Raw genomic sequence first — 288,358 nt, forward strand, 5'->3', positions numbered from 1 at the left:
TTGACGTTATACAATGCATTCTGGTTATGCATACTGGTTATCTTTGGTCTGTCAGACCAAAGATGTTAAAACAAAACGAACTCAAATCATGGTCAAATCATGACGTCAATGATGTCCATGTTGGAAAGTCGGAGCTCTAGAAAGAGGATGATCGTTCAAAGCAATTTTTTCCAATCTGACGATGTGATTTGTCATAAACTGTAAACGACTTGTCAAGTTATATACTCTGGTTGTTGTATACACTGTATTAAGTACATTGAAGATTTGCAATATGCTGAAAAGTGTCCAAACTAAGTTAATATTTTTCAGGCAATGGGAGCAGCTATCTTTGCCTTTGTTTATTTGCATCTTATAGTGGGATTCTGGGATTAGGGAGTTTTGCTTGTCATTAACAAACATTGCTGCCATCCCAAAGAATTTAGCTGCTGTTAGCTTAGCTGACGTACATCTCTTTTCTAAACAATATTAACTTTATATATTAATATTAACTCACCAGATATGTTGTACATAGTAAACAAGTCTAGCTGTTAGGTCGCTAACTTCAGTTTAATTTTTTTGTCAGCGCAACCTGTTATTGAGACTGGTTCATGGAATGTGTTTGTTTGTAGATGTGTGATACTTGGATGATGAAGTTTACATTGATCTTTTACCATAAAAGGTCGAATTGAGCAACAAAGTTCAAAACATTGTTTAGATGCTCTTCGGACAACAATGCTGTTAAGATGCATTTGTTGCATCATAAATTCTGTTGCTACTTTGCCAATCAAATATTTGCGATGGTTCGCTGCAGGGACCACTCAACAATGATCACAAATATGTGATCGCACACATCAAAGGGTTAAATAAATTTCACCAGAAATTCACCAGTACTGACACTTACTCCGCAGAGGTTGGGAATGGGTATGGGAGCTGAACCCGCAGCAACCCAGACCCCTCTACCATCGGAGATTACACATGCTGACTATGTAAAAATAATAGTTATTCAACTTAAAAAAAACAAGTGTCTCATTCAGTCCTAGTTAGGCATTATATACTGAGCATACTAAACATTAGGAACAGCTTCCTAATATTGAGTTGTAACCCTCCAGGGATGCTGGCCCATGTTGACTCTAATGCGTCCTACAGTTGTCAAGTTGGCTGGGTGTCCTTTGGGTGGTGGACCATTGTTGATACACAGGGAAAATTGTTGGTTGTAATTGCCAATTGGGTAACTGTATGATCCTGGGGGCAAGTGCTTATATTATGTAGGCCTAACTCTTTGAGCTCCTTTTAGACAGATTCTATTTGGTTTCTCAGGGGGAACCAGTCTGTAGAGTCTTGCCCTCAACCTGTGTCTGTTCAGATAGGACAGGTTAAGGCTGAAATTGAGGCTATTTATTTTGGGCTATTGCCCATTCATATTTGCTAAATCTACTTTTATATTTTGTATGATAAATCTACACTCTGAGCATGTCAACCTGCATTGCCTTCTTCCTGCATTGCCTTCTGATTTCATGCCCTTATGAATACTACAATTTGTCCATTGGACAACCTGATGGTGAAGCGTGATTCATCAGTCCAGAGAAAGTTTTTCCACTGCTCCAGAGTCCAATGGCGGCGAGCTTGACACCACTCCAGCCGACACTTGGCATTGTGCATGGTGATCTTAGGCTTATGTGCAGCTGCTCAGCCATGGAAACCCATTTCATGAAGCTCCCGACAAAGAGTTATTGTGCTGACATTGCTTCCAGAGGCAGTTTGGAACTCAGTTGGGAGTGTTGCAACCGAGGACAGATGATTTTTACATTGCAACGCGCTTCAGCACTCGGTGGTCCCATTTTGTGAGCTTATGTGGCCTACCACTTTGCAGCTGAGTCCTTTTTGATCCTTGACATTTCCACTTAACAGTAACAGCACGTACAGTTGACCAGGGCAGCTCTAGCGAGGCAGGAATTTGATGAACTAACTTGTTGGAAAGGTGGCATCCTATGACTGTACCATGTTGAAAGTTACTGAGCTCTTCAGTAAGTCCATTCTACTGCCAGTTTTCTTTTGAGATTGCATGGCTGTGTGGTCAATTTTATAAATCTGTCAGCAACGGCTGTGGCTGAAATAGCCAAATCCACTAATATGAAGGGGTGTCCACATACTTTTGTATATACAGTGCCTTCGGGAAGTATTCAGACCCCTTGACCTGTTAGAGAATGTTCCTAATTTATATATATATGTACCAGACCCTTTGCCATGAGACTCGAAATTGAGCTCTGGTGTATCCTGTTTCCATTGATCATCTTTGAGTTGTTTCTACAACTGTATTTGAGTCCACCGGTGGCAAATTAAATTGATTGGACATGATTTGGAAAAGCACACACCTGTCTATATAAGGTCCCACAGTTGACAGCGCATGTCAGAGCAAAAACCAAGCCATGAGGTCGATGGAATTGAACTTAGCGCTCCGAGACAGGATAATGTGGGCACAGATCTGGGGAAGGGTACCAAAACATTTCTGCAGTATTGAAGTATTCAAGAACACAATGGCCTCCATCAAATACTCCTCAGCACCCCCTCAGGTGATGCCGCAGGTGAAGAAGCCGGATGTGGTGGTCCTGGGGTGATGTGGTTACATGTGGTCTGTGGTAGTGAGGCCGGTTAGACGCATTGCCAAATTCTCAAAAAATATGTTGGAGGCAGCTTAGAGTAGAGAAATTAATATCAATTCTTTACCAACAGCTCTGATGGACAGTCCTGTAGACAGCATGCCAATTTCACGATCTCTCAAAACTTGAGATATCTGTCTCATTGTGTTATGTAACAAAACTGCTCATTTTAAAGTGGCCTTTTATTGTCATTAGCACAAGGTGCACCTGTGTAACGATCATGCTGTTTAATCAGCTTCTTCATATGCCACACCTGTCAGGTGATGGATTATCTAGCCAAAACAGAGGTGCTCACTAATAAGGATGTAAACACATTTTTGAAAAAAATATTATTTTTGTGTGTATGGAACATTTTGGGGATTTGTCATTACCGCTCATGAAACATGGGACCAAAACTTTACATGTTGCGTTTATATTTTTGTTCAGTGTATATATATATACAGTGCATTTGGAAAGTATTCAGACCCCTTCCCTTTTGTAAGGTTACAGCCTTATTCTAAAATATATTCAATTCATTTTCCCTCATCATTCCACACACAATAGACCATAATGACAGAGTGAAACAGGCTTTTAGACATTTTTGCAAATGTATAAAAAAAACAGACATACCTTATTTATATAAGTATTCAGATCCTTTGCTATGAGACTCAAAATTTGAGCTCAGTTGCATCCTGTTTCTATTGAACATCCTTGAGATGTTTCTACAACTTTATTGAAGTCCACCAGTGAGAATTTCAATTGATTGGACGTTATTTGGAAGGGCACACGTCTGAATATTATTGTGACTTTACTTTCATTAATCTGATGACTATTTATTTTAATCCACTAACTATGTTTAATTGTTACCCGATTTAAATCAATCATGTAACAATTAACTCATTATGATTTGGGGCACCACGGAAGAAGTTGTTTAAATAGTTCCCATCTCCCGAATTAAACTCGATAACATCCATAAAACAGTCAAAATATGAGTCATAACCTCATCATTTCATCATTCTGAACGGTCATAACCTCTTGGATCTGCAAAAACCCCAGCTTTGCTAATTTTTCATTACTATTCTAATTTATTTAATGATTTATTTACTAGCTATCTAAATAACACAGACTAAACACACACACACACACACATACTACATGAGTCATGGTCCCTAGTGGAATGACAAAATAGCGGGCTTATACACACGAATGGAGAGAGTTGGGGAGAAGAGAAAGAGAGTGAAAAAGGGACACTTATTATGGACACGTTCTATAACTTTTATCCCATTAATCATATACTTTGCACACGAACCACCACCTGTTTGGAGTAAGAAATCATGAATGTATTTACGTGTGAAATGCCTTCGTTTGTCGTTTATCTCTGTCGGATCAAAGCCTTCTTGAAAAGGGCTTGGTTGGGCCTTTCCTCTGCCCACTTGTACATGCTCTGATTGTCTACCAGTGGTCACAATGTCTATTTTCTTAGTTGTCCAAACTCCATAGGGTGTTTCCTCAGAACTTCTTCTTAGCTGTAACAGTGATTGTCTGAGAGGGGAGTTATCTCCACCTCGTGTGGATAATCCGAGTTTGAACCACTTTACACATGCAGCTGCGGACTGGTGATGTCCTGGTCTGGTAGTTAAAGTACTTTTCCTCACCTTGTTTTGAGGTTCAAATTTTCAAACGTCTAGCTCTCTGCCTCACGTCTCCTGGTCTAATGTTAAATTCGTTACCAAGGCTTTTTATGCACTTCGGACGGCTTCGTCCCCTTAGAAGTTATCTCTTATGACTCCTAAAATCACATTCCTATCTTAAGAAAAACAATTTTCTCATTTTTCATATCATATGTCCAACGTACTAGATGGAAACTTGACAGATAAATACGGTATTCTTTCCAAGTTACAGTATTTTGTCCATGCAGTTTTTAATGACGTCACAAAATCAAAAACAGTATGACATTAGTTTTCTACATCTCCCCACTGACCATAACATTCTTTATGTTAGAATTATTGTACAATTATCCACTTTTTGGACGTTAAGAGTTTTGGCCTGGCAAAAGTCTCTGGAGACAAAGGGACATTCCTTTAGCCAATACCGGAGGGTTTGGAGAGAGTCCTCTTCTGCATAATTTACGACCGGGTGTGGAGATGTCAAAAACCCAGGTGAGAGAATTCTCTCTGCGGATGAGAGAATGTCTGTTTATTGTCAGACATCGCCAAGCTGATCTGACCAATTGTGATACTCACAGGACAGTCATGACACTATATAAGGTCCCACAGTTGACAGTGCATGTCATAGCAAAAACAAAGCCCTGAGGTTGAAGGAATTGTCCATAGAGCTGCTCAGGGCACAGATCTGGGGAAGGGTACCAAAACGTTTCTGCAGCATTGAGGGTTCCCAAGAACACAGTGGCCTCCATTGTTCTTGAATGGAAGAAGTTTCGAACCACCAAGACTCTTCCTAAATCTGGCCGCCTAGCCAAACTGAGCAATTGGGGGAGAAAGGCCTTGGTCAGGGAGGTGACCAAGATCCCGATGGTCACATTGACAGAGTTCCTCTGTGGAGATGGGAGAACCTTCCAGAAGGACAAACATCTCTGCAGCACTCCACCAATCAGGCCATTATGGTAGAGTGGCCAGACAAGCCACTCTTCAGTAAAAGGCACATGGAAGGCCTCTTGGAGTTTTACAAAAGGCCCCTAAAGGACTCTCAGACCACAAGAAACAAGATGCGCCTTATGTCCTTGAGTGGCCCAGCCAGTGCCCGGACTTGAACCCTATCGAACATCTCTGGAGTGACCTGGAAATAGCTCTGAAGCGACACTCCTCATCCATCCTGACAGAGCTTGAGAGGATCTGCAGTAAAGAATGGGAGAAACTCCCCAAATACAGTCGTGCCAAGCTAGTAGCGTCATATCCAAGAAGACTCAAGGCTGTAATGGCTGCCAAAGGTGCTTCAACAAAGTATGTCATCAACTACAGACCAGTATCCCTTCTTTCTTTTCTCTCCAAAACTCTTGAACGTGCCGTCCTTGGCCAGCTCTCCCGCTATCTCTCTCAGAATGACCTTCTTGATCCAAATCAGTCAGGTTTCAAGACTAGTCATTCAACTGAGACTGCTCTTCTCTGTATCACGGAGGCGCTCCGCACTGCTAAAGCTAACTCTCTCTCCTCTGCTCTCATCCTTCTAGACCTATCGGCTGCCTTCGATACTGTGAACCATCAGATCCTCCTCTCCACCCTCTCCGAGTTGGGCATCTCCGGCGCGGCCCACGCTTGGATTGCGTCCTACCTGACAGGTCGCTCCTACCAGGTGGCGTGGCGAGAATCTGTCTCCTCACCACGCGCTCTCACCACTGGTGTCCCCAGGGCTCTGTTCTAGGCCCTCTCCTATTCTCGCTATACACCAAGTCACTTGGCTCTGTCATAACCTCACATGGTCTCTCCTATCATTGCTATGCAGACGACACACAATTAATCTTCTCCTTTCCCCCTTCTGATGACCAGGTGGCGAATCGCATCTCTGCATGTCTGGCAGACATATCAGTGTGGATGACGGATCACCACCTCAAGCTGAACCTCGGCAAGACGGAGCTGCTCTTCCTCCCGGGAAGGACTGCCCGTTCCATGATCTCGCCATCACGGTTGACAACTCCATTGTGTCCTCCTCCCAGAGCGCTAAGAACCTTGGCGTGATCCTGGACAACACCCTGTCGTTCTCAACTAACATCAAGGCGGTGGCCCGTTCCTGTAGGTTCATGCTCTACAACATCCGCAGAGTACGACCCTGCCTCACACAGGAAGCGGCGCAGGTCCTAATCCAGGCACTTGTCATCTCCCGTCTGGATTACTGCAACTCGCTGTTGGCTGGGCTCCCTGCCTGTGCCATTAAACCCCTACAACTCATCCAGCCCGTCTGGTGTTCAACCTTCCCAAGTTCTCTCACGTCACCCCGCTCCTCCGCTCTCTCCACTGGCTTCCAGTTGAAGCTCGCATCCGCTACAAGACCATGGTGCTTGCCTACGGAGCTGTGAGGGGAACGGCACCTCAGTACCTCCAGGCTCTGATCAGGCCCTACACCCAAACAAGGGCACTGCGTTCATCCACCTCTGGCCTGCTCGCCTCCCTACCACTGAGGAAGTACAGTTCCCGCTCAGCCCAGTCAAAACTGTTCGCTGCTCTGGCCCCCCAATGGTGGAACAAACTCCCCCACGACGCCAGGACAGCGGAGTCAATCACCACCTTCCGGAGACACCTGAAACCCCACCTCTTTAAGGAATACCTAGGATAGGATAAAGTAATCCTTCTCACCCCCCTAAAAGATTTAGATGCACTATTGTAAAGTGGCTGTTCCACTGGATGTCATAAGGTGAATGCACCAATTTGTAAGTCGCTCTGGATAAGAGCGTCTGCTAAATGACTTAAATGTAAATGTTAAATGTAAGTACTGAGTAAAGGGTCTGAATACTTATATGATATTTCCGTAAATATTTTGTTTATTTTTTGCAAAGAAATAACCATTTGAAAACATGTTTTTGCTTTGTCATTATGGGGTATTGTGTGTAGATTGATAAAGGCTGTAACTTAACAAAATGTGGAAACAGTGAATTAGTCTGAATATTTTACGAATGCACTGTATTTCTGTAGAATAGTCTGGTAGGTATTTCTTCTCATTTGTTGGATAATTTGCCCAAGGGTAAAAGTATTTACTGTATTTCCTCCTTTGCTGCAGTGAAACAATGGTGTATCGCTTTTTAATGGAAAAATGCAATGTAACCTTGATACTTGTCCAGCACCACATAAATTAGACAAGTTATGGGAGGAAGACACATTCTTTATTCCAGCCCGGTAATGTGTCTCCCTATAGCTCCACTGATGCTGGAGCCCACAGAGTTGGCCATTTGTCTGTGTCCCCAGCATGTCCCACGCACACACCCACCTATACCACAAACCATCAGCTTGAAATGAGATTCAGTTGACTGCATAATCTCTCTGTTCTGCTTAGCTGTGATTAATTGACACAAGTGTTTCTTATGGAGGGGACCAACCACAGCAACACACAACCATCTCACACTACATGAATCCATGGTCACACTCGCTCACTCAGTGTTTGAGCTAACAAAATGGCAGACCAGCTTTGAAGTCAATGGTCAGGGCTTAGCTCTTAAAGCCCAATGAACAGGCAGTGAGGTGGATGCCCTTGGTTTGAACAAAGTGAGAGTTTGTAATTCGATTTATTTGGAAAACAAAATGGCCACGTTTAGACACTGGTGTGGTGTCTGTAAGGAAATGCTAAGTGGTTAACATTCATGTATGACTGCAACTAGGTGGCTAACTAACCCACATCAATAAACCACCAATAACCACAATTTAGTTTATATTATAGCCCACCCAGTCATTAGATGCGTGTATCATATGAATGCCGAATGGATTCGAGTCAAAAATTGCAGAAATCCTCCAAAACAACCAAACCATTTAATATACTCTGTAATGCGGTTAATCTAAAAATAGTTTTGAAAACCTCTGATGTACTGTTTCTTTTCAAACATATATCCGTACGTTTCAGAAATGTTTAACTAGTAGTATGCAGATTAAACTCTTTAGTAAATGAGAAACAATTCTGGTCTGTCTGAGAGAACTGGGTCTGGATGATGATAGATGAAGGAGATGGACCACATTGTTAAGGAGAGGCTGTTCCTGTGACGTCTTCTAGTGAGTCCCCTTTCTTTCAACATCCATTTCTCCCCCTGCCTCTATTCTCAACCCAAGCCCCCCTCCTTGTCTCTGGAGTGTAATCTGTCTCTTCACCAAGCGCCCTGTTTATTTAGACACCCCCACCCCTCCACCTCATCCCTCTATCCCCTGTCCTCTTCCACTTTGCCACGTCTTCTATTCTCTTCCTCTCTTCTTGTCTACTTGATGGGTGAACACCTCAAAGTAGCCCTCACTCCATCTCTCCAATGTGCCATGGTCCTGAAGGACCTCTTTCTCTCTCCTCTCTCCCACTGCCCGCTCCTCTACCTCCACCCCCAACTCTCCCCTTTCACTCCTCTGTTTATTATTCATTAAGTTTCCCTTTGGAGCCAGAGAGAGTAAAAGCCCTAGGGTACCTGAGAGAGGGAGAGTGTGTGCGTGTGTGTGTGCGCGCACTTGCATGAGAAGGAAGCAAGAATACAGGGAGACACGTATGACTGAGGGATGGAGAAATAGGGAGAAATATGTGGATGAAAATGAATGTTAACATATAGAGAAAGGCAGAGGGAAGACAGAGGGAAGAGAGAGAGAGAGAGAGAGAGAGAGAGAGAGAGAGAGAGAGAGAGAGAGAGAGAGAGAGAGAGAGAGAGAGAGAGAGAGAGAGAGAGAGAGAGAGAGAGAGAGAGAGAAAAAAAAATAGGAGGGTAGTGTGAAAGACGAAGAGGGTGGTGCAAGCCTGACAGACATGCACTCAGCTCTAAACCGACCAATCAGAGATCTCCTCCTCCTGGAGCTGCTGCAGCCATAGAGCAGTAGTCAGGCTGGATTGGACGATGGCTTATACCATTCACACACACACTCCTTCAATCCTCTGCTCACACCCACAGTGAGAGAAAGAGGGAGAGAGAGAGAAAGAAAGTGGGCTCTCCGCTAGCCGAGCACTAAGCACTGCCCCAGAGAGACAGACGGTGGTAGAGAAAAAGGGAAAGAGGGAGCGAGAGAAAGAGAAAATGGTGAGGCAAGCACAGAAAGTCCTTCTCACTCATCCTCACGAACTGTCAGCTGTCATGCCTGTCAAAGGAAGTCCCACCAGGTATGGAAAAATTAAAGTACCATTTGTGCTTTGAGCTGTTTCTACAGAATATGTGCTTTGAATGTCTCTCTCTCTCTGTGTATGTGTATGTGTGAGAGAGACAAAGAAACGGAGCGAGGGGGTTTATCACAGGTTATTTTTCAGTACTAATGAGTGCACTTGCAGCTCGTTGGCTCTGCCTCTGTCTCCTGTGGTGTGTACGTTGTAAGCCTCCCACTCTCTCCCTCGCTGGAGTTATGGACTGCTGCTTCTGCCGCTGCTACAGCTGCTGTAGGGGTGTGATAGTGAGTGTGAGTTAGGATAGCTGATGCATGAGCAGCGCCACTGTAGCAGTAGCTTCAGACAAATATAAATGCGCTGCAGGAAACGGGACTCCACTCATTGATTTCTTATCCTTTTATTAGCAGAGGTCTTTCTCCGTATCAGATTCCATCTCCCACTCAGAAATATAATTTCAAAAGAGAGGCATGCCCTTATGTTGGAATGCTTTAGAAACACAACTCTTATAAATAAAGGTGCAAGTTGGAACCAAATAAGGTTCTTGAGAGCAATGCCATAAAGGAACCATTTTAGGGTTTCCTAGACATAAATGTGGTGGTTATTTGAAGAAGCATTCAAAAAAAATCTAAGACCAGAAATGCTTCATCCCTCCAGGTCCGGAATTGATTAGACCTGCTGTAGGGCTCATAGTTTATGGGACACATCAGGCCTGCAAATTACATTATGCTGGTTTGCAAAGTGATGTGTAATTCCTATTGGAATCCAGCCGGAGTGGGGATATCCAACATTTGGAATTTCTCTCCACACTCAAACTACATTCATATTGACTGCCAAGGTTGAGAAGCCTACAATGTGATACTACCCTAAACAGCTAAACTGGAACAACCAATTCTGTAACGGGTGCAATAAGTCCAAGTAATCGATTGGAATAGTTTTAGAAATATGTTATTCATATTTGAGCAGCTTCAAATGTAATAATCAATCAATGTACAAGTAAAAAAAGAGATATTAAAAGAAGCAATTCAAAAAAATATACCCGTAATAGAGCATGTTGGGAAATATGATAATGATGGACGTGGTTAAACTCTGGTTATTAACACCAACACTGGGGTTCGTTTACAGTTACACAATTGAGTGTTAATTAAACTCGTTAGTGTTAATTTAACTCTTGAATCAACACTATAAATGTTACACTAAAAATTAACCCTACTTAACACTGACCAATTTGCTGTGTGCTATGAAATTGACACATCTGCAGGCTTCCATACATTTCAATAACCTTTTAGAATTCTGAAGAACTGTAGATGCCATGTGAAGAACCTCACACATAACTCAAAGGTTCTTTATCAGGCTAGAGTTCTCCAAAAAACCTTAAGAGCTGAGGAAGAACCATTTAAGAACCTCCCCCCCCCAGTGTAAGGTAGGTAGTTGTACCTCGTTGGACTCTGCTCAGTTTTGCACTGTTGATATCGTGATTGTAAATCTCTGTCTAGGAAGGTGTGCTCAGCAGAGTGAGGGGTAACGTTAAAATGGTTGGAGTGTCAGGGAATTTATGGAAGCACTGTTGTTGTTGATTTTGTATCGTTGTAGGTTCTCTTGTGCTTTGACAACAGCTTTTGAACATCAAATCCTTGCACAGTATAATAATGCATATACTGTACAGTATGTCTAGCCGCTGTACCATATACAAGTCAGAGTATTGCCATAATTAATTGCATTAGGAACTGAATATATTTTCTGTTCTGATTAGAGAGTTCCAGCCCGCTATTGTGACATTTCACTGCATTACCTGGGCTGACGTTCAATCAACCGCATTTAAATGCCGTCAACTTTGGTGAGATTTTTGGCTGGTGCAGGGAGCATGGCTTTAGGAGTATTCTGTAGTGGCTCCTGGACATCCATTGCCCGTGTCCTGGACACAGATTAAGCCTCGTGCTTGTCTACAAAACACTTTAAATGAAGAATCTCCATTGAGCATTATTCTTAATCCAGTACAATAGGTTTAATCTGTGTCCAGAAAATAGCCCATAAGGGATAATAGAAATCACTTCATGATGTCTCTAAATTAGCTTCAGGGAATCTAGACCTTTTCTTCAGAAAATAAGAACACTGAACATGGATGAAAGTCTGATTTGAAGGCAGAATTATCCCCATCTCTTCATTCAGCCTAGATCAGTGGCTCTGTTTAAAGAGATTCTCAGATATTTGTGTATACTGTACGTTTTAGCCAGTAGTTCTAAGTGGTTCCTGAAAATTGTATACTACGTCACATATATGTACCATGTCATTGCTCTTACTCTTCTTCTCTGCTGTGTCCACTGAGCCATTGGGACAGCCTTGCAAACTCATTGGATAATGCTGGGCAGGCCTCTTTGGCAAGAACTCAAATTGCTAAGGGGCCAGCCCACGTGGGGAGAAATGTTGGGAAAATGGCGCAGCACAGCTGCAAGAAAACATTTGCTTTCAAACTAGGGATTTCGTGGCTAATTGAGGTAAAACAGTAATTCTGATAAGAGATTATGCATGAACTACACATTGACACATCCAGCCCAAAGAGGGAGGAAAAAAAATAATTTCTTAGTTGCTGAAGTACCAGAACATGTCTTTAATTGGATAAAAGCGTCTGCTAAATGGCATATATTATTTAATTATTTGTTTGAAGCACAGACCTTGGCATCAATGTGATTGTCATTGGTGTAGACCGGGCAATGAACTGGTGTCCGCAGTTACCATTATGTCTTTTAATGGCTCAAGCTTGCTTTCTCTAGAGGCATAGCTGAAACTCAATGGCACAAATGGTTGCGTGCGTCACCCAAGTGGGTACTACACTATGTTGGTGGATGAGGTGAGTTTCCCCCTAAAGGGCTTTGAGCACCTAAGTGAAAAAAGCACAATAAAAATCCAATCAATTATTATGATTAAATTATTATAAAGACTGAAGCACAATCCAAAGGTTTTCTCTGATACTGTATTGAATTGGAGTCTATACCAGCCATATTGTTTGTATAGATTGATATTATAGCACCTGGTCCACACTTTTAGATAATATTTTGATTGTTTTTAATAATTCCTTATCTGAATACATAGTTAAAGTTTGCACTTTAAGGAAGACTCATCTGACATCTCCTAAAATATCATACCTAAGTGGCATTTGAAAGTGTCTGGATGGAATCTGGATTCCATCATTTGTCTCTCCTCATGAGACATTTTACAGTAACCTCTAGATAGCTTGTGGATGTTGACCAGGATCAACCCTGTGATACTGGCCTGATACGGATCGTATGTGACTCATAGTAGTCACTTCAGCCAAACTGAATCAGTCATCACTGGAGCACTTTCTACGGCAAATTCAATCCCTCCCTAGCTTTTTGAGGAAATTAGTCAAACAATGGAAACACAACTATTTACTATTTAAACAGTCTCATCAATGTGTCATTAAAACAATGAATCAGGCAACCATTTCCACCATCGTTGCCAAGCAGTGTTTGTGGCCCATCCCTATAGTGCATTAATTGACAAGAGCCCTATGGGTAGTGCACTACAAAGGGAGTAGATTGCCATTTCGTACCCATACAGTGTTTTCAGAGGCCATCATCCAGCCTTTGTTGCTTGACGTGATGTCAGTTCAAACAACAGATCTTATTGATGCATAATGCAGACAGTGTTTGTAGAAAGCATACAGCTTTGGCTACAGACAAATTGAATATAACAGTTTAACTGGAGAGTGAAAGTTAAGGCATAAACTTAAGGCATCATGTTTTTGGAGGGTTGGTATGTTGAGAAATGGCTGTGTTGGATGAGAAATTGAAATAATAAGTGCACAATACTTGTACGACAGTGAAGACAGAACGGTTTGTACTTTGTCCTTGTCGCTAACACTCACCAACCTCTCCAACCTTGCCAGACAAAACAAGTACTAGGCTATACCTAGGTTAGAAATAGCTTTAAAAAACCACTCGACCCAAGGTTTCAAATAATATGCCGTGGCACTTAACACTAGAAAAGCCTTGTTGGACCCCCCGTCGGGCCAATGACGCGTCTTTTGAACGTCAACAGTCTAACAGTCTAATAATTGCATTTCATATATGCTATCGGAAGACTAATCATTTGATTTCTGTTTATGAAGGTAACATTTAGAATACCAAAGAAAATGTATTTCAATTAACACGATGGCATTGTTATTAGTTAATGTATCAGTAGGTACACATGAAAAATCACTAAAACAGCACAATTTAAAGTGTTAAAATCCATGAATTAAACACCATCACAAAGATCATTCATTATTAATTCATTAAGGTATTTAAGGAACGTTAGGAATTTCTGAAAATGCATTTCAAAAGAACAGAATGGCCTATTTTGATTTGAAATATGTCATTGTGCTTTGAGTGTTGCCAATGTACGCCGAGAGTGCATGTTATTTGAAATAGAGCTCAAGGGGTACATTTAAGACTTGTTTGGCATGGATGGGTGATTTAGAAACTGCAGAATCTCTTCTTTTTGATTCTTTCGGATACTACATACACATCAAAAAGTCAAACCTGCGTGTGACTCTAGGATAATTTTTTTAAGTAACTTTTTTTGCACTAAATTGTTTTTCCCTTCCTCAGGGTTCTATTCATTCTGTATTTGCACAATAGAAATGTAAAGGTAATTTCCCATTAAGCCGACTTGTGCAGCGTTTACCGCCAACGCGGGGAACATGAGATTATCTCTGCATGTATGGTTCCCACCGTGAAGGATGAAGGAAGAGATGAGATGGTGTGTGGGTTCTGTGCTACTGATTTATTTAGAATTCTAGGCACACTTAACATTTTGACATGTGAGTTCCAAATAAACTCATCAGAAAAAGAAACATCCTCTCACTGTCAAATGCGTTTATTTTAAGCAAACTTAACATGTGTAAACATTTGTATGAACATAACAAGATTCAACAACTGAGAAGTTCCACAGACATGTGACTAACAGAAATGGAATAATGTGTCCCTGAACAAAATCAAAAGTAACAGTCAGTGTATGGTGTGGCCACCAGCTGCACTAAGTACTGCAGTGCATCTCCTCCTCGTGGACTACACCAGATTTGCCTGTTCTTGCTGTGAGATGTTACCCCGCTCTTCCACCAAGGCACCTGCAAGTTTCCAGACATTTCTGGGGGAATGGCCCTAGCCCTCACCCTCCGAATCAACAGGTCCCAAACGTGCTCAATGTTTTGAGATCCGGGCTCTTCCCTGGCCATGGCAGAACACTGACATTCCTGTCTTGCAGGTATTCACGTACAGAACGAGCAGTATGGCTGGTGGCATTGTTATGCTGGAGGGTCATGTCAGGATGAGCCTTCAGGAAGGGTACCACATGAGGGAGGAGGATGTCTTCACTGTACTGCACAGCATTGAGATTGCCTGCAATGACAACAAGCTCAGTCCGATTATGCTGTGACGCACCGTCCCAGACCATGACGGACCCTCCATCTCACACAAATGAGCAGGGACCCTGGGCATCTTTCTTTTGATTGTTTTTCAGAGTCAATAGAAAGGCCTCTTTAGTGTCCTAAGTTTTCATAACTGTGACTTTAATTGTCTACCTTCTGTAAGCTGTTAGTGTCTTAACGACCATTCCACAGGTGCATGTTCATTCATTGTTTATGTTTCATTGAACAAGCATGGGGAACAGTGTTTAAACCCTTTACAATGAAGATCTGTGAAGTTATTTGGATTTTTACAAATTATATTTGAAAGACAGTGTCCTGAAAAAGAGACATTTCTTTTTTGCCAAGTTTATCTATAATGGTCACCCCAGCGTGAGTTGTTTTATGCACGTGATGTCAGGATGCACTCACTGTTCCAAAATGTGATTATTATGCAACAGGACAGTTAACAAGCGCTGCCTGCTAATTATCTATAGGCTATGTTTCAACTTGTCAATTTCAAAGTATTTTCTAACAACAAATTGAATTGAGGTGTGTTCTGCCTCCTCATTAATTCATATAGAAGTAGTCCATTTCAGCGTTGCGGACAATTTATGTTTGAGTCTGCAGAGCTGGATAAACTTCTCTCTTCCAGGAGAACCCACCGCACTTCACTCATGTTTGCGTAGATCAAGTATGCATATATTTGCACAGTCTTGCAAGAATTGAAACATTTTCTTGCTGTCGCTCGCTTTGCCTTCTGTTTTAACTTTAATGTGTTACAGAGTTAATGTTTAAGTTAACTCATTGAGCTGTATCTAAAAATATTTCTTTACAGTTATTTACATATGTAATTGTATTGGTTTGAATTGAATTACGCTTTTTGACTGCAAGTTCCAGAATGCCTTGTGACAGGAATGAGAGAGATAACGCACCAATTATATTTCCGACAGCATCTTAACTGCATTGCTCTGTACCAAAACAAAGTTGTTAAATGTAAACGTGAACAAGTATTATTACTAAAATAAGCTTTCGTATCAAACCCGACGTCCCGAGTCATTACTTTGAAGTTAGTTAATCTAAAACCTTCGTTGTTGTTTTCTTTACACATAATATCTTTGGACATGTGTGTGTTCCTATCAAAGTAAGTTCCTTACTTTCTGCATATCGTGTTGTCGTTTCTACTGTAGGCGCATACAGTATGTATATTATGTAATAATGTATGTATGGAGCATAATGTATTTACAGTTTTATTCATGTTTTCAATTACTGATGACAAATAATGCATTCTGATTATTGCATATATTGTAATGGACAACTATGATGTGTGTAAAATTATTTTGTTGCAAGGTTGTATTGATTATAATGAGCTAAGCTATTTGCCAGCTATGTGTGGCGCCATGTTTTTTGACATTATTCAATGCATTCTGGGTGTCACGTAATCTGCCATACGGAAGATTTTATAATGAGGTGGAGGAATGGTTCACTCATCTTTCGGGTAAACTTCCAGAAGGGAATGAAGGGAAGTGGATGATCGTAGACGATACACACCCTTCAACATGCATACTATAAACAGACCAAACTATTATCTTTGGTTGATGCGGAAAAAAAACAAGCATGGCGGGGCTCACAAACTACCTATCCTAGGACAACTTTAGATTTCTAGAAAGTGCTGTACTCAATTATTTTGATAAATGGTGAGCTCACCCGTGCTGTGATTAATTATAAATAGTATTTGCTATTAGATCATTAATATTGTTGTTTCTGTCAGCCGAGAGTTATAAAAATATGACCCCTTGTGTTATAAAAATATGACCGCTTGTGTTATGTCAATCTTTCCTCAATCTTTCCTCAGTTAGCGCGAGGACAAATATAGCCTACATTTTTCCATTTTGTATGATTGTGTTATGCTGTAGCTACTTCTGTGAATGTCTTAACATTGCATCTAAAAATAAACTGCTCACATTCCGGACATAACTTTGTATGTGCAAAATGTTTTTGAAAAAACTGTGGCCAGCTCAAATGCTGACTGTTATGTCATTCTAAACTGGACATTCTAAATACAGCATTCTAATCACACCGGTTTGATCGTACCTATTGAGACCACTGTAGAATGATCACAACCAAGTGTTGGTACAGCATTCTGTATACATCAATGATGTTGCTCTTGCTGGTGATTCTCTGATCCACCTCTACGCAGACGACACCATTCTGTATACTTCTGGCCCCTCCTTGGACACTGTTAACTAACCTCCAGACGAGCTTCAATGCCATATAACTCTCCTCCCGTGGCCTCTAACTGCTCTTAAACGCAAGTAAAACTAAATGCATGCTTTTCAATCGATCGCTGCCCGTACCTGCTCGCCCGTCCAGCATCACTACTCTGGACGGCTCTGACTTAGAATACGTGGACAACTACAAATACCTGGGTGTCTGGTTAGACTGTAAACTCTCCTTCCAGACACACATTAAGCATCTCCAATCCAAAATTAAATCTAGAATCGGCTTCCTATATCGCAACAAAGCATCCTTCACTCATGCTGCCAAACATACCCTCGTAAAACTGACCATCCTACCAATCCTCGACTTCGGTGATGTCATCTATAAAATAGCCTCCAACACTCTACTCAACAAACTGGATGCAGTCTATCACAGTGCCATCCGTTTTGTCACCAAAGCCCCATACACTACCCACCATTGAGACCTGTATGCTCTCGTTGACTGGTCCTCGCTTCATATTCGTCGCCAAACCCACTGGCTCCAGGTCATCTACAAGTCTCTGCTAGGTAAAGCCCCACCTTATCTCAGCTCCCTGGTCACCATAGCAGCACTCACTCGTAGCACGCGCTCCAGCAGGTATATCTTACTGGTCACCCCCAAAGCCAATTCCTCCTTTGGTCGTCTTTCCTTCCAGTTCTCTGCTGCCCATGACTGGAACGAATTGCAAAAATCTCTGAAGCTGGAGACTCACATCTCCCTCACTAGCTTTAAACACCAGCTGTCAGAGCAGTTTACAGATCACTGCACCTGTACTTAGCCTATCTGTAAACAGCCCATCTATCTATCTACCTACCTCATCCCCATACTGGTATTTATTTATTTATTTTGCTCCTTTGCACCCCAGTATCTGTACCTGCACATTCATCTTCTGCCGATCTACCATTCCAGAGTTTAATTGCTATATTGTAATTACTTTGCCACCATGGCCTATTTATTTCCTTAACTTACCTCATTTGCACTCATGTATTTTTGTTTTCTTTTGTTCTACTGTATTATTGACTGTATGTTTTGTTTATTCCGTGTGTAACTCTGTGTTGTTGTATGTGTCGAATTGCTACGCTTTATCTTGGCCAGGTCGCAGTTGCAAATGAGAACTTGTTCTCAACTAGCCTACCTGGTTAAATAAAGGTAAAAAAAAATAAACATTGCATCTAAAAATAAACTGCTCACATTCTGGACATAACTTATATGTGCAAAATGTTTCTGAAAAAACTATGGCCATCTCAAATGCTGACTGTTGTGTCATTCGAAACTGGACATTCTAAATACGCATTCTAATCACACCAGTTTGATCGTACCTACAGGGACCACTGTAGAATGATCACACCCATGTGTTGGTACAGCATTCTGCAGCGATATGCTATCCCATCCGGTTTGCGCTTAGTAGGACTATCATTTGTTTTTTAACAGGACAATGACCAAAACAGGCTGTGTAAGGGCTATTTGACAAAGGACAGTGGCATCAGATTACCTGGCAGCAACAATTACCCAACCTCCACCCAATTGAGATAGTTTGGGATGAGTTGGACCTCAGAGTGAAGGAAAAGCAGCCAACAAGTGCTCAGCATATGTGGAAACTCCCTCAAGGCTGTTGGAAAAGCATTCCTCATGAAGCTGGTAGAGAGAATGCCAATAGGCAAAGGGTGCCTACTTTGAAGAATAGAAAATATATTTTGATTTGTGTAACACTGTTTTGGTCACTACATAATTCAATATGTGTTATTTAGTAGGTTTGATGTCTATTTTACAATGTAGAAAATAGTGAAAATAAAGAAAACATGTTGAATGGGTAGGTGTGTCAACTTTTGACTGGTACACACACACACATATATATATATATATATATATATATATATATATATATATATATATATATATATATATTACAGTGGGGCAAAAAAGTATTTAGTCAGCCACCAATTGTGCAAGTTCTCCCACTTAAAAATATGAGAGAGGCCTGTAATTTTCATCATAGGTACACTTCAAAATCCAGAAAATCACATTGTAGGATTTTTAATGAATTTATTTGCAAATGATGGTGGAAAATAAGTATTTTGTCAATAACAAATACTTTTATATATATATATATATATATATATATATATATATATAAGAATACTCAGTAGGGTCTGTAGAATTTAAAGTATACAGTGCATTCAGAAATTATTCAGACCCCTTTACTTTTACCACATTTTGTTATGTTACAGCCTTATTCTAAAATGGATTACATAGTTTCCCCCCTCTATAATTTATACACATGTTTTTAGATCTTTTTGCAATTTTTTTAAAATTATAAAAACGGAAATATGACATTTATATAAGTATTCAGACCCTTTACTCAGTACTTTGTTGAAGCACCTTTGGCAGTGAATACAGCCTTGAGTCTTCTTGGGTATGACGCAACAAGCTTGGGAAGTTTCTCTCATTCTTCTCTGCAGATCCTCTCAAGCTCTGTCAGGTTGGATGGGGAGCATCGCAGCACAGCTATTTTCAGGTCTCACCAGAGATCAATCGGGTTCAAGTCCGGGCGCTGGCTGGGCCACTCAAGGATATTCAGAGACTTGTCCTGAAGCTACTCCTATGTTGTCTTGGCTGTGTGTTTAAGGTCATTGTCCTGTTGGAAGGTGAACCTTCAACCTGTTCTTAGGTCCCGAGTGTTCTGGAGCAGGTTTTCATCAAGGAACTCTCTGTACTTTGCTCCATTCATCTTTCTCTCAAACCTAAATAGTCTTGCAGTCCCTTCCTCTGAACAACATCAGCCACAGCATAATGCTGCCACCAACCATGCTTCATCGTAGGGATGGTGCCAGGTTTCCTCCAGACGTGCCGCTTGCCATTCATGGCAAACAGTTCAATCTTAGTTTCATCAGACCAGAGAATCTTGTTTCTCATGGTCTGAGAGTCCTCTATGTGCCTTTTGGGAAACTCCAAGAGGGCTGTTATGTGCCTTTTACGGAGGAGTGGCTTCCGTCTGGTCACTCTACCAGTGCTGTAGAGATGGTTGTCCTTCTGGAAAGTTCTCCCATCTCCACAGAGCTACTCAGAATTTCTGAGTTTATACGGGCAGCCATCTCTAGGAAGAGTCTTAGTGGTTCCAAACTTCTTCCATTTAAGATTGTTGGAGGCCACTGTGTTTTCTTGTGGACCTTAAATGCTGCAGAAATGTGTTGGTACACTTTCCCAGATCTGTGCCTCGACCCAATCCTGTATCGGCGCTCTACAGACAATCCCTCAACCTCATGGCTTGGTTTATGCTCTGACATGCACTGTCAACTGTGGAACATATATAGACAGGCCTTTCCAAATCATTTCCAATCAATTGAATTTACCACAGGTGGACTCCAATCAAGTTGTTAAAACAACTCAAGTATGATCAATGGAAATAGGATGGACTTGAGCTCAATTTCGAGTCTCACAGCAAATACTTTTATAAATAAGGCATTTATGTTTTATTTTTTGATAAATTTGCAAACATTTCTAAAAACCTTTTTTGCTTTGTCATTATGGGGTATTCCTGATGAGGAAAAAAATTTGAATCCATAAATTGGGTACAGTTATGCTAATAGTGTCTCCAGTGTGTGAGCATGCTCTTTCCTCTTACTTGTTGGGCAGTAGAACTTGAAGATGATATATGTTGCTAAATATTGGTGTTCATTGTCTGTTTGTCTCTTCAGAATGTATAATGTTAGCAAAGCATTTATCAGGCTTGTTAATAATCAAATTAATTGGTTTCTTGCTTATCATAATAATCAATGCTTTGTAACACTGTAAACCCCTCTTACTATACGGCATGTCAATTTGAAATTTGATATCTGTCAATATGATGCTAGTTATACATCAAAGTTAAAGGAATTAAACATCAAGCACTGATGAGACACAGAGCAGGCAGTCAAAATGTAGCCTGAATAGAATATCAAAGATATAGACACATTGTGCCTACAAACAAACAGTCTTAGAACAAGCATATTGTTATTGTTCTCCAGCTGTGATATGTCCTGTACATCTACTGGTTTTAGAGGTTTCTTACTTTGTGAGTGAGTGAGTTTCAAAACACCAATTTAACAAGAAGAGAGAATATGGAGTTTCTCCTCCCCATTTCATTCTATATCTCTGTAGGAGGGACTGGTGGTAAAACTGAGATAAGTATGTTCTGCTGTGGGTTGTCTAGCTTCAGTTTCTCATTTAATAGTAATGAATTCAAAGGTTGTTTCTGAACAATGCATGGTCAGTCAGCAAGAGCTGACAAATTGATTTCTTACATAATTTCTTCATTTTTTATCATCCTTTTTTCTCTCCATAAGAAACACAACTGGGGCAGTGAAATCATGATGTTTTTCCATTTCCAGATCACCTTCAGTCACAGTCTAACAAATGGCATCCTAATGATTTTAATCAGCATGCCAGAGGTCAGTGATAACCCTGTGATGAAGGCTGATTATGTTTTGGTGTATTTATTAAAGGGGCAATCAGCAGTTGCTCCATACCTATTTGGATTTCTAAATTAACGATATTGTACCCGTTGATTCTTGAAGAATATAACATATATATGTCTCATGAGCTCAGTTTAACTGTCATACCCCATCCGAACCCAAAATATAAGCTTGTTTTATTGCAATGTTTGTAAACAAAGTAAATGTAAGCAAACACACTGTACAGCCTCAAAACATGGTTCAACCTAGGGCTCTATTCAATCCGTATCGCGGAAGTTCGGCTTTTTAGCACAATTGACAATAAAAGACCATGTTCCCGTAGTCAAGGAGACTGCATTCACGGTAAACGCTGCATATGTCAGGTCAATCTGAAATTACCTTTACATTTCTAGCACATAATCTGTAATGCTTCAGCGATGCAGATTGAAAAGAGCCCAGAGGCAGGGAAAATAATAGGAGTGTCAAAAAGCTACTCTTTAAAATTGTCAAAAGCAGGGATGGGCAGAGAATGACAAAATACCATAAAGCTCAATGTATCAAAATAAACAACAAATGATTTCGTAATGTATTTAATTAAAATACATGTATTTTTGTATTTTAAAATACATTGGCAAGTAGACTGCACGAACACCAACAACATGCTCAGTAACGGTTACAGAAACCTTTTTACTTGCTATGACTGTGATATGTTTTTCTACCTTATTTGAGCAAGTCACTCCAGATAAGAGTGTCTGCTAAATGACCAAAATGTAAATGTATATTTGAAAATGAACCTACCAACATAAAAGACAGTACTGTGCCGCCGTCTTCATCGACCTGGCCAAGGCTTTCGACTCTGTCAATCACCGCATTCTTATCGACAGACTCAATAGCCTTGGTTTCTCAAACGACTGCCTCGTCTGGTTCACCAACTACTTCTCAGATAGAGTTCAGTGTGTCAAATCGGAGGGCCTGTTGTCCTGACCTCTGGCTGTCTCTATGGGGGTGCCACAGGGTTCCATTCTCGGGCCGACTCTTTTCTCTGTATATATCAATGATGTCGCTCTTGCTGCTGGTGATTCTCTGATCCACCTCTACGCAGACGACACCATTCTGTATACATCTGGCCTTTCTTTGGACACTGTGTTAACAAACCTCCAAATGAGCTTCAATGCCATACAACCCTTCTTCCATTGGCTCCAACTTCTCTTAAATGTTAGGAAAACTAAATGCATGCTCTTCAACCGATCGCTGCCACACCCACCCACCCGTCTAGCATCACTACTCTGGACGGTTCTGACTTAGAATATGTGGACAACTATAAATACCTAGGTGTCTGTTTAGACTGTAAACTCTCCTTCCAGACTCACATTAAGCATCTCCAATCCAAAATTAAATCTAGAATCGGCTTCCTATTTCACAACAAAACCTCCTTCACGCATGCTGCCAAACATACTCTCGTAAAACTAACTATCCTACTGATCCTTGACTTCGGCAATGTAATTTACAAAATAGCCTCCAACACTCTACTCAGCAAATTGGATGTAGTCTATCACAGTGCCATCTGTTTTTTCACCAAAGCCCCATATACTACCCACCACTGCGACCTGTATGCTCTCTTTAGCTGGCCCTCTCTACATATTAGTCGCCAAACCAACAGAAATAGTATGTGTAGGCCTATAGATTTGCATTGAAACATCGCCACGGATTTATTTTAAACTTTTACAGAGATCCGTCACCTGGGCAATCAAAGAACTATCTTCCTGAGATAAATAAATAATATATACGAGAATATAGCCTCCATTTGCAAACGACCTGTGATCTCTACGTATTCCATGGGGTATGAAAATGGCATTAGAGGGTCAGTTAGAAAACTCCATATTTGTGGCCGCAGAGAAAATTACATACTTTTGGGGACCTTTACCAAAAAAACATCCTTGTGAACAGAGCATGATTTATAAATAATTTCCTGCCTTCCAAAAAATTAAATAATAATGTTTTCAGTAAAGGTCTACATTATAAAACTCGAGGAAAGAATGCAAAACAAATAGATGATTGGCAAAAGGTTGCGTTAATATTTAATTTCGCATTTTGGGATTGCTAGGATTTTCTCCTCTTTCATTTGAGAGTGTTTGCTAGGAGATATTACATATTTCCCCTTCCTTTTTTAAAGAGCTGTTAAGAGGAATGGCGATTATGTAATATCCATACTGGAGCTACTGCTGGGAACCTAAGGGCTCCCTCCTGGTCCTACTCTTTCTCCTCAAATCAGTTATGGTTTAGACTTGGTTAGCAGCTCTGCCTATGGGCTGAGTTTGAGATCCGCAAGTGGAGTTGCACTGTTGCCATGTGCTAAAATCGCTACAGCACTGTAGGTATACCTCCTTGCCACTTTAAAGGGCGAAGGTGTGATTTATATGGGTCTTACAATCCATACTCAAGGCTTGGCGAACACCTAGGAAGTATTTACTTGGTTTTGTTCTATCTAAACCCTATTTCCTCCATCCCTTTATTGCAGGGGGTCAATAGAAACAGTCAATACTATTCAGTCTAGACAGTGTTAAGATATGGGTAAACTTTCAATTATAGTACAGCTCCAGACACTATTTTTCAACTTCAGATTGATTGTTATATAAACTACGGACTCCCATAAATGAGCAAGAAGAGATTTTAGATTCCATCCAAACACTGGGGGGAAATACACTGAATGACCAAAAGAATGTGGACACCTGGTTGTCGCATATCTCATTCCAAAATCATGGGCATTAATATGGAGTTGGCCTGTTGCTGCTATAACACTCTTCTGGGAAGGCTTTCTACTAGATGTTGAAACATTGCTGAGGTTGGGCACTGATGTTGGGCGAAAAGACCTTGCTCGCAGCCGGCATTCCTATTCATTCCAAAGTTGTTTGATGGGGTTGAGATCAGGGCTCTGTGCAGGCCCCTTCATGCTAGAAACAAGAAAGGGCCTTCCCCAAACGGTTACCACAAAGTTGGAAGCACGGTATCGTCTAGAATGTCATTGTATTTTGTAGCGTTGAGATTTTATTTCACTGAAACTAAGAGGACTAGCCGAACCATGAAAAACAACCCCAGACCATTATTCCTCCTCCTCCAAACTTTACAGTTGGCACTATGCATTGGGGCAGGTAGTACTCTCCTGGCATCCGCCAAACCCAGATTCATCTGTCAGACTGCCAGATGGTGAAGCATGATTTATCACTCTAGAGAACCTGTTTACATTGCTCCAGAGTGGCGGTGAGCTTTACACCACTCCAGCTGACGCTTGGCATCGCCCATGGTGATCTTTGGCTTGTGTGTGGCTTCTTGACCATGGAATAGCATTTTATAAAGCTCCCTACGAACAGTTCTTGCTTCCAGGGGGAGTTTGGAACTCGGTAATAAGTGCTGCAACCAAGAATTTACGTGTTTTACGTCCTACCTGCTTCTGCATTCAGCGGTCCCGTTCTGTGAGCTTATGTGGCCAACCACTTCGCGGCTAAGCCGTTGTTGTTCCTAGACGTTTTCACTTCACAATAACAGCACTTACAGTTGACCGGGGCAGCTCTAGAAGGGCAGACATTTTACAAACTGAGTTGTTGGAAAGGTGGCATCCTATGACGGTGCCACGTTGAAAGTCACTGAGCCCTTCAGTAAGACCAGTCTACTGCCAATGTTTTTCATTGGACATTGCATGGATGTGTGCTCGGTTTCTATACACCCATCAGCAACGGGAGTGGTTGAAATAGCCAAATCCACTAATGTGAAGGGGTGTCCACATACTTTTGCATATACTGTGTAGTGTAACTGCTGTACTAGGTCATTACCCAAATGGCACCCACCCTGTCCGTTATGGGCCCTGGTCAAACGACCATTCACTATAGGCAATAGGGTGTCATTTGCTACGCACAAAATGTACTTTTGTTCTCCTCCAGGGATGTCAAACTCAGTCCATGGAGGGCCTAGTGTCTACAGGTTTTTGGTTGTTCCTTTCAATTAAGACCTAGACAAGCAAATGAGGGGAGTTCTTTACTAATTAGTGACCTTGAGTCATCCATCAAGTACAAGGGTATCAGTCAGTCAGTGGTGTGTTGAGTGCAGAGAGAGAGGATGCCTGATGTGTCTCACTGATAATAAAACAGTGTGCCGAGCGGCCTGCCTGTGACTCTGTGCCCTTCACGTGCAATGCAGAGACGGAGAAATGTGAGAGAGATGCTAATTGGCCCATGCCAACACTCTGAGTGAGAAAGAGAGAGAGAGAGAGATAGGCAGGGCGTCTCCATCGATTTACAGAACTTAGATGAGAGAGAAGCCGCAGGGCGCTGTCCACACATTACCCACTCACCTCACCACACCCACCAGCCTGCCTCACCCACTCCCCTCACCCCACCCACCACAATACTTCCACACTATCTCCTTCGTCCTGTCTCACTGCTTCCCCCACATTCTGCTTTTTCCACCTCAACCCTCCCCACTCCTTTCTCCTGTCACCTAGCATTTCGCTACTGCACTGGCCTTCATTAGTCCGACCTACACGAAGCTCTTTATTTGTTTGTTTCTCCTCTCTCTTTCTCATCTCTCTCTCTGTCTATCCATCTCTATTGGTGTCTCACTCTCTCTCTCTCTGCTTGACGAGGGGCTAACACCTTTCTCTACCACCTCCTCTCACGGGGGAATCCACCTGGCAACAGGAGGACATTCAGTGTCTCTGTATGAAATGCTAATGCAGACAGCTCCAGACCTCCTTTGAGGAGAGGAGAGCAATAAATACCCAAATGGCACTCTATACCCTATATAGGGAAAAGGGTGCCATTTGGAACGCATATCTGGTATTCTCAGTTCTCTGTTTATTTAGCATGTGTAAAATGGGGGGCTGCCAAACTTCCATATCTTTACACCAAATGCAACCTTTCCAGACAAAAAAGATTCCCAGGGCTGCATGTACACAGCAAATAATCCAATGTTGAATCAACACTAGCTAGGTTTATATTAACACTGTTTGGTGCTGATACTGTTACACTTTGTCAGTGTTAGGGAATGGACACTTTTAATGTTATGCAATAACACCTCATAGTATTATTACTGGGTGGCTGGTAGCCTAGCGGTTAAGAGCGTTGGGCCAGTCACCAAAGTGTCACTGGTTTGAATCCCCAAGCCGCCTAGGTAACAAATCCATCGATGTGCCATTAAGCAAGTCACCGTAATTGCTCCTGTAAGTCACTCTAGATAAAAGCATCTGCTAAATTACAAAAATGTCAGCATTTTGACAAGACAGTGTTGCTTAGTATAGGGTCACATGAATCACATAATTATTCTCAATTCCTTATTGTCCGATGACCTCATGTGAGCATTTACAAAAACTGGCACGGGGAACACTTAAAATAACAACCATAGAACAGTCAAACTGGTACAACACTTCCACTCACAGGTGGCCTAAAATTGAAAAGTGAAACTGAAAGCCACACCTCCAATATTATTTCCCAGTGTGCCTTGCCTTTCCAGTGAATTTTAGAGTTACCACACATGACGATATTTGTTTGTAACAAAGACATGGTTGTTGAATTTTTAAAATTCAGTCATGTTGCCTTCACCAAGTGAGTTTTAAGATTAATGTAACTAAAATGTAGCTGTTTATTGAGATACATTATATGTCTAGTAAGACCTCATTTTAAGGCCTAATTTTACCCTAGTAAAGCGAGGTTGAACAGACTAGTAATAGAGGTTGCAACAATGGCGGTGGATACATTTCGGAAGAGAGGGTCCAGACTGTCTAGCCCAGCTGATTTGTAGGGTTCCAGATTCTACAGCTTTTTCAGACCATAAGCTGTCTGGATTTGAGTGAAGGAGAAGCGGGGGGTCGTGGGCCAGTTTCTGCAGGGTTTGCAGAGCCGTTGGCTGGGGCTGGGGTAGCCAGGTGGAAATCATGGCCAGCTGTAGAGAAATGCTTATTGAAATGTTAAATTATTGTGGATTTATCAGTGGTGACAGTGTTTCCTAGTCTCAGTGCAGTGGGCAGCTGGGAGGAGGTATTGTTATTCTCCATGGACTTTACAGTGTCCCCAAACATTTTGGAATTAGAGCTGAAGGATGTAAATTTCCATTTGAAATAGTTAGCCTTTTCCTCCCTAACTAACTGTGTATTGATTCCTGACTTCCCTGAAAAGTTGAAAATGAGTCAGTGATCGCTGAGATCCTGGTTCAAAACAGCAGAGGTGTATTTCGAGGGAAAGTTGGTCAGGATGGTATCTATGAGGGTGCCATGTTTATGGATCTGGAGTTGTACCTGGTAGGTTCCTTGATAATTTGTGTGAGATTGAGGGCATCTAGCTTAGATTGTAGGACGGCTGGGATGCTAAACCTCTTTGGGATTGGTGTCCCGCTAGCGTTCCACTATGACAACATCCGGTGAAATTGCAGTGCGCAAAATTCAAAATACAAACATCGTAATATTAAACATTCATGAAAATACAATTGTCTTACATCGTTTAAAAGCTTAACGTCTTGTTAATCCAACCACTTTTTAAAAAGGCTTTATGGCGAAAGCATACCATGCGATTATCTGAGAACTGTGCCCCACATCAAAATACTTTTTCAAACCAGCACAGGCGTCACAAATCCCAAATAGCAATAAAATGAATCCCTTACATTTGAAAATCTGCCTCTGTTTGCAATCCCAAGGGTCCCACCTACACATTGAAATGTCGTTTTGTTCGATAAAGTTCTTCTTTATATCCAAAAAAGTCTGTTTAGTTGGTGCCATTGATTTCATTAACTTTTTATGGCTGCAGGGGCAGTATTGAGTAGCTTGGATGAAAAGGTGCCCATTGTAAACGGCCAGCTCCTCAGTCTCAGTTGCTAATATATCCATATTATTATTAGCATTAGATATAAAACACTCTAAAGTTTCCAAAACTGTCAAAATATTGTCTGTGAGTATAACATAACTGATATTGCAGGCGAATCCCTGAGGAAAATCAAAACAGGAAGTGGCTTCTATTTTGAAAACTCCATGTTCCATAGCCTCTCTTTGCTGTATTTAAATGGATATGAACCATATTCCTTTTCCTATCGCTTCCTCAAGGTGTCTACAGTCTTCAGACATAGTTTCAGGCTTTTATTTTGAAGAATGAGCCAGAATGATAACATCGCGTCAAGTGGTCACATATGAGTTTTGCTTGCGCAACAGAGTTCAGATAGGTATTACTTTTCCCTCTCCAACTGTGAAAGACATTTGCGGTTGATATATTATCGATTATATATTTTAAAAACAAGGGTTGATTATAAAAAACGTTTGACATGTTTCTGTGGGCATTATGGAAACTATTTGGAATTTTCGTCTGCGTTGTCGTGACCGCTCTTTCCTATGGATTTCCAAACAAACAGAGGTATTTTGGATATAAAATAATCTTTGTGGAATAAAAGGAACATTTGTTGTTTAACTGGGAGTCTTGTGAGTGAAAACATCCGATTTTCTATCCAATGCTATTATATGCATATCCTAGCTTCTGGCAGTTTACTTTGGGCACGTCATTCATCCAAACACCCCCCATACCCCCGAGCCTTAAGATGTTTTAAGCATATCCCAATTTAGGTCACTTATGAACTCTGACGGTAGATGGGGGGCAATCAATTCACATAAGGTGTCCAGGGCACAGCTGGGCGCTGAGGGGGGGTCTATATCCAGCGGCAACAGTGAGGGACTTATTGCTGGAGAGATAGATCTTTGAAAGTATAAGCTCAAACTGTTTTGGCATAGATCTGGATAGTATGACAGAACTCTGCAGGCTATCTCTACAGTAGATTGCCATTCCGCCCCCTTTAGCAATTCTGTCTTGATTGAAAATGTTGTATTTGGGGGATGGAAATTTCAGAATTTTTGGTGGCCTTCCTAAGCCAGGTTTCAGACACAGCTAGGCCATCAGGGTTGGCGGAGTGTGCTAAAGCACTCAAACATAGGAAGAAGGCTTCTGATGTTAACATGCATGAACCCAAGGCTTTTACGGTTGCAGAAGTCAACAAATGAGCACCTGGGGACACACAGGGCCTGGGTTAACCTCTACATCACCAGAGGAATGGAGGAGGACTAGGATGAGGGTACGGCTAAAGGCTATAAGAACTGGTCGTCTAGTGCTTTGGGAACAGAGAAAAAAGGAGCAGATTTCTGGGCGTGGTAGAATATATTCGGGACATAGTGTACAGACAAGGGTATGGTAGGGTGTGAGTACAGTGGGGATAAACCTAGGCATTGAGTGACGATGAGAGAGGTTGCATATGAGAGAGGTTGCATCTCTTTAGGCGCAAGTTAAGCTTGGTGCGGTCTTCGCATGTGTTGGGGGTGGGAGATATCTGAGCCATGAAGAGCAGGACTCTGCAGTAAAATAAAACAATGAGTGCAGCCCTAAACAACAGTATACAAGACATATTGACATTAGATAAAGGCATAAAGCAATCACAGGTGTTGATTGGGAGAAGACAACAACAGGTGAGATGACAAAAGGTAAATGGAGATGAATGGGCAGAGAGGGTCAGTTAGCTACACACAAGTCCTAAATTCGAGGCTGGGGCAGACAGATAAACACAATGAAGTACCGTGTTAATGAACAGTCCAGCAGGCATCGGCTGTGTAGCCGAGTGATCATAGGGTCAATTGAGCAGCAATAGATGAAACAGGGAGCCTTTCGGTAGTCGGTTACTACGCTAGGCGAGCGGGAGACACGGCGTTCAGGGAGCTAGCAGGCCGGGGATAGCAGATGGATCATCACCAAACATCCACAATGCAGAGGCCGGTTGAGAGCACATCGACTGAGTTACGTCAGCAGACCAGTAGTGATGGATCGGTGGGGCTCCGAGGCGACGAAAGGTCCAGGCCTACTGGCAAGAGAGGTATTGTAGTTGGTGTACTTTGTTTGTTAGCCGAGAGATGGGCCTAGTTCGAGGCTAACTGGTGCATGCTTCTGGACAAGGGCATTAGCCACAATAGCCACCCGGGAGCAACTAGCTCGCTGCGAAGATCCGGTGTAATGGTCCAGAGCTTGCGGCAGAAATCCAGTGTAGTGGGAAAAAGCAGTCAGATATGTCTAGATATGGTATCGCGCTGTGCAGACTGACAGGTATTATCCGGGCTATCCAGGCTAAAGCAGCTAAAGGAAAAGACAGCTAGCAGAGCATGATGGAGGATCCAGTTATAAGGTCTAAAAAATATCAGATCCGTACCACATTGGGTGAGGCGGGTTGCAGGAAGGTATATTTAATTCGAAAATGGAAAAAAGAGATTGAAATGTATACAAAAAATGTAAAATACAATATTTCCATGGGACGAAAACAAACACGTCTTACTGCTTCGCCATCTTGGATATAAGTACAGATCAGGGTTGGGTTATAAAAACATATCCATAACTATGATCATCCCACGGAGCACCATTAAATCCATTATTAAAAATGGAAAGAATATGGCACCACAACAAACCTGCCAAGAGAGAGCCGCCCACCAAAACTCATGGACCAGGCAAGAAAGGCATTCATCAGAGTAGCAACAAAGAGACCAAAGATAACCCTGAAGGAGCTGCCAAGCTCCACAGCGGAGATTGGAGTATCTGTTCATCGGACCACTTTAAGTCGTACACTCCACGGAGCTGGGCTTTTTGGAAGAGTGGCCAAAAAAAGCCATAGCTTAATTACAGCCCCCCCCCCCCTACTTTGTGCAATTTCCGCCTGAAGCTCTGTAGCTCAGGCACAGAACCAAGGATATGCATATTCCTGGTACCATTTGAAAGAAAACACTCTGAAGTTTGTGTACATGTGAATTGAATGTAGGAGAATATAACACAATAGATCTGGTTTAGATAAAACAATGAAAAAAACTATGCGTTTTTTATTTTTATTTTTGTATGATCATCTTTAAAATGAACAAGATAAAACAAATATTCATATAGGATGATGGGGACAATTTCAGTGAAAAATATAAGAGGGCAACAGTACTTGTGCAAAGTTTCAGAATGATAACCTCCAAAATGAGTGTGCTACATGACATTTATCATGAAGTCACCCAGGTGTCCCACAAAAGTAGCCCAAATGTATCCAAGTGGCCAAATTGGTGAAGGTATACATTTTGAAACAAATAACATACGATAATATACAAAATACCAAAATGGTATTCTAACACAAATGAATAAAAAAATAATGGAAAAAAATAATAATTATTGATTAAAAAATATATATACATACATTTACAAAATAACATGGGTAACTATTTACACACTTTCAATATTTGGGAGACCCTCAGTCCTCTATCAAATCAAATCTATTTATATAGCCCCAGCCTAAAACCCCAAACAGCAAGCAATGCAGGTGTAGAAGCACGGTGGCTAGGAAAAACTCCCTAGAAAGGCAGAAACCTAGAGAGAAACCAGGCTATGAGGGGTGGCCAGTCCTCTTCTGGCTGTGCCGGGTGGAGATCACAGTGGTTGTAGAGGGTGCAACAGGACAGCACCTCGAGTAAAAATGAACAGTTTGGGGTTCCATAGCCGCAGGCAGAACAGTTGAAACTGGAACAGCGGCAAGGCCATGTGTTCTGGGGACAGCAAGGAGTCATCATGCCAGGTAGTCCTGACGCATGGTCCTTGGGCTCAGGTCCTCTGAGAGAAAGAGAGAATTAGAGAGAGCATACTTAAATTCACACAGGACACCGGATAAGACTCCCATTCGGAGTCAGTATCACCGTGAAAGAAAATATTCAGTTAGAATAGTATCACATATGAGCCCTGTTTCAACAGGTATAATAAACAGATATATATAGAGAGTTGAAGGTTGAATATATTAGGTTGAATATATTATTATATTATTATTACCTGCTAGATCTACTGTCTCTATTATATTATGACATACCATATAGATCTACTGTCTTTATTATTTTACAACAGACCAGCTGTATCTACTGTCTCCATTTCACTTTGGCCATTGATGTGGTTCTGCCCTCTCCTCAACAACCTCAAATAGGCTATTTCATGTGGTGGTGGGGTGGGGCGGCAGACACACGCATCTCACATTTTACTGACATTATATGTTTATATATTGCTTCTAAATGTAAAAAAAAATCACAAATAATATTTTATATGATTCATTTCAAACAAGGGCATTAGCATGATAAGAACTTACCAATCCAAAACGATTTCCTCTCCCGTTCAAGAAATATTCCTCCACAATCGCTAAATGAAGCGTCCTACAACAATCTCTGTCTCACCTTCCCAATCAATTTATTCCATAATTGTGTGTACATCTGTATATCTAGACTCAGATTTAGCTTTCCCTGACTTAGTCGCCATAATGATTGATATATAAACAGCTGAATCTGCGCGTTCACCAAACAATGCAGTGCGTAATATGCGTAGCTTCTTCCAGTATGAAACTTCAATAGCGAATGACTCACTTTACGCTGGAGCTTACTACATGGGTTGGTCTTGCAACACATAAACATGGCGTATTGCCGTTTAGCTCAGCTCATTGGCTATCTACCCAGCTAGATTTCAAGACGATCAGTGGTCATTGGGTTAAAAGACAGTCAATCAACAAAACTTGTTATCTTCAAAGCGGTTTCTTTCAGTCAATACATCCCGCAAAATGTCCCATCAGGTTTGATTGTGTTTACAAACAAACCAGTTGATTACAGTGAAACCAAACATGACTGGAAAAGTCACGTTCTGTGTGGGTTATTTACCTGGAATGTGTCGTCGAAAATGGAATGAGACGGAATTCACAACACGAGCGATTCACAAAATGTTTTGTGTTAGGCTATAAAAAACAAAAGATCATTCATTGTGTAACAATGAGCATTGGAATTGCAAACAGACGACGATCGTCAAAGGTAAACAATTTATTTGTGATTTTTTGTTTGATTGTTACGCCTGTGCTGGTTAAAAAAAATGTTTTATTGGGCTCTATGCTCAGATAATGCCATCCTATTCTTTCGCAGTAAATCCTTTTTAAAATCTGACAATGCAGTTGGATTCAAAAGATTCTAGGCTTTCGATACATGTGAGACACTTGTAATTTCATGAATGTTTAATATGACTATTTATGTAGCAATCACCGTATGTTGTGGAATTTAAGCCCGCTAGCGGGTTTCGTGCGCAGAGAGGTTAAAGAAATAAATAAGAAAACATGTTTGGTGTTCGCCAAAAGGCATGTGGGAGACTCCTCAAACATACAGAAGAAGGTACATCAAGGAAAGTTATGTCTGACACAAACCCAACACCTCTCATCACCCTGAGAACGTCATCCCCACAGTGAAGCATGGTGTTGGCAGCATCATGCTGTAGGGATGATTTTCATCTGCAGGGACTGGAAAACTGGTCAGAATTAAAGGAATGATGGATGGTGCTAAGTACAGCGAAGGACTTGAGGGAAACCTGTTTCAGTCTTCCAGAGATTTGAGACTGGGATGGAGGTTCACCTTCCAACAGGACAATGACCATAAGCAATACTCGAGTGGTTTAAGGGGATACATTTAAATGTCTTGGAATGGTCTCATCAAAGCCCAGACCTCAATCCAATTGAGAATATGTGGTATGGCTTAAAGATTACTGTACACCAGTAGGAACACATCCAACTTGAAGGAGCTGGAGCAGTTTTGCCTTGAAGAATGAGCAAAAATCCCGGTGGCTAGATATGCCAAGCTTATAGAGACATATCCCAATAGACCTGCAGCTGTAATTGCTGCAAAAATGTGGTTCAACAAAGTATTGACTTTGTAGGGGTGAACAGTTATGCACAATCAAGTTCAGTTTGAAAGAAATCCAATTTTTTGTCTGTTTCGCAATAAAAAACATTTTGCATCTTCAAAGTGGTAAGCATGTTGTGTAAATCAAATGATACAAATCCCCCAAACATTTATTTCAATTCCAGGTTTTAATGCAACAAAATAGGAAAAATGCCAAGTGGGGGCGGGGGTGAATACTTTACGCAAGTCACTGTATATCTTCAAGGCACAGTACACTGGCTTGCAAAGTGATATGCAATTCCTATAAGAATCCAGCCAGAGATAGGCTATCCAAAACTAGGCATTTTCATCCACCTACATAGAGTGTACATAAGTAAAAAGAAGACAACCTAAAATGTTTAAATTGCAAAAACTATTTCAGTAACGGTTGCAATAACTCAGAGGTTTACATACACTTAGGTTGGAGTCATTAAAACTAGTTGTTCAACCACTCCACAAATTTCTTGTTAACAAACAATGGTTTGGGCAAATCGATTAGGATATATACTTCCTGCATGACCAAAGTACTGTTTTACAGCAATTGTTTAAAGAAAGATTATTTCACGTATATTTCACTGTATCACAATTCCAGTGGGTCAGAAGTTTACATACACTAAGTTGACTGTGCCTTTAAACAGCTTGGAAAATTCCATAAAAACAATTCCATGGCTTTAGAAGCTTCTGATAGACTAATTGACATAATTTGAGTCAATTGTAGTTGTACCTGTGGATGTATTGCAAGGTCTACCTTCAAACTCAGTGCCTCTTTACTTGACATCATGGGAAAATCAAAAGACATCAGCCAAGACCTCAGGAAAAAAAAGATTTGCGAAAAGGGGAAATCAATCCCGGAACAACAGCAAAGGACCTTGTGAAGATGCTGGAGGAAACTGGTGCAGAATTATCTATATCCAAAATAAAACGAGTCCTATATCGACATAACCTGGAAGGTCGCTCAGCAAGGAAGAAGCCACTGCTCCAAAATCACCATAAAAAGCCAGACTATGGTTTGCAACTGCACATGGGGACAAAGATCATACTTTTTTGAGAAATTTCCTCTGGTGCGATGAAACAGATATATAACTTTTGGAGGAAAAATGCTTGCAAGCCGAAGAACACCATCCCAACCGTGAAACACGTGGGTGGCAGGATATTTTGAAGCAACATGTCAAGAAGTTAAAACTTGGTCACAAATGGGTCTTCCAAATGGACTATGACCCCAAACATACTTCCAAAGTTGTGGCAAAATGGCTTAAGGACAACAAAGTCAAGGTATAGGAGTGGGTATCACAAAGCCCTGACCTCAATCCCATAGACAATTTGTGGGCAGAACTGAAAAAGCATGTGCGAGCAAGGAGGCCTGCAAACCTGACTCAGTTACACCAGCTGTGTCATGAGGAATGGGCCAACATTCACCCAACTTATTGTGGGAAGCTTGTGGAAGGCTACCCAAAACATTTGAGCCAAGTTAAACAATTTAAAGGTCAAAGCTACCAAATACTAATTGAGTGTATATAAACTTGTGAACCACTGGGAATGTGATGAATGAAATCATTCTCTCTTCTATTTTTCTGAAATTTCACATTCTTAAAATGAAGTGGTGATCCTAACTGACCTAAAACAGGGAATATTTACTAGGATTAAATGTCAGGAGATGTGGAACCTGAGTTTAAATGTATTTGGCAAAGGTGTATGTACACTTCTGACTTTAACTGTATCTCACTCTCTCCAACTTGATCCTCCTTCATTTTTGAATTAATGAATTTTTTCAAAACAGTTAAACTATTGTCTTTTAATCTCTGAGTCAACTACTCACCACATATCATGCACTGCAGTGCTAGCTAGATGTAGCTTATGCTTTCAGTACTAGATTCTAACTAATTCTCTGATCCTTTTGATTCGGTGGACAACATGTTGGAGGATGTCCTCCGGAAGTTGTCATAATTACTGTGTAAGTCTATAGAAGAGGGTGAGAACCCCAGTCTCCTAGGTTTTGTGCTGAAGTGAATGTACGCAGAGGAGGAAAGATGCCAGCTGTCCTCCGGCTACACCATGGTGCTACCCTACAGAGAGCTGTTCAGGATACTGTAGACCGTCATTGCAAAACAGTGTGTTTTAATCAATGTAAATATATTTAGTTTTTATCTAAAAAGGATACTTTTTTTAAATCACAATTTTTATGAAATTCACTGGGGAGGATAGCCCTCCCTTTCCTCCTCTGAGGAGCCTCCACTGATCGACGTGTATTACAATTCCTCCCAATATCTAGCATCTTCGCACGGCTATTGAAGAGGAGTGGGATAACATTCCACAGGCCACAATCATGATCAACTCTATATGAAAAGATGTAGCACTGCATGAGGAAAATGGTGGTCACACCAGATATTGACTGGTTTTCTGTGACCAGCAGATATATATCTTTATTCCCAGTCATGTGAAATCCATGGATTAAAGACCCCCAAAAAATTCAATCGACTGATTTCCATATATGAACTGTAACTCAGTAAAATCTTTGAAATTGTTGTGTTTATATGTTTGTACAGTGTAAATAGTTTTTCTCTCATGTCTGAAAAAGACAGACAGAATGGTCGAGGAGCTAGTAAGCTGAGTGGGTGTGGAGCACACCTTAACTGGTGATTATTTGAAAACGCCTATTTAAAATAAAATTATAATGATATTTAACCTTCTCAGCTCGGGGATTCTATTCAGAAAACGTTCTGTTACTGGCCCAAATCTCTAACCACTAGGTTACCTGCCAATATAAAGCAACAGTGAGCAGAAAGACAGTGAGAGAGAGAGAGATGATTATAATGGGAGTTGAAAAATAAAAGCTGTATATTTCCCTGCAGTGGCCAGCAGATGGGTGCTTATTGCAATGTCCTGGCACTCCAAAAGTGCTGTAAGAGAAAAACAGTGTCCAAAATAACACCCTATCCCCTAGAGAGTGCACTATTTTTGACCAGAGTCCATAGGGAATAGGGTGCCATTTGGGACACAGGGCCAAATGACGTATAGGGGGATTGAAAAGTGTAGGAATGTTTTCTAATTTACCACCAACAAGAAAAGTGACACCTACTGCAACAGATATAATAGAGCAGGTAATCAATGTTGAGCGGGGGAATGGTGGGATGGCACGCTATTCGCAATATTGAGCACTAATGTTTACCAGGGCCCTGGTCAAATTTAGTGCACGATATAATGAAAAGGTTGCCATTTGGGATGCAGATGAGGACGTATACAGAGACAGTACTGAGCCGGGTGTTGTTGACTTTGGGAGAGGTGGTGGTAGGTGATGAGTGCCATGCAGCCTGGCCCACGTCTCAGTGGGAGTTGTTACCTAATTACCATGCGGTCTAATCTGTGTTTAAAAAGTGACTGCCCCTAAAAAACTACTTCTCATTTTAAAAACAGCCTGTGGCATCAATATGAGTCAAACATTTATTCTAGTGTTACATTTGACTACACAATGTAAATAGGATTGTTTTTTTGGTCACAAAGTCAGTCTCGTCCAAATCTTCGATTTACATAGACGATAGGAAAACGTATGAATTCGTAAGTATTCAGACCCCTTACTTTTTTCCACATTTTGTTGTCTCAGCCTTATTCTAAAATGTATTAAATTAGTTTTGTTGCCTCATCAATCTACACATAATGACAAAGTGAAAACAGGTTTTTAGAAATGTTCGAATTTTGGGGGAAAATACCAAACAGAAATACCTTATTTACACAAGTATTGAGACTCTTTGCTATGAGACTCGAAATTGAGCTCAGGTGCATCCTGTTTTCATTGATCATCCTTGAGATGTTTCTACAACTTGTTTGGAATCCACCTGTGGTAAATTAAATTGATTGCGCATGATTTGGAAAGGCACACACTTGTCTATATAAGGTCCCACAGTTGTCAGTGCATGTCAGAGCAAAAACCAAGCTCCGAGACAGGATTGTGTCATGGCACAGATCTTGGGAAGGGTACCAAAAATGTCTGCAGTATTGAAGGTCCCCAACAACACAGTGCCTCCATCATTCTTAATTGGAAGAAGTTTGGACCCACCAAGACTCAGCCTAGAGTTGGCCGCCCAGCCAAACTGAGCAATCGGGGGAGAAGGGCCTTGGTCAGGGAAGTGACCAGAACCTGATGGTCATTCTGAGAGAGCTCCAGAGTTTCTCTGTGGAGATGGGAGAACCTTCTAGATGAGTATCTCTGCAGCACTCCATCAATGAGGTCTTTATGGTAGTGACCAGACTGAAGCCACTCCTCAGGTAAAGCCACATGAAATCTCTCTTGGAGTTTGCCAAAAGGCACCTAAATACTCTCCGACCATGAGAAAAAATATTCTCTGGTCTGGTGAAATAAAGATTGAACTCTTGAATGCCAAGTGTCACGTCTGGAGGAAACGTGGCACCATCCCTATGGTGAAGCACGGCAACTGCACAACCTACAACCGCAGGGCTCTCCAGAGGGCTGACTACCTGCCCTCCAGGACACCTATAGCACCCGATGTCACAGGAATGCCAAAAAGATCAACAAGGACTAAACCAGCCAAGTCACTGCCTGATCACCCCGCTACCATCCAGAAGGAGAGGTCAGTACAGGTGCATCAAAGCTGGGACCGAGAGACTGAAAAACAGCTTCTATCTCAAGACCAGACTGTTAAATATAAGAACTAACATTAGGCTGGGTATCAGTCAAGCAAGACCTGATGAGAAGTTTGATGACATGTCCCCTAGCCTTCCACACAAAGGCACTATGGATTTATTTTCTCTGGTTGACACATACATGCTCAGGAAAGTGATATCACAATTTAAGCCTTCAACCTGCCGTCTCAATCCTATCCCCAGCACCTTCTTCAACAGTTTTTAATTGCATATCTGAAAAAGTGCAAACTATTGTTAATCACTCACTGTTCACAGGCACTTTCCCCACTGCACTAAAAGCTTATGGTGAAACCGCTTCTGACAAAAAGTAATCTAGATTCTTCAGCTCTTAGCAATTTTCAGCCAATCTCCAATCCTTCCATTCTTTTTTTAAATTCTGTACTTTGAACAATTCTAATCTGGTTTTCGTGTTCAGCACAGAGACAGCCTTAGTTAAAGTGGTAAATGATCGTAGAACAAACATAGATGCCAAACAGCTCTCTGTCCTTAGATTTAATTGCTGCATTCGACACTGTTTACCATGATGTCCTCCTGGACAGACTGGAGAGGTGGGTTGGCCTATTTATCTAGTTTAGGACCTATTAACATAACTCAGAGAAAATACAAATCACATGTACCATTACACAAAGTTTGATTTTGGGTCCAGGACTGTTCAGTTTATATATGTTACCCCTTGGCACCGTTATCTGAAAGCGCAACATTGATTTTCACACAGACGATACACAACTTTACATTTCTGTGTCACCAGAGTATTTTAGCTCCACTGATAAATTATTACACTGTATTAGTGGTTTAAATACTTGGATAGCCCACGACTTCCTCCAGCTAAATCAAAACAATACCGGGGTACTTATTGTTGGAGACAAAGCACTGAGAGAATCTAGCCGCACATTTTAATTCATGGATCATCAACACCTAGGTTTGTTACCTGGTGTTTTATTTTAGATTCTGAACAAAGTTTGGAGTCACACATTAGGAATGTGACCAAAATAGCTTTTAACCACCTGAGGAACATGCCAAGGTGTGGCCGTGTCTCTCTCAGGCTGATACAGAGACTCATCAACGTGTATCATCAACGTTTTTATTATCAAGCAGGCTTGACTACTGTAATGCTCTCCTGCCTGGTCTACCAATGAAAGCCATTGGTCAACTGCGAAACATAGAGTGCTGCAGAACGCTCAGTGACCAAGATCAGACTGAGCATACATTACATCGTTTTTAAGGTATCCTCACTGGCTGCCTTTAAGTTTTAGAATTCATTTTAAGCTTCTTCTATAGGTTTTTAAATCAATCCACGATTATCCACCCCAATACATGTCAGAAACGCTTTTAAGTTGTTTACCCAGTAGGGTCCTCTGGCCAGTGTACTCAAGACCACATATTAAGTGTCTCGATCTTGTCTCGGTGTCAGGTACATTTGTACTCCTTCCCGACTGGTTTCAGACAGTGAGGACTGGTAATTTCTTCCCGAGACCAGTGGAGTAAACTCCTAATTATCAGCTCCCATTCAGTCAGGGCATAAAACCGCTTCCCCAGGCCAAGTATATACACTCCTTTCTTGAAACGTTAATATCTTAACAGCCTTATCTATTATAAGGCCATATAGGCCTTCAGTGTGTGACAGGTTTGTGATTCTGAAATGACAGCAACTGCAATATGAGCGCACTGAAATAGGAGAGTGCACTTTTTGTAAAACACAAAGAGCCAGTGGTGTAGTGGAGGGTATACTCAGGCACAACAGAGAAATCATGCACAAAGTAGCCTATAAAATCGCAAATCACGTGAAATATATTCACATGAGCACCGCACACAGCCTAGTTTAAGCATAATATTACCTGCAGGCAGCAGGTGCGTGCAGCTCTCAACTGGTTTTGGGATAGTGCAGCTCACACAATATTGACGTCAGTACCCGGTAGGATAGGAAAGACTTTTCAATTGATGATATCTACCAGTAAATGCTAAGGCAACAATGTGTATGCAATGTGTATGCAAACCAGTTATTGAAAAAATGCAGTCCGAAGTGTTTGCATCAAGGGCGTAGACATGGATGGGCCTGGGTAGACGAGTGTACAAAGCTGTCATCAAGGCAAAGGGTGGCTACTTTGAAGAATCTAAAATCTATAATATATTTTTATTTGTTTAACACTTTTTTTGGTTACTACATGATTCCATATTTGTTATTTCATAGTTTGATGTCACTATTATGTAGAAAATAGTCCAAATAAAGAAACCATTGAGGTGTGTTCAAACTTTTGACTGGTACTGTATTTTAAAATAGATCTTAAAACACATATTTTTTGCTTTGTTTTTCATTAGTGTCATTTTTAGTTCAATTGTTTTGTTTGTTTCGTAGTCAATATTTCAGCATTGTTTTTTATTTAAATGTTTTCCTGTAAAGCACATTGCAGTGTATTCCATGTCTGAAATGTGCTTCATAGATAAAGCTTGATTTGATTGCAGATTTGGATGTCTGTTTGACAACCGCACATTTCCCAATTTGTAAAGCTCCAACCTGTTACAACAGAACTCAGGAAGCCAATTTGTCTGCCTGTGGCGTGAAAACAAAATGATCTCCTATCCTGAATCTCTTCATGGAGGTTGTGAAGGTGGTTAAGCAGATCTCAGTTTAACAGCAGGGGAAAAGAAAGAGAACACACAAAACAGGTGATAATTATTAGATGATGTAGGGGTGTTTTCTGTCAAGCTTTCGCTTGATTGTGTAATGAAACCAAAACTGTCATCATCTGCAGGTGCTTAGCTGTTAGCTCCATCAAATATGCACTCTGGGGACCAGAAAATATCATTCATTCTGTTGCCAAAAACGGTCTCAAATTAGTGTGAAATGTATATGAATATTCATTTAAAAAAAAACCTTGTGTTCTGTTCAAGATATAATTTCAGTTAGGGCTCAACTGTGGGATTTGGTTTGCATCCAATTTTGTATATTGGGACATACAAATGCAGATTAGTTTGGCAACAAATTGATAAACGTTTTCAAATAAACATTAAGCTCATTTGGTAGAAATGGAATTTCACAATGTCATTACAATGTCTCTCAAAATTCTCCTTCCCTTCCCCATTGTGTTATGCCACCCACCCTCATTCAATTTAGGAGAGGTATAAAGTCAAGAGTTCTATTATTTGTGGTTCCTTCCTCTCAGTCCCTGGCCCTGTTTGTTGCAGTGATATGTGTTTGACCCGCTCGCTCCTCTGCTATCTTGTGGTTGACATCAGCAGAAAGCTGATGCTGTGAAACGAATGCAGTGGGTTTGCACTCAGCAGGTGGCCAAAACATTAGCCATAGACAGCAGGCAAGGGCTCCCTCAATCTCTCACGACAGAGCTCTCGCTCTGTCTCTCTTCCTTTACTCTCTCTCTCTCTCTCTCTCTTTCTGTTGTAATTAACCATTCACCTCATCACTTATCACAGATGGATAAACAACCGTGTTTGAACACTTCTTTCAATTGAACCTTTATATAACTAGGCAGGTCAGTTAAGAGCAAATTCTTATTGACAACGACAGCCTACACCGGCCAAACTCAGATAACGCTGGGCCAATTGTGCACCGCCAAATCACGGCCAGTTGTGACACAGTCTGGATTTGAACCAAGTTGTCTATAGTGATGCCTCTAGCACTGACATGCAGTGTCTTAGACCACTGCACCACTTGGACGCCCCAATCATGTGCACTATATGTGTATATACCTTCTGAGCTGATTTTTCCACCATATCAGTTGGATCGTGAGATATGGTGCCTTTCAATGACTATGCCAGCTGCTGCTTATTTAATGACTGTCTGACATCACTGTTTTACCACCTATCTGCATGATTACCACACAATTAGCACACTGATTAAAGAGCTACACAGGAGGTACCAGCCTGAAAGCACTGATAATAGAATACTTACTTGGTCTGGCATAGAGATACAGGTTGCTCACACAAGTCTAGCATAGGGATACAGGCAGTGCTGGGGAAAAGTAATTGAGTAATAGTGAAGACACATTAATTTAATAGAAAAAAGTCACCCAGTAAAATACTACTTGGGTAAAAGTCTAAATGTATCTAGTTTTAAGTACAGTGGTGGGAAAAGCAATCAATTGTCATACTTCAGTAAAAGTAAATGCTATATTACATTCCTTATATTAAACAAACCAGACGGCATGATCTCTTTTTTTAGGAACTTAGGAACAGATGGGCACACTCAACACATTTACAAACACAGTATTTGTGTATATTGAATCCACCAGATCAGAGTCAGTGGGGATGGCTGTATATACTGTATATACTGTATATACTGAAATATTTGAACAAATCCCTTCAAATTACTGGATTCGGTTATTTCAGCCAAAAATCGAGCACACAGTCATGCAATCCCCATATACAAACATTGGCAGTAGAATGGATTTACTTACCTTTCAACATGGCATCATCATAGGAAGCCACCTTTCCAGCAAGTTGGACCATAATTCTGTCCAACCTGAGCATTCAACATTTAAGTACTTTAAGTACTTTTTGGCATCAGGGAAAGTGTATTTGAGTAAAAAGTATATATTTTCTTTGGGAATGTAGTGGAGTAAAAGCTATCAAAATATAAATGTACAGATACCCCAAAACTACTTTAGAAATACTTTAAAGTATTTTTACTTAAGTACTTTACACCACTGGATACAGGTAGCTTACACACATCTAGCATAGTGATACAGGTTGCCAGAAGATACCGACCGTACCTTTACGTTTGCTTACACTGATCTGCACTGGGGTGTGAACGCAACCATGGTAACATTAAGATGCCGTTGAGCCAGCGCGAGATATGGGTCAGAAAACGTACCTCGATGCAGGGATATGCCACAGTACTGTGAGTTCAATCCCAGTGCTATAGGCACTCATTAAAAATGTTTCCGTTTGAACCCTATCCCAAACCTTAACCCTTTTACCTTTAAATTCACCCATACATGTTTTTTTCCCAGGCAACTGTATTAGGATAAAACTAGGCTCTCAAATAAGGTTTTATGAAATACTTAAGGTATTGTTGTTTTTTTCATAGTTTTTTTCCCCCCATCTTTATTTAACCAGGTAGGCTAGTTGAGAACAAGTTCTCATTTGCAACTGTGACCTGGCCAAAATAATGCAAAGCAGCGTGACACAGACAACAACACAGAGTTACACATGGAGAAAACAATAAACAAGCCAATAACACAATAAACAAGTCAATGACACAGTAGAAAAAAGAAAGTCTATATACAGTATGTGCAAAAGGCATGAGGAGGTAGGCAATAAATAGGCCATAGGAGTGAATAATTACAATTTAGCAGATTAACACTGGAGTGATAAATGAGCAGATGATGATGTGCAAGTAGAGATACTGGTGTGCAAAAGAGCAGAAAAGTAAATACAATAAAAACAGTATGGGGATGAGGTAGGTAGATTGGGTGGGCTATTTACAGATGGACTATGTACATCTGCAGCGATCGGTTAGCTGCTCAGCCAGTTGATGTTTAAAGTTGGTGAGGGAAATAAAAGTCTCCAACTTCAGCAATTTTGTGTTAAATACATACATACTTTATTATAACATATTCACTTATGTCACTTTGTGATGTCCACATGACTAATAAAGGATGGAAGCAATGTGCATGTCTCTACAGTATGCATGCATACTACAATTTACTCGATAGGCTAGGCACACTGGGAAATATTTGAACAAGGCTTTACATTAAGCAGTGTGTTAATTTAACACCGTTCCGGTCTCTATAAGAGTCTACAGACTCAACACTTTCAGTGTTCATTTGTTTGTCTTTTTACACTGGAGAATTTTCTGTGGAACTCAAATAGACCATAACCATATCCGGGAATAAGCAGTTAATTATTATTTCAACAAAACGTGTTTTCTTTTTAAATATGCACTTTTGCTGACTTGAATATAATCAAGTGCAAAATTACAGGGGAAGAAAAAGAATAAAGACATTATAAATAGTCATATTTTTTGCACTTAAATTTTGCCTTGAATATGCAATTTAGTTTTTCGAAGAAACCCATTTACTAGAACAGTTTTCCGCTTTCATTTTCCATTGCCTACCGAAACACACTCTCCAAATGTCATGCATTTGAGTAGCTTAATATCTGTCGTTATCACCGCAAATGTATTTCTTGCTGCCCTGGTTATAATTCAGATTGCCAAGGCACCAACTAATCCTTTCATACAATGGCCCAGTACTGAAAAATAAATAATAATTATCAACAAAACACCAACTCATCTATGTGAGTCTCTACAGCAGGGGTAGGCAACCGTGGTCCTGGAGTGCAGCAGGCACTTCATGTTTTTAACTGACCTAGAAGGCATTCACTGAACTGATCAAATAGGTGTAGTGCCTAATTGGAACAAAATCCTGCGGCACTCCAGGAACAGGGTTGCCTACCCCTGCACTACAGTTATAGCCCCATACTGGCTTTATAGATGGATCCTAACTAACATTGGGCACTATTACTTAGAAAATGCCATGCCTGCATCCCAAATGGCACCCTATTCCCTATATAGTATACTACTTTTACCAGGTTCCATATAGGTTTGGTCAATAGTAGTGCACAAACATTTGGGATGCAAACCATTTGTGACCTCAACCTTTGAATAATTGAACAAGTCACCTAGGGTTGTGGTAGTCATGAAAGTTTTTCAGCTGGTGATTGTCAAGCAAATAAATCAAATCAAATCCAATCAAATTGTATTTGTCACATACACATGGTTAGCAGATGTTAAATGCGAGTGTAGCGAAATGCTTGTGCTTCTAGTTCCGACAATGCAGTAATAACCAACAAGTAATCTAACTAACAATTCCAAAACTACTGTCTTATACACAGTGTAAGGGGATAAAGAATATGTGCATAAGGATATATGAATGAGTGATGGTACAGAGCAGCATAGGCAAGATACAGTAGATGGTATCGAGTACAGTATATACATATGAGATGAGTATGTAAACAAAGTGGCATAGTTTAAAGTGGCTAGTGATACATGTATTACATAAGGATGCAGTCGATGATATAGAGTACAGTATATACGTATGCATATGAGATGAATAATGCAGGTCTCCCGATAATTGACCGGTAATTAACATGAACATTTTTAGCATCACCTGGCTTCCACCCATAGCCAACAAGCCACTGATGTAGAACTTTTGGAACAAGTCGAATAAATCTATTTAACGTAGCCTACACTGTCACAATAAGTCCATGATTTATTTTAGACAGGTCTAAAGAAACATGACATGAAGAAACTGTAGTCTATTTCAGAAGAACAGAATAGAATACTCTGAGTTGTCCTTATGTTAGGCCCTGATATGGGTGTGGGCTTCACTAGTTCATTTAGCAGACAACATTTGCTTAGAGTTTTGTGGAATTATTTTAGTATTATTTTATAGTATGTAGAATACAATTGAACATAGCTGAATAAAATCGAAAGTATATTTTCTCTGAAAGATTTCCAAGAAAATATTAAGTTTTGAGTAAATAACAAAGAAACAGGTCCTCCTATATGCTTAATTTAGAGTTATTTATGCAACATTAGTTGTCATACAAACGTGTGCCATTGTGCTGAATATAATAATTATAATTCCCGGGTGCTTTTCTCCGAAGCACCTCTCACTTACATGGCGCTCTATGTCTCAATTCTTATTAGCCAATGCCCGTCACATGATCTGGTCCTTCTCACAGCTAAGAATTAATCTACAAGTGAAGACCAACATGTCGGGGATGCAACTGCTTGCTTCCCTCATCAAATTTCCAGGTGCATATTGAAGATGTTAGAACTGTCCACATTTAGCCTACTTTTTTGTCAGCCATCAAAATGAGTAGGCCTAATGAAAGGCAAAAGCACTGGCCTATGTCAATCTACTATCCCCCACAGTACAAAAGTTGACCTATTCAACTTGTCCTTCTGTGCAAGAAATACATTTTCCAAACATACGCTGGGACAGTTGTGGGATACGATAGACCCCAAATTAATACAACCACTCGCATCAAAAAAAAACGTTAAAAGCAATGAGGCTGATGCAACAGATCAGATCATTTACCTTAAAATGTTAACAAACTATTAGGCTATTTCTTCACATAAGCACAGCAATGCGCACATGGCAGTAGGCTATAAGCGTGAATGTTCCAAAATTCAACCAATTAGCGGTTGTAAAGCGGATTAATGTCCTTCATTTCAAGAAGCTACAGTATTTGGCTTTTGGCGAGGCTATATGAGGTGTGCAACTATGAGGCTGTAAGGCTATTTCTTGCCTTACAGCACACACTGAGCATCATTCACTGGTGATAATACATCGTTCACAAGTGATAGGCTAATATTGTCACTCATCAGACTATTCTTAATGTAATGTTGTCTTTACATATACTAAATAATATGATTGAAATGAGTTTTGATTTAGAATAGACCATTATCATGCACCTGTCGCGGAACATGGGCATGGGAAAAATAAATATACATACATGTCATCTATACACTTAAATAACCAATAAGGTCACGGTAAGAGTCCTAAACTCACCACAAATGTGTTTCGTGTTCTCCGAACTAAATGTAATGATAGTGGCATCTGATAGTGGCATCTTTTCTGTATTCAAAGACATCTATTTAAAATGCTTGCCCTCTGTGTCAAGTATTATTATGGCTAGCTCCTACACATTTTTAGCAGATGAAGTAAGTTAAAACAAAAAAAATGTAATACATCCTTCTCTCTCTCTCTTTTTCTCTTCCAGGAAACACAAAATGGTCGCCATAATCAACTCCATTTTCTGGTAAAACTAAACAAAAGCCATAATCCATCCGTGTTTTTCTCCAGACCCTCCCTGGCTGTTCCATAATGTAAATGAAGCTTGCCTTGATTCTACTCAACAGACGGCTAGGCCATGAGCCTTAGAGGATCTACTGTAACCCGGACAGGGCCTTCCCCATTTTGGATTTAGTGCCACCCTCGTCCTTCTGTTGAGACTGCAAGCCACGTGAGGCTGCAGGCGTTGCCGGTGGTGGTGGCGAAGGCGGTGGTGGGAGGACTTTCAAACGTAGCACAAAAAACACTGGGATATATTTACAAACATACTGAGGAAACACCATGAGGATATCCACGATCTTCTGTCTCTGTCCCGTACTGGTCTGCCTCTGCTTTCTCCAGAGGTGCTATGGGGTTAGCCATCATGTCCCAACATCCAAAGTGCCCATCACAAAGAACCAGACCAAACTGGCCAATGGCGAGACGGAAGTGCACCACAGACCTAAACGTGGCTGGATCTGGAACCAATTCTTTGTTTTAGAAGAACACATTGGACCAGATGCTCAATATGTGGGAAAGGTATTGTTTTATCTTACTTCACAGTACTTCATGGCTTGAATTTAGATGCTTGTAAACAACCACTTTTTCATTACAAGGATATTTGACTCCTTGGCTCTGCCTTGTGTCCCAAATGGCACCCTATGCCCTACATAATGCATTATCTTTGACCACAGCCCTGAGCCATGGTCAAAAGTAGTGCACCACTTATGGAAAAGGGAGCCCTTTTTGACAAATACTCCGTTTTTCTGCTCGGCAGTCTTGTGTGTTGGAAATGCATTGTGGCAGGTACAGCTTTGATTATTAATGTGACTTGCCTTGTTGGTATTCCAGGTGCTTTTGTTCTGTCTAATAATGTAGAAGCCAAGGCTATGTTCCAAATTGCACCCTACTCCATACATAGCATAATCATTTTGACCAGGGCCAATAGGGCTCTGGTCAAAAGTGGTGCACTGTGTAGGGAATAGAGTGACATTTGGGATGCACAACAAATCTCACTTGGGTATATTTTGTAGAGAAAAGAGGTCTACACTGTCCAAGTTCTTCTCATGATTAATCAACAAGCTCCCCTTAGATCATCTTAGTCTGTCACTTTCGGCTATCTGTTAAGGGATGTGACATTCAATTGTGAAAATAGCTTGTTCTTTGTTTGAATTAAGCATAGTACAAAATCAAACCAATGCTTACCAAAAAAACACATGATTTCACATGTGAAATGTCCACGTTGTGCACAAAATGTGAAACCATGTGGTTTTGATTCACTTCACATGTGATATGTCACATGCAAAACGTGCAAAAGAGCAGAAAAGTAAATAAATATAAACAGTATGGGGATGAGGTAGGTAAAATTGGGTGGGCTATTTACCGATAGACTATGTACAGCTGCAGCGATCGGTTAGCTGCTCAGATAGCAGATGTTTGAAGTTGGTGAGGGAGAAAAAAGTCTCCAACTTCAGCGATTTTTGCAATTCGTTCCAGTCACAGGCAGCAGAGAACTGGAACGAAAGGCGGCCAAATGAGGTGTTGGCTTTAGGGATGATCAGTGAGATACACCTGCTGGAGTGCGTGCTACGGGTTGGTGTTGCCATCGTGACCAGTGAACTGAGATAAGGCGGAGCTTTACCTTGCATGGACTTGTAGATGACCTGGAGCCAGTGGGTCTGGCGACGAATATGTGACGAAGGCCAGCCGACTAGAGCATACAGGTCGCAGTGGTGGATAGTATAAGCTGCTTTAGTAACAAAACGGATGGCACTGTGATAAACTGCATCCAGTTTGCTGAGTAGAGTATTGGAAGCTATTTTGTAGATGACATCGCTGAAGTCGAGGATCGGTAGGATAGTCAGTTTTACTAGGGTAAGTTTGGCGGCGTGAGTGAAGGAGGCTTTGTTGCGGAATAGAAAGCCAACTCTAGATTTGATTTTAGATTGGAGATGTTTGATATGAGTCTGGAAGGAGAGTTTACAGTCTAGCCAGACACCTAGGTACTTATAGATGTCCACATATTCTAGGTCGGAACCATCCAGGGTGATGATGCTAGTCGGGCGTGCTGGTGCAGGCAGCGAACTGTTGAAAAGCATGCATTTGGTTTTACTAGCGTTTAAGAGCAGTTGGAGGCCACGGAAGGACTGTTGTATGGCATTGAAGCTCGTTTGGAGGTTAGATAGCACAGTGTCCAAGGAATGAAATCAATGAGAGAATAATCGGATTAAATTATAACTAAATTGTCACGTTATCACATTAACCTCACATAAGATCATGAGAAATTCCTGTTTCTTTCCCAAGGGATGCACCACAGGTGGCCCGTAATTGGCCAGGCTGGTCTCATAAACTAGACGGAACACAGTAAATGAAAATCCAGTACACTCAAATTAGTATAATTTCTTAAATTTGGTATGGTTACTTAAGGTTATTTATGGCAAAAAAAACGAAAGGAGGTTGGTTGGTCGGGGTGGAAGGGTAGACCTTATCATGCTAACATCGAGCAATCCAAATGTTCTCATTGGGGACAACTTTAGCATTTTAGCTAATTAGAAATGTGCAACAACTTACTACTTTTTAGCTACTTTGCAAGTACTTAGCATATTAGCTAACCCTTCCCCCAACCTTAACCTAAAGTCCTAGTCCAGCTAACGTTAGCAACCGAGCCAACTACCCAACGGAAGCTGTTCCTTTTCCTTTTGGTCCCAGGCTTGGTGCTCCGGTACCGCTAGCCATGTGGTAGAGGCTACCTGACATGATGACTCCTTGCTGTCCCCAGTCCACCTGGCCGTGCTGCTGCTCCAGTTTCAACTGACCTGAGCCCTAGGACCATGCCCCAGGCGTTGTCGTGCACTTTGGACCATGATAGGTTCTTAGTTATGTGGACACTGAGAAACTTGAAGCTCTCAACCCGCTCCACTATAGCCCCGTCGATGTGAATGGGGGTGCATTCGATAATCTCCTTTGTCTTTCCAACATTGAGGGATAAGTTGTTGTCCTAACACCACACTGCCAGGTCTCTGACCTCCTCCCAATAGTCTCATCATCGTCGGTGATCAGGCTACCACAGTCATGTTGTCGCCAAACCTAATGATTTTGTTAGAGTTGTGCATGCAGCCGTGGGTGAAAAGGGAGTACAGGAGGGGACTGAGCACTCACCCATGAGGAGCACTCAACCCTGAGCCCCCCCGTTGAGGGTCAGCATTCCGGATGTGTTGTTGCCTACCCTCACCACCTGGAGGCGGCTCGTCATGAAGGCCAGAATCGAGTTGCAGAGGGAGGTGTACAGTCCCAGGATCCTTAGTGATTAGCGGGCATTGAACGCTGATCTGTAGTCAATGAACAACATTCTCACATAGGTGTTCCTTTTGTCCAGGTGGGAAAGGGCAGTGTGAAGTGCAATAGAGATTGCTTCATCTGTGAATCTGTTGGGGAGGTATGCAAATTGGAGTGGATCCAGGGTTTCTGGTATGATGGTGTTGATATGACCAGCTTTTCAAAGGATTACATGGATAAAGATGTGAGTGATACAGAGTGGTAATCTTTTAGACCGGTTATTTTGTTGTTCTTAGGCACAGGAACTATGGTGGTTTGTTTGAAACATGTACGTTTTACAGACTGGGCCACAGTGAGGTTGAAAATGTCAGTGAAGACACTTGCCAGCTGGACATGCTCTGAGTACACATCCTGGTAATCCATCTGGCCCTGCGGCCTTGTGAATATTATTCCTGTTTAACCTGTTAGAACTCTAGGGGCAGTATTTCATTTTTGGATAAAAAGACGTGCCCGTTTTTAGCGCGATATTTTGTCACGAAAAGATGCTCGACTACTTGGAATTGATAGTTTTGGAAAGAAGACACTCTGACGTTTCCAGAACTGCAAAGATTTTCACTGTGAGTGCCATAGAACAATATCTACAGGCAAAACCAAGATGTTTGAGTGACCAGGAAATCAACAGGATTTCTGAAGGCACGTTTTCCATGATCTCTTTATATGGCTGTGAATGCCACAGGAATGAACGGACACTTCCTATCGTTTCCCCAGGTGTCTGCAGCATTTGACGTATTTGTAGGCATATCATTGGAAGATTGGCCATAAGAGCCTGTTTGCAAGTGTCCCGCATGGTGTCATGCGCAAAAGTCAGGTCCCAGTATTTTTCCATCCGAATCAGAGAAGAATGCACGCTTCTAGGACTGGCATTTCAATGAAGAGATATATGACAAAACACCTTGAGGATTGATTCAAACAACGTTTTCCATGTTTCAGTCGATATTATGGAGTTAATTCGGAAAAAAGTTCGACGTTTAGGTGACTGAATTTTAGCCAAATGCATAGTAACAAAACGGAACGTTGTGTCCTACACAAGCATCTTTCAGGAAAAACTGGACATCTGCTATGTAACTGAGAGTCTCCTCATTGAAACATCTGAAGTTCTTCAAAGGTAAATTATTTTATTTGATCCCTTTGCTGGTTTTTGTGAATGTTGCGTGCTAAATGCTAACGCTAAATGCTACGCTAGCTATCACCACTCTTACACAAATTATTGATTTTCTCTGGTTCTAAAGCATATTTTGAAAATCTGAGACGACAATTTTCAGAAATCGCTAATGTTGCGTTATGGTAATGAGCTTGAGGCTGTAGTCACAATCCCGGATCCGGGATGGGGCGGCCTAACAGGTTAAAGGTCTTCCTACATCGGCTACGGAGTGCGCGATCATACTGTCGTCCGGAACAGCTGGTGCTTTCATGCATGGTTCAGTGTTGCTTGCCTTGAAGTGAGCATATCGAGCATAACATATCATACAAAATGGGTGATGGACATCCACAAATTAATACTTACCATACCAAACATAACATACAGTTGAAGTTGAAAGTTTACATAAACTTAGGTTGGAGTCATTAAACCATTAAACCACTCCACAAATTTCTTGTCAACAATATATAGTTTGGCAAGTTGGTTAGGACATCTACTTTGTGCATGACACAAGTCACTTTTCCAACAATTGTTTAGACATAATATTTAACTTATAATTCACTGTATCACAATTCCAGTGTGTCAGAAGTTTACATACACTAAGTTGACTGTGCCTTTAAACAGCTTGGAAAATTCCATAAAATGATGTCATGGCTTTAGAAGCTTCTGATAGGCTATTTTGACATCATTTGAGTCAATTGGAGGTGTACCTGTGGAAGTATTTCAAGGCCTACCTTCAAACTCAGTGCCTCTTCGCTTGACATCATGGGAGAATCAAAATAAATCAATCAAAATATTATAGACCTCCACATGTCTGGTTCACCTTTGGAGCAATTTCCAAATGCCTGAAGGTACCATGTTCATCTGTACAAACAATAGTACGCAAGTATAAACACCATGGGACCACACAGCCGTCATTGCGCTCAGGGTCTCCTAGAGATGAACGTACTTTGGTGCGAAAAGTGCAAATCAATCCCAGAACATCAGCAAAGGACCTTGTGAAGATGCTGGAGGAAACAGGTACAAAAGTATCTATATCCACAGTAAAACAAGTCTTATATCGACATAACCTGAAAGGCCGCTCAGCAAGGGAGAAGTCACTGCTCCAAAACTGCCATAAAAAAGACAGACTACGGTTTGCAACTGCACATGGGGACAAAGATTGTACTTTTTGGAGAAATGTCCTCTGGGCTGAAACAAAAATATAACTGTTTGGCCATACTGACCATCAAGCGGCTTGCAAGCCGAAGAACACCATCCCAACCGTGAAGCACGAGGGTGGCAGCATTATGTTGTGGGGGTGCTTTGCTGCAGGAGGGACTGGTGCACTTCACAAAATAGATGGCATCATGAGGTAGGAAAATTATGTGGATATATTGAAGAAACATCTAAAGACATCAGTCAGGAAGTTAAAGCTTGGTCGCAAATTGTGGTCACGACAACACAGACAAATTCCAAATAATATCCGTAATGTCCACAGAAACATGTCAAACGTTTTTTTATAATCAATCCTCAGGTTGTTTTTAAAATATACAATCGATAATATATCCACTGCAATTGTCTTTCACAGTAGGAGAGGGAAAAGCAATACCTATCCAAACTCTGTTGCACGAGCAAAACTCATGTGACCACTTGACGCGATGTTATCGTTCTGGCTCATTTTAAAAATAAAAGCCTGAAACTATGTCTGAAGACTGACACCTTGAGGAAGCGATAGGAAAAGGAATCTGGCTGATATCCCTTTAAATGGAGCAATGGGAGGCTATGGAACATGGAGTTTTCAAAATAGAAGCCTATTCCTGGTTTGATTTTTCTCAGGGTTTCGCCTGCAATATCAGTTCTGTTATACTCACAGACAATATTTTGACAGTTTTGGAAACTTTAGAGTTTTTTCTATCCTAATCTGTCAATTATATGCATATTCTAGCATCTGGTCCTGAGAAATAGGCTGTTTACTTTTGGAATGTTATTTTTCCAAACATAAAAATAGTGCCCCCTAGCTTCAAGAGGTTAAGGACAACACAGTCAAGGTATTGGAGTGGCCAACACAATGCCCTGACCTCAATCCTATTGACAATTTGTGGGCAGAACTGAAAAAAGGTGTGTGCGAGCAAGGAGACCTACAAATCTGACTCAGTTACACCAGCTCTGTCAGGAGGAATAGGCCAAAATGCACCCAACTTATTGTGGGAAGCTTGTGGAAGGCTACCCTTAAACGTTTGATCCAAGTTAAACAATTTAAAGGCAATGCTACCAAATACTAATTGAGTATATGTAAACTTCTGACCCACTGGGAATGTGATGAACGCAATAAAAGCTGAAATAAATCATCCTCACTATTATTCTGACATTTCACATTTTTTAAATAAAGTGGTGATCCGATGTGACCTAAGACAGGGAATGTTTACTAGGATTAAATGTCAGGGAATTGTGAAAAATTGAGGTTAAATGTATTTGGCTAAGGTGTATGTAAACTTCCTCCTTTATACTATTTTGAATGTCCTGGATGTAATATACTACGTAACGTCTATCCCTGAGTCCATGTTGAAATGGCTTTTAATTACATAGTTAGTGTGGATTGAATTGAATTTATTTTACAATTTATAAAATACATATAGCCTCCATAAAAAAACTATCAAGGATAACGGAATAAAGTCACTTATTTATGTACATGATATCTACTGTGACTGTGGGCCTTTTGTAGCAGTACGTCTGAGCCAGGGCCGCTGGAAAACGTGTGGCGTGGCAACATTTGCCACAGCACTTTTAAATCACATTTTATTTAATTTAATCAAATATATTGGCTAAAAAAAGAGGGGCAAAGGGCTGTTATTTTTACCAATTTGCTTCGTAGCAGTAAATACACCAAAGCATTAGCGATCCGACATGTTTCATTGCATGGAAACGAGACAATTTTTAAGTCTGATCAACTGTAGGCTACTAACAAAAGTACCTGCATAGTCTAGCCTACTATGCACCCTGTCCCTCTGGCCAGTGTAACAAAGGAGTAACAATGTGTATTTATAGCCCATTAGTTTGTAAGAAAATTTGATTAGGATCAAATTTGGTTTATATTCAAACTTGGGCTGACTAGACAACAGACTTTTTTGATCAAAAATCATTAACTGAAATTAATCAATAAACACAATAGCTAGCATAGACTGTGAGTTAATGTTTTATTAGGTCTACAGTTGCATAGGGCAGGACTACATGATACAAACCAGCATAAAGCAAGGTCAGCCCTGTGAGTTTTATTGTCCAATCATGTTACTTTCTCTGTTTCTGTGTATAGGAAACCCCCCTAGTCCTTATTTAAAATATAATTCATATGAACAAGTGCACGGTTGCTGCAGTTTGACAAGGTTTTCATCATTCCCAAGGCAAGGAGTTTTTCCATCAGATCTTTTCAAACGTGACCTGATTAGAAAAACTCTGGTCCCATCATGGCCCATATCAAACCTACAGGCCCCTTACTTTTTTCTGCCACACCACTCTGAGACCTGTGGCTGGTCTGAGCTGCATGTCATACCAGCTATGGGCTCAGACTGTCACAGACATATGGGTGTCACAAAGACTGAGAGGCGGGTACCAGAGATGACTAGTGGTCCTATCCTCATGCTCGGAGGACAAGACCAACCCAGCAAGTCTGGCCTGCGGTCGCTGTGATGACTTTTCTGTTAGTTACACAATGGGCCACGGGAAACTGGTTAATAAGTCCTCTGCTTGCAGATTGCCTGCCCCCCTTATCTCCTGGAATGTGGAAATGTGTTTCTCCGCTGCAGTGATCATTATTCTAGGCACTCGGGCAGAAGCTAATCCCTTCGACCGGCACTCAGAAAGAACGAGGGAGGCAGATCACTCCTCTCCCTCTGACTGCATGCGCATATGTCTGTATTTCAATACATATGAGGGAGCATGATGTGGAATAGAGAAATACAACAAAAAAAGAAAGCGGTCCAGAGAGACAACATAGAGGGATGGAAAGAAAACACTAAACCCCTCTAATATCCTTCTTAATGTTATCACTCACCATCACCACTAAGTTTGTTATAATCACCGTGATGACAACAGTGTGCTACAGAAGGCATGGCTTTATCACAGATGCCTGGGTAGTGGTTTTGACAGAGCAGGGAAAAACGAATCCTTATAGGTGTTATTTATTGATGAAACACGCTGATGCTAAGGTTATAAAATGCATGAGTGAACCACAACATTCCCAAGGTGCCACCAAAACATTCCCTCAGCATTTTTCTGTGGTTCTGTCTGTATTATTACAGCTGACTACCTGGAGTAGTACAAGGATATTAGCGTAGAGAACATCCTTATTGAAACGGCAACATTGCATAATGGCAGTGTATCAGTTGCCACTAATTACATGAGAGAATAATTACTTTCATGGATTATATTAACATTTAACACAGCTGCTGCTCATCATTTGAAGACTTTGATTGGCTTGCTGTCGCTATCATGCTGAGTTGATATTGGCCACGTCTCTCCATCCCTCATATTCTACAGTAGAGGGAGTTGTGATGGGTTGCGTCCCAAATGACACCCGATTCCCTTCATAGTGGACAACTTTTGAACAGGGCCCTGGTCAAAGGTAGTGCATTATATAGGCAATAGGATGACATTTCGGACGCATGCATGATGATGAAAACAAACGAAAACAGGTCATCCTTACTCTGTCTGCAGTGAAAATCTCACTTTTAAAAGTTAATATTCTGTCAACTCATATTCTGTTAACCCAAATAATGTTGTTGACTCATCCTATATTCATACAGTATTTGTGGCCAAAGCATACACATTAGGAAAAAAACACTTCAAAAACCCCGTCTCAAACTAATTTTCTTGGATAATGACATCATTATGTGATTTGTCCAGCAGCTTTTTTCTTTTTTCCTCATTCTCCGTTGGGGAGAACAATCTTTTTCTAGACTAGGGGAGAAACAAGCTTACTGCACAAGTCCAAGCTATCCACAGCTGTTTTTATCAAAAGGGCAAAGCCTATGCAACAACTGTCTTGCCAGTCACTTCTATTTGAAATGATGTGGTTTGTAAGATTTGGGGTTTGTAAGAGGCTCTTTAGAAGCAGTTAGCTAACATTAGCATGCTAACATGAGTTATCATGAGCTAGTTGGTGAGCCAACAAGAAAGCAAGTCAAAGCAGATCCTCCACACAAGAACCATCTCGCCATTCTAATTTAAATCCTGTGGTTTGTTGCTAAACATTTTATGTCAAGAGGAAACCTAGTTGGCTGTTGTTGACTGATGTAGGTAGAGGTAGTAGCTAGCTAGCTACTTCATGACGACCTAACTAGCTAGATAGGTAGCTAACAACAAAAATAGCAGGAACATAGGACAAAAACAACTCACCCTTGTGAAATAATCAGCCTGCATTTGTTGCTGTAATAGTAAAGTGCCATAGTAGTTCCATCAATAATTTACAAATCCTGAATTCAATCCATTCATCCAATTTGAGTTGGTGCAGCCGGAAGTCTGCCGCCGTGCCCCCAGTTAATATCCAAGTGTTTGTGAGCGTCTTATTGAATGAGCCCAAACCACTCTGTTCTGTCGTAAAAGATCAAGATCGGGCACAAAGAAAAGCTGCTTTTTAACATAGTTCATTATATTTTTTGTGAATGATATCTATTTAATTCATATTGTAATTAGTTTGAAGTAATATTTCATAAAACATCTGGAACACTGGATATATGTACAGTATATTATACTGTACTTTGAGGAATTCATTTGACACACCACATTTGGATGGAGAGAGATGATGAAGTGTCTTGATGGCTGGAGAGAAACTGGGCAACATTTAATTATGAGGCTGTGCCATTTCTTAATGTGGCTAGGAGAATGAATGACCCCTAATTAAGCCAAGAGAGGAGGATTAATCCTTCACATTTAAACACTACATTGTTCTCGTCACTGCGCTTGACAAAAATTGCAGACACTAGGCAATGAATGAACGGGAGGAGATTTCCCCTGAAGAAATGGGCAGGTTTGTTTTTAATGTCGAGCCGTGCTCATGCTTTTTTTTGTGTGTTTTAAATTGCTTAAAATAAATACTTTTGAAAATCATTAGAATAAATACTGTACGATATTTATTTTAATGAAGCGTAACACATCAAATCACCAGTGCAACCAACTATTAGGACATTTTACACTGAGTATATAAACATTAAGAACACCTGCTCTTTCCATGACATAGATTGACCAGATGAATCCAAGGAAAGCTATGATCCCTTATTGATGTCACTTGTTAAATCCACTTCAATCCGTGCAGGTGAAGGGGAGGAGACAGGTTTATGAAGGATGTTTAAGCATTGAGACAATTGAGACATGGATTGTGTATGTGTACCATTCTTAGGGTGAATGGGCAAGACAAAAGATTTTAAGTGCCTTTGAACTGGGTATAGTAGTAGGTCTTACGTGCACCGGTTTGTGTCAAGAACTGCAACGCTGCTGGATTTTTCACACTCAACAGTTTCCCGTGTGTATCAAGAATGATCCACCACTCAAACGGCATCCAGCCCTGTGGAACACATTCAACACCATGAAGAGTTCATGCCCCGACAAATTGAGGCTGTTCTCAGGGCAAAAGGGAAGGGCGGGTTGCAACTCAATATTAGGAAGGTGTTACTAATGTTTGATATACACGTTGTACACAGTACACTCCAATATGAGCAGGTGAAGTAATAGTATTCATACAGTATAACACTAATTGCACTGCATTTCATTCACTGGTTTAGTAAAAATGGGAGATACATAATGCAACCCAACCCGACCACATGGTGAGAATACAGAATTACTCTGTGGGCGCTCATCTGTATCTCTTAGCCACACACACATACACAGACACAAATTAAATTGTATTAGTCAAATACATTGAGTGTAGACTTTACTTGCTTGCTTACGAGCCCTTCCCGATGATGCCATAAACAATACACATTTAAAATAGTAACACACGAGGTAATATATATATATATATTTACACAAGAATTAAGCTATATACAGGAAGTACAAGTACCAGATCAGTGTGGAGGGGTACGAGGTATTTGAAGTAGATATGTACATAAAGGCAACGTAAAGTGATTTGGCATCAGAATGGATAATAAATAATAAAAGCAAGAAGGAAGTACAGATTAGCAGAAGCATGTGATGAATGTGAAAGTGTGTGTGTGTAGTGGCTTCAGAAAGTATTCATGCCCCTTGGCTTATTCAACATTTTGTTGCTATAGCTTGAATTCAAAATAGATTAAATAGTATATATTTTTCTCTCACCCATCTACACACAATACCTCATAATGACAAAGTGAAAATATGCTTTTCGAAATTGTTGAAAATATTTTGAAAATTAAATACAGAAATAATAAATGTACATAAGTATTCACACCCCGGAGTCAATACATATTAGAATAATTTTTGGTAGTGATTGCAGCTGTGAGTATTTCTGGGTAAGTCTCTAAGAGCTTTGCTCACCTGAATTTTACAATATTTGCACATTATTCTCTTTAAAATTCTTCAAGCTCTGTCAAGTTGGTTGTTGATCATTGCTAGCAAGCCATTTTCATGTCTTGCCATAGATTGTCAAGCCTATTTAAGTCAAAACTGTAACTAGGCCACTCATGAACATTCAGTGCCATCTTGGTAAGAAACTCCTGTGTATATTTGGCCTTGTGTTTATTTTATTGTCCTGCTGAAATATGAATTTGTCTCCCTGTCACGCCTTGGTCTTAGTATTTTGTGTTTTCTTTAATTATTTGGTCAGGCCAGGGTGTGACATGGGTTTATATATTGTATTTTCGTATTGGGGTTTGTAGTATTTGGGATTGCGGCTGAGTAGGGGTGTTGTATAGGCTTGGCTGCCTGAGGCGGTTCTCAATCAGAGCCAGGTGATTCTCGTTGTCTCTGATTGGGAACCGTATTTAGGTAGCCGGGGTTTCACTGTGTATTTCGTGGGTGATTGTTCCTGTCTCTGTGTAGTTTCACCAGATAGGCTGTAATTAGGTTTCACGTTCCGTTTGTTGTTTTTGTATTTGTATAGTTATTTCATGTGTCACTTTTTCCATTAAAGTCATGAGTAACCACCACGCTGCATTTCGGTCCGACTCTCTTTTGACAAACGAAGAACGCCATTACACTCCCAGTGTCTGTTGGAAAGCATACTGAACCACGTTTTCCTCTAGGATTTTAACTGTGCTTTGCTCTATTCCTTTCTTTTTATAAAAAAAACTCCCTAGAAAATATGAAGAGTGGTAGTCAGTGGTGTTGTTTTGGACATGTTCCAAACATGACACTTTGTATTCAGGACATAAACTACATTTCTTTGCCACATGTTTTGCAGATTTACTTGAGTGCAAACAGGATGCATGTTTTGGAATATTTTTATTCTTTATTCTTTTCTCTCTGTCATTTAAGTTAGAATTGTGTAGTATCTACAATGTTGTTGATATATTCTCAGTTTTCTCCAATCACAGCCATTAAACTCTGTACTGTTTTAAAGTCACCATTGGCCTCATGATGAAATCCTTGAGCAGTTTCCTTACTCTCCGACAACTGAGTTAGGAAGGACGCCTGTATCTTGTAATGACTGGGTCTATTGATACACCATCCAAAGTGTAATTACTAACTTTACCATGCTCAAAGGGATATTACAAAAAACATGAAATAGGTGCCCTTCTTAGCAAAGCATTGAAAAACCTCCCTGGTCATTGTGGCTGAATCTGTGTTTGAAATTTACTGCTCGACTGAGGGACTTCACAGATAATTGTATGTGTGGGGTAAAGAGATGGGGTAGACATTCAAAATTCATGTTAATAAAGACTATTGCACTCAATGCAACTTATTATGTGATGTGTTAAGCATTTTTACTCCTAAACTTTTTTAGGCTTGCCATAACAAAGGGATTGAATATTTATTGACTCAACATTTTTTATTCATTTGTAAACATTTCTTAAAACACTATTCCACTTTAACATTATGAGGTATTGTGTGTAGGCCAGTGACACAAAATGATATTCAGGCTGTAACACAATGAAATGTGTGTGTGTGCTTATGCATATGTGCATGGTGGTGTGCTTGCGTCTGTGTGTGTCGACATGTGTGTGGGTTTTTTCACCTGCACTGCTGTTTATCAGTTCATCTGACTATTCTCTCAGCATTGATTTAATTTACTATTTCAGCAATTTGAGTGCTTACTGTATAGTTTTTTAATGTTGGTGGGGCATATTATTTTGTTTTAATGTTACACCTGAATCACTATGATAAATATAATGGTTTCTTTGGGAGTATTTTTAACATACTTGGATTCCTACACTTTGGACTTCAAAGTAAAATCAGTTATTTACACAGCCATGGTGGCATAGCAGGAAGATCAGAATGCTGTGAACCAAGAGGTTGAGAGTTCAAATCCAAGATGAGGACATAATAATGAATAATATGAATAATTACTGTATAAATAAAATAAAACAAAATGTTATCATGTATGTCAAATATTTGAAAAGACTGCAACTTCTTGACATCCTTACGGCAGATTTTTATTTGCAGGGCATCACCTGTGAATCTTTATGTGATTTATCATCACATGTGAAGTGTTCCGAAGCCACATGGAAATTTCACATGTGGTTTTTCCGTAAGGGGTGTGCATAGAGTCAGTGCAAGATAGGGTCAATGCAGATAGTCCAGGTTACCATTTAATTAACTATTTAGCAGTCTTATGACTGTTTAGCAGTGTTCTGGCTTGGGGTACAAGCTGTCTCGGAGCTTGTACCCCAATACACGGACACACACACGTGGTAGTGGGATCCATATATGCACACATTGCAGAACTACCTCAGAATTTGAATGAGCGAGTGTGGAAGCCAGTCTGTCAAACTGTGTCCCTAATCCACTTGCGGTGTGTAGTATAATCCCCAGTGACACTTCTCTGGGGACCCATGCATTTGGGAAATTACAGGTCTGTGTAAGTGAGAGAGAGAGAAATACAAGGTAAGGGACTGGCCTTGTGCTGATATGTACAGTGAGACCGGTGGCTGCGTCTCAAATGATACCATTTTCTTATATAGTGAACTATATAACAAATAGTGTGCTATTTGAGAAGCAGACAGGAAGACGCACACAGGCCCAGGGGGAGGTTTGGATGTGTTCATGCCACCCAGGGAAAGCCACACGGTGCCCTGATGTTGTTACACTACTTATTAGTAGTATGCTATTCTGTTGTATGACAATGCCCATTCTAAAACAAGTCTTAAATTGCATTTCCATGCCCATATGCCCCTACTCTCTCTACACCCCAGAAAATGCTGGATTAAAACAACCCAATTTGTGTAAGTATTAGGCAGTTGGGTCACATACAACCCTTCAAATTGGGTTGTTGATGCTGGGTTATTGAGCTATGAACCACCAGGTCAGATCAGAAGACTGTAGGCATGGTTTAGTAGGGGTGTGGCTTTCCGCTAGTTAGTTTTGGCCACCCGTGAGAATAAATGTCATAACCTGTTCCGTTCTATTGTTCACACGTTGGATACTGATGTTGGACAATTAATAAAGTTTACATAAGTGTATGAGCTCCCTAAGTGCCTATACATTTTGCAATAGTTACCACTTAAATACGATTCAAATGTTGTAAAATGTATATAGAACTATGTTTTATTGTATTTATTTAACTAGCAAGTCAGTTAAGAACAAATTCTTATTTACAATGATGGCTTACCAAAAGGCCTCCTGCGGGGACAGGGACTGGGAATTAAAATAAATTTAATGAAAATATAGGACAAAACACGTCACGAGAAACAACACAACACTACATAAAGAGAGACCTAAGACAACAACATAGCATGGGAGAAACACATGACAACACAGCATGGTACAAACATAATTTGGCACAGATAACAGCACAAAAGGCAAGACGTCATGTCATGTAAAGCAATGTGCAAAACTATTGACTTTACATGTTATTTGCAGTGTACAAACTCAAAATGATGAACATGAATGACATTTACTCTCATGGTTAGCCAGAAATAACAATCTGAAAGCTATGCCACCAATAGGCCACGCCTTTGAACTGATATGGGTTCATTTAACCATCAGTTGGGATTTTATTCAGGTTACTGTCAGGAGGCATGCATTTAAAGATGCACTATGCAGAAATCGCTCCGCCTTATTTCAGTTTATGTGACAAAACAAGCATAGTGAAGATAATCATTGTACCATCTAAACCGCTGTGAAATATATTTCCCATAAAATTAAATGTATTGTATTGTCAGCTGTTTGAAGGTGGTGTACAAAACCAAATGTAAAAGTTGCAAAACTAAACTCAAATAACCGGAAGCATAGAAATAGTGCACATAGAACAGATCTACCACTTCTTAGACTTGCTTTCAATGAAGACTGGAGAATAAGAATGAGAATTACATATCTATGAGAAACATTTCTATGTTAATTTGGTTGGGTGGCCTAAAAAGTTACATATTTTTCATGAACTTGCATGAAACCAGATCAAAGTATGAAGAACAAATTAGAAAAAATGACTGGTGCTTCTACATTGATAAACTTTCATCATGAAGTAACTGGGCCCCTCTGTATCAAACACTTGGATTAAGGAGGCAAGATTATTAAGGGATAGGGTGAGATCACCCTAACGCTCTCATTTTAATACACCAATGGTAACATGATATTCTCTTACCTAATTTAAATAAGTACCACCTTGTAACCAACATCGGAAAAGGTGTGTTTGCAGAAGGGCGTGGTTTAAATAGCTAAATAGCTGCTCTACTGGTGCCAAAATGGTACTGTATGGTGTCAGAAAATATAATTAAAAGTTTACCCTATTCATCTATGGCAAAGATACAGTATATGTATATGTTTCAATAATGTCTACAGTATATGTTTCCCCTTTTATCTGTGTCTGGTGTTAGCTAGTTAATAATGGCTCGCAGTTAGTTGTCAAGTCAACACATCCGTCAGTGCTGATCTGAACCACATCATCAAAAACATGCCAAACGGGAGAACTATGAATTTTTTTGGGACATCATTGATGCAATTTCAATGTCGTTTGAGTTGGTTTGTGTATCACCAAATTGGTTCAAGATGATTGTACTGCAACACTGCATCTAAGTTGCTTGACATAGGCATTTTAAAGAGCAGTCAGTCAAGGTGAGCTCATGAATATAAACTCCCAGCCCACTCAGCCTGTCTTTTCAAACTTCCAGGTGGCTAGTGATGAAAAAACTAATTTTGAGCATTACTATCCAAAACAAAAATGATGGGTGATAGTTTAGTCAGTCAAACGTCTGTTTTACAAGGGAATTAGAATGACTCTTCGGGACCTTTAATTTGTAGAGCAAAATGCCAACCTCTAAAGGTACCTAAATGTTTTATTCATACCGCTATAAAATGGTTTGTGCTGTGACAGAATCAGGCAACTGTCTTATATTTAATGCTACAGTGGAAAAAAGTGAAGCAAGGGTTTTAGTTAAATTGCTTTTTTTGCGCCCATGCTTTGCAAAGGAGCTGAGCTGAGCGCTTGCTGGGTTCTGAATGCTCATTACCCATTGAGTGGTAATTTAGAACAGAATAAAATACACTGTCACAGCTCGCGTCATTCACCGTTTGTAATACAGAAAAAAAAACAATCCTCCAAGAGTTGGTTTTTACAAAACTCTAAACCCAGTTACAGTTAGGTTATGTGCACTCACAAGTTTAAACCACTTTCCAGATCCCTGAAACACCACCTGCTTGTGTGTGTGTCATGCATCCATAGTTGTGTATTGATTTTTCTCAGCCTTTCAGTGCACCTAGGGTTGTAACGAATCTCTTCTTCGACTGTGGAAGAGTAAGAAGGATCGGACCAATATGCAGCGTGGTAACTGTTCGTCATAATTTATTGACTGAACTCACAAAACAAAATGAAAGAAACGAAACAGTTCTGTAAGGTGACATACACTAAACAGAAAACAATCACCCACAACCAAAATGGGGAAAACAGGCTACCTAAGTATGATTCTCAATCAGCTGCCTCTGATTGAGAACCATACCAGGCCAAACACAGAAATACAACATAGAACAAAGAACATAGACTACCCCCCCCCCAACTCACGCCCTGACCAAACTAACACAAAGACATAAAAAAGGAACTTAGGCCAGAAAGTGACAGGGGTTTTGTACTGGATGCATCTACAAACTACTACGAGACTCACACGGACACGATGATGTTCTCTGTTTTGCTCTAGGACGCCCCACAATAATGTCTGAATGTTCCCTGAATGTACCAGTTGAAAAAATGAATGGGAAGTACAGTATGTATGGAGTCTGTTTAGTGCCAAAGATAAGGGTTTCAATACATGTTAAAAAACGAAGATCTTTCATATCAGATATAGGACAGTTACTTCAGAACAAACTTCCTTCAGATTAAAAAAAAAAAATATTAGTAAATTATTTTTTAAATATTCATGAGAAAATATATACTTTAAGGCAGGGGTGTCAAAGTCAAATGGACGGAGGGCCAAATAAAAAATTTAGCTACAAGCCGAGGGCCGGACTGTTCGAATGTTCATTGAAAAATGTTTAAATGACGCATATAGTCTAGTGAACCTAATTGAACCTACTGAAAACCTAACAAATATATTCCAATATGATCAGATAAATAAAGCAATATTTTCTTATGGCTCTGTCAGTAATCTTTAATTTTCAACAGACACAAAAGACAAATTTCCTTTATATAAAAATCCCCATAACATGAACATTAAATGAAAGAAACCGGTATTCAAGGCACCATCAGTAGCCTATATTTTCTATTTTAGCAAAAGTGGGCTAAATTTACTTCAAAGAAAAAAACAATAATAGCAATTTTCTATCATCCACTCAACTGAAATATTTTTAAATATAATTGGATTGAAATACAATAAAATAAAGTGCAAAAATCTATTAATCAAAAACAACACTTTGTTTAAGGAGAAGTAACATGCAGTGAAAACAAATATTAAACTTTAACTTTTAAACTTGAACTGAGTAAAAACTCTAAATATGTGATTGCACAGTAATGTTCACTTGTTTGAGGTTGAGGGTGATACTTGGTGGTGTCCCATCTTTTCCACAAGTTCATCAATGTTCGGGGTAAGGCTCTGAGCTGAGGAAATCCTCAGAATTGAGTGGAGGTGTTCAGCAGTAAGTCGACTTCTGTGTGATGTTTTGTTCAAGTTCATCAAAGAAAACAGTTGTTCACACAGGTATGTGCTGCCAAACATAGACAACGTTTGAGCAGCCTGGATGCGCAGCTGGGGCATTGTGTCGGGAGGAAACGGGCGAACTCCGCAGCACCCACTGCCGCATATTTTGCCCTCAGTGCATCATTGCATTGAGGTCAATCAACTCCATTTGGAGGTTTGGTGGTGAGCTTTCCACGTCAACAGCAAATGGGTTACCGAGCAGTTCCAACCTGCTTTTTGTGCTTCAAAGTCAGCAAATCGGCGTCGAAAGTCAGCGGCAAGCATACCTATTTTATCAGCCAACTGTGCGCTCGGGAACGCACTGGTAGAGAGCTTCTCTTTCATGGTCTGGCAGCTGGGAAAGTGGCTCAAATTTTCTTTCCGCATCTGCGTCTCCCACAGAGTCAGTTTGGTTTTAAATGCCTTCACTGTACTGTACATATCAGAGATGACACGATCCCGACCCTGCAGCTGCAAGTTCATTGCATTCAGATGACTCGTAATGTCACACAGAAAAGCCATTTCACACAGAAACATTTCGTCTCGGAGTTGTGTTGTGTCTTTCCCTTTGCTGTCCAAGAACAGACAAATCTCCTCACGAAGCTCGAAACATCTTTGAAGCACCTTTCCCTGGCTTAGCCATCGCACCTCTGTGTGATAAGGCAAATCACCATGCTCCGTTTCTAACTCCGTCAGAAATGCCTTGAACTGGCGGTGATTCAAACCTTTGGCTCTGATAAAGTTAACTGTGCGCGTGATGATGCTCATTACATGCTCCATTTTCAAGGCTTTACCGCACAACGCTTCCTGGTGTATGATACAATGATAAGCTGTCAGCTCACCTGTCGCGTTTTCCTCTTGCATCTTTTCCCGTATCTTCGCCACCAGTCCGCTCCTGTGTCCACACATCGCAGGTGCTCCGTCGGTTGTCAAACCCACGAGTTTTTCCCAAGGCAGCTCCATCTCATTTACACATCTTGACACCTCTTCATACAAATCATGCCCCGTAGTTGTGCCATGCATAGGACGTAAAGCCAAAAACTCCTCTGTCAAGGCTGGAGTCCACTCCGCGGATGAAAATTGACAACTGGGCAATGTCAGAAATGTCGGTGCTCTCATCCACAGCCAAGGAATATGCAATGAAATCTTTTCCCTTTTTCACAAGCTGCTCTTTTAGATTGATTCGGCAATGGTGTTTCTGCTCAGACTCACATTTAAAAAGAGTTGCCTTTTTTCTGGGCAAACTTTGTCACAAACTTTAATCATGCAGTTTTTGATGAAATCCCCTCCGTAAATGGCCGGGCTGATTTAGCGATCTCTTCTGCCAAAATAAAACTGGCCTTGACAGCAGCCTGGCCTTGTGATTTGGCTTTTTTGAACAGAGCCTGTCGAGATTTGAGGCCTCATTCCTCTGCCTTTTGTAGCCTTTGTTCCATGTCCATATTCTTGTTTTTGTCCGCGTGTTTCGTTTCATAATGTCGTCTCAGATTATACTCTTTCAGTACCGCCACACTTTCTCCACACAGAAGACACACAGGTTTTCCAGCTACCTCCGTGAACAAATACTCCGACTCCCACCTTGTTTGAAACCCCGGTTCTCAGTGTCCACCTTCCGTTTTGCCATTTTTGATGGGTATCTGAAAGTTAATTTTACTGTGATGCTGACAACTGCTGTGCCAATAAATATTGAAATGAAGCAGCCTACTGCTCGGTGCGTCACCGTTGCATTGTGGGAAATGTAGTATTGGTGCGTGTAAAAGATCTGCGGGCTGCCGGCTTGCTGCGGTCTGCGGGCCGGTTCTAATAATAAATCAAGATCATCCCAGGGGCCGTAAAAAACCTTCTCGCGGGCCGGATGTGGCCCGCGGGCCTTGACTCTGACATATGTGCTTTAAGGGGTCTTAAAATTATAAATCAAATAGCTAAATGATCCTTGATATGACCTTAAACAATTCCGTATAACTTAGTTGAACCCCCCTGAACCCCTTGCTAAGACAGGACTGTAATGGGTTTTTAAAGCACCTGTCACACCATTCACAAACTCCAGTAGGCTAATTCTGCTTCAAGTTCAGTGGACTACCTCTGCTCTCTTGTGTTGAGCATGCAAGATCAAATGTGCCTATGCGTGGAGTCAATTAAAAAGCCTGTAGGCTACATGCATGGGTGGAGAACCAAATGTCGGATGTATTATAATAATTGATTATGCTTATGTTATAGTAACAGAAGGGGAGGGGTTATAAGACCCCACCCTCCTTACATTATAAGACCCCGCCCTCCTTACATTTATAAGGTCCTAGACGACACAATATATATTCATTATAGAGGTTCAGTATTGTTCTACAGTTGTTCTCTGGTCACTTTGCCTCTTATAAAGCGACCCCTCTGAGAAATGTGTGACTGTGAAGACAGAACTCTGCAGGGAGAGAGATAAGAGATTAGTCAGACATTCCACGATAAATCAACTTGGACATTTACTTCTAAGTTTAGATAGCTATGTAAACAAGAGTTTTAGTGTTGGTAGGCATGGTTTTGGTCTCATGAGTAAAAGATAATGACATAGGCAGTGACATCACTAGGGCTGGACTTCGGGTTTGATAAAATAACATGCTATGTTCCTGGTGTCAACTTCTGTCTGCAATTGCAATAATAAATGTTTTGAATGATTTGATTAAAGTTATTGTCATAATGCTAATTTCACCAATGAGCCAATGATTGACAAGGAACAAGGAAACGAACCCCAAAACACTACAATTCACATACCGCTCAAACAGATCCATAGAGGAATCAATCGCAATAGCGCTGCCCTGTACATTTCCGACATTTAGTAGAAGTTAAGCCTTCAACACCAAGCTCTTTACTAAGCTCGGGGCCCTGGGTCTGAACCCCTCCCTGTGCAACTGGGTCCTGGACTACCTGACGAGCCTACCCAATGTGGTGAAGGTAGGCAATAACACCTCCGCCACGCGGATCCTCGAAACGGGAGCCTCACAGGGGTGCGTGCTCAACCCCCTCCTGTACTCCCTTTTCACTCATGACTGCGTGGCCACGCATGTCTCCAACTCAAGTTTGCTGGCCACACAACATTGGTAGGCCTGATTACCTTCAATGACGAGACAGCCTACAGGGAGGAGGTGAGAGTCATGGCTGAGTGGTGCCAGGAATAACCTCTCGCTCAATGTCAACAAAACAAAGGAGCCGAAGTGGAGACAGTCAAAAGCATCAAGTTTCCTATCGTGCACAGGACTGACACGACCTGAAACTGTCCCTTCATACAGACAGTGTGTTGAAAAAAGTGCAACAGCGCCTCTTCAACCTCAGGAGGCTGAAGAAATTTGGCTTGACCCCTAAGCCCCTTGTAAAATTCTACAGATGCACCATTGAGAGACCTGTCGGGCTGTATCACTGCCAGGTATGGAATTTGCACCGTCCGCAACAGCAGGGCTCTACAGAGGGTTCTGTGGTCAGTCCAACGCACCATCGGGTGTACACTTTCTCAAGAGGGATTACAATTACAATTGGCTGAGAAAAGGGAAGCACAGCTGGCCCTTAAATGTACACGGAGTGCTAACATTCATAATACACATGCCAATCTCTCATGGCTCAAAGTGGAGGAGAGATTGACATCCTGAATGCACCGAGCTGTCTGTTTAAACTACTAGCACTCGGACACCCATGCATACCCCACAAGACATGCCACCAGAGGTCTCTTTACAATCCCAAAGCCCAGAACAGACTACATAGAGCCATGACTACATGGAACTCTATTCCACATCAATTAACTGATGCAAGCAGCAAAATTAGATTTAAAATACAGATTAAAAAAACACCTTATGGAACAGTGGGGACTGGGAAGACACACACACTCAGGCACAGACAAACGCTTACATATAGACATGATAAGACACGCACTCTACACACACGTACACATGGATTTTGAATTGTAGATACAGTGTATGTGGTAGTAGGCTGTGGCCTGAGTGCACACACTTAATGTGTTGTGAAAAGTGTTATGAAATTTAATGTCATGTAATATTTATCATTTTGTATAGCTGCCTTAATGCTGCTGGAAACCCAGGAGTGACAGCAGCTCATGGGGATCCTTAAAAAATAAAAAACTGCCTGCCCCTGTACATCTACAGCCCCCAGAGTCACAGGAAGGCCAAGAAGATCAATAAGAACCTCAACCATCCGAGCCACGGCCTGTTCACCCAGCTGGGACAGAGAGCTGGTACCGAGAGACTGATAAACAGCTTCTATATCCAGGCCATCAGACTGTTAAACAATCACCACTAGCCGGCCTCCACGCAGAACCCTGCCCTGAAATGCTTTCCCTACGTACTGTACATAGTCATTGAACATAGGTAACTTTAATAATGTTTACATGCTGTTTAACAAATTTATATGTATATACTCTATTCTAGTCATGGCACATCCTATAGAACTGTACACACCTTTTCTATTAATATACCGTCAATACTGTCTATACCCACCAGTATTTATATTTACGCTACCATTCAAAAGTTTGGGGTCACTTAGAAATGTCCCTGTTTTTTAAAGAAAAGGTTTTTTTTGTCCATTAAAATAACATCAGATTGATCAGAAATAGAGTGTTGACGATGTTAATGTTGTCAATGACTATTGTAGCTGGAAACGGCAGATTTTTTTATGGAATATCTACATAGGCGTACAGAGGCCCATCATCAGCAACCATCACTCCTGTGTTCCAATGGCACGTTGTGTTAGCTAATCCATGTTTATCATTTGAAAAGGCTAATTGATAATTAGAAAACCCTATTACGATACAATAGTCATTTACGGATTAGTTTGATGTTATTTTAATGGATAACAAATGTGCTTTTCTTTCAAAAATAAAGATATTTCAAAGTGACCCCAATCTTCTGAACGGCAGTGTGTACAGTTGAAGTCGGAAGTTTACATTCACCGTAGCCACATACATTTAAACTCAGTTTTTCACAAGTCCTGACATTTAATCCTAGTAAAAACTCTGTGTCTTAGGTCAGATAGGATCACCACTTTATTTTAAGAATGTAAAATGTCAGAATAATAGTAGAGAGAATGATTTATTTCAGCTTTTGTTTCTTTCATCACATTCCCAGTGGGTCAGAAGTTTACATAAACTCAAACTTAGTATTTGGTAGCATTGCGTTTAAATTCTTTAACTTGGGTTAAACGTTTCGGGTAGCCTTCCACAAGCTTCCCACAATAAATTGGGTGAATTTTGGCCCATTCCTCCTGACAGAGCTGGTGTAACTGAGTCAGGTCCGTAGGCCTCCTTGCTCGCACATGCTTTTTCAGTTCTGCCCACAAATTCTCTATAGGATTGAGTTCGGGGCTTTGTGATGGTCACTCCAATACATTTGAAAAATTAACCACCCCAAGCAAACTTTTACATTTGTGGCAAAGTGGATTAAGGACAACAAAGTCAATGTATTGGAGTGATCTATAAGAAAAAGAATCGCACACCTATTTAGGCGAGGTGCTGGCTAGCGGAGTAGAAAACTTAATAAAAGAGAGCCGCACACTCTAGGAGCTCAGATGCAAAAATTCATCATTGATACCCTGATGAAGACAGCTTGGCTGTCGAAACGTTGGTACTACATTTTTGCATCTGAGCTCCTAGAGTGTGCGGCTCTCTTTTATTGTCAAGTTTTCTACACCGCTAGCCAGTACCTCGCCTAAATAGGTGTGCGTTTCTTTTTCTTCAACATTGACTTTGTTGTCCTTAAGCCACTTTGTCACAAATGTAAAAGTTTGCTTGGGGTTATTGCCTAGATGACAGCTTGGTACACTCTTGGCATTCTCTCAACCAGCTTCACCTGGAACGCTTTTCTAACAGTATTGAAGGAGTTCCTACATATGCTGAGCACTCGTTGGCTCAAACCATCTCAATTAGGTTGAGATCGGGTGATGATGAAGGCCAGGTCATCTGATGCAGCACTCCATCACCCTCCTTCTTGTTCAAATAGCTCTTACACAGCCTGAAGGTGTTGGGTCATTGTCATGTTGAAAAACAAATGACAGTCCCCCTAAGCATAGACCAGATTTGATGGCGATTCGCTGCAGAATCCTGTGGTAGCCATGCTGGTTAAGTGTGCCTTGCATTCTAAAAAATTACAGACATTGTCACCAGCAAAGCACCCCCACACTGTCACGCCTTGGTCATTGTATCTTGTGTTTTTGTTATATGTTTGGGTAGGCCAGGGTGTGACATGGGTTTATATGATGTATTTCGTATTGGGGTTTGTATTAATTGGGAGTGTGTATTATTAGGGGTGTGTCTAGTTAGGCTTGGCTGCCTGAGGCGATTCCTAATTGGAGTCAGCTGATTCTCGTTGTCTCGGATTGGGAACCGTATTTAGGCAGCCTGAGTGCGCGTTGTATTTCGTGGGGGATTGTACCTGTCTCTGTGTTAGTCACCAGATAGGCTGTATTAGTGTCACTCGTTTGTTGTTTTTTCCGTTATTTCATGTACCGCTTTATCTTTATTAAAAGTCATGAGTAACCTACACGCTGCATTTCGGTCTGACTCTCTTCAAACGACAGACGAGGTTCATTACAGAATCCCCCACCATTCACAGACCGAGCAGCGTGTGAACTGGCAGGATCTAAAGGAGGACGTTATGGACGGCAGAAGCAGGGATTATACGATGTGGGAAGAAATCGACAGGTGGGCGGCCGACCCAGAGCGAGTGCAGGAGCCCGCCTGGGATTCCCTACAGCAATGCGAAGAGGGCTATACACTGATGGAATCGAAAAGGAGAGCACGGCGTTACAGAGCGAGAACCGTAGGTAACGGGGAAAGCGCAGAGAGAGAGTGGCAGAGTCAGGAGTCAGACCTGAGCCTACTCTCCCTGTTAATTGTGAGGAGCAGCAATATGAGGACTTCTGGTCTTGGGAGATGATATTAGACGGAAAAGGACCCTGGGCGCAGCCAGGAGAATATCGCCGTCCCAAGGAGGAAATAGAAGTAGCTAAAGCGGAGAGGCGTGAGTATGAGAAGGCAGCACAGCGACGCGGTTGGAAACCGGAAAGTCACCCCAAAAAAAATATTGGGGGGGGGCTAAAAGGGAGAATAGTTATGCCAGGTAGTAAACCTGCGCATACTCCCTGTGCTCACCGTTGGGCTAGAGAGACCGGGCAGGCACCGTGTTATGCTATGGAGCGTGTTTCCAGTGCGGGTGCAGAGCCAGCTGCGACACATACCAGCCCTTCCTATTGGCCGGGCTAGAGTGGGCATCGAGCCAGGTAAGCTTGGGCAGGCTCGGTGCTCTAGAGCTCCAGTGCGCCTGCACGGTCCGGTCTATCCAGAGCCACCTCTACACACCAGTCCTCCGGTAGCAGCTCCCCGCACCAGGCTTCCTGTGCGTGTCCTCGCGCCAGTACCACCAGTTCCAGCACCACGCACCAGGCCTCCAGTGCGCCTCGCCTGTTCAGTGCAGCCAGTGCTTTTCTCCCCTCCTGCGCTGCCGGAGTCTCCCGCCTGTTTAGCGCCGCCAGAGCCGTTCTCTTCTCCTGCGCCGCCAGTCTCCCGCCTGCCTGTGCCGCCAGTGCCGCCAGTCTGCCCAGCGCCGCCAGTGCCGCCAGTCTGCCCAGCGCCTGCCAGTGCCCCAGTCTGCCCAGCGCCGCCAGTGCCCCAGTCTGCCCAGCGCTGCCAGTGCTCCCAGTCTGCCCAGCGCCGCCAGTGCTCCCAGTCTGCCCAGCGCCGCCAGTGCTCCCAGTCTGCCCAGCGCCGCCAGTGCTCCCAGTCTGCCCAGCACCGCCAGTCAGCCCAGCGCCGCCAGTCTGCCCAGCGCCGCCAGTGCCGCCAGTCTGCCCAGCGCCGCCAGTGCCGCCAGTCTGCCCAGCGCCGCCAGTGCCGCCAGTCTGCCCAGCGCCGCCAGTGCTCCCAGTCTGCCCAGCGCCGCCAGTGCTCCCAGTCTGCCCAGCGCCGCCAGTGCTCCCAGTCTGCCCAGCGCCGCCAGTGCTCCCAGTCTGCCCAGCGCCGCCAGTGCTCCCAGTCTGCCCAGCGCCGCCAGTGCTCCCAGTCTGCCCAGTACCGCTCCCAGTCTGCCCAGCGCCGCCAGTGCCGCCAGTCTGCCCAGCGCCGCCAGTGCCCCGCCAGTCTGCCCAGCGCCGCCAGTGCCGCCAGTCTGCCCAGCGCCGCCAGTGCCGCCAGTCTGCCCAGCGCCGCCAGTGCCGCCAGTCTGCCCAGCGCCGCCAGTGCCGCCAGTCTGCCCAGCGCCGCCAGTCAGCCCAGCGCCGCCAGACAACCAGTCTCTTCCAGATCTGCCAGACAACCAGTCTCTTCCAGATCTGCCAGACAACCAGTCTCTTCCAGATCTGCCAGACAACCAGTCTCTTCCAGATCTGCCAGACAACCAGTCTCTTCCAGATCTGCCAGACAACCTGAATCTTCCAGATCTGCCCGTCAACCTGAATCTTTCAGATCTGCCCGTCAACCTGAATCTTCCAGTTCCGCCAGCCAGGATTTACCGGAGCCTACTACCTGCCTGAGCTTCCTCTCAGTACTGAGCTTCCTCTCAGTACTGAGCTTCCTCTCAGTACTAGGCTTCCTCTCAGTACTAGGCTTCCTCTCAGTACTAGGCTTCCTCTCAGTACTGGGCTTCCTCTCAGTACCGGGCTTCCCCTCAGTACTGGGCTGGCGGTCCCGGGCTGCTCCTCTGTCCCGGGCTGCCCTCTCCTGAGCTGCCCCTGTCCTGAGCTGCCCCCTCCTGTGCCCCTGTCCCGAGCTGCCCCTCTGTCCCGAGCTGCCCCTCTGTCCCGAGCTGCCCCTCTGTCCCGAACTGCCCCTCTGTCCCCTGCCCCTCTGTCCCGAGCTGCCCCTCTGTCCCGAGCTGCCCCTCTGTCCCGAGCTGCCCCTCTGTCCCGAGCTGCCCCTCGGTCCCGAGCTGCCCCTCAGTTATGTGGGGATCAGGGTGAGGACTATTAGGCCATGGTCGGCGGAGAAGGTGGAGTATCCTAGGACGCGAAGGGGAGGAACTAGGACATTTATGGAGTGGGGTCCACGTCCCGAGCCAGAACCGCCACCATGGACAGACGCCCACCCGGACCCTCCCTATGCTCTTGAGGTGCGTCCCGGAGTCCGCACCTTAGGGGGGTTCTGTCACGCCTTGGTCATTGTATCTTGTGTTTTTGTTATATGTTTGGGTAGGCCAGGGTGTGACATGGGTTTATATGTTGTATTTCGTATTGGGGTTTGTATTAATTGGGAGTGTGTATTATTAGGGGTGTGTCTAGTTAGGCTTGGCTGCCTGAGGCGATTCCTAATTGGAGTCAGCTGATTCTCGTTGTCTCGGATTGGGAACCGTATTTAGGCAGCCTGAGTGCGCGTTGTATTTCGTGGGGGATTGTACCTGTCTCTGTGTTAGTCACCAGATAGGCTGTATTAGTTTCACTCGTTTGTTGTTTTTGTATTTTCTGTTATTTCATGTACCGCTTTATCTTTATTAAAAGTCATGAGTAACCTACACGCTGCATTTCGGTCTGACTCTCTTCAAACGACAGACGAGGTTCATTACACACACCTTCTCCTCCATGCTTCACGGTGGGAACCAAACATGCAGAGAATCTGTTCACTTACTCTGCGTCTCACAAAGACACTGTGGTTGATACCAAAAATCGCACATTTGGACTCATGAGACCAAATGACAGATTTCCACTGGTCTAATGTCAATTGCTCGTGTTTCTTGACCCAATCAAGTCTCTTCTTCTTATTGGTGTCCTTTAGTAGTGGTTTATTTGCAGCAATTAGACCATGAGGCCTGATTCATGCAGTCTCCTCAGAATAGTTGATATTGAGATGTGTCTGCTTCTTGGACTCGGTGAAGCATTTATTTGTGCTGCAGCTTTTGAGTCTGGTAACTCTAATGAACTTTTCTACTGCAGCAGAGGTAACTCTGGGTCTTCCTTTTCTGTGGCAGTCCTCATGAGAGCCTGTTTCATCATAGAGCTTGATGGTTTTTGAGACTGCACTTGAAGATTTTCCGGATTGACTAACCTCATGTCTTAAAGTAATTATGGACTGTTGTTTCTCTTTGTTTATTTAATTAAGCTGTTCTTGCCATAATATGAACTTGTTATTTTACCAAATAGGGTTATCTTCTGTATTCCATTCCTACCTTGACACAACACAACTGATTGGCTCAAATGCATTAAGAAGGAAAGAAATTCCACAAATTAACTTTTAACAAGGCACACCTGTTAATGTAAATGCATTCCAGGTGACTACCTCATGAATCTGGTTGAGCGAATACCAAAAGTGAGCAAAGCTGTCATCAAGGCAAAGGGTGGCTACTTTGAAAAATCTCAAAAATGAAATACAGTTTGATTTGTTTAACATGTTTTTGGTTACAACATGGTTACAACATATGTGTTCTTTCACACGTAGTTTTGATGTATTCACTATAATTTTACAATGTAGAAAATAGTAAAAATAAAAACCCTTGAATGATTAGATGTGTCCAAACCTTGGACTGGTACTGTATATGCAGTGGGGAGAACAATAATTTGAAACCTGTAAAATCGGCAGTGTTTCCTACTTACAAAGCATGTAGAGGTCTGTAATTTTTATCATACACTTCCAAATGTGAGAGATGGAATCTAAAAAAAGAATCCATAAAATCACATTGTATGATTTTTAAGTAATTATTAGCATTTTATTGTGTGACAAATATTTGATACATCATGAGAGCAGAACTTAATATTTGGTACAGAAACATTTGTTTGCAATTACAGTGATCATACTTTTCCTGTAGTTCTTGACCAGGTTTGCACACACTGCAGCAGGGATTTTGGCCCACTCCTCCATTACAGACCTTCTCCAGATCCTTCAGGTTTCGGGGCTGTCGCTGGGCAATACGGACTTTCAGCTCCCTCCAAAGACTTTCTATTGGGTTCAGGTCTGGAGACTGGCTAGGCCACTCCAGGACCTTGAGATGCTTCTTACGGAGCCACTCCTTAGTTGCCCTGGCAGTGTGTTTTGGGTCGTTGTCATGCTGGAAGACCCAGCCACGACCAATCTTCAATGCTCTTACTGAGGCAAGGAGGTTGTTGGCCAAGATCTCGCGATACATGGCCCCATCCATCCTCCCCTCAATACAGTGCAGTCGTCCTGTCCCCTTTGCAGAAAAGCATCCCCAAAGAATGATGTTTCCACCTCCATGCTTCACGGTTGGGATGGTGTTCTTGGGGTTGTACTCATTCTTCTTCCAAAAAGCTCTATTTTTGTCTCATCAGACCACATGACCTTCACCCATTCCTCCTCTGGATCATCCAGATGGTCATTGGCAAACTTCAGACGGGCCTGGACATCCTCTGTTTTGAGCAGGGGGACATTGCGTGTGCTGCAAGATTTTAATCCATGACGGCGTAGTGTGTTACTAATGGTTTTCTTTGAGACTGTGGTCCCAGCTCTCTTCACGTCATTGACCAGGTCCTGCCGTGTGGTTCTGGGCTGATCCCTCACCTTCCTCATGTTCATTGATGCCCCACGAGGTGAGATCTTGCATGGAGCCCCAGACCGAGGGTGATTGACAGTCATCTTGAACTTCTTCCATTTACTAATAATTGCACCAACAGTTGTTGCCTTTTCACCAAGCTGCTTGCCTGTTGACCTGTAGCCCATCCCAGCCTTGTGCAGGTCTACAATTTTACCCCTGATGTCCTTTCACAGCTCTCTGGTCTTGGCCATTGTGGAGAGGTTGGAGTCTGTTTGATTGAGTGTGTGGACAGGTGTCTTTTATACATGTAACGAGTTCAAACATGTGCAGTTAATACAGGTAATTAGTGGAGAACAGGAAGGCTACTTAAATAAAAACTAACAGGTCTGTGAGAGCCGGAATTCTTACTGGTTGGTAGGCGATCAAATACTTATGTCATGCAATAAAATGCAAATGAATTACAATGTCATACAATTTGATTTTCCGGATATTCGTCTCTCACAGTTGAAGTGTACCTATGATAAAAATTACAGACCTCTACATGCTTTGTAAGTGGGAAAACCTGCAAAATCGGCAGTGTATCAAATACTTGTTCTCCTCACTGTATATAAATATCTGTACCAATAGCCATGTGAGAATCTCTGGTATTTTAACCTATTTCTAAGGCAATTTTTTCACATTTTGATCTTGACTAGGGTGTCAAAATTGCTGGCATGGGCCTGCAAAGGGAGCTGCAACACATACACCTAAAATAACATTGAGTGTCTGCGGTTGGGTTCAGGACTAGTTCTTGCATGATTGAGTGGGAGTCGGAAAATTAGTCAGCAGCAGCAGGCAGGTGTGGTATAGAAATCAGTCCCGCACAGACCTCTACTGTGAACATCAATTGTATTGAACAAAAATATAAATTCAACATGCAAAAACTTCCAAGATTTTACTGAGTTACAGTTCATATAAGGAAATCAGTCAATTTAAATGAATTAATAGACCCTAATCTATGGATTTCACATGACAGATATGCATCTGTTGGTCACTACTGATACCTTAAAAAAAAGTTAGGGGCGTGGATCAGAAAACCAGTCAGTATCTAGTGTGACCACCATTTACCTCATATAGCGCGGCAAATCTCCTTTGTATATAATTGATCAGGCTGTTGACTGTGGCCTCTAGAATGTTGTCCCACTCCTCTTCAATGGCTGTGCGAAGTTTCTGGATATTGGCGGGAACTGGAACACTTTGTCGTACATGTCGATCCAGAGCATCCCAAACATGCTTAATGGGTGGCATATCTGGTGAGTATGCAGGCCATGAAAGAACTGGGACATTTTCAGTTTCCAGGAATTGTGTACAGACAACGTTGACATCAGCAAACCACTCGCCCCCATGATACCAAATTCTCTAAAATGATGTTAGAGCCCGCTTATGGCCTTTTTATTGTCCCCAGCACAAGGTGCACCTGTGTAATTATCATGTTGTTTAATCATTTTATTGATATGACACACCTGGCATGTGGATGGATTATCTTGGCAAATTATAAATGCTCAATAACAGAGATGTAAACACATTTGTGCACAACATTTGATAGAAATAAGCTTTTTGTGCATATTGAGTGCCGGGTTTAATTTTATTTCCCCCAGCAGCAGTAAAAGTCAAAATAGAGGACAGCCATTAGGGAAGATGATGTGCATCAGCGACAAACAGCACATCTTTATCATGACCCCATCACAATCTCCCAATTCATGGTCATGAGCTGTGTGTTCCATCATCACCAAGGTGCCCAAGACTGTGACACATAAATTGTCAAGAGAGTGCTATGAGGATATGATTGGGGGAAGCACGGACTAAATGCAGCAATAATCAAGCAATAATCAAGCGCACCCACATAAAAAGTGATTAAGTCCTCTTGAGCGAAGAATAAGGGCTGAAATTTAATAAAAAACAAACCCTCTTCGCTAATTGCAAATGTGAGGCCTGGCGCTGAAGAGCCAACCCCTTTTTCTCAAACCGCTTCCCCTCTCCTCCTTGCCTATTTGTGGAAAGACAGAGAGCTCGTCCCTAAAGACACATATCCTTAACTTCTCCAACTCCCCATCAGCACTTTTCTATGTTTTCAGAGATGCTAACTCTTAGATGAATCTAGGCAGCTTCCTAGCAAGACAGTTGACACCAACACTTGTTTGGTTCCTGCAGCATAGCACAGCTGGCAAATGTGACAGCATATAAATCGTAACGGTCAAATACAAACACTCCAAGTGCACGTACAGACACAAACAACAAGATAATCAGTTGAGATAATCACACATCCCAACAAGTAGATGTACATGCTAATGCATGTCTGTCTCTCAAATAGCACCCTATGCCCTATATAGTGCACTACACTGTAAAAATGTCCTGTTATTTTATGGTAACTTACAGTCAGAGAGTTGTCTATAATTACCGTAGAAAAGGTACCGCGTGTTAGCGTACCGTATTTTACTGTATCCAATACTGTTACTGTAATATTTTTTACCATTGTTTTTATGATCACTTCCAGATCTGCCAGTCAACTAGAAGAAAAAACACGAACAATACAAAAACAACAAACTGAATGTGAAAACCTATACAGCCCATCTGGTGACAACTAACAGAGACAGGAACAATCACCCACGAAACACTCAAAGAATATGGCTGCCTAAATATGGTTCCCAATCAGAGACAACGAGATTCACCTGCCTCTGATTGAGAACCGCCTCAGGCAACCATAGACTATGCTAGAACACCCCACTAAGCCACAATCCTAAAACCTACGAAAAACCCCAATACACAAACACACCACAAAATAAACCCATGTCACATCCTGGCCTGACCAAATAAATAAAGAAAACACAAAATACTAAGACCAGGGCGTGACACAGTAGCAGTAGCAGCTGTAATAAAAGAGCACTGTACTGTATATGGAATAGGTTGCCATTTTGGAAGTAACTTGTAGTGCATTCGGAAAGTATTCAGACCCTTTGAACTTTTCCACATTTTGTTACGTTACAGCCTTATTCTAAAATTGATTAAACTGTTTTTTACTCATCAATACCCCGTAATGACAAAGCAAAAACTGTTTCTTGGAAATCTTGCAAATTTATAACAAGCACAAAACTGAAATATCACAATTACATAAATATTCAAACCCTTTACTGAGTACTTTGTTGGAGCACCTTTGGCAGTGTTGATGCTACAAGCTTGGCACACCTGTATTTGGAGAGTTTCTCCCATTCTTCTCTGCAGATCATCTCAAGCTCTGTCAGGTTGGATGGGGAGCATCGCCGCATAGCTGGTTTCAGGTCTCTCCAGAGATGTTAGATCGGGTTCAAGTCCGGGCTCTGGCTGGGCCACTCAAGGACGTTCAGAGACTCTTTCTGAAGCCACTCCTGCATTGTCTTGGCTGTGTGCTTAGGGTCATTGTCCTGTTGGAAGGTGAACCTTCGCAACAGTCTGAGGTCCTGAGCGCTCTGGAGCAGGTTTTTATCAAGAATCTCTCTGTACTTTGCTCCATTCATCATGCCGTCTATCCTGACTAGTCTCCCACTGAAAAACATCCCAGTAGCATGATGCTGCCACTACCATGCTTCATCGTAGGGATGGTGCCAGGTTTCCTCCAGACGTGACGCTTGGCATTCAGGCCAAATAGTTCAATCTTTGTTTCATCAGACCAGAGAATCTTGTTTCTCATGGTCTGAGAGTCCTTAAGGTGCCTTTTTGGCAAACTCCAAGCAGCCTATGGTGTGCCTTTGACTGAGGAGTGGCTTCCGTCTGGCCACTCTACCATAAAGGCCTGATTGGTGGAGTGCTGCAGAGATGGTTGTCCTTCTGGAAGGTTCTCCCATCTCCACAGACGAACTCTGGATCTCTTTCAGAGTGACCATCGGGTTCTTGGTCACCACCCTGACCAAGGCCCTTTTCCCCTGATTGCTTGGTTTGGCCAGGCGGCCAGCTCTAGGAAGAGTCTTGGTGGATACAAACTTCTTCCATTTAAGAATGCTGGAGGACACTGTGTTCTTGGGGTCCTTCAATGCTGCAGATTTGGTACCCTTCCTCAGATCTGTGCCTTGACACAATCCTGTCTCGGAGCTCTACGGACAATTCCTTCGACCTCATGGCTTTGTTTTTGCTCTGGCATGTACTGTCAACTGTGGGACCTGATATAGACAGGTGTGTGCCTTTCCAAATCATGTCCAATCAATTGAATTTACCCCAGGTGGATTCCAATCGAGTTGTAGAAACATCTCAAGAACGATCAATGGAAACAGGATGCACAGGAGCTCAATTTCGAGTCTCATAGCAAACTCCTGAATACTAATTTAAATAAGGTATTTCTAAAAACCTGTTTTCACTTTGTCATTATGGAGCATTGTGTGTAGATTGATGAGAAAAAAATATTTCATAAATTTTAGAGTAAGGACATAACGTAGCAAAATGTGGAAGAATACTTTCAGAATGCACTGTATGTCTTATTGGTTAAAGTAATAAAGAAAAAACTCTCCCTTAGTGGCCAATCAAGACACGACTCACCTAGCGATGTTTTGCCTGCCTTGAGGAGAGAGAGGAGGAAGCAGCTCAGTAGAGAGGATTTATACTTATTTGTATGTGGACACTCACCGCTAACTGACAGGCAGTCCCCCACACATCTTTCCATCCGCTCCTCAGGACATTGCAGTTGTTTTTCATATGGCCTTCATTATTTCCACACACACACACACACACACACACACACACACACACACACACACACACACACACACACACACACACACACACACACACACACACACACACACACACACACACACACACACATACACACCCATACACACCCATACACACAGACAGTGATGATGTATGTTCAGCTCTTTTCGGACAGGCCCGTTGATGTACTGTATTAACAAAATGAACACTAATTACATCCAAAAGGCGGAGAGTCATGAACATTTCTGAGTGATCATCTTTAATGAACTATAAATAAATGATCCCTGACTACTGGTATTGAATGCATTAGAAGTCACACTGCAAAGAGATGTAGCCGTTTACAAAGTATGTCTGTTAGAGCATTGAGTGGTCTTCCTAGTAGGTTTAGCCTATCAATATTGGCCATCGAATAGGATGTTATGGCTTTTATGTCAATCAGGCTTTTCCTGACTCTGCTGGATTCAAATGCATTACAAGTATCAGAAGTGCACTCCACATGGAGTTGTAGCCATAGCACCAAAGGAAGCTTTCTGTAACACCATAGATTGGTCTACCTAACAGGTTCAACCTTTGATGCTGATCGGTATTGTCCATCTGATTTGGTTTTATGACTTCTGGAGTCAGTCTTGTTGTTCCCATGTGGCCTAACAAACTGTCTTCCCCTATAGTGTTTGATGTTGGGGTAATGACCCGTAATCTGTTATCACTTTTATCTCCTGGCTTTGGAAAGGGACCAGTCACCATATGCTCAGTGGCTCACACTCTCTTAACTGACTGTGATATATTAGCTCTTGCCAAATAAGTCAATGGCCAAATTAGCACTCTGACCGCAGGCTAAATTAAATTTATGTGCTTGTACTTGCAGAGTGCATCCTTCGGACATGTAAGTGGTTTCTTCTCCTGTAGTGAGGTGTTGTTTATTTCCTCCCTACCTCCTGATTTCTCCAAACACTACACACCCTGATCATAACACTCGCATGTATAATGCACATTTAAAATCTATAATATTACATTTACTCTATTACTCCAGGTTCTTTCCTGCAGTCTCCATCACCCATGGGAAGTGTAAACAGCCTGTTTCATTGTGTGCTTTCGTATGGTTGGTGGGTTGTCATTAACTTAATCCTGATTCCTGATTAGGAGAGGAAAAACTCAATGGGATCTTTGACTCCCTACCTAATTAGAGGCTCTGATGTGTACCAGAGAAAGGACAGTTTGCTCCCATCAAGTGGCAAGCCTTACAATCAGCCAGCAGCTTTTTAATTAGGGATTCATTTGCTCGGCACAGTTTTGATTAGATTTGGACCCGGTACCTTTCGCACTGCTCAACTTAATGTTGTGAAATACAGAGGGGAACAAGGGGAGATGGGGTCAGATGTGTGTAGGGGAGGGGTAATTCCTGACATGCAGAAGGACACCAGCGATTAAGTCTTTTTTATGTCCCCTGCTGTTTTGTATTTGTCTAATTGAGATAATCACTGTAATCGGAACTCAATAGCCTCTTATTGCCAGTGCAAATCAGCTGACAACTAGACCGTGACTCCAAACCATCCCTTGGGTGCTGTCCTGCAGGACTACTAGAGTTCTTTGTAAATAGAGTATTTCACCACCAACAAGCCCTGCTGACTTAATGCAGTACTCCTTGTCTGTCACTCACTGGGAGTCTACCTCACATGCTCACTCAGGGGGAGTTTACCTCATCAATAATGGCTACCTCATAAATTCAGTAATGGCTACCTCACATGCTTCATAATGGCTACCTTCAGTGGTGTAGTTAGTGGAGGGAAAACACACGTAAATGCTGCTTACTCACCTTTTTTATTTTGCACAAGCACTTACCTGCTGATCTCTGAAAAACACATTGAAAATACGTCGTTCAAACGTGATACTAAGTCGTCCAAACAAGTTATTTCGTCGTTTAAATGGCTTATTATCTGTTCAAAATACTTAATTAGGCCTCATTTTTATGCAGTGCCAGTTGTGCTTTTGAGACCTTTGCTGCAGCCATTCATTCACTAATTCCCTCCATTGATATGATTATTCATTGACAGTTCTTTGATAGAGCTGCTTTTGAATGCCAGAGAATGCAAGTGGGCCAACAATATCAGACGGTTTTACCAATTTGACAGCCGATTCTGCCACTTATCCACATTGCTCCAATTGTCAAATGTTTTCAGTGTTATTTGTTTGCTCCTACTGCTCAGCATCATCATTCCGAAGGTTGCATGTTCAATCCAAGTGGTAAATTATTTTTTTACCCTATCCAAAACCTTCACCCTTAAAATGGTAACCTGGAGTTGCTACATACTTTTTTTTGACTTATAAAATAACATGTACACGACGATTATTAAAGAATATAACGTAAAAATGCCTCACGAGCTTATTTTAACTGTCATACCACATCAGAACCCAACATAGAATCTTGCTTTACTCAAATGTTTATAACAAAGTAAATGTAAACAACATTTTTGCCTCAAAACATGGTTAGAACTACCCTGAACAGAAAAATAAGTGCAGCATGCAACAATTTCAATGTTTTTACTGAGTTACATTTCACATAAGGAAATCAGTCAATTTAAATACATTCATGACTAGGAATACAGATACCTATCTCTTGGTCACAGATACCTTTTAAAAAAGGTAGGATCAGAAAACCAGTCAGTATCTGGTGTCCATAATTTGCCTCATGCAGCGCGACACATGTCCTTCGCATAGAGTTGATTGTGACCTGTGGAATGTTGTCCCACTCCTCTTCAATGTATCCTGGATATTGGTGGGAACTGGAACACGCTGTCATACACATCGATCCCGAGCATCCCAAACATGCTCAATGGTTGACATATCTGGTGAGTATGCAGGCCATGGAAGAACTGGGACATTTTCAGCTTCCAGGAATTGTGTACAGATCCTTGCGACATGGGGCTGTGAATTATCATGCTCAAACATGAGGTGAAGGCGGCAGATGAATGGCACGACAAAGGGCCTCAGGATCTCATCATGGTGTCTCTGTACATTCAACTTGTCATCGATAAAATGCAATTGCGTTCAATGTCCGTAGCTTATGCCTGCCCATACCCATAACCCCACCACCACCATGGGGCAGTCTGTTCACAACATTGACATCAACAAATCGCTCACCCACACATCACTATACACACTGTCCAGTACACTGTCCAGTACAGGTGAAATCGGGATTCATCAGTGAACAGCACACTTGTCCAGCGGCCAACCAAGGTGAGCATTTGCCGAACTGCATTCAGGTCAACACCCTTGTGCCGGCGACGAGCACCCTGATGAGCATCACTGAGACGGTTTCTGACAGTGTGTACAGACATTCTTTGGTTGTGCAAACACACAGTTTAATCAGCTGTCCGGTTGGCTGGTCTCAGACGATCCTGCAGGTGAAGAAGCTGGATTAGGAGGTCCTGGTCTGGTGTGGTTACACGTGGCAGGGGTTGTGAGGTCGATTGGACATCCTGCCAAATTCTCTAAAACAATGTCGGAGGTGGCTTATGGTACAGAAATGAACATTCAATTCTCTGACAACAGTTCTGGTGGACATTCCTGCAGTCAGCATGCCAATTGCACGTTCCCTCAAAACTTGAGACATCTGTGACAAGACTGCACATTTTAGAGTGGCCAATTATTGACCACACCACCTATGTAATGATCATGCTGTTTAATCAGCTTCTTAATATGCCACACTTGTCAGGTAGATGGATTGTCTTGGCAAAGGAGAGCTGCTCACTAACAGATATATAAACAAATGTGTGCACAAAATTTGAGTATCGAACATTTCTGGGATTTTTTTTATTTCTGCTCATCAATCATGGGACAAACACTTTACATGTTGCATTTATATTTTTGTTTAGTATATACTGTTGATATGGATCGTCATTGTTTCAACTGCTGATTGCCCCTTTAAATTAAGCATCTGGAATTAATGAATGAAGATGCTGAGTAGGAGGAGCAGCCAAGGGTGCCAAAAACATGGATGCATGTCAGAATCTGAAGTCAAATTGGTAAAACCGTGAGATCATGTTGGCCCACGCATGCTTTTGCATTCAAACGCAGCCCTATCAAAAACTGACAATTAATAATCATATCAATGGATGGCATCAGTGAATGAATGGCTGCATCAATGGTCTGACAAGCACAACTGGCACTGCATAACAAATGACACCTTATTAAAAGAAAATAACAATGAAGTTGTTTGAACGAGATAAGTAATTCAAATGACATACTAAATTCCAAGAGTCAAATTTTGTTGTACATTTTTTGCCTTGGGCTTCAGGATTTCTGTATATGCTCAATAATGGTTGGGGTAGATACATATGCAATGCAATATGAAAATGGTGCTGCTATCATGAAGCATTATTATCATGAAACTATTATTGCTGTGAAGAAAATTGCCTGTTGTGGTTAGCCCCTTGATGTTTGACACATTAATTAATGTAGAAGGTGAGAATGTAAATGGACGATTGAACTCTTCAGGCTTTGTTAGATCACTGTATACATTTTAAATGATAAGTTACCTATTACTTAGTACCTCATATATTTAAACAAAAAAGTTCTGTCATCTTCATTCAAATGCAATTCAAATACAGTTATAATGTCCTGATTTGGTAAAGCAGGTGAATAGTATGTAATGTTGGGCGGCAGGTAGCCTAGTGGTTAGGGTGTTGCTCCAGCAACCGAAATATCACAGGTTTGAATACCTTAATCTAAAAAGTGGAAAAATCTGATGTGCCCTTGTCCTTAACCCTCATTTGCTGTAAAACTATAACTGACCCCGTAAAACAAACATATTTTATGGTGTTGCTTTTAAGTTCCAACTAAAACGGTCAGGTAATTGGGATTTGGTAAAGCAGGTGACTATTACCGTAAGAACTTCACAGGATACAAACTAAAACTGTCAACTAATTGGGATTTGGTTAAAAGCAGGTGAATAATATGAGATTTGTTGTTAGTATTTGTTGTGAAGTTCTGAGCAGGATAACTGGCATGAGAGTGGCAATTCTCAAGTTATCAATTATGCCTGAACAAACTGCTTGGTTTTCTCTCCCATGTTTTGCTCTCTTACTGAGAATTAAGCGTTAGTAAGTGTAGCACTGAGTAAGTAGCCAATCTACGCCACCTTTTTTCTTATAGAGGTGAGGTCCTCTGATAATTACCAAACACTATATCAACAATCTATAATAATACAGGTTCTTTACCAACATAGGTGGAGCATGGAAATAAAATGTTTAGAATAAAGTTTCAAATAGAAACCCTTTTATTTGTTCTGCAGCAGCATAGTTTCAGTTTGTAGATTCCGTAGAATTGTATGGTGATGTCCTCTAATAATCTTCAGAGAGCTCCACTTATAAATATAACAATCTTCGGCGCTGTCAGTTGTAAAGTCATTCTAGTACAATTATTATCTTGACAAGAGCATACAAACAAAATGCTTTGTTGAGGGAGACGTGCTACAGGGAGAAGGAGAGTGGTTCCTGGCTGAACAGCACATATTTACGACTAGGCAACCAGGTTGCCTCACTGGAATTTGGACTAAAGACACATTCACCGCTTTCGTCTTCTCCCAGGCACGCCTATCTGTACACGTGTAAAAGCAATCTGCTGGCACAGGGAAACACTGGCAAACACGTGTTTAGAAATCCCTGGCTAAAGCTTTGTCTATGACATTTTGAATATTTTACACTGAATAATCTAAGACGCACAGGTTTGTCTGATGTATTAGCTTACCAGCCCACTCACAACTAATAGGCTTCCTTTGATTTTCTAGAGAATAGCTCCATATTTTGTAGCATTTTGGACTGGCATTTAGCACTTATTAAATATTTAAGTTTTACAATTGCTATAACTTAAAGGAGTTAATTATCTAATAATTATGGTTATGCAATGTAATAGAGCTCTGATATGTTGTCTCTGGTCTCTCTTACAGCTTCATTCCAACTCAGACAAAGGGGATGGTTCCGTAAGGTACATTCTGAGCGGGGAAGGTGCTGGGAGTATATTCATCATCAACGAGGTGACAGGAGATATTCATGCAACTGAGAGCCTGGACCGGGAAAGGAAAGCACACTACGTCCTCCACGCACAAGCCTTCGACCGCAACACCGAAAAGCCCCTGGAACCAAAGTCGGAATTCATCATCAAAGTCCAGGACATCAATGACAATGCCCCCAAATTTCCAGATGGTCCCTTTGTAGCTGCTGTGCCTGAGATGTCTCAAGTGGGTAAGGACAGTCCTGTAATTTGCTACCTGCTTCCAATAAGTTAACTTGACTTTGCAGTATGCAAATACTAGATAAAAGACGTGGTGGCCATTTTGGCATTGTTGGAGTGTGTCCTTTATCTAGAAATTCTTATTTACAACATGTTATTATTTAAATAACTGGAATCTTAAGAAATAGATTGCGAATCGAAAACATCTGGCACAAGACCTCTGTGTTTAAGACATTCTAAAATATTTAACCCGACTATTAAAACTCTGACCCTGTTACACTACTAAATTCATTGTTAAAAGCCCATACATAGTTTTATAGTGTACACGTACAACAACAGGATGATAAAAACACGCAACATGTTCCATGTTCAGTTGTTTCCTCTCTTTTCATTTCCATTTTCATCTTTTCGTGTGGCAGTGGAGTCTTCCCTCCTTCCCTCTTTCTTTCTTTCTTTCTTTCTTTCTTTCTTTCTTTCTTTCTTTCTTTCTTTCTTTCTTTCTTTCTTTCTTTCTTTCTTTCTTTCTCTTTTTGTTTATATTTACATACTCTCTCTCTCTCTCTCTCTCTCTCTCTGATGATTCCCCCATCAGAGAGAGAGAAAGGAAGGTCTTTATGAAGCACTCAATAGTGCTCTCCGTCATCCCTCCGTCCCTCCTTCAAGACTCTGCAAGCCTCTGGAAACCTCTCCATCAAGGAGAGAAAGAGTCCAGTTGCCTCCTCCTGATATGCCTGCATCATGTGGCAGCATCTATGTTGTCTCTCCATTTTAGCAATGGACAAACAAAAGCTGTTTTTAGTGTTTTGTCAGTGCAATGGATTTCTCTCTGCCTGGCAGCCAAATGGCTCTAAAATGTTTTGCTGAAACATATCAGACTTGGGTCCAAAAAGTGTTGTGTTTTGCCCAGAATGGTGGCAAGCTTATATCATCATATTTTAGACTCTTGGTCAGATTTTTCAAAGTTGGTGATGATTGGTCTATCAATGCCACTTGTTGTGTTCTTTGAGAAGCTATCCTCCTTTCTGTCCACATTCACCCATTTTGGTGTTTATCGTTTTGAGCTTCTTAGGTGCTTTTGAAAAATGACAAAGTGATGGCCTGGGGTGGTCTAGCGAATAGGGCCTTCAGTGGAATTCACTCAGTGTACTGTATAGACCTGCACTGTAAACCCCAATGTGATGTCATGACTCAAAATACGCACGTAATATATCTGAGTACAGTTACTTATAGTGATTTGTAGTCATTACTCAAACCAATAGAGTCACTGTGACCATAAATGGGGTCCAGATTTGACTTGTATCAGCTTGAAAATAAAATAAAAAACAATGTTTTTTCATTGTATTATCTAAACCAGATCTATTGTGTTATATTCTCAAACATTCAATTCATATTTACAGAAACTTAAGTGTTTTCTTTCAAATGGTACCAAGAATATGCATATCCTTGGTTCTGTGCCTGAGCTACAGGCTGTTAGATTTGGGTTTGTCTTCAGGCAGAAATTGAAAAAAGTAGGGGGGTAGCTCTTAATCAAAGCCTATATTTTACACAATATGCTGGAAAACCTCAGTGCTTCAGGTAGCTTGGTATTCACATATGTGTAAGTAAGGTGACCAGTAGAGGTCGGTGTTTCAAAAAGCTTGGAATCTTGGAAAAAGCACCGGAACCACGGCAAAATCAGTGGGATCTCGCATTTTGCAACACACGGTTTGAAAAAAGCATGTGATCAAACGAAGCTTTGAACGTCAATAATTAAGTACTTCTGATAAAGTGATACATGCATCGGCACACTGCTTCGAAGTACACTGCTTAGGGATTTCGACAGAATTACCTACAAGCATTAACTACAAGTAAAAATATAATGTTTTTATCGTAACTTTCAAAACAATTGTTGATGTGACGTCTCATATAGATTTGAGTCAGTACCACATAAACATTTAAAGTAATAATTATGTTTAATTGACATTGAGTTCAACTTACTAGAAGTATTTGAGTTAAAAAAAAACTTGATTGACAGTGTGGATCTGTCCAAAATATATTGACCTCTGTAAACCCAATAAGGCCTGTAGAGGCCTTATCCATAAACAGTCAATATGACTGTCACGCCCTGATCTGTTTCACCTGTCCTCGTTATTTTCTCCACCCCCTCCAGGTGTCGCCTATTTTCCACAGTGTATTTATCCTAGTGTTTCCTGTCTCTCTGCCCCAGTTTGTTTCTATGTTTTCCAAGTCAACCCGTGGTTTTTCCATTTTCCTGCTTTTTGCTATTCTCCTTTTTCTAGTCCTCCCGGTTTTGACAATTGACTGTTTCTGGACTCTGTACCCGCCTGCCTGACCTTTCTGCCTGCCTTGACCATGAGCCTGTCTGCCACTCTGTACCTCCTGGACTCTGATCTGGTTTTGACCTTTAGCCTGTCCACGACCATTCTCTTGCCTACTCCTTTTGGATTAATAAACACTCCAACCATCTGCCTCCTGTGTCTGCATCTGGGTCTTTCCTTGTGTCATGATAATGACCCTTGATGTATTTATGCATTTTAATGAGCAGACATGCATTCCTTAGAGCTGTGTTGCTAAACATCTTTCTACAAACACCATGCATCCATGTTTATAAACCTCTATGAGGCCCTGTTTCATACTGGACAATAAATGCTTCGTAATCTCAATGTAAACGTATGATAAAAGCTGACAGGAATGTTTGATGTAGTGGCTGTAGGAATTGGCAGTTCACAAGCCAAATATTGGCTGAATGTGTTGGTGGCTCATTAACAAACTGCTATGTTAATGCAATTGGCTACTGGTTTGAGAGCTTCCATGTTGCATCTAATGTGTTGCTTTGACATTTTATGATTTGACTCAGTTGGGGAAAATCCACAGGTTTCAAAAGTTTCCCTGTTTCCTGGAAAAACGTTGCCAACCAGCCAGGTAGCTAGTCCCTACAACATGTAGAATCAATCAACATTGATGACCCAATGGGAGGAATCAAGGACTGTGATGGGTAAAATAATTACCCATTTTCTCTCCGTCCCGCTCCCCCCTTTTGCTTGTGTCCATTAAAGCTAATCCTCTTCGGCCTGCTGGCGTCTGTGGCATCAAATCGGCTGTAACAATCAACTGTCCTCACACTTCACAGCTCTAATTCCCCTGAGTTTGTCAATACCTGCTCTCTCCTTACCCATGAACGGGCTGTCTGGGAGTGTGGCGGCTAATTGCCTGTGGTTTTCCTTTTTGCTGTCTAAATTGATTAGCTGGGCATGTGCAAGGGTACTCCAACATTACCATTTCACTTCTCAGAATTTAACCGAAAAAAAAAAATATTCCGAGGCTTAGATGAAAGGGGTATCCATTTTCTACTCATCTACTCGACTCTGATCTCTGGCAAACACTCCTGCTTGAACATTTTTAAATGGACAGGGGGTGTGCATTTATACATTTCTCTCTCTCTCTTTCTTGTATACATCTTCCCTCATCTGGCCAGAATATTGTTGTTTAATTGGTGTAAAATACAAGTTAAAAGATTAAGGGTGTTTTCAACTGGTAAATGTGGAAGGGTGACAATCATTTTGAGTAACTAAAATTATATTTGTTCTGTTCTAGAACGTTTAGATATTAAAAGGAATTCAAGGCCCCAATATAAAAGATGGAACACACATTTCAATCCTCTACCCCCTTCCTCAATCTAAACCCTTGGCAAGTGAGAAATGGGTATCCCAATAGGTGCTGTCACCTGTCATAAAATACAGATCAATGCTACCCCATGGGAGCTGGCAAGAAGAAAGTAATTTTGTCTACGATGAAGTGGTTTTACATTTCTTCAATCCATATTACATGAAAAGTCATTTTTCAAGATGCTGTTTAACAGGGGGATTTAAATTTCAGTTTCTACCTGTCTGTTGCGCTAGGATTCCCCTTTCTGTCTTCTGAGACGATCATCAGTCTAAAAGCTTCAGGAAGTATCGCCTTAGCACTTACTGCTCTTGTTAAACTTTTCATAAAGCACTGAGCTCATTCGATAATCTACCCCATGAACTGGAATTGTTTTCAAACAGAAACAAAATATGTGGTAGTAATGCTGAATTGTCTGAAGGTGGACAATTTCTGTCTTTTTGCTGTGACTCACTGACTTTTACTGAATCCTATTTCAGATGGTCATCTTGAGCTCTCGAAACTGCATTAACTGGTTTGTGGTCCCTGCAATAAGTAAACAGCAGACAATGTCGATTAATGGATTGAAACCAATGGGAGGTAATGAAATTGAGCAGGGACAAGCCATTGGTAATGCTGCATTCGTAATCAAGTAGGAGGTGGGAATTTACTAGTTGTGATGTCTTAAACACCAGTTGGATGCATTCACATGCTTTGAACTCATTGAGAATCACTGATTGGTTAATGGTCATCATGCTGCACAAACCATAAACTAAAAGTACAGCTATCAAGCTTGTACACAAATGATTGTTTTAAGATAAATATATTAATAGATTGCTTTTTATAAATAATTTATTGTTGCATTTAAATGCCAAAAATGCTGTTGTCGAGCATGTGAGAGAAGTGGGAGCTCAGGATGATGAACGAGTTCCCACTAGTAATTACCATTTGGAGGGCCGTTAAATATTGTTCCCACTTGGTTATGAATGCAGCATCACAATAAGATGAGGTATGTGACATGGGTTCTAAAGGTCTCGAACTGTCATTCTGAATCCCATGTAAAATAATCTTTTGAATGACCAAAACATCACCAATAATATTTTTCCAGCTAGAAATGCTCAGCATTATTGATAATGTACGTTTTCTAACTATTAGAAAGTCCAAAAAACAGCCTGAGTAGGTGGGGAAGCTCACCTAGATATTAGAAAACACCCATGTCAAGTAACATGGACACATTGAGCAGTGCTGCGGTGAGATCATCTCAAGCAAATTTGCTGATACGCAAAGCAACTCATACAACATTGAACATTGCATGCAACATTCAATCCTGTCACACATTATGGTTTCACAAATGATTTATGAATTGTCAGCACTGTTTTATCGAGCTAGCTAGTTCATCTTGGACTATTAGAGTTGAAACTAGACAGGGTGAAGTCTGGGTACACTTCATACAGTGGGGCAAAAAAGTATTTTGTCAGCCACCAATTGTGCAAGTTCTCCCACTTAAAAAGATGAGAGAGGCCTGTAATTTTCATCATAGGTATACTTCAACTATGACAGACAAAATCAGAAAAGAAATCCAGAATTTGTTATGAATCTATTTTCAAATTATGGTGGAAAATAAGTATAAGTATTTGGTCAATAACAAAAGTTTATCACAATACTTTGTTATATACCCTTTGTTGGCAATGACAGAGGTCAAACGTTTTCTGTAAGTCTTCACAAGGTTTTCACACACTGTTGCTGGTATTTTGGCCCATTCCTCCATGCAGATCTCCTCTAGAGCAGTGATGTTTTTGGGCTGTTGCTGGGCAACACGGACTTTCAACTCCCTCCAAAGATTTTCTATGGGGTTGAGATCTGGAGACTGGCTAGGCCACTCCAGGACCCTGAAATGCTTCTTACGAAGCCACTCCTTCATTGCCCGGGCGGTGTGTTCGGGATCATTGTCATGCTGAAAGACGGGCCTGGACATGTACTGGCTTAAGCAGGGGGACACGTCTGGCACTGCAGGATTTGAGTCCCTGGCGGCATAGTGTGTTACTGAAGGTAGGCTTTGTTACTTTGGTCCCAGCTCTCTGCAGGTCATTCACTAGGTCCCCCCGTGTGGTACTGGGATTTTTGCTCACAAGTTCTTGTGATCATTTTGATCCCACGGGGTGAGATCTTGTGTGGAGCCCCGGATCGAGGGAGGTTATCAGTGGTCTTGTATGTATTCCATTTCCTAATATTTGCTCCCACAGTTGATTTCTTCAAACCAAACTGCTTACCTATTACTTATTTTCCACCATCATTTGCAAATTAATTGATTAAATATCCTACAATTTGATTTTCTGGATTTTTTTTCTCATTTTGTCTGTCATAGTTGAAGTGTACCTATGATGAAAATTACAGGCCTCTCTCATATTTTTAAGTAGGAGAACTTGCACAATTGGTGGCTGACTAAATACTTTTTTTGCCCCACTGTATATGATTTAACATGACTATCAAGGATATCAAACATTTTGTATGAAACATGTTCTTTGGTGGGGGTTTTTCTGCAGTTGTCTTCCAACAATCTTCTATACATGTTCTGTTTGCCATGTCTCATGATGTAATGACATGACAACTGCGTCACAGTTTTGGGCAACACTTCCCCTGCTTTTGTTCCATGCTGGCTGAATACCTAGCTAGCCAGTGACTTGCTAACACCAGACACAGATGAAATCAGAAACCTATAAGTATCTTTGCCTTAGATTAATAGGGGAAACCTGTAATTATACTGAACAAAAATATAAAACAATTTAAATAAATGTATTAGGCCCTAATCTTTGGATTTCACAAATGGGCAGGGTCGCAGCCACCCTCTGAGAGCCAGGCCCACACATTGGGGAGCCAGGACCAGCCAATCAGAATATGTTTTGCCCCACACAACAGCTTTATTACAGACTATTTTCATCAGCTGTCCTGGTGGCTGGTCTCAGACAATTCTTCTGGTAAAAAAGCCGGATGTGGAGGTCTTGGGCTGGCATGGTTACACGTGGGCTGCCGTTGTGAGGCCAGTTGGACGTACTGCCAAATTCTCTACAATGACGTTGGAGGCAGCTTATGATAGAGAAATGAACATTTAATTCTCTGGCAACAGCTCTGATGGACATTCTTGCAGTCAGCTTGCCAATTGCATGCGCCCTCAACTTGAGACATCTGTGGCATTGTGTTGTGTGACAAAACTGCATATTTTAAAGTGGCCTTTTATTGTGTAATGATCATGCTGTTCAATCAGCTTCTTGATATGCCACACCTGTCAGGTGGATGGATTATCTTGACAAAGGAGAAAGGCTCACTAATAGGGATGTAAACAAATTTCTGTTCAACATTTTAGAGAAATAAGCTTTTTTTGCATATGTAACATTTCTGGGATATTTTATTTAATCTAATGAAACATGGGGCCAACAATTTACATGTCGCATCTATATTTTTGTTCAGTATACATTTGCTGACACGCTCAGGCAAATAGCTACCGAGCTATGTAAACTATGCCGATATATGGAGACTCCTGCATTGTTGGTCACAAGGCAGTACTTATTTAAAATAGCAAAGAGAATAAAATGAAACGTCACAAAAGGTCACAAAATGCCCTTAATAATCCCACCTCCTGAAACACAGTATTTGACATGAGGGAGGGGACTTGTAACGTTATGATAAACTTTATAAATGTAGAAGAAAGTCATATTTCAGACGTTAGTCATCATATTTTGTTCTGGTTTCATCCAAATATCTTAAAAATACACAATTTTGACTGTACGGGACCTTTTTCAAGAGGATAAAATTATCCATCTTCTGAGCTAAGCCAAAAAACGTGGATCACAATAGCTATATTATTCTTCTGTTGGGCAAGTAGTAGACTATCTTTACTGGAAACATATTTTACTTATTAACAGCTTGAGACTCCTGAATGGGAATAACCAATAGGACATTTCAAATGATGATAGTATCATATAGTACCAGTCAAAAGTTTGCACCCACATACTCATTCAATGGGTTTTTCTGTATTTGTACTATTTTCTACATTGTAAAATTATAGCGAAGACATCAAAACTAGGTATGAAAGGGCACATTTGGAATCATGTAGTAACCAAAAAGTGTTAAACAAATCTATTAATATATATATATATGTTTTAAATATATTTATTATATATTTTTTATATATATATATTATATTTGGACATCTTCAAAGTAGCCACCTTTTGCCTTTATGACAGCTTTGCATACTCTTGACATCCACTCTACCAGCTTCATGAGGAATGCTTTTCCAACAGTCTTGAAGGAGTTCCCACATATGCTGAGCACTTGTTGGATGCTTTTCCTTCACTCTTTGGTCCAATTCATTCCAAACCATCTCAAATGGGTTGAGGTCTGATGATTGTGGAGGCCAGGTCATCTGATGCAGCACTCCATCACTCTCCTTCTTGGTCAGATAGCCACAAATGACAGTTCCACTAAGCACAAACCAGATGGGATGGCGTGTCGCTGAAGAATGCTGTGGTAGTCATGCTAGTTAACTGTGCCCTGAACTCGAAATAAATCACTGACAGTGTCACCATCAAAGCACCCCCACCTCATCACAACTTCTCCTCCATGCTTCACAGTGGGAACCACACATGCGGAGATCATCTGTTCACCTACTCTGCGTCTCACAATGACACAACGGTTGGAACAAAAAATCTTACATTTGGACTCATCAGACCAAAGGACAGACTTCCACCGGTCTAATGTCCATTGCTCTGTGTTTCTTGGCCCAAGCAAGTCTCTTCTTATTATTGGTGTTCTACAATAGTAGTTTCTTTGCAGCAATTCAACAATGAATTGCCTGATTCACACAGTCTCTTCTGAACAGTTGATGTTGAGATGTGTCTGCCACTTGAACTCTGAAGCATTTATTTGGGCTGCAATCTGAGGTGCAGTTAACTCTAATTAACTTATCCTTTGCAGCAGAGGTAACTCTGTGTCTTAACTTTCCTGTGGCAGTCCTCATGAGAGCTACAGTAGTTTCATTATAGTGATTGATGGTTTTTGCGAATGCACTTGAAGAAATGTTAAAGGTTATTGACATTTTCAGCATTGACTGACCTTAAAGTAATGATGGACTGTCGTTTCTCTTTGCTTATTTCAGCTGTTCTTGCTATAATATGGACTTGGTCTTTTACCAAATAAATCTATCTTTTGTGTACCACCCCTACCTTGGGCTCCCGAGTGGCGCAGTGGTCTAAGACACTGCATCTCAGTGCTGGAGGTGTCCCTACGGACCCTGGTTTCCAGGTTGTTTCACAACCGGCTTTCATTGGGAGTTGCATAGGGCGGCGCACAATTGGTCTGAGGTAGGCTGTAATTGTAAATAAAAATGTGTTCTTAAATGACTTGCCTAGTTAAATAAAGCAAAAACAACAAAAAACTTGTCACAACACTGTTAATTGAAATGCATTCCAGGTGACTACCTCCTGAAGCTGGTTGAGAGAATGCCAAGAGTGCTGTTATCAAGGCAAAGGGTAAAGAAAAATAAAGAAAACCCCTTGAATGAGTAGGCATACTGTATGTCTTACTTTGAAGGTTTGAGAATGAACCTCTCTGTGCACCGAACCCATTAGCGGGATTAAATTCAACAACATACGGTGATCGCTACATAAATAGTCATTCGAAAGCCTACAATCTTGCTGATCCAACTGTGTTTTCAGATTTGAAAAAAGGGATTTACTGCGAAAGAATACGATGCGATTATCCGAGGACAGAGCCCAATAAAAAAAATATTTCAAAGTTGCAATAAAATTAATTGTTTACCTTTGACTATCTTCCTCTGTTTGCAATCCCAATGCTCATTGTTACACAATGAATGGTGTTTTGTTTGATAAAATCTATTTTAATATCTTAACACAAAACATTTTGTGAACTGCTTGTGTCGTGAATTCCTTCTCATTAAATTTTCAACGACACATTCGATGTAAATACACACACTAAACGTGACTTTATCCAGTCATGTTTGGTTTCATTGCACTCAACTGGTTGTTTGTAACACAACCAAACTGATGGGTCATTTCGCGGGACGTATTGACTGAAAGAAACCGATTTGAAGACAACAAGTAATGAAATCATTGTGCACCAATGATATGACCGCTGATTCGTTGATTGACTGTATTGTAACCCAATGACCACTGATAGTCTTGAAATCTAGCTTGGTCGATATCCAATGAGCTGAGGTCATCGGCAGTATGTAATGGTTATGTGTTGGAAGACCAACCCATGTAGTAAACTCCGGCGTAAAGAGGGTCATTCGCCATTGAAGATTCATACTGGAAGGAGCCACGCATGTTACGCACAGCACTATTTTGGTAAAGTGCATCTTCAGCTGTTTATAAATCAATCAGTATGGCGACTAAGTCAGGGAAAGCTAAATCTAAGTCTATATATACAGATGTACACATAATTTTAGAAGAAATTGATCTGGAAAGTGAGACAGAGATTGTTGGAGGACGATTCATTTAGCTAGCATAGCTTTGATTCCCAAATGGAGGAATATTTTTCAACGGAGAGGACCTCATTTTGGACTGGTAAGTTCTTCTCATGCTAATGACGTTGTTTGTAATTAATAATTTTAAATATTATTTGTGATTTTTAAATTTTTTAGTAGCAATATATAAAAGTGTAATGAAATGTGTAAAGTACACGTTGGCTATACATTGTGGGAGGGAGTATGTTTGTATGTATGTGTATGACCCATAGCCTATGTTTGTGTGTGTATATATACATATTGTGGATTAGAGGGAGCATGGCCGAGATGCGTGTGTCTCCCGCTCCACCTTACCCCACCCCTCATGAAATAGCCTATTTGAGGCTGTTGAGGGGAGGGCAGGCCCACAACAATGGCCAAAGTGAAATGGAGACAGTAGATAAAGCTGGTCTGTTGTAATATAATAAAGACAGTAGATCTAGCTGGTCTGTCATAATATAATAGAGACAATAGATCTAGCCAAATGTCGTAATATAAAATAGACAGTAGATCTAGCTGGTCTTTAATAATAGAAATGAGATAGTAGATCTAGCAGGCCTATAATAATATATTCAACCTTATGTTCCCTGTGCTCTATATACAGTATATCTATTTATTATACCTGTTGATATACGGCTCATATGTGAAACTCTTTTAACTGAACATTTTCTTTCACAGTGACACTGACTCCGAATGGGAGCCCCCAGTGCCAAGGTGTCCATCCCCCACTGAAGCTGGTTCATCTTGCCGGACACCTGTTGTCTCAGCTACTGGGGCATGGACTGCAAAAAAATGTATCCATTCCAACTGCAATAAAGGACTACAACAAGTGCATGGGAGGTGTGGACCTGTCAGATGCACTGATAGGCTATTACAATGTTCTCCAAAAGACAATGAAATATTACAAGACCTTCTTCTATCATTTCATCGACATTGCTGTGGTGAATGCATTCATCCTACACAAGGAAATGGCTAAGAGCTGTGGAAAGCCCCCCATCTCACAGCTAGCCTTCAGAGAGCTGCTCATCAAGGAGCTTGCTGACTACAGCACCACAGCACCACTGCACCACGTTCTGGCCCCTCTACCTCTGTCCCTTCTGCTCCTGCCACAAGTGGTGTTCATCTGCCCAAATGTATTTCTGCAGGCATGGATGTGTCTCAGGGCCAAAGGGGCACAGCATGGAGGTGTTGCTGTGTTCTTTGCAAAATGAAGTCCCCCATTACCTGCACCACATGCTTGTTGACCCTCTGCTTTACAGCAGAAAGAGACTGCTATGGCACCTGGCATCAGCAGCACAATATTGTGTAGAGGACTGAGGGTCTTCCAAATATTGAAAGTGTTATTTTGTAAATGTATGTTTTTTTTTTTTTTTTTTCGGGGGGTGTTAGAATACCATTTTGGTATTTTGTATATATAGTTATTCCATTCAAAATGTATAACTTCACCAATTTGGGTACATGTGGGCTACTTATGTGGGACACCTGGGTGACTTCATGATAAATGTCATGTAGCACACTTATTTTGGAAGTTATCTTTTCTGAAACTTTGCAAAAGTACTGTTGCCCTCTTATGTTTTTCACTGAAATTGTCCCCATCATCCTATCTGAATGTTTGTTTTGTCTTGTTCATTTTAAAGATGATGATACAACAATAAAAATAAAAAACTTGTGTTTTTTTCATTGTATTATCTAAACCAGATCTATTGTGTTATATTCTCCTACATTCAATTCACATGTACACAAACATCAGAGTGTTTTCTTTCAAATGAAAACAAGAATATGCATATCCTTGGTTCTGGGCCTGAGCTACAGTCAGTTAGATTTGGGTATGTTTTCCGGAGGAGCTAAAAGTAGGAGGGTAGCTGTAAGAGGTTATTAAACAAATCCCAAAGGTAACCATTCTCTGTGCCCTTGTCACGAGAATTATGTTCTCAATGTTCATAACCCAATTCAATTACACTACTCGGTCTGCAACCCAGGATTTGTAAGATACTGATTGAATAAAACAGACGGAGGCCCAGCTAAATAGACAAAATGTTTATTCACAAGAGCACTAGTTCATTGTACAAAACCATTCATTTTATACCAGCTCCTTACTCACATACTTTTACACACAAACAGCAGATATCATATGCACATACATACACATGAACAGTATGTATCCTACGCACATACTGTATCAATACCCAGCCGACAAAGATTAGGGACCGTGAGAAGCACTCCCTGTCCTCCCTCAAGATTAGGGAGTACTCACTGCCCTCTCCCAAATCTCTCAGAGGCCTCTAGCAAGGTCGGCACTGAATTTTGCTCAGACAGTCTTTGTTTAAGATACTAAAATGATATATTGTAAAGATGTATAATTTTACTGACTAAAACTACACACATCATTAATAATAATTTTATGATCCTAATCAATTTCATACAATCATATGGTTTCAGGGTGGAATATTAATAATAATAATAATAATAATTACATCAACAATCCACCCTTAATGACTAAATAATATACACTGATACCTCAAATACTATATTGAAACATAAATGGTATACAAGAATAATTCAAACCAATAAATACATGTATGTACATCTGATATTCAGCAATGACTGTTTTAGGCCTATAACGTTTCCTGTTAGGATTTTTAATACAATATTCATTAAAAAACAGTCTTAAACATTAAAACAGTCTCATCTAACATTGGCTCCTTGTAGTTAAAAGAAACGGAGCCATCTCCTAGGCCTGGATGCCTGTATTAGTCATCCCACTGGCCGGAGCTCGGAATCGGTCCATACCTCACCATCTGTTGCGTCATTGACCTTTCCAGAGTCCTGGAAATCAAACCCCTCACACAGGGGAACAATCAACATCCAAACAGCACCAAAACACTCATACAGGTGAAAGTTGCCCACAACACAGTGATTTTGACATTTTTCCATTTCCCAAACATACTGTCAAACCAATTTGTTAGAGAATTATCCACCCTTGAGTTTTCCGCTAAATCATGAGCTAAAAACAGCCAGGGCCTTGGTCACTGATTCTTCTGGAGCTGTGTTATTACAATTTAAACATACAGCAATAGCAATGTTATAGAAAAAATACATGTACAGCAATGAACCCCAAGCATTCTACATACCCCGACCTTTTCTGCCAATTAACATATCGAGAGTCAGTCTATTTTACCAGGTCATGAGGGAGGTGGCGGATAATTGGTCAGAGAACCGCTTTACTGCGTCCCCAGTATCATTCACAAATCTCTGGTGATTATAAAAGATGTCATTAATCCAATCCACATTTTTATTTATTGTCAACCACCAAAAGAACGTAGTGGTAAAGTCTTCACCTATTGGATTCATGGCTTTGAATTAATCTGAAACTTCACTGAGGATGCCAATAGCATCGAGACAAAACTACTCCCATCCTGGTCAAAACTCCTCCTGTGCCTACTTTAGCCTCCTATAATTGGCCTCTGATGACTTAATCTACCCATGGTGTCAGATTTCAAAAATGCTTTACAGCTAAAGCACAACATATGATTATGTTATGTCATAGCCAAGTCGAAAAAACACAGCCATTGTTACAGTCAAAGATAAGAGTCACAAAAAGTAGAAATATAGATAAAATGAATCACAAACCTTTGATGATCTTCATCAGATTACACTCATAGGACATCATGTTACACAATACATGTATGTTATGTTCGATAATGTGCATATTTCTATCCAAAAATCTTAGTTTACATTGGCACGTTACATGCAATAATGTTTTGATTCCAAAACATCCGGTGATTTTGCAGAAATACTCATAATAAACATTGACAAAAGATAGTGTTATTCACAGAATTATAGATAGACTTCTCCTTAATGCAACCGCTGTGTCAGATTTTTAAAAAAACTGATGATTTTCATCAGAAGGCACTCCCAGGAATCCCAGTTCGACAATAAATGACTGATTTGTTCCATAAAGTTCCATCCATCTCCAAATAGCCACTTGTTGTTAGCGTGTTTAGCCCAGTAATCCATCTTCATGAGGCGCAGGCACTTCCCAGACAAAAACTCGAAAAGTTCCGTTACAGTCCCTGTCAAACAAATCAATCTTTAGGATGTTTTTAACATGTTCCAACCGGAGAATTCCTTTGTCTTCAGAAAAGCACTGGAATGAGAAGTAACTCTGTCGGGAGTGCGCGTCATGAGACCGAGGCTCTCTAACAGACCACTGACTCAAATGGGTCTCATGAGCCCCTCCTTTATAGTAGAATCCTCAAACCAGTTTATAAAGATGATTGACATCTAGTGGAAGCCCTAGGAAGTGCAACCTCATCCATATCTCAATGTGTATTCGGTAGGCCAAGCTTCGAAAAACTACAAACCTCAGATGTCCCACTTCCTGGTTGGATTTTTCTCAGGTTTTCACCTGTCATATGAGTTCTGTTATACTCACAGACATCATTCAATCCGTTTTAGAAACTTTAGAGTGTTTTCTATCCAATAACAATAATAATATGTATATATTAGCATCTGGGACAGAGTAGGAGGCAGTTCACTCTGGGCACGCTATTCATCCAAAAGTGAAAATGCTGCCTCCTATCCCAAAAAGGTCAACTTCTCTAGAGTAGGGGGCAGCATTCGAAATTGTGGATGAAAAGCATGCCCAAATTAAATGGCCTGCTACTCCGGCCCATAAGCTATGATATGCATGTAACTGGCAGATTTCGATAGAAAACTCTCTGAAGTTTCCAAAACTGTTAAAATGGTGTCTGTGAGTATAACAGAACTGATTTGGCAGGCGAAAACCTGAGAAAAGTCCATTCAGGAAGTAGTTTTTTGTTGGTTTTGTAGTTTTCTATTCAATGCCATTACAGTATCCATTGACATAGGACTCAAATTGTTTCAGGCTTGTATTCTGATAAATGAGGGCGTAAGACCAGTCTGAATGAGTGGACCCTGACGTGTCACAGAGCTTTTTCATGCGCAATCCCAAGAGTGCCTTTCTTGTTTACCTTTTATATTGACAACGTTATTGTCCGGTTGAAATATTATAGATTATTTAGGCTAAAATTAATCTGAGAATTGAATATTAACATCGTTTGACATGTTTCTATGAACTTTACGGATACAAATTGGATTTTTTTGTCTGCCTGTTTTGACTGTGTTTGAGCCTGTGGATTACTGAAGAAAACGAGCAAACAAAACTTTATCGAACAAAAATAACATTTATTGAGTAAATGAATGTCTTCTGAGTGCAACCATATGAAGATCATCAAAGGTAAGGGATTAATTGTATCTCTACTTCTGAGTTTGCTTGGCTGGTTACTGTTTGTAATGATTTGTCTGCTGGGCTATGTTCTCAAATAATCGTAAGGTATGCTTTCGCCGTAAAGCATTTTAAAAATCTGACACTGTGGTTGGATTCACAAGAAGTTCATCTTTAAACCTATGTAAAATATGTTTTGTTTTCTGAATTGTTATATTGAGTATTTCTGTATTTGAATCTGGCGCTCTGCAATCTCACTGGATGTTGGCCAGTTGGGACACTAGCGTCCCACATACCCTAGAGAGGTGAACAAGATGTTTATCTTTCATTTGCTGTATTGGACTTGTTAATGTGTGAAAGTTACATATTTCTAAAAAATATTCTTGAGTTCCGCTACCCCTGCGCTAGAAAGGTTAACTCCAACTGGTTGGACCAATAATCCAGGAGCGCAAGTGCCTAACCACCACCTTCTGGAAGTTTCTATCGTATGCGTCCTTTGCTGGTACGAGCCCACCCTACATCAGATAAAGCTGCTGTGAGGTTAAGAATTGTCTCCTGTACTTCCAAACCTAAATCCGTCACATTAATGATTACCTTTCAGCCATTAACCTCTTTCAGCTAGGAGGCACTATTTTATGTTTGGAAAAATAACATTCCCAATGTAAGCCGCCTATTTCTCATGCCCATATGCTAGAATAATCATAAAATTGACAGATTAGGATAGAAAACACTCTAAAGTTTTCAAAACTGTCAAAATATTGTCTGTGAGTATAACAGAACTGATGTCTCACCTGGCCAATTGCCAGGACAAATGCAGAGTGCCAAATTTTAAAAAATGCTATAAAATTCAAACTTTCATTAAATCAACCATGTACGATACCAAATTTAAGCTACACTCATTGTGAATCCAGCCAACATGTCAGATTTCAAAAAGGCTTTTCGGCGAAAGCCTAAGAAGCTATTATCTGATGCTAGCACAACAGTAAACAATGAGACAATAGCATATTTCAACCCTGCAGGGTTGAACGCAGAAATAAAATATAAATCATGCCTTACCTTTGACGAGCTTCTTTTGTTGGCACTCTTATATGTCCGAAAAACATCACAAACGGTCTTTTGTTCGATTAATTCCGTCGATTTATATCCAAAATGTCCATTCATTTGGCGCGTTTGATCCAGAAAAAAACAGCTTCCAATTTGCGCAACGTCACTACAAAATATCTCAAAAGTTACCTGTAAACTTTGCCAAAACATTTCAAACTACTTTTGTAATACAACTTATTATTTTTAACCGTTAAAGTGAACCGAGGTGGGTTGGCCGAGTACATCAATCTGGCCAACCCAGTCTCTCTAGAGTTATTGCTTTCCTAGGGAATTGTTTAATGTTTACCTTAAATCCTACATCTTGACCTTCTTTGACTCATTATTCTGTAGTTTATCTTTTACTTTGTATCAATGACAATGGCGTCATATAATCAGTAGCGGCAGGTGATGGATCTGGAAGTATCAGAAAGGTTACCAAGACTATATGATGCAGCTCAGAGCACCTACTCTTCCCGAAAACCGCCAACCCTCTCCTGCTCTTAGTCGGTCTGCTAGGTACCACCCCATACTCACAATTCTAGGAGCACACACAGTGATGAACGGTCGGGATAGGAAATGTTCGATAAGGAGGTAACCCCTGGACCCTGTTGGTACTTGGCTCTTCTCCTAACTCTGCGTGTGATCAGCAGTGTCAGCAGTGTTTATATGTGTACATACAGTACCTTCTTGCAGTGGGTAACGTGGACCCAAGTGACTCTCTCAGCTGTTTTAATGGCAAAGGCAGTGGTTTTAACAGAACCTGGTATGGGCCTTCCCAACGGGGCTGCTTCCAGTATAATCTCCTCAGGGACTGGATTCACCCCCCCCCCCGTCTCCTGGTTGGATTGAGTGAATCACCTTCTCCTGTAATTCACCTGTAGGACACAAAATCTTGGACATACGGATTTGGTTAACAAACAGTCTTCTCATGTGTTCTGCTAGTGTATATTCTATGTTTACCTGTTCTGGTCCCTAACTCTGGCCTTCTATTTGTTCTACCTGATTAGCTAAACTGTCATCCATTATTCAAATTCATTATCCAAATGGCCCTCCCATGAGGCTGATCAGACCACAAAGGAAAGCCATGATAGAGGTCAAAAGTCATACCACCCTTTTACAGTCGTGTTTCATACTATATTATACAAATTAAAGAAAGACCATCAAACATTTTCTACATGTTGTATCCTAGGTTCCCAGAACATTATCAAAAGAATTCACGTGTTTAATTAAAACTTCTAATATTCCATATGTGTGTGCACCCCTTTAAGATATCGTATCTAGGAAACATGGAAATCTCCTCAAACCTAAAGGCTAAAAACAAACAAAATATTTCCAGGCCTTTTCAATTTGGTAGGAACATGCCTCTATCTCACTCGCTCCCTTCAAGATTACAGCCCCCAGAAAACATCCGAAAGAAAGACAATGAAGCTCTCCTTTTCACAGAAAAAAAACACTTGGTCAGCATTCATTATACTACCCCGATTCAGAAACCCAAACGCTTACTACAAACAAAACCTAATAATAATGATAATTCCATTGTACCCCTCCAATCATTAGTTTTAAATTTCCTCAATGATTCATTATACTTAATTGAATGTGCGCTACCCTTGGTTACAATACTGTACTTTAAATCTACGAAATTCCCCTACTACTTGACTAGTTTAACCCAAGCTTGCTTTGCAACATTAAATCCCATTCAGTATGTCTGCAAACAGTCTCTGAAAATGCTTAATAGGAAACCCTGCCGTTAGACACACACAACTATGATTAATGTGCACTGTCCCTTTAAAATAAAATAAAATCTCAACCTGCAATCCACTTTGCTGAGCTGACATTGTTCCACGCAATGGAAACAGATTATAATGTTAGAATACATTCACTTCCTGTTCAAAGTCACTGGTGTTACCTAAACAATCTATAACTTTACCTTCTCTTTCGGCTTCACCCTTATGAATTGTCCCAGACTTAAAAGCAATATGCAAATCACCAAAATGTATAACCTACATCAGTCAATCCATAAGAATAAAAACACCAATCGATGGGCACAACTCTACCGCAATTATCTCTCCTCTATTATTTAGAATTCCTTAGATGTAGGTAACTGTCTCTTCTATGATTCAGTAATTTCAATATGACTCCTTTCTCAATACGTTATTCCAGTAGATCAGTTAGGCAAGACAACGTATTACATCAAAATATCATCGATGTTATTTAGAATGAATTAGTCTTTCAATTTCATCTAAACCAGCTCTTAAAACGTTCAGTTTATATCTTAAACAAACACTAACAACCGTATCTCTCCCGGCCAAACATATCAATATTTGAATTACAATCAGAATTAATTTTAGTCTATTGGTGCATAGGCTGAGATACGAACTCGATTCTCCCGCGTGTAGGCAAGAATTCAACCCCTGGACCACCAACACTATTGAAATGATAGAGACGCAAATAACCCAATTATTATAATTGTCTGAAGTCGTAAACTCCGGCACGTACTACCAAGACAATTCCCAGAAAATAGAAAAAAGGTCCAAGCGTTTCCCCAGCGAGGATTCTCCTTACTCTCTCTCTCTCTCGTTGTCTCTGCCTCTCTCTTTTTCCTTGTATGTCCCCTTATCTTCTCTTTTCCTTTCCTCTCAGGACCCGTGTCACTCTCTCTATCTCCTACTCAGCATTTAGGAACAATTACTATTATGACTTTTGATAAATTATTAGGTCTCACACGCACATAATTCTTTCCCCTGCTGATATCCTTCTGGCAACTTTCTCTCACCCTTTCTCTACGCTTGCGTTCTTACCTTCTTTTCTGGGATTCAGACAGCCAGGTAGTTAACCCTCAACCTGCTGTTTCCCGTGACTATCTACACACGTCTTATGTATCTACTTTACCATTAAATCACATTTTTCTACATCTAGACGTCTCTCAAATTAATACTTCTTTCTTCATTTTGGGCATTAGATTTACCTCTCCATTTTGGGATTAGATTTATCTCTTATCTCCGGTTAATTCCGGGACCTCCTTTGAGGATTTACTATCCATCGTTAGCAAAACCTTGTAGTTCCTATGCTTATTCTCAAAATCTATGTCTATGTATTTCTATGATCTATGTATGTGCTATTTTCCCTTTATCTTATTCTCAAAATCTATGTGTATGTATTTCTAATTCTGATTAAATTACTCCTATGTGTCTCACTGATGTGTATGTCACTACTCCCTATGTGTGGGCTCACAGTTATTATGCTTATTTTGCTATCTCTTAACCTATGTGTGCTTTTCCTTTCTTGAAACTGTAGAAACCTGTATAGAGGTGCCGATCGGACACTAGGTCTCACACGTATACAACCTATAAGCTATTTTCCAGGGGTCATAAATCCCTAGTCAGCAGCCTATTTTTCTGTTGTTGCTTGTTATTTTGATGTTAATATCTCGTAACTCACTCCGCTAAATTAGGCTTCCCTTCTTCGTTGGATAATCAGATCTAGATGTGCGAAGATCTGACTCTCCCCTTCCTGCTAATATCCCCTAGATTAATTAGATTTAGATCTCAATATTCTCTAGTTTATATTGGTACTGCAGATACCCGGTGTCATTACGGACCCCCTTCTACTGCTGCCTAGGTGGCTCTACACCCAATTCCTATCTTCCATTTGCATAGAATACTTTGTTCCCTTTATAACTTTTCTCCACACAAAATTCTAAAGATAGGTCACCGGCTTAGAATCCCTTATGGGAATTTTAAAATCATCACCTAAACTACACAAAAACAATCAAACATGTCTCAATGTAGCCCGAGCATCAATTCCCCAGAATTCGTGAATAAAGATTTACTGACCTTCGTCTCGTAGACTGGGAAAAGCAATGTAGGTTGGATCTCGTCACCACCTCTGTCATGTACCAGTTCACCACTGGCCTGAAATAAACCCTGAATTCAGAGGTCATGTCTTTGTCTTACGGATCCTGGATCCGCCCATGCACGGTTTTCAGCCGTTTCTTGGGACGACAGAGGCAGGTATTGAGATCCGGCTCGAAGGACCAAATTGTCACGAGAATTATGTTCTCAGTGTTCATAACCCAATTCAATTACACTACTCGGCCTTCAACCCAGAATTTGTAAGATAGTCAAAATGTTTATTCATGAGAGCGCTAGTTCGTTGTACAAAACCATTCATTTTATACTAGCTCCTTACGCACATACTTTCATACACAAACAGTAGATATCATGCTTCACATACATACACACGAACAGTAAGTATCCTATGCACATACTGTATCAATACCCAGCCGACAATAATTAGGGACCGTGAGAAGCACTCCCTGTCCTCGCTCAAGATTAGGGAGTACTCACTGCCTTCTCCCAAATCTCTCAGAGGCCCCTAGCAAGGTCGGCACCGAATTCTGCTCAGACAGTCTGTGTTTAAGATACTAAAAGTATATATTGTACAGATATATAATTTTACTGACTAAAACTACATACATCATTAATAATAATGTAATGATCCTAATCAATTTCATACAATTATATGCTTTCAGGGTGTAACATTCTAGTCATTCATTTAAACATGTAAATTCCATCAACAGTCCTGAAACTATTACTTCTTCAAATAAATATATGAAGTTACCCAACATCAAAACAAATTCTGTATGAATTAAAGGCACTAATGAAGACACATATACTCATAAGTATCACATATCGATAAGAATGCTTGATTCTGATTTTTCTTTCATTATATTTTCAGGTACTTCTGTATATCAAGTTACTGCTTCGGACGCTGATGACCCAACGTATGGAAATAGTGCCCGAGTTGTCTACAGTATTCTCCAAGGACAGCCATATTTCTCTATTGATCCCAAAACTGGTAAGACACATTATTGTACACCTTATCAACTTACTTTGACTGAATGCAGTGCTGGTTTGAATTAGTCATGAAATAGAATCAACATAAAATATTTACACATAGTATACTATCGTCGGATATGCAGTGATTTTTTTTATTGATACTTCGGAATTATCTCCACGGAAATCTCTCCACAATGGTTCCGTGGGCAAATGACATACAGTGTACAGGTAATGACAGAAGCTATCTCTGAGATGTAAGCAAACTACAGCCATAGAGTACCACAGTATACGTCATAACACTCATAAAGCATATAAAGAACTACAACTGCCATGATCATCTGGACGAGACTACCGAATTGAGGCAACGGTAAGAATCTCTGATTTAACTCTCTAATGTTTGCTAAATTTAGTAATAATTAAATTGGCTACATTTTTTTACATTGACAGTTCTGTAGACCCTCTTGTACACGTTTTAGATTGACACAATACCTGTTAGCAAAGGTGTCAGCTAGAGAATAAGTGCAGGAGCTTACAGGGATTTGTAGTCGTGCATGATGTCTACTTTGATGCTAATTAGCATTTTTGATTCTGAGAGTAAATATAGCCGAATATATTAATAAAATCACCTTGTCCGAGAGAGATTTATATGATTATCAAAAAGTCACACCAGGGTAAGCTTACACGAAATCCAGTGGTGTAAAAAGTACATAAATTATAAGTCTAAAAGTATGTGGTTTTAAATATACTCAAGTAACAACAGTAAAAGTTTAAATAATTTAAAAGGTCACCTACAGAACTAAGCCAACCTCCGCGTGAGCTCTGGTTGAACGACAATAACCTAACGAATCGAATTTAGCATTAGCGCAGCAACTGTAGACGTGGGCTAGGAGAGGACAGACAGAGTATCCATTCTACCACGCTCCAGTTCACCACTAGACATTCTTCAGAGGACCAGAGATCCATGCTGGACCACCCCGCCTTCTATCTACGACCAATCTACCGAAGCGCAGCTCAGAGTAAATATTTATTGCATTTTCCTTTTTCAAATGGAGGGTTATTTAGACTGCATAAGATACTGTATTTACGAGAACATAGCTTCCTACGGCCTGATAGAGACACAAAACCTTTTTGTTCCTCAATCTTCCCGCTCTTTCACTCAAACCCAACCCCCTTTCTTTGGGTAACTTGGCATCATATCTGTTCCGTCCGCTAGGGACGTTTTACTTTATGACATCATTTGTAATCAATGTATGATACATTCTGTGTATATGTAATTCTGTGTGATAAGCTGATTCAACTTGTTAGCCAGGGTTCGTAAAGATAACCAATAATTTACAACTTTCAGATGAGCCTGAATAAAGTGACGATTAAATATTGACTGCTACTGACGTAAAAGATTACTAGGTCTTTAAGAGTTTATTCGGAAGATAACAGCTCTATAAACATTATGTCGTGGTGCCCCGTCTTTCTAGTTAATTACATTTACATGATTAGCTTTATCAGGTAATATTAATGACAAAGAAATTATTTGATAGAATAGCATGTCATATCACTTAATCCGGCATAGCCAAAGACACGACAGCACTAACCTCATTCCTAAAGAACTGTTTTATTAGGTTAATGTTACATTTTTTGAGTAATGTGTTTTTTTTTATCGGAGCGGTAGATCTTGGCTTGCTTTTTGACTGTGAAAGTGATCTTGACTCAGAAAAGTTTTTCATTGATTATTTTTTATTTCACCTTTATTTAAACCAGGTAAGCTAGCTAAGAACAAGTTCTCATTTACAACTGCGACCTGGCCAAGATAAAGCAAAGCAGTGCGACAGAAACAACAACACAGAGTTACACATGGAATAAACAAGCATACAGTCAATAACACAATAGAAGAAAAAAAGTCTATATACAGTATGTGCAAATGGTATGAGGAGGTAAGGCAATAAATAGGCCATAGTAGCAAAGTAAGTCAAATTTAGCAGATTAAGACTGGAGTGATCGATGGGCAGATGATGATGAGCAGATGATGGTGAGTAAGTAGTGATACATACTGGTGTGCAAAAGAGCAGCAAAGTAAGCATTTTTTACCGATGGACTATATACAGCTGCAGCGATTGGTTAGCTGCTCAGGTTGGTGACCACTGCTTTAAGGTATTGTTCAGCTCCCTATTTACTCTGTAGGCAATCACTAACAATCTCCTCTGAGGCCATTTGTATTAGATGCACTCTCCCTCTCTGGGCTACAGTCAGCCTTTAAAATAAAATTTAAAAGAAAGGTTTAAACTGTTTCAGTCTTTTCAAAAATGCATATTTTGTTTTAGATGGCCTTACATGATTCTATAAAATATTTAATGCGGATGGCAAAGTGCACACAATACTTCTGTGTCTGTGTAAGATGGCAAGGGTGTGTATCATACATGTGTCTCGTAACATGAACTACTCACATAGAAGCAATGCTTTAATGACCTAGATGAATGAAAGATGAAGACTAGTTCAGATATGTCTCTTGGGAAAGTCTCTCCATAGAAATGTATATGATAAAACATGTTGCAGTAGAGCATTGCAGCCTACCGTATGTCCCAACAAAATTAACATCTCCCCATTGCCTAATCAATAACTGGGTGTTGAAACCTCTGTAAATGCAGTTGGTATTATTGAGTGTAAAAGGGTTCATTGTTATTCTGCACCAAGCATAAAGTATGTAATGGTCATTTTTACCCATATGCAGCGCTGTGCTCTTGGTCATATTTCCGATGGGTTGTTTTGCTCGGGCTGACTCTGCATCGTGTCTGCATTGTAATTCAGCATGGGTCATGAGGCATGGAGGGAGGTGCAGGGATGTGTGTGTGTGGGGGATGCGATCGAAGGTGGAGCCAGCAGCTGCTCTCTCCACTCCATAGCAGTGTTAGCCATGCATGCTAATACAATACTGTCTCTGTCTGCTGTTTTAGTAACTAATCTGTCCAATCCTTTTCACTAACCGAAAGGTGGCTGGTTTGAGCAAAGCACTTAACCCTAATTTGGTCCATGGGTGCCATACTATGGCTGACCCTGTAAAATAACACATTTCAATGTACCTATCTGGTGCGTGACAATAAATAAAAAACATTAAAACTACAACGAGAGTCTACTAAGGGCTATAGCACAGAGGGTACCGGAATGAGTTTCCTATACAATTTGTGGTATCTGAAAGGTTTATGGCCTGGTGCCCCTTTCCCAAAAACGAGCACGTGAGTGAGTGAGTGAGTGAGTGAGTGAGTGAGTGAGTGAGTGAGTGAGTGAGAGACTAACTACTGATGGTGGTAAATCAAGTTTTCTGATTATAATGAAAGGTGTCTGGCAGGAGTCGGTTCTGAGTCCAGTACTTTTTATTGTATACATTAACAATACTGGTTTGTCTGTAAAATAATTGTAACCTGTATGTGGATGATACTGTGTATTCTTTTGCCCCCACTGTTGACCAAGTTCTATCTGAATTATAGTCTTCTTTTATTGTTTTACAGAAAACCTTTATTGATCTTAAATTCGTATTGAATGCAGATAAAACAAAGTATATGTTGTTTTCTAGAGCACACAAAAATTGTTATAATGATTTAAGTATATGTACCTTGGATGGTCCCAACATTGTTCGTTTATGTCCCTGCTTACAAATATCTGGACATTTGGATAGGTAAAAAGCATATTTCTGAGTTATTAACTAAGAAGTTGGGCTTCTTCTATAGAAATAGGTCATGCCTCTCAGTAAATATTAGAATGCAGATCATTCAGTTGACATTTATTCCTCTCCTAGACTATGGTGACATCATCTACATGAATGCAGCTGCCACTTCATTATATCAGTTAGAAGCAGTTTACCATAGTGCACTTTGTTTTATCACGAATGACAGGTTTTGCACTTATTACTGCTTTCTCTGTCAGAACGTAGGATGGCTCACGCAGGTCGAAGCACTGCATTTTATTCATGTCACGTTCGTCGTATACATAATGAGCGGACCAAGGCGCAGCGTGAGTAGAGTTACAGATATTTATTAAAGTGAACCTTCAAAACAACAAAGAATAAACGAACGTGAAGTTCGTAGCACACATAGCAATAAACCAAAACAAACCAATATCCCACAAACGCAGGTGGGAATAGAACCACACTAAGTATAATCCCCAATTAGAGGCAACGATCATCAGCTGCCTCAAATTGGGAACCATACTCACACCAACAAAGAAATTCTATACTAGAACACCCCCTAGTCACGCTCTGACCTATTGCACCATAGAGAACCCCAAGGGCTCTCTATGGTCAGGGCGTGACAATTCATTTATAAAGCCCTTTTGCTAAAACACCCACATTACCTGACATCTTTACTTACCCATAGAAGCACGAGTTACCATACCCGATCACAGTGATGGCTAACTCTGGAAATTCTGAATTTTGCGACAGACTTAGGAAAATCTGCTTTAACCTTTTTGGGATAGGGTGCAGCATTTTCACTTTTGGATGAATAGAGTTCCCAGAGTGAACTGCCTCCTACGCTGTCCCAGATGCTAATATATGCATAGTAGTATTGGATAGAAAACACTCTGAAGTTTCTAACTGTTTGAATGATGTCTGTGAGTATAACAGATCTCATATGGCAGGCAAAAACCTGAGAAGAATCCAACCAGGAAGTTTGACATCTGAGGTTTGTAGTTTTTCAAAGCTTGGCCTACCGAATATACATTGAGATATGTATGAGGTTGCACTTCCTAGGGCTTCCACTATATGTCAATTGTCTTTATAAACTGGTTTGAGGATTCTACTATAAAGGAGAGGCTCATGGGACCTCTTTCAGTCAGTGGTCTGGCAGAGAGCCTAGGTCTCATGTTGCGTGCTCCCGACAGAGTTACCTCTCATTCCAGTGCTTTTTGAAGACAAAGGAATTGTCTGGTTGGAACATTATTGATGTTGTATGTTAAAAACATCCTAACAATTGATTCCATACAGCGTTTGACATGTTTCTAAAGGACTGTAACGGAACTTTTTGAGTTTTTGTCTGGATGAAGTGCCTGTGCCTCATGAAGATGGATTACTGGGCTGAACACGCTAACAACAAGTGGCTATTTGGACATAAATTATGGAACTTTATAGAACAAATCAGTCATTTATTGTCGAACTGGGATTCCTGGGAGTGCCTTCTGATGAAGATCATCAAAGGTAAGTGAATATTTATGGTGTTGTTTCTAACTTTGTTGATTCCAAAATGGCGACTATTCCTCTGGCTGTTTTGGGTTCTGTGCTCCGTTCTCAGATTATGCTTTTTCCGTTTTTTTTTATCTGACACAGAGGTTGCATTAAGGAGAAGTATATCTTTAATTCTGTGAATAACACTAGTATCTTTTATCAATGTTTATTATGAGTATTTCTGCAAAATTACCGGATGTTTCGGAATTAAAACATTACTGCATGTAACACGCCAATGTAAACTGAGATTTTGGGATATCAATATGCACATTATTGAACAAATCATACATGTATTGTGTAACATGATGTCCAATGTGTCTCTTCTGATGAAAATCATCAAAGTTTAGTGATTAATTTTACCTATATTTCTGCTTTTTGTGACTCCTATCTTTGGCTGGAAAAATGTTTGTGTGTTTTTTCGACTTGGCGGTGATCTAACATAATCATATGTTGTGCTTTAGCTGTGAAGCATTTTTTAGTTTGGACACGATGGGTAGATTAACCTCATAGTCTACCAATACCGGATCCGGGTTCGTGACTATGGCTCAAGCTCATTAGCATAACGCACAATGCGAAAAAATATTCCTAAAAATATTTAACCTCCACACATTAACAAGTAAAATAGCTCAAATGAAAGATAAACAAGTTGTTTATCTACCCAGCAAGTCAGATTTCTAAAATGTTTTACGACGAAAACATAGCACATATTTATGTCAAACCACCACCACAGACATAGCTCATTTGCATAGCCAAGTACGAAAAAATATGCAATCAACAAACGCAGGATTAAAAGAAAAATCATTTCACTAACCTTTTGAAATCTTCATCAGATGACAGTAATATAACATGTTACACAGTACATTCATTTTTTTTTCAATAATCTGCCATATATATCCATATATCTCTGTTTACAATGATGCATCGTTCAAAAAATGCTACTAAAATGTCAGGAGAAATGCCGATAGCTCCGGCAGATAACGTCAGCTAACAAGGAATACACATCATAAACTTTGACTAAATATGCATGTTTTACATATGTATAGGAAGATACACTTCTTCTAAATGCAATCGCTGTGTTACATTTATTTTTAACGTTACAGGTTGCGTTCACTAGGCTATACTAGGAGTCGGCGCTCCAAAATTAGCATTATCGCTCCTCTATCTTGGAGTCGACAGAAACCCACATTTACCACATAAATATTCCCTTACCTTTGCTGTTCTTCCTTCAAAAGACCTTGAAGGGATTATACTTACCAAACCAGCGTTTAGTTTTCAAGTCTGTGTCTTTCGGTTCTCAAAATAGCCACATTTCGGTCGAAATGTAGGCAAAATTCAAGTGGATGCGCACCAAAACGTTGAAATTACATATTATATGTCAAGTAAACTTGTCAAACTATGTTCATAATTAAGCTTTAACATGTTATCAAAGTACTGAGTAAAGTATCTGAATACTATGTAAATATGATATTTAATGTTTAATAAATTAGCATAAATGTCTAAAAACCTAGTTTTGCTTTGTCAATATGGGGTATTGTGTTCAGATAAAATTGATCAAATCTAGAATAAGGCTGTAACCTAACAAAATGTGGAACAAGTCAAGAGGTCTAAATACTTTCCAAAGGCTCTGTGTGTTTGTATATATATATATATATATATATATATATATATATATATATATATATACAGTACCAGTCAATTGATATATACAGTACCAGTCAATTGTTTGGACACACCTACTCATGCTCCATGCTTCATGGTGGGAATCACACATGCAGAGATCATCTGTTCCACCTGTCTATTGTCCATTGCTCATGTTTCGTGCCCCAAGCAAGTCTCTTCTTCATATTGGTGTCCTTTTAGCAGTGTTTTGTTGGCAGCAATTTGACCAAGAATGCCTGATTCACGCTGTTTCCTCTGAACAGTTGATGTTGAGATGTGTCTGATATTTGAACTCTGTGAAGCATATATTTGGGCTGCAATCTGAGGTGCAGTTAACTCTAATTTTATTTTATTTTATTTTTATTTCACCTTTATTTAACCAGGTAGGCTAGTTGAGAACAAGTTCTCATTTGCAACTGCGACCTGGCCAAGATAAAGCATAGCAGTGTGAACAGACAACACAGAGTTACACATGGAGTAAACAATTTAGCAAGTCAATAACACAGTAGAAAAAAATGGGCAGTCTATATACAATGTGTGCAAAAGGCATGAGGAGGTAGGCGAATAATACAATTTTGCAGATTAACACTGGTGATAAATGATCAGATGGGCATGTACAGGTAGAGATATTGGTGTGCAAAAGAGCAGAAAAGTAAATAAATAAAAACAGTATAAAAACAGTATGGGAATGAGGTAGGTGAAAAAGGGTGAGCTATTTACCAATAGACTATGTACAGCTGCAGCGATCGGTTAGCTGCTCGGATAGCTGGTGAGGGAGATAAAAGTCTCCAACTTCAGCGATTTTTGCAATTCGTTCCAGTCACAGGCAGCAGAGTACTGGAACGAAAGGCGGCCAAATGAGGTGTTGGCTTTAGGGATGATCAGTGAGATACACCTGCTGGAGCGCGTGCTACGGATGGGTGTTGCCATCGTGACCAGTGAACTGAGATAAGGCAGAGCTTTACCTAGCATGGACTTGTAGATGACCTGGAGCCAGTGGGTCTGGCGACGAATATGTAGTGAGGGCCAGCCGACTAGAGCATACAAGTCGCAGTGGTGGGTGGTATAAGGTGCTTTAGTGACAAAACGGATGGCACTGTGATAGACTGCATCCAGTTTGCTGAGTAGAGTGTTGGAAGCCATTTTGTAGATGACATCGCCGAAGTCGAGGATCGGTAGGATAGTCAGTTTTACTAGGGTAAGCTTGGCAGCGTGAGTGAAGGAGGCTTTGTTGCGGAATAGAAAGCCGACTCTGGATTTGATTTTTGATTGGAGATGTTTGATGTGAGTCTGGAAGGAGAGTTTGCAGTCTAGCCAGACACCTAGGTACTTATAGATGTCCACATATTCAAGGTTGGAACCATCCAGGGTGGTGATGCTAGTCGGGCATGCGGGTGCAGGCAGCGATCGGTTGAAAAGCATGCATTTGGTTTTACTCGCGTTTAGGAGCAGTTGGAGGCCACGGAAGGAGTGCTGTATGGCATTGAAGCTCGTTTGGAGGTTGGATAGCACAGTGTCCAATGACGGGCCGAAAGTATATAGAATGGTGTCGTCTGCGTAGAGGTGGATCAGGGAATCGCCCGCAGCAAGAGCAACATCATTGATATATACAGAGAAAAGAGTCGGCCCGAGAATTGAACCCTGTGGCACCCCCATAGAGACTGCCAGAGGACCGGACAGCATGCCCTCCGATTTGACACACTGAACTCTGTCTGCAAAGTAATTGGTGAACCAGGCAAGGCAGTCATCCGAAAAACCGAGGCTGTTGAGTCTGCCGATAAGAATTTGGTGATTGACAGAGTCGAAAGCCTTGGCGAGGTCGATGAAGACGGCTGCACAGTACTGTCTTTTATCGATGGCGGTTATGATATCATTTAGTACCTTGAGTGTGGCTGAGGTGCACCCGTGACCGGCTCGGAAACCAGATTGCACAGCGGAGAAGGTACGGTGGGATTCGAGATGGTCAGTGACCTGTTTGTTGACTTGGCTTTCGAAGACCTTAGATAGGCAGGGCAGGATGGATATAGGTCTATAGCAGTTTGGGTCCAGGGTGTCTCCCCCTTTGAAGAGGGGGATGACTGCGGCAGCTTTCCAATCCTTGGGGATCTCAGACGATATGAAAGAGAGGTTGAACAGGCTGGTAATAGGGGTTGCGACAATGGCGGCATTGTGAACGTATCCTCTGCAGCAAAGGTAGCTCTGGGTATTAATTTCATGTGGCGGTCCTCATGAGAGCCAGTTTCATCATAGCGCATGATAGTTTTTGCGACTGCACTTGAAGAAACTTTCAATGTTCTTGACATTTTACATTGACTAACCTTCATGTCTTAAAGTAATGATGGACCGTAATTTTTCTTTGCTTATTTGAACTCTTCTTGCCATAATATGGAATTGGTCTATCTTCTATCTTCTGTATACCCTCCCTACCTTGCCTTGTCACAATACAACTGATTGACTCAAGAGAATTAAGGAGGAAAGAAATTCCACAAATGAATTTTCAACATGGCACAGCTGTGAATTGAAATACATTCCAGGTGACTACCTCATGAAGCTGGTTGAGAGATTGCCAAGAATGTGCAAAGCTGTCAACAAGGCAAAGGGTGGCTACTTTGAAGAATATAAAATATAAAATATATTTAGTTAACACGTTTTTGGTTACTGCAGGATTCCATAAATGTTATTTCATAGTTTTGATGTCTTTACTATTATTCTACAATGTAGAAAAGTTTAAATAAAGATAAACCCTTGAATGAGTAGGTGTGTCCAAACTTTTGACTGGTACTGTACATACATATAGACATACAGACACACAAATATAAACGCAACAGTATTGGTTTCATGAGTTGAAATAAAAGATCCGAGACCTTTTCCGTACTCACAAAAAGCTTTTTCTCACAAATTTTGTGCACAAATGTGTCCCCTTTTAGTGAGAATTTCTTCTTTTCCAAGATAATCAATCCACATGACAGGTTTTGCTTGTCAAGAAACTGATTAAACAGCAAGATCATTACACAGGTACACCTTGTACTGAGGACAATAAAAGGCCACTCTAAAATGTGCATTTTTGTCACACAACACAATGCCACAGATGTCTCAAGTTTTGAGAAAGCATGCAATTGACATGTGGACTGCAGGAATGTCCACCACAGCTATTGGCAGAGTATGTAATGTTAATTTCGCTACCATAAGCCGCCTCCAACGTCATTTTAGAGAATCTGGCAGTAGGTCCAACTGGCCTCATAACCGTAGTCCACGTGTATGGGGGTTTGCTGATGTCAACACTGTGGACAGAGTGTCACGCCCTGGTCTTAGTATTTTGTGTTTTCTTTATTAATTTGGTCAGGCCAGGGTGTGACATGGGTTTATTATGTGGTGTGTTTAGTCTTGTTTTTTTTGTAGGTATTGGGATTGTGGTTTAGTGGGGTTTTCTAGAAAAGTCTATGGTTGCCTGAAGCAGTTCTCAATCAGAGGCAGGTGTTTATCGTTGTATCTGATTGGGAACCATATTTAGGCAGCCATAATATTTGAGTGTTTGGTGGTTGATTGTTCCTGTCTCTGTGTTAGTTTGCACCAGATAGGCTGTTTAGGTTTTCACGTTACGTTTGTTGTTTTGTATTGATTGTGTTTCATCTTCATTAAAGATGTATCTAAATAAGCACGCCGCATTTTGGTCGGACTCTTCTTCACCGCGAGAAAACCGTAACACAGATAGAACCATTGTTGCATTTTTTGAGTTTTTGGTTGGGTTTTTGGTTTGAGCAGGCATAATCTATGGATAACGAACACAACTGCATTTTATCGATTGCAATTTGAATGCACAAAAATATTGTGACAAGATCCTGTTGCCCTTTTTTTAAGGTATCTGTGACCAACCTGTGCAAATCTGTATTCCCAGTCATTTCACAGATAAATTCACAGATTAATACCTAATGAATTTATTTCAATTGACTGGTTTTCTCATATGAACTGTAACTCAGTTAAATCTTTGAAATTGTTGCATTTTGCATTTTAACTTTTTGTTCAGTATATACAGTGCATTCAGAAATATTCAAAAATACACCTTGCATTAAATAATTAGTTTCCCTCATCAATCTATTCTAGCAAAAACAGGTTTTTAGAAGTTTTGCGAAGGTATTACAAATAAAAATCAGAAATACCTTATTTTACATAAGTATTGAGACCCTTTGTTGTGAGCCTTGAAATTGAGCTCAGGTGCATCCTGTTTCCATTGATCAACCTTGAGATGGTTCTACAACTTGACTGGAGTCCACCTGTGGTAAATTCATACCCAAGAAGACTCTAGGCTGCAGATACATAATAATGGTATCTAAAAGTTTACCTGACTCTGGGTAAGTAGAACAAGGGCTTGCTTGACTGCCGGGAATCTCGCAGTAACCCAATAAGTATAGTGTTACTTGAATCTAAACTACTCTTGCTGTAGGCCTGCGTAACAACAATGTAATAAATCCAACAACATCTCCTAGAAATAAACAGTAGGCCAATGTGTAAACTTCTTATTGCACTCAGAATATTATTTGGTTCCTTCATTACCTGTGTAAAATACTGCCTGCAATTATGCCTAAAACATCAAGCAGCAATTAACACTTTTTTTCTTTCTTGTTGCCAATACAATTTTGCCAAAGGTACAGACAGATTTCAACATGCCTTAAAGTATACCTGAAGTGCTTGTTTCCATGGTGATGCACCTGCCTGCAACCTATATGCTCTTAGCCTTCAACAAGCACACAGGGGTCAGTCAGCAATTTACACTGTCACCTCTAATCATGACCATTCACACTTCAGGCAACTATGTGCAAACCTGTCACCAAATACCTCACACTCTGATAATAACTATAGTTTGGAATTCTGGACGTTACAATTACAATTTGACAGACTGCATGGCTGAAAAGATTTGATTGGAATCTTGGATTCTAAGAAGTGTTTATGAGTTCTTAGACTGCCTCCCTCCTCAGCTTCCTACTCTTAAGGTATCTCAAGCCAAGCATGTGTTATTAAACTGTGTCCTTGTTTCACCCACTGAAGTCTGTTTCTGAGATTAATTTGACAATCTTCTTTTTTTTTATGTATAACTTAAGTCTGAGAATGTGGTATGTAACTTTATCACAAAGACTGGCTTGACAACAATAATGAACTATGACACATTATATTGAACATAAAACTATTTATGTATTGATCAATGGAGATCATTGCATGGGTCACCAAGCCAACACTTTGGTAGTATACAGGTTTCCATCCAACCTTTAAAAAAGAATGTGCTCTGAATTTACCAACAGACAATCTGCTCGAGCTTAATTATGAGCTTTGAGGGTACTATGGTGTTGAATGCTGAGCTATAGTCAATGAACAGCATTCTTACATAGGTATTCCTCTTGCCCAGATGGGATAGGGCAGTGTGCAGGTCGATTGTGATTGCATCGCCTGTGGATCTATTGGAGCGGTAAGCAAATTGAAGTGTGTGTAGGGTGACAGGTGATAGTGATCCTTGACTAATCTCTCAAAGCACTTCATGATGCCAGAAGTGATTGACACAGAGCCATAGTAATTTAGTTCAGTTACCTTTGCTTTCTTGGGTACAGGAACAATGGTGGCCATATTGAAGCATGTGGGGACAGCAGACTGGGATAGGGAGAGATTGAATATGTCTGTAAACACAACAGCAAGCTCGTCTGCGCATGCTCTGAGGATGCGGCTAGGATGCCACCTTAGCCAGCCGTCTGGTTCAGGTTCTCGTCACTGGTACATCCTGTTTGAGTTTCACCTATCTGTTAAGCATGGTGGAGGCAATGTGCTGGTCTGTGGGTTCTTTGGCGGTGGTAAAGTGTGAGATTTGTACAGGGTAAAAAGGATCTAGAAGAAGGAAGGCTATCACTCAATTTTGCAACGCCAAGTGATTGGAGCCAATTTCCACCTACAACTAAACATTGACCCAACGCACAGCTCCAAACTATGCAAGAACTATTTAGGGAAGAAGCAGTCAGCTGGTATTCTGTCTATAATGGAGTGGCCAGCACAGTCACCGGATCTCAACCCTATTAAGCTGTTATGGGAGCATCTTGACCTTATGCTACGTAAGAAGTGCCCATCAAGCCAATCAAACTTGTGGGAGGTGCTTCAGGAAGGCATGTGGTGAAATCTCTTCAGATTAGCACAACATTTTGACAACTAAAATGCCAAGGGTCCACAAGGATGTAATTGCTGCAAATGGAGGATTCTTTGACCAAAGCAAAGTTTGAAGGACACAATTATTATTTCAATTAAAAATCATTATTTTAACCTAATCTATACCTTGGCTATATTTCCTATTCATATTGCAACTAAGTGACCCCAAACCTTTGAATGTTAGTGTATATCTATGTGTGTGTCACTGCATACTTCATTAATGATGACAACATTCTTTGCAGGCATGGAGTCTTCTCGTGTGAATAATCCTGGACTCTCATAAGACATTGCATGATAGATTGAATGTTTACAAACAGTATGAGAGCCTAAGAAGACACTGCTCTGTTGCAGGTGAAAATCTTGTGAAAAGTACAATGACAGTTTACACATAGTAGGAAAAACCAATCCTGACTTGAAGAAAAGTAGGCCAACCATTACTATATAAATCAACGGCATGTCATAAAAGTTAGTTAAATGGATTCCCTTGATGAGCGCAGTGAGTTTTGAACTGCTCAAAATGCAAGCGGGATCTTTTTTAGCATTACATGTTTTAGCAGCAGAACAAAAGGAAAAAAATTATTTATCCTCTTTAATAGCCGGGTCATATCTCCCGTCTTCTCCAATCATTAGTACAGTTACCCAGGGAGTTAACTAAGGCATGTAAGTCAGCTCACTGGCTGAGTTTCTGGCTGTGTCCCAAATGGCACACTGCTGAGTTTCTGAGTCTGATGGTGAACCCACCCTCCTACCCCTCGGTTCACACTGCATTTTAAGTAGGTTAATTTCTCCACCTGATCTGGAATTCAATTGAAGGAGCTGACACAGATCGGGTGGTTTTCTCAGAGCATGGATTAGGTTCTACGCCTTGTTGGATCAAATTAAACACAGTCACTTGGTCACCTAGACTATACCAGTCAAGAGATTTACCTTGTAGTTAACAAAAAAAAACAGTCTAACCCTCACTGCTAGATGTTAGGGAATACGTCTTGTTCACACAATTAACCATCATTATTTTTGCTTTAATCCTCAATTTTTGATTGATTTATTACTTTTTCTACAGGGTGCGGGTCTCCATCTCTTCCCGTATTCGAAAACTTTACATTAAGTTACCCCTATTACTATGTAACTACACAGTAATAACTGTAGTAACAACTTAATAGTTATATAGATGTTACTATGTAAGTACATGGTAATAAGGTTGTAGTTCTATAAGTTATTGCACAATTGGAACAAGGAATGTGTAATTACACATCCATATGCAGAAGCTTATTCCACATGTCTAATTACCGATTGTATTACACATTTTATTTTTCCACTATGTATCTGCTTTGTAATTACATGTTTGAAAGTCACCTGTGAATTACCATGTTATTAACTTAAACCAAAATCTGACCTTACATGTAAGTACAAGGTGCCACTACCATCGAATCCGCATGAAATACCATGGTTGATAAGTAGGCTAGGACCTGGTAACAACAATTGTAACAAGGCACACCCTGTCATTAACTACCAGTCATTTTACATGTGTTTATTTCTATGTTATGACATGGCTCAAAGGCTAATCGAATCAAGTGTAATGCAAGAACAATTTATTTACATAAGGTATACTTGTAATGATCATCTACCTACCCAGGAGCAAGCCACTTAATGTAAAGTGAAACCCAGTAGGGTATAACCTTTATAATCACTTTGTAACAATGTAGACAATATGCAAACCAGGATAAAATAGGAGATCGAAGAATGTTAGGTATAAATAACCCTTTCAGTGACATTGTACTTAAAATGTAACAATCTTTAACAACCAGCTCTGTAATTAAAATATTGTTGCAGGGGATATGCATGTATTATATACAATGTAGTTACCTAGGTGCATTGAAGTGATTTTTTATTTGTAACTCAGGATAAATAAATAAATAATAAATAAAACATTTTTCTGTTTGACCTTTCTTTAATGGATTTGTCAAGGATTCATTTTCAAACCATTCAAATTCAGTTCCCCATTTCAGGCTCCAAGCAACTATTTTAGTTAGTGAAACGTACTAACCCAGAGTGGTGAAACTAGCTAGCATTTCCCCATTATTCACTAATATAGCTAGCAAGCAGATAGTTAAGCTTACTTACTTGTGGTTTTGCTGATGATTGTTTAATGTGGGATACACTCTGTCTGCCACAGACAGAGCACACAAAGGCACGTCCTGTTGTAGCTGTCCATATAGCATCTGTCACAGCAGGCAATCCTCTGGTACTCGGATGGCATAGCTGAGCCATATAAGTTGGTGGTGTGTGATGGACACCTCAATGATCCTGCAGTTGGTTATCTGCAGGATCTCTGAGTATGGAGTATGGTACTGTCAGGTCACTTTGAAAATTCCTCCGAGGCATTTTATGTGAAAGGCTGTAGACTGTCCATGTTTCACATCCAAAAAGGAGAGTACAGTGCAATAGGACCACTTTATTTTTTCCACATTTTGTTATATTACAGGCTTATTCTATCAATATACACACAATAGCTTACAAATGTATTCAAAATAGAAAATAGATACTTAATTTACATAAGTATTCAGACCCTGTGCTATTGAGCTCAGATGCATCCTGTTTCCATTGATCATCTTTGAGATGTCTCTACAACTTGATCGGAGTCCACCTGTGGTAAATTCTATTGATTGGACATGATTTGGAAAGGCACACACCTGGGGGGAGAAGGGCCTTGGTCAGGGAGATGACCAACAGAGTACCTCTATGGAGATGGGAGAACTTTCCAGAAGGACAACCATCTCTGCAGCACTCCACCAATCAGGCCTTTATGGTAGAGTGGCCAGACGGAAGCCGCTTCTCAGTAAAAGGCACGACAGTCAGCTTGGAGTTTGCCAAGAGGCACCAAAAGGACTCTTAGACCATGAGAAACAAAACTCTCTGGTCTGATGAAACTAAGATCTGAATCTTTGGCCTGAATGCCAAGCGTCATATAGGAAACCTTGCACCATCCCTACAGTGAAGCATGGTAGTGGCAGCATCCTGCTGTGGGTATGTTTTTCAGCGGCAGGGACTGGGAGACTGGTCAGGATTGAGGTAAAGATGAACAGAGCAATGTACATAGAGATCCTTGATGAAAACCTGCTCCAGAGAGCTCTGGACCTCAGACTAGGGCAAAGGTTCACCTTCCAACAGGACAACGACCCTAAGCACACAGCAGAGACAACGCAGGAGTGGCTTTGGGACAGGTCTCTGAATGTCCTTGAGTGGCCCAGCCAGAACCTGAACCCAATCTAACATCTCTGGAGAGAGCTGAAAATAGCTGTTCAGCGAATCCCATCCAACCTGACAGAGCTTGAGAGGATCTGCAGAGAAAAATGGGAGAAACTCTCCAAATACAGGTGTGCCAAGCTGGTAGCTTCATATCACATAGCTGACAAGGTCTTAACTTTAGCTCATTTTTATTTGTTATTACAGGAAAATAAACTCACAACAAGATCATTATTGACAATTTAATGGTGAGCTAATTACAGAAAATAGCTTACGTTTGTGATTGTGACTTAATAAAAGCAGATAATTTTAGAACTTAGACACTGTCTCGTAGACCTAACGTAATATCCTAATTTGACTTTGGTGCAGGTCCTGTTTTTCTTCACATTACTGTCTCTGGTAAACACACACTATATGAAATGAAGTCAAAGTTTATTAATCACATGCACAGGATACAAATCAAATGTATTGGTCACATACATATGTTCAGCAGATGTTATTGCGGGTGGCCGAAATTCTTGTGCTTCTAGCTCCGACAGTGCAGTAATGTCTACATATTCCCAAAATACACATAAATCTAAGTAAGGAATGGATTAAGAATATATATATATATATAGAGCAGCATTGGAGTAAGATATAGTGGCATAGTATAGAGTAAAGTCTATACATCTAATGGGTGATGCAATATTTACACACAATTAAAGTGACTAAGATACCGTAGAATAGTATAGAGTACAGTTTATACATATGAGATGAATAATGCAAGATACGGAGACATTATTAAAGTGGCTAGTGTTTCATTTCCTTAAAGTGCCAGTGATTCCTAATCTGTCTATAGGCAGCAGCCTCTGATGTGCTGGAGATGGCTGTTTAACAGTCAGTGGTGTAGTATGGAATACAATACAATATATACATATGAAATGGGTGATGCAATATGTAAACACAATTTAAATGTGACTAAAATACCATAGAATAGTGTGGAGTGCAGTTTATACAGTACATATGAGATGAGTAATGCTAGATACGGAAACATTATTAAAGTGGCTAGTGATCCATTTCTAAAAGTGGCCAGTTATTCCTAATCTATGTCTATAGGCAGCTGCCTCTGATGTGCTAGTAATGGCTGTTTAGCAGTCTGGTGGCCTTGAGATAGAAGCTGTTTTTCAGTCTCTCGGTCAAAGCTTTGATGCACCTGTATTGACCTCGCCTTCTGGATGATAGCAGGGTGAGCATGCAGTGGCTCGGGTGGTTAATGTCCTTGATGATCTTTTTGACCTTCCTATGGCATTGGGTGCTCTAGGTGTCCTGGAGGGTGGAAAGTTTGCCTCCGGTAATGCGTTGGGCAGACCGCAGCACCCTCTGGAGAGCCTTGCGTTTGTGTGAAATGGTTACTAGCTAGCTAAACAATGAACCATAATCCCAACTCATAAGGTTACTACTACCTTGCATGAATCTACAGGTAGCTCAAGCTAACCAACTAGGTTCAAAGTCAGCTAGCTAACTAACATTAGGCTAAAACTAGAAATGCAAATGCCTCTGAGATACGAATAACATTACTACACAGATCATACATGTCACATTAGCCAGCTAAAGTTAGCTATCTAACAGTACGCTTTCACTTTCTGACCAAATTAGAAACGTATATGAAATGAAAATGTAGCTAGCTAGACTCTTACCTGTATACATGGATATATGCTTATCCCTCTCTGTCACGGATGCCATGGTTGCGCATGTAATCCAGAGACAAGAGACAGCCTTTTGTTTGTTCTCTTTTCAACTCCCTACGTATACAGTGGTTTGCGTAAGTATTGGCAATTTTTCTATTTCGTTGCCTTACAACCTGGAAATAAAATATATATATATATTTTTTTGGGGGGACTCCCGAAATGTTTGGGGAGTCTCCTACATGCCTTTTGGCGAACACCAAAAGAGTTTGCAAATTTTTTTCTTTAATCAATGGCTTTTTTTTCCTGGCTACTCTTCCGTAAAGCCCAGCTCTGTGGAGTGTAGGGCTTAAAGTGGTCCTATGGACAGATACTCCAAACGCCCTGTGGAGCCCTGCAGCTCCTTCAGGTTTGTTGTGGTGCCATATTCTTTCAATTTTTTTTAGAATGGATTTAATGGTGCTTCATGGGATGTTCAAAGTTTTGGATATGTTTTATAACCCAACCCTGATCTGTACTTCTCCAGATCTTTGTCCCTGACCTGTTTGGAGAGCTCATTGGTCTTCATGGTGCCGCTTGCTTGGTGGTGCTCCTTGCTTAGTGGTGTTGCAGACTTTGGGGCTTTCAGAAAGGTTGTATATATACTGAGATCAAATTGGAATTTGTGTAATGTACATGAATGCTTTATGAAGAAAAAAATGGTGTAGTATTCTCAATGCGTTATATCTCCTGGTTAGCCTATTGTCTGCAAAGGTTGTTTAATTGTAACTACAATGTAGATTTGCTTTAATCAAAATAGTATTTTTCATTAAATCACTGTAACTGGCAATTCTTTCTTATGTCTTTACATTTTTGGTTTAGCGGAAGTGTGAAGGCATGTGGGTAGATGCACGACAAAACTTCCAAATATGTTATTGTTCAAAATAATTAAGATGGCTATTTTGAATGCTTGAAAAAACCTTGAAGATGTAACAAGAAAATTAGGAGTGAGAAGTCCTGCATTGTCTCATCATTTAAAAGGTTCCTGTTCTCCAAGACTCTTGAAGATCCATGCAGATTTGTCAATTCAAAGATCAATGTCCACAGTTTGTTCCATCTGATAATTGTTTTTATTTGTTAAACCACAGAACCACAAAATAAATATTATTTGTTTTTCTCGCAGTATGGCACTTTAGGCAATTAGTTTGTCTGAAGGATCTTAGAATCATAAAGACAAGAGAAATACAAATGATTGCACTGTGGACCACAAAATCAAGGGCCCCTGAAGCAGGCGAGAGCAGGAGAAAAGCATTGGTAATCTCCCCATAATCCTTTCTGTTCACCCTGGAGATTGTCCTCCTTTAGAAGTTTCCAGACAGACAAAGAGGTGTATATTGTGATGGTATCAACTCTAATAGACTGGTGGGGGTTGAAGTTAAGGCTAACCATCTCACTCACTCAAATAGCCCTGGGTTCAAGCAAGACAGCTCCTTTTCAATTATTTTCTAAATTAATGGGCTTGTTCCATTGAGACCTAGCCCAGACTATCAGGGATGGATGTAAGCTAAAGGAAATCGGTAGAGGAGGCGATTCAAGGATCATTCTTATGTCAAACTGTCAAGGCACCTTTCAGAGCAGTGTGTTTTTGTTATAGTACCTCATTTTGGAGGAAGTATATGCACTTTGTCTTTGTTGTGTTTGGTAGGATATTCCCCTGAACACATTTGGCCAATTTGGAGGGAATCACATCCAGAGTATGTATTTTAGTGAAATATTCAGAACTGTAGCATTTGTCTCTCACAGTATAGTTACACATCTATTGAATGCATGTGTTCTAGAAATATTAATATTAATTAATATTAACAGTAAACAACTGTTTTTGATTCTTCCATAAGCCTATTTAAGCATCCCTTTAAGATTGTATATCTAAGGTTTACTGCAAGCAGTAATGGATAGGGGTTCAAGCAGTAAAACTTGTGAAACCCTATTGTATTTGTTCCAGATCATTATTGTTATTTTTATGGTTCCTATTTCTGCAGTTTTGGCGGAAAAAAAATTGAATTCCTGTGAGATGAAAAGGCTAATGACTTTGCAATTTAGCAACATGGTAAAGGCCCAAGGGCCACACCCTCTCATGCAATACCATGCCAATTGGCCACATGGTAGAGCTATAACAAGCGAATGAAAAGGCATATTTTGAAAGATCAGCTCGTACCACGTGTGACCTAGAGTCATGAAATGTAGTTCATAGGTCCCTCTCCTCACAAGGAACAGATTTCCCTGATGAAACTATTAACCATTTTGAATTTTGTGAAAATTACTTAGAATGCTACTCCTCTAGTACCGATTTGACTGATCAGTATGAAATTTGACATGTGGCATTTATGGACCAAGGTCTCGAAATGCAATATTTTCCAGACTTGTGACAAAACAACATGGCCACTATTGATCAATGAGCATTCACATGGGCATGGTCTCGTACATAAATGCATGCAAATCAGACAAGGACCTTTGTATTGTGAGAAAAATGGGTCCACATGTTGCAAACACTGTGAGCCTCAACATATGTAAGCACATTTTGATCGAACACACAGTGGCACTACTTTTTAAAATCTTTATTTAACTAGGCAAGTCAGTTCAGAACAAATTCTTATTTTCAGTGATGGCCTAGGAACAGTGTGTTAACTGCCTTGTTCAGGGGCAGAACGACAGCTTTTTGCTTTGTCAGCTCGGGGATTCAATCTTGCAACCTTTCGGTTACTAGTCCAACACTAACCACTAGACTACCTGCCGCTGTAACAGGCACATGTTTATATCTCTTGATATGTTTGACTTAGTGATGAAATTTGGCACACGCTCTCAGGGAGGTGAGGCTAGCTAACCTGTAGCGTATGGTTGAGTATGGTTGAGTTTGGCCGCATGGTGGCGCTGATGGAAAGGACAAACCGTTCATGCAAGCTCATTGGTTCATGTTGTTTTAACTAGACTCTTGGAAGCTGTTGCATTTAAAGACATGCACACATACAGTAGATGCTACAGTTGAAGTCGGAGGTTTACATACACTTAGGTTGGAGTCCTTAAAACTAGTTTTTCAACCAACCACTCCACAAATTTCTTGTTAACAAACAATGGTTTTGTCAAGTCGGTTAGGACATCTACTTTGTTCATGACAAAAGTCCTTTTTCCAACAATTGTTTACAGACAGATTATTTAATTTATAATTCACTGTATCACAATTCCAGTGGGTCAGAGGTTACATACACTAAGTTGACTGTGCCTTTAAACAGCTTGGAAAATTTCAGAAAATTATGTCATGGCTTTAGAAGCGTCTGTCAGACATAATTTGAGTCAATTAGAGGTGTACCTGTGGATGTATTTCAAGGCCTACCTTCAAATTCAGTGCCTCTTTGCTTGACATCATGGGAAAATCAAAAGAAATCAGCTAAGACCTCAGAAAGAAATATGTAGACCTCCACAAGTCTGGTTCATCCTTGCGAGCAATTTCCAAACACCTGAAGGTACCACGTTCATCTGTAAAAACAATAGTACGCAAGTTTAAACCCCATGGGACTACGCAGCCGTCATACCGCTCAGGAAGGAGGAGTGTTCTGTATCTTAGAGATGAACGTACTTTGGTGCGAAAAGTGAAAATCAATCCCAGAACAACAGCCAACTTCTGACTTCAACTGTACTAAACTTGGTTCCGATCGGTTCAGGAGAAGACATTTAAAGTAGTCAATATCATAAAAATTTGTCCAAAATACATCAAAAACATTTTGCATGATTTGGTTGATTTTGATTTCTAATATTTGCCAACTCTGCTATGGAGTTGGTAGAGCATGGCGCTTGCAATGGTGTTTGCATGACACTTGCAACTCTAAGGTTGTGGGTTTGATTCCCACGAGGGACCAGTAAGAAAAAAGACAAGTTTGAAAATTAATGTCTTTATTACTAAGTCGCTTTGGATAAAAGCGTCCGCTAAATGGCATATACTATACTATACTACATAGTGGACCACAGCTTGAACCCAGGCAATGCTGCTTGCAGGTTTAATTGTTGTTGTTGTTGTAGAAGTGGTATGTCTAGTGTGTTTCGTCCATTTTCCATCTTCCTGACAGATTTCAGACGGTCATTGGGAGGAGGCTGACGATTCATTTTCAGACACAATAGCTGAATGGAAAAGTGCAGAATATCTAGAGCCAAGAGACATTTCATAGTTAATTGTGGGGCTGTGCTCACTATTCCTAAACAATATCCGGTGAATGATGGCTCGGGAGCGATGCACCTTCCTGAGTAAATCAAGAAAAAGCCACTGTAAAGGTCAGATCATTTGTCTTTGTATTGGTTTAATGGAAACCGTGGCCATTTGCCAAGATTTTCTGTTACTTAAGGACCCCAGGTTAAGTAATAAACTGGTTCCAGTTAATATATTGCCTATACAGAGCCACCAATGCATGTCAGTCAAATGTATTTATAAAGCCCTGCTTACATCAGCTGATGTCACAAAGTGCTACAGAAACCCAGCCTAAAACCCCAAACCGCAAGCAATGCAGGTGTAGAAGCACGGTGGCTAGGAAACACTCCATAGAAAGGCCAGAACCTAGGAAGAACCCCAGAGAGGAACCAGGATTCTTCTGGCTGTGTCAGGTGGAGATTATAAGAGAATATGGCCAAGGAGTTCAAATGTTCATAGATTGCCAGCAGGGTCAGATAATAATAATCACAGTGGTTGTAGAGAGAGAGAGAAATCATGTCAAATGTAATCATACTGATTAAAACGTCGGTATGACAACAGCCAGTGAAAGTGCAGGACGTCAAATTCAAAACAACAGAAATCTCATGATTAAAATTCCTCAAACATACAAGTATTTTACACCATTTTAAAGATTCACTTGTTAATCCCACCACAGTGTCCGATTTCAAAAAGGCTTTAAGACGAAAGCACACCAAACAATTATGTTAGGTCTGCACCTAGTGACAGAAAAACACAGCCATTTTTCCAGCCAAAGAGAGGAGTCACAAAATGCAGAAATAGATATAAAATGAATCACTAACCTTTGATGATCTTCAGATGACACTCATAGGACTTCATGTGACACAATACACGTTTGTTTCGTTCAATACATTTCATATTTATTTCCAGAAATCACAGTTTACATTGGTGCGTTACGTTCAGTAATGTTTTGCTTCCAAAACATCTGGTGATTTTGCAGAGAGCCTCATCAATTTACAGAAATACTTATTATAAATGTTGATGAAAATACAAGTGTTATGCATGGAACTTTAGATAAAATTCTCCTTAACGCTGTGTCAGATTTTAAAAAAGCTTTACCGAAAAGCACACCATCTGAGTACAGAGCTCAGAGACCAAAACAAGCCATACAGATATCAGCCATGTTGTGGAGTCAACAGAAGTCAGAAATAGCATTATAAATATTTACTTACCTTTAATGATCTTCATCAGAATGCACTCCTAGGCATCCCAGTTCCTCAATAAATGTTTGATTTGTTCGATAAAGTCCATCATTTATGTCCAAATACCTCCTTTTTGTTTGCGCGTTTAGTACACAATCCAAACTCATGAGGCGCAGGCAAGTCCAGGCGAAAGTTCAGACGAAAAGTTATATTACAGTTTGTTGAAACATGTCAAATGAAGTATATAATCAATCTTTAGGATGTTTTTATCATACATCTTCAATAATGTTTCAACCGGAGAATTCCTTTGCCTGTAGAAATGCAATGGAACGCATGTCGCTCTCACGTGAGCGCGCGTGATCAGCTCATGCCACTCTGGCAGACCCCTGACTCAATCAGCTCTCATTCCCCCCTCCTTCACAGTAGAAGACTCAAACAAGGTTCTAAAGACTGTTTGTATCTAGTGGAAGCCTTAGGAAGTGCAATATGACCCCATAGACACTTTATATTCAATAGACAGTGACTTGAAAATCTACTAACCTCAGATTTCCCACTTCCTGGTTGGATTGTTTCTCAGGTTTTGCCTGCCATATGAGTTATGTTATACCTACAGACATCATTCAAACAGTTTTAGAAACTTCAGAGTGTTTTCTATCCAAATCTACTAATAATATGGATATATTAGCAACTGGGCCTGAGTAGGAGGCAGTTTACTCTGGGCACCTTATTAATCCAAGCTACTCAATACTTCCCCCAGCCATAAGAAGTTTAAAGATGTTTACACTATTTTTGCTGAACAGCGTACCACTTACTTTCACAGTTAAATGTAACTAAATGTAATCGAAAAGCAATGCTGCATACTCCAAGTTAAAATCAAACGCTTCTGGTTAAATGTTTTATAAATTGCTGCACTGGAATCATTTTTGAGGACACAAGCTCAATTACACAGCAAAAAGATGATAGAAATATGCAAGTATTTGATGATGTATTTCCTATTCAACAAAACTGTGTGAGTAACGCTTGAAATGACATATGCTTTCTAAATGTAGTATAATAATACAATTTCACCTTCCTTTATAACTGTAAAATACATATTTGTATGTTTAGTGTTAGAGAAGAATCGCTTGATCAAAACATCCCCCATTGCTGTGAACATATCACAGAGTTTAAAAATCCATTAATTATTTTATATTCACAGCTGCAGTATATATCGATCTCTGAATTTGCTACTGTGATGAAACCATTCTCTCCTGCTGTGCTACGATGTAAGGATTGCATGCATGTCCTTTGTCAGTAGCTGTGATGTAGGGTTCAGCCATGGATTGGTGGACAGTCGAAAGAGCGAATCAAATGGTAAGGAAGGACATCCCGGCTTCAGTTGGTTTCAGATTTCATTGAAAATATACTACTGTGTCTGTGAGAATCAGGGCTACCACTCAATGCAAGCCATTTCGATCTATGGTCGATTTATAACTGAAAATGTCGGTTGGAACAGGTACCAGAACCACGCAGGTCCGCTAAACAGGGGACTTTACATCTAAGAAGATTTATTAAAACCCCCATACCATTTTATTACATCCCTTGTAAAAAAAAATAACTCCCATATGTGGAATTGCAAGTTTACATGTGACAAACATTAAAGTTGAAGTTTCCATCCCCAAGATACCACTTTTATTTCACATGCTCAAATTTTTCACGTGTCGTTTCATGTCATCACATGTTGCTTTTACATGATACTTGTTATAACATTAACATAAGATCACATGTACAATTCATATGGTTTTTCTGTAAGGGATAAGAACATGAGATACTTTTGAAGAGGAATGAACAGGAAAGGTTAAGGTTATTTCATGCACAAGTACTGGGCGAAGGTGAAATCAAACATTCATTCCTTTCCTATCTAGTTTGCTTACCCAGCTATGCATGCTGTACATTTTGAAAGGTTGCATTATTTCCAGATTCCAGATGATCTAGAACAGTTCACAAGATGGGCTACCAATGTATTGAATGTGTGTTATGCCACCAAGGGTAGCCTGTGCAATAAATACAGAAAAATGGCTCTTTGACTTAATACTTTGGCATACACAAGGCCTCGCCATTGTGACTATAAATTATTTCTGCATTCTGCCCCTGGTAGTCAAAGCTACTGGCCCGCCAGCACAGCATCCTCTTATCTATTGTGTGCTTAAAGCCGTCTATCTCTTTTCTTTGAAATGGAAGGCTATGGTAGAGTGGAGATCAGAGAGCACAGACAACTGGACTACTTGATCCGTTCCCCTGGGTGACAGATGAGGCTGCCTCCCAAATGGCAACCTATCCCCTATTTAGTGCATTACTTTTAACCGGGGCCCAAGTTTGTGTAACTGATGAATGCACAATTACAAGCACACACTATGACACACACCGACACATTATTATTCTTTCGTTGACTTGTTTCTTATTTTTGTGTGTGTGTAAATGTGTGTCTATTGTATTTTTATATACTATATATATATATATATATATATATATATATATATATATATATATATATATATATAGATATATATATAGATATACACTGCTCAAAAAAATAAAGGGAACACTTAAACAACACAATGTAACTCCAAGTCAATCCCACTTCTGTGAAATCAAACTGTCCACTTAGGAAGCAACAATGACTGACAATACATTTCATATGCTGTTGTGCAAATGGAATAGAGAACAGGTGGAAATTATAGGCAATTAGCAAAACACCCCAAATAAAAGAGTGGTTCTGCAGGTGATAACCACAGACCACTTCTCAGTTCCTATGCTTCCTGGCTGATGTTTTGGTCACTTTTGAATGCTGGCGGTGCTTTCACTCTAGTGGTAGCACGAGACAGAGTCTACAACCCACACAAGTGGCTCAGGTATTGCAGCTCATCCAGGATGGGACATCAATGCGAGCTGTGGCAAAAAGGTTTGCTGTGTCTGTCAGCGTAGTGTCCAGAGCATGGAGGCGCTACCAGGAGACAGGCCAGTACATCAGGAGACGTGGAAGAGGCCGTAGGAGGGCAACAACCCAGCAGCAGGACCGTTACCTCCGCATTTGTGCAAGGAGGAGCAGGAGGAGCACTGCTGGAGCCCTGGGAAATGACCTCCAGCAGGCCACAAATGTGCATGTGTCTGCTGAAACGGTCAGAAACAGACTCTATGATGGTGGTATGATGGCCCGACGTCCACAGGTGGGGGTTGTGTTTACAGCCCAACACCGTGCAGGACATTTGGCATTTGCCAGAGAACACCAAGATTGGCAAATTCGCCACTGGCGCCCTGTGCTCTTCACAGATGAAAGCAGGTTCACACTGAGCACATGACAGGCGTGACAGTCTGGAGACGCCGTGGAGAACGTTCTGCTGCCTGCAACATCCTCCAGCATGACCGGTTTGGCAGTGCGTCAGTCTTGGTGTGGGGTGGCATTTCTTTGGGGGGCCGCACAGCCCTCCATTTCCACGCCAGAGGTAGCCTGACTGCCATTAGGTACCGAGATGAGATCCTCAGACCCCTTGTGAGACCATATGCTGGTGCGGTTGGCCCTGGGTTCCTCCTAATGCAAGACAATGCTAGACCTCATGTGGCTGGAGTGTGTCAGCAGTTCCTGCAAGAGGGGTTTATTGATGCTATGGACTGGCCCGCCCGTTCCCCAGACCTGAATCCAATTGAGCACATCTGGGACATCATGTCTCGCTCCATCCACCAACTCCACGTTGCACCACAGACTTTCCAGGAGTTGGCGGATGCTTTAGTCCAGGTCTGGGAGGAGATCCCTCAGGAGACCATCCGCCACCTCATCAGGAGCATGCCCAGGCATGGTAGGGAGGTCATACAGGCACGTGGAGGCCACACACACTACTGAGCCTCATTTCGACTTGTTTTAAGGACATTACATCAAAGTTGGATCAGCCTGTCGTGTGGTTTTCCACTTTCATTTTGAGTGTGACTCCAAATCCAGACCTCCATGGGTTGATACATTTGTGTGATTTTTGTGTGATTTTGTTGTCAGCACATTCAACCATGTAAAGAAAAAAGTATTTAATAAGAATATTTCATTCATTCAGATCTAGGATGTGTTAATTTAGTGTTCCCTTTATTTTTTTGAGCAGTATATATATATATATATATACACACACAGTTGAAGTCAGAAGTTTACATACGCCTTTGCCAAATACATTTAAACTCAGTTCTCACAATTTCTAACATTTAATCCTAGTAAAAATTCCCTGTCTTAGGTCAGTTTGGATCACCACATTATTTTAAGAATGTTGAATTTCAGAAAAAAAGTAGAGAGAATGATTTATTTCAGCTTTTATTTATTTAATCACATTCCCAGTGGGTCAGAAGTTTACATACACTCAATTAGTATTTGTAGGATTGCTTTAAATTGTTGAACTTGGGTCAAACGTTTTGGGAAGCCTTCCACAAGCTTCCCACAATAAGTTGGGCGAATTTTGTCCCATTCCTCCTGACAGATCTGGTGTAACGGAGTCAGGTTTTGTAGGCCTCCTTGTTCGCACACACTTTTTCAGTTATGCCAACACATTTTCTATAGGATTGAGGTCAGGGATTTGTATTGGCCACTCCAATACCTTGACTTTGTTGTCCTTAAGCCATTTTGCTACAACTTTGGAAGTGTGCTTGGGGTCACTGTCCATTTAGAAGACCCATTTGTGACCAAGCTTTAACTTCCTGACTGATGTCTTGAGCTGTTGCTTCAGCATAGCCTAGTGGTTAGTGCGTTGGACTAGTAATTGAAAGGTGCAAGATCTAATCCCCGAGCTGACAAGGTACAAATCTGTTCTGCCTCTGAACAAGGCAGTTAACCCACCGTCATTGAAAATAAGAATGTGTTCTTAACTTACTTGCCTGGGAAAATAAATATCCACATAATTTTCCTCCTCATTAATCCATCTATTTTGTGAAGTGAACCAGTCCTTCCTGCATCAAAGCACCCTCACAACATGATGCTGCCACATCCGTGCTTCACAGTTGGGATGGTGTTCTTCAGCTTGCAAGCTCCCCCTTTTTCCTCCAAACATAACGATGGTCATCATGGCCAAGGTCCTTTGCTGTTGTTCTGGTATTGATTTTGTTCATCTCTAGGAGACAGAATGCGTCTCCTTCCTGAGCGGTATGACGGCTGCGTGGTCCCATGGTGTTTGTACTTGCATACTATTGTTTGTACAGATGAAATTGGAAATTGCTCCCAAGGATGAACCAGACTTGTGGAGGTCTACAATTTTCTTTCTGAGGTCTTGGCTGATTTCTTTTGATTCTCCCATAATTTCAAGCAGAGGCACTGAGTTTGAAGGTAGGTCTTGAAATACATCCGAAGGTACACCTCCAATTGCCTCAAATGATGTCAATTAGCCTATCAGAAGCTTCTAAAGCCATGACATAATTTTCTGGAATATTCCAAGCTGTTTAAAGGCACAACTTAGTGTATGTAAACTTCTGACCCACTGGAATTGTGATACAGTGAGTTATAAGTGAAAAAATATGTCTGTAAACAATTGTTGGCTAAACGACTTGTGTCATGAACAAAGTAGATGCCCCAATCGACTTGCCACAACTATAGTTTGTTAACAAGAAATTTGTGGAGTGGTAAAAAAACTAGATTTAATTACTCCAACCTAAGTGAATATATGTGTACGTGTATATATATCTAAGTGTATATATATATATATATAGTGTATATACACTATTTTACATTTGAAGTTACAAAATTGATTAAATTGTTATTTTCTCATCAATCTACCCACAATACCCCATAATGACAAAGGAAAAAAAAACATTTTTCTACTTTATTAATTTACAGAAATATCACATTTACTTAAGTATTCAGACCCTTTTCTCAGTACTTCGTTGAAGCAACCTTTGGCAGCGATTACAGAATCGAGTTTTCGTGGGTATGACGCTAGCTGACAAGGTACAGATCTGTCGTTCTGCCCCTGAACAACCCACTGTTCCTAGGCCATCATTGAACATAAGAGTTTGTTCTTAACTGACTTGCCTGGTTAAATAAAGGTGAAATAAAAAGAAAAGCAAAAGAAGACCCCCCCAAGAACTCAGTGGCCTCCATCACTCTTAAATGTAAGAAGTTTGGAACCACCAAGACCTCCTAGAGCTTGCCTTACTTCCAACAGGACAACGACCCTAAGAACACATCAAGTCAACGCAGGAGTTACTTTGGGACAAGTCTCTGAATGTCCTTGAGTGGCCCAGCTGTAGCCCGGACTTGAACCCGATGAAACATCTCTGGAGAGACCTGAAATTAGATGCTTGAGTTTGAGAGGATCTGCGGAGAAGAATGGGAGAAACTCCCCAAATACAGGTATGACAAGCTTGTATTTTTGTATTTTACCTTTATTTAACCAGGTAGGCTAGTTGAGAACAAGTTCTCATTTACAACTGTGACCTGGCCAAGATAAAGCAAAGCAGTGCAACAAAAACAACAACACAGAGTTACACATGGGATAAACAAACATACAGTCAATAACACAATAGAAAAAAAGCTATGTACAGTGTGTGCAAATGTAGTAAGATTAGGGAGATAAGGCAATAAATCTGCAATAGTGGCAAAATAATTACAATTTTGCATTACACTGGAGTGAATAGATGTGCAGATGATGATGTGCAAGTAGAGATACTGTGGTGCAAAAGAGCAAAAAAATTATGTGGTACTTGGGTGGGCTATTTACAGATGGGCTGTGTACAGGTGCAGTAATTGGTAAGCTGCTCTGACAGCTGATGCATAAAGTTAGTGAAGCTTCAATGCTGCAGAGATGTTTTGGTACCCTTCCCAAGATCTGTGCCTCGACACAATCCTTTTTCAGAGCTCTACGGACAATTCCTTTGACCTCATGGCTTGGTTTTTGCTCTGACATGCAGTCAACTGTAGGGCATTATGCAGTCAGGTGTATGACTTTCCAAATCATGTCCAATCAATTGAATTTACCACAGGTGGACTCCAATCAAGTTTTAGAAACATCTCAAGGACGATCATTGGAAACAGGATGGACCTGATCTCATTTTCGAGTCTCATAGCAAAGGGTCTGAATACTTACGTAAGTAAGGTATTTCCATTTTTTTTGTTTTTTTTGCTGTCATTATGGGTATTGTGTGTAGATTGCTGAGAACATCAATTTTAGGCTGGAACTTAAGAAAATGTGGAAAAAGTCTTAGGGTCTGAATACTTTCTGAAGATACTATATAGTACAAGGATGTGAATGGGTTAGGTAGTCTCATGTCTTTGACTGTCAGGGTTGGGAAGACTTTCTGAATACAGGTTGCGGGTTAATACAAATTCAAAATGATGGAAATCCCCATTCTGTCTGGATTCCAATACAACTTACACTGTAAGTTACACTGTATAAACTATGAGTTTCAGCCCACTGTATTAGGGTAAAACTAGACCATCAAAAGAAGGCCTTATGAAATATATTGTAATTTAGTACACTCTTATCTAGAACAAATGCCAGTAGTGAGTGCATACATGTTCATACTGGTCCCCCGTGGGAATCAAACCAAAAACTCTGGTGATGGAAACTCCATGCTCTACCACCTGAACCACACAGGTCTTGTATTGTCTTAAATAATTACATTTTAATGACAACATATTCACCTAGGACCTCAGTTGGTGAAGGCTCAAAGAATACAACAACCATGTCTCCATCACCAGGAAACACAGTCATGTGTAGTACTGCTGACTCTAAAATTAATTTGAATGGGTTAAACCCCTACAGCAAGGCTATTTTATTCAGATCCTGAAGGGCTGAAACATTTCTGGTTTGGGATTTTTGTGTGGTTATTCAAAGAACCATCCCATTAATGGATCTTCAGAGAGCCTAAAATGGTTCCCCTATGGAATCGTTCCAAAGAAACGTATTTGTTTACAACTTCCACCTTTATTTTTAAGTGTGTAGTAACATTGGTACTCTCCTATTATTTATATTCTTCTCCCCCTGTCCAGGAGTCATCAGGACTGCCTTAGCCAACATGGACTGGGAGACTAATTAATTGTTTCCTGTATATGTTTGTAATGTATATGTTAATGGTTAACATTTTTGCCTGTAATGTCTTTTTCGTTATGTCTGGTAGACTTGCTGTCAGCATTTTTTATATATATTTTTTTTAAAGTAGTGCACTAAACAGAGAATAGGGTGCCATTTGGGATACAGGCAATATTTAACCTAGCCTCCCATATCCATTGAATGGTAAAAATGTTGGCTGCATTGCTCCTTGACCCACTTCTAGTGATTATTCTGCCCGAGGCAATTGGATTGGATTATTTTCTGCCTATAACATCGTCTTGAAAAGAGAAGAAAGAATGGATTGCTGTATGAAAATAAACATCAGTAGGACCTCTTTTGTCCAAACTTGTTTTTTTTGGTGCATGATAAAATCTAAATATGGCTTCGCTCTTAAAATCCGATCAACGGATGATCAGTGGATTCTAAGAATACAATAGAATAAGGATACAGGGAATAAGGTTTATCTATAGATTAACAATATCTGGCAGGATTGTAATGGAAACACCTTTCTTTTGAAACATTGAAACAGTTAGAATATTAAGATGGCTTTGCTCTTAGAATCCGATCAGAGTACAAGAGGATACATTTTTTTTATCGATCAACAATGTCCAGCAGGACTGGTAATGGAAAGCAACAGCCTATTTTTCATTAACATTTCATTATTTCTATTCAAACAGATAGATAGTGATCATGGATAAGTCATTAATAAATTGTTACAATGTCTATGTCCTACCAAAATCAAACAGGCACATTTTGCTCAGGAATAGTAAAACCATATTGCAAATACTTACATTAGATATGCACATAATATTGCAACTCTGTCTGTTGTGTGGGTGCCTTTCGGCTTCCCATTTCTTCTCCACATTAATGTATTTTGATTTATGGCAACGGTGGGCGTGAAACTGAGAAGATTGTAACTAGTTATGCGCTCTTTCCAGACGTAAACCTTTGTTTTGTTTGTTTGTTACTTTGAGGATTTTTACACACGCAGAGACTACCTTACCAAGTAAACAAGTATTATTTTTACCCTCAAGGAAGAAGTACATAGAAAAGGGGTTGAGTAAGAAAAAGGAAAACAAGACAAACTGCACTTTTACTCCAAGAATTTACTGATCGTCTCCTAGAACCTTCCTGATATTGTTAAAAGTAAACAACCCTAATCCTGCAAACATAGTCACTGAATTCCAGATTGACATATTATTCAAGGGACCTCGTAGTGATGAAATCACACATGACTGCTTATCTTTTCTATAACCTTGTCGTTGATAGCTGTGATTTCAAATAACCTAGGACACACTCCTCTTCAGTAGCAACCACTTCGTTTCTTGATCAATGATTTTATATCACAGGCGAGACCCTGCTGTGTTCTGTAGATTGCTGTTACAGAGTTCACACACAGGTTCACAAGTTCACCAGTTGCTCTAGGGTTTTGCCTCCGGGAGAGAAACAGAAAACCAAGAGCGAGAAAGAGATTGAGAATGAAAACTGAGGTAACAGGCAACACATAGTAAATCAAGGTCCTTGATCTGGTTTCAGTGTACAGCGGGGCGAGACAGTGGGCCACTTTAACTCCCCCCACCCCCCACACACACACACACACACACACACACACACACACACACACACACACACACACACACACACACACACACACACACACACACACACACACACACACACACACACACACACATAAACACAGTATGTGATTTCATCTGTATATGCACAAACGACTATCCCCCCTTCGCGCTCATCCGGATCATCATGAAGTGCTTCAAGAGGCTGGTCATACCCCACCCCACATCAAGGCCAGCATGCCATGTACACTGGAACCACTCCAATTTGCCAACCGCTCCAACAAATCAATGGAAGATTCCATTTCCATTGCTGTTCACACAGCCTTAACACATCTGGACAAGAGGAACACCTATGTGATAATTCTGTTCATCGACTTCAGTTCAGCATTCAACACTATTATTCCCTCCAAGCTTGACTCCAAGCTCAGAGCCCTGGGTCTGAACATTACCCTCTGCAACTGGATCCTGGACTTCCTGACAGGCAGGCCACAGGCTGTGAGGATTGGCAAACGGAAAAGACCACACATCCTCCACACTGACTCTTAACACAGGGGCCTCCCAGGGGTGTGTCCTCTGTCCTCTGCTGTAGGACTGTTCACAAGTCTGTGTGGCTTTGCACGACACCAACTTCATCAAGTTTGCTGACGACACCACGGTTGTAGGCCTAACCAAAAACGACGAGTCAGATCATAGGGAGGAGGTAAGTGAACTGGCATTGTGGTATTGTGATGACAACCTCTCCCTCAATGTCAGCAAAACAAAGGAGTTGATTGTTGACTTCAGGAAGCAGAGGAGGGAACATGCCCCTATCCACATCAACGGGACTGCAGTAGAGAGTGTCATGATTTATAAGTTCCTCGGCATTCACATCACTGAGGACTTGTCATGGACCAACACCACGACCATTACTCTTGTCAAGAGGGCGCAACCGCGTCTCTACTTCCTAAGATGGTTGAAAAAATTTGGCATACTGCCCCGGGTTCCCTACACAAATACTACCGCTGCAGAATCAAGAGCATTTTGACTGGTTGCATCACGGCCTGGTATGGGAGTTGCTCCATCCATGACTGCAAGGCCCTTCAGCGGGTAGTGAAGACAGCCAAACACACCCCTGGGATCGTGCTCCCACCTCTCTAGGGACTTTACTCAATGGTGTCTGAGGAAGACACGAGGCATCATAAAGGACCCCACACACCCCAGCCATGAGCTGTTCTCTCCCTTACCATTGGGCAGACGGTATCGGAGCATGACGTCTGATAAAAACTGTCTCTGAGCCTGGTGGTATCTTCAAGCCATCAGACTGCTGAAGACTTGAACTCTGATTCTCCGCACCTTAGCAAACATGTGCACACACACACACACACATGCTACACACATCACAACTGCTGCTACCAGACTATTATACTGCCCAATTCATACACTTTCCCCCTGTCCCCCTTCCCCAATTCACATGTAAATATTGGACTATAAATTGTGCCTTCCTGTATTATTCTTATGCTAAAATGTATAATTATATTCTGCTGCCGTTTACGTTATGTTCGTATTCTTGTCTTATTATTTCTTATTGTTATTGCATTTTGGAGAAGGAACCTGCAAGTAAGCATTTCGTTGGACGATGTACCGTATATCATACGTATCCCATACATATGACTAATAAAACTTGAAATACGCACACGCACGCATGCACTGACGCAAACACACACACACACACACACACACACACACACACACACACACACACACACACACACACACACACACACACACACACACACACACACACACACACACACACACACACACACACACTAATCTGGATGTCAGGTAGCCTAGCCGGCAGGTAGCCTAAGTACATTGAACCAGTAACTAAAAGGTTGCTGGTTAAAATCCATTTGCTGACTAGGTAGAACATCTGTTGATGTGCCCTTGAGCAAGGCACTTATCCCAAAATGTTCCTGTAAATCACTCTGGATTAGAACGTTTGCTAATGGACTAAAATGGAAGTTTGTTGAACAGATTATGTACTCTTTTCAATGTGTGTAAAATTAAATATAGTACAACAGCTTCAACATTACATTGAGAACACATTTTTTATTTGTAGTGACAACTTACCTTCCTACGTTTATACTATATTTACTGTAGTATGCAATGCTTTGATGCAGTATACCTATGTTTAACCCGAGTAACCCACTGCACCACTTGGGGGGCTCCAGATCTATGGCACCTCATCTCAGTCCTAGAGGCATCACTACAGACCCTTGTTTGATTCCAGGCTGTATCACAACCGGAAGTGATTGGGAGTCCCATAGGGGAGCGCACAATTGGCCCAGTGTCGTCCGGGTTTGGCCGTCATTGTAAATAAGAATCTGTTCTTAACTGACATGCCTATTTAAATAAAGGTGAAATAATAAATAATAAAAATATCATGGTGCTAATTCCTGCGTCATCATAGTGATAAGCATGATTGAATGGGTTATTTCAGGAAGGTTGCATTCTCTGTCCTACAAAGGTTGCATAGTCATTTGAAATATAATGAATAGTGGAGAAGCTAACCTTGGCAATGAAATAAGAATCAAGATCGTAAGGATATTGGAGCAGCCTATTATTATGAATGCATCTTAAACTGTCAAACTGTATGATTATTTTTAACAAGGCTCTTGTGAGAATCCAAATTCCATCCTAGACAGTAATGCCATATTAACTCAAAGACTTCCACACCATAACTTCCTCCCTTCAGAATCTATTTCCTAAAATTGAATTATCAGTTACTGTAAAGTAAAGAGCCCAGGGTCAGACTCTTTTACCACCATGTATAAAGGGGTTGCCGTGAATTTAACAGTAGCTTGCAGGCAGCTCGTGGCAAATATTTATTTTTATTACAATAGACCTACTGTAATATAAATACATTATCAAAGCAAGTACCGTGTAATGACACACAGTACAACACTGTACAATTGACTGTATTATACTCTAGAAAAGTAAATGCTACTATAATTGGAATGGATGGATGGATGAGATTCATTGAGGGGAGGGGTTTTTATTTCACAGTATTTTACTATAATTACAAGGGATTGGTGCAAGCAGGTTGGCTGCTAGGTAAAGTCTTTACATACATGACACCACATTCATTTATTATTTGTGTTTTATATCACTTACACTTCTAAAGGCCTTAAAGGTCCCGAACAGTCAATCTGATTCCCATATAAAATAGCCTTTTGAGTGACCAAAATATCATGCTTAACATTTTACAAAAATACATGTTTCTCTCATGGCAAACTACAAGGAAGTTTGAAAAGACTGGTTGATTGGGCGGGGAGCATATATTCATGAGCTCACTTTGACTGATAGTTCTTTGTAACGCCTATGTCAAGCAACTTGGATGCAGTGAGCAGTGTTGCCATAAAATCATCTCAAGCAAATGCGCTGATACACAAAGCTCCTCAATCATTTAAAATAGCATCAACGATGTACATTTCTTCTTATACATCTCTCATTTGACGTCTTTAGTGATGCATTTCACAGCAGCACTGACGGATGTGTTGACATGACAACTGTGTCAGAGTTTTGAATGACCCTCCCCCCCTTTTGTTCCATGCTGGCTCAAGCCCTCGCTAGCTAGTAACTAGCAGACACAGATGAAAGGGAAAACATATACAGTGGGGAGAACAAGTATTTGAAACACTGCCGATTTTGCAGGTTTTCCTACTTACAAAGCATGTAGAGGTCTGTAATTTTTATCATAGGTACACTTCAACTGAGAGAGACGGAATCGAAAACAAAAATCCAGAAAATCACATTGTATGATTTTTAAGTAATTAATTAGCATTTTATTGCATGACATAAGTATTTGATCACCTACCAACCAGTAAGAATTCTGGCTCTCACAGACCTGTTAGTTTTTATTTAAGAAGCCCTCCTGTTCTCCACTCATTACCTGTATTAACTGCACCTGTTTGAACTCGTTACCTGTATAAAAGACACCTGTCCATACACTCAATCAAACAGACTCCAACCTCCAAGCCGGGGTCTGGGGAAAAGCACCACTGGTGGCGGGGTTACAGAGCGTTCTAGAGGTTTTCATTGTGGCTTGCTGCCCAATAGATGGTTCGCGGAATTGCTCCAGTAATGAGTTAAACCCTTGTCATGTTATTCCTCAAATCTGTAATCAAGGCATATATATATTTCTTACATCATTAGCCCAGAACAGTTTTTTGTGTTATTACATACAGCCAGAAATAACTTTTGGGTATCAGAATGTCGGTAACTCACCAGCATGTTCGTATCTCCTGGAGCAATGGAACTCATCTCAGAGGCTGATCCAAGATGCCGCCGGTGAAGAAGAGGTGTTCGGAGTGGACTTCTAGGCGTGTACACCATCCACCGTTTCCAAGTATATTACTTGCTAATGTTCTGTCCCTGGACAAAAATTGGACAAGCTCAAGGCTAGGAGCTCCATCCAGAGATACATCAGGGACTGTAACATACCCATACATAGCTCAGCATTCAACACCATAGTACACTCAAAGCTCATCATTAAGCCTGGGGCCCTGGGTCGGAACATTAGCCCTGTGCAACTGGGTCCTGGACTTCCTGAAGGGCCGCCCCCAGGTGGCGAAGGTAGGAAACAACACCTCTAATTTGCTTATCCTCAACACATGGGCCCCACAAGGGTGCATGCTCAGCCCAATTCCTGTTCACCCATGACTGTGGCCACTCACGCCTTATCAAGTTTGAAGACTGATTACCAACAATGACGAGACGATGGCCCTGTTTGAGTGGTGCCAGGAAAATAACATCACAAAAACAAAGCAACTGATTCTGGACTTCAGGAAACAGCATAGGGAGCATGCCCCTATCCACATCGACAGGACCGTAGTGGAGAAGGTGGAAAGCTTCAAGTTCCTCGGCGTACACATCAATGATGATCGGAAATGGTCTACCCACACAGACAGTGTGGAGGAGAATGTGCAACAGTGCCTCTTTATTCTCAGGAGATTGAAGAAATGTGTCTTGACCACTAAAACTTTTACAGATGCACAATTGAGAGCATCCTGTTGGGCTGTATCATTGCCTGGTATGGCACCTGCATCTTCTGAAACCACAGGGCTTGCCAAAGAGTGGTGCCCAACGCATCACCGGAGGCAAACTACCTGTCCTCGGGACACCTACAGCACCCAATATCACAGGAAGGACAAAAAGATCATCAAAGACATCAACCACCCGAGCCATGGCCTGTTCATCCCGTTATCATCTAAAACGCAATGTCAGGACAGGTGCATTAAAAGCTGGGACAGAGAGACTGAAAAAAAGCTTCTAACTCGAGGCCATAACTAGCCGGCTTCCACCCGGTTATGTAATCCTGCACCTTAGAGGCTGCTGCCCTATATACATAGACTTGGAATCACTAGCCACTTTAATAATGGAACACAAGTCACTTTAATAATGTTTACATACCGCTTTATTCATTTCATATGTATATCCTGTATTCTGCTGTATTTTAGACATTGCTACTCCGACAATGCTAGTCCAATATATAAACATTTCTTAAATCCATTATTTTACTATTAGATTTGTCTGTATTGTTGTGAATTGTTAGATACTACTACACTGTTGGACCTAGGAACACAAGCATTTCCCTACACCTGCAATAACATCTACTAAATATGTGTATGTGGTCAATAAAATATGATTTGATTTGTGTACAGCATAAGCAAATCTAATATTTCAATGGCAAGTGAGGCCAGCTACTGCATTCTCCATTCATTCTCTCCCACAAGCACACGTGTGTGTACACACATATCACAGAAATCAACACACACCCGCGTGTGTCTGTGGTGTGTTTGTACACATGTAGTACTAAACACTTCAAAAACAACAACCAGATGAATCATACATTTGGCATATTTGAGCATAGAACAAGTCAAATAACAATGCTATATGACGTTAAACTATTGTAATGATATTTGAACATTTTCTCAAAATCCCAACTTTGATTGTTATTATCTATCATACTTTCTGTGTCAATCTTAAAATGTCAATGTGACCTGTCTAGACACTTGTACTATGCTGGCACCAAATTTCATTCACACCAAAACCGAATTTGTTCAATGGTGCATTTTGATATTGCTCTAAATATTGTGCATTCGGAAAGTATTCAGACCCTTTGACTTTTTCCACTCTATGTTAGGCTACAGCCTTATCCTAAAATAGATGAATTCATTTTTCCCTCATCAATAAAGACACAATACCCCATAATGACAAAGTAAAAGCAGGATTTTAGATTTTTTTTCTAATTTATTAAATATAAAAAACTTAAATATTACATGAGTATTCAGACCTTGACTTTTGTTGAAGCACCTTTGGCAGCAATTACAGCCTCGAGTCTTCTTGGGTATGACATTAAAAGCTTGGTATACCTGTATTTGGGGAGTTTCATTCTTCTCTGCAGATCCCCTCAAGCTTTGTCATGTTGGATGAGGAGCGTTGTTGCACAGCCACCACCATGCTTCATCATAGGGATAATGCCAGGCTTCCCCCAGACGTGATGCTTGGAATTATTATTATAATTTTTTAAATTTCACCTTTATTTAACCAGGTAGGCTAGTTGAGAACAAGATCTCATTTGCAGCTGCGACCTGGCCAAGATAAAGCATAGCAGTGTGAACAGACAACACAGAGTTACACATGGAGTAAACAATTAACAAGTCAATAACACAGTAGAAATAAAGGGGTCTATATACATTGTGTGCAAAAGGCAAGAGGAGGTAGGCGAATAATTACACTGGAGTGATAAATTATCAGATGGTCATGTACAGGTAGAGATATTGGTGTGCAAAAGAGCAGAAAAGTAAATAAATAAAAACAGTATGGGGATGAGGTTGGTAAAAATGGGTGGGCTATTTACCGATAGACTATGTACAGCTGCAGCGATCGGTTAGCTGCTCAGATAGCAGATGTTTGAAGTTGGTGAGGGAGATAAAAGTCTCCAACTTCAGCGATTTTTGCAATTCGTTCCAGTCACAGGCAGCAGAGAATTGGAACGAAAGGCGGCCAAATGAGGTGTTGGCTTTAGGGATGATCAGTGAGCAGTAGCAGCAGTGATCAGTAGCAGGCGGCAACAGTGAAAGTCTTATTTCTGGAGAGAGTAATTTTCAAAATTAGTAGTTTGAACTGTTTGGGTATGGACCTGGAAAGTATGACATTACTTTGCAGGCTATCTCTGCAGTAGACTGCAACTCCTCCCCCTTTGGCAGTTCTATCTTGACGGAAAATGTTATAGTTGGGTATGGAAATCTCAGAATTTTTGGTGGCCTTCCTGAGCCAGGATTTAGACACGGCAAGGACATCAGGGTTAGCAGAGTGTGCTAAAGCAGTGAGTAAAACAAACTTAGGGAGGAGGTTTCTGATGTTGACATGCATGAAACCAAGGCTTTTTCGATCACAGAAGTCAACAAATGAGGGTGCCTGGGAACATGCAGGGCCTGGGTTTACCTCCACATCACTCGCGGAACAGAGGAGGAGTAGAATGAGGGTGCGGCTAAAGGCTATTAAAACTGGTCACCTAGAGCGTTGGGGACAGAGAATAAAAGGAGCAGATTTCTGGGCATGGTAGAGTAGAATATATTCAGGGCATAATGCGCAGACAGGGGTATGGTGGGGTGCGGGTACAGCGGAGGTAAACCCAGGCACTGGGTGATGATGAGAGAGGTTGTATCACTGGACATGCTGGTTGTAATGGGTGAGGTCACCGCATGTGTGGGAGGTGGGACAAAGGAGGTATCAGGGGTATGAAGAGTGGAACTAGGGGCTCCATTGTAAACTAAAACAATGATAACTAACCTGAACAACAGTATACAAGGCATATTGACATTTGAGAGAGACATACAGCGAGGCATACAGTAATCACAGGTGTTGAATTGGGAGAGCTAGCTAAAACAGTAGCTAAAACAGTAGGTGAGACAACAACAGCTAATCAGCTAGCACAACAACAGCAGGTAAAATGGCGTTGACTAGGCAGGGAGGGTCGGATTAACTACACACAGAGCCTGAGTGCGGCTGGGGCCGACAGATAAAACATAAACGAGCAGAATGGACTACCGTGATTAATGGACAGTCCAGCATGCATCAGCTATGTAGCCAAGTGATCAGTGTCCAGGGGGCAGCGGTGGATGGGGCAGGGAAGCTGCACTGGCAAGTATTATCCAGGTAAAAAAAGATGGCTGGCTGTGCCAAAAAAAAAAGCCGCTAGCAGTGGCTAACAATGACTAAATAGCTTGTAGCTAGTTAGCTGGTTAGCTTCTGGAGGTTCTTGAGTGTGTTCTAAAAATAAAAAATAATAGCAATTCCGTATATCATTGGGTGAGGCAGGTTACCGGAAGGTATAAACAAATTAAAAATCGAAAAGAGATTGAAAGTAAATATGGGTCCAGTGAGTGTTTGGGACGCGGCGATTCAGACGGTTAGCAGGCCTGTGCTAACAAGCTAACAGTTAGTAGACCGGGGCTAAACAAGGTAGCAGTTAGCGGACCGGTGCTAAACAAGGTAGCAGTTAGCGGACCGGGGCTAAACAAGCTAGCAGTTAGCAGGCTGAATTAGCAAGCAAGGAGATAGCAAGGGCTAGAAAGTTAGCCTTTGTGGGGCGTCGCGATGGGGTGAGTCTGTTTATGCCTCTTCATGCGGTGACATCGATTGACCGGTCGTGGGTCCGGATAATGTAGCCCAGGAGTATGCTTCGGAGGTAGCACAGGAGCTCTGGCCGGGCTAGCTTCAAGCTAAGTGGGTGGAAACGCGAGCCAGGAGTAATCATCCGGGGTTGCGATTAGCTAGTTAGCTAGTTGTGAAGATCCAGCTGAAAATGTTCTGTTTGCGGTCGGAATCCGGTGGGAATCCGGGGATAAAAAAATAATAGGTCCTTTATGCTCTGGTTAGAGTCGCGTTGTTCGAACTGGTGAGAGCTTTCCGAGCTAAAGGTTATAGCTGATGACCGGTTAGCTGAAGACCGCTAGCAATGGTTTGCTGGTAGTGATAGCTGGTAGTTAGCTGGCTAGCTTCAGTTGAGGGGTTCCGGATCCGAAGTAAATATAAATACTTTAGAAAAAATAGCTACATTGGGTGAGGCGGGTTGCAGGAGAGTATTTAGAAGTTGAGGTTTAGCAAAATGTTTTAAAAGATATGCGAAGAAAAATATGTTTAAAAAAAACGATATATACAAGGGACACGACATGACAAGACGTCTGACTGCTACGCCATCTTGGATTCGATGATGAGGCCAAAGAGTTCAATCTTGGTTTCATCGGACCAAAGAATCTTGTTTCTCATGGTCTGAGAGTCTTTAGGTGCCTTTTGGCAAACTCCAAACGGGCTGTCATGTGCCTTTTACTGAGGAGTGGCTTCCGTCTGGCCAATCTACCATAAAAGCCTGATTGGTGGAGTGCTGCAGAGATGGTTGTCCTTCTGGAAGGTTTTCCGATCTCCACAGATGGACTCTGAAGCTCTGTCAGAGTGACCATCGGGTTCTTGGTGACCTTCCTGGCCAAGGCCCTTCTCCTCCGATTGCTCAGTTTGGCCGGGTGACCAGCTCTATGAAGAATCTTGGTGGTTCCAAACTGGTTCCAAACTTCTTCCGTTTAAGAATGATGGAGGCCACTGTGTTCTTGGGGACCTTCAATGCTGCAGATATTTTTTGGTACTCTTCTCCAGATCTTTGTCTCGATACAACCTGTCTTTGAGCTCTACAGAGAATTTCTTTGACCTCATGGCTTGGTTTTTGCTCTGACATGCATACTCAACTGTAGGGCGTTATGTAGGCAGGTGTGTGACTTTCCAAATCATGTCCAATCAATTGAATTTACCACAGGTGGACTCCAATCAAATTTTACAAACATCTCAAGGACGATCAATGGAAACAGGATGGACCTGAGCTCAATTTCGAGTCTCATAGCAAAGGGTCTGAATACTCATGTAATTAAGGTATTTCCATGTATTTTGCTTTGTCATTATGGGTATTGTGTGTAGATTGCTGAGGATGATTTATTGAACACATTTTAGAAGGCTGGAACTTAAGGAAATGTGGAAAAAGTGTTGGGGTCTGAATACTTTCTGAAGCCACTGTATAGTACAAGGATGTGAATGGGTTAGGTAGTCTCATATCTAAGTCTTCCCAACCCTGACAGTCATTCTGAATACAGGTTGCAGGTGAATACAAATTCAAAATGATGGAAATCCCCATTCTGTCTGGATTCCAATAGAAATTACACATCACTTTGCAAGCCAGCATAATGTGACTTGCAGGCCTGATGAGGCCTGCAAGTCAGCTCACTGTCAGCTCACTGTATTAGGGTAAAACTAGACCCTCGAAAGAAGGCCTTATGAAACATGTAAAAAAATATGTTGTAATTTGGTAGACACTAGAACATATGACAGTAGTGAGTGCATACATGTTCATACTGGTCCCCCGTGGGAATCAATCCCACAACTCTGGTGATGGAAACTCCATGCTCTACCAACTGAACCACACAGGTTTTGTATTGTCTTAAATAATTACATTTTAATGACAACATATTCACCTAGGACCTCACTTGGTGAAGGCTCAAAGAATACAACAACCATGTCTCCATCACCAGGAAACACAGTCATGGGTAGTACTGCTAACTCTAAAATTAATTTGAATGGGTTAAAAACCTACAGCAAGGCTATTCAATTCAGATCCTCAAGGGCTGAAACATTTCTGGTTTGGGATTTTTGTGTGGTTATTCAAAGAACCATCCCATTTATGGTTCTTCAGAGAGACTAAAATGGTTCCCCTATGGAATAGTTCTCAAGAACCTTATTTGTTTACAACTTCCACCTTTATTTTTAAGTGTGTAGTAACATTGGTACTCTCCTATTATTTATATTCTTCCCCCCCTGTCCAGGAGTCATCAGGACGGCCTTAGCCAACATGGACCGGGAGGCGAGGGAACACTATGCTGTAGTCATTCAAGCCAAAGACATGGCAGGATCGGTTGGAGGACTCTCTGGATCCACCACCATCAACATCACCCTCACCGACGTCAACGACAACCCACCCAAGTTCCCACAAAGTGAGTACTGTACAGACACCAGGGTTGCCTTCAGCAGTCAAACGTTGTAGAGTGTTCAGAGAGAAAGAACATAAGATACCTCTCTGACATGTGGAATAAGGAATCAAGTCAGTTTTATTCGTAGAATTTATGTCAGCAACGTTTCACACCATTTACAGAACGTTGCCCAGTTACTCCATATCACTTGGAACGTGATTTTAAAAATGGCTTTACAGTATCTAAGAAATCGACTGTCTATTTCTGCTAAATACTAATTCCTTTGTTTAATAAACAGCAGTGCTTCTCAGATATGTCACGTGACTGGCACAATGTCAATTTGAGAGTATGTTTAGCCAATTACAAATGGAGATTTCTCATATATCTATTAAAGAATCGAAATACACTCCTCCTCACTCAAATGGATTGAGCTTAATTACAGAAATACTAAACAGCTTTAATTGACTGTCAGGAGCCCAATCCTTAATAATTAACAGATGTTCAACATACATTAGTTAGATGAGTATAGCATTGAGTAAAACCTTACCAATTGTGAATCCTGATTTTATATATATTATTATCTATCCTATGTAATAATAATCATATATTGATATGACATTTGATCTCAAAATCTATCTCATCAAATGCCATGCTGGCTGAATAAATATGTAGGAACACTGACCATCAATACTGTAAAATTATAGTTCAATAATCACATCTCTTTTAGAGTCCAAGTTAAAGTAAATTCTATTCAAGTGCCCTCACATTGTAGCTCTAAATGTTGATTCAAGCAATCTGACTTGATATCAAAAGGTATTTAGTAACAATTGCATTCTGTGAAGTCAAATCAGGGTGACACAGGTAAAATACATCATCTTTTGGAAAATCCACCCAAAATATGGCACCAACTAGTGATGCTCAGCTGTTTCTTAGCCTTTGTCCCAAATGCCACCCTATTCCCTATTTAGTACACTCTAAGGAATATGGTGCCATTTGAGATGCAAACAATGTCTGTATTGTTATGTTCATGATCCACAGAAAATTACCAGTTGTACGTCCCTGAATCAGCCCAGGTGGGCAAGCCAGTAGGGAAGATTAAAGCCAATGATGAGGACCTTGGCGTAAACGCAGCGATCAAGTACAGCATCATCAACTCAGAAGGAGCAGCCATGTTCTCCATCGCCACAGACAGAGACACCAGAGAGGGAATCATCAGCCTCAAGAAGGTATACAGAGTGAATGAATAAATTCATTAATTCATTAAATAATAAATGAATGAATTAACAATGACAGGCACTCTAGGGGAGGAATAATCAATCCCAAGAAGGTACATGACAGAGTAAATGAATGAATCAATGAATGAATGAAACAGTAACAGGGACAACAGGGAGGGAATAATCAACTTCATGAAGGTACATGACAAAGTTGTGCTTCAGGCACTCTTTTCCAGAAGTGTGTACTTGCACACTCCCCGTCATGGATTTAAAAGCATACAATTGTTGTAAGCATTGGTTGGAGAGAGTTTCTACCATTGTAAAAATCCATGTGACATATTTTGCAAATGCAAACTTTAGGAAAACAATGATATTGCTCTCTATTCCTGTGTAATAACACTGTTATTATTTTAGTAAAAACATTGTATTAACTCAGGGATTCCCAAACGTTTTTGGCCTACGACCCCAGTTTGAAATCGGAAAATTGTTGTGACCCCAACCATGTGAAAACAATTATGTAATTAATAGCCAATGTTAACATTTTTTTATTTGGGGCTATAACAGTCAATTGAAAAACAACAGAATTTCTGATTGTTTTCTCAACTCACTATCACATACTTTAAATGTTGGGCTATGACAGTCAATTTGAAAATTAGCCTGACATAATGTACAGAATCTTGTCTCACCACCACTAATGAGATCGGTGTGCTTGATGCATGTTACGTCAGAACTTCTCAAAGTCAGGGGGCGTGGTCGTCAGTCGCACATAATTTGAATGCATTCGATCAGCTGTTCGATTCAAATCAAATCAACGTTTATTTGTCATGTGCGCCGAAAACAACAAGTGTAGACGTTACAGTGAAATGCTTACCTACAGGCTCTAACCAATAGTGCGAAAAAAAGGTTGGAGGCCAAGCAATTGCCGTACCAGGCAGTGATGCAACCGGTCAAGATGCTCTTGATGTTGCAGCTGGAGAACCTTTTGAGATTCTCAGGACCCATGCCAAATCTTTTTAGTTTCCTGAGGGGGAATAGGCTTTGTCGTGCCCACTTCACGATTTCGCTTACCGGCATGTCAACTGAGCCAGGATCACAGTCAAACAAATTGGGAAGTATGTCCCAAACTGCTCCTCTGAGCGTTAGAGGTGAGAAGTCATCAGTTGTGTGGGACACTTAATCATACTGTTTTCTGTCAATAAACATGCACAGCCGCGGAAAGGGGACATGGTTCGCTTTTGAAAGACTCTATCCAACAATTATTATTTCCTCTAAATCCACTGATTCGGTCACTCATCTGTATGTTTTTGTATTATCCCTGCATGCTTTGGTTCAGTTTCCCAAATATGTCTGTTACAGAGGCATGGAGACACAAGTCCGACACCAAGTCCGTTTTTTCACACCCATTTTGAATGACAAGAGATCCACTTTCAACGCAAAAAATCTTTCCAAAACCCCCCCTCGATAACCACCAAACCTTGGTGTGAAATAGAACATTGTTATTCTCTTTATTTTATCAGTCACATACATGTGTTTAGCAGAGGTTATTGCGGGTTTAGCGAAATGCTTGTGTTTCTAGCTCCGACAGTGCAGTAATATCTAACAAGTAATATCTAACAATTTCACAACATAATACCCAATACACACAAATCTAAGTAAAGGAATGGAACTTAAGTATATGGATGAGCAATGTCAGAGCGGCATAGACTATGATACAGTAGAATACAATAAAATACATTGTATACATATGAGATGAGAAATGCAAAATATGTGAACATTGTTAAAGTAACTAGTGATTTCAAGTCTATGTATATAGGAAAAAGCCTCTAATGTTTAACAGTCTGATGGCCTTGAGATAGAAGCTGTTTTTCAGTCTTTCGGTCCCAGCTTTGATGGGGCAGTAGCTACCCTGGATGATACCAGGGTGAACAGGCAGTGGCTCGGGTGGTTGTTGGCCTTGATTATCTTTTCGACCTTCTTGTGACATCGAGTGCTCTAGGTGTCCTGGAGGACAGGTAGTTTGCCCCCGGTGATGCTTTAGGCTGACCGCAGCACCCTCTGGAGAGCCTTGCGGTTGCGTGCGGTGAAGCTGCCATACCAGGCGGTGATACAGGATGCTCTCAATTGTATATCTGTAAAAGTTTGTGAGGGTTTTACATGCCAAGCAAAGTTCTTCAGATATAGCCTGACAGGATGCTCTGAATTGTACATCTGTAAAAGTTTGTCAGGGTTTTAGGTGCCAAGTCAAATGTATTCAGCCTCCTGAGGTTGATGAGGCGCTGTTGTGTCTTCTTCACCACACTGTCTGTGTGGGTGGACCATTTCATTTTTCAGTGATGTGTATGCCGAGGAACTTGAAGTTGAGCACCTTCTCCACTGCGGTCCCATCGATGTGGATAAGGGAGTGCTCCCTCTGCTGTTTCCTGAAGTCCACTATCATCTCCTTTGTTTTGTTGACGTTGAGTGACAGGTTGTTTTCCTACCACACTTCCAGATCCCTTATCTCATCATTGTTGGTAAGCAGGCCTACTACTGTTGTGTTATCTGCAAACTTGATGATTGAGTTGGAGGCGTGCTTGGCCAATGAAGTCATGGGTGAACAGGGAGTACAGCAGTGGGCTGAGCACACACCCTTGTTGGGCCCCAGTGTTAAGGATCAGCGAAGTGGAGGTGTTGTTTCCTGCCTTCACCACCTATGGGTGGCCCGTTAGGATGTCCAGGACCCAGTTGCACAGGGCGGGGTTCAGACCCAGGGCCTTGAGCTTAATGAAGAGCTTGGAGGGTACAATGGTGTTGAATGCTGAGCTATAGTCAATGAACAGCATTCTTACATATGTATTCCTCACGTCCAGATGGTATAGGGCAGTGTGCAGTGCGATCGCTGTGGATCTATTGGGGCGGTAAGCAAATGCGTCTGGGATGACAGGTAAGGTAGAGGTGATATGATCCTTGACTATTCTCCAGAGCCTTTCTGTTCTCCTCCACACTCCTGGGCCAGACTACACTCAATCATATGACCTATTGAAGAGATGAGTCTTCACTAAAGACTTAAAGGTTGAGACCGAGTCTGCGTCTCTCACATGGGTAGACAGACCATTCCATTAAAAATGGAGCTGTATAGGAGAAAGCCCTGCCTCCAGCTGTTTGCTTAGAAATTCTAGGGACAATTAGGAGGCCTGTGTTTTGTGACCGTAGCGTACGTGTAGGTATGTACGGCAGGACCAAATCGGAAAGATAGGTAGGAGCAAGCCTATGTAATGCTTTGTAGTTTAATCTTGAAATCAGCCCTTGCTTTAATAGGAAGCCAGTGTAGGGAGGCTAGCACTGGAGTAATATGATCAAATCTTTTGGTTCTAGTCAGGATTCTAGCAGCCGTATTTAGCACTAACTGAAGTTTATTTAGTGCTTTATCCGGGTAGCTAGAAAGTAGAGCAGTAGTCTAACCTAGAAGTAACAAAAGCATGGAATAATTTTTCTGCATTCTTTCTGGACAGAAAGTTTCCAATTTTTGCAATAGAATACATAGATGGAAAAAAGCTGTCCTTGAAACAGTCTTGATATGTTCGTCAAAAGAGAGATCAGGGTGCAGAGTAGCGCCGAGGTCCTTCCCAGTTTTATTTGAGATGACTGTACAACCATCAAGATTAATTGTCAGATTCAATGTCTGAAACACAGGCTTCTAGCGAGGGCAATTTTGGGGCTTTACCATGTTTCATTGAAATGTACAGCTGTATGTCATCTGCATAGCAGTGAAAGTTAACATTATGTTTTCGAATGACATCCCCAAGAGGTAAAATATATCGTGAAAACAATAGTGGTCCTAAAACGGAACCTTGAGGAACCACGGAATTTACAGTTGATTTGTCAGAGGACAAACCATTCACAGAGACAAACTGATATCTTTCCGACAGATAAGATCTAAACCAGGCCAGAACTTGTCCGTGTAGACCAATTTGGGTTTCCAAACTCTCGAAAAGAATGTGGTGATCAATGGTATCACAAGCAGCACTAAGGTCTAGGAGCCTGAGGACAGATGCAGAGCCTCGGTCTGACGTAATTAAAAGGTAATTTACTCCAAAATGGAGTGGTGGTCAGATTTGCCAAAAGGAGGGTGGGGGAGGGCATTGTTGGCATCCTAGAAGTTGGAGTAGCAATGGTTGAGTGTTTTAGCAGTGTGAATACTAGTCGATGTGTTGATAGAACTTCGGCAGCCTTTTTCTCAAATGTGCTTTGTTAAAATCCCCAGCTACAATAAATGTTGCCTCAGGATATGTGGTTTCCAGTTTGCATAAAGTCCATTGAAGTTCTTTGAGGGCCATCATGATGTCGGCTTAAGGGGGGATATACAAGGCTGTGACTATAACCGAAGATACTTTTCTAGGGAGATAATACGGTCGGTAGTTTTTAGTTTAGTTCATTAGTTCGACTATTTTAAAAAACAAGAACAACAAGAATAAAAATGAAAAATCCATACATGCACATTAATAAAATCATCGAGGATAATACACAATAAAGTCTGGGACTTATTTCTATTGTGATCCTCTTGAGACAAGATGGCTAGACAAGATCGAACACAGTATGGCAGTGAAAAAATAAAACAAAAACAGAGAAGAAGGACATCTATCTCATCATTCCAGTTACATCATAGGGGTCATTCATATGGGCACAGAAGACGTCAAACATATTTGAACTTTTTTTTAAAGCTGCCCAGAGAGGACGTTGTTTTTATGGGCAGAGGCAACTCATTCCAATCTAAGGCTCCAGTATACAAGAAAGTACCTTTCCCAGCTTTACTCCTGAACTTGTATAAGTACACATCAGCAACACCTTCATAAGCTTCGATAAGCCCCAAACCCAGGAAGTACTATAATAGTCTAAATGGCATTGAATGAGGGCAGTAGCTAGCACTTTCATGGAGTCCTTATCAAGCAGCTTGGACTTTCTAGCCAAAAACTTATCCTGACATTAACCTTCCCTAGCACTTTATTGGCTATGCTCACACCTCCCAAGCTTCCATCAAGGATACATCCCAAGTAGCTAACATAGGTTTTAGTAGTCAGCACCCTAATTCCACACTGATTTCAGAGGCCTACTCAATTTAGGTCTGGATCCAAAAATAATTGCTTCAGTTTTCCCTAAGTGCAGAGATAGCTTATTATCTCCAAGCCATTTGCTAATGTTAGTAACCTCTGTGCTAAGTATGCTTTCCAACATAGTTTTACTTTTGTGAGACACCAGAAGTGTAGAGTCATCCATATCGTTAATATAGAATAAAAACAGCAGAGGCCCAAGCACGCTCCCTTGCGGAACGCCACAACTGAACCACTAACCTCTACTACTTGCTCCCTTCCTGACTTTACCCAGTCTAGAGGGATACTGCTCAACCCCAGTGCCTCCAGTTTGGAGATTAGGAGACAGTGGTTAACTGTATCAATGGCTTTCTGTAGGTCAAGCAGTACCATTCCACAGAGAATTACAAAAATTCCAAATTATATCCATAATATCGACAGAAACATGGCAAACGTTTTTATAATCAATCCTCAAGGTGTTTTTCAAATATCTATTCGATAATATATCAACCGGGACAGTTGGCTTTTCACCAGGACCGGGAGGAAAAATAGCTACCTCTCTGTTTTGCGCAAAAATCACACTGCGAGCTAACAACTGACCCCTTACGCAATGTGGACGTTTACGCTCATTCTTCAAAATAAAGGCCTGAAACTACATCTAAAGGCTGTAGACACCTTAGGGAAGCCACAGAAAAAGGAATCTGGATGTTAACCCTTTCAATGGGCAATAGGGATGCATAGAAAGACAAGGGTTTCAAAATAAGAGTCACTTCCTGATTGGATTTTTCTCAGGCTTTCGCTTGCAATATCAGTTCTGTTATACTCACAGACAATATTTTTACAGTTTTTGGAAACTTTAGAGTGTTTTCTATCCTAAGCTGTCAATTATATGCATATTCTAGCATCTGGTCCTGAGAAATAGACAGTTTACTTTGGGAACGTTATTTAAAAATAAAAAAAATAGTGCCCCCTAGCTTCAAGAGGTTAATCCAGCAAGCCATGCTATTATCTAAGGATAGCACCCCATCAAACATACACATGAAAATCATAATTCAACCCACCAGGCACAACACAAAAGTCAGAAATAACATATAATGCATGCCCTACCTTTGAAGATATTCTTCTGTTGGCACTCCATTATGTCCATTAAACATCACAAATGGTCCTTTTGTTCGATAAATTGTGTCGTTATATATCCAAAATGTTTTTTTTTGGCGCGTATGATTCAGAAAAGACACCGGTTCCAACTCCCGCAACATGACTACACATGATCTAATTAGTTACCTGTAAACTTGATCCAAACATTTCAAACAACTTTCCTATTCCAACTTCAGGTATTTTTAAAGAGAAATAATCGATTAAATTTAAGACGGAATAAACTATGTTCAATACCGGAGGAAAACAAAGTGGAGCGTGATTTCAGGTCGCGCGCCTCAACCACAACAGTACACTTCACTCGATCCTCGTTCTGGACAGCCCTACTTCTTCATTTCTCAATGTAAAAACATTAACCAATTTCTAAAGACTGTTGACATCTAGTGGAAGTGATAGGAACTGCAAGCAACTGCCTTATATTTCTAGATTTCCATTGAAAAACCATTGAAAAGAGAGTGACCTCAAAAAAAATAATTCCTGGATGGTTTGTCCTTGGGGTTTTGCCTGCCAAATAAGTTCTGTTATACTCACAGACATCATTCAAACAGTTTAAGAAACTTCAGGGTGTTTTCTATCCAAATCTACTAATACTATGCATACCCTAGCTTCCCGGCCTGAGTAGCAGGCAGACACTTTTCATCCAGACGTGAAAATAGTGCCCCCTAGCCTTAAGAAGTTTTAACAAACAATGCAGTTTTATGAAAAATACCCCCAAAAAATAGAAATACAATTAACAAATAAATAAAGAGCAGCAGTAAAATAACAGTAGCGGAGATATATACAGGGGGCACCGGTACAGACTCAATGTGCGGGGGTACCGGTTAGTTGAGGTAGTATCTACATGTAGTGTAGGTAGAGTTATTAAAGTGACTATGCATAGATAATAACAGAGAGTAGCAGCAGCGTAAAAGGGGGGGGACAATGAAAATAGTCTGGGTAGCCATTTGATTAGATGTTCAGGAGTCTTATGGATTAGAGGTAGACGCTGTTTAGACGCCTCTTGGACCTAGACTTGGGGCTCCGGTACCGCTTGCCATGCGGTAGCAGAGAGAACAGTTTATGACTAGGGTGGCTGGAGTATTTGAGAATTTTTAGGGCCTTCCTCTGACACCGCCTGGTATAGAGGTCCTGGATGGCAGAAAGCTTGGCCCCAGTGATGTACTGGGCCGTACGCACTGCTCTCAGTAGTGCCTTGTGGATGGAGGCCGAGCAATTGCCAAACCAGGCACTGATGCAACCCGTCAGCTTGCTCTCGATTGTGCAGCTGTAGAACATTTTGAGGATCTGAGGACCATGCAAACTATTTCCAGTCTCCTGAGGGGGAATAGGTTTTGTTGTGCCATCTTCACAACTGTCTTAGTGTGCTTGGACCATGTTAGTTTGTTGGTGAGGTGGACGCCAAGGAACTTGAAGCTCTCAACCTGCTTCACTACACACCCCCCGTCGATAAGAATGGGGGCGTTCTCTGTCTTCCTTTTCTTGTAGTCCACAATCACCTCCTTTGTCTTGATCGTGTTGAGGGAGAGGTTGTTGTCCTTGCACCACATGGTCAGGTCTCTGACCTCCTCCCTATAGGCTGTCTCATCGTTGTTGGGGATCAGGCTTATCACTGTTGTTTCATCGCCAAACTTAATGATGGTGTTGGAGTCGTGCCTGGCCGTGCAGTCATGAGTGAACAGGGAGTACAGGAGGGGACTGAGCACACACCCCTGAGGGGCCCTAGTGTTGAGGATCAGCGTGGCAGAAGTGTTGTTACCAACCCTTACCAACTGGGGGTGCCCCGTCAGGAAGTCCAGAATCCAGTTGAAGAGGGAGGTGTTTAGTCCCAGGGTCCTTAACTTAGTGATGAGCTTTGAGGGCACTATGGTGTTGAAAGCTGAGCTGTAGTCAATGAATAGCATTCTCACATAGAGTTGAATTCGAAAGTTTACATACACTTAGGTTGGAGTCATTGAAACTTGTTTTTTAACCACTCCACATATTTCTTGTTGACAAACTATAGTGTTGGCAAGTCGATTAGGACATCTACTTTGTTCATGACACAAGTCATTTTTCCAACAATTGTTTACAGACAGATTATTTCACTTATAATTCACTGTATCACAATTCCAGTGGGTCAGAAGTTTACATACACTAAGTTGACTGTGCCTTTAAACAGCTCGGAAAATTCCATAAAATTATGTCATGGCTTTAGAAGCTTCTGATAGGCTATTTGAAATCATTTTAGTCAATTGGAGGTATACCTGTGGATGTATTTCAAGGCCTACCATCAAACTCAGTGCCTCTTTGCTTGAAATCATGGGAAAATCAAAGTAAATCAGCCAAGATCTCAGAAAAAAATTGTAGACCTCCACAAATCTGGTTCATGCTTGGGAGCAATTTCCAAATGCTGGTTCTGCTCACACTGCCCTACCCTATGCTCTGACCTCTTTCTCCCCTCTCTCTCCAGATGAAATCTCGCGTCTTGTGACGGCCGGCCGCCCAACAACCTGCCCGCTTGACCCTATCCCCTCCTCTCTTCTCCAGACCATTTCCGGAGACCTTCTCCCTTACCTCACCTCGCTCATCAACTCATCCCTGACCGCTGGCTACGTCCCTTCCGTCTTCAAGAGAGCGAGAGTTGCACCCCTTCTGAAAAAACCTACACTCGATCCCTCCGATGTCAACAACTACAGACCAGTATCCCTTCTCTCTTTTCTCTCCAAAACTCTTGAGCGTGCCGTCCTTGGCCAGCTCTACCGCTATCTCTCTCAGAATGACCTTCTTGATCCAAATCAGTCAGGTTTCAAGACTAGTCATTCAACTGAGACTGCTCTTCTCTGTATCACGGAGGCGCTCCGCACTGCTAAAGCTAACTCTCTCTCCTCTGCTCTCATCCTTCTAGACCTATCGGCTGCCTTCGATACTGTGAACCATCAGATCCTCCTCTCCACCCTCTCCGAGTTGGGCATCTCCGGCGCGGCCCACGCTTGGATTGCGTCCTACCTGACAGGTCGCTCCTACCAGGTGGCGTGGCGAGAATCTGTCTCCTCACCACGCGCTCTCACCACTGGTGTCCCCAGGGCTCTGTTCTAGGCCCTCTCTTATTCTCGCTATACACCAAGTCACTTGGCTCTGTCATAACCTCACATGGTCTCTCCTATCATTGCTATGCAGACGACACACAATTAATCTTCTCCTTTCCCCTTCTGATGACCAGGTGGCGAATCGCATCTCTGCATGTCTGGCAGACATATCAGTGTGGATGACGGATCACCACCTCAAGCTGAACCTCAGCAAGACGGAGCTCCTCTTCCTCCCGGGAAGGACTGCCCGTTCCATGATCTCGCCTTCACGGTTGACAACTCCATTGTGTCCTCCTCCCAGAGCGCTAAGAACCTTGGCGTGATCCTGGACAACACCCTGTCGTTCTCAACTAACATCAAGGCGGTGTCCCGTTCCTGTAGGTTCATGCTCTACAACATCCGCAGAGTACGACCCTGCCTCACACAGGAAGCGGCGCAGGTCCTAATCCAGGCACTTGTCATCTCCCGTCTTGATTACTGCAACTCGCTGTTGGCTGGGCTCCCTGCCTGTGCCATTAAACCCCTACAACTCATCCAGAACGCCGCAGCCCGTCTGGTGTTCAACCTTCCCAAGTTCTCTCACGTCACCCCGCTCCTCCGCTCTCTCCACTGGCTTCCAGTTGAAGCTCGCATCCGCTACAAGACCATGGTGCTTACCTACGGAGCTGTGAGGGGAACGGCACCTCAGTACCTCCAGGCTCTGATCAGGCCCTACACCCAAACAAGGGCACTGCGTTCATCCACCTCTGGCCTGCTCACCTCCCTACCACTGAGGAAGTACAGTTCCCGCTCAGCCCAGTCAAAACTGTTCGCTGCTTTGGCCCCCCAATGGTGGAACAAACTCCCTCACGACGCCAGGACAGCGGAGTCAATCACCACCTTCCGGAGACACCTGAAACCCCACCTCTTCAAGGAATACCTAGGATAGGGTAAGTAATCCTTCTCACCCCCCCTAAAAAGTTTTAGATGCACTATTGTAAAGTGGCTGTTCCACTGGATGTCATAAGGTGTATGCACCAATTTGTAAGTCGCTCTGGATAAGAGCGTCTGCTAAATGACTTAAATGTAATGTAAATGTAATTGGATCATTCAGAGATCCTCACTGAACTTCTGGATAGAGTTTGCTGCACTGAAAGTAAAGGGGCTGAATAATTTTGCACGCCCAATTTTTCAGTTTTTGATTTGTTAAAAAAGTTTGAAATATCCAATAAATGTCGTTCCACTTCATGATTGTGTCCCACTTGTTGTTGATTCTTCACAAAAAAATACAGTTTTATATCTTTATGTTTGAAGCCTGAAATGTGGCAAAAGGTCGCAAAGTTCAATGGGGCCGAATACTTTCGCAAGGCACTGTATGTATGTATTATTATTTATTGTTTTGTAGAAATTCTCCAGCTACTCCATTTTCATATTACACGTTCCCAAGTGGGGTCGCAAACCCTAGTTTGGGAGCCCCTGGTGCAGAGTTTGTTGTCCTTCTGGCAGGCTCTCCCATCTCAGCAAAGGAACTCCGTATTTTTTGTCACTAGTGATTGGGTTCTTGGTCACCTTTCTGACCAACGTCCTCCTTGCCCTTTTGCTCAGTTTGGTAGGACGGCCAGCTCTATGCAGAGTCTGGGTAGTTCCATACTTTTTCCATTTCCCAATGATGGAGAACACTGTGGTCTTGGAAACTTGGGGTCGCATACCCTAGTTTGGGAACAGCTGTATTAACCCTATCTCTCCCGAGACCCCAGCAAAGATTGGCTTTTCATTTATCTGCATGTCCAGCCCCTGTATTTGGCCTCACACTTAAGTGTTTTTCCATTCCATTTTACAAATGTCAATAAAAATGTTTTGCCAGAGCAAAAACCTGATAAAAATGAATTCATATGAATGCTGTACAGAAATTGTTTGCTCGCTGTGAAATTAATATGCAACTAGTCAGTGACAATTGTGTGGAGTTTGTGACAGCGACCATGTGAGATTATTACAGTATTATTTACAATATGTCATGGGATTTCTAATGATCTTCTTTGTAGAAGAACCCCTTACCTTGTAACAACACTTCTATAGCTTGTGAGCATCATAGAGCAAATGTTCCATGTGCGTGTTCGTGAGTATCTCAGCTTTTCATTGATAGAGCTAATAGTTTAAACCTCAAACCATTCGGTCTCACAAACACCGCTCTAGCTCAGCCCCCCATGAATCACACATACTAATGGTTGATATCTATTGATACAGAATAAATAGACTAAACCAATGGTATAACCCAGAAGTCTGTAGACATCTCAAACACACTGGTTTAAAACATGCTGGTGTTGCTGTGGGACGCATTGGTTTAAAATGTTGTAACATAGTACTTTAGTGGGCTACTTGCATTGTAATTACATGGTACCCAAGTGGAGTAAAGTATGTTCCTAATCCTGCATGTTTTCCTGGTGCCTTTTTCCTGGACATACAGCCACTGAACTATGAGAGGAAGAAGACCTACACCCTTCACATTGAAGGAGTGAATACCCACGTGGAACCTCGTTTTTCCTACCTTGGTCCTTTCAAAGACACTGCCACCTTAAAGATCACTGTGGGAGATGTGGACGAGCCTCCTGTATTCTCTATGGATTATTACATCATGGATGTTTATGAAAACGCTCATATTGGTACAGAGGTGGGGGCTGTAACAGCCCGGGATCCAGACAGCAAAAACAGTCCTGTCAGGTAAGAGCTTTGGAGACAATCTATTCTCTGTCTGCATCACCTCATCGCTAAGCCTGGGTAGTACAGTTTCCAGAACTAGGCTAATCATGTGTCCACTCCATGTTTTGTGTTCAAACATGATTCTCCAGTCTGGTCAGGCAAATGTTTTGTTGTTATGAGTATACATTTAACCACTAGACAACACATAATATGCATGTATGCTCACGCGCAAAGATATGGTAATATTAACCTGATTTAAAAAAAACATACAACCTTTCAAGTGTCCTAATAGGAATCAGCTTTCCTAGTTTGCACGGCATGGGCTCCAATTATCATGTCTAAAAGCTTAGGGCCATTCAGTCTATACAAACCTTGTATTCATTTTCACATTCCAAGAAATGAAGAGGGAATTGCGTCATAACCTCATATCAGATACAGTATATTATCCATACCCCAATAGATTGTAATCTAATAGTCCCTATTACATGATATAAGATCTTGGTTTGGTGAAACACCACACTGTACATATGGGAATTCCTCAACTGTATTAAACACTGAACCGCGGTCCCTTCACATGTTATTGTGGCCATATCTCTTTCCACCATGTCTGCAAAAGACAGGCTGGCTAGCCAGACCCTTTATGAAGAAAGATGTATCTATAATACATTTTCAAGGAGTGATAGAGATGCTGACGGAGTCTGACATTTTTTAAACAAGATTCTTATTGTGAATCAACAGTTTAAGATATTTGAAAGGGATTTGTGTTAAACAAAAGGAAATCTACATATGAAAGGGTCCTGGTGGGATACCTCCCCCTCGTCTAATTCGTAGAGCTCTCTGTCTCACTGTTCACCACCAGAATGGAAGAGACAATGGGAAAGGTTTGAATAAAATCCATTTGAACTGAGGAAAATAATATTCCTTGAGTTAGTGGTTGACGGTTTGCTGTTGGGGACAGATAGCAATATCTCTCTCTCTCTCTCTCTCTCTCTCTCTCTGATGCTGCTTTTGCCTCATGTATCATTTATGTTCCCTCAAGATACGAAGAAATAAGGCCAGTAGTTAGATTTTTTTTTTTATAATTTCAGGTCCCTTTGTTATTGACACATTTTAATTGCCGAACAAGGTGGTGAGTCATAATCATCACAGCAACATCTTCAAGTTCCTCTGACCAAGGTGCTGTCTGATCTGACACCTCCATGATGAGAGTTCTCTAGCAACTCCTTAAGTTACAGAGAGTAATAAACCGTGTCTCACTCGTAGTGCACTGTAAATGGTCTTCTGTAATAGTACTAACATATTTTTTAATAAAGCCCTATGTATGACTCAGGGTTAGAGAGTTATCTGATTACTAAAAAAAAAACTGTAGACACTAAAATATGAGGGTGCTTTGGGAAGGGTGATGGTTCTATGTGGAATCATAATGACTCAAATTGACCTTTGAGTTCTTTGATGGTTCTTTACAGTTCACCAAAGGGTTCTTTGCTCGTTTAGTCATAATTCAAATGTAGGGGAAGCAGCTCATTAGAATATTTTGGGGCGGCTCTTTTTGTGCAACCGTGAGTGAGTGTCATTCCAGTTCATCTAACATGTTGTTTTATGCCATTCTATACTATGGCCAGTGAAAGTGTCTTGTAAAAGACTTTGAGTCAATTGAGAACAATTGAGAATGGTTGACTAAATCAATCAATGGTTTTCAAGTCTCTCCTCAGGGAACTGCAGCTGTTCCAGAGGAAGCTCACTTGATTAAACTTGTCACCTAAACCCAATAATAACACCTATGGAATTTTAAGAATATAATATGGCTTCCCGTAATAAAAAAAAACCTGCATGGTTCTTTGAAAGGATCTACAAATAATCATTCTTTATAGAACCATTCTCCATAAAGGTTATATAAAGAACCATAAAAAATGGATCTATATTGCAATGAAAGGGGTTTTACATTTAGAAAATATGTTTGCAAAAAAATACATTACGACACCATTCAGTCTTCTCAATGACATTTAATTCAGCAGTGAAAAAAAGCCACAAGTTTACGTTTATTCCACAACAAGTCAGAGACCACTATGATGACACACCAAATGTGTTTGATTGATCCTTTTTGTCTTCCAATGCCTCTTAAAGACATACTCTGGAATTTTGGTGAATAATAAGCATTTTTTAAACCTCCCTCTTTGGGCTTGATGTGTCAATATGTAGTTCATACGTGCATATAATCTATAAGCATAATTACTGTTTTACCTCAATTAGACACGAAAATCCTAGTTTGAAAGCAACTGTTTCATGTAAGCTGTTTGGTACCATTTTTCCTACATTATCCCATACGTGCGCCAGCCCCCCTAGCAATTTGAATTCTTGCCAATGAGCTTCAGCCCCTCGCCATTTGAGCTACAGCTAGTAAGATGCACACTTAGAGAGAGAGAGAAATGACATGGTGCAAATATGAGGTAGTAGGCAGTTTTCAGGGACCACTTCTGTCCCGTGAGCGCTACTTTCAGAACAACTGGCTAAAAGTATACAGAAATACTGGAGAATCTCTTTACGGGAAAGCATTCCGAAAGTAACTGAAAGTAATCCGATAAGTTACTGAGTTTTGGTAATCCAAAAGTTACGTTACTGATTACAATTTTGGACAGTTAACTAGAACCTGTAAAGATTACATTTATAAAGTAACCTGCCCAATTCTGGACTTACTTGACCCCTATAAGGAGTATAGGCCATTAGCGAATGTCCATCTCAGGACACTGACATGTGAATAATTGACAGGCAAACTTTGTTGGAGGATTTCAGTTTACCAGGAAGAGTATAACTTTTGCCATCGTAATCAGTTACCTTATAGACTGATGCAAAACCCACCACACCAAGCAATTGATATGATGTGAGGTTGTGTTTAGACATTTTTTGTGCTGTCAAAATTTCACACTTCAAAACATTTCACTATTTCGACGTCTTATGGAATCACATGATCATGCAAACGCCCATTCTGTTTTTGATTCCTCCCATGTAATCACAAATGCTTGAACCTTGCTGTTAACATCTCTCTTTCAGTCTTAATTGATTCATTAAAAGATAAATTACCAACCACACATTCAATGTTCATATTACACAATAAAAATCTGACCTGCATATAGGCTAACATATGGATTTGTTTTAAAATGGTCTTAACGTGCATTATATAGCTATTTTATTTTATATCTTTGGACCTCTTTAATTATAAATATACAAATATATCTCATTTGATAAAATATCGAATTTGGCCTTTACTACGAAAAAAGTATGAAAATGTATACACTCTACTGTAAGTCGCTCTGGATAAGAGCGTCTGCTAAATTAATAAAATGTCAAATGTAAAAGTGCTTTTGCCGATAGAAATGGATTGAATAACACATTCATAAATGGCAGTATGCGGTTTTGAAGTGTCTGTCCTATATCGAGGAGATATAAGAAAGATCAGGAAATTTTAGTTTTTTGGATACACATTTAACCCCTGATTTGTGTTGCAACAAAACTACATCCATACTTCCATTAATTTGTATGGGTCACCTTCAGACGTGATCAGTGGGGGTTGTAGAGCAAAACAGAGAGCTTAGAGTGGCCATATTAGTTTGTAGGCCAAACCATTCCACTGCTACAGACGTTTTCATCAGAAGACCGATTTCCGGGATGTCTCATGGTCTGACAAACACCACTGTAGTGGTTGAAAAAGTTGCCATTCGTCATATTGAGTAAAAATACCTTAATATAACATGACTCAAGTAAAAAAGTGGAAGGCAACCAGTAAAATAATACTTGAGTAAAAGTATTTCGTTTTAAATATACTTATTAAGTATCAAAAGTAAAAGTATAAATAATTTCAAATCCCTTATATTAAGCAAACCAGATGGCATGATTTAATTATTATTATTATTATTTTTACATTCCAACACTCAGAAATAATTTATAACAAAGCATTTGTGTTTAGTGAGTCTGCCAGATCAGAGTCAGTAGAGATGACCATGGATTTTCTCTTGAGAAGTGGGTGAATTGGACCATTTTCCTGTCCTTCTATGTGTTCAAAATGTAATGACTACTTTTGGGAGACAGGGAGAATGTATGGAGTAAAAACTCAAATTAATTGTAGGAATGTAGTGGAGTAAAAATATTGAATAGTACTTTTAAAAATGGAATAGTACTTTAAAGTATACTTAACCCTTGTGATGTCTTAAGGATAAAAACAGAGTGCAATGACTCAGGGATAAAAAAAGTGTAGATTACGCGCAGAGCATAGCAGGTGTTAATTTCGCATTCACAGAAGGCAGGAATTAGAGTCACAGGCAGGCAATGGTCATACACAGGTAGGCAAACAGGCAGGTAAATCAAAACAAGGACTGAAGGCTCTAACTGGTTCACACAAACAAGCTAGAAAAAAGTTTCGTAGTCTAAATGAAGAATACCTCACAAAGGCACAAACAGAATAAACTGAACTAAATAAGGAGCTGATGAGACCAGGTGAGTAACTAACACAGGTGAAAGAAATGAACGAAAATGAAAGACAGGGCTACGTTCAAGAACACAATGAAACAGGGCTATGTACAAGAACACAACGAAACAGAACACAAGGTTGACTAAGAAAATAAAAACAGAACTTTACAGTACCACCAGAACTTACGAGCTAATGGTTCGGTGGTTCGTGTAATGCCCGGATGTCCTGACACCAAGAACTTGTTACACCATTGCATGAGTTGGGGCTAACAGCTGCTGGTATGTAATTCTTCCCAGCTGGTGTCTCAGGAGAAGCCTGGTCTGGGCTTCTTGTATGGCAGAGTGAACCTCCCACTGTACCAGTCCCATAATGCATGAGAAAGGAAGAATGGGTGTAGGGTCTGAGTTACTGGACAGAAGGTCAAACTGGCGGGAGAGAGCACCAGCTTTTACGTTTTTCTTTACAGGGACGTAAGTAACATAAAAATGGAAACGTGTGAAGCAGAGAGCCCAGCCGGCTTGTCTGGAGTTCAACTTCTTGGCCCCTCTGATATATTCCAGATTATGATGATCTGTTAGGATGAGAAAAGGATGTTGTGCGACCTCCAACCAATGGCGCCACTCCTCGAGGGCCAGCTTGATGGCGAGGAGTTCTCTGTTCCCCACATCGTAATTCCTCTCAGCAGGGGATAACTTCCTGGAGAAGAAGGCACAGGGATGTGATTTTGGAAGTGTTCCCACCCGCTAAGAGAGGATGGCTTCTACTCCTACTTCGGAGGCATCCACCTCCAGGGTGAAAGGAAAGGTCGGATCAGGTTGGCGAAGGACAGGAGCTGAGGTGAAGAGGCGGTTCCGAATGAACCGGCAATAGTAGTTGTACAACCCAATGAAATGTCGGAGTTCCTTAACGGTGGTGGGTTTGGTGACTTTGTTCTCGGTGACTTTGTTCTCGGTGACTTTGTTCTCATCCATGCTGACCCCTCCAGGTGTCCGTACGAAACTGAGGAAGATTACTAAGGTTACATGGGAGGTGTTCTTTTCAGTCTTCACATAAAGGTTATGGTCAAAGAGCCGTTGAAGAACCTTTTGCACATGCTGTATGTGTTCATTCAGGGAGTGTGATTAAATCAGGATGTCATCAATGTAGACGATGAGAAAGCAGTTGATTATATCCTGTAAAACCTTGTTTGTGAAGGATTGGAAGACGGCGGGGGTGTTAGTGAGGCCATAGGGCATGACCAGGTATTCGTAGTGCCCTTGTGTGGTGATAAAGGCCGTCTTCCATTTGTCGCGTTTACGGATAAGGTTATATGCACTTCTCAGGTCGAGTTTTGTATAGATGTTGGGGCGGCCCACTTGTTCAAGGGTCACTGGGATCAGAGGAAGAGGGAAATGGTTCTTTACCGTGATGTCATTCAGGGAATTCAGGGGGGGTGAGAAGGATTACTTATCCTATCCTAGGTATTCCTTAAAGAGGTGGGGTTTCAGGTGTCTCCGGAAGGTGGTGATTGACTTCCACCATTGGGGGGCCAGAGCAGCGAACAGTTTTGACTGGGCTGAGCGGGAACTGTGCTTCCTCAGTGGTAGGGAGGCGAGCAGGCCAGAGGTGGATGAATGCAGTGCCCTTGTTTGGGTGTAGGGCCTGATCAGAGCCTGGAGGTACTGGAGGCAGGGTCGTACTCTGCGGATGTTGTAGAGCATGAACCTACAGGAACGGGCCACCGCCTTGATGTTAGTTCAGAACGACAGGGTGTTGTCCAGGATCACGCCAAGGTTCTTAGCGCTCTGGGAGGAGGACACAATGGAGTTGTCAACCTTGATGGCGAGATCATGGAACGGGCAGTCCTTCCCCGGGAGGAAGAGCAGCTCCGTCTTGCCGAGGTTCAGCTTGAGGTGGTGATCCGTCATCCACACTGATATGTCTGCCAGACATGCAGAGATGCGATTCGCCACCTGGTCATCAGAAGGGGGAAAGGAGAAGATTAATTGTGTGTCGTCTGCATAGCAATGATAGGAGAGACCATGTGAGGTTATGACAGAGCCAAGTGACTTGGTGTATAGCGAGAATAGGAGAGGGCCTAGAACAGAGCCCTGGGGGACACCAGTGGTGAGAGCGCGTGGTGAGGAGACAAATTCTCGCCACGCCACCTGGTAGGAGCGACCTGTCAGGTAGGACGCAATCCAAGCGTGGGCCCACGCCGGAGATGCCCAACTCGGAGAGGGTGGAGAGGAGGATCTGATGGTTCACAGTATCGAAGGCAGCCGATAGGTCTAGAAGGATGAGAGCAGAGGAGAGAGAGTTAGCTTTAGCGGTGCGGAGCGCCTCCGTGATACAGAGAAGAGCAGTCTCAGTTGAATGACTAGTCTTGAAACCTGACTGATTTGGATCAAGAAGGTCATTCTGAGAGAGATAGCGGGAGAGCTGGCCAAGGACGGCACGTTCAAGAGTTTTGGAGAGAAAAGAAAGAAGGGATACTGGTCTGTAGTTGTTGACATCGGAGGGATCGAGTGTAGGTTTTTTCAGAAGGGGTGCAACTCTCGCTCTCTTGAAGACGGACGTAGCCAGCGGTCAGGGATGAGTTGATGAGCGAGGTGAGGTAAGGGAGAAGGTCTCCGGAAATGGTCTGGAGAAGAGAGGAGGGGATAGGGTCAAGCGGGCAGGTTGTTGGGCGGCCGGCCGTCACAAGGGTAGGGCAGTGTGAGCAGAACCAGCGGTGTCGTTTGACTTAGCAAACGAGGATCGGATGTCGTCGACCTTCTTTTCAAAATGGTTGACGAAGTCATCTGCAGAGAGGGAGGAGGGGGGGGGAGGAGGATTCAGGAGGGAGGAGAAGGTGGCAAAGAGCTTCCTAGGGTTAGAGGCAGAAGCTTGGAATTTAGAGTGGTAGAAAGTGGCTTTAGCAGCAGAGACAGAAAAGGAAAATGTAGAGGAGGGAACGAAAGGATGCCAGGTCCGCAGGGAGGCGAGTTTTCCTCCATTTCCGCTCGGCTGCCCGGAGCCCTGTTCTGTGAGCTCACAATGAGTCGTCGAGCCACGGAGCGGGAGGGGAGGACCGAGCCGGCCTGGAGGATAGGGGGCATAGAGAGTCAAAGGATGCAGAAAGGGAGGAGAGGAGGGTTGAGGAGGCAGAATCAGGAGATAGGTTGGAGAAGGTTTGAGCAGAGGGAAGAGATGATAGGATGGAAGAGGAGAGAGTAGCGGGGGAGAGAGAGCGAAGGTTGGGACGGCGCGATACCATCTGAGTAGGGGCAGTGTGGGAAGTGTTGGATGAGAGCGAGAGGGAAAAGGATACAAGGTAGTGGTCGGAGACTTGGAGGGGAGTTGCAATGAGGTTAGTGGAAGAACAGCATCTAGTAAAGATGAGGTCGAGCGTATTGCCTGCCTTGTGAGTAGGGGGGGAAGGTGAGAGGGTGAGGTCAAAAGAGGAGAGGAGTGGAAAGAAGGAGGCAGAGAGGAATGAGTCAAAGGTAGACGTGGGGAGGTTAAAGTCGCCCAGAACTGTGAGAGGTGAGCCGTCCTCAGGAAAGGAGATTATCAAGGCATCAAGCTCATTGATGAACTCTCCGAGGGAACCTGGAGGGCGATAAATGATAAGGATGTTAAGCTTGAAAGGGCTGGTAACTGTGACAGCATGGAATTCAAAGGAGGCGATAGACAGATGGGTAAGGGGAGAAAGAGAGAATGACCACTTGGGAGAGTGAGAGACCACTGTCTTGTTTACCAACGAAGAAGAAGCTGGGGAAGAAGAAGGACAAATGAAAGCGTTTTAGTGATTCATCAATGTAATTCATGTTGCCTCATTTTCCGGGATAGATAGGGGTAAACACGGCCCTTCAGTGGGGACACTCCAGGGCGTAAGTCAATAGCACAGTCCCCTGGGCGATGTGGTGGCAGAGTGGAGGCCTTAATTTTTCTGAAGACATTGCTGTACTGGTCGTATTCAGATAGTATGGTGCGTGGCACTGCAAAGGCAGAGTCCTCAATGGTGGTGACTCTGCAGGGTAGGCTGAGACAACTGGTGACGCAGGTAGAAGACCAGGACAGTAGTTCACCTTCACGAGATGGCAGGGTCCTGACGACAAAACCTTGGGTGTCTGAGGATGACTGGCTGTTTGGGGGAGGAGAGTTCCATGAGTTGAAGAGTTTCGGTGTGGAAGACTCCAATCTGGAGGGTGACACTCTTTGTTAGGTGCGTAATGAAGCCTGTGCCCAGTGGCTGCCCGTTCAGGGTGTTAATCCTTAAGGGAGAAAGAGGGGTGACAGGTGTTAGATCATTGTCAAGCTCTTGTACTAGCTGGTGATCTATAAAATTACCTGCTGCACCCGAATCTATCAAGCCCTCTACTTCACAGTTATCAATACTGGGATGACGAATTGCTTCTGGGAGATATTTAGAAATAAGGACACACCTACCTGCATGGCAGCAGAGGGACCCTTCTCATCTCTCCGTGGGGGGGAAACAGGGCAATGGCTGAGTAGATGATCTTTCCCTCCACAGTATAGGCAGAGCCCTTCTTGGACCCGCTTTTAACATTCGATACACGGGAGAGGAGCATGGCCCAACTGCATGGGCTCTGGAAGACTTGGACGGGATGGCAGAATCATGGAAAGAGAAGGTTTCGGGGTTCTTGGGTGGTAGAGTTCTTCGGCGGTCGGCAACGATGGAGATGGACATATGAACGTATTGATTTAAATCCTGAAGGTCACTTCTACAGGCCAGCTCTGCCTGAAGTTCCCTGTTGAGCCCTCTTCGGTAGATGGTAAGTAAAGCAGCCTTACTCCATCCACTCCCTCCAGCCATGGTGTGGAACTCGAGGGCGTACTCAGCCGCTGAATTACATTGTTCTATGAGGAGGTGTCCTATAGGATGACAGGAAGGAGAGTGATCGAATACCTCTTTGAAGAGGGTGTGGAAATTGGTCTTGGATCCGAGTTCTGTGCTGTTGGCAGTCCATATGGCAGTGGCCCAATCCAGGGCTTTGCCTGTAAATACATTGAGCACAACCCCACTAACTTCGGTGGTGAAGTGAAGCTTGAAAAAGGCTTAGTAGTCAAAATGAACAATACCTCACAAAGGCACAAACAGAATGAACTGAACTAAATAAGGAACTGTTGAGACCAGATGAGTAACTAACACAGGTGAAATCAATGAAAACAGGGCTACTTTCAAGAACACAACGAAACAGACCACAAGGTTGACTAAGAAAACCCCTACATGATCATTTTTCAACTTGAAATTTGAGTGACCACAACATTACAAAAAGTGAAACATCGCCTTTGTTCATATTTCCATAAAAGCTGTAACCCACCAGGGTACAAAGATTGTCTTAGGGTAATTTTTGACCCGGCAGTTATAAAATAATTTATACACCACTAAAACCACAAAGACACACACACACATACAATGAGAATTTGAGATTATGTGTGCTACTGATTGAACTCAGCCAGCAGCTCCTGAAGAGGAGGATCACCATGGTTGGCACAGTTAGAAAGAACAAGCCTGAGCTCCCTGCACTCCTCGCAAAAAGGGGGAGAGAGGCCCTCTCATCAAAGTTTGCCTTCACCCCCACTACCACTCTAGTTTCTTACCTCCCAAAGAGGAACAAGAATGTGGCCCTCCTGAGCACACCGCACAAAATGGCTGAGATCAGTGATCATGAGGACAGAAAGCCAGCTGTCATCCTGGACGACAACCACAACAAAGGAGGCGTGGACAATCTGGACAAGGTGACTGGAACTTACAGCTGCAGGAGAAGGACTGCCCGCTGGTCCCTGGTCATCTTCCATAACATCATTAATGTGTCCTCATACAATGCTTTCGTGGAACAAGATCAACCCTAACTGGATGCCCGATAACCTGAACAAGAGGAGGGTGTTCCTGGAGCAGCTGGGAAAGGCACTTGCAACCCCACACATTCAAAGAAGGGAGCACCTCCCCCGCACAGTGGCCTCTGCAGCACTTGTGAAAGCTGTTGAATCTTGTCCTGATCCACCTGAGGATGCAGTTTGGGCAGGCAAGAGGAGGATTTGTCATTTTTTCCCCCAAAGAAGGACTGTAAAACAAATACTATGTCCTGCACATGATAAATACATCTGCAAGTCCATGAACACACACTTGCATACTGTTACATTTGCTAATTTGCTAATTTGCTACGTTTGCTAATTAAATTTGATTGATTTATGTTCTTCACATTTTTGTTTGTATCTATTATCTTATTTTATTCTTATTTATTGATGTTGTTTATACACCTTGTGGGTGGTGGAAATGGTTAAAAAAATAGGAGAAGACTAGTATTTTGTAGTTGAATTCCTCATTGTACAGAATATATCACTATGTTGCCAAAAACGTTCAAGACTGTTATTGCTTCCTTTCAATAAAATGCATTCAAAACTACTTTCTTCATATTTCTGCAACTTTTAGGCTATACAAGAGCGATCTCTTGCTAAAACATGTTTACACCTATGCAGTATCTTTAGCAATAATAATAATAAACCTCTACTTTAGTAAATAAAACAATTATGACAGGTGTGTTGTAATAAAAACAGGTGGTGTCCACTGATTAAATGCAGTCTTTCTGCATTGTGAAGAGGGAAAACACAGATATTCACAAGGTTTGTGATGAAGGTTGTTTCTTCATGCAAAATAGATTTGGGGTTTAAAATTCAATTAAGCTGCTTTATTTTAGGGGTTAATTGAAGGAGGGTAATTGTTTACCCTTAGGACATGGGGAGTATACAGAATGTTAAGACTACACAAGGGTTAAGTACTTTACATCACTGCACTGCTGTAGCTCGGCCATCTTCAACCGCAGATGCGTAAGGCGGACATAGGCAGATTGAGACATAGCCCATCCAAAAAAAAAACTGAAATCTGTAGCTTAAACTGACATATTTTGATGGGGATGTTTTTTATTATGATACTTAGATTGATGCAGTCCTATGGGTCCTGATCTTATAGTGAGCCCTAGTCCTATGGGCCATTGTCAAAAGTAGCACCCAAAATAGGAAATAGGGTGCAATTTGGGATGCACACCCACTGTACTGTAAACTGTGGACCGTAGACTCCAGAGCACACAGGGATACATTTGACATCAACCCTTCAAGGGTAATTTGTTTTTGCATTGTGATGCATTTCCCATTTCCACAGGTCTGCATGACATTTTTAGTAGACTGTGCAGAAACGGTATTAATGCGTTTTTTAAACTATCCTCTACCTCCTCCTTTCTCAAAATAGGTATTTCATCAACCTCAGTGAACATGGAGATAAGTATTTTAACATAGACATGGACAGCGGAGTTATAAAGACTACCCAGAGTCTGGACCGGGAAGACATGCCGTGGCACAACATTACTGTGATGGCCTCGGAGGTTGGTAGGTACCCAGGGTTTCCATTCCTACTGCAGCAGGGTGTGTGTCTGTATGTGTTTCTGTGTGTGTGTCTAAAGGGTAGGGGAGGCATCAAACTTAAAATCTAAAATCTACTGTATAGAGGTTTGGGAGGTGAGGTCTGAAGGGCCAATCAATTCATATTTTCTTGTTCTGACCTCATCACTGCTATTAATCTTTCCTTTAGCCTTTACACAAACATCATGATGTACTAATGGTATTGAGGTATATGCCTAGATGGTTGCATTAGATTTAGAGATGATTCAATATGAATCGGTGTGTATGTCACTGTTGAATTTGAAATGAGGGGTTTAGTTGTGGTTGTAAGGAGGTGACTGAGTGATAAATGACTTATGAAGTTGTTGACATCCCTGCTGTGGGGCTTAGTCACAGTGTGTGACCCAAATGACACACTATTCCATAGAACTATGGTCAAAAGTAGTGCACTAAATAAGGAATAGGCTGCCATTTGGGACGTTGCCATATGATTAATTAATTATGTGTTTTACAACCTATTATAAAGCATTTCAATTCTGGTTGTTTAATGTGTCATTTATGTTACCGTTTCCAAAATGCTGTTCTTTTATGAAGAGCACAACTATAGAGATGTTGTTTTGGAAAAGCTTTAACAGTCTATTCATAGGACATTTAATGAAAAAAAAAAATACAATTCCCATACCATTTTGGCTTTTAAAAGTATATTATTATGCATGGGTCATGAAGAGTTGCAAGATTTCTCCTCAAGTGTTGAAAAAAATTACTTTAAACAGCTTTCAATTTGTTTATATCCCATCCACAGAGCTAAGCACTTCAGGCTCACTGCTGGTAAAGCAGATGATTGACAAAGGCAATGTACTGTACTCCGTCTCAGATTGAACAATTATTATTTAAGTTATTGGTCAATTAGAAGGAATAGGGGAAAGCTCGCTCATAATTAAAATATTGATGCTTTATTTGTCAAATTATAATTAAAATCATGACATTTTGGCCATCAATGCCCTTCACTATTCTCATAAACATAGTTAGTTCCACTTGCATTGTACTGCATGCACTGAAACATTAACAAACCACAAAACAAAAACAACATTCTAGCGAGCTAACTAGACAGTCATTCGTGCTGACAGATTGAAACTGATGTGTTTCAATTTATCCCACAGAACATGACATTGCTAACCAGGCCTTAATTGGCATACACAATTTGCAAGTTTATCAGGAAGTTTAATAAGTTACACTCACCGGACAACCCTGGTGGGTATTTTAGCTAGCTTGGTTTCCATTTTCCAACAGATATTTCTTCTCCTGACTGCTTGTCAACGGTTACTGTTCTTGGAACTCATGTGTTCACCAGAACTGGCTTCTGGCAAACTGTTGCTGGCAATAAGTATTGTTGCCACAAGTTTGCCACAGATTCAAATAGAATCTTGAGAAAATTGTTTGCCAGATGAAAACCTCTGGCACTCTGTTTGCCTCTAGTGGCAATAACAATTTTTTTGTCAATGTTTTGCTGCAAATTCACCAATAGTGGCAAACATTTTCAATCTTCTGGCAACATTTTGTGGCACACTATATAGTTTACAGTAAATTTGACAAACTTGCAGGAAGTTTGCCACAACTGTGTATACTTGAGATTGAAATAAGTGTGTCTCATACAAACTCACATGATATACATGTCAAGATGTCACTATGTCAACATCTTTATGATACAAGTATTTGGAATAATGATATAAAGTATTCTATCTAACAGCATAGCATTTAACTGCAATATTTCAGCATCACAAAGACTCCGACATAACATTGCAAAGGGGTGATGACGCACTTATGATGATATCTACAGGTAACTGCCAAAATAAAGCATCTTAGGGCATTGGGCCACAACGAGCCAGAACAGCTTCAATGCGCCTTGGCATAGGTTCTACACATATCTGGAACACTACTGGAGGGATGCGATACCATTCTTCCATGAGAGATTAAATCATTTGATATTTTGTTGATGGTGGTGGAAAACTCTGTTAGGCGCCGTTCAAGAATCTCCCATAAGTGTTAAATTGGGTTGAGAACTGGTGACTGAGATGGCCATGGCATATGGTTTACATAGTTTTCATGCTCATCAAAAAATTCAGTGACCACTTTTCTTCTTCTTCTTCTTCTTCTTTATTATCGTGGTCCACATAAAAATGTTATAAACTCAGCAAAAAAAGAAACGTCCCTCTTTCAAGGCCCTGTCTTTCAATGATAAATCGTAAAAATCCAAGTAACTTCACAGATCTTAATTGAAAAGTGTTTAAACACTGTTTCCCATGCTTGTTCAATGAACCATAAACAATTAATGAACATGCACCTGTGAAACGGTCGTTAAGACACTAACAGCCTATGGTAGGCAATTAAGGTCACAGTTATGAAAACGTAGGACACTAAAGAGGCCTTTCTACTGACTCCGAAAATCACCAATCGAAAAATGCCCAGGGTCCCTGCTCATCTGCGTGAACGTGCCTTAGGCATTCTGCAAGGAGGCATGAGGACTGCAGATGTGGCCAGGGCAATCAATTGCAATGTCCGTACTGTGAGACGGCTAAGACAGCGCTACAGGGAGACGGGACGGACAGCTGATCATCCTCGCAGTGGCAGACCACGTGTAAAACACCTGCACAGGCTCGGTACATCCGAACATCACACCTGCGGGACAGGTACAGGATGGCAACAACAACTGTCCGAGTTACACCAGGAACGCACAATCCCTCCATCAGTGCTCAGCCTGTCCGCAATTGGCTGAGAGGCTGGACTGAGAGCTTGTAGGCCTGTTGTAAGGCAGGTCCTCACCAGACATCATCGGCAACAACATCACCTATGGGCACAAACCTACTGTCGCTGGACCAGTCAGGATAGGCAAAGTGTCCTTCACTGACGAGTCGCGGTTTTGTCTCACCAGGGGTGATGGTTGGATTCGCGTTAATTGTCAAAGGAATGATCGTTACACCGAGGCCTGTACTCTGGAGCGGGATCGATTTGGAGGTGAAGGGTTCGTCATGGTCTCGGGCAGTGTGTGTCAGCATGATCGGACTGAGATTGTTGTCATTGCAGGCAATCTCAATACTGTACGTTACAGGGAAGACATCTTCCTCCCTCATGTGGTATCCTTCCTGCAGGTTCATCCTGACATGACCCTGCAGCATGACAATGCCACCAGCCATACTGCTCGTTCTGTGCGTGATTTCCTGCAAGACAGGAATGTCAGTGTTCTGCCATGGCCAGCGAAGAGCCCGGATCTCAATCCCATTGGGCACGTCTGGGGCCTGTTGGATCAGAGGGTGAAGGCTAGGGCCATTCCCCCCAGAAATGTCCGGGAACTTGCAGGTGTCTTGGCGGAAGAGTGGGGTAACATATCACAGCAAGAACTGAAAAATCTGGTGCAGTCCATGGGGAGCAGATGCACTGCAGTACTTAATACAGCTGGTGGCCTCACCAGATAGTGAATGTTACTTTTGATTTTGATCCCACTTTGTTCAGGGCCACATTATTCCATTTATGTTCATCACATGACTGTGGAACTTGTTCAGTTTACTGTGGAACTTGTTCAGTTTATGTCTCAGTTTTACAAATATTTACACATGTTAAATTTGCTGAAAATAAACACAGTTGACAGTGAGAGGACATTTATTTTTTGCTGAGTTTAGGTGAATAACGCAACGTACTGTATTGGCAGTCTATCAGCCTACTATCCTGTAGTATTCATTACACTTTGTGAAAAAAATTGCCCTACCAACTAACTCCACACCCATTAAAAACAGAACACCAAATAACATTAGAATTTTGATTTGATTTGACATCCTTACTTGACTTTATCTGGTTAAAACTCTGCATCAAAACTCAGTAGTACATACAATGTCTTCTCTGTTTCACCACACTCTCCTCTGTGCCTGCGTTGCACCAAACAGAGGACGTCACAGACACCAGGAATCTTCAACTTCGGTTGACCCTCCTCAACATTTAACACCTCTCCAGTTATCATTCCTTTCAACTGCGCCCTGCTATGGAGAGGAAAGCAAGTCACAGTTCTTGTCCCCAGTCACGTGGTGTGGAGCACACACTCCGCCTGGAAGGCAGAAATGCAAAAAATCTACCTGATTACACTTTGAGTCCCTTTCATCGACCAAACATTCCCGGACCTCTCTTCCACTCAACCTGACACCACATATGGATCAGCCAGAAGGCAAGGATCCATTCTCTCCAAAACTGTCACTCCGACTGGGCAAAAAAACATATTCATCACCATCAGGATGAGATTGAAACTTTACCAACGCAGTTAATTCATCCTCACTCTCTTCATGATCAATATTCTTCAGCAGCAACCCATATGTACTCTTATTATATTCCGCTCTCTTCAATTTGTTTTTCTGTCCGCCTTCTTTACCTGCCTCAATGGGTTTAAACACCGATTCAACCACAAAAACCAGAGGTTTTCCAATGCCTTGCAAAGAAGGGCACCTATCGGTAGAAAGAAAACATACATTTAAAATCCTTTTGAGCATGGTGAAGTTATTTATTACACTTTGGATGGTGCACCAATGCATCCAGTCACTATAGAACTACAGGTGTCCTTCCTGACTCAGTTGCTGAATAGGAAGGAAACCTCTCAGGGATTTCACCAAGAGGCGAATTGAGACGATAAAACAGTTACAAAGTTTAATGGCTGTGATACAAGAAAACTGAGAATGGATCAAGAACATTGTAGCTACTCCACAATACTACACAATACTAATTGACAGAGTGAAAAGAAGGAAGCCTGTGCAAAATAAAATATTCCAAAACATGGCTCTGTTAATGTAGCAACAAAGCACTAAAGTAATGCTGCAAAAAATGTGGCGAAGCAATTAGCTTTTTTGTCCTGAATACAAAGTGTTAATATTATGTTGTAAATTCATTAAATCAATTCGGGCCCCGACGACTTCAGGAATTCCTATCAGGCTAATTTGTAATCACAATGAGGCAATCCCTCAACAACTGACGCTGAGGTTGCATACAAATGTGTCTTTATCTCTTTGCCTCTCTTTAGTATGTACAATGGGCATGTTTAAACTTTTCCCATCAAAATTGTCAATAATATGTTTCTATATCAAGACTGATTTCTTTAAAATGGACCTTTTTCCCAGACACAGATTGAGCCTAGTCCTGAATTTAAAAGCATAGAGCAGGTAAGAGTTTGACCAATGCAATGGAAAGGCCACACATCCCCCCCCCATGCATCCCCCCCAAGCTCCTAATTGCCACCCACCAAAATTAGCCTTCATTTAGGCTATTGTTTATATATAGTACCAGTTAAGTTTGGACACACCTACTTTTACTTTATTTGTACTATTTTCTATATTGTATAATAATAGAAAAGACATGAAACCTATGAAATAACACATATGAATCATGTAGTAACCAAAAAAGTGTTAAACAAATCAAAATATATTTTATATTTGAGATTCTTCAAAGTAGCCACCCTTTGCCTTGATGACAGCTTTGCACATGCTTGGCATTCTCTCAACCAGCTTCATGAGGTAGTCACCTGGAATGTATTTCAATTAAAAAGGTGTGCCTTGTTAAAAGTTCATTTGTGATATTTCTTAATTTCCTTCATTCTTAATTGGCATTTGAGCCAATCAGTTGTGTTGTGACAAGATAAGGGTGGTATACAGTAGACAGCCCTATTTGGTAAAATAGTCCATATTATGGCAAGAACAGCTCAAATAAGCAAATAGAAAAGACAGTCCATCATTACTTTATTTCACCGGCCTGAACAACAATTCATGTCGCCTATATGATAAAATATTACATTTGACCTTTACTACTAATCGCCCATAGAAATGCATTGAATAACACATTCATAAATGGCAAAAAAACACAGTCAAAAAATAAATCATAAGGAAAAAGGTTTTGATGTGTCTGTCCTGTATCTAAGAGATACAAAAAAGCTCAAGATATATTTGTGTTTTTGGACACATATTTAACCCACATATATAACTACCTCCATACTTCCATTAGTTTGTATGGGTTACCTTCAGACAAGTCACGAGTCCCATAATATATGTTAGTCTGTAGCTCAAACAGTTTGGACGCTACAGACAGAAGTTGGCACAACAGCATTACCAATTTCAGACGAGTCCTGTGATCCTTGTGGGGGATTGTAGAGAAAAACGTCTTTCATAATAGTTTGCACGCCAAACCATTCAGACGCTACATACGTCCTGAGAAGACTGATTTTCGGGATGTCTCATGGTCTGACAAACACCGCAGATATGGAAGGCCAAACTGACGGATTTTGATGGGGATTGTTTTATTATGTTGCTTTGATTGACGAACGGGTGCTGCAGTAAATATATAGCATAACTGTACTTTATTGTTAAATTACATTTTAATACATCTACAGCAATTGCTAAAAGTGAATATGGAATTATATATTACAGCGTACTACAAACTGGCAGTGACTACAGGGCAAACAGATCAAAAGGACAAGGCTAAAAACTCCCCAGTTAAGGGTTTGCGACATGCTGGCACTCTAATCTGTTCCCTAAACACATTTAATTTCTAGGGAACTACTACCACAAATCACTTATATTGGTACAGTACTGTAACAGGTGCAAGAAGTATTGCGTCTTATAAGGCACACCTCCAAAATGTGTTAATTAGATAACTTTAACAATACCATGCATCCACAAAAGGCTGTTGAGTGGTACCGAATCAGTAAATTCCTGTAGATTTGAAAGAAAATATTTCTAGAGTCCAAAAATACACTATGGTACTGTATTAAGGAGGATGGTACTGAAATCCAGTAAATATAGTCTGTGGGGTACAGCATTCTCACTAATGGGAGCTCAAAATATGTTAATGAGCCAGAGATTATTTTGCTCCCCACAATGCATTGCTCTTTACAGGACTGTACTGTAATATAGATTATAGCAGCTAAATGTAAAAGTTTTACAGTAAATTTACAGCCATTTGTTAGTGTTATGCTACCAGTTTATTCAAACGGGAGTTAATTAGCAATTACCAGATATTTTTTCTAAAGCCAAAAATGACAACTTCTACATTATGCAGTGAAAATAGCCAAATATATCCAAATCTGATTTTTGTATCCACATTGTGGGCCTGTTCGAACACATATTGTAAATCATGATGGATTCTTCTCCAGATTGTAAACTCATAGTATGTGTATTGTCATATGATATACTGTAGTATCATAACATTTAAAAAGAGATAATGTGTCACTATTGCAGATGGAAAATGATCATCTCGGCATGAAAATCTCAACATGATGCAGAGCAATAACAAAATTCACATAAGTGTTCTCTTGTATCACCTCGAATGATTTCAATATGCTGTTTCAGTAAATTGAGCACCTAATGTACATTACATGTACACTGAACAAATATATGAACGCAACATGGAATGTTTTAAGGCAATCAAACAGGCAAAACCTCAGTACAGAAAGTCGCAATTCAACGACTCAGAATCGAGACATATATGTCAGGGTCTACAGACAATCACGGAAAACAGAGGGAAAAACAGTCACGTCGTGGACACCGATGTCTTGCTCCCAGACAAGTTAAACACCTTCTTCGCCTGCTTTAAGGATAACACAGTGCCATTAATGCGGCCCCCTCCCAAGGACTGTGGGCTCTCCTTCTACATGGCCAATGTGAGTAAGACGTTCAAGTGTGTTAACCCTCGCAAGGCTGGCAGCCCAGACGGTGTCCCTAGCCGTATCCTCAGAGCTTGCGCAGACCAGCTGGCTGGAGTGTTTAAGGACATATTCAATCTATCCCTATCCCATCTCTCCCTATGTCCACCATTGTTCCTGTACCCAGGAAAGCAAAGGTAACTGAACTAAATGACCTTCGCCCCGCAGCACTCACTTCTGTCATCATGAAGTGCTTTGAGAGGCTAGATAAGGGTTGTATCACCTCTACCTTTCCTGACAATAGATAAATAAATTCACAGACAATGCAATTGCACTAAACACTGCCCGATCCCACCTGGACAAGAGGAATACCCATTTGAGAATGCTGTTCATTGACTATAGCTCAGCCTTCAACACCCTATTACCCTCCAAGCTCATCATCAAGCTCGGGGCCCTGGGTCTGAACCTCGCCCTGTGCCACTGGGTCCTGGCTGGACAATGACAGGTCGTGAAGGTAGGAAACAACACCTCCACTTCACTGATCCTCAACACAGGGGCTCCAAAAGGGTGCGTACTCAGCTCCCTCCTGTATTCCCTTTTCACCCATGACTCTGTGGTCACACACGCCTCCAACTCAATTATCAAGTTTGCAGACGACACACCTGTAGTAGGCTTGATTACCAACAATGACGAGACAGCCTACAGGGAGAAGGTGAGGGCCCTGGAGGAGTGGCACTAGGAAAATAACCTCTCCCTCAACATGAACAAAACAAAGGTGGAAAAGGCAGATGGATCCCGCCCCTATTCACATTGACGGGACCGTGGAGAAGGTGGAAAGCTTCAAGTTCCTCGGCGTACACATCACTGACGATCTGAAATGGTCAACCCTCACAGACAGTGTGGTGAAAAAGGTGCAACAGCAACCTCAGGAGGCTGAAGACATTTGGCTTGGACCCTAAAACCTTCACAAACTTTTATAGATGCACAATTGAGAGCCTCCTGGCGGGCTGTATCACCGCCTGGTATGGCAACTGCACCGCCTGCAATCGCAGGGCTCTTCAGAGGGTGGTGAGGTCTGACCAATACATCACCGGGGGCACACTGCCTACCTTCCAGGACACCTATAGCACCCGATTTCACAGGAAGGCTAAAAAGATAATGAAGGACATCAACCACCTGAGCCACAGCCTGTTCACCCCGCTATCATCCAGAAGACGCGGTCAGTACAGGTGCATCAAAGCTGGGACTGAAAAACAGCTTCTATATCAAGGCCATCAGATTGCTAAATAGCCATCACTAGCCGGCTATCATCTGGTTACTCAACTCTTCACCTTAGAGGCTGCTGCCCTATATACATCATCATGGAATCACTGGTCACTTTAATAATGGAACACTAATCACTTTACATAGCTGTTAACATACTGCTTTACTCATTTTATTTGTATATTATATATTCTATTCTATTGTATTTTAGTCAATGCCACTCCGACATTACTTGTCCTGATATTTCATATTTATATATTTCTTAATTCCATTATTTTACTTGTAGATGTGTGTGTATTATTGTGAATTGTTAGAAATTACTGCACTGTTGGAGCTCGGAACACAAGCATTTCACTACACCCACAACAACACCTGCTAAATATGTGTAAAGTTGAAGACGGAAGTTTACATACACCTTAGCCAAATATATTTAAACTCAGTTTTTCACATCTACTGACATTTAATCCTAGTAAAAATCCCCTGTCTTAGCTCAGTTAGGATCGCCACTTTATTTTAAGAATGTGAAATATCAGAATAATATGAGAGGGAATTATTTATTTCAGCTTTTATTTATTTATTTACATTCCCAGTGGGTCAGAAGTTTACTTACACTCAATTAGTATTTGGTAGCATTGCCTTTAAATAGTTTAATTGGGTCAAACGTTTCAGGTTGCCTTCCACAAGCTTCCCACAATAAGACTTTTTCTATTGTATTATTGACTGTATGTTTCTTTATTCCATGTGTAATTCTGTGTTGTTGTTTGTGACACAGTGCTTTGCTTTATCTTGGCCAAGTCACAGTTGACAATGAGAACTTGTTCTCAACTAGCCTACCTGGTTAAATAAAACAATTATGAAAAAAATAAGTTAGGTGAATTTTGGCCCATTACTCCTGACAGAGCTGGTGTAACTGAGTCAGGTTTGCTATTGTGTTGTGTGACAAAACTGTATATTTTAGATTGGCCTTTTATTGTTCCCAGCACAAGGTGCACCTGTGTATTTATCATGCTTTTTAATCAGTTTCTTGATACGCCACACCTGTCAGGTAGATGGCTTATCTTGGCAAAGGGGAAATGCTCACTAACAGGGATATAAAGAAATGATAAATAAGCTTTTTGTGCATTTGAAAAATGTCTGCAATCTTTTATTTCAGCTCATGAAACATGGGACTGCCACATTACATGTTTTGTTTATGTTTTTGTTCAGTATACAGTACTTGCATAAATGCATTAATTTTCCCTTGAATGCATCAGCGAAATCAGAGCTGTTATTCGTCAGCCAGAGAGAATGGTCCATATACACATGAATGGACACCGGCACATGGTTTAGTAGACTGGGCCCTTACTCTGATATGCTGAATAATCGCCTATGCAAGCTTGGGGACCAAATGATCCATCAACCACAACATGAATTAACTATAACATACTAAAATATATTGTTTTTTATGTTTCTTTGGCTTCCAAGTTAAGAAACATATTGCTTCATGACTTCTTCTACTTCTAGAATATCTTGCTGAATAGTTTAGTTTTTTGTTTTATTAGAAAATCTAATGTAGAAACAGTGTGATTACAAGTCCATTTTAAGTACACAATATGTCTTTGGTGTGCAAAGTAAGATGCATTGGAAACCAATTTATCAGTTTATGTTTTCTTTACTTTAAAGGACCTGTATTCATAAAGCGCCTCAGAGTATGAGTGCTGATATTGGATCAGTTTTGCAGTTAAGAGTTAATTAATATGATTAGCCAATGTGAACAGGGGGTGAGCAAAACAGAGCAAATTATCCAGATAAATAAATAACACTGAGTCTTAAATCAACACTGGAAGTGTGGAGTCTGTGGACCCATATACACATCGGATCAGTGTTAAATGAACACACTGTTAAGTGCATGGTGTGACAAACTCATTCCATAGACAGCCTAGTGTTTGCAGGTTTTTGTTTTATCCTTTCAATTAAGCCCTAGACAACCAGGTGTGGGGAGATCCTTACTAATTAGTGACCTTTTTTTCCTCACCCATCTACACATAATAACCCATAATCACAATGTGAAAACATGTTTTAAGAATTTTTTTCACATTTATTGAAATTTAAATACAGAAATATTTCCTTTACATAAGTATTCATACCCCCTAATCAATACTTTGTAGAAGCACCTTAGGCTTTGAGTCATTTGGGTATGTTTTGTCAGATTTGAAAATCTGGATTTGGCCATTTTCTCCCATTCTTCCTTGCAGATTTTCTCAAGCTTTGTTAAATTAGAGGGGGAGTGGCAGTGAACAGAAATCTTCAAGTCTTTCCACAGATTATCAATGGGATTCAAGTCTGGCCTTTCACGGACTTTCACATTCTTGTTCTGAAGCCAATCCAGCATCGAATTGCTGAATGCTTTGGGTCATTGTCCTGTTGGAACCTACATCTTTACCCCCAATCTAAGGTTGTTAGCACTCTGAAGCAGGTTTTTATCAAGGATCTGTCTGTATTTGGCTCCATTCATTGTTCCCTCCATCCTTAGCAGTCTTCCAGTCCCTGCCGCTGAAAAGTGTCCTCACAGCATGATGCTGCCACTACCATGATTTGTGGTAGGGATGGTGTTAGATGGGTGATGAGATGCGTGGTTTTCTCCAGACATAGCACTTTGCATTCAGGCCAAAGAGTTACATGTTTGTCTCATCAGACCACAAACTATTTTGCCTCTCAAAGTCTTTCACATACCTTTATGTAAACTGGTGGTCTTGTGCCTTTTTTACCAGGTGTGGCTTCCATCTGGCCACTCTCCCATAAAACCCAGATTGGTGTAGAGACTGTTGTACTTTTGGCAGGTTCTCCCAACTCAGCCAAAGAACTCTGTAGTTCTGTCAGAGTGGTCATTGGCTTCTTGGTCACCTCCCTGACCAACACCTTTCTTTCCCGTTTGCCCATTTTGGTCGGATGGCTAGCTCTAGGCAGAGTTGAGGTAGTTCCATACTTTTTCCATTTCCCAATGATGGAGACCACTATGCTCTTGGAAACTTCCAACACTAGAAATTGTTTTATACCCTTCCCAAGATATATGCCTCATCACAATTATATCTCGGAGAGCTACAGCCATATCTTTGACTTCATGGTATAGTTTCTTCTCGGATATGCAGTGTCAACTGTTGAATATTATATAGAAAGGTGTGTTTTTTTCTAAATCATATCCACAGGTGGATTTCAATCAAGTTGTGTTTACAGAATCAAGGATGCTCAAAATAAATTGTATGCACCTGAGCTCTGTTTTTCGAGTGACATAGCAAAGGGGTGTGAATACTTATGTAAATGAGATATTTCTGTTTCATTTTCAATACATTTGCTAAAATATCTAGAAACATGTTTTGACTTTGTCATTATGTGGTATTGTGTGTAGATGGGTGAGAGAGAAAAAAAATCGAATTAATACAGTTTGAATTCAGGATGTAACACAACTAAATGGAATAAGTCAAGGGGTCTGAATACTTTTTGAAGGCACTGTATAACAAAATACTATATGTTTTTCATAAGGCCTTATTTTGAGGGCCTAGTTTTACCCTAATACAGTGGCCTGCAACTCATACACATCACATTGAACCAAAACTACGCCCATCACTATCTTATTCCCCAACATGCTCTATTGCAGGTTTAGACATCTACAGTGCATTCTGAAATTATTTGGATCCCTTGACTTTTTCCATATTTTGTTAAGTTACCGCCTTAATCTAAAATGTATTAAAAAATGACAATATCCCATAATGACAAAGCGAAAACAGGTTTTTACAAATTTTGCAAATGTATAAAAAATGTTTTTTGAAAAGCTTTATTATTTTACAGACCCTGTATTCAGACCCTTTGCTATGAGACTCAAAATTGAGCTCAGGTGCATCCTGTTTCCATCTTCCTTGAGCATTTCTGCAACTTGATTGGAGTCCACCTGTGGTAAATTCAATTGATTGGACATGATTTGGAAAGGCACACAACTGTCTATATAAGGGCCCACAGTTGACAGGGCATGTCAGAGCAAAGACCAAGCCATGAGGTCGAAGGAATTGTCTATACAGCGCCGATACAGCATTGTGTCGAAGCACAGATCTGGGGAAGGGTACCAAAACATTTCTGCAGCATTGATGGTCCCCAAGAACACAGTGGCCTTCATCCTTCTTAAATGGAAGACGATTGGAACCACCAAGACTCTTCCTAGAGCTGGTCGACCGACCAAACTAAGCAATGGGAGAAGGGCCTTGGTCAAAAACCCGATTGTCCCTCTGACAGAGCTCCAGAGATCTTCTGTGAGATGGGAGAACCTTCCAGAAGGAATGGTAGAGTGGCGAGACGGAAGTCACTCCTTAGTAAAAGGAACATGACAACCTGCTTGGAGTTTGCCAAAAGGCACCTAACGGACACTCAGACCATGAGAAACAAGATTCTCTGGTCTGATGAAACCAAAAGGAACTATTTGGCCTGAATGGCAAGAGTTACATCTGGAGGAAACCTAGCACCATCCCTATGGGGAACTATATTTTTCAGCTGCAGGGACTGGGAAACTAGTTACAATCGAGGGAAGGATGAACAGAGCAAAATACAGAGAGATCCTTGATGAAAACTCCTCCAGAGCACTCAATACCTAAGACTAGGGCGAATGTTCACCTTCCAACAGGACAATGACCCTGAGCACACAGCCAAGCCAATGCAGGAGTGGCTTCGGGACAAGTCTCTAAATGTCCTTGAGTGGCCCAGCCAGAGCCCGGACTTGAACATGATTGAACATCTCTGGACAGACCTAAAAATAGCTGACAATCCCCATCCAACCTGACAGAGCTTTAGAGGATCTGCAGAGAAGAATTGGAGAAACTCCCCAAATCCTTCACAAAGATAAATAACATTCAATTATGCACCGGTTATTTAAATGTTTGTTCCATTTTAAATACAGGAATCTAACGATGGCATGCATTCTGAATGCAGGATGCTGGTGAATACAATATTCAACTGTTGGATAGCTTTGCTTCTGATGGACTCCATTCAAAATTAGACATCACTTTGCAAGCCATTATAAAGTGACTTGAAGGTAGGGTTGCAAAATTCAGGCAACTTTTCTAAATTCCCATGTTTTCCAGAAACCCTGTTTGGAAGTTTCTTGGAAACAGAAGCAGGAAATCAAAATCCTTCAACCAGGACTTCAACTAAGTCTCCGGAATTTTGCAACCCTACTTGCAGCCCTGATGTGGTCTGTGTTATGAAATGGGGTACAATTATACACTTTAATTAGTGATGTTACGTTTGATGCCAGCTAATCGCTAAGCAGTGTACCTCGAAGCAGTGTGCCGATGTCTTCATCACTTTATCAGAAGTACTTTATCAAATGGCGTCTGGAGCTTTGTTTCGTCGCACAACCACCTGATTGGTTTGGAGTGCGGGACTTCATCTATAGTAATTTGACTGCTCTAAATTATTTTGATCAGCAGGTGCCAGTAGCGTACACTGTGTTTATCAAAGTCTTGAGTAATGCACCTATTTTCGATACAATTGGCTGGAAACCTTCATTTCCCCATCACTACTTATAACTAAATGCACAAACAATGATCTTACAGGCTACCACTACAGTGACAATTGTTTGTACCCCTTTCGGGAAAAAAATCGACATATTTTTTTTCTGTGAGTGTAATGCAATGACCTGAAACTCATCGTTTACACAACATGAGGCCTGCAAATCACATTATTCTGGCTTGTAAAGTGATTCCTATTGGAATTCATTAAGTGTGGGAAATCCAAGATTTGACTATTTTAATCACCCGCAACCTGTTTTCAAAACGACAGCCAGGGTTGGGAATACTAAGTTATTATATTACCTAAAGCATCTGAACTGGAACAACTGTTTCAGTAAATGGGTGCAACAAATCCATGTAAAATATTGGATTAGTTTAGAAAATGTTTGTAATTTGTATTTGAGTTGCATAAACTCAATTAATGAATCAATCAATTGCGCAAATATACATATTGAAACAGTAAAATAAATCTACCTGCAATAGTGCATGGTGGGTAAATATGATAATGATGGTTTTTTTTTCAAAACAATGTTAATGAGTTTCAGGCCCATGTTTTAGGTTAAAACTAGGCCCGCAAAATAAGGCCTTGTGAAATATGTATTGTGTTGTGTTAAATATGTTTTTGGATGGTAACTGGATGAAACAATATCAAACTATCAAGACCAAAGTATAAAGAAATGACTGTTGCTTCAATATTGATAAAGTTTGATCATACTGGTCCCCTACCCCACGGAAGACAGCGTGTTTTGATTTAACACCATGTTCATTGTATTTTATTTAACACTGGAGAATTTGCTGTCCAGCACTCCTACTCCAAGATGCTTTAAAAATATGATATCCTTGTGATTCTTCTACATCCTTGTGAATATATTTGTTCAAAGATGTATGCTGTATATCTGGGGTTTATTTAATGTTTTTGAAAGGGTTTTCTTCTGGTGAAAGAGAGGCGGGCCAAAATGCAGCGTGGTGGTTATTCATGTTTTTAATAAAGACGACTATACATGAACAAGCTATACAAAACAAGAACCGTGAAAACCTAAACAATCCTATCTGGTGCAAACACAGAGACAGGAACAATCACCCACAAAACCCAACACAAAACAGGCTACCTAAATATGGTTCCCAATCAAAGACAATGACTAACACCTGCCTCTGATTGAGAACCATATCAGGCCAAACATAGAAATAGACAAACCAGACACACAACATAGAATGCCTACCCAGCTCACGTCCTGACCAACACTAAAACAAGGAAAACACATACGAACGATGGACAGAACGTGACAGTTTTAATAAAAACTTGAACCCACTCTTGAACTTCTAAAACTAGAGAGAAAGTATTTTTAATTGCAACAAACCTATATATTTTCAAATAACTACCCCTTGTCTGGCCCACATATTGATTTCAACAAACAAATCGTTAAATATCTATATGGCCCTTGCTTGAATTTCGAACTCCTGAGGTGGCCCTTGAGCCAAAAATGTTGCCCACCTCTGCCATATAGATGTAGGATCTTAATTGTATCTGTATTGTCGCAGCAAAATAATCCTGCAGCAACAGGACTTGAATGTTTTTTTCATAATGTTGCTTGATCGTAGTTTTAGGCTACATGAAAAGTGGAATATTGTTTATATAACTGTGTTGGTGCATTTTGTTGTGAATATATGTAAATCACAAAGCTCATTTTCATTACTGTGGTGCAGGAAAATTATTCAGACCTGCCTAACTTCTCTACCTATTCTCCCTTGTGTGTTTTAATATTATTTATGAGTGTTTGTGTTGATGTTTTATCCAGACAACCCCAGCCTACTCAGCCACGTCCCAGTCACGGTGCAGGTGTTGGATGTGAACGACAACCCTCCTGAAATTAAAACAGATGAGGAGGTCGTTGTTTGTGAGAGCTCGAGACCAGGACAGGTGAGCATCATGCACGTACACATGAGTGGAGGGGGGGGGGTGATAAAGTGCAGTTAATACATTTTTAAGAGTGAGTTTAATCGTGTCACCATGGCAACAAAACCTTGAGTTAAAGAAAATAAGTGTATTTTATTTTTTTTTAATTGAGGGGGGTTCATAAAGTTTGAGTTTGAATGAAAACCTCAATATATGAAACTCGTCAATATTAAACAGATTATGGCAGTAGGCAGATTATGCAACAGTCACGTAAACACCTTACCTTACTAAACACCTTACTACCTTAGTACTCTGTTAATCTTAATTGGCATAAAGTCAAAATCGGGGGTAAGCATTAAACATCTGTTTTTCTGAGAAATCTTTCAAATTATTAGGATATGTAAACACCTTAATCGGCATTTCAGCTGTGTATTTGATCTGCGTATGTGCCAGCGCCAGTAGCGCAAGCCTCCCTCGTTGACGCGAGTGAAGTGAGTTCAGAACAATTAAATATGTGCGTTTTAGGAATAGTTTTCACACACAAACTTTATTGGTCAGAACTCAGAATCAAATATACTTCCCAAAAATAACATCGTAGATGTGGTAGATTTGTTTATTTAGATTTTGACATTTTCTACATTTAACAGAGTGCCATCAGGTAGCCTGATTTCAGATGTGTCCATGTAAACAGAATTATTAGGGAAATTGTTCTTCTTGCAAAGCATGTAAACATTTTAATCAGACGACTTCATTATATCGATCCAGAATAATCACATTATTGTGCGCATGTAACCGTATTCAATAACAAATCATTTTCTGTAAAAAGTCGAGGGATGGGGCTGGAGAAATGTAACTGAATTTTACCATTCAGTGCCTTTTGAGAAGTTTAACTCGTTAAAGAAAATGTTTTTAAGTATATTTCACATAATTTTAACATTTTGTCATAAAGGGCAGATATTCAACTTCATAAAAAAATGTTTCCCATCTGAAGATGTTAAATAAAAAAAGACTAAAGTAATTGCCTATTAAGTGCCAAATAAAGTAACAGCTTAAATCAGCCATAAATCCCCCTGTGACGGGGAATGAAAGCTTGTTGTGTGCAACAGGGAGGGGCAATTGAATGCAAGCTTTAAAAAAAACAGATGTGACATGTTATGCTCGACCTGCTCAGTTTTCCAACACAAAACACCAGAAATTGGTTAAAGGAGTAGAACCAGTTCAACTGCTTTTACACTATGATTTGACTACGGCTAGGGTTAAGGTTAGCGTTAGGGCTAGGGCTAGGGTTATGGTTAGTAGATAGTTAGTTGAAATGCTGCTGATAGTCTGTAGACTATCCAAATAAAGTGTTAATATTTCATATTTAGTTTCACCATTTTAAAACGAGAGTTCAGTTCACGTAACAGAGTTGACCTTAAAGGTCCCAAACAGTCAAAATCATTGGATACAATTAGGATGAAAATTTAAGTAGAACTGCCAAAGTATGAAAAATTATTGTTGCTTCTTACATTGATAAAGTTTGATCATAAAGTTACTGGTCTTCTCCCCCATATCATTTGGATTCGGGAGGCGGGATAGAGGCAGGATTATTAAGGTATTTTTGTAAAATCACAAAAAGCCTTATGTTAATGCACCAATGGTATCGTCTTATTCTTCTACCTAATTTAAATAAGTACCGCCTTGTAACAAACATTGCAGCAGGCGTGTTCGCAGAGGGGTGTGGTTTACACAGCTAGGTAGCTAGTCTACTAGTGCTAAAATATAATTAGAGGTTTACTCTATTCATTCAAGGCAAATATACTTATAGATTTCTGTTTCATTTGTGTCTGGTGTTAGCTAGTAACTGGCGAGCAAGGGAAGAGTTGTCAAACTCTGAAGCAGTCATTACATCAAGATACATGCCAAACGGAAAAGTTATACAATCTTATTGACATCATCGATAGTCATGCTCCAGTATATCAAAATCATCTGATAGTCAGTATACATATTTCATGACAAGTACCCTGTAAAGTTGTAAAATTATGAATTATAAGTCCGCTGCAAATGTTTTAAACTGTGGTTCACATCATATTGCGTATCGAGGACTGACTTCTGGATGTTTAGTTGTTAGTTAAGCATGAACGTACAGATGTAGGATCTTAATTTGATCACTCTTTTGTTACTGAGAAGTTTACTGTACTTTACTGCTTTTGTGATTTACATAAATTCACTGAAAACCCACACCAACACAGTTATATTAACAGTATTTCACTTTTCATGTAGCCTACTTTTGGCCAGCTTAACCACTGATCAAGCAACATTATGGAACAAACGTTCAAATCCTGTTACTGCAGGATTATTTTTGATGTGACAATAAAGGTCAAATTAAGATCCAACATCTTGTAAGCAGCCGACCATAAAATGTGCCTACATTTTGGTTTGCACTGTTTTTAATATGAAGACATGACTCATTATTAGTTAGCTATTGATGTTGTTCTTTCCTGATAAACAACAGGTGATTCAGACTATCGCTGCAGTGGATAAGGATGACTTTGCAAACGGCCAGCGATTCTCCTTCTCTTTGCTGAGCGGAATCCCTGTCAACCCCAACTTCACCCTCAAGGACAATGAAGGTATTTATTGCGTTCAATATAGTCTGTGTGCATTTCTTATGAGTTTTCTCAAGCTATGCCCTTTGGCTAAACCTCCACCCAAGGTTTCACATTCAACCACTCAATACCAGATATCTTTAGATACCTGCTACTTGTAAATATACATAGCTTGATTGTCAAACACATCACAGTTAGGCACTGTTGACATTTCAGGGAACGAAATTTCAATGGGGGCTCATATTATGTGATTTCCTCAAAACATTAGAGTGCATAAAGGGATTGGAATAGAATGCTTGGGACTGTTGTTGTTGTCAGACAGATTACTCGCTTTAGTCCGTGCCTCTCTCTCTCTCATTGCTTTAGTCCGTGCCTCTCTCGTGGTACTGCTCTACCACTTGCCTTATTGTATTGTGTACCAAGGCAGAGGCCGAGTGAGCAGTGAATAGTTACCATGGCAACTGGCAGTCAGGGGTGAGTGTCAGGGGAATAGATAGGCTACTTATCTTAGCTCTAAGACCCACAGGTTGGTTTCTGTGTTGCAATCATGAGGCTTTTACACTCTCTTCTGCGGACGATAGACCCCATAGGTAGGTAGCCCTGGGAGATGAGAGTTCACAGATCTCTGGATGGATCCCTGAGGAAGAAAGAGGAAGGGGAAAGAAGCGAAAGAAAATCAATGCGATAATAGGAGATAAGGCTGTTGAGCCTTTATAGTACCTTAGGTCCACACCACCAATACAGACCAGAGACGATGAATGTGTCCCAGATGGCACCCTATTCTACTATATAGTTGTTAACCAAAGCCCTATGGGCCTGGGTCAAAGTAGTTCACCATAAAGGGAATAGGGTGCCATTTAGGATGCAGACCGTACCTTAGCTCTGTACCATCCGCCTCCTCTGTCCACCTTCCCTTTATAAACCCAGCCCAGAGACTGGATTTACCGTGTTTATCCAAGTGGCACTTGCAGACCCTCCTCACTTCCTCTCAACCTATACCTTCCATGGAGGTAGTTAGGTCAACAACCAAAAGTACTGACTGGTCTGGAGTGTTTAATGTTGAGGTAAAAAAAGTGACAAGGGTGCAATTACGGCCTGCAATTCAGGGAGTTCCTTTATGTGGGCATTCCTGCATCTGCAGGAACCCCTAATAATTTTCTATTTGTCAATTTTTAAGCTAGGACAAGCAGAAGGTGGGGCGCTCCAGTACAGTAGGTGGCGTAAATGCATAATAAAGTTGGATGCCAGCCGCCGATAAACCCCACAGAAGGAGGGGGTGGTGTCAACAACTGTCGCTAGCAAGCTGTACACAGTTAGACAGTGTCCTTCGTCCCCGCCTGTCGTGCAATGTTTCCCGACGGCGTGGGCAAGTGTTCGTCAGGCGGTAGCAAAGGACTCTGTGTGCTAGCTTAGCTAGGCTGGTACACAGCAGGCGGAAGCTACACCGTCTGCTAGCTCTAGCACATTGTGTTCCTAACTTGTAAGATAGACAGTTTGCTAACACTAGGAACTCAAGCCATTTTGTTCAGATAACCTAGAATTCCTTACACTCAAATGCCGAAAGCATTATCTACCAAGAGACTTATCTTCGATTATAGTCACAGCCGTGTATATCCACCCCCAAGTAGATACCTCGACGGCCATGAAATAACTTCACTGGACTATGTAAACTGGAAACCATATATCCTGAGATTGCTTTATTGTAGCTGGGGATTTTAACAAAGCTAATCTGAGAACATGGCTTCCTAAATTCTATCAGCATATCGAAGGCGCGACACGAGCTGGTAGCTTTCTGGACCATTGCTACTCTAACTTCCTTGATGCATACAAAGCCTCCCCCCCCTGACTCAATTTTGTTGCTCCCAGCCTATAGACAGAAACTAAAACATGAAACGCCCATGCTCAGGTCTATCCAGCGCTGGTCTGACAAATCGGATTCCACGCTTCAAGATTTCTTCAATCACGTGGACTGGAATGTGTTCTGGGTAGCCTCAGACGATAACATTGACGTATAAGCTGACTCTGTGAGTGAGTTTATTAGCAAGTGCATCGGTGATGTTGTACCCACGGTGACTATTAAAACCTTCCCTAACCAGAAACCATTGATTGATGGCAGCATTCGTGCAAAACTGAAAGCACCAACCACCGCTTTTAATAATGGCAAGGCGACTGGAAACATGACAGAATACAAACAGTGTAGCTATTCCCTCTGTCAAACAAGCAAAGCATCAGTATAGAGACAAAGTAGAGTCGCAATTCAATGGCTCAAACACGAGACGTATGTGGCAGGGTCTACAGTCAATCACGGATTACAAAAAGATTATCGCCCCGTAGCACTCACTTCTGTCATCATGAAGTGCTTTGAGAGACTAGTCAAGAATCATATCCTCTCGATCCTACCTGATACACTAGACCCACTCCAATTTGTTTACCGCCCCAATAGGTCCACAGACCACGCAATTGCCATCACACTGCACACTGCCCTATCCCATCTGAACAACAGGAATACCTATGAAAGAATGCTGTTCATTGACTACAGCTCTGCATTTAACACCATAGTACCCTCCAAACTCGTCATTAACCTGGAGGCCCTGGGTCTCGACCCCGCCCTGTGAAACCGGGTATTGGACTTTCTGACGGGCCGCCCCCAGGTGGTGAGAGTAGGAAACAACATCTCCATCCTGCTGATCCTCAACACTGGGGCCCCACAAGGTTGCGTTCTTATTTAGGTGCTTCATAGCAAAGGGGGTGAATACATATGCACGCTCCACTTTTCCGTTTATTTTTTTTTGTTGCATTTTTTTAAATAAGTCTTTTTTTAAATTTCACTTCACCAATTTGGAATATTTTGTGCATGTCCAACATGATGTCCAAATAAAAACCAATTTAAATTAAATTAAGTTGTATGCAACAAAATAGGAAAAACACCAAGGGGGTGAGTACCTTTGCAAGGCACTGTACATGCACCGGTTAGTCGGGTTAATTGAGTTAGTATGTACATGTAGGTATGGTTAAAGTGACTATGCATATATGATAAACAAATCAAATCAAATCAAATTTTATTTGTCACATACACATGGTTAGCAGATGTTAATGTGAGTGTAGCGAAATGCTTGTGCTTCTAGTTCCGACAAAGTGATAACCAACAAGTAATCTAACTAACAATTCCAAACCTACTGTCTTATACACAGTGTAAGGGGATAAAGAATATGTACATAAGGATATATGAATGAGTGATGGTACAGGGCAGCACACAGTAGATGGTATCGAGTACAGTATATACATATGAGATGAGTATGTAGACAAAGTAAACAAAGTGGCATAGTTAAAGTGGCTAGTGATACATGTATTACATAAGGATGCAGTCGATGATATAGAGTACAGTATATACGTATGCATATGAGATGAATAATGTAGGGTAAGTAACATTATATAAGGTAGCATTGTTTAAAGTGGCTAGTGATATATTTACATCATTTCCCATCAATTCCCATTATTAAAGTGGCTGGAGTTGGGTCAGTGTCAATGACAGTGTGTTGGCAGCAGCCACTCAATGTTAGTGGTGGCTGTTTAACAGTCTGATGACCTTGAGATAGAAGCTGTTTTTCAGTCTCTCGGTCCCAGCTTTGATGCACCTGTACTGACCTCGTCTTCTGGAAGATAGCGGGGTGAACAGGCAGTGGCTCGGGTGGTTGATGTCCTTGATGATCTTTATGGCCTTCCTGTAACATCGGGTGGTGTAGGTGTCCTGGAGGGCAGGTAGTTTGCCCCCGGTGATGCGTTGTGCAGACCTCACTACCCTCTGGAGAGCCTTACGGTTGAGGGCGGAGCAGTTGCCGTACCAGGCGGTGATTCAGCCCGCCAGGATGCTCTCGATTGTGCATCTGTAGAAGTTTGTGAGTGCTTTTGGTGACAAGCCGAATTTCTTCAGCCTCCTGAGGTTGAAGAGGCGCTGCTGCGCCTTCTTCACGACACTGTCAGTGTGAATCTATATATGATAAACAGAGAGTAGCAGTAGCGTAAAAGGGGGTTTGGCGGGTGATGGGTGGCGGGACAAAATGCAGATTGTTCAGGTAGCCAATGTGCGGGGGCACCGGTTAGTCGGGCTAATTGAGGTAGTATGTACATGAATGTATAGTTAAAGTGACAATCCATATATGATAAACAGAGAGTAGCAGCAGCGTAAAAGAGGGGTTGGGGGGGGCGGGACAATGCAAAGAGTCCTGGTAGCCATTTGATTACCTGATCACTCTATGAAGAGTTCTACCGATAACCCTTTTATCGTTGAAGGGTTCTTCCTATAACCCTTGATGAACGGTTCCACCGTAATTAGGGGTACTATCTTGGATTCACTTTCTGCTAGTGTGAGTTCCTTCCTCAAAAACTCATCAATAGTTCCTATTCCCATTCGTTTGCAATACAGACTCCCACTCTCTGTCTCTTCACGTGGCCATTTTACCCTTTTACTTCTCTTTATCCATTAACAAAGCATGTTTCTTGTTTAGTCGTACTGAAATGCCACTATTTCATTTTTTAGTATTATTATCTTTAACTGCATTGCTGGAAAAATAGCCTAAAGTAAGCATTTCACTGTTTGTTTACACCTATAGTTTACAAAGCATGTGGCAAATAACATTTTATTTGATTTGAATTAAGATATATTTTTTTCAGGTTTCAGTCTGTACTGTACTCACAGTGTTAGCAGCTAGTCAGAGTGTGAGTCATAGAACCCAACCTACACGTACTGTTGACTCTGTACTCTATTTGATATCCTCTTAAAAATAAAAGTGCAAGTTGGAACCAAATAAGGTTATTGAGAGCGATGCCATATGGGAACCATTTTAGGGTCTCTGAATAACCATAAATGTGAAAATCCCAGACAAGGAATGTTTCGGCTCTCCAGGATCAGAATTGAATAGCCCTGCTGTAGGGTTTAGTTGCATATTTTCCAGGGTTATTTGCATGTGAGCTTCCAGTACCAGCCATGATTGTATTTTCTAGTGACAGAGACATTGTTGTTGCATTCATTCCTTTCCTGTGGTTTTCACTGAGTCAGTTCCTAAGTGAATATCATTCAAATGTATATTTTAAGACAATACATATTTCGTAAGGCCTTCTTTTGATGTCCTAGTTTTATGCTAATATAGTGGCCTGAAACTCAGTACATGTCACATTTTGCTTGATCGAAAAGTGATGTTTAACTCCTTATAGAATCTAACCTGAGTGGGGATATCCAACATTTGGAAATATTCACCTGCAAACTGCATTCACAATTATTTCAGAAAGACTTACATATGAGACTATATTAAAAATGTAAACTGGAACAACTATTTTGGTAACGGGTGCAATAAATTCAAGTAACATATTGGAATTGTTTAGAAAAATGTATGTTATTTATATTTGAGTAAAACAATATTAATGAAGCAATCCATGTACATGCAAAAACACAGATATTGAAACAAACAATTCAAAAAAATCTACCTGCAATAGAGCACGCTGGGAAATATAACCATGATGTGCATGGTTTTGGTTCAATGCTGGTTAACACCAACACAGGGTATGTTACACCACTGAGTGTTAATTGAACTCTTTACAGTTTTAATGTTACTCTTAAGTCAACACAAGAAAAGTCACACAAAAATATACACTAGATAACACTGGCTAATTTGCTGTGTGCTATGAAAGGGACATGTAGTATCTGCAGGCTTCCATTTATTTCAAGAACCTTTCAGAGTTCAGAATAACCGTAGATGCCACGTCATGAAACCCACAATTAACTCAAAGGTTCTTTATTGGGCAAGAGTTCTCCAAGGAACCTTAAGAGCTGAGGAAGAACCCTTTTAAGAATCCTTTTCCCCCCGTATAGAGTAAGCTCTTGCCTCTTTACAGCAGGCTCTTGCACTACGACAGAGGTTGGGAGTGGATGTCTGTCTGCCAGCGCCTAATACTTCCCATCTGTTGTCGTGAAATGTAAGAAAATTCCTCACACACCCTCAGACAGACAACCCTTCCTCCCCCCTCCCTCAACACCTCCTCCCTCATCCCTCTCTCCACCCCCAGTCTCCTTGTTATGTTCAAAATGGTCCTCATAGGCACAACGTCTTGGATTTTGCATCCCAAATGGCACCCTATTCACTTTATAGTGCATTACTTTTGACCAGGGACCATTGGGTACTATATAAGGAATAGAGTGCCATTTAGGGAAGGAATAGAGTGCTATTTGGGACAAATCCTGTGCCCTATCATTGCGTTACTGCTGCTGCAAACACTTTTACACTTTTAGCCATAAAAGCTAGGTTAAAGAAAACACACTGGCTAAGTGATACGTTCTGAACGCTGCTATTGTTAAGGGTGTTATGTCGTCTCTGGTTTCAGCTGACTGCCCGTTTCTGCATTTTAAAACAGCCCTGAAAGCATTACGGATACTTCAGAGGCCCATTTCTCCTGTCTGTTTGCAACCCCATCTTTGCTGAATCTCTAAAGCTATTATAAAACCTGAATTCCATTGTGTGCTATTCTCTGTTCTTTTCAGAATGAGTAGTTATTATTTCATTATTTCGCGATCAAAAAGCCATGGCGTAATTTATGTTGCAGTGTTTCATTAAACAATGTCTATGGGAAAGAGGTATGTAAGACAACAGCTGATGCACACAATGCAATCGTGAGTTGTAGGATCTGGGGCTCGTCTCAAATAATGCTGGTAAAGTAGCGCAGTGTATCCCACATTTTGTTACATTATCTACATAAAAAAAAGATAAAAAAGATAAACAGACATTGCCTTTCCCAATGGTGATTTCCAATTACTCAACATTACATCCCTCTATGATCTGAGTTTTCTGTGCCACATCATTGCGGTGACATTTGCTTTTCTTCACTGTTAATTATCTAGAAGGCTATGTTTTCTAAACAACCCAGTTATTTGAATAGATCAATAGATTTGTGAAGGCCTTTCATACAGAGGACCTTTTGTTATTCCAAGCTAACCAGCTTGGTAGAAAGCAACGCTGTCAAGCCATTGATATTTGGAAATTTTAATTAGCCTGTGTATCATTCTTACAACAATTTACCGCTGGTGCTCTATTTCTATCTAACATTTGAGACACGGTCATCTGGCTTAGCTTTTGGAGTATTTGTGCCAAAGAGTACTGTAAGAATCCAGTGTTTACGATAATTCTTAACTCCAAAATGTGCTTGCTTTGCAAACTTGGGTAAGACACTAAGACATTTATATCAAAAAGCCTACATTTAAAAAGCATCTATTTGCATGAGGCAGGTATTTGATGAAATGTGTTATAACATGCATCACAAAACATCCAGTGACGTAGCATGGCATAACATATTATCTGAGCCAGCTAGACATTACGCAATCTGTATCTTTGAAGAAAGGTCATTTCCTATTGAGCTGACATCTGCAGCTTTCACCACGAATGCAGTCTCCACTAACGCGGGAATATTGCCTTTAGTCAAAATGACGCCAGTGGGGATGGCTGATGTTTAATGGGCTCTTAACAAACCGTGCTATTATGATAGTTTTTTCACATTGTTTTTAATTTATTTTGCACATAGTGTGGCTGCTACCGTCTCTTATTACTCACCTTGAACTGGACGAATCCTTTTTCTTTAATGAGTCGGACGAGAGGGATTTACTCCAGACACCCGAACAGGCCCTCATCCCCGTCATTTGCAGCAGAAAGAGACAGAGGTTTCGCGGAAGGAGATCGGGGTGCCTTGTGAGGATCCGGTGACGAGTGGCTAATCTGCCTTTGCCAAGCGTACTATTGGCCAATGTACAATCGCTGGATAATAAAGTGGACGAACTACAAGAACGTATATCCTACCAAAGGGACATTAAAAACTGTAATAGAGCCACGACTGTGTTTGTATTACAGGGACATTAAAAACTGTTCAGCCACGACTGTGTTTCACAAGTCGTGGCTGAACGACGACATGAATAACATACAGGTGGCAGGTTATACACTGTATCGGTAGGATAGAACAGTCGCCTCTGGTAAGACAACCAAGCTGGTCTGACCAGCATGATCTATCTGGTTATGGTGCAGACCAGTATGGTCTAGCTGGTCAAGCTGGTCTGAACAGCATGGTCTAGCTCAGGCCTGGTCAATTATTTTCCATGGAGGGCCACATTAGATTATATTTTTGCCATCGTGGGCCAGAATGATATTACAGGATTATACATCATGTGTATGACTGTGTTGACAGATATATCTACTGTAAATCACATCCATGTCACGCCCTGGTCGAAGTATTTTGTGTTTATCTTCATGTATTGGGTCAGGCCAGGGTGTGGCATGGGTTTTTGTATGTGGTGTGTATATATTGGGATTATAGCTAGTGGGGTGATCTAGCAAAGTCTATGGCTGTCTGGAGTGGTTCTCAATCAGAGGCAGGTGTTTATCGTTGTCTCTGATTGGGAACCATATTTACGCAGCCATATTCTTTGAGTTTGTCGTGGGTGATTGTCCTTAGTGTCCTTGTTCCTGTCTATGTGTTCGTGTACACAAGTATAGGCTGTTTTGGTTTTCGTTACGTTTGTTGTTTTTTTGTAGTGTTTGTATTTAGATTCGTGTTACGTTTGTTTATTAAAACATGGATCGCAATCTACACGCTGCATTTTGGTCTGACTCTCCTTCACCACAAGAGAACCGTTACAGAATCACCCACCACACCCGGACCAAGCAGCGTGGTAACAAGCAACAGCGGCGCAATGAGGAATGGACATGGGACGATATATTGGATGGCAAGGGTTGCTACACATGGGAGGAGATCCTGGCGGGAAGGGATCGCCTTCCATGGGAACAGGTGGAGGCAGCGAGGAGAGCAGAGGCAGCCGGAGAGAGGAGCCGGCGATATGAGGGAACACGATTGGCAAGGAAGCCCGGGAGTCAGCCCCAAAAATTTATTGGGGGGTGGCTCACATGGAGTATGGCTATGCCAGGTAGGAGACCTGCACAAACTACCTGTACTTACCGGGGGGCTAGCCCGGTGCGGTATATTCCAGCTCCGTGTATCGGCCGGGCTAGATTGAGCGTCGAGCCAAATGCCATGAAGCCGGCTCTATGCATCTGGTCCCCAGTGCGTCTCCTTGGGCCGGCTTACATGGCACCAGCCTTGCGCTCGGTGTCTCCGGTTCGCCTGCATAGCCCAGTGCGGGCTATTCCACCTCGCCGCACTGGCAGGGCGACCGAGAGTATTCAACCAGGTAAGGTTGGGCAGGCTCGGTGCTCAATAGCTCCAGTGCGCCTGCACGGTCCGGTCTATCCAGTACTACCTCCACACCCCAGCCCTCCGGTAGCAGCTCCCCGCACCAGGCTTCCTGTGCGTGTCCTCGGTTCAGTACCACCAGTGCCAGCACCACGCATCAGGCCTACAGTGCGCCTCGCCTCTCCTGCGCTGTCGGAGTCTCCCGCCTCTCCAGCGCTGTCGGAGCCTTTCTCCTCTCCTGCGCTGCCGGAGTCTCCCATCTGTTCAGCGCAGCCAGAGCTGCCAGCCTGCATGGAGCAGCCAGAGCTGCCAGCCTGCATGGAGCAGCCAGGGCTGTCAGTCTGCATGGAGCAGCCAGGGCTGTCAGTCTGCATGGAGCAGCCAGAGATGTCAGTCTGCATGGAGCAGCCAGAGATGTCAGTCTGCATGGAGCAGCCAGAGCTGTCAGTCTGCATGAAGCAGCCAGAGCTGTCAGTCTCCATGAAGCAGCCAGAGCTGTCAGTCTCCATGAAGCAGCCAGAGCTGTCAGTCTGCAAGGAGCTGCCAGTCTGCAAGGAGCTGCCAGTCAACCAGACTCTTCCAGATCTGCCAGTCAACCAGACTCTTCCAGATCTGCCAGTCAACCAGACTCTTCCAGATCCGCCAGTCAACCAGACTCTTCCAGATCTGCCAGTCAGCCAGACTCTTCCAGATCCGCCAGTCTCTTCCAGATCTGCCAGTCAACCAGACTCTTCCAGATCTGCCAGTCAACCAGACTCTTCCAGATCTGCCAGTCAACCAGACTCTTCCAGATCCGCCAGTCAGCCGGGATCTGCCAGAACTGCCAGTCGGCCAGGATCTGCCAGTTCGCCAGGATCTGCCAGTCGGCCAGTATCTGCCAGTCGGCCAGGATCTGCCAGTCAGCCAGGATCCGCCGGGATCTGCCAGTCAGCCAGGATCTGCCAGTCTGCCAGGATCTGCTGAATCCACCAGCCAGCCAGGATCTGGTAGATCTATCTACCTGCCTGAGCTTCCTCTCACTCCTGAGCTTCCTCTCACTCCCGAGCTTCCTCTCACTCCCGAGCTTCCTCTCACTCCCGAGCTTCCTCTCACTCCCGAGCTTCCTCTCACTCCCGAGCTTTCCCTCAGTCCCGAGCTGCCCTTCAGTCCCGATCTGCTCCTCAGTCCAGTGGGGTTCTGGGTGAGGACTACTAGGCCATGGTCGGCGGCGAGGGTGGACTATCCAGGGACGCGAGGATAGGGGACTAAGACATTGACTGAGTGGGGTCCACGTCCCGCGCCGGAGCCGCCACCATGGACAGACGCCCACCCGGACCCTCCCTATTGTTTTGAGGTGCGTTCGGGAGTCCGCACCTTGGGGGGTCTGTCACGCCCTGGTCGAAGTATTTTGTGTTTATCTTCATGTATTGGGTCAGGCCAGGGTGTGGCATGGGTTTTTGTATGTGGTGTGTATATATTGGGATTGTAGCTAGTGGGGTTATCTAGCAAAGTCTATGGCTGTCTGGAGTGGTTCTCAATCAGAGGCAGGTGTTTGACGTTGTCTCTGATTGGGAACCATATTTAGGCAGCCATATTCTTTGAGTTTGTCTTGGGTGATTGTCCTTAGTGTCCTTGTTCCTGTCTGTGTCAGTGTACGCAAGTATAGGCTGTTTCGGTTTTCGTTACGTTTATTGTTTTTTTGTAGTGTTTGTATTTAGATTCGTGTTACGTTTGTTTATGAAAACATGGATCGCAATCTACACGCTGCATTTTGGTCCGACTCTCCTTCACACCTAGAAAACCGTTACAATCCAGGTATACTACTTAATTTACTGTTTTAACATGCACAGAAATAAACCACATCCATGTTCTCCTTTTGGTAGGTATTTTCATTATTAAACATTCAATGGACTACAAGGAGGGAAAAGTACATTGTGCATTCAGCACCACGGACAGAACTCTTGTTAACGGGTATGCACAACAACACAAAAAAGAGAGAGAGCTCAACATTACATTCAAACTACTCAATCAGTGTGAGGAGTGAAGTCTCTGATGGGTATTGACTAGAGCAGTGAAGTCAGGTATAGTTTCTGACATCGCTATGCACAGGATTGCTGAGAGGTGAGAGTCAGCAAGAGAAGATCTGTGCCTTGACTTGTTATATTTCATCACTGAAAATGTCTGTTCACATACATATGTTGACCCAAACCGTACAAACAACTTCTGAGCATAACTCCTAATAATTGGAAAGTGTTGTTCATCGAGAGATGCATAGAACCTCGTAAGTGACATTGTTTTGAATAGTTCTCCAGTCACTGCATCAGACTGAAGATCGATAAGCTCAAGTTGCAGGTCAGTAGGAGCGTTATCCACATTGAAGGTGAAAAGAGAGGAAACCAACAGCATGTCATTTTCCAACACTTTGAAATCCTCAAAAGGACGAGAAAACTCACCATTCAAAGCACGCAGCAGCGATGTATACTTCTCCCGCTGATCATCTGATAGGGAACAGACTAGTAGTGTTGGAAGGTAGGTGAGATTGTTGGCTTCTACTTGGTGGGTCAGGAGGAGAAATGTTCCATTGAAGGATTTGACAAGGCTGTACATCTGATGTGAAAAAAGACCCTTCCTTCGCTGTGTTTTGGTCACTTGTGACCAGCGTAAGCTAAAGCAAAAATAGCATCAAGTGACATTATGTTGACAAAAGGATGTTTAATTCCCATTGGAATCCAACCAGAGTGAATCCCAAAATCTGCATCCAGAATGACTACCAGGGTCATTTAACGAGACTACCTAAAGCATCTAAACTGGAACAACCCTTTCAGTAATAGGTGCAATGAATCCACCTAACATATTTGATTACTTTAGATATGTTATTTATCTTTGTGTCACACAAGATCAATTAATTGATTCATTAATCAATCATTGTACATGCTAAACACATATATTGCAATAAACAATTAAAAAAATATCATATTCTCTTTTGCCAGCTGCCTGAATTTCCTCCTACTCCACTGTATGATACAGATTGTTAAAAGATTAGAACCAATAGACGATCTGTCATTTTTCCCTTTGGGGGAAGCTTTTTGGGTGCCACATAGAACCCTTTTATTTGTCCCTGCACACCAGGAGGCTCTCATGGAGCCTATATTATCTTGGATCTGGGCTTCAGAAATGCAAGCTATGATCGTGAATACCAAACATCACTCTCTCTTTCTTTTCTTTATCTTACAGCTCTCACTCTGTCTTTCTTTCTCCTTCTCTCTCTCTCTCTCTCTCTCTCTCTCTCTCTCTCTCTCTCTCTCTCTCTCTCTCTCTCTTCCACCCCCTCCTGTCTTGCTGATAGTGTGATACGGCGAGTCTGAGTTAATAAAGCTTGAAGTACGTGTTGTCATTCCGACTGTCAATCATTGTAATTATTCCATAGATGGAGTAGAGATTAGAGTGTGAGGTGGTGGAGGTCTAGGAACACTAGTTTGGTAGCTACTACTTTACACTACAGTGCCGTCTGTATGGAGGAAGTGCTTTCACAGTGAAGAGAGAGGAGCCAGTGCCTCTCGCAACCTCCACTGGAATATCTCCTTTACCTCCTTTATTTCCCTTTTCCCATCTTTCTTTCATGTCTCTTTCCTTCCTGTCTCACCTTTATTAGTACAGTGGCCTCGTGAATGTTCAAGGTGAACTGCTTATTTCGTGGTTTATTGGAATGACTCGGATATGAACTATAACAGGAACAAAAAGTAAACAACAAGCAGAGTTAACAGACACAGAGAAAGAGACATTTACCAGCTTGAAAGAGACAAGAAGTATGTATGTGTATATCGGTAGACTTGTGGAATAGAAGAATTTTCTATTTCAAAGTGAAAGTACATTTGCTCGCTGTCTCCATTAAAAATCCATCTGTGGAAGTGGATTAGAATGGAGCGCTCTGGACAGAATCCCCCCTAATGGGAAGTGCGGCCTGGGTAGCTAGTCGTCCTGAATGAGTCCTCTCCTCTAATTTGTCCTAATGAGTGTATTTTCTCTCTCTCTCTCTCTCTCCGCTCTCTCTCTGTCTCTCTCTCGTTCCAGACAACACGGCCAGTATCATTGCGCGCCGGAGGCGGTTCAGCCGACTGGTCCAGGAGTTGTATGAACTGCCCATCGTGGTGTGGGATGGTGGGGAGCCGGCACTGAGCGGCACCAGCACTCTGACCCTGCAGGTGTGCCCATGTCAGTGGAACGGGAGGGTGCAGACGTGCCAGGATGAGAGGGGCCTCCTCTCCTCGGCAGGCCTCAGCACGGGGGCCCTGATCGCCATCCTGCTGTGCATTGTCATCTTGCTGGGTAGGTCTTGCCTGGGTCTTTGTAACATCAAGCCTAAGGGTATGGAGGAGGTTATGGGCCACCTGGAGGGCCCCCCACCTTTGAGTGATTATTGGTGGTGATGATGGATGGTATGGGTGCAGGCCTAGATGGCATCACGCTTTAGGGCATGTTTTTGGAACACCCCGGGGGCATCTTGTCTGAGGGGCAAGGTGGTGAAGGGTATGGGTGTTAAAAACACCTGAAGACAGGGTGAAGTGTAAGGAGTAGAGCAGCAGGAGGAGGAGTGGAGACCTCACAGAAGGAGGGATGACAGACCAAGGGTAGAGGAGGAGATAGGGAGAGAGATGAATGGAAGGGTAAGGAAGGACACAAGTGGGTTTTAAAAAGAGGGAGGATAGGGACAAGGTCAGGATGATGTAGAAGTGGATAACAGAGAGTTAGTGAGATTGGGCCAGATGGGGAGATGGATGAGTGAAGAAAAATGGACTAAGAGGAGAATAGAAGGAGGTATTTAGGTTAAATGAATGTGTTGTCTAATAATAAATGCTTTATAATCAGAGGTCACAGAGAATTCATGTGCCACAGAATTCATGTGAATTTCAGCATAGGGGAAACGGCACTGCCCCCACTGCCAAATTCCAACAAAGTGCCTCTCCAGAGCAAACAGAACAGCGGTAGGACAGTGAAGAGACTGTGTATAATGAACAGAATCCGCCATCACCCACTCACCCCATCTCCCTTGATTGTCTGTGGACATCGGTGCGTGAAGGTGATGAATATTCATATCAGTCTCACCGCGGCTTTGTCAGAGACTGAGGCACCCAGCAACTAAATGCCATCATCACTGTTTGAAGCAAACACATGAGTGAGAGACCGCAGAGTGAGAGACCGCAGAGTCAGAGATTGCAGAGTGAGTGAGTGAGTGAGTGAGTGAGTGAGTGAGTGAGTGAGTGAGTGAGTGAGTGAGTGAGCGAGATACTGTCTGGTGCAGGAATATTGAGATAAGGTGGGGAAGGAATTGTTAGTGTGATACAAAGCTGTTTCATGCCAAGAGAGAGATTGACTGAATGGTCTTACTGTAATGAGCCATCCTCATTATACTGAAAAACACCACAAACACCCCCCTCCACACAATCACATTACACAGTACATAACAGTACAATACACCCTTCAGCACCACATTACAACAGTACATCTACCCCCACCCCCCTCTCCAGCTATAAAGACAGCCCCCTTGAGCCCCCATGCCTCCGGAAACATCTCCACACTGTTGATAATTTTGTAAATCTTGAACTCAAACCTAAGACACGCAGAGACCATGCATTTGAATAATAACACTGGATCTGATGCCCCCGTCAGTCCCACCAACTCTTGCTAACTCTTGGGCAGTTTTCCACCCCCCGGCAGCCGTAGGTCTGCGAGTCTCTTCATGCTTGCTGCCATTATACGTCTGTGCAGGGTGGCTGAATGACCAGACCTCAAAGGGATAAGTGGGTCGTGGAACATGGGCTCCTCCCACACCCATGGCCCAGGCACCATACCCCCCTCTCGTGTGGGTCTCAGCAGTTGCCAGGCCCTCAGTACTGCTGCACAAAAATCAGAGACCACTGCTATGTCTCTCCGGCCGCATTAGGAAAAGCTGCAGATCTAGCCCCAAACCACCAGCCCTCCTCAATAGAGCACATTCTGGTTGAGTACCTTCTCAAAAAAGCACAGTATGGTAGAGTACCTTCTCTGCCGCTTTGAGTCGGATCCCTTCCACCCTGCTCTCCAGGTCCACCAGGCCTTGTCCCCTCTCCAGGTACAGAACCGCCGCCCTCAGCCAGTGACGCCCCGACTAAAAAAATCCACTAACTTGCACTGCAGCTCCCAAGCCGATCACCCGGCTAAAAAAATCCACTAACCTGCTCCGCAAGCAGACGATTGAGAACGGCCAATTTATGCCATAGGGAGGATGCTGCCAAGTTGTTGATGATCAGCACCCTCCCTCTGTATGACACTTGGACAGGAGCCACCTCCACTTCGTCAACCTTGACAGCACTGCTTGTGACACTCCATCCCAGTTCTTCCTAACCCACCCCCTGAGCCCAGACACCCCAAGCATCTTGAGACCCTCACAGCACACTGCAACCCCCTTCGAAACTGCAGAGGTGCCCTGTCCCTCCATGCCCCACATAACAGAGCCTCACTCTAGCTTCGTACACCCTCAAACTATTTCTTGCTCATTCTTAACCAACACTGAGACATCATCAGTATATGCTTGACACTGCTATAACTGTCGCCAACCCTATGCCTGGCTCACACACTCCCTGTAGTCTCCTGAGTAACAGGCCCAGAAAGGACAGAATAACAAGAGTGTATAGCGGCCCCGATAGAGGGCATCCCTGGCGAATGCCCTGCCCTACCCAGACTGGCCTACTGAGCCCCGACCTTGACCATACATGAAGCCCCAGCATACAACACTTTAACCCAGGCCACAAAATTCTCACCATAACCAAATAAGACAACACATTGAATATCCATGGTCCACCCAATCTAAGGCTTCCTCCTGGTCCAAGGTAACCATTTAAAAATGTATATTTGAAAGCCTTGACAGGCATGTCCCTGATTATGAACAGATTATCAGTGATTGAGCATCCTGGTGAAAAACAAATGTCTTGTGCCAATGACTGTTGAGGAGAACGTTTCAACATTGGAGTACAGGGCTTGGCGTGTCTCTCGAGGAGGCTAAAAAGAGATTTCAGCTTGGAAAAGTTGAATATTTTCAGGAATTGGGTAATTGGGGAGCAGGATGGGAGGGGAAGAGAGAGGAGGTTCAAAAGACTGAGGGATGCAGAGGATGGGTTTGAATCTGTTGAAGCTAGTAATAACAAGGGAGAGGGTTTGTCGAGGAAGATTGGTGTTAAATCCAAACATAGCGAGCCGGACACCAGTTTGAGTTCTGGAGGTGAAATGGAAGGGGTAGAAGGTGTTGTGAGGCGCTCGGAGCCCAAGCCTTGCATTGATGGACATGGTTATGATAAAGATAGGTTTGGTCCAGTGGGAGTGAGATTTTTGAAGTTGGATGGAAAAGATGGTGGGTACTGGTGAAGGTACCCCCCCCCCACACACACACACACAGTACTAAATTCTTTATGATGGCAGCCATGTTTGTTTCTGTTTGACAAGCAGAAATTGACAAATCCCAGAATACCATTCGCTTTAATTAAGACGCAAATAAACAAAGTCAAAGATGGCTGCACCCATTGCCCGAATAAGACCAACTTAGTTTGTTCACTTTTGCATTTATTACAAATGTCCGATGTGATTGTATACAAGAACTGAAGCACATGACTTGAAAAGTAATTTGACTGTTTTTAATAAATTGCAAAGCAAATAGTGTTATCACCTCAAAGATGATCACTACAAGCCTACTGCCTAGCCTAGCCGTAGGGAGAAAGCTAAAACAGCTTGCCAGATTATAATTTTTTTCGGGGGGTTTCTAGTCAGTAATACTTGAAGTTTATACAAATGTAAACACGTTCTGGAAAGAGATTGATAACTGGCCCATCCACGTAACATTCAGCCCGTAGATGACGCCAATGTAAAAACCTAGATAATCCTGTCTAGCTCCTAAATTTAAGAAATTATATCTACAACCTCGCCTCACTCGTGCCACGGTCTCTGCACATGTAGCTGATAATAATAATAATAATATAATAATAATATATGCCATTTAGCTGACGCTTTTATCCAAAGCGACTTACAGTCATGTGTGCATACATTCTACATATGGGTGGTCCCGGGAATCGAACCCACTACCCTGGCGTTACAAGCGCCATGCTCTACCAACTGAGCCACAGAAGGACCACACGCACACACCATTCAATCTGCTCATCCACACAAACTACCTCACTTTGTTGCTTACATGACTTTGTCCACTACCCTGTTCTCACTCTCCTCCGCCCGACCGGGCTTAAACCGATCCAAGCCATAACAACTCACTGCGTTTGACGATTGCGAAATATCTTTCTTGCTTGGCAATGTGGCAGGCATCTGTAGGCGACATGTCCAGTTGTAATAATACATTGACATAATGATAAAATGTTGTCACAGCTGTAGCCTAATTTTTCCAGGTGAAAATACATTCAATTAATTCAAACAAATGAACAAAAACTATTTAGGATGACAGCGTTTCCCTTAGCGATGGTCAGCATATGTAATACAGTGCATTCGGAAAGTATTCAAACCCCTTGACCTTTTACACATTTTGTTACGTTACAGCCTTATTCTAAAATTGATTAAATAAAAACATTCCCTCATCAATCTATGCACAACACCCCATAATGACAAAACAGAAAAAGTTTTTTAGAAATTCTTACAAAAAAAAAAACAACAAACAGAAATACCTTATTTACGTAAGTATTCAGACCCTTTAATATGAGACTCGAAATTGAGCTCAGGGGCATCCTGTTTCCATTGATCATCCTTGAGATGTTCCTACAACTTGATTGTAGTCCAGCTGTGGTAAATTCAATTGATTGGACATTATTTGGAAAGGTATAAACCTGTCTATATAAGGTCCCACAGTTGACAGTGCATGTCACAGCAACAAAAAAAACATCAGGTCAAAGCCATCAGAGCTCAGAGACAGGATTGTGTTGAGGCACAGATCTGGGTACCAAAACATTTCCGCATCATTGAAGGTCCCTAAGAACACAGTGGCCTCCATCATTCTTAAATGGAAGAAGATTGGAACCACCAAGACTCTTCCTAGAGCTGGACACCCAGCCAAACTGAGCAATCGGGGGAGAAGGGCCTTGGTCAAGGAGGTGACCAAGAACACGAAGGTTACTCTGACAGAGCTCCAGAGTTCCTCTGTGGAGATGGGAGAACCTTCCAGAAGGGCAACCATCTGCAATCAGCACTTTATGGTAGAGTGACCAGACGGAAGCCACTCCTCAGTAAAAGGCACAGCCTGCTTGGAGTTTGCCAAAAGGCACATAAAGACTGTCAGACCATGAGAAACAAGATTCTCTGGTCTGATGACACCTAGATTGAACTACTTGGCATGAATACCAGGCGTCATATCTGGAGGAAACCTGACACCATCACTACGGCGACGCATGGTGGTGGAGGCATATGTATATTGTATTTTTTACTTTCTTTCCTTTCCGGCCCACAGGATGGGGTGTTAATGTTCGTCTCTGTGTTATGATTATGGTGGTTAATGCTTTGTATTTGTGTACCTTTAAAAAAAAGTGGGAGCCCACGGCTGGATGAGCGCTAACTATTAATTTACATGAATTTTACCCCCCAAAATATATATATAGATTTGGTGACAAAATCATGTCATTAGTGCGCAGCAATACATTCTCGACTCATTTCTTTCATGATTTATTTGAGAAATACTGCATCAATCGCCTTAGCTAGATGTAAAAGTGCACGACTAAGAAGGTACAGGTTTATTGATTTATCTTAGATTGATTCTGACTATTTTAAGGAAATTACTATTTGGAGGAAAGGGCTATGTTGTTGCCATGGTAACAGAAGAGGGACTAACAACAGTACCTGCCGGGGTACGATATACAAACATAACACACCCACATCAAACCACAGCCCCCAGACAACTCTTGTTTGGGTAAAGTCTTGGCCGCTAGCATATCTTAGTGAGCAAAATTCAAAACAAGGCCAAATTAGTAAGTGCAGTCGACCTTTAATCAATGTACACGCAAAAACAGATATTGAAACAAACCATTCCAAAAATCTGCCTGCAATGAGCATGCTGGGAAATATGATAATGATTGGAGTAAAATTCTGTTTATTCATGTGAAGAACAAAAAATATATTTTTCAACCCATATGATCTAGTACACAAAACATTTACAAATATAATGGTATAATATATTTTTTAAACATTGTGAATGAATATGCCTTTTCATACTTCGTAATATGTCCATATATCATTAAAATATGTTTTAAGAACATGTACTCAAAATATTTTACCTTCTTTACCAAACATACCATGACATTATTGATAGTCAAACGGACAAGGGAGAAGGGCTACGTAAAGGCCTTGATTTTGTTGTTCTGAGAACATGCAATGTGTCTGACGTAAAACAAATGTTTGACTTCCACACAAAAGGACTTATTTTATTATTTTAGGCTTAAGGGAGTGTGTAGGTCGCATACTTTATCTTAGAGCTATGAAAGTTATGTATTTAGATCTGCCTGCTCAAGACAAGTTCAGCGATGGCTTTGCCATGTCTGTGCCGTGAAGCAGTCGAGCTGGATACATTTTTCTGCCCTTTTGACGTAACATTGGAGTGAAGTGATATAAATTGATATAATGATGTAGCCGACCACCAGCAGGAGGCAATACACGTTTATTCGACAGAGGACATTGACATGGTCCTAGGAAGCTCTAGATGGCTGTCTTCTGATTCATAAAACGGTGAGAAATCAACAAAATGTGACAAGTAAACATCTACATATATTTTTGTAAGTAATTCTAAATCAAATCAAATCAAATCAAATCAAATTTTATTTGTCACATACACATGGTTAGCAGATGTTAAATGCGAGTGTAGCGAAATGCTTGTGCTTCTAGTTCCGACAATGCAGTGATAACCAACAAGTAATCTAACTAACAATTCCAAAACTACTGTCTTATACACAGTGTAAGGGGATAAGGAATATGTACATAAGGATATATGAATGAGTGATGGTACAGAGCAGCATACAGTAGATGGTATCGAGTACAGTATATACATATGAGATGAGTGTGTAGACAAAGTAAACAAAGTGGCATAGTTAAAGTGGCTAGTGATACATGTGTTACATAAGGATGCAGTCGATGATGTAGAGTACAGTATATACATATGCATATGAGATGAATAATGTAGGGTAAGTAACATTATATAAGGTAGCATTGTTTAAAGTGGCTAGTGATATATTTACATAATTCCCATCAATTCCCATTATTAAAATGGCTGGAGTTGGGTCAGTGTCAATGACAGTGTGTTGGCAGCAGCCACTCACACTGTTAGTGGTGGCTGTTTAACAGTCTGATGGCCTTGAGATAGAAGCTGTTTTTCAGTCTCTCGGTCCCAGCTTTGATGCACCTGTACTGACCTCGCCTTCTGGATGATAGCGGGGTGAACAGGCAGTGGTTCGGGTGGTTGATGTCCTTGATGATCTTTATGGCCTTCCTGTAACAACGGGTGGTGTAGGTGTCCTGGAGGGCAGGTAGTTTGCCCCCGGTGATGCGTTGTGCAGTCCTCACTACCCTCTGGAGAGCCTTACGGTTGAGGGCGGAGCAGTTGCCGTACCAGGCGGTGATACAGCCCGCCAGGATGCTCTCGATTGTGCATCTGTAGAAGTTTGTGAGTGCTTTTGGTGACAAGCCGAATTTCTTCAGCCTCCTGAGGTTGAATAGGCGCTGCTGCGCCTTCTTCACGACGCTGTCAGTGTGAGTGGACCAATTCAGTTTGTCTGTGATGTGTATGCCGAGGAACTTAAAACTAGCTACCCTCTCCACTACTGTTCCATCGATGTGGATAGGGGGTGTTCCCTCTGCTGTTTCCTGAAGTCCACAATCATCTCCTTAGTTTTGTTGACGTTGAGTGTGAGGTTATTTTCCTGACACCACACTCCGAGGGCCCTCACCTCCTCCCTGTAGGCCGTCTCGTCGTTGTTGGTAATCAAGCCTACCACTGTTGTGTCGTCCGCAAACTTGATGATTGAGTTGGAGGCGTGCGTGGCCACGCAGTCGTGGGTGAACAGGGAGTACAGGAGAGGGCTCAGAACGCACCCTTGTGGGGCCCCCGTGTTGAGGATCAGCGGGGAGGAGATGTTGTTGCCTACCCTCACCACCTGGGGGCGGCCCGTCAGGAAGTCCAGTACCCAGTTGCACAGGGCGGGGTCGAGACCCAGGGTCTCGAGCTTGATGACGAGCTTGGAGGGTACTATGGTGTTGAATGCCGAGCTGTAGTCGATGAACAGCATTCTCACATAGGTATTCCTCTTGTCCAGGTGGGTTAGGGCAGTGTGCAGTGTGGTTGAGATTGCATCGTCTGTGGACCTATTTGGGCGGTAAGCAAATTGGAGTGGGTCTAGGGTGTCAGGTAGGGTGGAGGTGATATGGTCCTTGACTAGTCTCTCAAAGCACTTCATGATGACGGAAGTGAGTGCTACGGGCGGTAGTCGTTTAGCTCAGTTACCTTAGCTTTCTTGGGAACAGGAACAATGGTGGCCCTCTTGAAGCATGTGGGAACAGCAGACTGGTATAGGGATTGATTGAATATGTCCGTAAACACACCGGCCAGCTGGTCTGCGCATGCTCTGAGGGCGCGGCTGGGGATGCCGTCTGGGCCTGCAGCCTTGCGAGGGTTAACACGTTTAAATGTCTTACTCACCTCGGCTGCAGTGAAGGAGAGACCGCATGTTTCCGTTGCAGGCCGTGTCAGTGGCACTGTATTGTCCTCAAAGCGGGCAAAAAAGTTATTTAGTCTGCCTGGGAGCAAGACATCCTGGTCCGTGACTGGGCTGGATTTCATCTTGTAGTCCGTGATTGACTGTAGACCCTGCCACATGCCTCTTGTGTCTGAGCCGTTGAATTGAGATTCCACTTTGTCTCTGTACTGACGCTTAGCTTGTTTAATAGCCTTGCGGAGGGAATAGCTGCACTGTTTGTATTCAGTCATGTTGCCAGACACCTTGCCCTGATTAAAAGCAGTGGTTCGCGCTTTCAGTTTCACGCGAATGCTGCCATCAATCCACGGTTTCTGGTTAGGGAATGTTTTTATCGTTGCTATGGGAACGACATCTTCGACGCACGTTCTAATGAACTCGCACACCGAATCAGCGTATTCGTCAATATTCCCATCTGACGCAATACGAAACATGTCCCAGTCCACGTGATGGAAGCAGTCTTGGAGTGTAGAGTCAGCTTGGTCTGACCAGCGTTGGACAGACCTCAGCGTGGGAGCCTCTTGTTTTAATTTCTGCCTGTAGGCAGGGATCAGCAAAATGGAGTCGTGGTCAGCTTTTCCGAAAGGGGGCGGGGCAGGGCCTTATATGCGTCGCGGAAGTTAGAGTAACAATGATCCAAGGTTTTACCACCCCTGGTTGCGCAATCGATATGCTGATAAAATTTAGGGAGTCTTGTTTTCAGATTGGCTTTGTTAAAATCCCCAGCTACAATGAATGCAGCCTCCGGATAAATGGTTTCCAGTTTGCAAAGAGTTAAATAAAGTTCGTTCAGAGCCATCGATGTGTCTGCTTGGGGGATATATACGGCTGTGATTATAATCGAAGAGAATTCTCTTGGAAGATAATGCGGTCTACATTTGATTGTGAGGAATTCTAAATCAGGTGAACAGAAGGATTTGAGTTCCTGTATGTTTCCTTCATCACACCATGTCCCGTTAGTCATGAGGCATACGCCCCCGCCACTCTTCTTACCAGAGAGATGTTTGTTTCTGTCCGCGCGATGCGTGGAGAAACCCGTTGGCTGTACCGCCCTGGATAGCGTCTTCCCAGTAAGCCATGTTTCCGTAAAGCAAAGAACGTTACAGTCTCTGATGTCCCTCTGGAATGCCACCCTTGCTCGGATTTCATCAACCTTGTTGTCGAGAGACTGGACATTGGCAAGAAGAATACTGGGAAGTGGTGCGCGATGTGCCCTTTTTCGGAGTCTGACCAGAACACCGCCGCGTTTCCCTCTTTTTCGTAGTCGTTTCCTTGGGTCGCTGCAAGCGATCCATTCCGTTGTCCTGTTTGTAAGGCAGAACACAGGATCCGCGTCGCGGAAAACATATTCTTGGTCGTACTTCTAGTGCCCAATTTCGGGGGCTGTCAACTTAAGAGGTTAGGGAAAACCCGATTTTTACGACAAGGTCGTGACCGTTAGGAAAAAAATCAAATGTTCCGCCTCGACCTAGCTCAAAATCTAGGCATTGGATAATAACAAGACTACAGCCTTCGTAAAGTGACCATTGAATTTGCCATGTTTCAGAAGCTACAAGTTTGTATGTGCGACAGTTTTTATTAAATGAATAATGTATTGCTCTCATGTGCCCAATCAAAACCAACTATGTGCAACTTTTTTTTTTATAGCATTTCTGACCACGCTAATATCTTTTTCATCTGAATCTCAAGAGTTCTAAAACCGGGTACAAGCAACTCGGTTGCTCAACAACTCAGCATCACAAGCCTTCTCACACTCTTATCCCTTGATGTGTCACTGTTGTCGCTTTGGTGTGAGAAAGTGATGGCATTGGGTTACCATAGGTTGTGTAAGCTGTGTGGTTGTTTTACAACAACAAAAAGTCAAATAGGTGGTAAAACAATAACAACATCATTGCTTGCTTGTGTGACCTGTGTGTAGTCAAAATCAAATGCAATGCTTGCTAACACGTTTAGTTGCGTCAGTGGTTCCCAACCAGGGGTACTAGGACCCCTGGGGGTAATTGGCCTAACCACAAGGGGGTACTTGAGAAGACTCATGAGACCATAGACTTACTAGTAAGATGCACATTCGGGGGTACTTCAGGGGTACTCCGGGCAGTCTTAAATTCAGTTAGTGTTACACTAACCGAAAAAGGGTGGGAACCACTGAGCTACATGATAAAATTAGTCTGTTTTCAACAAATCAACTGTTTTAGATTGGTTGTCTTTTAACCAAGCAAGGTAAACAAATGTTCAATCAGCACTGAGTGAATGAACAAAAAAAACGTTTTGGAACAAATGCTTCCTATCATCACCAGAGTGTCCATTTAAATAGACTGTCAAGTTAACATGTTTACGACTGGGTTTGTAGCGTAATGGTTAGCGTTACCACCTAGGGCTCTACATTTTCTCATTTATAGTTTGACAGGCACACACACACACACGCACACACACACACACACACACACACACACACACACACACACACACACACACACACACACACACACACACACACACACACACACACACACACACACACACACACACACACACACACACGTATTTACATTTATTAGGTGGCTCTTAAAAGAGCCTTTGGGTTCGTGGAGTGGCAGGCAAGTGACTGAGTGTGGTGGTGTATACTACTGTGTGTGTCTTGCTAGAACGGAGCAGAGACCTGGGCCAGTTTCCACAAAGCATCTCAGAAAGGGTCTTAGGAATCCTGTTAACCTGATTTAAGGCTAAATAAATCCCAGTTTAGAGTATGTTTTAGGATGATGTTAAGACACTGCCCAGACAAACTCTGAGCTAGGAGTAAAATCAATTCATAAAGGTTTCTCAGCTGGTAATCATGACAGTTTGAGGTACTGCCCAGGGCCCATATCCACTAAGCGTCTCAGAGTAGAAAATTGTTTGTAAGTGCTGAGAATAGAGCCATTTTATTCCTACTATTTTGGGTAAAAATAAAAACTAACCAAGTCAACAGATATTTAGGAGACCTCATGAGCTGTCCAAACCAGTTAAGAGTTACCATCAAGCATCTTAATAATATAATAATGCAGCAAGTCAATGGTTCTGGCACCACATACAGTTGTTTTCAGTTGTTAAAGTAATGTTTTAATATTTCTGTTTTGATATGATCAATACATAAATACTCTAGACCTACATACAACAGTATCTCTTGCGGTTTTGACAATGATTTCACAATGCTAATTTCCTATTACATTAAAATATGTAATGTGCAAAAATAAAGAATTGGCCCTTAACAAAAGTAGTGAACTATTAGAGAATAGGGTGTCATTTGGAACTCAGCCTATAATGAGAAGATTCTCATCAGCATCCTAGCAGCTTGCATTCAGAGCATCCTCACAGCTAATACTGATGACTGCTAATGGGAAATACTGATTTACAGCTCTGCTCGCTTCTGTGTATAATCAGGAATTAATATGTATTATAATAAAAAGAAGGAATGTTTCAGGGCCTATATTCCTAATGGTACTCTTACCTTTTAATAGGGAGTAGAATGCCATTTGGGACAAAGACAGAGCTTTCATTTTGTTAGCTGTTTACGACCCAAAACATGCCCATTTTGTATGACTTAATACATTACATGCAAACACCACATGCAGAGCATGGAATTAGCATGCGACCAGGCTTGGATATTGTGCTGAAACGCAACTGCTACAATAATGATGGGGTGTTGTTAAACCAACCGTTTTGTTGATGTTTTCATTACAGTCATTATTGTTGTTGTTGACATGGCTTCTCTACATGTCTCATTTTCTAATTTTATCGATCATCGTTCTGTTCATCACTCTCTGGAGTGGCATTGTAAAACCACCATTTTGTTGATGTTATTTCCATTATTGTTGTTTCTGTTGACATGGTGTCTCTGCTTGTCACGCTCTTCTGAAGCGATCGCGGCTCTGTTCATCACCATTTTGTTGTTGTTGTTATTGACATGATATCTCTGTTATTTTCTCTCTTCTTACAGCGGTTGTGATTCTGTTCACTGTTTTGGCATTGTTGATATTATTGTTGTTGTTGTTGACACAGCATCTGTCCTTGTCTTCCTCCAGTGATCGTGGTTCTGTTCATCACTCTGCGGCGGAGCAAGAAGGAGCCCCTCATCATCTCAGAGGAGGACGTGCGTGAGAACGTGGTAACCTACGACGACGAGGGCGGCGGTGAAGAGGACACTGAGGCTTTCGACATTATTGCCCTGCGGAACCCCGCCGCCGCGGAAGAGCTCAAGTTCCGACGGGACGTCCGGCCGGAGTCGGCCCGACAATGTGGCAGGCCGGCGCGGGGCTGCCATAGTCCCCCAGAGCTGGACCAGGTGAATGTGCAGAAGTTTATTAAACAAAGACTGGTGGAGGCAGACATGGACACTGGTGGGCCTCCCTATGACTCCCTCCAGACCTATGCATACGAGGGTCAAGGGTCGCCCACAGGCTCCATCAGCTCTCTGGACTCCCCAGGAACACACTCAGAACAGGATTATAACTACCTGGATGACTGGGGGCCCGAATTTCAGAAACTGGCAGAACTCTACGGGGAGGATATGGATGTGGCAGAGTTGGATGTAGCGATTGCAGTGACAGTGGCGACCTAGACTCTCAACGTCTGTCACAACGTCTGTTAAACTAATCGTCTCGCTCTCTCAATCCTCCTCCTCAAATCATTTTAAAACAATGAAACAGAAATGCTTTTGAACTCATTCCAGCTGATCTACTTTTACTGTTGAATAACTGACTGCCCCTTTTTTCAGTTTTACTTTTGGATCATGGGTCTAATATGCAGAAGAATTTAATCAGATTTCGTGGATGGAAAAATATTAAGGATTAACGGAAAAAGGAAAATATTTTCCCTGGTGTATATTTTTTATTGCTCAATAAAGTCCTGAATTCCATATGAGTGGATATATGTGAAACGGAGTGTCAACTTTTTTCTGAAGATCCACTGAGTAGGGGTTATCTTACACTCTTAAATTTAGTAATAGTAGTAGTATCATACAAAAATCAAAAAACAGAAATGTTTCCAGGACCAGAATTGAATAGCCTTGCTGTAGGGTTTTAAGCCTTTTTTGCATATTTCCCAGGGTGCCTTTCGAGTGCATTTTAAAGTTACCAGTACCACCCATAAATCTGTTTGCTAGTTCCAGAGAAATGCTTGTTGGACTAATTCATTTTTTCCCCTGTTGCCTTTAACAAGTGAAGTTCTAAATGGATATATTGACATTTAAATTGTATTCATGAAGACAATTCATATTTCATAAGGCCTGCTTTTAAGGACCTGTTTTTACCCTAATATAGTGGCCTAAAACTCATGGTTGACAGGCCACATCAGGCCAGTAAGTCACATTATACTGAATTGTAAAGTGGTAAGTAATTCCTATTGGAAAGGGGATGGCCAACATTTGGAAATGTAATATACCCGTAACCTCCATTCACAATGACTGCCAGGGTTCGGACGACTAGGATATGAGACTACCCTAAACAACTAAACTGGAACAATCATTTCAGTAAGGGGTTCAATAAGTCCAAGTAACACATTGGAATAGTATAGAAAAAATGTAGGTTATTTATATTTGAGAAGTATAAGATTATTAATCAATCAATATAAATGTAAAAATCTAGATATTGAAACAAACAGTTCTAAATATCAGCCTGCAGTAGAGCATGCTGTGATATATGATAATGATGGGTGTAGTTTTGGTTTAACTCTGGTTTTTAACACAAATACTGAGGTTATTTTACACCATTGAATGTTAATTTAACTCTTGAATCGAAGGCTGACCCTATTTAGTCAACTGCTCGATTGTTTAGTTGACCAAAATGGTTTTAATTGACCAGAAGCATATCTCTCTCTCTCTATATATATATATATATATATATATATATATATAGAGAGAGAGAGAGATTTGCCACCTTTTTTATCAAAATGCGTTTTTTTGGCAGAAAAGCCCTCTCGAACATGTGACCTAACATGTGCCTTAATAACAAACTTGAATGCTGTCTGTAAATACGAATACAATTGTTAAATTACGAGTCCAATTGGTTTAGCCACAGAATAAGGTAGCAACCTTTCCGCTAGCCGTGATTGGCTGAGAGAATGAGTGGGCTGGACATGACGAGAGATAAGTTTGATTTGGTCTGCCGTATAGCACGCATCTGTCTATTTGAGTTAGTCAATATGTCTAGGTACAAAAATGGCTCCAACAGAGATGGTCGCTTCGCGTTCTTAGGAAACTATGCAGTATTTTGTTTTTTTAATGTATTATTTGTTCTTACATTGTTACCCCATGAAATCTTAAGTCCTATTACGTGCAGCCGGGAAGAACTATTGGACATAAGAGCAACGTCAACTTACCAACATTACGACCAGTAATACAACTTTCCTGAAGCGGATCCTCTGTTTGGACCACCACCCAGGACAATGGACCTAATGCCAGAAACTGACCCAAAACAACGGCACCGCAGAAGGGGCAGACGGAGCTGCCTCCTGATCAGGCTCCGTAGACGTGCACATCACTGACCGCTCCTGAGTATCCTACTCGCCTATGTCCAGTCTCTTGACAACAAGGTAGACAAAATTCGAGCAAGAGTTGCCTTCCACAGAGACATCAGAGATTGTAACAGTCTATGTTTTCACAGAAACATGGCTCTCTCGGGATATGTTGTTGGAATTGGTTCAGCCACCAGGCTTCTCCATGCATCGTGCCAACAAATACAAACATCTCTCTGGGAAAAGGAAGAGCGGGGGTGTATGCTTTATGATTAACGATTCATTGTGCAATCATAACAACATACAGGAACTCAAGTCCTTCTGCTCAAATGACCTAGAATTCTTTACAATCAAATTCCGTCCATTTTACCTACCAAGAGAGTTCTCATCATTTATAGTCACAGCTGTGTACATTCACCCTCTAGTGAACACCAAGACGGCCCTCAAGGAACTTCACTGGACCCTATGTAAACCAGAAACCATATCTCCGGAGGATGCATTTATTGTAGCTGGGGATTTCAGCAAAGAGAATTTGAGAACAAGGCAGCCTAAATTCTGTCAGCATATTGATTGCATGACACGCAGGGCTAATACTCTCGATCACTGCTACTCTAACTTCTGCGATGCATACAAGCCCTCCCCCGCCCTCCTTTCGGCAAATCCAACCACGACGCCATCTTGCTCGTTCCGTCTTATAGGCGGAAATTCTAACAGGATGTATCGGTGAGGAGAACCATTCAACACTGGTCTGACCAATCGGAAGCCACGCTTCAAGATTGTTTTGATCACGCAGACTGGAAGACAGTGAGGGAAAGAAGTATTTGATCCCCTGCTGATTTTGTACGTTTGCCCACTGACAAAGAAATGATCAGTCTATAATTTTAATGGTAGGTTTATTTGAACAGTGAGAGACAGAATAGCAACAACAAAAATCCAGAAAAATGCATGTCAAAAATGTTATACATTGATTTGCATTTTAATGAGGGAAATAAGTATTTGACCCCTCTGCAAAACATGACTTGGAGGCAAAACCCTTGTTGGCAATCACAGAGGTAAAACATTTCTTGTAGTTGGCCACCAGGTTTGCACACATCTCAGGAGGGATTTTGTCCCACTCCTCTTTGCAAATCTTCTCCAAGTCATTAAGGTTTCGAGGCTGACGTTTGGCAACTCGAACCTTCAGCTCCCTCCACAGATTTTCTATGGGATTAAGGACTGGAGACCGGCTAGGCCACCCCATGACCTTAATGTGATTCTTCTTGCGCCATTCCTTTGTTGACTTGGCCATATGTTTTGGGTCATTGTCATGCTGGAATACCCATCCACAACCCATTTTCAATGACCTGGCTGAGGGAAGGAGGTTCTCACCCAATATTTGATTGTACATGGCCTCGTCCCTTTGATGCGCTGAAGTTGTCCTGTCCCCTTATCAGAAAAACACCCCCAAAGCATAATGTTTCCACCTCCATGTTTGAAGGTGGGGATGGTATTCTTGGGGTCATAGGCAGCATTCCTCCTCCTCAAAACACGGCGAGTTGATGCCAAAGACCTCCATTTTGGTCTCATCTGACCAATTTCACCCAGTTGTCCTCTGAATCATTCAGATGTTCATTGGCAAACTTCAGACTGGCATGTATATGTGCTTTCTTGAGCAGGGGGACATTGCGGGCGCTGCAGGATTTCATTCCTTCACGGCGTAGTGTTTTATCAATTGTTTTCTTGGTGACTATGGTCCCAGCTGCCTTGAGATCATTGACAATATCCTCCCATGTAGTTCTGGGCTGATTCCTCACTGTTCTCATGATCATTGCAACTCCACGAGGTGAGTTCTTGCATGGAGTCCCAGGTCGAGGGAGATTGACAGTTATTTTGTGCTCCTTCCATTTGCAAATAATCGCACCAACTGTTGTCACCTTCTCACCAAGCTGCTTGGTGATGGTCTTGTAGCCCATTCCAGCCTTGTGTCGGTCTACAATCTTGTCCCTGACATCCTTGGAGAGCTCTTTGGTCTTGGCCATGGTGGAGAGTTTGGAATCTGATTGATTGATTGCTTCTGTGGACAGGTGTCTTTTATACAGGAAACATGCTGAGATTAGGAGCACTCCCTTTAAGAGTGTGCTCCTAATCTCAGCTCGTTACCTGTATAAAAGACACCTGGGAGCCAGAAATCTTTCTGATTGAGAGGGGTCAAATACTTATTTCACTCATTAAAATGCAAAACAATTTATATCATTTTTAACATGCGTTTTTCTTGATTTTTTTGTTGTTATTCTGTCTCTCACTGTTCAAATAAACCTACCATTACAATTATAGCCTGATCATTTATTTGTCAGTGGTCAAATGTACAAAATCAGCAGTCTCCTCAGGAGACAGAAGGAATTTAGCTTGTCACCCAAAACCCTGACCAACTTTTACAGATGCAAAATCGAGAGCATCCTGTCGGGCTGTTTCACAGCCTGGTACGACAACTGCTCTGCCCTCAACCGCAAGGCTCTCCAGAGGGTGGTGTGTTCTGCACAACGTATGAACGTATGACTGCCGTTGTGAGGTCAGAATGTTCGGATCAACCTCAGTGTTTCGCTCTCTGAACACTCAGAGAGCGAAACACTATGAATTTACAAATGGACAATCTGACATCACAGTTGCAGTCACCAATGCTCTGGATAACATAACAGCCTAACCAGCTTTGCTAGGGTGAGTAATGTTAAGTGAGCTCTTCTCTCATTTGTGTCTGGAAGTAGCTAGAAAGTTAGTTTAGGTGCATTACTGCTGTTGTTAGTACAGAACATTCGAACCAACCCTTAAAGAGATGGGTGGGGCTTAAGCTTAAGGGGGTCTGAACGATTCTGAATGGGTGTAGACAAAGAAGGGCTCTCCAGTAGTAGTACCAAAATATTCAACAGCCATTTTCTCAAAAGTGAGTTTACAAGTTGATCAAATTCAAAGCAAAATTACTTTCCCATTGTTCCTCAACTGTAGTGTATGATATACCATTTTGTAGCTATGAGTCTCTACTTTTATCCAATGTAAAAAAACACCATTTAAAATGTTGCTACATAAGACCGATTTGAGCCAGTCACTCACATATGCACCCATCTCAGTGAACTAATCCATTGCGCAGGCCTAGACTAAATGTAAATTTGTGCTCCGAAAATGTGGTCAGAGACTCCATATGTAGGGTGTGTTGCCTCCAGAGGCATGCAGAGGCCAAATCGAGCCCAGAAGTGCATCACCATGGCCTCCCATGGCCCTCGCCTGTGTAAACACAAATGCACTTCCTTGACAACTTCTTTCACAACACCTCTGCACTTCTCTGCGAAGGTCAAGAAGTATGAATGTCATTGTCTTTTGTTTGGAGCGCACCTATCAATGTTGAGTAAGGAGGAGTACCTGATTACACATGCAGTTGAAGTCCAAAGTTTACGTACACCTAAGCCAAATACGTTTAAACTCAGTTTTTCACAATTCTTGACATTAAGTCCTAGTCAAAAGTGATTGATTGAATGATTGATTTCGGCGGCAGGGTAGCCTAGTGGTTAGAGCGTCTCCTGAAACAATCTGTCTGTAAACAATTGTTGGAAAAATTACTTGTGTCATGCACAAAGTAGATGTCCTAACTGACTTGCCAAAACTATAGTTTGTTAACAATACATTTGTGGAGTGGTCGAAAAACGAGTTTTAATGACTCCAACCTAAGTGTTTGTAAACTTATGACTTCAACTGTAGGTTCCGGTACTCATTTTTGGTGCTGGTAGTATTTATATTTAAGTGCAGGTGTTCCACAATACTATTGAGCTAATATTCTATGCAAGGAACAGGAGATCAAGCAGTAGACAATTTGAGGTGCCGGTACACAGGTCTGGTGAGCTCTCTTGAGCAAATAGCCTACAGCTATGTCTGTCCTGAGCTCACTGGTGTGGCAAACTCTGAATGCACAGAATAATGAGGGCCCAAGTTAATAGTTGATACAATGTTTCAAGTTCATTGCAGACAGGCCAAGCGTAGCTCATGTGATTGATAGCATATTTATTTTTATCAGTATATATGGAAAAATACACGTTTAAAATAAGAACAGACAACTTTCGTTTGACCAAGATTTTTTTTAGTCTGGGACAGTCCTACTTGAATCAACACTTCAAATGTTACACTGAATAATCAACACTATTGGACACTGGCACATTTGCTGTGTGCTATGAAAGAGACACATCTGCAGGCTTCCATATATTTCAAGAACCTTTTAGAATTCTGAAGACCCGTAAATACCACCTCAAGAACCCCACATATAACAAAAGTTGATTTATCTGGAAAGAGTTCTACAAGGAACCTTATTTGATGAGGATGAACCATTTAAGAACCTTTTTTTTTTTTTGTGTAGAACCGAGTTTACGCAAAGCTTTACATACTTAATGCACAACGAGTTATATTGAACCATCACTTGCACTTTAATAACAATTTGAAAGTGTAATATTTTCTATCATTTCAGGTTTATCTATTTTAAACAACCACGTAAACTGGTCATGTGTGACACCCCACAAAACAATGAACATAGACTTTCAAGCTTTCCCTCAACACATTTTGGAATTAGGGCGAACTATTCATTTTATCTATTTTACACCATAGACAGCAACCATGATTCTTCTTAAAAGGGATATTGATTTAAAAACAGCCACTGAGTTTTTCTTCCAGTAGTAATTCATATAGCCTTCATAAACTCTACGAAAAATGTTTTACAAATTATCTATAACCATATATCATGCTTTTAAAAGGTTTAAAAGTGTGGCATAATTATGTGACACCACCAATGTCAAATGTGACATACACCTGTGCTTTATAAAGGGTGGCATAAGCACCGCTTAAGCTAGAGAATATTTTTTGCATTGGATCCGTATCAATCCACTGCATCCATCTAGGTAACACTCCCGCATCTGCTGTGAAAAATGACAGAGCTAGAGCTATGTTTGTTAGACCATGAATCAGTCTTCTCTCAAATCGTCTGTAGCAGTTTGGCCTTCAATGTTTTATTACAGACAGAAATACTCCTCAGTTTCATCAGCTGTCCGGGTGGCTGGTCTCAGATAATTCTGCAGGTGAAGGAGGTCCTGGGCTGGCTTGGTTCCAAACTGGTCCGCAGTTGTGAGGCCGATTGGACGTACTGCCAAATTCTCTAAAATGACATTGGAAACAGCTTATGATAGAGCAATTAACATTCAATTATCTGGCAACAGCTCTAGTGGACATCCCTGTAGTCAGCATGCATATTGTACGCTCCCTCAAAAAAATGTTTTATTTGTATTGTCCCCAGCACAAGGTGCACCTGTGTAATGATCATGCTGTTTAATCAGCTTTCTCATATGCCACACCTGTCAGCTGAATGGAGTATCTTGACAAAAGATAAATACTCACTAACAGGGATGTATACGCATTTGTGCACAACATTTGAGAGAAATTCACTTTCGGTATGTATGGAACATTCCTGTGATCTTTATTTCAGCTCATGAAAATGTTGCGTTTATATTTTCGTTCAGTATATTATGAACCCTCTATGGAGAGATGAGACTATCATGAAAATAAGGTATTTCTGCTTTTTATTTGGAATAAATGTAAAAAAAAATTCAAACAACCTGTTTTCGCTTCGCCATTATGGGGTATTGTGTAAAAAACAAATGTGTTGTTATTTAATCCATTTTAGAATAAGGCTGTAACGTAACAACATTGACATTGAAGGGGTCTGAATACTTTACGAATTTACTGTCTAAGAAAGATGACATGTATTTATCAATTTTTGTCACTAAACAGCCTCCATATACATTGCCTTCGGAAAGTAATCCGACCCATTGACTTTTTTCACATTTTGTTACGTTACAGCCTTATTCTAAAATGGATTAATTAACAAAACATTTTTTTTACATAAATAAAAAAAATCCTTGTCAATCTACACACAACACCCATTTTTTGCAAACAGAAATACCTTATTTACATAAGTATTCAGACCCTTTTCTATGAGCCTCGAAATTGAGCTTAGGTGCATCCTGTTTCCATTTATCATCCTTGAGATGTTTCTTCAACTTGGTTGGAGTCCACCAGTAGTAAATTCAATTGATTGGACATGGTTTGGAAAGGCACACACCTGTCTATATAAGGTCCCACAGTTGACAGTGCATGTCAGAGCAAAAACCAAGCCATGGGGTTGAAGGAATTGTATGTAGAGCTCAGAGGCAGGATTGTGTCGAGGCACAGATCTGGGGAAGGGTACCAAAAAATGTCTGCAGCATTGAAGGTCCCTAAGAACACCGTGGCCTCCATCATTCTTAAATGGTTTGGAAACACCAAGACTCTTCCTACAGCAAGCTGCCTGGCCAAACTGAGCAATCGGGGGAGAAGAGCCTTAGTCAGGGAGGTGACCATGAACACCATAGTCACTCTGACAGAGCTCTAGAGAACCTTCCAGAAGGACAACCATCTCTGCAGCACTCCACCAATCAGGCCTTTATGGTGGCCAGACGAAAGCCACTCCTTAGTGAAAGGCACATGACAGCCTGCTTGGAGTTTGCCAAAAGGCAACTAATGGACTCAGACCATGAGAAACAAGATTCTCAGGTCTGACGAAATCCAAGATTGAACTCTTTGGCCTGAATGCCAAGTGTAATGTCTGGAAGAAACCTGGCACCATCACTACGGTGAAGCATGGTGGTGGGAGCATCATGCTGTGTGGATATATTTCAGTGCCAGAGACTGGGAGACTAGTCAGGGTCATGGGGAAGGTGAACGGAGCAAAGTACAAAGAGATCCTTGATGAAAACCTGCTCCGGATCACTCAGGACCTAAGACTGTGGCGAAGATTCAACTTCCAACAGGACGATTACCTCAAGCACACAGCCAAGACAACACAGGAGTGGCTTCAGGACAAGTCTCTGAATGTCCTTGGGTGGCCAGCCAGAGCCCGGTCTTGAACCTGAATAGCTGTGCAGCGACGCTTCCCATCCAACCTGACAGAGCTTGAGAGGATCTGCAGAGAAGAATGGGAGAAACTCTACGAATACAGATGTGCCTTTCTTGCAGTGTCATACCCAGGAAGACTGGAGGCTATAACATCTGCCAAAGGTGCTTCAACAAAGTACTGAGTAAAGGGTCTGAATATTTATATAAATATGTTATTTCAGTTTATTTTTTGTCAGTATTGGGTATCGTGTGTAGATTGATGAGGGGGGGGAAACAATTTAATCAATTTTAGAAGGATGTACTGTAACAAAATGTGGAAAAAGTCAAGTGGTCTGAATACTTTCCGAATGCGGGTAAAAATCGACTGTCCTCAGTTGTAACACTCAATACCAAGTTCCAGACTGCCTCTAGAAGCAACTTCAGCACAAGAACTGTTCGTCGGGAGCTTCATGAAATGGGTTTCCATGGCCGTGCAGCCGCACACAAGCCTAAGATCACCATGCGCAATGCCAAGCATTGGATGGAGCGATGTTAAGGTTGCCGCCATTGGACTCTGGAGCAGTGGAAATACGTTCTCTGGAGTGATGAATCACGCTTCACCATCTGGTAGTCCGACAGACGAATCTGGGCTTGGCAGATGCCAGGATAACGCTACCTGCCCCAATACATAGTGCCAAAGGTAAAGTTTGGTGGAGGAGGAATAATGGTCTGGGGCTGTTTTTCATGGTTTGGGCTAGGTCCCTTCGTTCCAGTGAAGGTAAATCTTAAATCTTAACTATTTTTAACTTAACTACTTTTCGAGATTGGTGTGGAAGAACTTGACTGTTCTGCACAGAGCCCTGACATCAACCCCATCGAACACCTTTGGGATGAACTGGAACGCAGACTGTGAGCCAGGCCTAATCGCCGTCACATCAGTGCTCAACCTCATTAATGCTCTAGTGTCTGAATGGAAGCAAGTCCCTGCAGCAATGTTCCAACATCTAGCGGAAAGCCTACCCAGAAGAATGGCGGCTGTTATAGCAGCAAAGGGGGGTCAAATTCATATTAATGCCCATGATTTTAGAATGAGACGATCGATGAGCAGGTATCCACATACTTTGGTCATGTAGTGTATGTGACCTTGTAAGAACAGTGTCATACAATATAAGGCATTTATGTATGTGTTATACATTACCAAAGAGGTCTTACTTTAAATTAAGTACAACGTCATGCGATATAGTCGATATGGATGTGTTATGAATGACCAAAGGTGTCTCACTTAAAAGTATTAAAGGACACTACATGAATTACAGGACACTACATGGATCCACGGGTAAATGTAGGGTGTGAGAGGTATTTAAATTGCTTGATGGACCTGCAAAGCTTGCGTTTGTGTTGTGTGTGTGTGTGTGTGTGTCAGAATCTACATGATTTAGAATTGTCCAACATGATACTACCGCAGGAAACTGGGGCTTGATAACAACCTGTTACAATGGTGCCAACATTTTGAGTGTGTAAATGTGTCAAAGACCTGTATGGGTCCAGCATCTCACGGTATGGCAAATCTTTGTTGTGTCCGTGTTTGTGTACTGACTGAGCAACATGTAACTTGGTTTCAGAAGAGAGACACTTTCAATTTCTTTAGTTTGGGGGGCTTTCATCAAGGTAAGTGTTTCTTGGTGTGATGTCGTCCCCAGGCTATTGCAAACACTGCACATATAAGCCTGGGATATCAACTATTCAAATGTGGCCTTAGTGGGAGTGAACATAGAATTCTATAGGAGTGACCTTACCGAGTAATGTATTTGTCATCATCATTACTTGAAGTAAGTGGTACGCTGTTCAGCTAAAATAGAGTAAACACCTTTAATCAATATAATTACATTTGACATGATCACTTTGTGTTGAGTCCCATAGGGTGGAGCACAATTGTCCCAGCGTCTTTAGGGTTTGGCCGGGGTAGGCTGTCATTGTAAATAAGTAAATAAGAATTTGTTCTTAACCGACTTGTCTAGTTAAATAGAATTACGAACCTGTCACACACTGAAGACCGATAGGTTAGCCAATAGGTTAGGTTAGTTAAAATAGTGTATTAGTGCTTCTAGAAAGGAGTGTATACTGTGTATTTAGCCTGGCGAAGCCGTTTTATGCGTTGACTGATTGGAAGCTGGTCTTATGAGTCCTCACTCTCTGTGACTGAGTCAAGACCCAATACAAATGTATCTGATACCGAGATAAGACAGAGACACTCAATATGTGGTCTAGAGACTGGATTTGTGTAATACAAAACTGCTAACGACTCATTTCTATTTGCAGGTGAAATCTCTTGAAAAATATCCTTTTGAAATATCATCACATGTGAAGTGTTCCAAAACCACATGATTTTGCATGGGAAACGTTATATGATCACGTGAAAATCCACATGCATAACTTAGCAATGTCACGTGTTAATTCATGTGTTTTTTCCATAAGGGATGGCTGCTACTAAGACACTGACAGGGTCTGGATGAAGGGATGGGAGACTGATGAATATTACAGGCTCACTCTTTATCTCTTCACATCTCCTCTCTCTCCTTCTCTCTCATGCTCTCTATCTCTGTCTTTTGATACCTCCCTTACTCCCTCTCTGTTGCTATCTCTACCTACAGTTGCTATCTATACCTACAGTCTCTCTCTCTCTCTCTCTCTCTCTATCTCTGTCTCTCTCTCTCTCTCACTCGCTTTCTGAAGCTTTCTCTCTCACTTTCTCTCTCTCCCTTTCACTTGCTACTGTATCTCTCCTTCTCTTCTCTATTCTGTCTTTTCTCCTGAAATTCACAGATACAGTATTGAAGACACGCGAGTCACGTTTTTGTGGAATATCACAGTTTTTCTCAATTGCTAAAACACCATTTCTGAAACCTTGCTCCATTTCCTGAAAACATTAAACACAAAACCTCATCTTCAAGCACTATTTACATAACCTCTGACTCCTCTTGCAAAATGAAACATTCGCCTCAAAACATTTTTACCTGTGTTCAAAATCAAACACTGCTCTCAAATCATAAACAAAGTGATCAAAATGATATACACTCTCAAGCAGTCAGTAAACAATACACCGAAAAATAGAAAACACATTGTTAAAAACATACAATTCTCAGGGAGAAGTACATTTTTAATCAAAAAAAATATTCATATTTTTCCGTCATTGTCTTTTGATGAACGAAAACACGCTTTATCATATTAGCTCAAAATTGATCAGAAATTACTACTCTGCTTTGCTCTTTGCAATTTTGTTTTTTGTTCTTCCTCCTCCTTGCAACCCTATTTTTACAGTACTGTACCCTGCATCTCACAAACTTGTCCTTTGTCTCTGTGATACTATAATTCTTATTCTTTGTTGATATGAATCTTGCAACCAGTCAAAATCTATTGAGCAGTCAGTACTGTTAATAAATAGAAAGCACAATGTTCAGGGCCATACAATTTGTCCATTGCACAGTATACTGCCTACAATGCACTGTACTACAGTATCCGTTCTCAGACTTTCTCCTTCCCACCTTCAACAACCTGTTTGCTCTCTGAACTGGCTTATATTGGTTGTGTCACATCATTTGAAACAGGTTAAATCAATTTTGAGTGGTTGTGTTCAATCAATGACATATGTTCTCTATTTGTATTTGATTGTTGCCACTTGTGTTGACCAGTATGGATGACATGTGCATTAGAGTGCAGAATGTGTTTTGAGAATGAAAATGTGTTTAGAGTTTTGCTGAAAAGTCTAAGTGAGATCTGCAAATTGTGTTTTACCATGTGAAATGGTTTAAGGTATTGACAACAGACTGCATAATTAGCTAAATAGCAACTGAGAACTTTGTTCAGCCAATGGGTTTTAGTGTTTTAGCAATTGAGAAAAACTGTAAAACATACAATCTACTTGCAGTGAAGCCCCTCAACATTTTCATTACATTTTCATCGAGCAGACTCCCACCCAGATCGATCCACAGAAGAAACCAGGGTCAACGCCCTGCTCAAGGCCACGTCGACAGATCTCCCACAAGGTCAAAAACGGGGACCCGAACAAGCGACCGATCAGCCACCAGCCAAAGCTCCCAACCGCGAGGCCACCAGCCCTCCAAGATCCTCCCCACAGTTCCCAGAGAGCTGACCCTCAACCATCCGGGACTCTCCCCCACAGTTCCCCCACCGGGAGAAAACAATAATCCCCTGATGTGAGTCACATTGGTGTTAAAATATTGGGACATGGTTAGATTAGAAAGCTTTGAGTTACTGGACGTTGGTTTGGAGCAGAGAGTATCACTATCTCCCATTAACGTATGTAGGAGTGTATGTGTGTGTGTGTGAGTGTGTGTGTTTTCGTCTGCTTGTACATGTGTGTCTTTGCATGTCTTTGTGTATGAGTTTATGTGTGTGCTTCCCTGTGCCCCAGATAATGTCCAAGTCAATGGTTTCCAGTGTCACTTGCCAGGAAATCACTTGCCAGCTCCAATTGATGTAGTTGTGCAATCAACACATTTCAAAACGTCTAATTTCCTCCATCCACCACCGTCTGTGTGTGTGTGCGTGTGTGTGTGTGTGCACGCTCACGTGTGCGTGCCTGCGTGTGTGTGATCTTTAAACTCAAGCCTAAAATACAGTGCAGAGGATAAATCTAGTAAAGAAAAGAACAGTCTTGTAGTTTATATGAGGGGACATCTTTCAAACATGACTGGCATAACTCATCTCCCATCAATTACAGTTTGCAGTTGGGAAACAATCTTAATATCATATTTAATCGATTGTAATACGACAAGGTTTGTGGAGACATTGTGCTTTGAATTGTGTTTGTGTGCAGAGGTAACATAACATGGAAAATGGCACTTTATAACATTTTAGTGTCAGTAGTGAGTAAATCTCTGCACATCATAGATTTATGTTGCACCAGATTTCTATGACAAGGATTAGGTTGAGGCTGCGTCCCAAATTGTACCCTGTAGACCTTTTGCACAACATATCAAAGCCCACTTCCGTTCAACATCCTACCCGATACATAGCTTCCTGTCTCGATAGCGTGCTGTCAGCCTGATTCGAGGCATACTAGCCTCGAAGTCGTTCAGTTAGTGATTTTCTGTGTTCTGTGTCTTTTTTTTGTCTCTTTAGCTAGCAAACGTTAGCTACCAGTACCTAGCTAACGTTAGCTACCAGTACCTAGCTAACGTTAGCTACCAGTACCTAGCTAACGTTAGTGCTAACGACATTAGCGTTGTTAGTTGGTGCGGCATCTTTATTGAAAGTTAGGAAATTAAGAAGATTTCATTGAACCTTCTAGTGGGCTTCGACGTCTGAAGAAGAGAGCAGTACCTTTGCTATTCCAGTGGAATAACTACCATGTCCAAGACATCCTCATGTCACTGATGGGAAGCATCAACTGCATCTGGGCTGTGGCTTGCCTTCTCACAGAACTACCAGTGTGGGCCTCTTGTGAAGCCGTGGGCCAAGGAGCAATGAGCTACTACTGCAATGCATCTTTCCTTTTTTTCCTGTGACCATCCACATTGTCTAACACCCCGTAATCTATTTATAGATAATACACACCTCTGCTTATACTCCAAACAAAATGCTATAGAGTTTTTATTTAGTCACAAGAGAACAGAAAAATGTAACTGAATTCATGTAAATGATTAATTAATTAATTGCACAGACAGATTTGTTGGTTTGTTTCCCTTTCATTAATTGAAAGTTAAAGGAGCCTGTCCCTTTATTAAGTTATTTAGTCTTTCCTGCCTAAGAACTTTTGCATGTACACATAAATAGTACCAGTCACGCTTCTCTCTAATTAGTGAGAACACCACTGGGTCTCTATGTATTCTCTCACCTGAAGAGACTACGTGAAGCTGGTCTTCTTCACTGAGCACAAATGTGCAGCCTTGAAAGTGCTCTCCAGTCTGTAATCATCCAGGAGCAGTGAAGGGAAGTGTGGTGTCTCCTTATGGTGAACTACGTGTCAAGTTTTGATTGGAGGCTGCTGGTAAGACAGGAGGCTCCCCACCTGTCGCTTTCCAAAATGGGAGTCGACTAAAAGCTTTTCCGCAGACAATCCCCATGCTGCAGATCAATGGCTTGGATAGAGGGTCAAAGTTCTTGTATGCCTCTTCTATCTGGAGAACTGAGAGGTCAGGGAGCGGTCCAAGAAGGGCACTGTAGAGTGTACTTCTGCAAAGCAAAGCAGCCGCTGTGGTTAGCCAATCTAAACAATGTACTAGAAACCACCTGAAATTAAATCATTTTATACAGTCAAAGTGTAATAGCACATGACCAGCTACTACCTACTATTCTGGCTATTAGGGAATACTCACCTAATCCCTCCTGCCATGCGCTTTTTGGTGGGCTTGGTGATGGTCATTTTGCCTATGGGCCCAGGTTGCAGACCCTGTAAAAAGACAAGAGCACTATTCTAAATCTAATCATGAGACAATTTAAGTTTTCATTAAATAATTTATTAGCATTACGATGTGATTATAATCATTTGATGTTGATATGTGGTATAGCTTTTAAAACATAGCACAGTCCTTGGCTTATGGCACTGCTGCTTGGCCTCTGTGCAGCTGTGCACAGGTGTGACAACTGGTGTTCCCATCTGTGAATAGTGTGCAGACGGGAATAGCAATGCAACTGTGTGGTTGCATAATGCAGTGCCAGCAACACACGAACAGTGATGTTGTGTCATTGTTACTGGCTCAGAGGGCTTCAGTACAACCTACGTGGGGATATACAAAGAAAATGATTAGACTATAAAATCACTCAACATGTGTCATGACCAGCAAACAGAAGCGACTGGTGCAACATGCAATAGCCACTAAGTTCATTACAGCAACAAGGGTTTAAACTTTTCCATTAAGAGTATATGCCCTTGTTTAAATGTAATCTAATGCGTCCAACATAACAACATTTACATAAACAGCAAGGAAGACGATTGAACAATTACTACACTAAGAACGGTTTCATAGACATGGGTTAAGCCTAGTCCTAGACTAAGCAATGCCTCTTAATGCAGATATCCATTGAAAGGAACTTGTTAGTCTAAGACTAGGCTTAATCTCTGACTGTGTAAACGGCATGTAGTGTGTCGCAAACAGCTGAAATGTCACCTTACACTCAAACTGTGTGGTTTGTAATTTTTCCTCATGGACCTGTAGCAGCAAGCCCTTATTGCTGACCTCTCCTGTGACTTTGTCCCTGTTCGAAACTATTTGGAATATAAAGAATGAGCAATCGTAATGTTAGCTAGCTACTGTAAAAGGCATGTTTTAAAACTATGTTATTGCTTTGAGTAAACGTCTTGTCTGGTCTGATAGGCAACTTTTCTATTTTATTTAACCTTAATTTAACTAGGCAAGTCAGTTAAGAACAAATTCTTATTTACAACGTTGGCCTACGGCCTACCAAACAACTTGGCTATACTTACCTTCATAGTTTAAAGGTAACTGGTGACAAAGTTTGAATCCTTTTTCCAACTTGGAGGTCGGTGCTTTGCTACTTGTCTTGGCCAGACAATGTACATCCGTCACTGCTATCTTTGTCAGCTCTTGCAAGCACCTTGTGTAAAACAGTGTTGGTAAGGGAGGGGGCGGTGGCGGTGGCTAATTGCTAGCCACCTTACTAGTTAGTGAGTTAATAGCTCGCTAGCTAAGAGACACAAAAAGCCACAGAACACAATAATCGACTTACAAAAATCCCTAACTGAATGGATAAACAGAATTTTCAACAAGAATGATAAAAAAATGGAAATATGGTTATATTAATATACTGAAATAATGCTAAAACGAGAGACTTCGAGGCTAGTATGGCTAAAATCAGGCTGACATGACGCGATTGGGACAGGAAGCTATGTATCGGGTAGGAAGTTGAGCGGAAGTGGGCGTTGCTACGTTGTTCAAAAGGTCTAGTCCCTATATAGGGCCATGGTCAAAAGGAGTGTACTGTATGGGGAAAAGAGGGAAATTTAACTGATTCTAGAGCATTGCCTGTATATTTGATTAAAGTTGTTGCATGTGTGTGTGTTTTTGTGTGAGTATTGTGTTTTTAAGTACTGTACGTGTGTGTGTGGGGGCACCTACCTGCCTTGGAGTGTACACGTGTGTGCATGTCCTCACGGAGAACGGTGGTTGCGTAACACTTGGCCTTAAGAGTCAATACTGAGAGGCCTTTCATGGCATTTGAGGTCAGAGGCTCCCCAGAGGACTGCACACAGCCTGCCAGGCATCACGGACGGAGGGTATACTGTAAATATGATTGAAGGAGGGCCTATCTTTGCATACTCTGAATTTTCATGAGTCTTCAAAGTGTCTGAAGGTGAAATGGAATTAAAAACATCAAAGAACTAAGCCCCTCTTCAAAAGTCAATCCACTACCATTAGAGAGGAGTTGTTGTGTTGAAACGTAAAGAAGTAGACGTTGTGTTTTTGCAGTGGGAAAAGTCATGAGTTATGAAAAGGTTTTTATGCTGACATTTCACTTCAAGAAGAAAGTGGGAAAGTTCCTTATTGACCAGGGGTTGTGTCACACAGAAATAGAATTACATATGCCTTGATTCTAATTCTACATTATGTGTTGCCATTCAATGTTATTATGTATTACCATACAGACATCTTGGCTTAGTCAAAGGCCTTGGAACTATGGACAAGAATATGCACGGATGCATGCACAAGCACGCACACACAAACACCGTTCATATACATCTACTCTTCATTAAATATTTATATCCATCTACAAATGAATTTGTTTCTATACAACAAGAAAATCAGCATGTACACTCGTTGACTAGAGCGCATCCACTATGACAATAATCTCCATAGAAACTCCCCCAAAAATAAATGACTGTGAGAGATGAGAGGCTCAGAATGCCTCTATCAGCTAGATGGATAACCTACAAATGTTGTAAATTTGGGCTCTCACAGCTCTGAACTTTCACCAACATTACTGACTGTATGCTGCTCTAAGTTCTGCATCCCAAATGACACCCTATTCCCTATATAGTGCTATACTTTTGACCAGAGCCATATTAAACAAAAAACAAAGTTTTAAGTGAGAATAAGCATTGGTCTGAAGCTGCCCATTTTAAATTCCAGGTCATAATGCAACAAAATAGGAAAAACGCCAAGAGGGGGGGGTGAATACTTTTGCAAGGCACTGCAGGTCTAGGGTTTCTCTTTATTTTTACTATTTTATACATTGTAGAATAATAGTGAAGGCATCAACACTATGAAATGACACATATGGAATCATGTGGTAACCAAACAGGTGCTACACAAATCAAAATATATTTGCTATTTGAGATTCTTCAAATAGTGACCCTTTGTCTTGATGACAGCTTTGCACACGCTTGGCATTTTCTCAACCAGCTTCACCTGGAATGCTTTTCCAAGTCTTGAAGGAGTTCCCACATATGCAGAGCACTTGTTGGCTACCTTTCCTTCACTCTGCGGTCCAACTCATCCCAAACCATCTCAATTGGGTTGAGGTCGGGTAATTGTGGAGGCCAGGTCATCTGATGCAGCACTCCATCACTCTCCTTCTTGGTCAAATAGCCCTAACACGGCCTGGATGTGGGTTGGGTCATTGTCCTGTTGAAAAACAAATGATAGTCCCACTAAGCCCAAACCAGATGGGATGGTGAATCGCTGCAGAATGCTGTGGTAGCCATGCTATTTAAGTGTGCCTTGAATTCTAAATAAATCACAGACAGTGTCACCAGCAAAGAACCCCCACACCATAACATCTCCTCCTCCATGCTTTATGGTGGGAAATACATTTGTGGAGATCATCCGTTCAGCCACACCACATCTCACAAAGACAAAGCGGTTGGAACCAAAAGGACAAAATTGCAATTTCTGAGGCTGATAACTCTAATGAAATGATCCTCTGCAGCATAGATAACTCTGGGTCTTCCATTCCTGTGGCGGTCCTCATGAGAGACAGTTTTAGCTCTTGATGTTTTTTACGACTGCACTTGAAGAAACTTCTTGTTTCTTCAAAGTTCTTGAAATGTTCTGTAATGATGGACTGTTGTTTCTCTTCGCTTATTTGAGCTGTTCTTGCCAAAATATGGTCTTACCAAATAGGGCTATTTTCTGTATACCCCACCTACCTTGTCACAACACAGCTAAGAAGGAAAGAGATTCCACAAATTAACTTTTAAAAAGCACACCTGTTATTTGAAATGCATTCCAGGTGACTACCTCATGAAGCTAGTTTAGAGAATGCCAAGACTGTGCAAAGCTGTCATCAAGGAAATGTGTGGCTAGTTGAAGAATCTCTAATAGAAAAAATATTTTGATTTGTTTAACTACTACATGATTCCAAATGTGTTTTTTCGTAGCAGCGGTTTAGATTACTTAAATGTAAATACCTTAAAGTAGTACTTCAGTAGTTTTTTTGTGGTGTCTGTACATTACCTTACTATTTAGTTATATTTATAAAGTATTTTTATCTGCACACTTTCTGGTTACCTGGAATATTTCTTTATTGTAGGCTACTTCCACCTTTAGTCTTAATCCAAATTTTAAGTACAGATCAACAATTTACATTGTTACATCATACAAAACAGAACGCAGGTATTAACAAGAAAATACTGAAACATACAAAAAATATCAATGAATTAATAAATAAATTAACAATTCTAGTGCAAATGTAATCACTCTGAAAAAATCTTATTATGATTCAGGAAAACGTTATTCACTAGGGTTAATGTTTTAATAAGATATCTAAATTCAATCAAAATATGTGTAATTTTGGTCTAGAATTGTTTATTTTTTGTTTATGTATAAAGTATTTGGCAACAATAATAAAAATTCCCAATCATTTCAATGGTCTTGTTATCATTGCAATAGTAACATATTATACCTGTAACGGTTTCCCTCCTCTTCTGAGGAGGAGTAGGAAGGATCGGACCAATACACAGCGAGGTGTTCATCATTTTATTAAACTGAACTGAACACTACAATACAAAGTAAACAAAAAGAACAATCGAAACAGTTGTCTGGTAACTAATACTAAGACAGAAAACAACTACCCACAACCCATAGTGGGAAAACAGGCTGCCTAAGTATGGTTCTCAATCAGAGACAACAACAGACAGCTGTTCCTGATTGAGAACCACCAAAAACAAAGAAATACAAAAACATAGAAAAAAGAACATAGAACGCCCACCCTAGTCACACCCTGGCCTAACCAAAATAGATAATTAAAAGCCTCTATGGCCAGGGCGTGACAATACCCTTCATGTGAAAAACATGGGTAGTGTTCATAATGGTAAATAAGTATTTTGCAAGGTTTTCCCAAAATTCTGACACAAATTTACAGTCAAAGAACAAGTGAGACAGATTATCACCTTGTTTTTCACAGAAAACACAGATATCATCAATAGTCAAAAATGTGGATAACATAGAATTACATGGATATATCTTATGTAAAATTTTAAAGTACACTTCATTAACTTTGTTTGGTATACAATATTTGTAAAACTTTAACGTTCGTCATAACGAGGAGACAAAGGCGCAGCGTGAGATGAATACATTATTTTTTATTAAACCAACGAACACCAAACAAACTAACATGACACTATAACCACGAGTGCTGCCATGCAACTACACATAGACAATAACCCACAACATCAAAATGGAAAATGGCAACTTAAATGGGATGCCCAATCAGAGACAACGCTAAACAGCTGTCTCTGATTGGGAACCAATTCAGGCCACCATAGACCTACATATACCTAGACATACCAAAACCCCATAGAATAAAAAATAAAAAAACTCACATACCACCCTCGTCACACCCTAACCTAACCAAAATAATAAAGAAAACAAAGATAACTAAGGTCAGGGCGTGACATAAACCATGCATTTTTCCCGACAATGTCAGGAATACGGATGTTCCAGAACAATGTTCCTCTCAGTGTAAGTTGGTTTTGTGAATGGAGAATTTGTCTTATATATTTATTACAACAAGATTTCTCAAGTAAGCCCACGCCTTCCAGTCTGAGTTCTGGATTAGTTTTGTGATCATCACCAAAGCTAAGATGAGTTTTCATTAGTGTAGTTAGACCACTGGGAAAGGCTTTGATCACAGGAATAAACTCTCTGAAAGGTATTGGAAACTCTTTCAATGTTATAAATTGTTCATATGTAAGAATATTACCCCTGTTGTCAAAAACATCAAGAACAATATTCCTCTCATGCCAGCTGGGGTAGAACAAGGATTTATTCCTTACAGTTATGTCTCAATTATTCCACAAAAGAGCTTTATGTGGGGAAAAATTGTGCAGGAAACATCTTTTCCAGGACATTAAAACTTATTAGTGAAACCTAGCCAATTTAGTGGGTAATCTTTCAGGAATATAATGACATTTCAGTAAAATTTGAAGACCTCCCGACTTATTAAACACATTATTTGGAATTAAATACCATATTGAATCAGTATTGATCAAACATCTTTTCAACCAGTTGATCTTGAAAGTGTTATTTATGTCAACAAAATCCAACACTTCCAGACCGCCTTCAGCACTTTTATTAGAAAGGACTGACTTTATAGTTTGTGAGACTTATTTTTCCAGATGAAGTCAAGAAAGGTCCATTTGATCTTATTGATGAAGTAGAAGGATTTACAAATAAAGATAATGAGGAGTACACAAAATGAGAAGTCCCTCTGCCTTGTACAGAAGTACTCTCCCAAGTATAGAAAGATCTCTTTGTAGCCAATTATTAAATATATGTTTGGTTTTCTTAATTTTAGGGGAGAAATTCATATGTCGTCTGACTAAGTGTTTTTTTGACAGATGTATTCCTTAACATTTAACACAGTCCTTTACAGGAATATTTTCTATTTCTTTATCATCAAAGTCAAATAAACATAAGATTTCACATTTAGAAACATTCAGTTTTAACCCTGATGCAATAGAAAATGCAGTTATAGCATTGAGTGCATGGGCAACCTGGTCTTTGTCTGTCACGTTCTGACCTTAGTTCTTTTATTATGTCTTTGTTTTAGTATGGTCGGGGAGTGAGTTAGGTGGGTTGTCTATGTTCGTTTTTCTATGATTTGCTATTTCTGTGTTTGGCCTGGTATGGTTCTCAATCAGAGGCAGCTGTCAATCGTTGTCCCTGATTGAGAATCATATTTAGGGAGCCTGTTTTCTATCGTGCTTCGTGGGTGATTATTTTCTGTCTTTTTGTCTACACCAGACAGGACCGTTTCGGTCATTCTTCGGTGTTATTGTGTTTAGTGTTCTTATGATAATAAATTATCAATATGGGCATATACCACGCTGCAAATTGGTCCGATCTCTCTTTCTCCTCATCAGAGGAAGACGACGAACGTTACATTGTCTCTTAACAAAAGAGTAGTATCATCAGCCAGTTGGGAAATTTGGATTTCTTTGTTAATAATGGTTAAGCCATACAAATTTACATTATTCAGAATCTAGAGAAAGAAGTTCCACAACCAAAATGAATAAAAATGGCAAAATTGGGCATCCTTGTCATACACTTCTGTTGATACTGAATCTTTTGGAAGTATTAAGGTTTAGTAACACAACTATGTATTTGTAAAACATACGAATGACTTTGATAACATTTTCACAGAATCCAAAAAGTTTAAGTGACCTAAAAATAAATTAATGTTCAATTGTGTCAAAGGCATTATAGAAGTCAAAAAATAAGACAACCACATCTGAGTCAATTGCATCTGAATAATCTATAAGTTCCAAGACTAAAATAATATTAGAGCTTGTGACAGCCCTTCATAAATCCTGTTTGAGTCTCATTTATAATGGTATCTATCCCTTTCTTTAATCTTTTGGCATAAACCAAAGCAATCAATTTGTAATCAATATTTAATAAAATAATTGGTCTCCATTTGTCATTGAGAGAAGGGTCTTTATCGGGCTTCAGAATCAATGAAATAAGGTCCTGTTTCATAGTGGAGACCATTTCCCCACTTTTAATACAATCTTGAAACACATAAATAAATCGAATCTTGTCGTAACTCCCAAAACTGTCTATAGAATTCAACTGATGGGAAATCACTTGGCCCTGATGGCCTTTTTTTCAGTGAATTCAGAGCCTCTCTAATGTCTTCAATTGACACATGTGAATCGCAAATTGAGTGGAAATCATCCTCAACGACAAGGACATAAATTGAAATTGAGAGCTGAGGGCTGTAAATGTTTTCATAAAAGGAATTGGCAAATTATGATATTGTAATGGGATCTTTGCATAAAACATAATTCATTTTGAGTGCAGTTAGATTTTCTTTTGTAGTTTCTCTTTTCAAGTGCAAAAAAGTAACGAGTGTTTCTTTCCCCATCGTCCATCCATTTTGCTCTTGACCTACAAAGGCAACATTTGCCAGATCCGTGTAAAGATAATTCTAGTTGTAAAGACTTAAATACACACTCTTATTCAGATAATTATCTTTCTTTAGAAAACTGTCAAGCTTGCTCATCAACTCTTTTTCTCTAAGGTTCTTTAATTTGGGGTGGCAGGGTAGCCTAGTGGTTAGAGTGTTGGTCTAGTAACTGTGAAGGTTGCAAGTTCAAACCCCCGAGCTGACAAGGTACAAATCTGTCGTTCTGTCCCTGAACAGTCAGTTAATAACCCACTGTTCCTAGGCCATCATTGAAAATAAGAATTTGTTCTTAACTGACTTTCCTAGTTAAATAAAGGTAAAAACAACACCCATCTACTTCCATGACCCAAGTCTTTTCTTAAAAAAATAAGTCACAAAAAAATCGCCTGTCCTGACTACTTTTTACTTTTGTAAGGGAATTTTCTTTTTGTGAAGACACTGAAAAGTAACTTGACACTGTTGATCCATCAGTACGAATTGGATTTATTAGAATGACAAGACAGCAGGAGAAAGCGTTTATGCCGGTGCTGTCAGTCAAGTCTGGTAAACAGAGGTTCTGTTCACATGTGCATTTGTGCATACATTTACTCTATGTGCTTCATAACTATCTTAATGTTTCTTTAAAAAAAAGTTTTCTCGGCTATGGTTTGTGTGGTCTTGGTGGTTCTTTGAGTAAATGTAGCGTAGCTAACTGCAGCTTTTCTCCCGTCTGAAATCTGGCTACTTCATCCTTACCATAGATTGGTCTGTGTTATGCAAATTAACTTGAGTAGAGTGGCAGTTTCCCAAAGTTTAGTGGTTTTAAACTTTAACATAACTAACTAATTATATTTTGTGTTGGAAAGTATGGTCTATTGTGGTACATGAACTTGCCATACACCTTAGCCAATGTTACAATCTATGTTGGCTAAGGTTAACGTTACTTAGCTAGCTAAAGTTAATTGGCTATCATTGCTGCCAAGACATTAGCTAGTTTATTTGCGCATATGTGTTTGTGCTCCAATTACACACGTGTCAAGATCAGCAGTTTACACATGATGACTTCAGCCTTATGTGAATAACCATACTTGGCTAAATTTAGCTAGATGGCCATATTCCTCGTTTGTTACTTAGCTACATAGGCGACGTTAGCTTTCATTTGACTGGTATAACATTATGTTAGCAAGCTAGCTACCTACCTAGCTAATCAAAATAAAACCACATTCATTGGCTAGCTACATTTATTTGCCTGATCTTTAGCAAGCTAAATTTCAGATGGCTGATGAGAGATAACTAGAGGCTAGTTGCTGGACTTTAACTAACGTTAACTAGTTAGATACCTAGCTAATCAAAATATCTATTTGCATTTATTGATTAACCTCAGCTTGAATACCACCATATAGCTAGTTATACACAGTAGCATAGGTTAGTTTGCATACACATCTTATGACTGGCAGCTGCAGGATGGTGCAAGCAGCTGTGTTGTTGCCGAGCAACCAGCCTGGTTTTAGAACTCTGAAAAAAATATGTTAGCATTGTCAGAAATGCTGCAAAAAGGTAGTACATCATTGGATCTTAACGGACAGAAATTAGCATGTGAGAGAGATAAATTATAAATGTAATAAAAACTATTGCACCTACTAAAACCGTTGCATTTCTTTCAGGTCCAACGGTCACTTTATGGGCACTATAGTCTCTTTTTAATCGAACGACTAGAATTTGAGATCGGCCAACGCAAGAAATACTCTTAAAAATCAATTACTAATGGTATGTGGTTCTCGGTAACCACGGGACAGCTCATGACAAAGGAGAGGAGTGTGTTGTGTACTTCCAGTCGAGTTGATTTGCAAATTTTCATTGAGATTGGTGTCAATTGGCTTAGATATGATGGTAGGGAGATTTGAATTAAAGCTTCAACCAATACATATTCTGTATATAGGGTGCCATTTGCGACGAAGCCCGAGTGATTCATTTTGTTTTCAGCCTCTGCACCATTCCCAGGAAGGATCCAAAAATGCACCCGGTTCCCTATTTAGTGCAATACTTTTGACTAGGTCCCATAGGATGCCATTTGAGAAGCAGACATATTTTAAAGAGTAAATTATTCATCTGAGACCTCATAACCGGGATTCAAAATGAAAAACCCAATGAAGGGATGGTAAATATAATTTTCCTGTGAAACACACCCCCTGATGGGAGTCATGTGGTTGAATGAGTTGAATGAATAGCAACCAGTTTATTCATTTCTACCAGGACGTTGTTGATCATTACCATATTAGGGAAGCATTAATGAAAAGCAATGTAATTCCAACTAAAACTGTCATTCACCACTTCCTACCAGAGACTTCTATTTCCAAAATAAAAGGCTATGCCTACACTACAAGAACCCTACACAAAAGGTGCTAGGTAGAAAATGTGTCCCCATAGGGGAACCCTTTTTTGGACATAGGTTTTGGACATAGGTTTTGGACATCCTTTGCAGAGGGTTCAACCTAAAACCCTCTATGTACAGTAGGGTTCTTCATAGAACTCCCTGTATATGGTTCTACCTAGAACCCTCTATGAAGGGTACTGCCTATAGCTTTCTAGAAGGGTTCTAACAAGAATCTTTTAAATCATCTACGGGTTCTTCTGGGAACCCTCTATGAGTGGTTCCACCAGCCTTATTAGCTTTACAATTAAATGATTTATGACAATACATTATAAACACTGAGTATACAAAACATTAAGAACACGTGCTCTTTCCATGACATAGACAGTTGAATCCAGGTGAAAGCTATGATACCTTATTGATGTCACTTGTTAAATACGATTCAATCAGTGCAGATGAAGGGGAGGAGACAGGTGAAAGAAGGATTGGATTGTGTGTACCATTCAGAAGGTGAATGGGCAAGACAAGTACCTTTGAACGGGGTATGGTAGTAGGTGCCAGGTCACAGGTTTGTGTCAAGAACTGCAACTCAAAAGTTTCCTGTGTGTTTCAAGAATGGTCCACCACCCAAAGGATATCCAGCCAACTTGACACATCTGTGGGGAGCATTGGAGTCAGCATGGGCCAGCATCCCTGTGGAGCACCTTCGACACCTTGTAGGTGTTCCTAATGTTTGGTATACTCAATGTACAGTATATCACAAGGCCTTTCATTGAGGGCCTAGTTATAACCCATGTTTTACAGGCCACATCAGGCCTACAAATATATATTTACTTATTTAACCTTTATTTAACGAGGCAAGTCAATTAAGAACAAATTCTTACTCACAATGACGGCCTACCAAAAGGCAAAAGGCCTCCTGTGGGGATGGGTGATTAAAAATATAGCACAAAACACACATCACGACAAGAGAGACAACACTACATAAAGAGATACCTAAGCCGACAACATAGCATGGCAGCAACTCATGACAATCCAGCATGGTAGCAACACAACATGACCACAACATGGTAGCAATGCAATATGGCAGCAGCACAACATGGTAACAACACAAAACAGGGTACAAACATTGTTGTGCACAGACAACAGCACAAAGGTCAAGAAGGTAAAGACAACAATACATCATGCAAAGCAGTCACAACTGTCAGTAAGAGTGTCCATGATTAAGTCGTTGAATTAAGACATTTAGATAAAACTGTCCAGTTTGAGGGTTTTTTGCCGCTCATTCTAGTCGCTAGCTGCAGCGAACTGAAAAGATGAGCGACCCAGGGATGTGTGTGCTTTGGGGACCTTTAACATAATGTGACTTGCAGAACAGGTGTTGTATGGGGAGGATGAGGGCTTCAGTAGATATCTCAGATAGGGGGGAGTGAGGCCTAAGAGGGTTTTACAAATAAGCATCAACCAGTGGGTCTTGCAATGGGTATACAGAGATTACCAGTTTACAGAAGAGTATAGCGTGCACTGATGTGTCCTATCAGGATAATAGGTGGCAAATCTGATGGCTGAATGGTAAAGAATATATATTTTGATTTTTTATTTAACCTTTATTCAACCAGGTAAGCTAGTTGAGAACAAGTTCTCATTTATAACTGCGACCTGACCAAGATAAAGCAAAGCAGTGCGACATAAACAACAACACAGGGTTACATGTGGAATAAGCAGGCGTACAGTCAATAACACAAAATAAAAAAAGAAAGTCTATATAAAGTGTGTACAAATGGCGTGAGGAGGTAAGGCAATAAATAGGCCATAGTAGCGAAGTAATTACAGTTTAGCAAATTAACACTGGAGTGATAGATGAGCAGATGATGATGAAGTGCAAGTAGAGATACTGGTGTGCAAAAGAGCAGAAAACTAAATAAAAACAATGTGGGGATGAGGTAGATAGATTGGGTGGGCTATTTACAGATGGGCAACGTACAGCTGCAGAGATCGGTTAGATGCTCAGATAGCTGATGTTTAAAGTTAGTGAGGGAAATATAAGTCTCCAGGTAGCCGCTCAAGAGCACCCTTACCTGCCGATCTATAAATTATTTCTTCATAATCTAGCATGGGTAGGATGGTCATCTGAATCAGAGTTGGTTTGGTAGCTGTGGTGAAAGAGGAGCGATTATGATAGAAGAAACCAAGTCTAGATTTAACAGCTTTGATATGTGCTGAGAGAAGGACAGTGTACTGTCTAGCCCTACTCTCAAGTATTTGTATGAGGGACTACCTCAAGTCAGTTAAGAACAAATTATTATTTACAATGATTTACAAATATCTACAGTACCAGTCAAAAGTTTGGACACACCTACACATTCAAGGGTTTTTCTTTATTTTTTGGTCATTCTTTATTGTCAGCAAGCTGGAGAGGACACAGTCAATCTTAGATGCATAAAGTACAGGTCTGAAGTGAGCTCTAACGGGGCAGTCCCATTTAGTTCCCTTATATACTGATTACAGACACGTTACATAGGCATAGTTCATAGAGTTGGTTATGTCTTGTGTCTAGCACCGTCTCCTATCTTACCTTAAAGAACATATGCTGGGCGTTCTACCACATAGTCTAAAGGAGGAGGTCATTACGGCTACCCCTCACATCTTTGCCATGCAGAGGCAGCTGCTAAGGATGGTTTATAACAACAAAGACAAGATTCACAAAGTAAAAAGTATGTATTGTCCATTTTCCTACTAGTCCACCAGCAGCATGAGAGAAGTTTGGATGGGATCTCTCTCCATGCTCACTCCATGTGGACTCCTGTCGCACTCCTGAGAGAAAAGGCATGAGAGAAAAGGCAGTTGATAGCTTCGACTGGATGCTGTGTACAGGTTGCTGGCTCGGACTCAGGTCTCATGGTAGAAGTGGTGAAGAACCATACTGAAAGCCATTGTGTCACGCCCTGGTCGAAGTATTTTGTGTTTATCTTCATGTATTGGGTCAGGCCAGGGTGTGGCATGGGTTTTTGTATGTGGTGTGTATATATTGGGATTGTAGCTAGTGGGGTGATCTAGCAAAGTCTATGGCTGTCTGGAGTGGTTCTCAATCAGAGGCAGGTGTTTATCGTTGTCTCTGATTGGGAACCATATTTAGGCAGCCATATTCTTTGAGTTTGTCATGGGTGATTGTCCTTAGTGTCCTTGTTCCTGTCGCTGTGTTAGTTAACACAAGTATAGGCTGTTTCGGTTTTCGTTCCGTTTATTGTTTTTTTGTAGTGTTTGTATTTAGATTCGTGTTACGTTTGTTTATCAAAACATGGATCGCAATCTACACGCTGCATTTTGGTCCGACTCTCCTTCACCACAAGAGAACCGTTACACATTGTCGCAATTGCTTCAGCCAGTTAGGGGGGGGATTGAGGTTCACACTGTTCTTGGTCAAATGATCCCTTCCATGCATCTAGATACCATCTGTGGTCACATTCGCCATAACCTTGAGAAAGGACAGGCCAGAACAACAGTTTAGTTTAGGCCATTTCTGATTCAGGAAATCTAGACAAATGCTTTACTGTATGACATATTATTACTACTACCTGATTCTTAATACAGATTTCTAAAACAAATGTCAAAGAGAATAACAACACACAGTTGAAACCATTTCTTCCCCCAAATTGGCTTACACTCTCCTATCATCTTGGCAATCTCACTGGAGAGTTACAGGCACAGTGCCAGGGAGTTAGAGGGCTACTACTTATGGAGAAGTCCCTGAACATCTAGCAGTCACAATCTGGTGAGATTTGTTATTGAAGCAAGACAAAAACAGAAAAGGAAGGAAAGAAAGCAGCAACAGCTATACAAACATTTCACGCGAGGTGGGGAAAACTTCAATCCATGTGGAGTAACTGTCAACCATTCCCAACATATTTTTACTTTTACTGGCAGGCATGTGAAGGAAAATAATTAGCATATATTCAGTACTAAAAACGTTTACTCGGATCTACTTCAATTCTGGACACAGTGCCACATAATGAAAAAATGATTGTTTTAGATGTGGTCCTTCTGTGGCTCAGTTGGTAGAGCATGGCGCTTGTAACGCCAGGGTAGTGGGTTCGATTCCCGGGACCACCCATACGTAGAATGTATGCACACATGACTGTAAGTCGCTTTGGATAAAAGCGTCAGCTAAATGGCATATATTATATATATATTAGATGACATTATCTTCTTACTTAAATCACTGGTTCTACCCAAACTATAGAATTTAGAAATAAATTGTGACCCATTTCAGTAAACTAGGCATATGTCGCAGGTCACTACTTCACAAGGAGAGCCATTTGAACGTACGTTCTTTTTTAGCAAAATGTGTTTTTTGCCAGAAATGCCTTCTTGAACATGTGGACTTTCATGTGCCTTAATAACAAACATGTATGCATCTTTAAATATGAATACAATTGTTAAATTACAAGACTAGTTAGTGTAGCTACAGAACAAGTAAGCAACTTTCCCGCTAGCCATGATTGGCTGAGATAATGAGTGGGCTGGATATGCCGAGAGATGAGTTTGGATTGGTCTGCGATATAGCACGCTTCTGTCTATTTGAGCTGGTCATTATGTCTAGATAATCCTGTCTAACACAGCTTTTTTTTCAAATGTATTGTGTAGTAAAACTGTATAAGTGTTGCTCTCCACTTTCTGCAGGACAGAGTTTTGAAATCAGTGAAATTCGAGTATAGTAGCTAAGGTCATGGAGAAAACACCTGTCTCTGGATTACATCTTTAAACTCAGGGCAACTATGGCATCCGACAGGAGACGCGTTCATCCATGAATGATGTATACGGGTAAAGTAGTCTGGCTACCTACATTTGCAGACATTACATGTTTCTAATTTGGACAGAAAGTGGTTTCATTTCACGTTAAAGTGTTGTCATTAGCACAGTTACAGTCACCAATGCTCTGGATAACATGAAAACAACCTAACCACCGCTGCTGGGGCGAGCAAAATGGTCAGAATGGGGGGTTCTTTCATTTGTGTTTGGAAGTAGCTATCAAGCTAGCCAAAGTTTATCCAGTTTGGTGCTTGACTGCCATTGTGAGATAGGAATGTTCGGATCAACCATACAGTGTGCGCATTGAATGCTCCATGACTGAAACACTCAGAATTTACGAACAGACAATCTGACAGCACAGTGGCACTCACCAACACTCAGGATAACGTAACAGCCTAACCAGCCATGCAAGGGTGGGTAATGTTAAGTGAGCTGTTCTCTCATTTGTGTCTGGAAGTAGCTAGCAAGTTAGCTTGGGTGCTTGACTGCTGTTGTTAGTACAGAACGATCGGATCAACCCTTAAAGACATGGGTGGGGCTAAAGCTTAAGGGGTGGTGGATGATGCTGAATGGGTGTAGACAAAGTGTATGATACACCATTGTGTAGCTCTGAGTCTCTACTTTTATCCAATGTAAAAAACTAAATTTCAAATTTTGCTACATAAGACCGATTTGAGCCGGTAGGTGTCTTATTCAATTATTCATACCTCAGTTATTCCTTTCCCCACTGTCTCTCTTACAGCCTCTTTGAGTTCAGAAGGTACTGGCAGCTATCTATTGTTCCACAGGAATCGTATCTCTAACCCAAAAAAACGATTACACAAGAGCAGTGACCCAGGCCTTGAAGAGTGAGAAGCCTGTAATTTAATATCAGTCCCAATGCTCAATCCCTCTGTTCGTCCTTATACTGAAAAATGTACTTCTTCAAATTACTAAGACAATTTCCTTCATCAAGGACTCCATTCTTACAATTGGAAAATCCTATCTTTAAAAGGCACAGGCAGGAACCAAGGATTGTTTATGACACCAAAGACGTAGATGCACAAAGTAACATTTCCTTTACACAATCCCAGACCATTATTCCTCCTCCACCAAACTTGACAGTTGAAACTATGCATCGGGGAGGTAGCATTCTCCTGGCATCCGCCAAACCCAGATTCGCCTGTCGGACTGTCAGATGGTGAAGCATGTTTCATCAATCCAGAGAACGCATTTCCACTGCTCCAGAGTCAAATAGTGACAAGCTTTACACCACTCCAGCTGACGCTTGGCATTGCACATGGTGATTTTAGGCTTGTGTGCAGCTGCTCGGCCATGGAAACCCATTTCATGTAGCTCCCAACTAACAGTTCTTGTGCTGACGTTCCTTCCAGAGGCAGTTTGGAACTTGGTAGTGAGTGTTGCAACCAAGGACAGACGATTTTTACACTCGCCGGTCCCGTTCTGTGAGCTTGTGCAACCTAGTCGTTTTTACTCTTAGACATTTACACGTCACAGTTATAGCCCTTACAGTTGACCAGAGCAACTCTAGCAGGGCAGAAATTTGATGAACTGACTTGTTGGAAAGGTGGAACCCTATGATGGTCACTGAGATCTTCATGTTTGTCTATGGTGATTTCATGGCTGTGTGCTCAATTTTATACACCTGTTTGTTTGTTACATGCGTCTTATACAAACCTTACCGTGAAATGCTTACTTACAAGCACTTAACCAACAATGCATTTTGAAGAAAATAGAGTTAAGATATAATTTACAAAAAAAAGTACAAAATGACATGTACTGTAGGTAGGGGTAAAGTGATTATGAATAAATAGATCATAAACAGCGAGTAGCAGCAGTGTAAAAACAAAGTGGGGGTCAATGCAAAAAGTCCGGGTGGCATTTTGATTAATTGTTCAGCAGTCTTACGGCTTCAGGGTAGAAGCTGTTAAGAAAACTTTTTGACCTAGACTTGGCACTCCAAAATTGCGCATATATATAGTATATATACCAATCCCCATGTTTTTTGTTGGGCCTGACTTTACTGTATGCATACCCTGTTGACTGTCTTATATTTTTGTTCAGTTGTTCAGTTGTTATCTGTATTCTCTATCCTGTATTGTTTTCCCGAGTTATCTAACTGTAGTCTGTAACAGTTTCACCCTTTGTTTTGATTTGTTAAAGTCAAGTTCTAAATCGAAGTCTCCAGAGAGGAGCAATCTAAACATGAGTAAACGCCTAAACAAGAGTAAATGATCCTCTCCGTTCTCCATCGGACAGATCTTCCCATAATGCATCATTCTCAACAACTCATCTTGAAGACTAACAGTTGTGCATGAAATCCCAGGAGGAAGCTGTCCACATTCCACCTTCTAAATTATTTTTTGGAAGGAAAATAATTCTACCTCAGATTCTATGGAATATAGGCTTACTTTGCAAAAATGGTATACAGGCGTCTACGGGATTCTTTGATCATCTGACAGACAGACAGGAGTGCGGATGCTACAATACACTATCCCAGGTATGTCATTGAGAGCAGGGCATGGGATACCAGGTGTAGTCATTTGTTTTCAGAATAATTAGAAATTAAAGAGATAATGAGCCCTTTGGAGACGAAGTCAAGTGGCAAAAAACTATATAAAAATAGGGCCTACACTTTATGAGAAGAAGATATATTTGTTGCAAAATCCCTCTTTATCCATCATCCATGATATGCATAAGACCAAACAATCACAATTTCTGATTTGGAGTGTAGGGGAAAGTGTAGCACTGCAGTCTGTTGTTTATACGCTTATTGCAACTTCATATTCAGTCATTTTCTGTAGTGGAGTGTATATAGGAGTACATACTTTACAGTGTAAAGTGTTCAATGGGGAGAGGCCATTCCATTGGTTGTTTTGTTGGTATTATAGATCATCCAACTGAATCCTGTGTGCATTCCACTATGCCTTTGTAGTGTCATTAAGCATGCGGAAGACATGCAAAAATATTTGGGAATACCTGTAGTGAGAGACAACAAACACTAAAGCCCTATAGGTGATAGTAAGAATTGTCAGTGATCATTAATGTTTGCAGTTTCGTGATTATGTGTGACCATTTTCATGGCACATGGGGACTTATTATTCTTACCGAAGCGGAGATAAAAAGCTTGTGTTGGCCTTTAGGGAGGTTTCTTGCCAGTGCTGTCCACATTTCCTGAGCCGTTTATGTATTTAGGAGAAGCACGTAGACGACATATCCACACAGAAACACCACCTTGCTGCATTCCAAATCAGAATGAATGAAGCCCTAGAGATGAAAGGCAAACATATGCAGAGATTATGAAGGAACAACGAACAGTGATGTTCCTGGAATAGCTACATATAGAACAACCTCAAAGATTCACGAAGTGGGTAACTAAAGTATTCTCCTCAACTGCTTTAGTAAAGTCTTTAGTCTACATAAAATACCTCAGAAACTGAGATGTTTTGTCTTGAGGAATTTGAATGGAAAATGTCAGAGCAAAGAACCGGAGTTTGCTTTTTAGCTCATTTACATAACCAACATTTCCATCCCACTTTAAAGAAGCAACAATAACTTTATAGAGCATTCATAAAGTCTTCAAAAACATGTCATAGATACTCCACAACCCTTCTGTGTGATCCTTTAGAATTGCGTATGAAAGGTTTCTGAAACATCTAGGTGGCTTTATAAAGTGTATAATAAGTAGCTTCGATGTTGGATCCTCACTAATAGTGTATCAGTCCTTGAGTATCTTCCTTCAGATGACTCCCCAGAGAGCGTTAGAGTGGAATCACTTTAATCATCATGCATGTACTGCATGAACTGTATATGATACTCTAACTGCTCTTTCCCTCCATTCCCTTGTCTTTGGGAAAATATTACTGGAATGTGATCCAAATTTTAAAATAATATAGCTGCCGTTGAATCTTGAATCTCTGCATGCTCCCTCTTACTGAGAAGGGAAACATTTTATTCTGCCTGCACTGCTATTGCCTGCTAGCAAAAACCAAGGCCCGGGTATCCAAATCTCAGAGGAGAGATTATTTCATATGATTCTTTAGAGGAAATAAATGAAACCCCTGCTACCGAGCACTTTATTAACACTTGCTCTGGAGTTCCCCTGCGACCACTGTGTGTTTATTGGAAACACCAAAGGATCTAAATTCTGTTCAGAGTGTGTTGACCCTTATTTCCAGTCAGATTCACCATGGACTCTGATTCTTTATGGAAAGAGAACTACAATTTCTCACAGCATGAACACTAGTTGTGTGAGGATGACCACTAGAATGACTATATAACATTGGTTGAGAAGAGTAGGTTTGGTTGGAAGAATACTGGGAAATAATTGTATATATCCCAAATGGCACCCTATTCCCCCGTAGGGCTGTGCTCAAATGTAGTGTACTCTTTAGGGAATAGGGTGCCATTGGGGATGCAAAATGTGATCTATATGAATAAAGGTTCAATGGAAAGTAGGTGTAAGGAAATGTGATAGAGACAATTACCATTTACTCAGAAACCAAATCAATAAGGAGCCAAACAGTTTGAAGACAAACATGTCCACATATCCACTCTAACATCATTGACTTGAATAATAAGTAACTTTCTGCCAACTTAAAACCAACCCAATCATTTTTTTCCCCCGTGCTGAGTATAGCATACACCTGAGCCGTGTTAATTAGTTTGGTAACACCTCATATTCTGGAATAATGTATTGATATTCTGGGATAGTTTATTTATGTAGGCCTAGTTTTGTTGTTTTTCACCAATCTATCAATGATACAGATAAGCATCCAACAAATGTTCCATCTGGTGTCCAATCAATATCAACAAAAAAAAATGCTATGCTCATGTAATTCTTCCACACATACTGTATTGTGAAAACCACGTCTTGTTTAGACGGCAGCTAGTGGAACAAGTTTAGTTTTCTATGAGTAATACCGTAGTTCTAAAATGGGTCTAGATGTTGATACCCTTGTCAGTTCGCTGCTGTTCAAGTAATTTATCTGGCTGCTGCGTTATTTTCTCTGAATTTCAACGTTTCTCTGATTACCTTGGCAGATAATGATCTTCCCATTTTGATTACCTTATTACATCCTCAGACAGTGTCTGTATCCTAAATGACACCCTATTCCCTTTATAGTGCACTACTTTTGACAGGCTCTGGTCAAATGTAGTGCATTATACAGGGAATAGGGGTCCATTTGGGATGGACCACAGACTGTTTCATGCTGCTTTCAGAACAAGATGGAGTGATAATCATAATCAGAGCCCCCACCAATCAGAGCTATTCAACAGGTTATGTGACGCATTCAAATCGACAAAGAAGCTTTTTCTGCCAAAAAAAACATATTTTCCACATTATTATAGCACTACTTTGGATGCACCTGTGTGTCCCGTAGATAACCCCCTTAATCAGTAAGGAGAGCATAAATAAATAAACACCTCAAATGAGACCTGGTTTTATCCACACACTAGATATCCAATTACAGCTTTTTCCACTCTTTATTTTTTCTTCTTCTACAATCACATCCTTAATCCACTTTTGTCAAATCCAATGTTCCTTTCTGTTGCATCAACATTTTGAGAGTTAGGTTGTTGAATGTGTATAGAATGTTTTGATTGTGGTGGTGGATCATGACTTTTATGGGAATATGACTTAGGGCTCTATTCAATCAGATCCGCTTGAGCCAACATCCACATAGCCGCTGTTTTGGCGGTGTCAGAGGTGGAACTGTGTTAGAGCTGTCAAATCCACAAATTGCTCCCAGCATTACACCTAAAGCAGATATTGACATGACAGTCGCATTAACAGACATCTCATGCAACCTTGTTTGCAAGTTCAAACACTGGAAAGATTAGGATGATAGAATTCTCATGATTTAGTCAAATGATTTTTCAATTTGACCATAAATGTTTCTATATAGCCTACACTTTCTCATTCTGAACTAATGCGAGTAGGGCGGGTGTGGCTTCATGACAATGATCTCCAAACATCCGCTATGTGGGTGTCTGCTATTGCCAGTTAACGCTTGATCTGATTGAATCTAGGCCCTAATATCATAGGAACTGTCAGGGGTTTGAAAGGACAAGAAGAAAGATAAATGTACCTTTACATTAACCTTTTACATTTACCCCCAACTGCACCTCTGAAAGAATTATGTCATCATACCTTGAACTTTCAATTGAGAGGTCGTGTATGTTGAGAGGGCATAATATATTACATGGCCATGTTTTAATGAACAGAACAGCTGTTCCACAACATTCAACTTGCATCTACTATAAAAAATCCCCTTTTCCAAGAGATGCAAAACATGATGCAATTTACTGTAGTCTAAATCTGCTGACTATATATGCCTCCACCACAGATTTATATTTATGGGCATTATAAACAAAATACCAGTGATATCGCTTTAAGTTGTCAGCCCCCATTTCGCAATCTGCTCTTTCTCGTTTAGTTTGACTGGATATGAAAGCTAGTTAATATATTTCTGTTCTGCTGACTGGATCCTTCCCTTATTCCAAATTGAGGTATATTAACGACAGTCTTTTAATATGGAGCTAAGGCTGACTGTGTGCCAAATGGCACCCTATTCCCTAAATAGTACACAGCTTTTGACCAGTGCACTATGGGCCCTGGTCAAAAGTAGTCCATTAAAAATGGAATAGAGTGCCATTTGGGACGAAGACAGCCTTAGCTCCATATTAAAAGACAGTCTCAGCTCAATTGGCTTTTCATCCCTCTAATATCTGAGAGAGAGGAAATTAGAACATGTTTTAAGGATCATTGTGAATTGATATTTTTCTTCCTTCCATGAGAGTTTTTAATCATTGGAATATTTTTTATATTTTGATTCAATGTGATAATGATACAAATCCAACTAAGAATTCCCCTCTGGACAGATGAAGTTGCTTCCCAAATGGAACCCTATTCCCTACATAATGCATTACTTTTGACAAGGGCCTTGATCAAAGGAAGTGTACTATATGGGAAATAGGGTGCCACACACAGAAATGAGAGCTCCATCATGGCTAGATATATCAGGTTTTCTACATGACCGGGTCTGTGGGTATGATAGAAATTGTTAAAAGGTTAACCTCTTAAACTGGTACAACACTTCTACTGACGGTTGGCACAAATACACAACATTCAGTAACTTGTTGTATACTGCATTTTCACTGCAACCAGTAGCCTGTAGTGTACTGTAAAATGACAGGAGATTTTTAACAGTATAGTATTTCATGGCATAAAGGAAAACATGGTTGGAGGAGAAGGAAAGAACCGGATGGTTCTTCACAACCATCATCACAGCAGTAAAAAAAACTGCCTGAGCAGTAACGAACTCTGCCTGAAAAATCGTTACACAAATCATCCTCACCCCTGACAAAGAACCCATCAATAGAACATTTTTGGACTTCAGAGAGAGAAATATCTCTTGTTCTCTACCGAATTTAAACATGATGGTATAGACCCTAACCTCAAAGGTAGTTATCTACTTAAATACCCCAGGGCTCACTCTTTCTTATGAAGGAGAAACATTTAAAATCCTGAGACTTCACGCTTGGCATTTTCACGTGGGAAGAAAAAGCCCTATGGTTGTGCTTTGAGAGATATCTTAATGCTACCTTGATAATGACATGGAGGAGAGAACTATCTATCCTTTGTCCTTCATTTCCCCACCTTATCATTATTCCCCACCTTTCCTATGCAGATAATTTGCTGAACAAACAAGATGGTAGCCATGTAGCCAGGGTGAACCTTAAAGCTGCAATATGTAACGTTTTGGGTGACCCAACCAAATTCACATATATGTGTGTTATAAATCTGTCATGCTCAATGAAAACAAGTCTAAGAAGCTGTTGATCTGTTCTATGTGCGCTATTTCTATGCTTCCCGTTCTTAAGTTTAGTTTTTACTTCTTTTACTCTCGGTTTTGTACACCATCTTCAAACACCTGAAAATACAATATTTATGGTCATGGAAAACAAAATTCACAGCAATTTAGATGGTACAATAATTCTCTACACTATACTTGCTTGTTATGTCACATAAACTGAAATTAGGTGAACTATTACAATATTTGTAACCAGGAAATGGTGGAGCGATTTCTGCATAGTGCTTCTTTAAAATACAATATTTAGGATACTCTGAAATTCTATGTACTGTGTATTGGCATTAAAACAAAGATGCTCTATATACGTTTTGAACTTTGACAGACTATTTTACCACTAAAGGCAACTTGCAAACATACAAACATTAAGATAGTTATGTTGTATGTACTGCATTACTTTTCAATAAAAACATCTACGCAGTTTGTTTTGTGAGAGACCACACGTTTTCTCAGTAATTTCAGTCGTTATCTAGAAACCACTTGAGGGGACTATTACTTAGAAAATAAACATCAGCAATTTTCCAAGTTCTTCTTATGGTTATTTTCATAATTCATCATTCATCTTGCAATTACTGCTAATTGCATCCAGTAGCTGGCTGGCTGAAAGCTACCACTCACAGCTATGCAGTGCCCTATTCACAGATACAGAATAATCAGGGGACTGATTGACAATCTAGTGTTGTGGTTTTCACCCCGACCAACTGTGTCAAATTAAATTGTTACAGTACACACTAAAAACAAATAATTCTATATAGTGCCAAATAAGTGTTGTTTGGCTTGTAACCATAGCAGAACCCTTTTTGGTTCTATAAAGAACCATGCTCATAAGGTTCTAAATGGAACCTGTAATTCTAGTTAAATTATATCAATCTTGAACAGGAGAGTGCTTGCGCATGCTTTGATTTATATCAACAATATTCAAGTGATAGGCTGTTTCAATAATCTGCAGCTGAAATGTAAAAATATTACAATCTTTACAATTAAAAAACAAGGTGACCCCGAAAGCCAGATGGAGATGGGTAAATTAGATGCGCATTCAGTCTTTATTACTGTAGCATAGGCTATGCGGCAGCAAATGTGGACCTACCTGTGACAAGAAAAAAAGTTACCATGATGAGATGATAGGTCTAGTGTACATGCATTGTGAAGTGCACTCTGTACTGAGATGGGCTATTTGTCCCCACCCTGAGTGTTGATTCATCATCCAGAGGCTGTAGAGAAGCCAGATTTAGACATCACATACAGTATAATTTAATTGTTCCATTTCACACCATGCTATTCATATAATAATTTACATAATTTACCAGTTTCTCACAGTTATTTATCCCGGGAAAGGGGAATGGTTTTGGGTGGTAAATCTCGGTAACCTGCCATTCAACCCCAGTTACAACCCTTTGGGGCTATTTTGAACCCTTTTTATGCTTATTTATAGAACTGTTATATAGAACCATACAGTTTTTTTAAAATTCTGGTTTAACCCTTTAGACCCCAATAGAATTCTAGAATGATGTTGTACTTTACTGAGCAAATTTTCTCACACAATTCAAGCAAACAGACATACAGTAGCTCAAAAACACAGAACATATGACAATTACAAGTTAACTTTGTTTTAAAGAGCACAACCTCTTCTTTAATATGACACCACATTCATGTAAATAGGAGTAACACAAATGTTGTCTTCCATTGTGTGAAGACATTCACCATGAAAAAATGATTAACGCTCAACAAAAAAAAACTTGAGTATTTAAATTGTAGTACAATTACTCACTCAAAATGTACCAAGTATAATATATTATACTCATAAATATTAATTACATATACATATTAAAGAAATGCAAAAATGTGACCAGAGGACAATATTCAGAAAGTATTTCAAAACCCACACAAAGTAGTCTATTTGAGTGACAACAATTCTTACTACTGTAACATGAGTAAAAATACAAACTATTCAGAGACTATTTCAAAATGTAGATATCCTCTCTCAATAAGATTTAGTACAGACTAGGCCTGACACATAAACGTAGAAATAGTAGCCTACTTTGAAAAAAAAATCTGTGAATGCAACGCATATTAGATAGAGACAGATAAAGAGAGAAGATACAAAACGCAACAACTGTTCAGAGACAATAAAATATTTGTAGGACAATTTCATATTTCACACTGTCACTTTAGTTTTTTCATTTAGCCTAAAACATGTCATGGAACTTCTCTAAGCACGCATCCATCCTGCAAAGTGGCACAGAACACGTAGAGCACCCGAAGGAGGTTTCCACATATCTCCCACTCTTTGCCCTATGTCCACTCCGGATGCACACCACACACCCTCTCTTACACCTTTCAAACTTCACCCTGATTTTAAAGGAGTGTGACGACCCTCCCTCTCTGTCTGCCGAATTCTTACTCTTTGCTCTTGTTTTCCTTACTGGGATGTCGGTGGGCGGAGCCGGGAGGGTCATCAGAGAAACGGGACACACCTGGGCTCGGGTGTGTCCCAGGATAAATGCAGCTCTTCACCATTCATTGGAGAGACTCTCTTCATGCAGACACAGATTGTGGTTGTGGCATTTTTGTGCCTGTTTTTGGTTGTTTGCTTTTGGTTGTTTGCTTTGGCACCTTTCAACACCCCTCATTATCACATTTATGCACGCAACCACTCACTTACACTACTGATTACTGACTACACACACACCATTGTTAATTATATTTAGTTTACTTCAGTTAATAAATATATTTTGTTATTCCTTATCTCGCAACAAAGTCTCCTTCAGTCATGTCGCCAAACTTACCCTAGTAAAACTGACTATCCTAACGATCCCCGACTTCGGCGATGTAATCTACAAAATAGCTTCCAAAACTCTACTCAGCAAACTGGATGCAGTCAATCACAGTGCCATCCGTTTTGTTACCAAATCACCTTATACCACCCATCACTGCGACTCTTATGCTCTAATCGGCTGGCCCTCGCTACATATTCGTTGCCAGACCCACTGGCTCCTGGTCATCTATAAGTCTATGCTAGGTAAAGCTCTGCCTTATCTCAGTTCACTGGACACGATAACAACACCCACCCGTAGCACACGTTCCCGCAGGTATATCTCACTGATCATCCCCAAAGCCAACACCTCATTTGGCCGCCTTTTCTTCCAGTTCTCTGCTGAATTCTTCTGTGGCCTGAGATTTACCAGGGACGTGAGGGGTCATAAAACCCCCCACATCTTCAGACCCCTAGATCTCTCCTCCTATGTTGTGGTTGAGAGATAATCTGTAGGGTTGTGGTCTCCTGTAACCTGACCTGGTCAGGACAGTCATAACACACTCCATTATCTCAGACGACTGTTCAATTTCTTGTCGAACATGAAACGGTATAAAGCGGAGCAGACAGTTATCATGTGGTAGCGGCTAACGGGCGGAGAGCCATGCTGCAATGTTTTTACGTGGTGAGTGTGTGAACATGGAGCCCTATTAGACGCCAGCCGCCTCGGCTTCTCTGCAGTACCCTCAAACACAATAGACCATCTTATTATATCTGTCCCATGCCCACCTGACCGCCTGGCTGAGAGGCACTGAGAGGCCTGAATAGCCATACTCAAGCTGCTGGTGATCATGGGCTGCACAGACCTTTTTGTGCCCTGACATCTGGACCATAAGCTCTGTGACAAGGTTTTATTCAGTCTCTTTCAATTTCATTTTCAATTTAAGGGGCTTTATTGGTATGGGAAATACATGCTTACATTGCCAAAGCAAGGGAAATAGATAATAAACAAAAGTGACATGAACAATAAAAAATTAACGGTAAACATTACACTCACAAAAGTTCAAAAAGAATAAAGACATTTCAATTGTCTTATTATGGCTATATACAGTGTTGCAACGATGTGCAAATAGTTCAAGTACAAAAGGGAAAATAAATAAACATAAATATGGGTTGTATTTACAATGGCGTTTCTTCATCACTGGTTGCCTTTTCTTGCGGCAACAGGTCACAAAGCGTGCTGCTGTGATGGCACACTGTGGTATTTCACCCAAAAGATATGGGAGTTTATCAAAATTGTATTTGTTTTTGAATTCTTTGTGGATCTGTGTAATCTGAGGGAAATATGTGTCTCTAATATTGTCATACAATTGGCAGGAGGTTAGGAAGTGTAGTTCAGTTTCCACCTCATTTTGTGGGCAGTGTGCACATGGCATGCCTTCTCTTGAGAGCCAAGTCTGCCTACGGCGGCCTTTCTTAATAGCAAGGCTTTGCTCACTGAGTCTGTAAACAATCAAAGCTTTCCTTCATTTTGGGTCAGTCACAGTGGTCAGATATTATGCCACTGTGTAGTCTCTGTTTAGGGCCAAATCGCATTCTAGTTTTCTAATTTATTTTGACAATTCTTTCCAATGTGTCAATTAATTATATTTTTGTTTTCTCATGATTTGGTTGTGTCTAATTGTGTTGCTGTCCTCGGGCTCTGTGGGGTCTGTTTTTGTTTGTGAACAGAGCCCCATGACCAGCTTGCTTAGGTTTACTCTTCTCCAGGTTCATCTTTCAGTTGGTGATGAATTTGTGATGGAAGGTTTGGGAACCTCAGAATATATCGCCTCTTTTCTGGATTTTGAAAATTAGCGGGTATCGACCTAATTCTGCATGCATTATTTGGTGTTTTGCATTGTACACAGAGGATATTTTTTGCAGAAATCAGCATGCCGTGTCTCAATTTGGTGTTTGTCCCATTTTGTGAATTCCTGGATAGTGAGGGGACCCCAGACCTCACAACCATAAAGAGCAAAGGGTTCTATAACTGATTCAAGTACTTCTAGCCAGATCCTAATTAGTATGTTGAATTTTATGTTCCTTTTGATGGCATAGAAGGCCCTTCTAGCCCTGTCTCTCAGATCGTTCATAGCTTTGTGGAAGTTCTGTTGCGTTGATGCTTATTCCGAGGTATGTTTTGTTTTTTTGTGCTCTAGGCCAACGTTGTCTAGATGGAATTAGTATTTGTGGTCTCTCTTTCTCGGAATCTGTCTCGCCGTTCTTTTTCTTTCTTTCTCTCTCACGCTCTCTCTGTTTCTCTCCCTCTTAAATCCAATGTTATTGGTCACATACAAGTGATTAGCAGATCTTGTCGCAGGTGTAGTGAAATGCTTGTTCTTCGAGCTCTGACAGTGCAATAATATCTAACAAATTACACAACATATACCCAATACACACAAATCTAAGTAGGAATGAATTAAGACTATATACAGTTGAAGTAGAAAGTTTACATACACTTAGGTTGGAGACCTTTAACCTGTTACTCCTACCCCCTACTTTTTCGAACATTCTGTTAAAAATCGCGCAACATTTTAGCGCCCTGCTGCTCATGCCAGGAATATAGTATATGCATATGATTAGTATGTGTGGATAGAAAACACTCAGACGTTTATAAAACTGGTTAAATCACGGCTGTGACTATAACAGAACGTGCGTTTCATCGAAAAGCGCAGGAAAATCTGATCACTGAAAATGGAAAAATATATCCATCCGCCTCATCAATTAATTGTTAAAGGCGAACCACATTAAATGGGGCTGAGGTTGCAATACCTACAGCTTCCACACGATGTCAACAGTCTTGTCATTTGCCTAGGCTTTGTTTCTTGGTCAAACGAAGAAGAAACAAGCCATTTGTTCAGGTCTCCGACCGGATATTTTGGTTGAGATTTACCCGGACATTATTTCCAGACGTACCCCATATAGAATATACATCGCCTTGTGATCAATTTGATCGCTTATTAACGTGTACTAATACCTAAAGTTGCATTACAAAAGTATTTCGAAGTGTTTTGTGAAAGTTTATCGTCAACTTTTTTTATTTAAAAAAAATGACGTTACGTTATAAGACGCTATTTTTTTCGTTTTTCACACAGTCTTCATAGATCGATATCTAGGCTATATATGGACCGATTTAATCGAAAAAAGACCCAATAGTGATTATGGGACATCTAGGATTATGGGACATCTAGGTAATGAATGTTTTATATTTTATTTGTGCGGTTTGTGTAGCGACGACTATGCTAATTATTTTGTTTACGTCCCCTGCGGGTCTTTTGGGGTGTTACATGCTATCAGATAATAGCTTCTCATGCTTTCGCCGAAAAGCATTTTAAAAATCTGACTTGTTGCATGGATTCACAACGAGTGTAGCTTTAATTCAATACCCTGCATGTGTATTTTAATGAACGTTTGAGTTTTAACTAGTACTATTAGCATTTAGCGTAGCGCATTTGCATTTCCAGATGTCTAGATGGGACGCCTGCGTGTCAGGTAGGAGCAAGAGGTTAACTTCTTGCGTCGAGCCATCCCTGATCCGGGATCGTGAATTAAACCTCAAGCTCATTACCATAACGCAACGTTAACTATTCATGAAAATCGCAAATTAAATTAAATAAATATGCTAGCTCTCAAGCTTAGCCTTTTGTTAACAACACTGTAATCTCGGATTTTCAAAAATATGCTTCTCAACCATAGCAAAACAAGCATTTGTGTAACAGCATTTAGCGTTAGCATAGCATATAGCGTTAGCATTCAGCAGGCAACATTTTCACAAAAAACAGAAAACCATTCAAATAAAATAATTTACCTTTGAAGAACTTCTGATGTTTTCAATGAGGAGACTCTCAGTTAGATAGCAAATGTTCAGTTTTTGCTGAAAGATTATTTGTTTAGGAGAAATCGCTCCATTTTGTGCGTCACGTTTAGCTAAGAAAAAAAAATGTATCCAGGATTGTGTAAATCTATCAGCAAGCTCATTAGCATTACACAACGTTAACTATTCATGAAAATCGCAACTGAAATGAAATCAATATGCTAGCTCTCAAGCTTAGCCTTTTGTTAACAACACTGTCATCTCAGATTTTCAAAAATATGCTTCTCAACCATAGCAAAACAAGCATTTGTGTAACAGTATTGATAGCTAGTGTTAGCATTTCACGTTAGCATTTCGCGTTAGCATTTCGCGTTAGCATTTCGCATTAGCATTCAGCAGGCAACATTTTCCCAAAAACCAGAAAACCATTCAAATAAAATAATTTACCTTTGAAGAACTTCGGATGTTTTCAATGAGGAGACTCTCAGTTAGATAGCAAATGTTCTGTTTTTCCTGAAAGATTATTTGTGCAGGAGAAATCGCTCCATTTTCTGCATCATGTTTGGCTACCAAAAAAAAACTAAAATCCATTCATCCAAACGCCAAACTTTCTTCCACATTAACTCCATAATATCAACTGAAACATGGTAAACGTTGTTTAGAATCAATCCTCAAGGTGTTTTTCCACATATCTCTTCATGATATATCATTCCTGGAAGTCTCCTCTCTCTCTCAATCACATGGATGAATGCGAGCAGTTTGGACATTACGCAACAATTTCAACAAAGGACACCGGGCGGACCCCTGGTAAATGTAGTCTCTTATGGCCAATCTTCCAATGATATGCCTACAAATACGTCACAATGCTGCAGACAACTTGGAGAAACGATAGAAAGGGTAGGCTAATTCGTGGCGCTTTCACAGCCATATAAGGAGACAATGAAAAACAGAGCGTCAAAAATCCTGCTTGAAGTTTCATCTTGGTTTCACCTGAAGCATCAGTTCTGGGGCACTCACAGATAATATCTTTGCAGTTTTGGAAACGTCAGAGTGTTTTCTTTCCAAAGCTGCCAATTATATGCATAGTCGAGCATCTTTCGTGTCAAAATATTGCGCTTAAAACGGGCATGTTTTTTAATCCAATAATGACATAGCGCCCCCATAGGTTGAAGAGGTTAAAACTTGTTTTTCAACCACTCCACACATTCCACACATTTCTTGTTAACAAACTATAGTTTTGGCAAGTCAGTTAGGACATCTACTTGCGTATTATTGTTTGCACAGATGAATGTGGTACCTTTAGGCGTTTGGAAATTGCTCCCAACGATGAACCAGACTTGTGGAGGTCTACAATTTTCTTTCTGAGGTCTTGGCTGATTTCTCTTGATTTTCCTCTTTGTCAAACAAAGAGGCACTGAGTTTGAAGGTAGACCTTGAAATACATCCACAGGTATACCTGATAGCGTGAAGTATAAGTGAAATAATCTCTCTGTAAACAATTGTTGGAAAAATGACTTGTCTCATGCATGAGGTACCACATTCATCTGTGCAAACAATAGTACGCAAGTATAAACAGAATGGGACCACGCAGCCGTCATACCACTCAGGAAGGAGATGCCTTCTGTTTATACTTGCGTACTATTGTTTGCACAGATGAATGTGGTACCTTCAGGCCTTCTGTCTCAATCCCAGAACATCAGCAACAGACCTTGTGAAGATGCTGGAGGAAACAGGTACAAAATAATCTATATCCATAGTAAAATGAGTCCTATCTGAAAGGCCGCTCATCAAAGAAGAAACCACTGCTCCAAAACCGTCATAAAAAAGCCAGACTACGGTTTGCAACTGCACATGGGGACCAAGATCATACTTTTTGGAGAAATGTCCTCTGGTCTGATGAAACAAAAATATAACTATTTGGCCATAATGACCATCATTATGTTTGGAGGAAAAAGGGGGAGGCTTGCAAGCCGAAGAACACCATCCCAACCCTGAAGCATGGGGGTGGCAGCATATGTTGTGGGGGTGCTTTGCTGCAGGAGGGACTGGTGAACACAAAATAGATGGCCTCATGAGAAAGGTAAATTATATGGTTACATTGAAGCAACATCTCAAGACATCAGTCAGGAAGTTAAAGCTTGGTCGCAAATGGGTCTTCCAAATGGACAATGACTCCTAGCATACTTTCAAAGTTGTTTCAAAATGGCTTAAGGACATCAATGTCAAGGTCTCCTCCCTCCAAGTGCTCCCTCCTGTCCAGCGCTTCCAGAGTCTCCCTCCTGTCCAGTGCTTCCAGAGTCTCCCTCCTGTCCAGTGCTTCCAGAGTCTCCCTCCTGTCCAGTGCTTCCAGAGTCTCCCTCCTGTCCAGCACTTCCAGAGTCTCCCTCCTGTCCAGCGCTTCCAGAGTCGCCCATCAGTCAGGAGCTGCCAGAGCCGCCCTTCACGCCGGCGCTGCCGGAGTCGCCCTTCACGCCGGCGCTGCCAGAGCTCGCCCTTCACGCCGGCGCTGCCAGAGTCGCCCTTCACGCCGGCGCTGCCAGTGTCGCCCTTCACGCCGGCGCTGCCAGAGTCGCCCTTCACGCCGTCGCTGCCAGAGTGCCTGAGTCGCCCTTCACGCCGGAGTTGCCGGAGCCTCCCGCCTGTCCGGCGCTGCCGGAATCTCTTGTCTATTCGGGGCCCGCTGCAAGGGTCCCCAGTCCGAGGTCGCCGCTCCAAAGGCGCCACTTAAGTGGGCCAAGACTATGGTGGAGTGGGGTGCACATCCCGCGCCAGAGCCCCCACCGCAGACAGATGCCCACCCAGATCCTCCCCTATGGGATTAGGTTTGGGAGGGGGGGGTACTGTCACGTCCTGACCTTAGTTCCTTTTTTATGTCTCTGTTTTACTGTAGTCAGGGCATGAGTTGGGGTGGGCATTTGATGTTTTTGTTCTTTGTTTTGTATTTCTGCTTTTGACCTGGTGTGGTTCTCAATCAGAGGGAGCTGTCAATCGTTGTCTCTGATTGAGAACCATACTTAGGAGCCTGTTTTCCCACTATGATTTGTGGGTAGTTGTTTTCTGTTGTGTGTCTGCACCAGCCAGAACTGTTTCGGTAGTTCGCTTTGTTATTTTTGTTATTGCTGTGTTCATTTAATAAATATGGACACATACCACTCTGCACCTTGGTCCTCACCTTCTTCCACCTACGACGATCGTTACAGACAGGGAATTTTTACTCGGATTAAATGTCAGGAATTGTGAAAAACTGAGTTTAAATGTATTTGGCTGAGGTTTATGTAAACGACTAAGGTACAGTAGAATACAATAGAATACAGTTTATCCATATGAGATGAGTAATGCAAGATATGTAAACATTAAGTAACGAAGATGACGTAGAATAGTATAGAATACAGTTTATACATATGAGATGTGTAATGCAAGATATGTAAACATTGTTAAGTGACTAAGATACTGTAGAATAGTATGGAATAGAGTACAGTGGAGCAAAAAAGTATTTAGTCAGCCACCAATTGTGCAGGTTCTCCCACTTAAAAAGATGAGAGGCCTGTAATTTTCATCATAGGTACACTTCAACTATGACAGACAAAATGAGAAGAAAAAAAACAGCTTGGTTTGAAGAAATCAACTGTGGGAGCAATTATTAGGAAATGGAAGACATACAAGACCACTGATAATCTCCCTCGATCTAGGGCTCCACGCAAGATCTCACCCTGTGGGGTCAAAATGATCACAAGGACAGTGAGCAAAAATCCCAGAACCACACGGAGGAACCGAGTGAATGACCTGCAGAGAGTTGGGACCAAATTAACAAAGCCGACCATCAGTAACACACTACGCCGCCAGGGACTCAAATCCTGCAATGCCAGTACATGTCCAGTCCAGTCTAAAGTTTGCTAGAGAGCATTTGGATGATCCAGAAGAAGTTTGGGAGAATATCATATGGTCAGATGAAACCAAAATATAACTTTTTGGTAAAAACTCAACCCGTCGTGTTTGGAGGACAAAGAATGCTGAGTTGCATCCAAAGAACACCATACCTACTCTGAAGCATGGGGGTGGAAACATCATGCTTTGGGGCTGTTTTTCTGCAAAGGGACCAGGACGACTGATCCGTGTAAAGGAAAGAATGAATGGGGCCATGTATCGTGAGATTTTGAGTGAAAACCTCCTTCCATCAGCAAGGGCATTGAAGATGAAACGTGGCGGGGTCTTTAGTATGACAATGATCCCAAACCGCCCGGGCAACAAAAGAGTGGCTGCGTAAGAAGCATTTCAAGGTCCTGGAGTGGCCTAGCCAGTCTCCAGATCTCAACCCCATAGAAAATATTTGGAGGGAGTTGAAAGTCCGTGTTGCCCAGCAACAGCCCCAAAAAAATCACTGCTCTAGAGGAGATCTGCATGAAGGAATGGGCCAAAATACCAGCAACAGTGTGTGAAAACCTTGTGAAGACTTACAGAAAACGTTTGACCTCTGTCATTGCCAACAACAGGTATATAACAAAGTATTGAGATAAACTTTTGTTATTGACCAAATACTTATTTTCCACCATAATTGGCAAATAAATTAATTAAAAATGCTACAATGTGATTTTCTGGATTTTTTTTCTCATTTTGTCTGTCATAGTTGAAGTGTATCTATGATGAAAATTACAGGCCTCTCTCATCATTTTAAGTTGGAGAACTTGCACAATTGGTGGCTGACTAAATACTTTTTTGCCCCACTGTATATACATATGAGATGAGTAGTGCCAGAAATGTATACATTATTAAAGTGACTTGTGTTCTATTCCTTAAAGTGGACAGTTATTTCTAGTTTATGCCTCTCCACCCTGCAGTACCTCAGCTAGGGACTCTGCTTTATTTCTCCTTCCTTTTATCTGTCCCTCTCTTCACAATTACTCTCCGTTTCTCGCCAAGTCTTTTTTCTTTAACACAGTCTTTGTGTTTTCTTTCTGTCTGTCTTTCTTTCTTTCTTTCTCCCTCCATCCCATTCACTCATCCTCCCTCCCCAGTGCATTGTCTTAACACCTATCTGTCTTTCTCTCCTGTTGTTGTTCTTTCCCCTCCTGGTCTGCTCTTTGTCCCATCCAGCTATATCTGTCTTACTTTCTTTCTCTACTACTCTCCTCCTCTGTATCCTAAATGTGTTTCTCGTCCTCTCTAAGCACCTCCTGACACTCCTATTTTTCTTTGAGTCCCTCCCTCCATATCTCCTCCTCCTGCAAAGCGACTCCTGTCTGGCCCACCTGCACACAGTCCTTGGAGAGTGCTGACTTATTTTCTGGTAGCGGCATTCCGGCTGGGCTGGGAGGAGCACTTTATATTGGAGTGGAGAAGGGCAGGAACAGCGTTAGACATATGCTGCTTGTCAGACATTGAGCTTATGCAACATCTCCTGAAATGCCAGACGGCAATGCATCATTATTTGAATTACTCCATGGAGTCCATGCCCCCGTGTTTGTTAACCAGCTATTTGCACTAGACTACTAGACAAACGGGTGTAGGCTATTATGTCATATGTGGCGCCCAGGCTTTAGTAAGGGTAATAAGGTTTTAAACATTTAAATTCTTGTTTGTAGATAATGTTGACGTCAATCCTGTAGCAGCAAACTGTGACAAGAAACAGACAATGAATGAAGTTGCATGGTCCATTTTTTAGTTTGTCCTTTGTCAATGTTCCCAATGTTAAGAGAAGTAAACATTAAAGGCTCTTTTTCACACCTGTGGTACAACCGCTTAGTACTACTACGCCATAAACAATTTATTGAGGCTTGTTTGCATTTGAGTTTATTATCAACTCAGTTCACACTGGCAGAATAGCTTTAGTGTGGACTTAATGTCGTAAAACTGCTGGTTAGGTGTGTGTAACTGTTATCTGTCTGTCATACTTCTCTCTGTGCTGTGTGGGATCAATGAGGGTAAATTTTCAAACACCACCCTATTCCTTATATACACTAGTGCACTACTTTTGACCAGAGGCCTATGAACCCTGGTCAAAAGTAGTGCACTAAATAGGGAACAGGGAGCCATTTGGGATGCAACCCTGAGTCATTAAGATGAGGACTATCTACATTCATGTCAATGTCATCCATTCTGTGTACACATTCACCGCTAGCACACACAACATCCGACGGCAGGCACGATGGGTCCATTTCCAATCTACAATGTAATCTGCCCATTTAAAAACCACAGGCCAACTGGGGGTGGGGGGGGGGGGGTCTGAAAGGTATAACAACTACCATTCCCTCAGACAAGTACCTAAATTAAACAACAGCAGAGCTAGCAGTCTGAAGAGAGAGTATGGCTGCTGCTCCATCACATTTCCTCTCTGGCTGTAATGTAATAGCCTCTCCATGCTATGCTGAGAGATAGGGAGAACGGTCACATATTAATTAATGCCACTATTTGCATGCACAAGCGGTTTCTGAGGGTCTATCAAAGCAAATTGCTTTATGTGGAGAGAACATGACCCTGAGAACCACTGGGTTTTGTAAATAAGCCATTATCCATCTAAAACATAATTACATCGCTAATGCCCTGCACCGGTGCAGGGCCCCCGCTAGCCCGACTAGACACATACCTGGGCCTAATTGATAAACGTATTACACTTCAACGTTTACAACTCGGGAATGGAAATGTTGCTTAGTTGACCTGCCAGGTGAGAGACAATATCGAAATGAGCGGACGAGCGGGACACGTGATCAAGGAGGTCATTCAGCTCTGGCAGACAGAGAGAGGGATGGGGGTAAAGAGAGACAAAGGGGAGAGAGAGAGAGCGGGGGAGGTAGGGTAGAGTGAGGGCGGTAGAGAGAGAGAGAGAATTAAACATGTTGCCTCATATTTTCTGTTAGGTCCCTATGAGGTGAGGATCATGACATTATCCATTGTAATCTAAGTAAATATGCCAAGGTGTTGGGTGACAAGTTCTGAATCAGTAGAGATTGGAAAGACAACACCTGCACATATGCGGTACAATTAATCCCCTTAAATTCCATGATAACTGCTAAATAACATGTAGCTTAACCTAATAACATATACCTTGTCATGATAACCTAATGCAGCCTATTTGCCTGGTGATTGCTAAATAACATGTCACGGGTCTAAGAGCACTATGATCGAAATGAAAGAGTAACACCGTTAGAGCTGGTTACATGTAATGATGTGATAGTTTGATTAAAACCTGCTGGTGTGCTGTTTTGAATGAGAGTCCTCATCATCATCATACAACTATCATGCTGTGAGGAGCCGGCAGGTGGGAGAAGAGAAATCGTATCTCGTGATGCTGTCCATGTGGTAATTAGCATGTGATCACACATCCTGTGTATTTAAATAGGTTGCTGTTAATTGGCTAGCTAGCTGCGCCCCAACTTTTATTGTCGCTATAAATAATCTAGCTGTGCTTCAGCAATGAATTGCAAATAGCCTCAACTAACTTGTATAATACTGTGTTTTTTCCTTGTGTCTCTTTACTATAAGTCTGAGTGTGGGTTTTTGTTAAATATTTGGTTAGAGAAAGCTTTTTAGATTTGAAATGTGTGAATGTTGAATGTTTTGACGTCAAATCTGAAGCAAGTGCTCCATGTGTACCAATTGCATTTATTGTTAGCTGACCTAATAGCTTAAAGTTGTTCAAAATAAAATAACTATGTTGAACAAGAAGTGTCTGTTTTCAGAGAGATATGAAGTGTTCTCAATTATGAAAGTACAGCTTTACACTACTTTAAATTAGAATAATTGTGTCTAATAATCCTCTCCTTAGGTGACTTAGATCATTTTCTTAAAATTTTCTTAACTCTCAGTGAAATACTCAATTGCTCCTTTCTTCCTTGAGGCGTGTTAGCGAGGACAAGTCGTTCAGCTGCTATGTGGCTCCTGCTGTGACTTCAGAGAATGTGTGTTGTTAGAGCCCTTTACATCCTTAGAAATCGCTAAAGGTCAGATGTTTGAGATGTTTCCACATTTTTATTTTCACACAATGTCATTCCTTTTTATATTATGACATTACTGCAATGATCTTTTGGTGCATGGATGTCGAAGTGGAACGCCAACAATAGGAAAGTTAAAGGACCACAAACGCCACACTGAATGTTGATCTGACATTTGTCTGCCGATTGTTTGGCGTGCTGTGTTATAGGAACCACCCCTGGTGGGCGTCTGACTGCCAACATTATTGTGCAATTCTAATGCACTCTGTTCAGAGGTGCTAAGTACAGTACTCTCGGCCGGCAAATGCTATTGGTGTGTCCAAACCTTAAGACTACACAGAGACAGCACACAGAAGCTATGTAAAACATGTCTTTATTCTCTAGAAGTAAGCACCATCTCAATCCATTTACATGATAGACAATAATTTATAGACACAAGACAGGCATTACTATCAATGATAAACATGAAATTCACATCCTTGCATAAGTCCCCCTCTTACATTTTTTTTTTATTGTTTCTCAAACATAAAAGGAACGCTGTACTTTTTAAAAGCAATATACTTGAACAGAATATGCATATTGCCGAGATACATTTTATACAAATAATTCTGATACAGCTAACATTACCCCAGACTATCACAGAATATGCAAAATATATATATATATAATCTCCACACACATAACAAAAATGTACCACTGACAGAAAATTTCAATAGCTAATATACCAACAGTGTAAATTAAGCTTTCACTACACCTTTGCAGTCTTCTTTGTAAACAAAGTTGAATTAACATTTCCTTGAAACCACCAAAGTCCACGAGGGTTGTCGACTTGAAGTCCCATGAGTGGCCCACATGTACACAACAGGCCACTGGTGCACCGTCCTCCTCGAGACCTATCTTGGTTTCACACATGCAGTCAAAAAGTGACAAAAGCAGCTAAGCTACAGTAAGTTTTCCCACCTGGCACACAGGTAGGCAGCTCCATCAATCCCTAACGAGTACCCAGCTGGTCGGACAGCAGAAATCTTCTCGCACGAGTGCGCACCCATGCAGCTACGTTGCATCCATTTTGAAAAAGAAAAAGCAAAAAATACAGTGTAGAATAAATAATGCTGACCTATATTGTATGCTTTCGTTTTTTGACGCCAAACCCACCACTGGTGTGCATCGCCAAAGAGCTCTATTTTCATGTCAATTGACCATAGCACAGCCTGGAGATAAACAGCATTTGCACTTGGATTGGAACCAGTGCTATGGTCAGATGACATGAAAATGCGGTGGCCATGCACACTGATTAAAAGTACTTGAAGCTAGGGGGAACTATTTTTATTTTTGGAAAAATAATGTTCCCAAAGTAAACGGCCTATTTCTCAGGACCAGATGCTAGAATATGCATATAATTGACAGCTTAGGATAGAAAACACTCTGAAGATTCCAAAACTGTAAAAATATTGTCTGTGAGTATAACAGAACTGATATTGCAGGCGTAAGCCTGAGAAAAATCCAATCAGGAAGTGACTCTTATTTTGAAACCTCTGTGTTCCTATGCATCCCTATTGACCATTGAAAGGGATATCAACCAGATTACTTTTTCTATGGCTTCCCTAGGGTGTCTACAGCCTTCAGACATAGTTTCAGGCCTTTATTTTGAAGAATGAGCGTGAACGACCACATTACATAAGTGGTCAGGTGGGGGCTCTCAGAGTGATTTTTGCGCAAAAGAGAGAGGGGGCCATTGTTCCTCCCGGTCCTAGTGAAAAGCCAACTGTCCCGGTTGATATATTATCGAAGAGATATTTGAAAAACACCTTGGGGATCGATCATAAAAAACATTTGACATGTTTCTGTCGACATTATGGATATAATTTGGCATTTTTGTCTGCGTTGTCGTGACCGCTATTTCTGGTGGATTCCTGGGCATAACGCACCAAACTAACAGAGGTATTTGGATATAAAAAATATCTTTATGGAACATAAGGAACATTTGCTGTCTAACTGGGAGTCTCGTGAGTGAAAACATCCAAAGATCATCAAAGGTAAACGGTTAATTTGATTGCTTTTCTGATTTTCGTGACCAAGCTTCCTAATGCTAAGTGTACATAATGCTATGCTAGGCTATCGATAAACTTACACAAACGCTTGTATTGCTTTCGCTGTAAAGCATCATTTCAAAATCTGAGACGACAGGGTGATTAATAAAAGGCTAAGCTGTGTTTCGCTATATTTCACTTGTGATGTCATGAACATGAATATTTCAGCGTTGCTGAATAGCATAGATCCAACAGTAGATCTAACAGTAGATCTCTTTGTTGCTTGGGACCTAGAACTAGCATCTCTGTTTTGCCCGAGTTTAAACGTTTTAAAAAATCTGCCACCCTTAAACTTAAGTCTTCACAGGGGCAGTACACAGGGGCTATGTTAAAAACGTATCTGGGATTGATGTCCCATCCACGAGATGGTTGAGCTAACATAGGCTAATGCTATTAGCATGAGGTACAGTACAACGGTTTGATTTGTTTGATCGTAGCTAGCTACATAGCTAGCTACATAGCCGTCCTTGTATCAAAGATAATTGTGTAGTCTAGAGCGATTTTCTAGGTTAGCTAGCCAGCTATTGTCGTTCTTTTAACGCAACGTAACGTAAACAACACTGCTAGCTAGACAGCTAGCCCCCGAATAGTAGCACTGTAGAAACTATTACACTCAACGGAACGACTTGATTAGTGTAGTGTCAACAACGCAGCTACTGCCAGCTAGCCTACTTCAGCAGTACTGTATCATTTTAATCATTTTAGTCAATAAGATTCTTGCTACGTAAGCTTAACTTTCTGAACATTCGAGACGTGTAGTCCACTTGTCATTCAATCTCCTTGCATTAGCGTAGCCTCTTCTGTAGCCTGTCAACTATGTGTCTGTCTATCCCTGTTCTCTCCTCTCTGCACAGACCATACAAACGCTCCACACCGCGTGGCCGCGGCCACCTAATCTGGTGGTCCCAGCGCGTACGACCCACGTGGAGTTCCAGGTCTCCGGTAGCCTCTGGAACTGCCGATCTGCGGCCAACAAGGCAGAGTTAATCTCAGCCTATGCCTCCCTCCAGTCCCTCGACTTCTTGGCACTGACGGAAACATGGATCACCACAGATAACACTGCTACTCCTACTGCTCTCTCCTCGTCCGCCCACGTGTTCTCACACACCCCGAGAGCTTCTGGTCAGCGGGGTGGTGGCACCGGGATCCTCATCTCTCCCAAGTGGTCTTTCTCTCTTTCTCCCCTTACCCATCTGTCTATCGCCTCCTTTGAATTCCATGCTGTCACAGTTACCAGCCCTTTCAAGCTTGACATCCTTATCATTTATCGCCCTCCAGGTTCCCTTGGAGAGTTCATCAATGAGCTTGATGCCTTGATAAGCTCCTTTCCTGAGGACGGCTCACCTCTCACAGTTCTGGGCGACTTTAACCTCCCCACATCTACCTTTGACTCATTCCTCTCTGCCTCCTTCTTTCCACTCCTCTCCTCTTTTGACCTCACCCTCTCACCTTCCCCCCCTACTCACAAGGCAGGCAATACGCTTGACCTCATCTTTACTAGATGCTGTTCTTCCACTAACCTCATTGCAACTCCCCTCCAAGTCTCTCTCCACTACCTTGTATCCTTTTCCCTCTCGCTCTCATCCAACACTTCCCACGCTGCCCCTACTCGGATGGTATCGCGCCGTCCCAACCTTCGCTCTCTCTCCCCCGCTACTCTCTCCTCTTCCATCCTATCATCTCTTCCCTCTGCTCAAACCTTCTCCAACCTATCTCCTGATTCTGCCTCCTCAACCCTCCTCTCCTCCCTTTCTGCATCCTTTGACTCTCTATGTCCCCTATCCTCCAGGCCGGCTCGGTCCTCCCCTCCCGCTCCGTGGCTCGACGACTCATTGCGAGCTCACAGAACAGGGCTCCGGGCAGCCGAGCGGAAATGGAGGAAAACTCGCCTCCCCTGCGGACCTGGCATCCTTTCACTCCCTCCTTTCTACATTTTCCTCCTCTGTCTCTGCTGCTAAAGCCACTTTCTACCATTCTAAATTCCAAGCATCTGCCTCTAACCCTAGGAAGCTCTTTGCCACCTTCTCCTCCCTCCTGAATCCCCCCTCCTCCCTCTCTGCAGATGACTTCGTCAACCATTTTGAAAAGAAGGTCGACGACATCCGATCCTCGTTTGCTAAGTCAAACGACACCGCTGGTTCTGCTCACACTGCCCTACCCTATGCTCTGACCTCTTTCTCCCCTCTCTCTCCAGATGAAATCTCGCGTCTTGTGACGGCCGGCCGCCCAACAACCTGCCCGCTTGACCCTATCCCCTCCTCTCTTCTCCAGACCATTTCCGGAGACCTTCTCCCTTACCTCACCTCGCTCATCAACTCAACCCTGACCGCTGGCTACGTCCCTTCTGTCTTCAAGAGAGCGAGAGTTGCACCCCTTCTGAAAAAACCTACACTCGATCCCTCCGACGTCAACAACTACAGACCAGTATCCCTTCTCTCTTTTCTCTCCAAAACTCTTGAGCGTGCCGTCCTTGGCCAGCTCTACCGCTATCTCTCTCAGAATGACCTTCTTGATCCAAATCAGTCAGGTTTCAAGACTAGTCATTCAACTGAGACTGCTCTTCTCTGTATCACGGAGGCGGTCCGCACTGCTAAAGCTAACTCTCTCTCCTCTGCTCTCATCCTTCTAGACCTATCGGCTGCCTTCGATACTGTGAACCATCAGATCCTCCTCTCCACCCTCTCCGAGTTGGGCATCTCCGGCGCGGCCCACGCTTGGATTGCGTCCTACCTGACAGGTCGCTCCTACCAGGTGGCGTGGCGAGAATCTGTCTCCTCACCACGCGCTCTCACCACTGGTGTCCCCCAGGGCTCTGTTCTAGGCCCTCTCTTATTCTCGCTATACACCAAGTCACTTGGCTCTGTCAGAACCTCACATGGTCTCTCCTATCATTGCTATGCAGACGACACACAATTAATCTTCTCATTTCCCCCTTCTGATGACCAGGTGGCGAATCGCATCTCTGCATGTCTGGCAGACATATCAGTGTGGATGACGGATCACCACCTCAAGCTGAACCTCAGCAAGACGGAGCTCCTCTTCCTCCCGGGGAAGGACTGCCCGTTCCATGATCTCGCCATCACGGTTGACAACTCCATTGTGTCCTCCTCCCAGAGCGCTAAGAACCTTGGCGTGATCCTGGACAACACCCTGTCGTTCTCAACTAACATCAATATATGCCATTTAGCTGACGCTTTTATCCAAAGCGACTTACAGTCATGTGTGCATACATTCTACGCATGGGTGGTCCCGGGAATCGAACCCACTACCCTGGCGTTACAAGCGCCATGCTCTACCAACTGAGCTACAGAAGGACCACGGTGTCCCGTTCCTGTAGGTTCATGCTCTACAACATCCGCAGAGTACGACCCTGCCTCACACAGGAAGCGGCGCAGGTCCTAATCCAGGCACTTGTCATCTCCCGTCTTGATTACTGCAACTCGCTGTTGGCTGGGCTCCCTGCCTGTGCCATTAAACCCCTACAACTCATCCAGAACGCCGCAGCCCGTCTGGTGTTCAACCTTCCCAAGTTATCTCACGTCACCCCGCTCCTCCGCTCTCTCCACTGGCTTCCAGTTGAAGCTCGCATCCGCTACAAGACCATGGTGCTTGCCTACGGAGCTGTGAGGGGAACGGCACCTCAGTACCTCCAGGCTCTGATCAGGCCCTACACCCAAACAAGGGCACTGCGTTCATCCACCTCTGGCCTGCTCGCCTCCCTACCACTGAGGAAGTACAGTTCCCGCTCAGCCCAGTCAAAACTGTTCGCTGCTCTGGCCCCCAATGGTGGAACAAACTCCCTCACGACGCCAGGACAGCGGAGTCAATCACCACCTTCCGGAGACACCTGAAACCCCACCTCTTCAAGGAATACCTAGGATAGGGTAAGTAATCCTTCTCACCCCCCTAAAAAGATTTAGATGCACTATTGTAAAGTGGCTGTTCCACTGGATGTCTTAAGGTGTATGCACCAATTTGTAAGTCGCTCTGGATAAGAGCGTCTGCTAAATGACTTAAATGTAAATGTAAATGTAAGTAACAAGAACCTTTCCCAGGACATCGACATATATGATATTTGCAGAAAGCTTAAATTCATGTTGATCTAACTACACTGTCCAAATTACAGTAGCTATTACAGTGCACAATTTTGAACATGAAAGTTATTAATAAACAAATTAGGCACATTTGGCCAGCCTTGATACAAAATTTTGAACAGGTATACAATGGTTCATTGGATCAGTTTAAACTTTGCACATACACTGCTGCCTTCTAGTGGACAAAATCTAAATTGCACCTGGGCTGGAATAATACATTATGGCAATTATCTTGCATTTCAAAGATGATAGTACACAAAAAAATAAAGAACAGTTTTCTTTCTTAGTATTATCTTTTACCAGATCTATTGTGTTATATTCTCAATCATTCCTTACACATTTCTGTAAACTTCAAAGTGTTTCCTTTCAATTAGTACCAATAATATGCATATCCTTGCTTCAGGGCCTGAGCTACAGGCACTTAGATGTGGGTATGTCATTTTAGGTAAACATTTAAACAAAGGGGCAGATCCTTAAGAATTCTTCATTCTCTAGAAGCAACCACTACCTTAATCACATGACAGATGGGAATTTATAGACACAGGTCAGGCTTCAGTAATCAATGATAATCATTCACATCCTTACATAAGCATTGAATCTATCGACAGTTCTTAAACAGACAGTGCACATAAATAGACAGTTCTTCAATAGACAGTGCACATAATTAGACAGTTCTTGAATAGACAGTGCGCATAAATGCAAATGATTTAAGACAACAGAATAGCATTTTCATTGGTGAATGCATATTCAACAATGGAACAAAAGGCACAAATGTACCTAAATAAAGAGACTAACATGATACAACAACAGCTAACGAGACGCTACAAACATGAAGTATGGGTCGGAATCCATATAAGCAGCCAGGCAATTACAGTAAGAGTGTATGAATCCCAAATGGCCCCCTGTTCCCTATACAGTGCACTACTTTTGATCAGGGCCCATATCACAGCAAATTCTCCAGTGTTAAATCAATACTGAGAATGTTAAATCGACACTGAAAGAGTGTGACCATACTGGAACTGAGAGTGTTAAATCAACACTAAAGAGAAGGGACCATATACACATTGGAACCATTGTTAACACTCCAGAAGGTGCTGTGTAGAGCTGTGGTCAAAAATGGTGCACAACATAGGAAATAGGGTGCCATTTGGGATTCAGAAGAGTATGCTAGGCATGCACCCACCTGATGTTTTGTGTCTATGTGAGACAGATGAATGAAGAGACAGTGTTCGTGAAGAGTGTGCATGTGTGCCTCCCTTTGTGTGATAAACAAAATGTGATAATACCCTCGTTGTGCTTCACCTGCGTTTAATGTCTGCACAGCCAGACAGATATGCTAATGCACTTTCCGCTATGAATATGAGGAGTATAAATACGAACAATCACACTGCCAAGCACTCCCTCTGGGGATATCACACAATGTATTGGGATTTTAGGTGCAGGTTTTCCAAATATCCCACAGTCTGGGTCTAACAGGGCCAGGTTTCTGAAGTGGTGTGTAATTAATTGCAAAATAGGATTAAGGACCAGCCATTGCACTAGATAGACTCCCTTCCATATCATTCAAAACAGCATGATGTGATGTTGCATTGTCCTGAAGCTACGGATTAAGACAACTGCTGTGTATTAGCGTAATTTAGATTACAACCAGATTAAGACAAACGTGTTTATTATTGTTAATGATTTACTGAATTCTTTAGCAACTGTCCTAGATATACTGTAGGATTTTGCCTGATACCCAAATGGGCCTCTGGTCAGAAGTAGTGCACTCTGGGTAATAAGGTGCCGTGTGGGATGTAGACAATATACTACAATTTTTCACAGACCCTGAAAATAAAATTTTACCACTTCAGGAAGACCTTGTGGGGTTGAGGAGTTACTAATAATAATAAAAGTTGAGGTGTTTATTGTTCATAGAAAGACTCCCTTTCTAAAGATTCCTTGGAGAACTCTTGTCCGATAAAATAACCTATAATTTAAGTGTGGGGTTCTTGACGTGGCATCTACGGTTCTTCAGAATTTGAAATGTTCCGGAAATGTATGGAAGCCTGCAGATCTGTCCCTTTCATAGCACACAGGAAATTGGTTAGTGTTGATTTTTTTATGTGACATTTATCAAGTTAGTTAAAGGAACACTCTAAAGAGTTAAATTAACACTTGGCAATGTAAAATAACTCCGGTGTTAAAAACCATTAGTGATGTGGAAACGAAGCTTCCTGAAGCGTTGAGGCTTTCCAGCCAATTGTGTCGAATAAATAGATTAGTTACTTAAGGCTTTCTTCCACACAGTGTAAACTAGTGGCACTTGCTCGTCAAAATAATTTCATAAATACATTATTATAACTGACGTCGCACTCTTCCAAAACCAAAGCCAAACCAATCAGGTTGTTGTTCGATGAAACTAAGTTTCAGATGTCATTGAGCACATGCTTCTGATAAAGTGATACAGGCATCGGCACACTGCATAAGGTATACTGCTTAGCGATTTAGACGCATGCCTCAGAGCTCTGGTATTAAACATAACATCACTAATAACCAGAGATGATCCAAAACAAATGCCCAGCATGCTCTATTGCAGTTTTTTTTGCATGTACTTTGATTGATTAATTAATATGAACGTACTCAAATATAAATTAAATAAATGTTTCTAAAGTATTCCAATCTGTTACTTTGATTTTATTTAAAAACATTTTTTTAACCTTTATCTTCTTTGGGATAGGGAGCAGCATTTTCACTTTTTGATGAATAGCGTGCACAGAGTGAACTGCCTCCAACTCAGTTCCAGATGCTAATATATGCATATTATTATTAGTATTGGATAGAAAACACACTGAAGTTTCTAAAACTGTTTGAATGATGTCTGCGAGTATAACAGAACTCATATGGCAGGCAAAGAAGAGAAAGATTCCAAACGGGAAGTGGGAAAGCTGAGGTTTGTCGTTTTTGAACTCAGCCCCTATCGAATTCACAGTGGGGTATGGATTATTTTGCACTTTCTAAGGCTTCCACTCGATGTCAACCGTCTATAGAACATTGTTTCAGGCTTATCCTGTGAAGGGAGTCTGCCAGCATCCTCGTTCTCAGTCACACGCATTTCACATGAGAGGTATCTCTCGTTCCATTGCTTTTCTATAGACAATGGAATTCTCCGGTTGGAACATTATTGAACATTTATGATAAAAACATCCTAAAGATTGATTCTATACTTAGTTTGACAAGTTTCTTTGACCTGTCATATAACTTTTTGAACTTTTCGTCCGACTGGACCTGAACACGCTTTTGGATTTGTTTACCAAATGCCCTAACAAAATAAGCTATTTGGACATAAATGGACATTATCGAACAAAACAAACATTTATTGTGGAACTGCGATTCCTGTGAGTGTTTTCTGATGAAGATTATCAAAGGTAAGTGAATATTTATAATGTTATTTATGACTAATGTTGACTGCGCAACATGGCAGATATTTCTTTTGGCTGGTTTGGGCTCTGAGCGCCGTTCTCAGATTATGCTTTTTCCGTAAAGTGTTCTTAAAATCTGACACAGCGGTTGCATTAAGGAGAAGTGTATCTAAAGTTATTTCAGTATTTCTGTGAATTCATGTGGCTCTCTGCAATATCACTGCATGTTTTGAAACTACTGAACATAACGCGCCAATGTAAAATACGATTTTTGATATAAATATGAGCTTTACCGAACAAAACATACATGTATTGTGGAACATGAAGTCCTATGAGTGTCATCTGATGAAGATCAAAGGTTAGTGATTAATGTTATCTCTATTTGTGCTTTTTGTGACTCCTCTCTTTGGCTGGAAAAATGGCTGGGTTTTTCTGTGAGTTGGTGGAGACCTAACATAATCGTTTGAGGAGCTTTCGCTGTAAATTTTTTTTTATATCAGACATTGTGGCTTCATTAACCTCTTGCTCCTACCTGACACGCAGGCGTCCCGTCTAGACATCTGGAAATGCAAATGCGCTACGCTAAATGCTAATAGCACTCGTTAAAACTTAAACGTTCATTAACCTGTTAAGTCGACCCTCTACTTTTTCGAATATTCTGTTAAAAATCGCGCAACATTTCAGCGCCCTGCTACTCAGGCCTGGAATATAGTATATGCATATGATTAGTATGTGTGGATAGAAAACACTCAGACGTTTATAAAACTGGTTAAATCACGGCTGTTACTATAACAGAACGTGCGTTTCATCGAAAAGTGCAGGAATATCTGATCACTGAAAATGGAAATAAATATCCATCCGCGACTTCCAGGAATTGTTCAAAGTGAATCGAATTACATGAGACCGAGGTTTCAGTGCCTACAGCTTCCACACGTTGTCTAGAGTCTTGTCATTTGATTCGCAATTGATTCTTGGTCTAACCGAATCAAGGGAATCGATTCCCTCCGGTCTCCGACCGGATGTTTTGGTCGAGCTCTCTCCAAGACATTTTTTCGAAACAGACACCTATAGAATTGACATCGCCTCCTGATGAATTTTATCGCTTATTAACGTGTACTAATACCTAAAGTTGCATTACAAAAGTATTTCGAAGTGTTTTGTGAAAGTTTATCGTCGACTTTTTGAATTTTAAAAAATTACGTTACGTTATGAAACGCTATTTCTTTCCGTTTATCACAGTCTTCATAGATTGATATCTAGGCTATATATGGACCGATTTAATTGAGAGAAAAAAAGACCCAATAGTGATTATGGGACATCTAGGAGTGCCAACAAAAAAGAT

The 288,358-nt window shown here is 41.2% G+C and overlaps 1 protein-coding gene and 1 long non-coding RNA gene across 2 annotated transcripts; one reads left to right on the forward strand and one right to left on the reverse strand.

Moving 5' to 3' along the window:
* Positions 1–9,203: 9,203 nt before the first annotated feature.
* Positions 9,204–224,971, forward strand: LOC118361557 (cadherin-18-like). Its single transcript, XM_035741579.2, has 12 exons — positions 9,204–9,398; positions 47,647–48,236; positions 88,500–88,794; positions 110,014–110,133; positions 154,002–154,169; positions 155,184–155,371; positions 167,089–167,342; positions 179,018–179,154; positions 195,423–195,544; positions 198,015–198,132; positions 211,381–211,635; positions 224,129–224,971. The coding sequence occupies exons 2-12, from the start codon at positions 48,000–48,002 to the stop codon at positions 224,662–224,664; spliced, it is 2,430 nt and encodes an 809-aa protein (XP_035597472.1). The 5' UTR covers positions 9,204–9,398; positions 47,647–47,999; the 3' UTR covers positions 224,665–224,971.
* A 5,591-nt stretch (positions 224,972–230,562) lies between these two features.
* On the reverse strand, positions 230,563–240,410 carry LOC127912823 (uncharacterized). Its single transcript, XR_008083552.1, has 3 exons — positions 239,813–240,410; positions 239,332–239,669; positions 230,563–231,720 (listed from the first exon to the last, which is right to left on the reverse strand). It is a non-coding gene; the product is annotated as an uncharacterized LOC127912823 (long non-coding RNA).
* Between the last annotated feature and the right edge of the window lie 47,948 nt (positions 240,411–288,358).

The sequence above is a fragment of the Oncorhynchus keta genome, chromosome 28, assembly GCF_023373465.1.
Source record: "Oncorhynchus keta strain PuntledgeMale-10-30-2019 chromosome 28, Oket_V2, whole genome shotgun sequence".
In the NCBI taxonomy this organism is placed as follows: Eukaryota; Metazoa; Chordata; class Actinopteri; order Salmoniformes; family Salmonidae; genus Oncorhynchus; species Oncorhynchus keta.

Excerpts from the sequence above, each read along its gene's own strand:
- LOC118361557 (XM_035741579.2), top strand. The coding sequence starts at position 48,000 with ATGAGGATATCCACGATCTTCTGTCTCTGTCCCGTACTGGTCTGCCTC. Across the intron at positions 110,134-154,001 it reads CTCTATTGATCCCAAAACTG|GAGTCATCAGGACGGCCTTA; the intron begins GTAAGACACATT and ends CCCCCTGTCCAG. Across the intron at positions 154,170-155,183 it reads CCCACCCAAGTTCCCACAAA|AAAATTACCAGTTGTACGTC; the intron begins GTGAGTACTGTA and ends CATGATCCACAG.